At 35.1% G+C, this 288,358-nt stretch overlaps 7 protein-coding genes and 1 pseudogene across 7 annotated transcripts; 3 read left to right on the plus strand and 5 right to left on the minus strand.

The window, feature by feature from the left end:
* Window positions 1–14,801: 14,801 nt before the first annotated feature.
* Window positions 14,802–21,447, plus strand: LOC145669299 (cytochrome P450 6k1-like). The gene is made up of 4 exons (XM_081737612.1): window positions 14,802–15,780; window positions 17,208–17,429; window positions 19,623–19,874; window positions 21,079–21,447. The coding sequence occupies exons 1-4, from the start codon at window positions 14,841–14,843 to the stop codon at window positions 21,252–21,254; spliced, it is 1,590 nt and encodes a 529-aa protein (XP_081593738.1). The 5' UTR covers window positions 14,802–14,840; the 3' UTR covers window positions 21,255–21,447.
* A 3,251-nt stretch (window positions 21,448–24,698) lies between these two features.
* On the minus strand, window positions 24,699–36,943 carry LOC145668556 (putative cytochrome P450 6a14). The gene is made up of 3 exons (XM_081736543.1): window positions 36,739–36,943; window positions 34,236–34,487; window positions 24,699–24,987 (listed from the first exon to the last, which is right to left on the minus strand). Exons 1-3 carry the CDS (start codon window positions 36,941–36,943, stop codon window positions 24,812–24,814), a joined length of 633 nt encoding a protein of 210 aa, XP_081592669.1. The 3' UTR covers window positions 24,699–24,811.
* Window positions 36,944–38,699: 1,756 nt separating this feature from the next.
* LOC145667768 (cytochrome P450 6k1 pseudogene) lies at window positions 38,700–39,437 on the minus strand (annotated as a pseudogene).
* A 20,011-nt stretch (window positions 39,438–59,448) lies between these two features.
* LOC145667769 (uncharacterized) lies at window positions 59,449–138,132 on the minus strand. Its single transcript, XM_081735209.1, has 9 exons — window positions 137,965–138,132; window positions 128,709–129,718; window positions 126,429–126,650; window positions 124,733–124,984; window positions 120,657–120,841; window positions 80,146–81,106; window positions 78,714–78,938; window positions 71,715–71,966; window positions 59,449–59,749 (listed from the first exon to the last, which is right to left on the minus strand). The coding sequence occupies exons 2-9, from the start codon at window positions 129,655–129,657 to the stop codon at window positions 59,574–59,576; spliced, it is 3,222 nt and encodes a 1,073-aa protein (XP_081591335.1). The 5' UTR covers window positions 129,658–129,718; window positions 137,965–138,132; the 3' UTR covers window positions 59,449–59,573.
* A 13,812-nt stretch (window positions 138,133–151,944) lies between these two features.
* On the minus strand, window positions 151,945–190,300 carry LOC145668557 (cytochrome P450 6k1-like). The gene is made up of 5 exons (XM_081736544.1): window positions 190,210–190,300; window positions 173,019–173,992; window positions 163,484–163,705; window positions 160,175–160,426; window positions 151,945–157,823 (listed from the first exon to the last, which is right to left on the minus strand). The coding sequence occupies exons 2-5, from the start codon at window positions 173,950–173,952 to the stop codon at window positions 157,651–157,653; spliced, it is 1,581 nt and encodes a 526-aa protein (XP_081592670.1). The 5' UTR covers window positions 173,953–173,992; window positions 190,210–190,300; the 3' UTR covers window positions 151,945–157,650.
* Window positions 190,301–203,892: 13,592 nt separating this feature from the next.
* LOC145667770 (cytochrome P450 6k1-like) lies at window positions 203,893–212,340 on the minus strand. Its single transcript, XM_081735210.1, has 4 exons — window positions 211,452–212,340; window positions 210,300–210,521; window positions 207,435–207,686; window positions 203,893–204,242 (listed from the first exon to the last, which is right to left on the minus strand). Exons 1-4 carry the CDS (start codon window positions 212,338–212,340, stop codon window positions 204,070–204,072), a joined length of 1,536 nt encoding a protein of 511 aa, XP_081591336.1. The 3' UTR covers window positions 203,893–204,069.
* A 3,434-nt stretch (window positions 212,341–215,774) lies between these two features.
* Window positions 215,775–216,440, plus strand: LOC145667772 (uncharacterized). The gene has a single exon (XM_081735211.1). The coding sequence runs from the start codon at window positions 215,775–215,777 to the stop codon at window positions 216,438–216,440; it is 666 nt and encodes a 221-aa protein (XP_081591337.1).
* Window positions 216,441–248,895: 32,455 nt separating this feature from the next.
* LOC145668558 (cytochrome P450 6j1-like) lies at window positions 248,896–272,451 on the plus strand. The gene is made up of 4 exons (XM_081736545.1): window positions 248,896–249,836; window positions 251,561–251,782; window positions 262,958–263,209; window positions 269,801–272,451. The coding sequence occupies exons 1-4, from the start codon at window positions 248,924–248,926 to the stop codon at window positions 269,980–269,982; spliced, it is 1,569 nt and encodes a 522-aa protein (XP_081592671.1). The 5' UTR covers window positions 248,896–248,923; the 3' UTR covers window positions 269,983–272,451.
* Window positions 272,452–288,358: the final 15,907 nt, after the last annotated feature.

A 288,358-nucleotide genomic window follows, 5' to 3' on the forward strand; every position in this document is an offset into this window, starting at 1 on the left:
TGATTCGTTGAAAACTAGCAAAGAAGAAGTAATTCTGTTAAACTGTCATTGGTTAACTGTTGAAAGTATAGTTAATGCAGTTTAACTCTTACGTCCCGAATTGAGTTCACTTATGAAAAGGACCGTCATTATCCGTACGTATTACATAGTTTAATGTAGTATGTAAGCATAGTAACAAATGTGTTGAATGATGAATTTGATAAATATCTTTATGAAACTAAATGTTTATACTGTAATTCATACCGCATTTAAAATTTGAATGACAATGTATTTAGCCTTGTAATCCAATTGTTGCTAAGAGATGGCAAAAGTGTGTGGTTCCATTCGGGGTCGTTATGACTAATGAGATATAGCAATTTTCTATATTATTATTATAGACATTATATTCACACCAACCTAAATATTTATTTTATATTCTTCCTAAAAAATATTAAGTAAGAAAGTCACAGAGGTTGATCCATTTGTATTGGAACAAATAGAAGTTGTTTCTTACCTACGATGTTTCACACCGAATGTGATGGTCACCTGTATGGACCTTTGCATGAAATCACAGTTTCCACTGCAGAAAACCTAGCTCAAACTGGACTAGGAATATATTGTCCCACTTTTGCTTGCAGATTGTCCGGAGGCCATTTACCACGTTAAACTGAATCGATTAAAGCTTTTTGAGAAGTTCAATAGCCCAATAATCCAATAGCACAATAATCCATTTGCCTCAGAATAACATGGATGCCGGCTCCAGATGCCATGCGTCAGTAGAAGGCCAGCAATGTTCGGCCGTGTGAGGCCTTTCGCACTGGGATCTCAGTCCGGATTGAACAAAGTCAGCATACTTTCGTCAGTGTGCGATCACAAGAGCTGAATCAGACCAATGTGTGCTGACTCGAAACGTTTGGCCCATAAGTTATATACATATGTGCGAATCCCTACCGGATTTATCACACGAGTGCCTTCAGTGGATCCGAACACAATTGTGAGTTCATATGCGAACTGCATATTTCACTGAAACCAAAAATTTGCAAATGTGAATCTCATCAGTGCTTCTCTGTAAAAGATTCAATATCTAAGAGAGCGATAAAACCCATTTACAGTTGTCACTTTATAGGAAGAGCTATTTGCTGTGCATAGGTGCTATGCTTTCAGGTTTACAATAAATCGTGAAATTAAAAGAAAAAATGCTTCACTTTACTTGCTTTACATGATTTTCTAAGACAATCTGCACTGTTACTTTCCGATTGCATACCCAAATAATTGCGTACAAAATTGATAATATGTGAACAAACTGATGTACGAACGAAAAAAAGAGATTACTCATGGTTAAAGCAGACCAGGGGTGTAGCCAAGGGGGGCCCATCGGGGCCGGCCCCCTCCCCCAAATGGTTTCCTGGCCCCCCCCAAATGACCAGCTTTTAAAACATCATAGTAAAATTATTTCGCTTCATTCATTTGAAAGTAAAAAAGTTTATTGACAATTAATAATTTATGGTAAAATAGTATGGAGAAATATTGTTTTTCCATACCGATCGAAAAATATTATAATCTCTCTTCCTTATACCGATCGAAAAATAGGATACTTTTTTGTGACAGCAGATTACACAATTTATTGCGATTTATATTTGACAGTTTGAAGACAAACGTTTTAACAAGGTACTACAAATACAGCCATAAAACAAAGGTACTAAACTGATTTGTAACTACAGTATATTTTATATGCTTTAACAAGGGTTTTAAAAGACATAGAGGATGAAAAATTTGGTGAGAAACAATGCTTTTATTCAATTTGGATTTCATTCGCTCTTTTATTTCTACTCAGTGTAATAAAATAATTGTTTTTTTCTTTTTTTTTTAGTCACGAATAATAAATAAATATTTTTGTCAGGAAACCATAAAGAAATTTCAAAGAAAATCAATCTTGTGTAGATAGGTTCTGTATACGAGGTCTTAAATTTAAATATAAAGGTAACCAAGAAAAGTTTTCACCCACCACCTTCGAACATCGATATGTCACCTAACCTGGAAGATCTAAAATAGTCCCCATCAGCATCGACGACCTTCTGAAAACGTTCTGGAAGGCCATGGAATCCATCGCGGTAGAACTTGGAGGGCCGTGAAACGAAGAAAGTATCAGGTGCATTTTGGACTTTTACTGGGGATTTGAACTGGCGTCCTCTAAGGTGATTGTCCAAAGAATGAAACAGGTGATAATCGGACGGTGCAATACCCGGGGAATTTAGTGGTTGCAATATTGTTTTCCATCCAAGGCGGAAAATGGTGTCCTGAGTCATCCTATCCACGTGGGACTTAGCGTTGTCCCGTAAACGGGGACCCATTTGCAATTCAGAAGTGATGGCTCCAGAATTTTGAGTTTTTGTTGAGCACAGCTCAACTGCTGACACTACACAGTTGCATTGATACTCTGACCAGCTGGTAGCAGTTCCTGATGCACGATGCACCAAACACACAGAAGGACCTTATTCTGGTACAGTGCTGGTTTCGGCTGGTTTGAAATCGGTTTATGGGATGCTAACCAATGATGACGGCGCCGTGGAGCTTCGTATAGGACCCACTTTTTATCACATGTCAACGCCCTGTCCAGAAAAGACTCCGAAACAGTAAATAAACACAGGCGACTGCCGCGTTGCCTTCTGGCCCGGAGTCAAAATATGAGTGACCCATCGACCCAATTTGTAGTGCTTCACAAGTTGATGGATGTGCTGCCGAATGGTTTCACCACATACTGAATTGTAGTCGCAGTTCCTCTTTGTACATGTGTTGGTCTTCTGGCACGTGGTGTTTTCGGGTGTTTCGTCATCGTTCTTAAACTTGTTAAACCATCGCTGCAATGTTCGCGACACCCTCACGACACCATCTTCTGTCCCGCTACAGCGGCGTTTGACCTCCATTTGAACTCGTTCACCATATATGCTCTTATGACGCTCTGTGGATTACCCATGTTCCCTCTGTCTTTACGCAAGTTCACGGTGTGTCTGAATTGCCACAACCAGGTAGTATGTTGGATATACCCACACCAACAACTGACGTTCGCCTTATCTCCACTCGCATTCAACTCACAGTGTGAGGTCCAATTGAACACAAACCTCCACGAAAAGGGACAGAACTTTCTTGGTTACCTTTATAGTTATGCACAAAAGTATAGCGTTTACGCCCGGGCAGTAGTTCTTGATTAAGCATAATAAAAACTATATTGAATATAATTTATGGATAATAATAATAATAATAATAATAATAATACAGTAATAATAATAATAATAATAATAATAATAATAATAATAATAATAATAATAATAATAATAATAATAATAATAATAATAATAATAATAGACGAAGAAGAAGAAGCTACAATAGGAGACCAAAATTTTCCTTTCTTTCAGGCCTCAAAAACACTAGCAGCAAAACATTTTTTTTGGCTTTGTACATTGTAGCTGCCCCCCCTCAAAAACGACGGGCCCCCCCTACACAAACCTGCTGGCTACACCCCTGAAGCAGACTATGCTTTTCTTCCTTGAAACGATTTCCTAAAATACTCTACACGCCTATTTTCGTGCAGCATGCCCAATTAAATTAATACAGAATTAATAAAATGAGTGCAATCTGACATGGTATAAAAGCGAATAGTCATATGAAAAACACACGCCAAACTGTGCTATGTAGCCACTATAAGTATGAATTGTATCTATCCCGACTCAGGGCAGACCGAAGCTGATAGGCTTGCACAGACGCGCGTTTGTAAGGAGCAGGTGCGAAACGACAATCATTGTACATGTAAACAATTATTCATGCAAAACCACACACTTATCTGCGCTAGATAGCCACTACAAGTAAGAGTAGTATCTATTCCGAATCAGTGCAAGACGAAGTTAGTAGAACAGCGCCGAGGTGCATCCCCAAAATTACCATTTGTGTGTTAACTTATTGAATTCTGTGCCTTAATTTCAACTGTATGCCATATTGCTGTTCTGATCTGAATAGCCGTATAAGAAACTTATATTCCGTTCGTGAAGGATCAAGTTTCTTCTGGGGAGTCTTGGAAACAACACTGCTTATTTCATTAATACTAAATACTCTATAATATGTCTGGATAATTCACAGAACATATACGGTACAATATAATCTAATATGGTAGTTTGGGGCAACTCCGACAGGCTAAGGATATTTCACAAAATAAATGCATAATAAAGCAGCTAATGTAGAATTCAAAATATATATTTTGAAGTTAGTTTAATGAAGAACATAATACAACACACTCATCCAAATTCAACATTCATAAGTACATGAAATCTGCGTTTGATGACAAATATACGAAGTGTCGAAGTTTCCCCATTTATTTTGGGGAACATCGGCATTTACTTGAGGAACTCCGACAAGAAATATAATACCCTGTTAATCCATTTAATGTAATCTAAAACACTTTTAGCGGACAGTACGTTAGCGTCTGTAGTAACGTGTAATAGATTTACGTTAATAATATAAGGAAATGGCAATAACACTGCAAGACATTGTCAATTACTCGAAAACCACAGCGAAGTGCTACATAGTAACATTACAACAAAACACAAAAATAATATTGGACAAAGATATCTCTATTGATTAATGATTCTAAACATCTGAAAGTCTTAACCAGTATCAGAACAAACAGAACACACAAAGAAAGGATCAGTACCACCATCCACAGGCAGTTCGTGATACCAAGTTTTACATTGGGTGCACTGTACCCAATCTCGATAATTAGGACTGTCATTATATTTGCGTTTGCAAATAGGACAATAACATGATTTGTACATAAAGCGACCGCGAGTTGTTGTGGATCTCTTAGTTGTAGGAGGAAGAACCTTCTTACCACGTGTTTTGTGTTCGAAAAGGCGTTTCTTAGTCTTGAGTGCACCCATGTACATAGGAGGTGTTGGAGAACTATTCCTCCCTGCTGATACTTACGGCTATTCCTGATCCAGATGATTTCTGCGGCGTTTGTGTCGAGTCATGGAAAGTAACATGGGTGTCTGATGTTAGTCCTGTAGGCGTGGATGTGGCTTCTGTCCGAGTACTTTCAACTGTCTGCGAATTGCTGAAACGGCTGCAAGTTGGCTGGTCTTGTGTATGTAAATTTGAGGTTGAATTATCATCCTATTTTCTTCAGATTACGTACTGGCACTGGATGAATGAATTGAGAATGGTAGGATAGCGTGATCTGTAATTTTGGATGGATCAAAGGGAAATATTCCTGTTGACCGAAATCCGTTGATATCTGTAGATATAGATACTGCTTTCATCCATACTTGATTAAAGATATGACCAAATTGTGCCTTCGACAATGTCTTCCCAGGATTTGCTTGTAGAAACAACCTGCAAGCTTCATTGTAATATTGTTTTAGCTGTTTGAAAAATGAAATGTCAAGAGATTGTAACACATGTGTAGAATGGGGTAGTAAGCACAACATGTTAATACCTAATTTTAAAAGCTTGTTCCAAAACCTTTAGATCCTTAGAATGTGACGAGTGTCCATCGAGAATAAGTAAAATTGGATCTTCGGGTTTGTATGTTGCGAGATGATCAAGGTATTTTTTAAAAAAACGTCCCTTGTCAGCACGTGAGAAAGGCCATTTCAGCTTTTACAGCGTCCACAGCTACGCTCATAGTTTCTACAATCCAGCTACATTTTAAGCTTTTTCGGACGTAATTGCGCACCAAATTTAATCTGAAAAGTACAGGATAAATTCTCATAAGTCTCTTTACTAGATGTGTTGTGTAGTATATTGAATTGATAAAATAAAACTGACAGTCAGTTCATGTCGAAGTTCCCCAACTTTTCGATGTTGGAGTTACCCAACGCTGTAGTTTCATTTATCACCTTTTATCTACATTTGGCAACACTGTGCACGATCCCTAAACACATGTGCATGCAGGCTAATGACACCCGACCACCATACACCATGTATTATTGTAAAGTTTTATGTACCCTTGTGCTGAGTTCTTAATCATGAAACATATAATCTTACATCCCTACTGTATTTTAATGTATCACACTCACCTCTATGTCAATTTTACTTTGTTCTGTCATTTTCCTCCAAGCAACGAGGGCAAAAGCACTACGTCAACTTCTGCACACGACTACAATCTCAACACGATTGGCGCGTGTTCTTTATTTGTTTACCATTCTGAGCTACAGTGTTGCTAACTACCAAATGTCGAAGTTCCCCAACTGTCGGAGTTGCCCCAATATGTGTTTGTGTGTTTGTTTGTCTTTGTGCGGGGAGACCAGACAAGGGGACCGAGGGTTACCAAAATTTGATCATCCGTACCTTGGTCCAGGCCCCAGATCAAGATTAAGGTTTTTCAAATTTCGAACCAGGGGGGTCTCAGTGGGGAGTCGAAATTTTCACTGCTCCCTGGTGGACATTCTTTGAAATAAAAACCTAATGCGAAAGATATTTTTATATCCGTGCGTGGTCAATGCGACTCAAACCGAGCCGTGCCATTTAGTTCGAAAACATCTGTGATTTGTAGCTTTGTCCTGGTGCAGTTCGCACGATGGGTGTTGTATTCCACACAATGCTGGTATTTCGGGGTGTAGTTAAATTTACATGGAAGTTGCACCATCCGGTCGTGACGTAATGTCACATGGTAATTAGTCTACTTTGCATACACAACTTTATTGATAAAAAAAAGTGATTTACTTACATTACGAAACATAGCTGAGCGAGTGTAAGCAAGTGAAGGGGCTTAGAAGCCCAGCAAGGCTCGTTTTATTCCACCTTTGCCCCCACGATAATACCAAGTAACATTAACGTCACGCTCGGATGGTGCAACTTCGATGTAAATCTAACCTCACTAGGTATTTTGTCTCTGTCAACCGGATTTAATGAAGGCATCTTTTCACTTTAAATGCCAATTTGTTGGTGATATCAGCGGCTGCTGTGCATATCGTTTAAAATTGTAACACTGGTCTTCTATCACTAAGCCATTGTTTCTTATACTGTTCTACTATGCACAACACCTTAAAGAAAGTTTGTGTGTAAAGGAACAATGATATACTCTTTGGGAAATATCTTCTCCGGTTTCTGGTTTGTGAAACCCTGTTTGACAGGCGTCTCTCTCTGAAAGTTGTTCCGATGTATGAAAATCATTCAATCTGGAGAAAATGTTGCATGCTGGCACACTTTGGCGAACTTAGTACGCATATGAAACATATTGGTATACAGGTATTTGGTTCCCAAGTTTAGAACTATGGAAGTTGGAGTTTCTAGAAAAAATATACATGGAATAAATCTGTTACTTACGGAAGTAAACGATGAAATGATTGATTACTGTATGTTGTAAATGCAATTTCTGCTTATAAACCTTAGATTTATAGGAAAGATCAATGAAGAATAGATTTTTCCCAATAGGAAAATTTACTTGTAGAAATAAAATTAGACAAGTAATAATTATGATAACCGTGCACTTTAAACCCCAAATTTAAAGTGATAATCCAAAATAGTAGCTTTACCCTTTTCGAACAGTTTATTGTCAGCGTAACATATGACGCGCTCAGTACGTACAGGAACCAAGTTCAATTTCGGTCATTTATGAAATATTTCATCTTCAAAATCTCTATTTGAAGCTCTTTTCAGAGCTCAAAAGATGCATAACCAGTTATTGCAAATAACTCCTATAATGTTAGAAAAGTACTAAGTTTTCCCGTACAAATTTTATGTCTCTTTGTCTCACAACTTCACAACTTAGGTAAGTGAAGGGTTGGATGCAAGAGCCAAGTAGGCCCATTTTACTGTTAGCGAATCTGAGACTTTCACATGTTCCAGCAGGAAAAGATAACTTTACATTGTGTGCAAGTATTCGATTATTCGATGTGGATTCGATGATTTTATTCAGTGTTATAATGCAAAGGAGATACTTATATAAGTGTCCATCGTGAAGTTAGAACAACAAACAGACAGCTTCGGAAAAAATTCTAAAAGTGTACTTACTTGGTTCTTGCATCCAACCCTTCAATTAAAGACTTTGGGGCAAAACCCCGCGCGTTAAGTCCAAAAAGTGAAAGTGTAAAGGAGATAGCTTCACAAGGGTTTCTCTTCATCCGATTCTCTTCAAACTTGGCACGTATATACTAGACCAAAAATAAATCGACACATATTTTTTTTTCTTCAAAAATAGGTTAAAGGGGGCAAAGGGCTCCTTTTCATAAAAGGGTCCCCTTCACTAAAAGGGCCACATTAAAGAAACTAAACCCTGCCGATGCAAAGATGATTTTAAAGTACGAAATACGGCTTTTGTCGTTTTTGCGAGAAAAGGGTTATAGGGGGCAATGACCCCCTTCGAAACGACAAAGGACTGCACAATCCTTACGGAAATTGCATTTCGGTGGAATTGCTTGAAACCGTGATATGTTGTGGATATGGTGTTCCTGAGAAGAGGTCTCAAGGGCACAACCACAAATCACTGACCATTTGGACACTACAGGGCCACTATTTTGAAAACAGCCGAAAATGACAATATCCTGGATTTCGATAAAAATGAATAAAACCAGATATGTTGCAGATATTGTGGTCCTGAGAAAAAGTCTCAATTGTCACAACCACAAATCACTAATCGTTTGGTCACTGCAGGACTACTTTCTTGAAAGCAGCCGATTATAACGATGTTCTGGATTTCAATAAAATTGAGTAAAATTAAGGTATGTTGAACATATTCTCATCATGAGAAAAAGTCTTAATGAACACAACCATCGAATTATGACCGTTTGGCCACTACAGGCCCAGATTAAAAAAAAAAAAAAAACAGGCGGGTATAACGATATTTTTGATTTCGATGTAAATGAATGAAACTGTGATATGTTGTAGACATCATGATCCTGAGAAAAATGTCTAGGGCTTTCCAGAGATTTTCTTTGTCCCGCTACTCTTCCCATCCCTTTTCCTGGTTGTGGGATAGGACTTTTCAGGGTTTCATACAATTCTAACAAAATTGAAGAGTATACTTACCTTCTGCTGTTTTAAAATATGTGGCCCCGGATCCGGAAGTGGGCGTACTCCCACTTTTGGTTTCAACAGAATAGTGTTAGTTATGGTAGAATGTCTGTATGCAGTTACCTTTAGGTCTTAAGAATCTTAAGAGTCATAAACATTGGTATGATCACCATCCATGTCATAACACAGCTGAATTCTGCGCCAAGTTCTTGCAGATGTTTTGCGGAGATACTCCAGAGTCACGAAGGTGAAGTCGTGTTCCACAGCTACTCGTAATTCCTGCGTTGTGTGATATCGAGTATTTCTTATTTGTTGCTTTATGAAACCCCAGAGAGCATTGTCTGGTGTCGTTAGATCGGGACTTCTTGGAGGCCAGGCAAAGAGAGCTGGTGAAGATGCACAACCTCTTCCAATCCAGCGGACAGGAAGCGTCAGATTCAGGTAATTTCGCACGTGAATCGCGAAGTGCGCTCGTGCTCCATGCCAAGCAATGTTAGCAAACAAATGTGGTTAAAACCTAAAACCGTCAGAAAACACCAATTAGGGGTACGTCCACTTCCGGACCACGCTGTACAACATGTCACAGTTTCAAGCAATTACACCGAAATCCAGAATACCGTTACTTCCTGCTCGTTTAAAGAAAGTGGCCCTATAGTGGCCAAATGATCAGTGATGGGTGATTGTGCCTCTTGAGACTTTTTCTCAGGATCACAATATCTACAGCATATCACAGTTTCAAGCAATTCCATCGAAATACAGAATACCGTTACCTTCAGTTCTTTTTTTTTTTTAAAAAAAAAGAGAAAGAAAGAAATTGATCCTGTAGTGACCAAACAGTCAGTGATGGATGGTTTTGCAAATTGAGACTTTTTCTCAGGATCATAATATCTACAGCATATAATGTTTTCAAGTAATTCCACCGAAATTCAGAATATCATTACATTCTGCTGTTTTCAAAAATGTGGCCCTGTAGTGGCCAAACGGTCAGTGATTAGCGGTTGTGTTTATTGAGACTTTTTCTCAGGAACACAACATCTACAACATATCACAGTTTCAATTATTTTAATAGAAATCCAGAATATCACTATCTTCGGCTGCTTCCAAAAACGTGGCCCTGTAGTGGCCAAACGATCAGTGATTGGCGGTTGTGCCCATTAAGACTTTTTCTCAGGACCACAATATCTGCAATATATCACAGTTTTATTATTATTATTATTATTATTATTATTATTATTATTATTATTATTATTATTATTATTATTATTATTATTATTATTATTATTTTACCGAAATCCAGAGTATTGTCATCTTCAGCTGTTTTCAAAAAAGTGGCCCTGTAGTGGCCAAACAGCCAGTGATTTGTGGTTGTGCCACTTCAGACTTTTCCTCAGAACACGATATCAACAACATATCACGGTTTCAAGTAATTCTACCGAAATCCAGAATAACGTTACCTTTTGATGTTTTCAAAAATATGGCCCTCTAGTGGCCAAACGTTTAGTGATAGGCGGTTGTGTTCATTAAGTCTTTTCTCAGGACCACAATATCTGCAACATATCACGGTTTTATTCACATTTACCGAAATCCAGAATGTTGTCATCTTCGGCTGTTTTGAAAAAAGTGGCCCTGTAGTGGCCAAACGGTCAGTGATTTGTGGTTGTACTCCTTGAGACTTTTTCTCAGGAACATATCTACAACATATCATGGTTCTCTTTGCCCCCTTAACCTATTTTCGAAAGAAAAAATACGTGTCAATTTATTTTCGGTGTAGTATATAGGTGCCAAATTTGAAGAGAATCGGAACTCCTTTACACTTTCACTTTTTGGACTTAACGGGTTTTTGCCCCAAAGTCTTCAATTACACTTGATTCTAATGTGGCCTCTCATTTTGCAAGTGATTGGTATTATTTTTAAAAAAATCTTAAGTAACTAAGACTATAGTGTAATTTTACTGAATATATTTAGGTTTATATCGATTTAAATTTAGGAGGTGAGAACCAGACAATTTACTCCACTTTTATAAGAGCGAAGGAATGAAATGTTCAACATATAGTACCCGAATATAGTATCAGTTCTTCAAACTTTTTTTTAAAATCTAAAAATCTATATAAACTGTTCCTGCACGTACGTGAAATTGTAAAAATGGTTTTGATACCAGAGTTAGAACACCAAGATTATCATCTCTCACCACTCGAAGATCTAACTCTAACTGTATGGTCTATGGACCTGAAGGTTCAATGCCGCGTTCACAGAAGCTCTCCACTGAATTCTATCCTTAGCTAACTGGATCTAGTTTCTACTTTGTATTCCTATTTCTGCGAGATCCATCTTAACATTGTCCTCCCATCTGTGCCTAGGTCTTTCCAATGGTCGTTTTCCGATTGGTCTTCCAGTTAAGACTTTGAAAGCGTTCCTACCTTCTTCCATCCTGGCTACATGACCTCCCTACCTGAGCCTCCTAGATTTGATGAGCCTCAAAATGTTTGGTAAACCGTATAAATTAGGAAGTTCCTAGTTATGAAGTTTCCACCATGCCTCATTCCCGTTCTTCTTGGGTTCGAATATTCGTCTAAGGCAGCGTTTCCCAACCTTTTTCAATTTGCAGCACACTGCGGGTGTAACATGGATTCTCGCGGCACACTTATATATATTATAATTTGTAAATATAAAACACACTGGTATTTTTTTCTTTGATTACTGATCTCCTTTGCACAGAGAAGAAAGCACGATCACTGGGTTTTCCTCGTGGTAAATCACTATTCTTATCTTTCATTCTAATTTAAAAACAGAAAACAACTACAATGAAATGTTGGACTCATGTTATTAAAAATATGCTTCTTTTTTCGAAAGCTGCATCCAACCTTTTACTAAGAATGAAGATCACTAAATAACGAACTAACAAACACATCTCTTTTACTTTTAAAACACAAATGTAGGTAATTTGTTGAAAGGATTGAATAATATTTTAAAGTTTCAAGTTACGAAATAGTCTGCAACAATAAAGAAGCAATAATGGTTATAACAATAACAAATACTTTTTTCAACATTAGAAATGTACACAAAAGTAACACGATATGAAACTTAAAATTGTAGTTCATAGTAGAGGTTCATAGTAATGTGCAATACAAATGTACATTTTCCCCTGCGTTTTGCAATTTGATTGCTATGGAATTAATAATTTTGTCTTGATTTCCTCGCGGCATACCAGCGGCTCATTCACGGCACACCAGTGTGCCGTGGCACACCGGTTGGGAAACGCTGGTCTAAGGTCTTGTTCCCAAATACTTTTAGTCTATGTTCTTCCCTCAGAGTAAGCGACCATGTTTCGCATCCATACAGAACAACAGGCTTGATTATCGTTTTATATATTTTAAGTTTCAAATTCCTCGACAGAATTCGTGACGACAAGAGATTTTGAACTGAATAATAACACGAACTCCCTGCTTTTAGTAGACATTTAATTTCTTTGTGAATATGGCTTTCGTCTAATATTGATACTAGATATTTGAAAGTACATCATTGGAAGATCACTAACTTTAAATTTGGAATCTTGCATGAACCTTTATCTTTCCTAATCTATTATTCTTGATATACAAAATATTCTTCTCCAATATTGTCCATGGATTGCAAACCTTCTTTTTCTCTTTTCTCTTTACTTATGTACATTTCTCATCTTTGCACGAACTCCCTCGTTCCTAAATCATAGTTTGATTGGCGGTAGGAACTCATGTAGTTCGGATCCCACGTTAAACTGTAGATAAACGCGTCATGTAGCTTCGGTTCTCAATAGGGCGCTAAATTCAACCAATCAACCGTAATCTTTGATCATTTTTTTATACCCTAATAGTGTTGTAGCATTTCATAAAAACAGGAACCAGAGATATTAACTTCTACCTATAGCTATAACTTCTTTTTCTCAATAGCTTCGGAGCAATAGAACCACAGCTTAAGTATAGTTCTCTGGACTCACCGAAACATAAAAACATAAAAACATCACGTAAAAACATAAAAAAAACATGACATAAAAGCATAAAAACAAAAACATAATCATAAAAACATGACTTCGTCCAGCTCTGCAAATCAGTTATGATGCACGGCATGATTGCATGATTGTGATTACAAAATCGAAATTTATTGCCTCAGACTCTTGTATCATGTCGTTAGTTTTTGATTTCAGCAATATTGTATTTTCAAGTGCATTAAAAATCTTCTCTAATAATGTCCTAATAATTTTGTTTTCTTCTTTTTCTTAACTATTTCCAATATTATGCATTCCCCATAATTTTCACGGAGATATCTGTAATCAAATAAACTCATTTTTTAAAATATTCTTTCTGTTTCATTTATTTATTTTAACTTGGGTTCCAAATACATTGCTCGAGAGAGTGAAATTCTGACGATGAAAGCAGTCAGTGTGTTTGAAACGTAAGGCACAATAAATAAAATACAGATGAAGTAAAAAACAAATTTTTTTTTACATAATTATTTCAAACATTGTTTCTCCGGTCCAAGTTTTGTTATCACTTCCTTATTGTTTCTCGTTCCATCTAAGCTCATGTTGGCAATTTTCTTTATTTTTCTCTGTACTTACATTTCCAACAATTCCAGTGGATTTTTTATACTTTCTTCTATTCGCATATGCATAATATTCTCTTTTTTGCTGAAGATTTCAATGCTATACACGAAACATTTGAAGAGTGCTATTCATAACTCTTTATTCAACAACACTACACACTCGCCTTTCTGGTCATGTGGTTTTCACGCGTGTCTTTGTTGCGTGAGATAAAGGTTGAGTAACAGTGGGAGTGGTTCAGAGGTTCAGATTCCATTTCGTCCTATATAGCCTTAGCTCCTGTGAGAGAATGTAAATGCGAATAAATCCGCTAATCGAACAACACACAAAATGCGTCCATTCTTCAGGATACAGTCCTTCCGGTTGGTATGGTTATTAATGCCTTTGGTGTATAGGGTATCGGGTTCGATTTTCGGTAAGAGAGCCTTGTAATTTGGACGGATTACAGTATCTTGGATTCCATATTAATCTGCAGATCTATGTATCATATAGCTGGTGTTTTTGATTTGATTTGATTTTTATTGTTTAGCGTCCCTTTCAGCAGCGAGGCCATATGAGACGTAGGACTACAGCTTAACGTGGGATCTGAACCACATGACCTCTGCTGGGGAGCTAAACTTCAACCAACAACTAGTAGTCGGTTTCAAGATAATTACTCTCTCAATTCCGGTTGCTGGTGAGGATGACTTTGTCTTAGAGAGTTTGCACACGTCCCCGGCAATGCCGGTTCCGGTTCCGACAATGCCGGCGATGGAATCGGCGGCAACGTAAGCAAATTGTAGCTTGCACACGCTTTCCGACCTGACAAAAAAAAAAAAAAGCCGGTGGAACTCCCGGGACCGGGAAATGCAATTGGCCTAGCCGGCAACAATGTCGGTGTCGGCTCCGGCTCCAGCTCCGTTTTTTTTCGGCGGCAATGCTTTCTTATGCGTGGATGCACACGAGGCCGGTAATGCCGAAGCCGGCTTGCTGATAGGTTTCTTCAATCTAGCTGCAGTGAGTGAGTGGCAAGGCGTTGTGTATTCTTGTTTCTTTTTCTGTATTTGTTTTTTGTTTACTTCAGTTTTTTCTGTTATTTTCTTTTCTTCACATTACTTCTATAATGAAGAATGAAAATAATCAAAATGGCTGTGAGGTACCACAAATATAGTAGCTTCCTATTTACATAAATTCTCAATTTTCTAGTTGCAAATTTAAAAGGTTAAAGAGTAAAGTCTGTATCTATTATCATTTTCAGGATTTGAAGTACATTACATTAATTTGAGGATCTGGGGAAAATCGATAAATGAATGCCATGGAACTAGATTGGATGACTATTGGAATTTTCACAATAGTTGTGATAGTTCTATTAACTTATACGCTATTATTAACGACCTTGAATTATTGGAAAGGAAGAGGAGTTCACTTTATTAAGCCTGAACTGTTTTTTGGGAACCTGAGAGAGATTCTTGTTGGTAGAAGACATCACTCATTGGTCTTCCATGATTTCTACAATGAATTAAAAGAAGAAAGATTTGGAGGAATATTTGAGCTTCACAGTCCGTCGATTTTAGTAAAAGACCCAGAACTGATTAAGGCAATTTTAATTAAGGATTTCAATCACTTCCAAGATAGAAATTTTGACGTAAAGGAAGATGTGGATCCAATATATGCCAGGAATCTGTTTGCGTTACGCGGTGACAAATGGAGACAGTTGCGAATAAAGCTCTCTCCAACATTTACTTCGGGCAGAATGAAACAAATGTTCCCATTGGTTGTAGAATGCACTGAGATATTGAATAAGTACTTAGACAAATCAGCTAAAAACAGAGAAATGTTAGAGTTCAAAGAAGTTATAGTAAGATATGGAATTGATGTTATAGCGTCTTGCGCGTTCGGAATCCAATTAGATACTTTGCATGACGCTCAATCACAATTTCGAGAAATGAGTACAAAAATTGTTAAAATAAGAGGAGTCTCTCGTTCTTTGAAAGTATTAATAGCCCTTTTTGTGCCCACATTGGCTAAAATTTTTAAATTACCCATTACACCACCGGAAGTATTAACGTGGGCTAGATCCTTTGTTAAACAAACTTTGGAATATCGTGAAACGAATAAAGTGAAACGAAATGATTTTATTGATTTGCTGATGCAGCTAAGGAATAATGGTCATTTGGATGACGAAGATGAGAGTACTAAAGAAAGTTTAAGTTTTGTTAGCAAAAATGAGGAATCTACAAAACAAGGTAAGGGTAGTTTCATTTTCTTTTTCCTTTCTTTATATTAAGGAACTTACATGCAATATAAGTGTTACTCTTAAAAGAAAACTAGAATATATAGATCTACAACCTGGTACTAGTTAACAATATGCAGACTAATACGGTATTTTACGGACTATAAGACACATCTTAACTTTTAAACAATTAAAACAATACCGTAACATTTTTACTATTTTTATTATTAGGTGATGATATTTTGAGCCTGATTACGTGATGATTATTCCAGGTAATGAAGAAAGTTTATAGCAAATTTCAGTTGAAGTATTATGAGATATATTGCTCGCCTTCTTGGAAATAGGGAAAACTGTCGCAGGATAGCACGTAATTCATGGAAGATAGGGCAGTATGCCAAAGGACATAGCTGATTATCATCTAGAACAGTGATGCCAAACTCTTTTGTGAGTGTACCAAAGAAAGAAGAAAAATCTTTAGTTGGGGTAATACAGTTTTCAAAAAGCAACAATTGTACATTTTACAAAATTCTTGTAATGGTAAGCCCTATTAATGATTAAAGTTTGTCATAATCTATCCCACTGGTCTACAAACTTATGAAGTTTCTGAGCTACCGAACCGTTTTTAAACCCTGCTCTGAGCTACCAACCAAAAGAACTACCAACTTTTTTTCGTTTACTGATTATAAAGTGGTGAAATCAAGGTTAGCCAACCCGAGCGTTAACGCGATCTACCAAAAATGTCCTCGCTAGCTACTAATAGCTCACGATCACTGATTTAATCAAACTAGAATACAATGATTTTCAGAAGTCAAGTTAAATGCTCGTCTGTCAGTATATTTCTAACGCATATCTTCAGTATATCTTTTGAAGTTATCTTGTCCTTACTTTCATTCCTCAGGTTAGGAATCATATCGTGGGCCAGACAGAATTTTACTGGGGACTCGCATTCGACCCGCGAACAATAGTTTGCCCATCCGGGTCACTCACTAGACATGAATCCTATGGAAAATGTATGGCATCTTCCAAAAGTAAAGTTGCACAAACGCTCACACACTACAACCATAGGAACAAGAATTACTAATTGGAGGCATGAATTAATGATACCACCTGTCAAAGAATTACTGATAACTTACTATGGATACTGGTTACAGCTGGATAGAACTGAATATTGTGCCACATAGATTTGCAGCTTGTTACGCTGCAAAGGGATTCAATGCGAACTCCAAAGTCAGAAATGACTTGTTCTGTTCACTTGTATGTAGCAATGGCCACGCTTAATTTCCCGGGTATCTATTTACTTATGTCAGGCTAGTATATATATATACGTATGTGTGTGTGTGTGTGTGTGTGTGTGGATATTGATAGCAATACTCATTGCACTAATTTAATAAGTTATTTTATAGAAGGGAGGATAAGAAAAAATATATATTATTTTTTCAGCACTGTCTCTGGACGACATTGTTTCTCATGTAATGTCATTTTTTACTGCTGGATTTGAAACTACATCCATAACCACAACTTTTACCTTGTACGAGCTAGCGTTACACCAAGACTTGCAGAAGAAATTAAGAGATGAAATTGATGAGGTTACCACTCAAAATGATAAGAAAATAACTTATGAAGATCTTTTCGAAATGGAATTTTTGGACAAAGTAATTTCAGGTATCTACTGTTTATTATATTCTAAATATAATTGGAATTGTCATTTCATGTAAGGTAATTGCAGGTGTATATGCCAGTGCGGCTAAATACGCCAAGTGTTCAGTGCTGGAACGTTTCCAACGAAACGTGCTAGAATGCGACTCCAATATGTGCCACGGGCTTGGACAAGTCCGATTTGACGAATACTCTGGGAGACAGCGCCAAGACCGCCACACCGTGCAGTGTTTTGGCTTCGCCAAGGTCCGTGGAAAGACGTTATTATTTCAATAGATATAAGAATCCGTTATCAGTACCGTACTAACTCAGAACATTGGCGATTGTTTACAGCAATGTACACTCATGCCCAAAATTATTGTCGCATGTCTATAAATATGTTGTTGTAGGAATATAATTTGATAACGAATTCGCCCGGTATTTCTTATAATGTCAGTGTGTGTATAATCGGCAAAGACATGTATGTGGCAAATTTCGTGTGAAAAGAGCAGTAAATAAGAACAATAAAACGAAAATAAAACTTTCTTGCCCATTTAGCAACATTTTGTTTTACTCACTCTAATTTTCGTATTTATAATTCTTTTCCTGTGAAATTTACCACAAATATACATTTTCCGATTGTACACATAGTTTCAGTATTAGAAATACCCTGCAAAATAATTATCAAATTATATTCTTACAAGAAGACAGTTATAGATATGCGACAGTCATTTTGGACATGAGTGTACACCTTATTTCGTGTCCGTCTAGGAAAACTTTGTTTTGTAAGTGTAACTTCAGTATTTGTGATTTCATGGCTACTAAATCAATACCAAACATGGTGCAGCGAAATACGCCAGGGCTTCTGCAGAACTGACTACAGAAGACAAAGATGTTTTCATTTGTCCCACATGTTCCATGCAATATTTGTGTAGTTTTTTTAAGTCACAGTATAGTGACACTGTTTGTTTATATTCTTATGGACTAAAACTTTTCAGTTTGGAACTTCATTTCAACTTTGGAGATTATCGTTTTTACATTTTATCTCTTTATATTCATCTTGCACTTTGGTTATTTTTTTGCTTCAGCCATGCTGTGTAGTAATACCAGAGTTTGTATAATACAGAAGACGTAAACAGTTGCAAGATTTGTTATAGGTTTCTAGTAGTATCCTAGACTTTGCGTAATTACCTGCACGTGTTGGTAAATACACCACTTTGTAACACTGTTTTTCTTTTATTTTGGGTACGAAACAGAAGTGAGTTGCATCATTGCCATATTTTTTTACACGTGGAAAAGACCACTCTGCAACGCACATGTATGATTGGCGTATGGCGTATGTATCATCTTTGGACATTTTTTATTCCAGTTAAATTCCAATAATATTGTACAATTTCATTGTTCCTTAAAAGTTACTGTAGGGAATTAGACTTGCGTGGAATGAAGCTACAAGGATACGGACTCGTTTTGTTACGAAATAGTGTCACATACATTTATCTATATTGAATTTAGTTGCTAGGTAGTATTCTGTGGAAACAAAATTGATGTTAAACTGAAAGCGAGTCAAGATGAATAGGTAAATTTGGAATCTGTTATGTTATTTCTTGGATTGGAATCTTTATCTTAAATTTGGTGGATATGTTATGTGAGGATTAGTTAGTTAGGTGCACTATTGATAATGGAAATGATATTATGAAATTTGAAAGCAAAGAGCAACAAATATAAAAGAATTAATGTGTGTGATTATGCGTAGTTTAGTACAGATGCTTAAACCTAATTAAGAGGAAAGGGTGTGCATTTTTATGGATGTGAAGTTACTCAGTTGTTGATAGTATATGAACATACGTGGCACAGATTCAGATTAGACATACCACTCTCCCACTCATTTACAAATAAATGAGTAAAAAATTATTTATTTACACTATTATCTTACAGTTACTTCGTGTATTTTAAAAGATATTGTGTTTACATACATAATTATCAATTATATAAACAGTAAATTTTATGAACTTTTCTAAAATTCATTTCCTCAGATGCTCAAAGTTACTTTTCTCCTTATACTGTTCATATTATTTATTCTATATCAGGTTGTGGTTTAGCATCTTCCCTTGTTCAAAGATTTAGTTTATTTCCGTTGATTTTTTAGTATTCTAATCTTTTGCCTCTTTTGTCCTGTTATCAATAAATTTCTTTTCATACCTTTCTTTAATTTATTTATAGAGTCTCTTAGAAAGTATCCCCCAATAGTTACTATAAGTCGATTATGCACCAAGGACTACAAAATACCAGAAACAAATGTGATTTTAGAAGCTGGAACTAACGCCCTTATATGCACATATGCGTTGCATCATGATCCTAAGTACTTCCCAAATCCTGAGAAATTTGACCCAGAAAGATTCACTGAGGATTGCCAGAAAAGTAGGCCAAACTATACATACCTACCTTTCGGTGATGGTCCACGCTTTTGCATAGGTAAGAAGAATACATGCTATGTTAAAAATTAGTAAATATCCAAGTTTGTGCCGTATAGATAATGAAATGCAGTATTGTTTACGTTGATCGGCCATCTTGAAATTGAAGTATGAACTTGAATAAAGGAAAGAAAGAATGTTTGTTTCCTTAAAATATAATCAAGATTTTAATAAGATGAAACATAAGATAATAGATAATCATCGTAATCATAGTGATCTCATGATAAATTTTAGTAGAATAAGAGATTATATTCTTTTTCATTTTATACCAGGTCTCTATAAATAAAGTAGCTTTTCATGCATCTGTAAGACTAACAACTAAATTTACATTGTATCCAATATATTGAATGTGTTTCTTTTAAAATGATAAATTATTTAAAAGGAACGAAGACCAGAGGAGAAAAAGGAGGTAAGTCAAGAAATGGTCGAAAATGAGTTAACAGCAGAATTATGTAGTCTAAAAGGTGTAGTCTGCATGGAGTAAATCTCACAGCAAGAAGAAAGTTAGTCACTAAGAAATTTAATGCTAAAGAGTTTGCCTACAGGGGAAGAGTTAGGTAAGTCAGTGAAAACCAGGGCAGTTGTGTATTAAAGTTATAAAAAAAAACTAACTTGCCTCCTTTTTTTTCTGTAGTCTTCATTAATTAAATCATTAATTAGTGCGTCGCGATTGTGGACTGTAGATTAAAGAATTGCATTTCCTAATGAATGATGATGAATGAAATGAGAAAAAGAGAGAAAACATGAAAACCCACAGATACACGCTTATTGTTCGCCACAGCTCACATGCCCTAGAGTCGAATTACGGGTCCCTCAGATGAAAGGCCTTCCATAAACGTTATTCAAGAATGACTGATATGCACATGATACGGAAATATTAAATATTAAATGATCAAACATAGGTAAAATTTGAGCTCAGAATTATAAAGATTTCTATTTAACTGTATGTGTTTTTTCCAAATGAAGCATACATAACAGGGAACGTACTCATGACGGAAACCTACCTATATATATCTAGGTATATAACGATTTACTTAGATTGCTTCATGTGCATTCTACATACAGGTTTCTGTCTTGATTAAAACATTAAAAATGGGTAAAATCGATTGAATTTTAAAACATTAGGAATACAAGCAAGTTATGTCCTACATAACAGTTTACTAATGAAAGCATATATTAATTTATGTGGTATATATATATTTCAGGTATGAGGTTCGCCTTAATGCAGATGAAACTTGCGTTGGTATGCCTTCTATCTAAATATGAATTTCATGTATGTGAGAAGACAGCCATTCCAATTAACTTCAAACCTCGCACCGTCCCTTTGGACTCAGAAAGCGGAATATGGCTGCAAATAACACCAAGAAGCGATGGAAAGTAATTTCTTCATTACAGAAATTCAAGAGGAAAGGAACGAAATGTTAACTTATCATTGTACACTGATATAGATATCTAAATAAATATGTGTTTTAAGTATTTTGTTTACATAAGGACCAAGCTAAGCTCGCAATTAATGTGAGGCTGTTCATTGAATTTTCAGTGAACTTCTTTTGAGAAGTTTGAAATTAAAAAAGGAAAATATAAGGCAAGAGAAGTGAGCATGGTCGTAAAAAGATCTTCCTTCATCGTTTTTCTCTGTCCAAGATTGACCCTTTAATTGCTATTTAAACGTTATTTAATATGTTTTTATTATGCCCAGTATATTGATTACAGCTTCGTGCTAATCGAAAGGATCAAAAGCCTGCCTGCACACTACAATTTTTCCAAGATTGTCCAAATATGGGAGGGTAAAGTTTCCCGAAAATTATGCCTGGAAGACACATCACTAATACACTACTGGTAGAAACACCAGACGCATGATTGTTCTTTGCGACTTTGTGTTTTGTGAATCATTCTTTCCTTCTATGCTGCTGCGACTCACTCATCCTGCCAATTGAATCAAGTACCACCAAGTGGAGGCATTCCTAACTATTACAGAAGTTAATTATTTATCGGTTGCCGAAGTGACTGCAACTGCTAGTGGACAATATGGGAATATAGCAACGATATAGTTACAAATGTCGACTCCGATGTTAAAAAATAGAAGCTCCATGCCATATGCTAAATGTTACTGAATCCAGTCGCAACACTTGTTGCAAGTGGAAATGTAAACCTCTCTCTCTCTCTTTTTATTTTAATAATTCTTTAGTGCTTCATCAATGGTGCCTTGCGTTCAAGAGCAAAGGTTTATTTTTACTGAAACACTACTTAAACATTTAAAAATAAATTCTTCAGTGTTAAAAATATCCAGTTGCAGAACTATGCAACATATAGTACCAACAGCTCTGGTAAATTATGGGATTGATTGGTGAGAGCAGTTAGGAAGTAGAATTATAGAGATGAACTTTCAGACAGTAACAAGGACCTTCACGACATGACCCGGAACGAATAGTCAACTCATCTTTCCAACTTTAAAGCAAAACACACGTAGTTGAACTGGAGCCACAAGGAAAGACCAGCATCTCCTATGCTTACATATGTTACTTCTATTATTTCATATAAGTGTATTAGAATACACTATTACTACATAATTTCCATATTTTAATTGTCTCTTATTATGGTGCCTTAGCTTATAGTTGGTGTATTATACAAGGCATTCGAAAAGTGTTCGTATACTAGGTTTGAGTATCACAGCAAAGAGTATCAGTGTAATTTTAGTTGTGGTATTGGTAACATTGCTTTTATGGTTACAAACAGCTCTGCCTGGTATCCCTGCTTTCAAGCATTGTCTAATGAGTGAGGATAGATTTACATTGAAGTTGCAGCACCGGAGCGTGACGTAATGTCACGTGATATTATTGATATCTCTTCGTTCAAGATGACGTGGAGCATTTCAGTTGTGAACCCATAGGTGGTGAGAGTAGTGGCCTTATAACTGGTAAGCTCGGACCTTACAACACCAGGCAGCTCATTGGGCACATAAGATCCACTGGATACATACGTAGTTCGGTTATGTAAGTACTCCACTGTGATATGTACTAAATACATAAAATAAAATTACACTGGTATTGCTCTGTATGATCCTCAATCTTAAGGGTACCTTGACTTCCTGGACGTCCTGTATAATGGTAAAATTATGCTCTAGAATGGTTGCCTCCAATCTTCTTAATCCTTCGTGAACTCCGCATTCTTCACGCCCCCTTCTTGCTTCTCATTGGTCTTACCTTTCTTGTGATATCAGATACAGGATTGAATTCTCAAATAATAATAATAATAATAATAATAACTCTCACCAATTTATATATATTATTAGTGTAGTGTTGTTTTTCTATCAGCTTTGTTCTAAATGGAACCAAAATTCTTACTCAATAATTATTTTGTGTTTGTATGGTATATATTTACTTGAACGTGTCTTTCCAAAAACATTCGTAATATTTGTAATTAGTAGTTAATCACATCCTTAGCTTGCATTCTCTTTGTTTCTTCTAAATGAATAGCTTTCCAGCTGTCAGTAGCTTGCTTCTCTTTGCTCCCTCTTCACGCCCCTTCTCCAGGGAGGCGTGATTCCAAGTTGTAAACCACTGCTCTAGAAAGTGACTATCTATAATATTACATGTGACTATCTATAATATTTTCTTTAATATTACATGTGTCAATAATTTAGCAGCACATCAACGTTGGTTTGTTTATATTATGACCGTTTACAAGAAAGATGGGACGTACAATAGAACCTCAGCAGCAAGGTGATCTTGTCATGGATACCTAATGGAGCGAAAAATACAACTTTAAATCTCTGTATACTTATCGGCTAAGAACACTGAGTTGGCTGTTGACCTCAGTGGAAACAGAAAGTACACCGATATGCCGAATGGTGACACTACTGTAGGTAGTAAACGTAAATAGTTCGAGTTATAGTTCAGTGTCATTAAAATAGAGGTACTGCTATAGAGGATGTTAATGAACTTGCCCGACATTATGACTCCGTCTTAATGACCCCAGTGACCCTGTTTTATAGACTTAGTTCTTTTTGTTGAGTTGAAAAATAAAAATTTCGAACAGTAATTAACAGTTCAAACCATATTCAAACACTAATACATAAACAGAAATACTTAGCACTAGTGCTTCAATCTTAAACTTTACTTTACTGCATTTCAAACTAACTACTCGAGAAAATATTATTCGGTAAATAATCTGGGATCCAGAAGATGGATTAATCACATTTTATACAACAATTGGAGCAAACTTTTATGCGTAATGAAATAATGAAAACTTTAACTTTAGTTAGACGAACTCTCTCGAATTATACTTTAATCATATCGGTTCTGTATGTATAAACAAACTCTAGCTTTTACTTAAAATTAAGAATAAGTAATACGTCAAAAAAGGAAATAATAGACAAGATGAAAATGTACAATGCCCTTTCATTAGAATTTAGTGGGGTAAAGTGCAGTCCTGTTATCTCATTCCTCTTCTGCTTTATAATTCCACACTAACAAGATCTAAATCATCGACATTTCTTTTCTGTTTTTCCCAAAATACTGCCTCGTCTCGCTTCTCGTTTCATAAATGAAAGCTATTTCATCTCATTTCTGACCTACAACTGGTAATTTGAGTGGCCACTGTCAAAAGTTTATTGTCATAATTTGTAGCATGGCTAACCTAGCTCTGAAGATTTTGGAAACAGAAAGTCACATTAGAATATATGCACCATACTACAAATGAAGTGTATATGCTTGTCACAAAAGTATGATATTAATGACTAAATAATACAATATAACTTCAGTAAATAAAAAGGAACAACTTTATTGTTATATACTTATATATGTGAGATAAATATAAACCCCTATTGAACATGGTAAAATAGAAAACAAATTAATTTTGATACCTATAAACTAGTGCATAGAACTTCATAAGCTTTAAAATAGATAGAAACATTAAATGAAGAAAGCTACCTTTGAATTATACTTTATCACTTCTGGGTACAGTTTTCAACCAGATTCCACTTGACGAGTCTAGAACAAGTGATTCTGGTTTAAAAGTTAAAGGAATCGGTGTTCTTTCTGAAACGTAAAATTCATACTTGGATAGTACGGAGACAAGTCCCATTTTCACTTGCATCAAGCCGAATCTCATGCCTGAAATATTAAATAAAGAATAATAGTAAAATAATGTTATTTAAAAGTTAGTACAATACTACAATACTTGAAATATACTATGACGATAATACATTTCTATTCTACTAAAATATATTTCAAAAATACTTTCAACTAAGAAACAGGCCCGTAGCCAGCCCAAAAATATAGGAGAGCCGGTAGAAGTTAGAGGGACCCGATCCAACCATATTATAGTTCATCACCATATTATAATTCATTTGTAAGCCTACCGTGAAAATTTTAGGGAGATCAGTAGATATTTAGGGGGTTCGGTCCCCACCGTACCCTCTCCCCGTGGATACGGGCCTGCTAAGAAATAATAATAACTTCCAAATATAATCATAAGGGTTATCTACGTGTGTAAGTATTCGCTTAATTCCAAAACTTTCGACAAATGTTTTAGGAAACTGTTATGAAACTCTAGTGGAAACCAAACTAATCAATGGAAATCAATTTTTAGGAAACCAAATTTAAAATAGTCATACTATTTATAATCACCCTTAGTCTCGACAGACTTGTCCAAAAGGGCCAAAGGAGGAACAAGGTGTCTGACCGTTGCAAAAAAAATGATTTGCATAAAGTAAAGCAAATTTACGGTTTTGGTTGCGAGAGAGCGAGCTATCTAAGTCTCAACTTTATTTAACTAGAAGAACGATTGTAAAAACTCATTTTTGGGATGAGAATTTCATACGAGTGCGCATAAGGATTTTCATGGAATGTTGTAAGTTTAACCTCTTTCCTGACAAGAGACATCACCCAATTGTCCGGCTCCGATTTCAATGAAATTTTTACTGCTGACAGAGGACATGTATTCATTACTTGTGATGACAGAAATTTTTGCCATGGTGCATGTTTTCTATTTTTTAATAATTTTTAAAGATTGTGATGTGGTTAATAGAGATTACTGCAGAAGTCCCTTACTACCCTTTGTAAACGGAGTGTTAATGAAAGAACAACCATGTAGATGCGTATAGGGCCTAAGGGGAAGTCGTATGGTACGTATGACCTTGACGGCAGCCATCTTGAAATAAGCCATTTTGAATTAAGGTCAAGTTTTTTAAATGGGAATAGGGCAATATGATACATAATTTCGGGCTAGAATTTAATCAGGAAGACAATGGTGAAGTTAGTTTTAAGATGCGCTCATTTGGTGAAAAGTTACATGCATATTAATTGTTTATACTTACTATGTGCGTAAGTCCCTTACCTCCGCTTTTAACATCCATATTAATGATAATAAATGGATAAAGGTTTCGGTAATACATATTATGCCTAGAGGAAAGGGATACGATAAGGGTATCATTGACGGCAGCCATCTTGAAATCCATCATTTTGAATTAAAGTGAAGTTTTGAAAACTGAAAACCATAGCATGTTGCACCAAATTTTAATACTAAATTTTCCCCAAAAGCCAATGGTATGCTTATTTTTGTTCTATAGTTAACCAGTATGAATTTATGACTCTTCTAATGTGCACGAAACGTCCATTATTCGATCTTTCAAACTGGTAACACTCCTAATTTTCATCGCATGTTTTAAGATTCCAACTGGCACTTTGCAATTGTTTCCATGGCTCATGTTTTCTAAATTTATTATATTTTCTTTTAAGAGTTGCGATTTGTCAGTTCATGAATAGTGTTGGGATAAGCATCCAGCAATATTTCTGAATTTTGAAGACTTGCCATGTAATTACTAATTTCCTAGGCAGTGTAATTATTTATTTTAACCCAGAATACATGAGGAACCTATGGACCTATGTGATGTAAAGAAATACAAATGAAATTATAACAAATTGGTGTTATGCGAACACACAATTATCATGAAATGTAGACTACATGTTGCGCAAACGACAAACAGTATTTTTTTAAAAATAAATACAACTTTAAACGAACAGCAGCAATGATAGAAAATATCAAAGAGACATTATATGACTGTTCCCAACACGCTGTTTGTACCATGAACAAAATATGAAAACAGCTTACTTGTTTATAAAGAGGTGTAACTTAATCGAGTTCCCGATCAATACTGTTTATAAATCTTACAAACATGAACCATCGACAACAATCGCTAGAAAACGAAAGACTTTCTTTTTTCTGACTAGCTAAAATAGTGCCATAGAAAATAAATAAGTAAATACATATACAATAAACAAGTAAATATAAAACAAAACAAAAGAACATTGATTTACACAACAATCATATTTCGTTTCCTTTTCTGAAGTGAATTTTCAACTTATTTCTCGTCTCATCTACTATCCATTACAAGCTATGTCTCCGGTATTACCTGAATGCAAAGTTGGAGTTCTTTCGTTCTGCGATGATTCATGTCAGTAAACGAGTTTTTGAAGGGTAGGTATAGGAAATAAATAATTACATTGCCTATGAAATTAGTAATTACATGGCAAGTCTTCAAAATTCAGAAATATTGCTGGATGCTTATCCCAACACTATTCATGAACTGACAAATCGCAACTCTTAAAAGAAAATGTAATAAATTTAGAAAACATGAGCCATGGAAACAATTGCAAAGTGCCAGTTGGAATCTTAAAACATGCGATGAAAATTAGGAGTGTTACCAGTTTGAAAGATCGAATAATGGACGTTTCGTGCACATTAGAAGAGTCATAAATTCATACTGGTTAACTATAGAACAAAAATAAGCATACCATTGGCTTTTGGGGAAAATTTAGTATTAAAATTTGGTGCAACATGCTATGGTTTTCAGTTTTCAAAACTTCACTTTAATTCAAAATGATGGATTTCAAGATGGCTGCCGTCAATGATACCCTTATCGTATCCCTTTCCTCTAGGCATAATATGTATTACCGAAACCTTTATCCACTTATTATCATTAATATGGATGTTAAAAGCGGAGGTAAGGGACTTACGCACATAGTAAGTATAAACAATTAATATGCATGTAACTTTTCACCAAATGAGCGCATCTTAAAACTAACTTCACCATTGTCTTCCTGATTAAATTCTAGCCCGAAATTATGTATCATATTGCCCTATTCCCATTTAAAAAACTTGACCTTAATTCAAAATGGCTTATTTCAAGATGGCTGCCGTCAAGGTCATACGTACCATACGACTTCCCCTTAGGCCCTATACGCATCTACATGGTTGTTCTTTCATTAACACTCCGTTTACAAAGGGTAGTAAGGGACTTCTGCAGTAATCTCTATTAACCACATCACAATCTTTAAAAATTATTAAAAAATAGAAAACATGCACCATGGCAAAAATTTCTGTCATCACAAGTAATGAATACATGTCCTCTATCAGCAATAAAAATTTCATTGAAATCGGAGCCGGACAATTGGGTGATGTCCCTTGTGAGTAAGAAATGTAACTAGGTCACGACTTTGGAAAATAGTCGTTTAACAGGTTGGCTGCCATGTGCATCATATGTGGTGCTCACCTTATTTCTCTGTGGGGCCATGAGCACCATATATGATGCTTATGTTTGATATCATAAATTACTAACTTATCCAGGTTCTTGAGCATCATATGTGATACTCATTGTCACAAATTATTGTGAAAGACTATGAGCATCACATATGGTGCTCGGCTCCCATTGGTACATTTTCGGGAGAAAAAATATCGTCAAAAATTGTGTTATATAACTATCCATAATCGAGCCAAAGGTAAGAAGAAATTTATGGCCTCCTGGGACCAGTACCCTCAAATCACCTTGGCAGTCAACCTGATCAGGTATGGAAATTAATCATTTCAGAGAGCGAGGTCTAACAATTTGACTATGGATACTATTATGTGACAACTATTAGAGGAAAGGGGGGCAAGAGTACGCAAATTTCAATTAAACTTATATATTTTGGTAAAAAATAGTTACAACAGAAAACTTTTACATGGAACACAAAACTTGAACTCTCCTTTACGAAATAAGAACTGAACTTTTATATACCTCTATTCTTAGAGGAACTAGAACTCATAAAATGAAAACATTCAAATTCGTACTCTTGCCCCTATATGTGGGGCAAGAGTACGAAATCAAAGAGGCAAGAGTACGCACCCAAAAAAGTATTAACAATTATCACAGATGAAGGTGCCTACTCCTTCATATGATGTGCATTGTTCATGCCACCATTCCTGGCATCTTGCGCACTTGATCCAATCTTCTATTGGTGGATCACTGTAGATGATATTTCATAATGAACACTCGTATACTACTTCCTCACTGACCTGAGGAGTTACCTTCGTTTGTAGCTTTCTTTGTACAAGTTGATGTTTGCCTTTGCACTTTGGAGGGCGCCGTTTCAGAAGTAAGTTCTGCTTGAAAGGAGAGGATGTCAGAATTTCTGATTGACCTCGAGAGGATCAAGATTTTTAGTTGTGGGCTTGATGGCAGTTGGAGGAGGCTGACAACCATCAAAGGAGTCATGATGTGGACGGTCTACATGGGCCCCTGCTTACCTCCAGTAAAGATCCACTTTTACTGGTTGGAGGTTTGGTAACAGATGAACGAGCAGCCGGCAGAGGAGTGTTTCATGTGGACAATCTTCATGAGCTCCTGCTTGCTTCTAGTGATTATCCAGCGTTACTGGTTGAAGGTTTGGTAACAGATGAATGAGAACGAGCAACCGGCTGAAGAGTGTTCGAAGTGGACAGTCCGCATGAGCTCTTGCTTGTTTCTAGTGAGGATCTAGCGTTACTGTTTGAAGGTTTGGTAACAGATGAAGGAGGACGAGCAACTGGCAAAGGAGTGCTTGATCTGGATGCGCCGCATGGCCCCTTTTTACTTCTAGTGAATCATCCGATGAACGATTTTGGGCTCTATTCAGGTCTGATGCTTGATTTGTTGTTTCAGGAATGCTTCCATCTTTAGAGCTGGCTTCTACATTTAAGTCTACCACATCCACAATAGAGGGAAGAAAATGTTCTTCAGTGAACATATCTGGATTCAGTGGGACAACTCCGGATTCCTGAAGGCTGCATACCAATGGTTGCAGCTTTGTAGTAAGCCTCAGTAAACAAACTCTCAACTTGGAATTAGGCGGGATGGATGATTCCTCATCCATTTATCACAAACTGTTGAATACCAGGATTTCAGCGGGCAAAAACAGGAGCGATCTAATGGTTTCAAATTATGGCTGGTATGGGGTGGTAAACTCAACATCACTATCCCATTTTGCCTGCAGAAATAAATCGCCTCGATTGAAACGTGAGAGGTCTGATTGTCAACAAGTAACAATACCGTTTTCGTAGCCGAATTTGATCGCATATATTGATGTAAATAATATAACCATTCTACTAAAAGTTGTGAGTTGATGAACCAGAATCAGATATCATTCCCACAGAACCCGGCGACGAGCCATCGATTAATTCTTGTTTCATTCGTTTTCTGGGAAATATCTGGGGAATAAAGGAACCAAATGCACTCACCGGGAAACAGTTGTTATGTTAACTCCAAAATCAATAGATACAGTTTTATTCACAACTGATTTTTAGTCGAGTTTTGGAACTTTATGAGGAACCGTATTTATGCCAGTTTCGTACATGTTGTAGATATCGCGTAGAGAAAAGCCGTTTTCTTTTACAAGATCTTTTAGACAATTAAAAAAGTGTTCAACTTGTGGCTTGCTAAAACCAGGAGCTCTCCCCAGACCAGTCTTTGAAGGCTGTCGCAAAACAATAGTCATATGTCTACGACGGAAAGACTCTGTCCAATCTCTTCCTGCCATTCGATTCGCATGGCTAAAGGATATGGGACAACTAGTTACGTTCAGCAAAATTATATGCCATTCTTCTTAGATCTTTTAAAGTTAAGTTATAGAAGTATTGATCCAGTAATGTGATATATTCCCTAATTCGTTCTCCATTTCTTCGGTAAATAGGCCTACTGGCTTTATTGTGCCTAGAGACGTTGCAGATTCTCATTTAAAAAAAGAAAAGAAAAATCCTTAATTCTCCTTATATCAGTAATGGGAATGCATAGGATACAAAAAAATCAGATATTATTTAGACCCTTTATAAAAATATATTTTCAAATTTGGCTTATTCCATCAGTTACAGAGTGCTTGTCACCTACGAGGGTAACTTGAAAACTTCTCGACCTATCTTTGATGAAACTACATATTGTCAAATGTTAGGTTAGCTTCATATATCTGTATAGGATCCCATACCAATCATTGGACTGATACCGTCTTATGCAGTCATTTTAACGTATGATTACTAAAGGACTGACTACTACAGGAAACATATGGTAGTCGAACTTTTTAGTATGGCACTAATCACGCGTCAGAACGACTCTGCATAAGGCCCATTGAAATTTATTACTGAAAACTACTGACATTTAAGATAAAAGAGGACAAAGCGTAGCATTTCTGAAACCTGAATAAAATAAGCAAGCGTAATGTTATTCAATAATTGCAGATTTAACTATCTCACACGTTTATTTGTTTCGAAAACTCAAACACCACCTTAGATATTTTATGTAAGGAGTGGTATTTAGAATAACAATTTATCCCTCGTACATAAGAAAATATCAGGATTCTTTAGAATTCTTAACGTTAGAGGCTACATATAGGAACCAGTATTCGTAAAGTTTGCCGTCACTCTCTGTTACAACGGAATCTACATTATTTTTTGATTGTTAGATCTAAATCATATTGGATTCTTTTTCATAGAACAGAAGGGGCAAGAGTACGCACGCGTACCCTTGTCCCGTAGGTATCTGCGTACCCTTGCTCCGTAGGTATCTGCGTACCCTTGCCCCCTCACTAAACAATTGACTTTCCCGTGATGTTGTACAGCCAACTCTTGGAAGAAAGTCCATTTACTCCATCCATCCTGTCAAACAATGGATATGTTAAAAACTAACGCTTTATAGTACTTTGAAATCGTTAAAAGATTGTGTAAGTTATTCATTAACTACTTACTTCCCAATATTATATCAAACTATTAGAAAAACATAAATAATTACCTAGATAGCTTGTAGTTTGCCGCAGCACACTCAAACTTGTTTAGGTTCTAGACGCCATTAACATCAAACTCCACGTGTCGCACTATTGCCATACGCGAATATATTCACCTGATTTTAGGGAATAGTATCCTTACCCCCACGTACTCTTGCCCCCCTCTACTCTATTTACGAGAGCAGAGGAACAAGACTAACTCTACTTCTACGAATATTTTTATATGGGCTACTCCAGCCGAATTCGAGGAACTTCGGTGAATTTTGACTCTTGTCAATAAGCTCCATGTGTCATAAGTCAGATGGTTTCTGGAAGATATTAATAATTTTCCTAATCCCCACTTACCTTCCTTACCACATAAATATACAGGTATTTCCATCACCCTTACCAGTTTAATTGCTCTCACCTCATTCGTCCTCATCCTCAAATAATGTGCAGGCAGTCACTATCATTCAATCTGTCCTTTAATAATTACTTCTTGGCCCTTACACATCAATTACCTCACTCGCACTCAATGTTAACAATATTAATGTACTCATCCTCTTTCGTCCTCACTCTCATGTTACTCATTTACCATCATCTTCACTTACTCTGAATCTCAAATTATATTGACTCCCTCACCCTTGTAGTCAAATGAAGTTGTTGTCTACCCCCTCGGAAGAAGACTTTGGTCTCACCCTTAAGCTTTGAAATGAGGTGAATGTGACCCTCATGAGAGTAAAATTAATCTAATTACCCATCTCTGCTTGTATGGGTTAGAAATTTTTACCATTAACCTCATGTGTAACAGTTAATCTTATTTTACCACTAATCTTATCTCTTACCATTAATCTTAACCGTTATTGTTAATCTTATCTGTTATTGTGTTACCTTACCATAAAAACGAGCATGTGGCTTCGCGTAGCCTAGTCGCTAACACTCTCGCCTTTGTTGCTAGCAGTCCCGGGTTCGATTCCCGGTGGAGACATTAGGTCGAAAAGTGTAAAACGACCCGAATGAGGTTTTCCTTCTTTCAGCAATCCTTTCCCTTTCCTCGGATAGAGTGCTCACCGAGGGACGTCATCCCTCTGACGGGGTAAATGGCAATTGTAATGTAAGGCTGAGTGTTAAATGAAATAACACAAATAGGCTTACATCCGGGAGAGGGATACGCAATATAAATAAAGTCTGTCCAATGAAAATATATTAATAAATTTAGCAATAAGTGGGTTATTACCCTGAAATAAGTAATATGAGGTTTGAATATAATTTTGACTTAAATGATAATTTCAAACTTACTACAAATATGTGTGAGGCATATATATTTGAAACAAATTCTCCAACAAAATTAACGATACAAAAAATAATAACAATCCAACTATAATTTTAAGTACCGCAAAATACTCTAAATCGAAGGTACCCTGTCAGAATAGCATTATATTAAGTTTATATACTCTTCATTGGTCAAATACTCTCGTACTTCGATAGGTCACCAGCACGGGTTATAAACCAGAAATGTCTCGTGATACAACAGACCAAAGAAAGTACGTAATGTATAGCAAAATTAAATTTAAAAAAATCAATTAAGCAAGCAAACTATGACAAATGAAAGCATCTAATTAAATTATAGAAAACGGGACAAAATGCAATACTTACGTTTTCTGTTGGATCACGTAGGGCATATGGTTGATAAATCCGTCTAATGCCGACACAAAGTTACAATTATCAAATCACACTCTTATTATTAATGCTTTCGACTAAATATCTTCAGTGGAGAACCATATTAAATAATGAATTACTTATCACTTTCACTCAAAATATAGCACTAACTAACAACCCCTTTACTAGACACAGTGAATGAAGAAGAAAAAAAAAAATGCTCCCGTCGGTAAAGTAGATTTCATGGCTTCTAACCTGGTCATCGATGACAAGGGCCAGAAACCATGAAAATTCCCACCAGAGGGCAATACTATAGAAGCTTACGTAGATAGATATATACTCCAAGTACACCAAGGAGCAAAAGTTCAAACATTCCATCTTGATTTGTTTACCAACATATAAATAAAAATTACAATGAAATAAATTAAATTAGAAAAACAGACTTAGGTATGAATAATAACGTAAAGATGGAGATCATACGTTACACAATAGATGCCGAAGGCTCAGAAATCTAAATCCTAAACTCCTAAAAGGACAAGTATACGCAATACCCAAATGAATTCCAAATGTACTTACTACACGTAGCAAACATCTCCAAGCCAACGAAGAGTATGAGTAATCAACGTGATGATAAAATTAAATTATTATACGCTTACCTATGCATATTCGAGGTCCATCTCCGAAAGGCAAGTAGGTGTAATTAGGTCGACTATTCTTGGCCTCGTCATTGAATCTCTCGGGGTCATATTTCTCAGGTTCTGGAAAATACTGGGGATCGTGATGCAGAGAGTAAACTGGTATATGGACGTGTGTTCCGGCTTCTATGGTTGTATGCGTATCTGGTATGGTAAAATTCTTCGTGCAAAGACGACTTAAAGTTTCTAAAGGTGGGTATTTCCTAAGAGTTTCTGCGCGAAAAGAGATACAAATATTCAATAAATGATTTTAAATATGACACTGTTAAGAAACTGTCTTGTCGATTACCAGATGACAGTATCTATCTTAACCTTAACTCTAAGTTTATCCTATCTGATTCCTGAATTCCGGTTTCCCTTTTGGTAAGCGAAAGAGGAAACGTTTCAATGATTGAGAGTATAAAGAGACTGTCAATAGCAAGGTTATTTATAGTAGTCACGATGGATACCAATGACCTAACTTCCCTGTCAGGACATGGCTACCAAAAGAGATAATATAAAATAAAGTATCGGTAAAATGTAATAGAAAACATAACGAAATTAAGTACTTAAATAAATTAAAATAATAATGAATCATTATAATACGAAAAATTTAATAGCTAGAAACCAAGATTTTGAGGTCCTTGACAAATTCACTATTAGAAATTACAGCGAGAATTGGTTATAGAAAACGTCTCCATCCTCAAGCACACTACTAACATAAAGTCTGAGTGATCCAGATGTTCTAAAATAAAGGAATGCAAAATAGTTGGGGAGGGGGACATCACATTCTTAAGTATTTCGAACGAACGGCCGCTAAGTAAGAATAGATCAGGTAAGAGTAGGCGATACGTAAACGCATGAGAAATCATAAATTTATCGTCTTATATTTACTATACTCTGCTGGTCTAGTATCTTCTTCTAGCTTTGATAGACAAGGAACTGCCTTTGAATAGAACATAACAACGAATGTCACCAATATATTATTTATCAAATAGTGTATTTTTACGTACAGCATAAAAAGGGAACATATTACATTACTATCACCCGTTCAGTTTCAAACTGCATTGATATTTTACCCATCAAGAGTATCTTAAAGTTAACCAATTTCAGTGAAAATTGAATGGGAATACAAATTGCATTGATAAGTTATGAAGTGTTTAGATATAATAATTGAATATGTACATAAGCTCCTATATTTCAAATAATTATTTAATCTGAATGGTTTTGAATTTTAAAATTACTTGTTTTACCTCTAGAATAATTACTATTTTGAACAAAACATTCTGTAAACACGAAAGAAAATTACATAACTGGCAAATACTTAGAAACTAAACTTAGAAGTCCGTCATTCAAAAGTGTATATATATATATATATATATATATATATATATATATATATATATATATATATATATATATATATATATATATGTGTGTGTGTGAGTGTGTGTGTGTGTGTGTAAGTCATGTACATTAAAGATGTACTCTTAATGCTGAAAAATGGGCACAACATCAATTTGTAGGGTTAATAACTGTAAAGTGGACCAATTAAAATAGTTTTAATTTTAGTGGAAAGTTCTGGTACAATTTCTTTGCCTTCAAATATTGAAGTAACCTTCAAGAAATATTCTATATTAATGTATAAAGTAATTATATAGCTACTCACAAATGTAGTGTTAGAAAAATGATTATAAATATTCCTCTGTTATAATTTTCGCGGATTTGGTTTCATTGTAATAATTGATGCAGCCAAATTTTATACACACAAAATATGAACTGCAGAAAGAACAAGAATAAATGCGAATTTATGGGGAAAGTACAAAGATAAACACATATTTTCTTGTCTAAATTTCTCACTAAAGCAGATATTAGGCACCGTTACTAAAGTTACCAACTTGCATACAGGTTATAATTTACAGACTACAAAAGTATATGAACAACGAGGAAAAAATTGAATTACAAGTTAAAACTCATATTCATGAAATACATATAGTTATTCAAATTAATCTCCCATCAGCATTAGATTAAGGAACTCGTGGAGAATCTGTGAGTGGGTAACAAGGAAAATTATAGTACTAAACCCTGTATTATTAATTATTTAGTATGCTTATAAATATTAATTGGTTAAAATTTTGATTTTAAGGTTTTTAATAAACGAAGCAATATTACAATAAAAGTTCATATTTTGTAATATCTTAGAATCAAAACAAGAAAAGATGTATACGTGGAAAAAAGGATGGATATATCATTTTCTTCTTATGCTCTTCAAAGGCATCCAGAAACTCTGCCATATATTATTTCAATCAAAACCCCCAAGCCTTCTAACATTGTTTTCTGATATAACAAGTAACTTCTTATACCTGTACAACCACATGGACAAAACCCCTCATGACATTGTACCCTCAACATGCATAAAATCCGTCTTGCAAGACTGCGTTTGTGAAATAAATAAATAAATAAATAAATAAAGGAGCATAATTACCTGAAACAACTTTGCCCAAGAATTCCATTCTATGAAGTACTTCGTAGGTTATTTTGCCACGATTTTGTGCCAAAGTTTCGTCAATCTCATTTCTTAATTTCATTTGTATATCTTGGTTTACGGCAAGTTCATACAAAGTAAAGCTAATGGTTGTGGAAGACGTCTCAAAACCAGCAGTAAAGAATATCATTACTTGAGCAGTCATATCATCCAGGGACAATACTGAAAAAGTGAGATCAATAGTCAGCTAGTTTCAACTCAATAGTTAATAAACTATATCTAGTTTTATGAGAACGGAGGATCCAGAAGCAAAAGTTGGCCACCATAGAGAAAAAAATTCCGGATTTTACGAGTTTCATCGATCTCACAGAATTTTGAAGATGTATGTCAGAGCATACTAGGCTGTACAATTTTTCTGGGAATTATTTTGGACATTTTGATTATCTATTCGTCGATTTTTACTGGTTTTGATTTGATACTCCATCTTTGATTGAGGAATGGGTTGGCATTACTTATACAGTACAAGTTCCAATTATTCTGAAATGAAATCTTTAGGGTTTACGTCCCACGGTTATGCCGGTTAGGCTAAAGGAGACAGTGATGATGAGTGATGAATGAAATGGTGGAATGAAGAAAGTGGGAGGAAATGGGAGAACCCCGAGAAAACCCACGCACACGGTGTTTGTCCACCACAAAGTTCACTTGGCGGAGGCTGGGATCGAACCCGGGACCCCAAGCACCAGAGGTGAACGCTCTACCACTGAGCCACCGCGGCCCCTTTTTAAAAATCAGAGTTTATGTATTGAATTAAGACATCCATTTTAAAAATGTGTATAAAGGTTTACAAACTAGAGTGAAAATGACCAATATTTCAATAAATTCGATACATTAAAGTTGTAACTTATATTAATAGTTGAAATTTTTATAAGGAAATCGACCCAAACGGTCACTTACATTGTACTATTGTGAAAAATAATGTCGAATTCCCAAAAGAATATTTATGACCCATGGTAAATGGAAGCTCTTAATCCATACTAGATGTAGACCCCTTGCTCCCCTTAAAGACTCTGAACTGAACGCATGATTATGGTTATGTTGGCCTCATGCTAGATGTATGTACTAAATCGTGATTTGTAGACATTTCAAATAGTATCTTGTAACCGTATGGCTAGTCTTAGGGAACTAATACAAGAATAACAAGAATATATTTTAAAGTTCTGTTGAGAAATGTAATCCAAAGCATTGAAACAAACATAAGGAATACGATGGCTCAGTAATAAAGCGCTTCCCTCTGTGTCTCTTGTTCTGACTTCAGACTATGTGATTTTATGGTGGCCTTAGTTCTATTGTTTCTTCTTCTTTTGTCAATCCATCAATTATTTGATAAACATTCACTTTTAATAATTATTCCTTACTTTTTTGTCTTACAGAGTATAAATGTGAGATTCATTTCATTTTTACAGGAAAATAACAATACTAAAACCAAAGAATTATATTTATTACATCATTTATTTCTTCTTTTCGTGAAAGGAAGAGATGATTATATGAAACTACTAAGATAATGCGTTGATGTTTATGTAGAAAGTAACTATCAACAAGTACAAGGAGTCCCTATGTGTAACTTCTGATCATCATAATCTGAACACCTTGAGACTTTCATGAATTGAAGCGCCTAAGTTCAGTTTATTCATACTAAGATATATTTTAAGGTTTCACCTATTAAAATTTAACTAGTGCTATTGTCTAGAATACAAAACTTCAAGGCTTAGCAAAAAAAAAAAAAAAAAAAAACTATTGTCTAATTCTACTGTACACAATTCATTGTGGTTAGGGATAATATGTGTAACTATTCTTCTCAAGATTCAACTTTTGCTACCTTCTGACTATCTAAAAAGTTTTATAACTTCTAGGTCTACTCTTATTTATTAAATAAATTCTAAGGATCTTATGAAAGTAATCAGTCAGTAAATTAAAACCTTACCTTCTTGTTTGGTGCTGTTTTCAGAATTTCCGAACCCGTCTCTTTTCCTCTCCTTCTTGTCTGCGTCTCGAACATCATCTTCCAAGTGTCCATTGTTCCTCAACTGAATTAACAAATTAATAAAGTCATTTCTGTTAACCTTATTCTTTGCTCTGTATTCCAAAGTATCATTAACGAAAGATCTCAACCATTTTTCAACTTCAGGCTCTGTAAGTGCTATTTTCAAAGCCTTCGCCACTTTAGGCAGGAACAAAACTATGAACAGGGTCAACCACCGACGGATCCCTGAAACGTTCACTATTTTAAGACCAATTTCTCGAAAGTCTGTCCTGGGATTGTTCAAAGTATCTATTTGGACGCCAAAAGCACAAGAGGCGATGACATTTGTTGAGTATCTTGCTATAACGTCTTTAAATTCAAGTACTTCTTTGTTTGCAGCAGCTTGTGCGAGATAAGAACACAATACTTCAGCACATTCCATAACCAAAGGGAGCATCTGCTTCATCCTGCCTGAAGTAAATGTTGGCGACAATTTTGATCTAAAATATTTCCATTTATCACCTCGAATTACGAACAAACTTTTAGCCCCTATAGGATCAACACTTTCATGTATATCCATATTCCTGTCTCGAAAGTGTTCAAAGTTTTTGATTAAAACACTTTTTATCAATTCTGGATCCCTAAGAAGGACTGCTGGACTACACATTTCAAAGATACCTCCGAACCTCTCCCCTTTCAGTTCATTATAAAAATCTTGATACACTAATGCTATGTGTTTATTTCCTCTCAGTCTCCCGGTAAGATTTCCGAGGAAAGGTTGAGGTTTAATAAATCGAACTCCTCTCTTCTTCCAGTAACTGTATTTGGAAACTAGATACATGTGCATGAATCCTGCTAAGCCAACAGTAATGGTTATACCAACTATAATCCATTCTAACGACAAATCCATTTTTAATTGATTTGAACCGTTATCAGCTTTTAATTATCTGTTCAACACAAACTCTGAAAATTAAGAAGATATATTGATATATTGATAATGTACATTATATACATAAGGAAGATGTATAAAACATATTAAAGGTAATCTATCTATCTATCTATCTATCTATCTATCTATCTATCTATCTATCTATCTATCTATCTATCTATCTATCTATCTATATTGTAAGTGGATGACCCCGTTTCCTTTTCCTCATTCACTATATACCAGGAATTCTAATCTCATGTAGAATGAGGCCCCTAATTTGTAGCTCAGAACTTTGGTCCGAGGCAAAATATAACTTTTGGTAACACTCTGAAACGATCTGCAGTAGGCGTGTTTTTCTCTCGCTCCGAGAACAAAGAGAGTACGATGGTATACGCAGTAAGAAAATATAGTTCGAAATAAGCAAAGACCATCCATACGTATTTTAGTGTTTTGTGTTGTGAAGCTTTATCAGATTAGTGGAAAACAATTATAAAACTGGACCATGTATGTATTATGTAGTATTAACAATTTTCCTTTATAATATAACATGAATAAGCATTTTCAGTACTGGCGTAGGAATACAGACGCTAGTGACTTGCCGCTAAAGCCTGTGTGTGTGTGATAGCCGCCATGATGTGTGACGGACGGAGTTGCTTGTAATGTAAAGAATATCGAAAGTGTCACTGTTCACCTCAATGACCCTGAAAACTATAGATTCGACACATCAGTCATTTTCGATAATTTTTTAATACATCACTCATTTCCCCCTCCTTGAAGTTTCGGGTTTGAATTTAAATTTAAACTGCATCGAAAATGTCACTGTTCATCTCAACGGCCCTGAAAACTATGAATTCACACTAATATCGATAATTTTGCATCATTTTAATATATCTCCTCCCTGCCCCAATTTGTGGGGATAAATTTGGATTTTAACGGCATCGAAAGTGTCACTGTTCACCTCAACGACCCTGAAAACTATTTATTCGACATTGATATCGGCTATTTTTAATCAATTTTATATATCTCCCTTAAGATGCGAGCCTGAATTTTTATTTAAACAGCATGGGAAATGTTACTGTTCATCTCTGCAATCCTGAAAATTATGGATTTGACACTAAGATTGTTAGTTTTTGATATATATATATATATATATATATATATATATATATATATATATATATATATATATATATATATATATATATATATATCCTCTCCCCTTTCCCCAAGTTGCAGTGTTGAATTTAAGCTTCATCGGAAATATCACTGTTCATCTCAACAACTCCGAAAACTATGGGTTCGACACTAAGATAGGTAATTTTCAATATATATCCGCGCTTTCTTCTCCAAGTTGCATCTTCAAAGTGAAATGGTAAAATTCATCCCAGGCCCGAACCTCATCTATGTTGAAAGTTTCTATCAAAATCAGTCTGGTGGTTCAAGGGTTGTTAAGTTACAAATATAATCACTTTCATATTTATATAGCTACATAATTTGTCGCAATAGAAAACATATATTTGTTTACATACAAAAATTTGTACATAAAGTTTATATTAAATTTTATATTAGAATATTAAATGATACAATAGTATGTTTTAGTGTTTGAGTATTAGTGAAATTTGCCTACTGCTCTCTCTTTTAAGAAGTAATTTGGTTAAAGTTAACAAAATTTCACCAGATCAAAGAACACATTAAGAACACAGTTTCATTCAAGAGTCCTATTTGATGCAACAGAAACGCTTCATGATGGTAGATGTATATGCAATTGTGAAAGTTCTGTAATTAATGCATAACCAGAAGTAAACGACTAAAAGGCACATAAAGGAAACGAGTGCAGACTATTAATTTTCAAGAATTAATACAACAGTTTTATTTTTGAATGCTTTTTTTTTTTTTAAATATTCAGAATACTGAAATTCCTCAACTTACATTTTTTACGCGTTCGAAAAAAAAACGGTTCCATTATTAATAAAACTAACCTAACACAAAGATTTTTCTTATTTTCCCAATTTTTACAATCTTTCCTTAAAGAAACCGGTAAAAACGCTCTTCCGGAAATTTTACAACACTAGCCGAGACGACGCAACGCTCTTTCAATAGATGCATATATACTTTTCATGTGAAAGTAGTACCTTCAAGACACCTTTTCAGGAAGAGACAGCTCAAAATATCGTCTCCTGAGCAACACTACCCACTACGTACGAAGATTTAATTTGACTCTTCAATCTCCAGGTACCGTTTCATTTTTATCCAATCAACGAAACTGAAAGTTCCTTGGTTGCTAGGATTTTAGCGTCTCTTTACAGCGCCGACTCTATATAATATGTTGACCTAACGATTTATACCGTTCGAATTCGATCACTGATGTTATGTCAGTGCTGGCATCATCAATAGAGATAAACGTTTTGATTTGCCACACTAAGAAAACAACGTACTGATAATGAAATGAAATTCCAGCCATCTTTTCCTACTGAAGGCACATAAATGAACTAAATCAGCCGTATACAGAGTCGTTTTAACGTATGATTAGCGTCGTACTAAAGGCCTGACTACTGCAGAAAAATATGGGGTCTTATGCAGAATCATTCTGACGCGTGATTAGTGCCATACTAAAGAGTTCAACTAACATATGTTTCCTGCAGTAGTTAGGCCTTTAGTACGACGTTAATCATACTTCGAAACGACTCTGCATAAGGCGGATGTAGTCGAACTCTTTAGTATGGCACTAATCACGCGTGAGAACGACTCTGCATAAGGACCAATAAGTCTACGGCTTAAGAAATTCATATTTTATCTCATCATGTGCTGATCAAATCCAGCATGTACTTTAGTTCGTATATCTTTGTCTAATATAATCTCCGTGCTGGAAGAGAACGTTAAACCCTAAACCAACTAATCAAGCCTTTATAAATTGTACAGTCTTTATGTATGCATATTTTGTATAAACAATTTCTTCCAAGATATTATGAGTAGATTCAAAGACTTTCTCAAAAAAGCTGCAAATAGTTGGTGAATTGCTTTGTCACTTTACCATGTTCCCCCAACATTTGTTTCGTAGAATTTGTATTTCAATGTTTACCTATGATGTCTAAACCTATATTAGTGTTTCTTGATCTTCATACAAAATTAAGCGGGAGAAACAACGTTAGACGGATATAACTATTAGAATTTTGACTTAAAAAGAAAGAAAGAATTACACACGTTTTCCATGCTAATGTTGCTTTCTCCATTACCTATACTAACAACATCGATCTGTATCTCTTTGTTCAAGGCGGTCATTTATACCCAAGTGAGATATAGAATCAGTCCCTAGACATTTCTGAATCTTTACTTTTTTAAAATAGCTAATCAAACATATACTACATACTTTATAGGTTTCCTAAACTGCACAAGACATGTACGTATAATTACGTAGCCATTTTTAACTTTTTACTCTAACCAAGTTATCTTCTATTATACTGTTTTAAGTTTTTACGTTTGCTTGATTTTGGTTTCGAGCTTGCTTTAATTTGTTGTTATCTATTAGTGTAAAGTGTACAACAGCAATGTATCTGTTTTAATATTGGGTCGATACTTAAGTTCGTGCGGTTTTCATTTGGGTTGGCAACAATGCGGCGTGAAGCGATTGTTTATCGTTATTATGTTGTTTTACCGTAGTTTGGCGTTTGTGTGTTGTGAAACACAGGTTTTCTTGATTGTGAACGTATTATTGTATATATTTCAGAGGAACTAATATGGAATGTCAAGTTGAGAAAAGTGATCATTTCCGTCACATTTTACTCTTCGAGTTTAACCGAGGATCCAGTGCAGCAGAAGCTGCGAGAACAATTTGTGCAGTGTACGGGAATGAAGCAATTGCTGAAAGATCAGCACATAAATGGTTTTCCTACTTTCGAGCAGGACGGTTTGACTTGTCTGTTGATTCACGTTCTGGAAGATCTTCAGATTTTGACAAAAATCGTTTGAATGAGTTGCTTCATGAGAATCCTCGTCAAACAACGCGGGAAATGGCGCAAGTTTTTGAATGTGATCAGTCAACTATTGTACGCCATTTGCATTCAATGGGTAAGGTACCAAAATTGGGTACATGGGTACCACATGTGTTAAGTGACAGTAACAAAAATCAACGAGTAAACATCTGTTCGTCATCATTTGCGTGGTACCTGTTGGCTTTGTTAGGCACAAAGCATTCCTTTCGAACATTGTCACGGGTGACGAGCAATGGTACCTGTATGTCAACATGAAGAAGAGGAAAGAGTGGCTCCATCCATCAAAAAAAGCAACTCCCCGTGCCAAGGATGACAGTAAAATGTTATGTCTATGTTGCATTTGTATTTGAATTAACAGAACAGCAGAATAAAAGTAAAATAGACTATAAAATATAATAGTTACCGCACGAACTTTGCATCGACCATAACTAAACAAGTGAGCTTCGTTTCACTTAGAAACTATGATAAAGTACCAAACTATGCAAAGTCAGTACTAAAATTGGATGTAGTAGATTTATAACTTCAGCTGTAATAGAAGAATAAGATTTGTAACACGGCCTAGTCTCATCTATCAAAAGCATACTAGTAACATTGTCGTTTCGTGAGATAGTACATTTAACAATAAGTAGGTGATATATATATATATATATATTTCAATTTGCAATATCATTGATTAACACACTTTAAAAAGCTTCTTTTGGCATCTGTCATACAGTTGAATATCAATTAAAATGCCTAACATGAATATTAGGCATTTTCAAATGTTAAATAACTTCATATACTATGAATAATCAGAATACAATTAACTCATCAATAGTTCCAACAAGAAGACTCAATTCAAATGGCTTCTTTGTATATCACTCCTTTGCCGTTTTCACTGGTAATGGGTGTACCAACATGCTCGTTTTGACCACTACCATTTAAGTACTAATTTGAAATGCATATTCCTTGAAACATTTTTTTTTAAACTCTTCTCACATTCACAGAAAACCGCATAAATATATTAACATTCCATCTCATATAAACTGTCGGCTTCCAAATTTGACTATATGAATTCTTTTTATACAAAGTTTCTAATCACTATACATTTTTTCATTTCTTTACTAACTGTTTTTTGTATTCCCACTTTCGTATTCCATACCTAAGTGGTGTTGGCTTAAAACGAAATTTTAAACGAAGAATTTTAGTTCAATATATTTCCACCGTTGGCGCTGTTTCTCGAGGTAAAAATGAAAATTACAAACTGTTTTGTTTTGTTTTTAACAGATCGTTACAGATTTGAGACGGAAGTTATTCTTGGGACGCTGAAGCCATATCACATGTCTAATCCCCGCTGTAATAACCGTCTTTGCTCTACCAAGATTAATATTAAATCGAAAGTGGTAGTAAATTTCTAACACTTCCTGTTTGAGTAGATAGATTAGGAATATATTCTCGGAAAGCTACGTAGATTAATTGGAGAAAATAACTTTTCGTTATCTGTTACTGGTTTTACTCTATGGTTATAATCGGAAATAGTTTATATCTACCACTTTCGGATTTGAAATAAATCTTTTAGTCTAACGTCCCATGATTATGCTCTTTATATACTTTCGGTTTGAATAGAAGGTTAAGAATGGACATGGAACCTATTGTTCTGACGTTGAATCTTATGCAAAAAACCGCTTCTTTCTACCTCTTACCGGTTTTGGAGAGCAAGTTGGCTGAGTGCTTAAGCGCTTACGTCTTGGGGCATCTGGTTTGATCCCCGGCTAAGTTAGTTTGTGGTGGGCAACATCCTGTCCGTGGGATTTTTTGGGTGCTCCTTTTTCTCCCACATTCTCATTACACTAATTATTCTATCATCATTCACTTGCCTTAATCATCCATCTTCCTTAGAATAAAGGGCATAATTCTAAACTGAAATATTTCATTTCATTTTTCCTACCGTTTTTGCTTTGATACCTATTGACAGACGGGCAGACATAACTGTTCTAGGAGACTTCCCATACTTATACTTAACATAGCTTGGAAGTGTAACAAGTAAAGAAGGAAGAATACATCTAATGATACCATAACTAACATAATCTTACCTTGCAATGGTGAATATAATTCAGTCTGAAAGAAACAAAGTGACTGTTTAACCATGTAGTTGACAGCACAGCTATCAACTACAGCTATGGATGCGTTAATAGGAGAAGTAACTTGCTTGAATCACTGTTGCTGTAATCAAGTAGGAAGTTAAAGTTTCAAAAAATAAATATCCTTCAAGCTCTTCTTTTAAAAATACATACATAAATTAAGCTATTAATGTCAACAGTAATGGTCAATACTTGTCTGAAAGATCAGAAAATCCTTCATTGCGGTTTTCCTGACCTTAAGGAATCAATAATATATTGTCTTATTTACGAGAGGTCTTAAAGCTCACATGTAACACTTGGACACCAGGTAAATAAAAGTAAATTAAAAAAGCCATTATTAGACTATTCCTAATTACAACGAGTATTACGTAAATCCAAAAATCCAAATTACTTTCATGTCATTTTTAATTCTTGTACATGTATAAATATTTTTCTCCTGTAATTTTAATTAAATGACAAATCATAAGAAAAATATGAAGTGAGTAAATTTTAGCACTCCACAAAATATAATTTTTCGAGTTACATCTGCTAGGTAATATAATGTTTTACTAAACATAATCAAAGTATCAAACTATGCCTTGTTGGACGTTATTCAGTGAATGTTTTTATATCACTATGCAGTTTCAAGATGTAACTGTGTCCTCATCCGAAAAATGATTTTTTTTTACCTAAATTGATAAAAACAAATGGTAACCATAATCCAACAGATTCTTAAATTTAGTTTTCTAGCTCAATTAAGACCAATAATAATATACTTACTGGGAAAACCGAACATGTCATGATTTTGTGATTGTTCCGGGAACTACTGAAGCATACTCGTTACCAAACCACACTTAATTTAGACATATTATTAATGGACATTTCTTTTCTAACTCAAAATTGCTCATGGACATTTCAATGCAGCACATATCAAAATTGTAGACATAACGGAAATATGAATTTTTCATGACCTGTTAAACTCCAAATTTCTCTCCTAGAAAAGTTCAATTTTAGACTTGGATCACCTGGTATCCAAGCGGCCCATATAAATTTTTCCACATACAGAGAACTCATTGATATTATTAGATGCTTGATTCTCGCTGTTTTTTTAACTCCTTCGTGGCTAAGCGGTTAGCGTACGCGCCTTTGGCATGGGAGACCCGGGTTCGATTCCTGCCCGGATCTCATATAGCTTGGATTCCACGTTAATCAGTAGGTCTCGTCTCATATAGCCTCGCTGGTGAAAGGGACGTTAAACTCAAAATCAACTCAACTCAACTCGCTGTTTTTCCAACAGACTCTGATTTGTTTCTACACAGGACAATCCGTTTTCCGGTACAAATATACGGAATTCTCTTTCTTACTACAGAAATCAGTTCGGAGCATAGTTATCCATACGCTACATACGCACTGCCCTTAGATGTTACATCACGCCGTTACAGGATGTCTGGCATCTAACAGTCTTCCGTATATTACATACATATACATATGTTACATTCGTCAGCTATATGATATAGAAAAAAGAATATACGTCCATTTGTAGATGTATGTGAGATTCTGACCGCCTATGTTGTTTCATACAGAAAGTATGGATGGAACATTTATACGGAAAGTACAGGGTGATTTCTTTTTTAAACTCGTGGATTTCATTTGGGCCTACAATTTTTTAGAAAAGTCCGATTTTGATGCGGTTTGTGGCGAATGATCAAGGAAGAATGGGAGATTTATGGGACCATGTTTACTGGTTTAAATTCATCCGAGGTAATATCGGCCACGCCTCAAGGGAAAACGCAAATATCCGCCAGTGCACCTAACAATTTAGTCCAGTCAAATTAGGCACTTTTGGGGTCAAACCCAGACATTTAAAATAACAAAATGAAACTTGCTGGGATATGTAGTACGAGTTATGTTGTACTTCTGGCAAAAAATCTCCTAGAATCCCGTGACGGGTTTTGGAGCTATTACGTCATCAATATGGCTGCCGTCAAAATTCATAGTGAAACCTTTGAATGCATATAACTTTTCACGTAATAAATCCAAGACGTTCGTTTTTGTGAAGAACTAAAGAGAACTGATTGGAAAATTTGTAGATTAAATTATAGTAGTTAAATCGAAGGTTCCCTTTGAAATATTTCCACATAAACTGCAAAAATTTAGTTTTTTGAATACTTGTTTTGAAGTTTGCACGTAAATATCTTCCTGACTATAGATTACTAATACATGTAGTTTGCATAATGTTGTAGGCCATTTTATTAGCTTTTAACTGACACCAGCTTTACTTCCCTACCAAAAGAAGTAAGGGAGCTACATGAATTTAAGTTGTGAAGCATGCGATCCGCAACGAGTGCTGGATGAGCATAAAGTCTAATTCTATTTACAGATTTATAGCAAATGATCAGAGATTTTGTAGATTTTTTTTTACTAGTTATTCGGTTAGAGTGGATAAAGAATTTATGTACCAGCTATGACAACTATTTCGATTCAGCAAAGAGTGGACATATTTATCTTCAAGAAATGCTTACTTTGGAGCAGAAAATGAATCAGGATGAATATCAAAAAAATCTGCACACGGTTCTTTACAATTCGCGGATCAAGCAAATTTTGGGCTGGTGTTTGGATTTGATATGGCCATAGAGCAGATATTGGTGCGTTCAATGAACAGTGTAGAGGCTTGACTCATTTTCGTTGTATATCCGCATCTACACTTGCAAAATGGGTGCACACAAGATAAGATCTAGCGTACACACACAAGATGGGTGTACACAAGATGGGTGCCAATAAGATCTAGCGTAGTAGAGGCTATTGAAGAAGTCGCCGGAGTGCATAGCACATCTTCAGAACAACACATCGATCTAAGATTGTCAAGACAGGAGCGAAACATAACAATTACAAAAAAGTTGCTAGAGTGGCTTTGTCCCACCAGCCTTTCAAGAAAGCTTCATCTGAACTTGTGTCCCTTTCCAGCGGAATTATTGGAGACTGCTGCGTAAATTGCGATCAAGCTAACGAAATTGGACTTGCTTCTCTCAAGAATAATGTTCGTAAACTCTTCAACTAAGTTCATTTCCGGCAGAAGAATATAATCAAGTCATTGGCTACAGTGAACAAGGTTGTCCAAATAAACAACGAAGACATCGTAGTTAACTCAAATCAGCTTTTTTACAGAATGTTTTACATTGTGTGTAGTGAAAAAAATCTGTTTTTTTTTTTTTTTGTCTTATGAATTGACAGCACAATTACCATCACTGTTTGACGATATCTCAATGAAAAAAGGCAATAAATAATCTCTCCTTCAAATCGTTAATACAATGTCTAGCTATTTTTCTATATTAAGCAATGCAACATATACAATTGACGATGGTTATTTCGTGCACAGAGTTATTTTGCAGTGCCTAGCTACTTACAGAAGTAACTGGACGCAATATGTGACATACATTATGGAGCATTACGAAAGTTGCCACATAGTATTTGATGGCTATGAAAGAAGACCCAGCATAAAAGATGTGACCCACTCACGAAGAACAAAGTTACGTACTTCTGTTGAGGTAAATGTCGAAGATGATGTTGAGATTTCAAGATGTCTCAAGAGGATTTCCTCTTAAACCACATCAACAAAGCAAGATTTATAAATATTTTAAAGAGCTATCTGACAGCCGCTGGATGCCATATGTCATGTATCAAGCAGTTGCTGACGCAGTTACACTTATTGTAGCAAAAAAATATGGAAGTAGCTGTTACAGATCCCTTGATACTTGTTGGAGGAGATGCAGATCTCGTTGTACTGTTAATCGCACATGTGACAGATCAAGTATTCATGGTAGTGTTCGGAAGGACTGGGAAAAAAGATCGCATATACAACATTCGACAGATACAGATCCAATTAGGTCCAATGAAATAGTATGTGCTTTTAATTCATGCATTCACCGGGCGTGATTCTACTTCTGCTCCTTTCAGAAAAGGAAAAAATATAGCTTACAATCTACTTTCAACAAATAAGGAGCTTCGTGATCATATTAATGTCTTCAATTCTTCTTTATCTCCCCCAGATGCGATTAGTGTTGTGTATGAAATATTCTTTCTAGCTATGTAAGGGGCAAAGCAAGAAACGAATCTTGGTACAGCAAGAAATCATATTTATTTGAAGACTGTTTCCAAGAAGAAAATCGATGCGGATTTCAACCTTACAGCAAGGGCGCCGATCCTGGGGGGCCCGCCCCCCAAGGCTCATGTGGGGCCCCTATTGAATTTATGAATATACAATAGTTGGCATAATTTGAATGCAATTTGTCTTAAAATCCTCATATATATATATATCTTCTGCATCTAAATGGGCCCCCCAAATTTACAGAGAAATTGCCTTACAGTGCTTCCTCCGACCTCAGGTGCAGCACATCAGCATTCCTTGCGTGTTTATTTACAAGTGCTACACTGGAAATATGTTGAACTACCTCTTACAGAATGGGGTTGGAAAGTGCGAAACAACAAACTTGTACCAGTTACAACACTTGAACCAACTATTCCTGAAAGCCTTCTAAAGCTAGTTATGTGCAAGTGTAAAATTTCATGTGAAAGAAATCGTGAGTGTAAAAGCAATAGGCTGGACTGTTCATCTATGTGCAGTCAGTGTGCGGGTTATGGTTGTAGTAATAGCCAAATGACGATTGAAGAATGTACGGATGACGAGACAAACATAATAAATTCAACATGTGCTAATGAAAATGACATTGACATTAGCAACGAGTTAAATTCTCCACAAGCACAACGTAAGCGTCTGAACTAAATGTGAAACAACAAGTGTTGTATGTTTAGAGTATATATTTAGAGTATTACCTTGTCTACGCTAATTTATATTATCATCATTTTTGAAGTGCTTTTTATTATTAAACACTGTTTTCGTTCACTTTAGCTCTACATACTGCTATATAAGTGTTGATATAAGAATTTCAATCTTCAATATTATTTCGTACGTTACTCATAACGGCAGTGTAAATATTTAAGTAGTGCAAAATCTTGTTTCAACAATTTATTGAAATCCCAAATGATAGAATTCAAAATAGCTATCATAGCAGGTTCATACCTTCCTTATCCACTCCAACGAGGTAGCTGGTAAAAGAAATCTACAATACCTCTGACCATTTGCTATGAATCTGTAAATAGAATTAGACTTTATGTTCATTCAGCACTCGTTGCGGATCGCATGCTTCACAATATAAATTCACGTAGCTCCTTTACTTGTTTCGGTAGAGAAATAAAACTGGTGTCGGATTAAAGCTACTAAAATAGCCTACAATATTATGTCAAAAACGTGTATTAGTAATCTATAGTCAGGGAAATATTTACGTGCAAACTTCAAAACACGTATTCAAAAAACTGAATTTTTGCAGTTTATGTGGAAATATTTCAAAGGGAACCTTCGATTTAACTACTATAATTTAATCTACAAATTTTCCAATCAGTTCTCTTTAGTTTTTCACAAAAACGAACGTCTTGGATTTATTACGTGAAAAGTTATATGCATTCAAAGGTTTCACTATGAATTTTGATGGCAGCCATATTGATGACGTCATAGTTCCAAAACCTGTCACGGGATTCTATGAGATTTTTTGCCAGAAGTACATCATAACTAGTACTACATATTCCAGCAAGTTTCGTTTTGTTATTTTAAATGTCTGGGTTAAAACCTAATTTGACTGGACTAATTGGAATCAAGTGCGATGCGGTGTGAAGATTTGAATTTTCTTTGTACATGGAAACTTCGCCAAGGTCAGTAAGAATAAGAAATAGGAAACTGGGCCGTTGTATTGGGAATTGCGCTGTACAATTCTGTGCTACTGTGTGAGTATAATTAGGACACAGTGAGAATAGTGTACTTTTTGGAGCAACATGAGTTTATCCTTAAAAGATTTTTGTAAACGGAATCTGTTGTTGCTTCTCGAAGGTGATTTAGAAACAAATTTGCCTCACGTTCTGCCCCAGATAATAACATAATATACCAATCGTCGCTAGTGAATAAATTGGAAGAAACAGGATCGCTTCTGACAAGTAAACCTTACGTTTGGGTGAATCGAGTTGCTGACTGAGACATATCTGAAAAAGTAGTAAAAAATGTGGTTAGTATTTCAGTGAAGTTGTAGGTGCGAAGCTCCAGGGGTTTAGGAGATACAGCTACCAGAACATCACATGGAAGTACAGAATAGTCTTTATACAGTTGGAGGTAAAATCTCTGTAAGACCTCTTGTAACGACAAAAGGTGAATAACAAATATATGGGTACATATTAGGACTAGGGAGAAGTCATATAGTAAGGGTATACCTGACGGCGCCCATCTTGAAATCCGCCATTTTGAATTAAGGTTAAGTTTTTAAAATAGGAATAGGGTCATGTGATACATGATTTAAGACGCAAATTTAACCAGAAGAACAATGGTGACGTTAATTTTTATTTACACGCAATTGGTAAAAAGTTACAGGGAAATTAAATATTGTTACAGCATATGTATTAGTCCTTTAGCGCACCTTGTAAATTTTGTGTTAATGATAATAATTAAATAAAAAGCAGGTGGATAAATATTAGGTCTATGGTAAGAGTTGCCTTGATGGCGGCCATGTTCAAATCCGCCATTTTGAATCAGACAAAAGCTTTAAACAAAACGCATAACAGTGACACCTTATTAATAGCAAATTTTACCATAAATCCAACGCTATAACCATTTTTGCTTTATCATTAACCAGCATTTGTTACGCCACCATTGTATTTCTGATTAGCTTCTAGCCCAAGTCATCCTTTGCATTACTCTATTCCCATTTAATTTTGTGCTGGTTAATGATAAAGCAAAAATGGTTATAGCGTTGAATTTATGGTAAAATTTGCTATTAATAAGGTGTCACTGTTATGCGTTTTGTTTAAAACTTTTGTCTGATTCAAAATGGCGGATTTGAACATGGCCGCCATCAAGGCAACTCTTACCATAGACCTAATATTTATCCACCTGCTTTTTATTTAATTACTATCATTAACACAAAATTTACAAGGTTGGCTAAAGGACTAATACATATGCTGTAACAATATTTAATTTCCCTGTAACTTTTTACCAATTGCGCGTAAATCAAAATTAACGTCACCATTGTTCTCCTGGTTAAATTTGCGCCTTAAATCATGTATCACATGACCCTATTCCTATTTTGAAACCTTAATTCAAAATGGCGGATTTCAAGATGGCCGCCGTCAGGTATACGGTTACTATATGACTTCTCTCTAGCCCTAATATGTACCCATATATTTGTTATTAACCTGTTCGTCGTTACAAGAGGTCTTACAGAGATTTTACCTCCAACTGTATGAAGACTGTTCCGTACTTCCATGTGATGTTCTGGTAGCTGTATCTTCTAAACCCCTGGAGCTTCGCACCTACAACTTCACTGAAAAACTAACCACATTTAGTACTACTTTCTCATATGTGTCTCAGTCAGCAACTCGATTCACCCAAACGTAAGGTTTACTTGTGAAACACATATGAGAAAGTAGTACAAAATGTGGTCAGTATTTCAGTGAAGTTGTAGGTGCGAAGCTCCAGGGGTTTATGAGATACAGCTACCAGAACATCACATGGAAGTACAGAATAGTCTTCATACAGTTGGAGGTAAAAGCTCTGTAAGATATCTTGTAACGACAAAAGGTGAATAACAAATATATGGGTACATATTAGGGCTAAGGGGAAGTCATATAGTAAGGGTATACCTGACGGCGGCCATCTTGAAATCCGCCATTTTGAATTAAGGTTAAGTTTTTAAAATAGGAATAGGGTCATGTGATACATGATTTAAGGCGCAAATGTAATCAGAAGAACAATGGTGACGTTAATTTTGATTTACGCGCAATTGGTAAAAAGTTACAGGGAAATTAAATATTGTTGCAGGGAATATAAACAAAACGCATAACAGAGACACCTTATTAGTAGCAAATTTTACCATGAATCCAACGGTATAACCATTTTTGCTTTATCATTAACCAGCACAAAATTAAATGGGAATAGAGTAATGCAATAGATGATTTCGGGCTAGGAGTTAATCAGAAATACAATGGTGGCGTTACAATGTTAGTTCTTTGATGCTGTACTTGCACGCTATTTCGTTGTTTTTCTTGTATCCTGTTCACATCTATTTCTCGCTCGCTATTTAAAACTTTTGTCTGATTCAAAATGGCGGGTTTGAACAGGGCCGCCATCAAGGCAACTCTCACCATAGACCTAATATTTATCCACCTGATTTTTATTTAATTATTTTATTATCATTAACACAAAATTTATAAGGCTGGGTAAAGGACTAATACATATGCTGCAACAATATTTAATTTCCCTGTAACTTTTTACCAATTGCGCTTAAATCAAAATTAACGTCACCATTGTTCTTCTGATTAAATTTGCGCCTTAAATCATGTATCATATGACCCTATTCCTATTTTGGAACCTTAATTCAAAATGGCGGATTTCAAGATGGCCGCCGTCAGGTATACCCTTACTATATGACTTCCCTCTAGCCCTAATATGTACCCATATATTTGTTATTCACCCTTTGCCGTTACGAGAGGTCTTACAGGCGTTTTACCTCCAACTGTATGAAGACTATTCTATACTTCCATGTGATGTTCTGGTAGCTGTATCTCCTAAACCCCTGGAGCTTCGCACCTACAACTTCACTGAAATACTGACCACATTTAGTACTACTTTCTCATATGTGTCTCAGTCAGCAACTCAATTCACCCAAACGTAAGGTTTACTTGTGAGAGAGACAGGGAAGCATCGAACCCTGTAGGCAGCTCTTGTGGAAAATGTCATTTATTGACTCCTTAGGTCACCCAAGAAATCTCTACGTTGTTTGTCGCAAGAAATCGGCTGTAGCTATTTAACATGGGATTTTTGGGTGTTACCGCTAAAACTTAATTTGTATTCTGACTAACACTTAATTTGTATTCTGCAATTTCGCTTCAAAAATCCAAACCTCATTCCAATTGCAAGGTACACTGGCGAATATTTGCTGTTTTTCATGAGGTGTGGCCGATATTACCCTGGATGAATTTTAACCAGTAAACATAGTCCCATCCTTACTTGATCATTTGCAACAAACCACATGAAAATCGGACCTCAGTTAGAAATCCTAGACCCAAATGAAATCTGTGAGTTTTAAAAGTATCACTCTGTATTATAAAACATGCGTTTTCAGTTATACGTTTGCTGTACGTTAAGTCTAAAAACTACAGGATTTACAAATGTAACATACGTTTTTACGTACACCTCATACATTTTTTCTCAGTATAAAGAACGATACATTATATTTTATTGAAAGGGTTGTCCTTCGGAAGCTTTTCCCACTTTTCGGGTGACACATGGATTCCATGATGAAATGAGAAAAGAGAAAAATGAAAAGAGAAAAACATCATTTAACAAAGAACAATATAAAAAATGAAAATAATATTTTTTCATCGTGTGTATTCACTGTCGTTGGATCCTAAGTTCAAGTCTTTGTTAGTTGGCTAAACAAAGTAAACTGCGAAAAAATGATCAAACTGGAAAGTTCAGGAAAAAAACGCTCAAATACTTGTGACTATGGAATCTCATTATCCACAAACGATACACTGAATAAAATAAACACCAAAGTAGAATGAATATGCATAATGTGATGTTCTTAAAATTGATTTACCCAACTGCCACCGAATAAAATACATATATTAGATATCACGGCCGGATAAGACAAAAACACAATACGAATAAAGAAACAATGCACAATGGAAATTTTGATCGCCAACTTGGAAAAGAATAATAATAAAAGAAACAAATCGGATTGCAAAACAAGAACTTGGCCCAGACTTAGCGCCCCCCACAAACATAACTACATAATGATACTGTCTCGCCTTGGTATTACCAATTTCTGCAATCATAAATCAATCAACTAGAAATTCCGAACAGCAACTAGAAACAATTATTTTAATATAGGACAACTAAACTACAAAATTACTTTTGAAATAACTAAAGAAGTGGAGATGAACACTTTCTCTTTACACAAACAATTATAAAACAAATAGTAGCCTGAAAAAAGAAATGAAATCTTTGAGTTTTACGTCCCACGGTTATGCCGGTTAGGCTAAAGGAGACGGTGATGATGAGTAATGAATGAAATGAAAAAAGTGGGAAGAAACGGGAAAACCCCGGGAAAACCCACGCACACGATGTTTATCCACCACAAAGTTCACTTGGCGGGGGCTGGGATCGAACCCAGGACCCCAAGCACCAGAGATGAACGCTCTACCACTGAGCCATCGCGGCCCCTTAGTAGTATGAAAACACCAGATTTTAAACATTGTTATATTTTATTATATTCTTCTCAGATCGAAGAAAAGCAAAGAAGAAATTTTAATTTATAACATTTCTATGCGTATATATAATGTTCGAAGAAACAAAAAACAGCTCTGTATAGCAATTTGCTCTTCGATTTATGAGACTCCTCTCAAATGCTTTTTTGCTGGTACAAAATCTGACGTTTTCAAGGCAATGGATAATTGTGTTCATTTCACTCTAATCTCAGATCTTACATTGATATTAAAACCAACTGATAGAATTTAATATATGTTAGTGTCATTTTCCGCTACAGCACAACTACTGGCCTCTATTAGACAATAGCAAGAATTAATTTAAGCACCTAATATTAACCTATGCGTTAAGCATACAAGAATTACCTAGAATGAGAAGGCTTAAGGTCCAAAATTATTTTTACCAAGCGGTAACATGGATATTTGTACCATGGATACAAGATGCCCATAAACTCTATTTCACTTTTACTATTATTTTTTTAATGCTCAAAATTAAAATTCATGACATATAAATAAATCCAACTAGTAAAGATTTTATCTTATTTTCTTCCTTACTTCTTTAATCCTGTAGCATCAAACAGAATTTCCTTCCTCCTCTTTTTCTTCAGTTTCTTGAACAGTAATCAACTTCTAGAGATACACTATGTGATCAAAAGTATCCGGACACCCCCAAAAACATACGTTTTTCACATCAGGTGCATTGTGCTGCCACCTACTGCCAGATACTCATTATCAGCGACCTCAGTAGTCATTAGACATAGTGAGAAAGTAGAATGAGGCGTTCCGCGGAACTCACGGACTTTGACCGTGGTCAGGGGATTGGGTATCACTTGTGTTAGAAGTCTGTACGCGAGATTTCCACAGTCCTAAACATCTGTAGGTCCACTGTGTCTGATATGTGGTGAAGTAGAAACGTAAAGGGACACGTACAGCACAAAAGCGTACAGACCGACCTCATCTGTTGACTGACAGAGACCGCCAACAGTTGAAGAGGGTCGTAAAGTGTAATAGGCAGGCATCTATCCAGACCATCACACAGGAATTCCAAACTGCATCAGGATCCACTCCAAGTACTATAACAGTTAGGCGTGAGGTGAGAAAACTTGGATTTCATGGTCGAGCGGCTACTTATAAGCCACACATTACGCAGGTAAATACCAAATGATGCCTCGGTTGGTGTAAGGAGCGTAAACATTGGGTGATTGAACAGTGGAAAAACGTTGTGTGGAGTGACGAATCACGGTACACAATGTGGCGATCCGATGGCATGGTGTGAGTATGGCAAATGCCCGGTGAACGGCATCTGTCAGCGTGTGTAGTGCCAACAGTAAAATTCGGAGGTGGTGGTGTTATGGTGTGGTCGTGTTTTTCTTGGAGGGGGTTTGCACCCCTTGTTTTGCGTGACACTCTCACAGCGCAGGCCTACATTGATGTTTTAAGCACCCTCTTGCTTCCCACTGTTGAAGAGCAATTCGGGGATGGCGATTGCATCTTTCAACACGATCGAGCAAATGTTCATACTGCACGGCCTGTGGCGGAGTGGTTGCACGTCCATAGCATCCCTGTAATGGACTGGCCTGCACAGAGTCCTGACTTGAATCCAATAGAACACCTTTGAGATGTTTTGGAACGCCGACTTCGTGCCAGGCCTCACTGACCTACATTGATACCTCTCCTCAGTTCAACACTCCGTGAAGAATGGGCTTCCATTCCTCAAGAAACCTTCCAGCACCTGATTGAAAGTATGTCTACAGGAGGGGAAGCTGTCATCAAGGCTAAGGGTGGGCCAACACCATATTGAATTCCAGCAGTACCAATGGAGGGCGCCACGAACTTGTAAGTCATTTTCAGCTAGGTGTCCGGATACTTTTGATCACATAGTATCGATTATATATTGTAATTTTTATTATAAAAATGCACAATATTTAGCAAGAAATATATTAATACTTAACAATCAAAAGAAGTCATCTGATACAAACTGATTTGGCAATTACCAAGTACTTTAAAACCGTCTGGAATTGTGGATTTCTAATTAGGCAAACGTTATTCGTGTTCAGAAGTACAGTTTGAAATCAGTATTTTTGAAAATTGCAATTAGATTGAGAAATCTTATTTAATATTATTGTATTAAATTGATTAAAAATAAGTTAATCTCAAACACTGTAGATTGAACATTCAATAGAATGAGATTGATATTTGTAGTTTGTTGTCATCTAACATTTTTTAAAAAATATTTTTATCAGATTTTGTTGTGCGTTTTATAAATTAAAAATTGTATTTCTAATACTCAAACTCAGTGTCTTTTTATTAAATCAAGTAATTTGATTTAATTGGTTGAGGTTATTCACCTCACAACCTATTCTAGGTAAAATAGAAAATCTTTTCTAATACTGCTATTGCTTCGTAGGAAATTAACTAAAATGAACTCATGTAAATATTGTTTTCTAGATATTTTATCATAAGATTTTATTAACTAAGTTTTGCTGTTTCAATAATCACATCCTTTCTTTGCGAAATTAACTTTATACTTGAGTGAAAGTCAACACTGTTGTTCCTAGTGAAGCTAAATTACAGGAACACTTTTATTACAGTAGTACAAAATACAAAGTAAAATTTGAAGCTTGTTATTTTAAGCGTATACTGTGCTCTCATTGATTATCTATCCATTTCCCTAAAGACCTGGATTATCGCGGGGAAACAAGATTCCACAGATTGAGAGTTACATAGCTTTAATTAATCGGTACCCTCAGTTTAATATAAGGCTTGGAGACCTGAACTTTGAACCCGTGGAATCGACTACAATTCCGTAAGGCTAGCACGATGAATATAGGCAATATGTTTATATGAAAAAGTTTAACATGTGCGAATTTAGTTTGCATATCCAGCTGTTGTAAAACTTAGGCCAAACCGAACTCAAATTATTTATTTAAACTTGATTCCATAGCCAATTACAATTAATTGGTTTACCCATCAGGAATTGAAAGTCAAATCTGAGTTAAAAATAAAATCGACTTAACTATGCACTGCAAATAATTGATGGTCATACATGGAGACTCGAAATTAAATTGAAATTTAATTATTTAGATTCGATTCAACCTTTATAACAGAACTTCATCAAATACATTACGAGATATTATCAGGCTTCTCGCACATTTCCATTCTACAATTTTTTCAGAACTTTTCCCTTCCACTAATTATTATCTATCTTCTTGAGTCTAAAGGGCACTAAATTAAAAATTGTATTTCATATCTATTGAAAAGTGATAATAAAAACTATAAGGTAAATAAATAAATGAAATAAAAGAACTCTACTGAACATTAAGAAAGAAAAATTTATTTTTCTTTCAATCTATATAAAAATTTCATTAAGTTATACAGTAAAACAGGCATACAATTAAGATAGAAACAAAAGAAAAGGAAAACAAGAGAAACTGAAGCTATTTATCCTCACTTCTGGGCAAGACTTTCAACCAAATTCCATTGGATGCTTCCAGAACAAGTGAATCTTGTTTAAAAGTTAAAGGAATTTCTGTTTTCTCTGATACGTGAAATTCATACTTGGATAACATCGAAACTAATCCAACTTTTATTTGCATTAAACCGAATCGCAGACCTGCAATAAATTTCAAAACATTAAGTATATCTTAGTAAATATATTTAGCATAATTTTGTGCATAGAGAGAAAGTACTCATTGTGCATAGAGAGAAAGTACACCTTAATGGTGATGATAATCCAAATTCGTTTAGTTCGCCTTGTCTGTGCCGTTCTTCGATTATGCTGCCACCTGGTGGTACCAAAGGAAACATTGGTAGAAGAAAAGAAAGAAGAGAACTGAAGAGTGGTTCCCAAAAGTTACACAATTGCGACTGCGCTTAAACGCTAAAGTTAAAGGTGATATTTTACAAACAGTTTGTGGAAATATACAATTAATATTTTAGTGTATTTTACTATCACATAACTAATTAATATTAATTTAAAATTTTACCACACCCAGTCTCGTGATCGAAAAACAGCTGGAAAAGAGAGACTTTATGAGGAACAAAGAATAATTGCGCGCAGAAGTTCACAATGAAAGGCGAACACAAATTGACTGTTCGCCGACAATGACATTATGCAGTTCGTCGTACATAGAGTTGAACGAAAATACGCTAAATGCAATGGAGATACGACATTAACATTCCGTTTCCTTGGCAGAAGAGGCAGTATGAACATTTAATATTAGTGGATGAAGTGGATCGCAAGAAAGGTACGGACTTGTGCTTAGAGATTGGACATTCTCACGTGTAAGACAGGCCTGAGACAATGAATATATTTAATATTTTAATTTTCGAATATTCATCCTACGAATCAATAATATTTCAGAGGCAAACGTTGTTAAACTATCGTATGTAATATAACAGGTATTTTTAATTTTAATAATAAATAGGCACTAAACGTGTATGTGTTTTCTATTCTATTTCCAGGGAAACGTATCAAATATGATGTAAGTGCATGACATTTATTGTGACAAGTATGTGAGAGTAGATGATAATTTCACATGTTCTCAAGAGTACATTTTAGATCGTCTAACAAATGCTACCTCCCGAAACTGGACCGTAGACCGTTAAGTTGAGCGCATTAATCAGATTCATACAGTGGCGACCGGAGAGAAACATAGTAAGTTCCGAACCTGCAGGTAATACAGTGCAAGGCTGTATTGACCGGGGCGAGGAACCGGGCAGACCCTGTGGGGATTACTGAATGGTGAGAATGGTTTGTCCGTGACGCGCGAAACCGTGCCGTCGTATAATGTAGTTCCCTCACAGGGACGAAGACTCGTAAAATAGAGCACGAACAGGGACGAAGACTCGTAAAATGGCGCCTGAACAGGGACTCGATCCCTGGGCCATAGACGGTTAAGTTGAGCGCATTAATTAGACTCATACAGTGGCGACCGGAGAGAGACATAGTAAGTTCCGAACTGCAGGTAATACAGTGCAAGGCGGTATTGACCGTGGCGAGGAACCGGGCAGACCCTGCGGCGATCACTGAATGGTGAAAAAGGTTTGTCCGGTTGCTTCAAACCGTGCTGTCGTATAATGTCGTTCCCTCACAGGGACGAAGACTCGTAAACTTCGGAGTTTATCTCATTAACCATGTTGTATGAGGTATGATGAATCATTTTATACGAACAAAGTAATAAGCTTACATCAAATACGAATCAATCTCCTTCAAAGTACCCCCTCTTGGCTTGTGATGCACTTGTTTCCACAATTGGAAGCACTTCTGGAAATCTTCTTTCTTCAGAGTCTTCAACTGCGCTGTCGTCACCATATCAATGTCGAGAACTGTGTCGAAACGTCTTCTTCTAGCACGCCTTTGATTTTATTTTAGAAGAGCTAGAAGTCTTATAGTGCTATATCCGGAGAGTACGGCGGATGTGAAGACAACAATATTTTTTGGCCAAAACCTCGCAGATCAAATACGAAGTGGGAAACAAATTTCACAGTCACGGTTCTCGTTTGTAAATGTGCGGTTAAAATTAGCTGCACGGACCTATACGAGATATTCAGTTATTCGGAAAATTCTCGAATAATCATTCACCTGTTTCAATAAATTTGTGCAACGTTTTGCACGTTTCTGTATATTTTTGACGTCGACGGAGATCCCAATGGTTGCTCGTCTTCAACCGACTCACTGGCGCTTTTGAATCGCTCATACCAATTTTGCAAACAGCCTTCAATGTTACCGCTTTAAGGCCATACACTGATTTTTAACATTTTGTGAGCTCTTTTGACACTTTTTTTGCAGCTTAAACAAAACTTGTCGACGCGGCTTGAAATCTATAATGCACGGCAAACACTTTTAACATGCCCTTAGTTTTCAGTTTCAGGAATCCAACTGACATGCCACAACTCGATCAAATTTGACACTGACTCTCCCAAAGGTTCAGATTATCGGGCTTACTTGTTGAAATGGATAAAACTTCTTTATGTGGCGCTGGGCAACTACATTTACCGAACTTTCTGATCATACTTCATATACTGTCATCTTACTAGTGTCATAGTGAAAAAATTGATTAGTGTATACTTGAAGATCAGTTTCAGCTTAATAAGTAACATGGTATCGTACAATATCAATTTTAGGCCTCTACAAAAAGTCTTTTTACCGACTTTCTCGAAAACCACACATGAGGATTTACACTCGCCCGTATCAATTTCTTCAGCCCAGTCAAATCTATTAGTAGGTAAATATATCATCTTTGGACATTTTTTTTTGTTAAAAACTAATATCATTTTAGACACTTAAAATATATAATGAGTCTTTTTTTAAATAACAAACAAACAAAAGGATTACAATTTCAAAGCCTTGGAACAAAGTTTTCAATAGAATAAGACACAAAAGTTCATTACATCATTCTTCTGTAATGTAGTTTGACTTCAATTTATATTTGATTTTAATTAAAGTAGTATGTTTATAAAGTAGTGTTAGATTTAGAAAATGACAAACAACAATAGGTATGGTCAGTTAAGTCAGTACCGTGCCGTACGGAGGGGCGAGCGGGGCGACGGTCTCGGGCGCCGAAGTAAGAGGGCGCAAATTTCTGGAGAGAGAAAAGGGGAAAAGAGAGGAAAAATTACTTGGAATATATGTATGGGGCGCCGTCGTATACTCTCGCCCCGGGTGCTGATTTTCTATGGAACGACATTGCAGTTAGTTAACACAATGTACAGTATTTTGCTACTTATGCTATACTTAAATAAGAAAAATTTCTTTCAGCAAAATAAATAAAAAAGTGTCAATTAATATTCTCAAAGGATGATACACTTTTTATCGTTTCTAAAAAGTAGTTTTAAAATTATTTTCCCGAAAACTTCGGATCAGAATTTGCCCACGAACATTTTATTTTGTTCAACTCAACATAATCTATCGGCTTATATTTCTGGACACTATTATAGTTAAAGAGAAATTAAAATTTAAGAGTTAATTATACTTTTAGCTTATACCTCATTAACCATACTACGTACTGTCATCGTTCTGGTGCCACAGTGAAGAGCTGAATGAGTGTATATTTCAGCGCCAGTTTTTGCTCAGCAAGTGTAATGATTCTCGTATAGCATTAATTTTTAAGTTTACAAAGAAATTTGGTTCCCCGAAAACGATACATGAGGGTTTTATATTCCCGCATATTCTTTTATTTAGCGCAATAACGTCCATGATTAGTATTTGAGTACAGGTATTTTTTCGTGTTAAATGCTAACAATATTCTAGAATTAAATATTAAATACGAGAGGAATGCCAGAAGCTTTTAGATACACTTTGGAAAATCAATTTACTTATACCTAGGTATAAAACCTCTTACATTGTTTTCAAAATGGTCTCCACAAGTATCAATACACTTTTGCACTTTTAGAAAGCACGATACAAATATTTTTTTGTTTTAAATAATGTTTTTTTCTGCAATATCAGAAATGTCATTATTATTTTCTGCGATGACGTCTTCACTTGTTTGAAAGTAGTGTCTTCGAGTCTTTTTTTTTTTTTTTTTTTTGAATTTTAGGAAGAAGGCAATGTCAGACGGAGCTAAACGTGAAAAATAAGCCTGGTGCGGTAGAATACGGACTCGAATTTTCTGTAGAAACTGCGAAGATCTCAGAAAGTGAGACAATGAAGACTATCGGTGGGCAAATCTCGAAGTTTCAAAGACACTCGGAATTCGAAAAGTGACGTACCATTCTGTTGTTATTGTAAGTTGATCATCTAACTGTATAATTCCTACATGGCCAGTCGTAGAGAAAAAAGTTCTACCATAACTTTACCCACAATCCGTGCTCGTTTAACTTTCGAAAGTGGAGTTTAATTTTCAAAACACCATACTGTCGACTGCTGTTTTGTTTCGGGGCCATAGTTGTAAATCCATATTTCATCATCTATGACGATATTATAAACTCTTTACTTTGCTCATGCGAAATTCTTTTAAGCATATAGAGGCACGAGACGCTCTTACTAGTATCATAGGAATAATAATAATAATAATAATAATAATAATAATAATAATAATAATAATAATAACTGCATTCCGAAGTAAAAAATCCTGAAAAATTCAAAAAATGAAAAAAAAAAATCGGTCATTCGATAGCAAAGTAAAAGGACAAATTCGTGCATACAGTGGGTTTTCTACTTCCAATGAATTGTAGAGCTATTAGGTTAATGTTCAATGACAAAAATTGTTCAGTTAAATGTTTAATAATGATAGCAATAACTGCTCTTAGAATGTAGTAGATTTCGTGGAACAAAATTATTTATTATATAAAATTTATAAATAAAACTAAAACTTCGTTATAAGTATCAGGTCCTTAAACTTCAAGGAGGAGGATTTAAAACACTATCTACAAATTTGTTATTCAAATATTTTGACACTATATATGAAAACTGAACTTTTATTACCATGTTAAACTAATTTAACAGAATATATAAGTTTATGGCTTTAATTTTGTAAACTGAACTGTAATTAAACTCAAATAGAATATTCAAAACTTAGCATTAAGTATTTTCCAAACGGAGAACGATACGTAAACGAAATTTTATACCAAACTAAAAATAGTTGTGTATCTGTTTCTTGATTTATGATACATTTTTCTTGTCCGCCAGCTTGAATTTTGTCGACTAGTAAAACATATCTATCATGTAATTTCCAGGCATTTGATAAATGATTAGACAACCAACCAACATTCGTGACATGATATATGGCATAACTTGCTCTTGCTAGCAACTATGGGAATATCATTTAGAATTCAAATCAAGACACAGCCAGTCCCAGACTGAGCATAGAACACAGATGTACTGAATATTACAAATGGACTTTGTTGATTGTAGATCCATATACGGAAATGAAATGAAATCTTTAAGTTTTACGTCCCACGGTTATGCCGGTTAGACTAAAGGAGACGGTGATGATGAGAGATGAGTGAAATGGTGGAAAGAAGAAAGTGGGAGGAAACGGGAGAACCCGAGAAAACCCACGAGCACGGTGTTTGTCCACCACAAAGTCCATTCGGCGAGAGCTGGGATCGAACCAGCGACCCCAAACACTGGAGGTGAACGTTCTACCACTGAGCCCCCGCGTCCCCGATCCATATACGGAAACAACTACGGTACTTAAATAAGAGAGTCAAAGAAAGTATTTTAAAAAGTGAAAATTTCTGATTTTTTTCTGAAAAGCCTAATTTTTATGGAAAAGCCTTATTTCTAAAAGACCAGAATTTTTCACATTTCTTTTGTATATATTGCGAGTGAGACCATTAATATTTTGATATATAATTCAGATCTTCTAAGAAACGAAGTAAATCGTATTATGAGTTTAGAATTAAAATCAGATTGTTAATTGACTTTCCAATGTTTTTCAGTAAAGTTATTTAAAGAACAGTTGTAAGTTGTCAAAAATGATTATTTTTAAGTATTCTATATTTGTAAACTGTTACAATGAGGATTAGAAATATTGCGTGATAAAACTAGTGTTATTACTATAGACACTTCGTTAAGTAATAAAATTACTATACTACCATATACATTTCGTAAGCATGCTCGAAATAACCATTAGAAGACTGATGAAATATTAAATTCTGATTCTTTTTCTTTATTTAACTGTATTCTGTACTCTTTCGACCGTACATCCAGCCAACAATTACTACTCGTATGTAAGCCGATACTACATAAATACGAAGTTATCACTTAGATACATATAGTAAATACTCATCAACTAAAAGTATATGAGTAAGTACTCATCAACTGAATTATTTATAGCAAGACAAAAGTAAAAGTTGCAATATTTTTATTATTAATTTAATACTTTATGAATGTGAAAGTTAAATCATTTAAATAATGAACCTTTTGTGCGCTATTCGTATGTTGCCTGTAATTAAGGTAAAAGATTTTCTATAACTAAGGTAAACATCTTGAAATCTTAATGAAGATAATAGTGGAGGTACATGATAGAGAATAAGTTGAATATTCTCAAGTTATTCTTTTGTTCAGCCTTATCCCTTCCCAATGAAAAATTAACCACTGCAAGTCATAATTAAGATATGATTGTTCTCGTTATGAAGATAAGGTGAAGTGGCAGTTTCTCGACCACTAAGAGGTAAGATTAATAAGAAATATTTAAAATATATACAAACATGATTTATAGTTCGGGAAAGTTGTAACTCGAGTTCGAATCTACAAAGTTTTGGAATACCTTGACTCACAAAGCCAATCCACTGTGATATATTTTCCAAAGTTGAAACCCAGATGAAGCACTTTCGTATCATAACTCGGGTCATCTTACTTCATGAAATTTGTTAAGAAAAAGAAAGATGAAACACATACAGCCAGAAATTAGTTATTAATCGATTTATGATGTGCCTGAACCTCATTTGGTGGAGTTGTTTATAAAGTGTCTAATCTTGAAAGTCGATTCTTGAAATTCCGTTCAAGATATTAGTGACGGTTACTTGAAATCGATTGAGCGGTTTTTGAGGTAAAATACTCACATTGTTGGTGTTAAAACTATGCTAAGTTAATAGTATTAATTGTTTGCTTTTAACAATGTATTTATTTATTTTGAGTTTGCTCAATCCCAAACTCCATACTTAATAGTTTTAAATTAACAAATTGCATTCAGTATTTAACACCCGACGAAATCTATTAGTATGACTGGTAATTATTAGAATTTAGCGTGACGTACAGACTGTGACATTTGACGTTTATCATTAGGATAAATATTAGCAGACGCACACAGACACCCCCCATATATATATATATATATAGAGATAGATATAGATAGATAGATAGATAGATATAAGTAATTATTGATAATTTCAAGTCAAAGAAAATGTCCACTTTACCCGACTTGGTCAGGCAGAATGGACACCCTTCCCCACACTGTCTCTTGCTTATGGGATATTCGTGGCGCCATGATAAGGTGTGAGAATTTAAGGGTTTCAATTGACTAGTTAATTTAGGGGGTTAAAGTGCATCTTTATATTCAGTATTAAGAGTACCTAATTTGAAAGACTGTCAGAAACTGTTATTATAGTAGGTTACCTGTAGTCCTAAGAAAATTAGCTAATACTGAATAAAGATAATTCAAATAGAAGCTACAGAAGGCCCATCTTTCAAAATATCAAATGCATTTATTTGTTAACAGAACAAAATAGGTTAATAACTTCTATGTTATTTCGATCAAGAACATAGACTTACGTCTATATGAGCGTACCTAGCATTGCAAGTATGTAATAGGTGAACTGCTGTTTAAATACAAAAATATTAAGCCTAATTTATTACATAATTTAGCAATATTTGGATCAACTGAAAGCGTCGTGCAAAGTGGGCACAAGCAAAGCAATATTGTCACTTTACCCGCCTCTGCTTCTGACCACTTTACCCGATTACACGCTACACTGTACATTTCTTTTTTTCGCTCTGAACAACAAAACTTCAACGCTACTAAATAAAAGAAACAATATCAAGAAGCATTACATTTGATAATAAAAACTATGATATAATCTGCAAGTTTTAAATAGTTGGGAGAAAATCATTGTTAAACTAATAGAGCTCGACACAGAAGTCTCTGCCGCGATACAAATGCTTCACACACCGCCCTTCTTACATGCATTTCTTCGCTCCCTTCTTTCTAGCACCTGCTATGTTGCCACAATAGTCAGTTAAATTCTTGACACCGAGGAGGAAAGATAATTTAAAAGCCCTATGCGAATTTATGTCCCATATCGTTCTCTCTCCTTTTCGCTGAAGTAAGTTTGGTAACTGCGCATGACACCTTTCATTATGACGCATATCGTTCTTTCCATGCTGAACTATAATTCGCTGAATAAAGTGTAGTGTTGCCAACGGCAGACAAAAGTAGCAAAAATATACCTTTCAGAAGCAGGAGTATTCTGCAAGATTTCTTTCTAGAAAAATCATTGTTAAAAAAAATATTAGCATACGACAATAGAGATTAGTGGTGTTGAAGTGTCTCTTTCTAAGTGCGCACGTTTTTCGAACTGCGGTGAAGACAGGCTTTTCTTTAAAACAAAAGCTCGGAGCATTTTTAAATTTTTTTTTTAGTGTTGATAGTTTTGTAGATAGCCTATTCCTAGTTTTTAAGTTTTAAGCTTGTAAAAACGTTTATTTGCACAATGTCTCCAGGGTTGTCTAAATTGAAAACAAAGACTTCACATAGCCAAGCAGGGGAAATTGTGAGTAATGTTCATTCATTTCTGAAGATGGAAGCTAGTGAAGGTGTTAATATTCCAATTAAACATTTTGGTAAAAGAGCGGCAGCTGCAACCGGGGTCCCGGAACGAACAATTCGAGCAATTGTGAAGGAAAGAGAAGTTCTTGTCGTCAGAAGGGCCCTCCACATCATTCTCTACTCCTGGAAAGAGAAGACCAAAACCAGCACCTAAATCTTCAGTGGACAATTTCGATGAATGTGTCATCCGTAGGTGTGTGTATGACTATGCTATACGTGAAAAGCAAGTGCCAACACTTAGCAAATTGCACACGACATTACAAGAAGAATTAAATTTTGCGGGTAGTAAAGAGAGTTTGAGACGCTTACTGCATAAGCTGGGTTTTGAGTGGAGGAAGACACCAAATAATAGAACCATTTTAACCGAAAAGCAAGAGATTCATGCTCAAAGAACGCGGTTCTTGAGACAAATAAGGCATTTTAGGCGGGAAGGACGACTTATCATATATGTAGATGAAACATACTTACATACTTCCCATACTCCAGAATATGGTTGGTCAGACGATTCTGGCAAATGTTTTCGGGTGCCTATGTCCAAGGAACGACGTCTTGTGATAGTTCACGCCGGAGGTAAGGATGGGTTTGTTCCTAATGCTTTACTAATGTTTAAATCTAATTCGAAATCAGGGGACTACTACGATGACATGAACAGCGATAATTTCATGAAATGGCTTCGAGAAAAACTAATTCCTAATCTTTCACCCAGATCTGTTATTGTTTTAGACAATGCCTCGTACAATTAAATCCTGCCCCCACTCAAGATTCTTTAAAAAGAAAAAAGATATACAGAGATGGCTTCAAGAAAAGGGGTTACCTTTCACGCCCGACATGACACGACCTGAGCTGTACGAATTAATCAAATTACACAAACCTAAACATGTAACCTACAAAGTTGACTCCTTGCTAAATGAATACGGACATTGTGTATTAAGACTTCCACCATATCACCCTGAATTAAATCTAATAGAAAAAATATGGGCACTAGTGAAGAACTGGGTGGCATGTCACAACACAACCTTTAATTTCGATGCGGTCATGCAGCTCGCACAATGCAAATATGAGAGTGTCACAAGCGAAGAATGGGGTTCAAGGTGTCGTCTTGTGGAAGAGATCGAGAATGAGTTTATGGAGCGCGAGGGTCTGATAGATGAATATGAAGATAATGCTGCATCGGCACCTTTCGTAATTTACGTGGACACTGAATGAACTGACACAGCCTCGGAGATTGAGGAGGACTTCCCAGGAGACCCTGAATCAACTGACACGCCCTCGGAGATTGGAGAGGACTTGTCAGGAATAGAAGAATTAGACTAATTAATGCGTGAAGTGTGCCATCAGTCTTAGCCTTAATATGTTTGTAGCCATTGGAATAAGGTAAGCTCTCTCTTTATTAATAGGCTGTACATGTTATTCATTTGCGTTAGTGTAATTTTTTTGTACAATGCTTGGTAGTTATTCTTTTGGATATTTAGATTGCAACACTGTGCTGTACAACGATCGCGGCAGAAACAAGTGTGTTGGACTCTACTTACTCTTAGATAAACAATAGATGAAAACACCTTTCTCTTCGTACAAGCAGAACAACAATTGCGTCTGGCGTTTTTGTCGTCTAGAACTACAATGGCAACTATCGCAACTGACTGGGCCTACTTGAGATAGGTGTCAGGTAGGCCTATATACAGGCGAGAAAAATGCCGATGACCGCTTTATCCGCACGGTCTACTTTATATAGGGTGGACAGTTTATCTTGATCATCCGCGATAACGAAAAAAAAAAGAGAGAGAGAGAAAAGCGAAACTGCATGAAGCAACTATAAGGAGGGGCAATGTTTTACGTATTAAGCAACACCACCCAGTGAACACTATTGCCATCCCAATATAAAGTTATATTTTTCAAACGGCTCTACGTCAGATTATTACATATTTCAAATCAACATGTCAAACAAAAACATAAAATACCACATTTATTAGTCAGTGTTGCAAACTAAGGATGTAGTATCACAAATATCCAATGTTTAGAAGCCACTATCACATATACAGCACAATGGAGATGTACAGAATAGTGCTAATCGAAAGAGTTTTGAAAACCAATACAATTTCTTCATCTGATTAATTACAATTTTTAACTACAAAGAAACAATATCGCATCTCACTTTTCTCTTGTGTTTTATTTTCAGCCTCAGAATGCTTCAGCGTGAAAAAGAACCAAAGGTTATAGCTGTACAGTACAATTTTCTTCGTAGTGTTATGCGGGTTGCATGACTGCAACAATAAAATTATTCAAATCCCATGAAGCAAAGGAAGGGGTTGCCCCCCAAAAATACATATTTTCTGTGTAGACTACCAATGACACGAGGCAACTTTTCCACAACCCGACCAATCGAAATTCGAAACAAAAATAGCTGTGAAGCACTATTTTCTTCATAGTGTTGTGCAGGTTGCATAACCACAGCTATAAAAATTACTCCAGTCCCATGAGACAAAAGGAAGGGTTTGACCAAAAAAATCGATTTTTTTCTATGTTGACTACCACTAACATTGAGGCATCTTTTCTGCAACCCGGCCAATCGAAATTCGAAAAAAAAAAAAATCGGCCCACCCTCTTAACACATCCATTGCAAACCACACAAGTAACTAACTATGATACTTATGTAAGAATTGTTTCCAAATCAGGCCTTTCAAAAAAAAAATCAAAGTTTCAAGAGCTGGTAACTTCGTTTCTGTACATTCGAAACAAGTCAGACCATGGTCATGGTAACAAACGCTAAGGTACTTTCGATTAGCACTATCCTGTCCATCTCCGTTGTGATGTATATGTGATAGAGGCTTCTAAACATTGGATGCTTGTGATAATATAACATCTTCAGTTTGCAACTCTGATTAATAAATGTGGTATTTCATGTTTTTGTTTGACATGTTGATTTGAAATGTGTAATAATTTGACGTAGTACCGTGTAAAAAATATAACTTGTTGGGATGGCAACACTGTTTACTGAGTGGTGTTGCTTAATATGTAAAACAATGTCACCCTCTTTATAGTTGCTTCGTGCTAAGTTTCGCTTTCCTCCCTCTTTTGGTTTCTACGTTATAACGGATGATAAAGATAAATTGTTCACTCTGTATATACTGTATACTACTCTTTAAAGTTTTACTTATAGAAATACACAAATATTAAGAATAAATGAGTTATTGAGAATATTAATGTTACGCTTATTCTTCAGCATCAAACCAAATTCAATAAAACGATTAACAGATAAAGCTGTGATAATAATGAAAAAATAAGATCTAATGATTTCATGCTTACCTATGCAATTCCGAGGCCCATCTCCGAAAGGTAAATACGTATAATTAGGCCGACTATTAATGGCATCCTTACTAAATCTTTCCGGATCAAATTTCTCAGGGTTGGGAAAGTACTGTGGGTCATGGTGCAGTCCATACAATGGTATATGAACATTTGTTCCAGCTTCTATCAGTGTATTCGAACCAGGTATCTTGTAGTCCTTCGTGCAGAGACGACTTAAAATAGATGCAGGTGAGTACTTTCTAAGGCTTTCTGTGTGGAAAGATTTATTACAATTAAGTAAGTTTATTCTATCTGCAATTTACTCTATATTAGTATAGTACAAGATGAAGTCATCTGCAACACTTTCTAGTACTAATTAAGCTGCATAGTCTCCGAAAATTCCCCTCCCCCTGGACTTCAGTATCACAGAAACTAATGTAGTGTAATTTTAATTTATTTATTTAATATAAATTACAGTTGAGTACTTACATATAAGAATATATATCGTGACCCCTTATGGGTCTATGCATATCTCCATGTTCTCCTTCATACGTTGCTGAATATCTGAGGAGTTATTGTTCAAAAGGATTTCCCCACACTTTCACAAAATCCTTCATATGTTCCGTATCCATGATGAGAGACATGTGACTTGATTATTCTCCAAATGAGTCGTCTGGTGTTGTAAGGTTAGGGTTTCAGGGGTACCTTTTAAGTAGGGATGGATATAATGCAAAATTCACACCCAATCCAACGGCCTGAAAATTTATCCTTTTAGGAAATCACACGTCTGAAGAACAAAATAGGCTGAAGCTCCGTCCTGCTGTATCTACACACAATCCATGATTCCCTTCTAACAAGAATACCAGATGATGCTGACTTTGACTATGAAAGGAATGTTACCAATACCACAAGTAGAATTACCCTGACATTGTTCTCTGTGATACTCGAACTTTTGTTTACAGGGACTTCTCGGACACCCTGTATAAACTCTTCAAATTAAACATATTGTATATGACAATGGTCAAAAGAACTTTCAGTTCTTTCTGTAAAATTTCCTGTACAGCACTTTTTAAAAAAATAAAGTTATATACAATTGGACGTTTTATTTACTCGACAATTGTAAACAGTGTGTTTAAAATAATGAAGAGAAAGTATTATAAACACATACTTTTAGTAACGATAAGAAGAGAGTGATTTTCAAATGGTACATGTTAACTAAATACGAAAGCTTCGACAATGTCGTGATTTGTACTTTTTGTAAATCTTTTGTACATAAATATCGTAAAAGATGTTATGATGATAAAATGTTTAGAGAATGTTTGAAGAGGAAAAAAGAAAAAAAAACTAATATCTGGAAGCTGTGAGAAGTAAACACAATCTTTTTGTAGATTGAGATATTCTCATATTTCACAAAATAACAGTAGAACCCTACCAATCAGAAAACTTTGAAAGCACATGTTTTCCAATCTCCTTAATGGAATCGAAATTCGGTGGAAAATCACAAAAACAAAATTAGTATTGTGTTCAACTACATTTTATTCTTGTTTATTTTATTATATTAAAAGTTTTGTATTCTTCTTTTCATTATACATTATTCTACTCTTTTCTGTGTAGCTAAGAATAAAATAAGCTTAAGGTACAGTATCGGTACCCAATCTAACCTTCCCATTTTATATTATTCTATTCCACTTTGATATATGCTTATCTGCTTTATTTTACGTTAACGCTGTTTAATTTCTTCACGAACTTTTAGTTCATTTATTTATATGAGGAATTATTTTTATATTTTCTTATAAATTAACTACGTCTCTTTCTTGATAATTAAACTTTGTTATATATAGAACTAGCTGGAAAGCTCGTTCCTCGAACGGGAAAAATAGGATTGTGAGAAGTATAGAACCCCTCTTAGAATATGAACTTCAATGAAAATGTAATAGTAGAAACTCATAAGATATTCTAGCTTTATCTTAAATTTAGAATCCCATATCTTCCTCAGGATACTGCTATTTCCAAAGTGAAAACCTAGCCCGAGGTAGATATTAAGTATATTATAAAATTAATTTCATACTGTTCAGCTATTTTCCCATGATGGAATCACAAACAACAGAGAACGTTGCTTTCAATGTGAAAAAAGAAAATAGGATATGAAATGTCCCTCTTGCCTCCTTGAAACTAGAATTTATCAAGAAAACCATTGTGAGTTTACATACTGAATTTAATCTCCCTAACTTCACGGTTTTGTGAGATACTCACCCGTTACTCACCTGTTAGCATATGTGATTCAACAAAGTAACAACACATAAGCGGTGTAACGATATTGTGCAAATTTTTCTAAGGATCAAATGGTTGATAATCTCTGCAACCTATGACTTATTAAAGAGCAGCAGAAAGTGCTGAAATTTTCACTGCGATGTTGCCAACGACATGTTTCAGGAAACTTGTGAAATTTTACACCGAAATAAAATGTATAAACGACATTCCTTTGTAAGATATACTTGTGTTGCATTCTAATACTTCAAAGCATTCTAATATTTCGATCCTGATTGTCTGGTTGTGATTCTCGTTTCTCATTGGTTTGTTATATAACTGTCTTACTATATCCGCAACCAGCACACTGACCACTCATTCTTGTAACAATTTATACGAAAATAATATAAGTATAACAAGATGCAAATGCAAATATAAGGATAGTTACCAAGACACACTTGAAATATGTAAAAAAATGCTTGTTTCTGATTGGCCAAAACTTGAAAATGTAAACTAATCCTTATCTCTGATTGGTCAAATGCCTGTTCAGGATATTTAAACGGAAATTCATATAAGTTTATTTCATATAAGTTTGTTTTCCTTACAGTTTTCCAATAACTATATTCTTACAATGTTAATCTTACAGGCAATCTTAAAGATAGACAAGATACAGAAATGCTTATGGTAATGATGGCAAAGTTGCACAACATTTTTGGCGCAATTTCTAATTTGTTGCCTGCTCTTCCTATCTGTGTCCACAGAGCTCCTTCGTGGCTAAGTGGTTAGCGTACGCGCCTTTGGCGTGGGAGACCCGGGTTCGATTCCCGGCGGGAGCTCATGTGGTTCGGATTCCACGTTAATCAGTAGGTCCACGTCTCATATAGCCTCGCTGCTGAAAGGGACGCTAAACTAAAATCAACTCAACTCAACTATCTGTGTCCACAGATAACTGAGTGAAAATTTGCGCAATTTCAGTGCACCCCACAAAAGCCCAGTTCGAGGCAATTGATAATTATATCCAAAACAATATTTCAATCGGTTGAGCTGTTTATTTCTTGATCCGATCACACATAAGATTACTTTCATTTTTATAGATTAAATTAATCTTTAATAATCAAATTTAATTAAAATAATAAAATATTTATATACGTATAATGTAAAAGTTTGAAGGGCAAGGGACATTTAACTGTACTAGAAAACAGAGAGCGATGCAACTAAGCTAGTTGTCTCCCGAGGTAAGAACTCACTTTATCACCACCCCCTCCTCGACCAACCAAACCCAAACGCTCCATAACTATACCTGATATTGACATCACACAGTAATTTTCCTATTCCATCTTATCTTCAACTGGTAAAGCTTGATTTCAAAACTGCAGTGCAAAATTTAATTTTTAGTACAAGATAAAACGCCAAACTAATTAGCATTTGATTGCCAAATAATTGAGAGTAGCATGCTCGACATATTTTTAAAGACTTATCATAACAACTGCAAATCACAATGTTTTTGGAATTAATCGGGATGTGCATATATGTAGGATGAATCAAGAGTCTGTTGCTTTAGAATAGAACATTTAATTATGACAAACAGTCAAGCTGTTGTTTCGAGTATTATACTCGAACATTTTACAAATCTCTTCAATCGATGTAAGTTAAATGAAAACACAAAAAGCTGGAACTAAAATTTAACTTTGCAGGGTGTTTTGGCTGCAAAGATTTTTACAATGTTCTCAAAAGACTAACTTTGAAGCTCTATGGATATGATCCTAAGGTTGGTGAGTCATAGTTTTCCTGTTAAGATTTCAAGGTAACATTTTTATCATTTTTAGTTTGCTAAAACTCCTTTCCTTGCCTTATAGTGAAAATAAATATTTGTCCAGTTTTTGCGCCCCCCCAATCCGATACCCTGGGCACAAGGTCCGTTAATCCCCCGTTAGTAACGTCACTACTAGAGGAGGAAGTCAGTAAAATTATATAACTAAAATTTCAGTTCATTTTCAGGATAACAGAAAAATGATTCCTTATATCGGTGATGCCAAGCTGGAGCCTTATAAAATCCCACCTCGAAAGGCACGAATTCCCATTTTGCTCTTAAATTTCCCACACGCTAAACTAATTACAAAATTTTCAAAATATGCAAATTTAAATTATTGTATGTCATTTATGGTTTTCAATATTTCAGAGAATTATTCGCAAATTCCGATCTTCAAAATCCCTAATAAGTATTTTCCTTAATTGAAAGAGACTATTGAAATTGTAATGAAAACAGGCATATTTTGTTATAATTTAGTATTTCTATCACTACAACGAGTCCATAAAGTCCTGCAGGAAAGTAAAACTCTTGAAGTAACTTGGGAACCGTTACGTTTAAGTGTATAAATCTTTGGGGTCGGAAGAAGAGAAGTTTAAAGCTTTGTTCTGGCCACAATTCTCGATGCTGGCCACAATGCTCGATGACGTTTGTGCTGGTAATCACGTAACTTAAGATGGCGTCTATTAGAGCAAAGGCACAATGTGTTTTGTGGTTTGCGGAATTAAACCCTTGAGTTTCAGTACGGAGAAAGTTCCAAACAATGTATGGGATAACACCCCCAGCAGAAACAAGTATCAAGAGATGGTACGAGAAGTTCAAAGAAACGGGAAGTATGTCAGATTTACTACGCAGTGAAAGGCCAGGAACGAGTGACGATGTGATTCACACGTTGCAGGACAGCGTAGCCAGGAGTTCAATGAAGTCGCTTAAACGTAGGTCATTGGAACTGGGAATACCGAAGGCAACGTTACACAAGATCGTACGCAAGATGGAATTCTGTGAGTCAATGCTTACCCGCTTACAAGAGGATGGTGACGTTCTGTTTCGATTTCTGTTTTCAGATGAAGCCACATTTCATGTGTCGGGAGAAGTGAACAGGCACAACTGCCGAATTTGTGTGTGTGTGTGTGGAAAATCCACGTGAATTCGAGGAGCACAAGCGGGGTAGTCCCAAAGTCAATATGTGGTGTGCTGTTTCAATGGACCAAATTATCGGCCCTTTTTTCTTCGAGGAAGAGACGGTAAATGGTAACAATTATCTGAACATGCTACAGACATTAGTTTTGCCAGAACTTCCTAGGTTAGGCATCCTTAATGAAGTCCACGTGCAACGGGATGGGGCACCGCCACATTATGTCCTTCACGTTCGACAGTTTCTTAACGAAGAATTTAAGGAGAGATGCATTGGCCAAAGAGGACTCACACCTTGGTCTACAAGATCATCAGATTTGTCGCCTTGTGATTACTGGCTGTGGGGACACGTGAAGACCAAGGTGTATTCGCAGAACCCAGCTAATCTGCACGATCTCAAGAACAAAATAACTGATGTGATTTTGAACATTCCAGACGAACACGAAACTCTTGGTTTCCCAAAAAGACTGCAAGAGTGTTTGGACGTGAATGGTGCACAATTGGATGTTTGGCCATGAACCTTAACTAGCTGCAACAAAACATTGAACCTTTCTGTAAGTATAGAAAAAAGTATTTGTTAATACATTATGTAGTTTGCAAGTTATAGAGATTTACTTTCCTGCAGGATTCTATGGACTCCCTGTATTTTGTGCCATGATGTTCCACTGAATATATTGACACTAGACAAACTTCGCTTTTCAATTATTCTGTGTAGGACGGTTCAGAAATTGGATGTTTCTCGTTTTTTAATGTACAAAATGGGATTTTTTTAACGGATTGGCAGCACTGCCTTAGTGGACTAAGAAATAAAGATGGCGCAGACATCGACACAGTTAAACATAGAAACGAATATTGTTGCAAAATTAAAAAAAAAAAAAAAGCATGTAGGGAATCCTTAAGGTGTTGTTATTACTAAAGTAAACTTGTATTTTATAAATTTATCTCATAGTTATAATAAATCAGTCATTGTTATTTAAGAGGGTCTCACGCACTGGAAAAAGCTCTCGGAAAGAAGAATTTAAAGGATCTGTCAGCAGTGTTCATAGGTTTCGCAAGAAAATTTCCCTCTACTGAGACAAAATTTTCCCTTTGTTGAGTATCCAATTCCTATGGCAGAAGTTATGTGACAAAGTAATTTAGCCATATTAAAGGAAGTGCCAACCACAATTGTTTTATTGATGTGTTTTTTCCTTCTATTTCTTTTACGTTTTACTTTACTTTTTTTTTTACTAGAAATATATACACAAATACACCCAGACACAAATGAGTACAAATAATTCTACTTTAAACAAACCCTCCCCACACACACTGTATTGGTTCATTTCTGAAGAACAAAGAAAAGTTTAAACATTTATATTGATCAACTAGTCTGCGCGAGAATTTCCCTGTAGTTTCACGTTTTATTGAAAAAAGTCAATTTTTGCTAAATTTACTTACGAAACTTCCCTAGATTAAGCAAATTTCTTTCAAACTACAAACACTATCCGACAGTGTTGATCAACAAATCTTTTCTGTTGGTAATATTTGAGCTTGTTTTAAAATTTTGAAGTGGAATTATATATCGGAAGGTAAATCTTAACAGCATGAAATGAACAAATTTATGGAATCCGGTTTAATTGTTATTAACATAACTGCAGTGAGGAAACAATAGATACCAATACAAAGCACAGATATATATATATATATTATCACAGTGTATCCTTTCGTGAGTGAATTGACGTTGTACTTAACTAACTATTTAAAGATTTCCTTATTTGAATCGCTAAACGTTTGAAACATTTTATTGTTTATATATAACATATAGGGCTAATTCATGAAGAAACTATCACCTGACACAACTTTGTCCAAGAACTCCATTTTATGAATTACTTCTTCATATATCATTTGACCACTATTTTGTGCTAAACTTTCATCAATTTCGTCTCTCAATTTCTTTTGTAAATCTTGGTTTACTGCAAGTTCATATAGAGCAAAGCTAGTGGCGGTGGAAGACGTCTCAAAACCCGCGGTGAAGAACACCATCACTTGTGCAGCCATATCATCCAGAGACAATGCTGAAAATAATATATTTTTAATCAGAACCCGTATTTGATTCTAAATAATCTAAACAAAGTGTATCAATTTGAAATTTTGTGTTTTTTTTCATTTAGTTTGTTTTATGTTCTCCTATTAAGAAAATACCTGAGTGGTTCAACATCTAACAAATTACTTTTCTTTAAAAAGTAGTTTCAATAGTAAGCGTTTTTGCGTCTGTCCAGAACTGTCTTGAATTCAAACTAAAATAATGGTGTATAAATACTGTACATTTCTAGAATTGAATAAAATACTGTATATTCCCTTTGCCTAAATAAAACGAAATCGGGAAAGAAGAAGTTTTGAGAAGAAAATGTTATTTAATTGTTGTTTCTTTTAAATGTAATTTTAGGTTTGAGAGGAGGTGAATTCTGAGGCGATGAAACTTGTTTCCGAGAAGATTGTTGATAGTTAAAGTTGACAATTCATACTTTGAGTTAACAACGAGTTATGGAGATGGTTATTTGTCAAATACAGAAAGAGGTTTACTGGTAAAGTAAACAGGTGGTTTAATGAATGGCTAGATACATCGGAGTTAATATGAAGGATTTATTTCGGTATTTATATAAAATAAAGAGTGTTGCCTGATGCTGTGGTATTTCTAGATAAAGAGGTTGATAGCAAATGGAAATAATAAGTATTTTGTATTTTGATTACGTTATATAAGAACAACAAATCTTTACCATTAAAATTTTAAACATAAACCCAAAATCTTGGAGAAGCCCTTTTATCAACAACTAGCAAACTTTATTATAGCTTCCCTATTATTATTATTAACATTCGTGATGATGATGATACGAATGTTTCTAAGCACAGTTCTTGTATTTTGGAAAAGCATATGTGAACTTAATGTTTCCTTTTATATTTCGAGCTTATTTAAAAATATAAGCAAATTATATAAATTTCCTATTGATTTCAGATTATACCCATCAAATCACTTACAGTAATGTTACCATGATATGCTGAAATATGATTTCGATGACATGCTACATTCTTAGTGAGAGAAGAATCTTACCAGAACATCACAATACTTGTAAACTGGAAGCAAATTTCTCACCACAGATTGGTTCGCGCTTCATCGTATAGTAGAGAATTTTAAACCTTGGTAAAATGGCGAAGATTGTTTTATTGACAAAAATATTTTCTAAGGACATCATTAATGGATAAATCAGCGAACATTAAACTTACCTTCGATTTTGCTAACAGTTTCAGAAGTCTGAAAACTATTGATCTCCTTTCGCTTTATTTTTACTTCTTCTTCTTCTAGATGACCTTTGTTTTTCAACTGAATTAACAGATCAATAAAGTCGTTTCTCTTCAAGTTATTCTTCTCTCTGTATTCAAAAGTATCTTTGACTAAAGTTTTAATCCATTTTGCAACTTCCGGCATTGTCAATGGTATTTTTAAAGCTTTTGCCACATTAGGCATGAAGAAAACGATGAATAATTGTATTGATCGTAAAATCCCAGATGTATTTAATATATTTCGACCCATTTCACGAAATTCTGATTTAGGGTCATTGATTGTGTCTAACTGTATACCGAAAGCACAAGAGGCTATTACGTCAGTTGAAAATCTTGCTGCAACTTCTTTAAATTCAAGAAGTTTCTTTTTCGCAGCGGCTTCTTCCAGATGGTTATTCAGTGCCTTAGAACATTCGACAATCAAAGGAAACATCTGTTTCATTCTACCTGAAGTAAATGTTGGTGAAAGTTTTGCACGCATGTACTTCCATTTGTCACCTCGAAGAATTGATAGATTTCTTCCTTGTACTGGATCAACATCTTCATCTATATATAAATTTCTATCTCGAAAATGATCGAAGTCTTTGATTAAAATGGATTTTATCAGCTCTGGATCTCTCACAATCACTGCTGGTTTACGTAGTTCAAATATTCCTCCGAACCGTTCTCCTTTCAGTTCATTGTAAAAGTCTTGAAACACAAATGCATCGTGTTTTGTTCTTCTAAATGATTCTTTGAGATTTCCGAAAAATAGTTGAGGTTTAATGAACCGAACTCCTCTTTTCTCCCAATAACCGTAATTGGAAACGAGATACATGTAGGTAAATCCTATTAGACCCACAGAAATAGCTATGGCGGTTAGAATCCAATCTAACGACAAGATCATCTTCAAATATTTTGATTTCTATTCAGCTTCTAATTATGAGCATAGTACCTATAATCAGTAGACCTGAAAGTTTAAGAAAAAGAGTTTATCAATCTTCAAGGATAATAATAATGTAGAACTCAACACTTGTCACTTAATATTAAGGTACTACTATTTACAATGTAAACATTTTATAGGGTTGCCATTGCATGCAGTATAATTGGTAACTATTGATGGGTTGAATGTTAGGAAGAAGAATGACATAATGTTACGATCATAATTATTCCTTAGTTACTTTATTCCTTTGGTGATCGTTTTCTTTATTCCCTATATTTATGAATAACACTAATTCGTTACATTTACTCAACAAGAACATAGTTTACAGGTAATAGTTTATAATGTAAATTCTACTAGTGGGAGAGCTATAAAAGATAAAAATCAGTAGTACATTCAAATACTCGTATTGGCGATAAAATTTATAATGTTGCTGCACTAGACTAACTTGATTACCCGTGTATTCTATGAATATTCATTTTTCTACTTTCGATTTTCGATGGAGTTCTTGCCTCTGATAACAATAGTGATTCGCAATGGCATAGCCTTTTGGAATAATAATAATATAAAAAACGGTAACACCTCTTCATAAGATAATCCTTTTATGCATATAATTTGTGTCCAACATTTGCAGACTTTCTCAGTAATATCCTCCACCGAACGTAATACCTTTAACTTTTCGCCTACGAGGTAAGGACTAATGCGTATATGTATTGCTCAATTTCGTATTGTCTCTCTTCTCTATTGCCTTACCCCAAAATCTGATGGCACAAAAGCGACTGCGAATATTGGGATTCCGGGACAAGGTTTCTAATAAAACAAGGATGTACAAGTCCAAACGGTTTTTTCCCTATCACTTTGCATCCTTTGTAGGTACAAGTATCAATCACATTTTAAATTTACTATCTTGATTTCAGTGTGTTATTTCATATGGAAGAGCAGTTTAATGCATTTTCAAATATTTTCTCCCAATTTCTACACTTTTGAGTGGTGGTTTTATAATTATGATTTAATACACTTTATTGTGACATACTAGTACTATTTAATTGGATGTTTTTCTTGATGTTTTGCTACTATTCATTTCGGAAACTTCATTTTTCGATTATTTCACAAGCCTGTCGTTCCTAAACCATTCACTGCTGGACATTCGTCCATAGGGACTTTTGTCTTGTTCTCGCATGTAGAATCACCTTCCGAAGTTTTTCTCCATTCTTCATGGACAGTATGTAATTATAGATCTGGCCCAAAGTTAGTACACTATAAGTATGTAATGGAATGTGACAATGATTCGAACATTCAAACATGATCATAGTTAATTAGCTTATCAACAAACATTCGTGCAATATGGTTGATTAAGCACCACATATTGAAATTACTGTTGCAGGTTCGAAAAACAAACAGCTAAACTAGCAGAATACCAACATTTATGCATTGTTTGCGGAGTTTTTGATGTGACTTGCTATATTATTTTTCATATGCATTTTACAGATGTAACGTTTAAAATTGAACTTCATACGATATACTGGCTTTTATGAACACTTTTTTTTATAACTATCATAGGCGAACAAAGTCCGATCTATACCTACCTCTTTTTTATCTGAGTAGAGCATCCTACCAGTAACGACACTAGCTGGAGGAAAGAGGCGGCGCCTCCCCTGGCCCCTCCAAACATATTGTGTTGTAATGTGTGTCAAACAATAGTGTAAAACTATCCTTTTCAATATAGAAAAAGTAGATCCCTCTCAAAATTTCTCTGTTCCTCCGCTTTCCCCACGAAGAAATTAAACCTGATGTTGTCATTGTATTATTTGCTTACTGTAGATCGTGACGTAACTTGGGCAATAATCATTGTGGAAATTTGACAGGTGGGAAGACGCATTCATCATGTTCCACACGTACTCGATAAAGCTAAATTTCGAGAAGTCATCAAATCAGAGCAGAAGGCGAATATCGAGCAAATTACGCTGGGTTGTTGAAAGCAGTCGCCTGCTGAAAACAGGAGTACCTCAAAAATCAAAGAAGGTAATTTACTATGTTAGGAATATATGTTGCATTTCAGATTCTTTAATTAAAGAAGAGAACAGGATGTGCAACTTATTGGTTACATATCGAAATGCCAGGTACAGGTTCTGTATTGCGAGGGTAAAAATACGACCAATTTTCTTTCTCGCCTGCATGCTTATAATCATGCACGGAGCCATCACGATGTAAGAGAAAGAGAGAAAATACCTGAATGTCACTGCCTTCCACACGCCAATGCACTCACTGCCCTCCTGAATGTCATGCCGCCAATGCACTCACTCCCGATCCACAAGAAATATCCTTGATAAAGAACAGATACGAAACTCCTCTGTGTTTCTGGTTGCACTGGTAGCTGCCATCCTGCCAGTAAGGCATGCCGACAAAGCCATTTCGTCCAGTGTCCCCAAGTGCGTCTCTGAAACTCTGGAAAGACTTGCCCCGTTTTGAACTGTGTTCAGTAATATTTCACATCACCGATGAACCACGGACACTTAACGGACCACACAAGCTGCAGCTACGCGCATTAATCACCCGCATCTTATCACCTTATAATATGGCCACACTCAATGGAGGTTCTCTGGCATCATCCCGACACTGAATGTTACCCATACAAAATGGATTTGGACATATCGGTATAATGGTTGTATTGCCCAATTGACCCTAATAAAGTTCTAGTAACATCTTCTTCAGTTTATATGTATACACGATCCGAAAAGTGCATTACTAGCTGCCATTTATACGGTATCGATATATCGATATATCGCACAGCCATAGATCCGAGAAATGATGCTTGAAATATACTGGAGTCAATAATCAAAATCTAAATATGTTCTTTCATTTCTCTACCCAACGTTGAGGGGGAAGGAGGATGAATCCGAACAAACATTTTAAGTCAAAAAAAAAGTTTGTTAAAATAAAGTAGTTGTACTTCCGCCTTAATAAAAGAACTATTACTATTTATCTTTTAATCCTGTTTCTGATTGTTATCAGAAATCAGTGACACTACACATACTTTACATAGTATAGCAATATACTCTATAATTTTTCACAACTAAGTAAATCGGAAGAGGAAATTCCAGTGATGTTAAAGTGGAATGTTCTTCAAAATAATGATAATTCATTGTCCTTATTTCTGTCAGTAATTTTGACATAGACTCAGAACTACAAGACTAATAGAACTAGAAATAAGAGATTTAATTCATTTTTCTCTCAGACTAAAAGACTTCTGCATTTTGCTGAGATTGTCATTTTTTAAATACAAGTCCCCTATCAGCTACATGATACAGTCGATGTGTGGTAAACACATATAGAAGAGTATATATAGAGCCAGATTACACTGTTTTTTGCTTTAGGAAAATAATTAAAATTAGGATATATAAGAACATTGCTAGCCCTAATGTAAAGTGGAGACGAGTGACAAATCTTACTGATAGGTAGGCGAAAATGTTACAAGATATTTAGAATCTCTGTAGAAAATTGTAAGCGATGCTCAAGAGTATCTATGCTATTGCAGTGAAAACATATATTTGATCCACTATTCGTAGGTGAAAGTCGTTCTAGAGTTTCGTATTTTTGTTTACTATAAAATACCAAACAGATTTCTGTTGAGTAATTAAGAAAGGAGCGATAATATTTCGCCAAATATAAGGCCAGTAAAGGTGTGGTTCTTTCAATTAAATTTGACGAAGTGTTTTGTCTATACGTAACGGCTACAAATCGCTCTAACATCCATGAGGTCTAAGTTGCTTCGGGCAATGAACTCATAGGCTATATCAAGAACCGGTTCTCGCAGGTGTGCGAATTTAAATCATCAAGGAAAAATATTAATAAGTGTTTCGTGGTCGACACAGGCTAAACAAGCAGATATAATATTACTAGATACAGTGTTAGTATCGTTCGTAAGCACGTCAATGGTTCTTTTTAATAGTAGTGCTTGAACTTCTATCGCAATGTCTTGAAATGCGATTCCACCTTGTGCCGGGAATAGCACGAGTTGCTCACCTGCCACATGAAGCACTTTATTTTGACAGAAAAGAACAAAATTTGACTAGTGAGGAATTTGTATGTTTGTAGGAGAAGAAAAATAGAAAAAAAACAAAGGATGATGAATTTTTTAAAGAAAGAAATTTCTACTGATCATGTTCATATTGTTAATGTCGTATTAGAAGACCACGTATTTTGTGTGCTATTATATCATAATTAAAAGTAATGGTTTGTTTGATGTTATTGAACCATTCGATACCAAGGATTTTGACTAAATTAACAACCGTGTAGTACGCACTATATTGATTCTGATATTTGGGTCGAATACAGAGGAGCTTTGTATTTTGTGTATTTCATCTTGTTCCTGAAGTACTTTGATACGCATCTAAAAGAAACGGAATATCATGGAGGGTGGAAATACTGTTCACACAGTAGTGTACGTCAACTGAGTAGCTTGTGATTGAAATAGAAGCGTGGTAAATTTTGATACCATTGAATTTGGTCTGCGTCGCGTATATTAGAGGTGCGATTGAGATACTAAATAGAATACTGGGCACGGTGTCACCTTAAAGAATTCCAGTGTACAAAGGAATAACGGAGCTTAAACCACCATTAATTTTTAACTTAGTTGTTATGTTATGATACACTCCCTGAAGCATGGACAGAAAGGTGCCATTAAATCCGAATTTGTAGAAAACTTTAAAGAAATAGTCCTTTGATACCCTGTCAAAAGCTTTTGAGAAATCGGCGGATAAAATAGCCACAAAGGTTGAGTCGGCAGTCTCATGATAGGCTAAAAAATTTCTTACGTTAGATAAAGCGTCATAAAGTAATGCATGGCGTCCATGACCGTATTGACATTAAATAAATAACTCTCCCGTATAATTGTTCATAAGCGCTTATACGCCGGGTTAAGATTTTTGAGACTGCACATAAAAGACTGATCGGGCGATAATTATCAATGCACGTAGAGTTAGGTTTTGTAGGGATTAAAACAGTAATACCCGTAGAGAGAGGATTTCCAAACGTAAAATTTTCTCGATAATCATTGAAGAGATTCGTGAGAAAGGGGTCAAGAATATCAATTAAAGTAAGATAAAATTCTAATGGAATAGTCAATTCCAGTAGATTTACCACGTTTTTCTAATCTAATTGAGGTCTCAACTTCATCGATTGAAAAAAGACTGTTTAGATACTCTTGAGCATTAGATACTCTTTGAGGGATAAAGTCTAAGAGAGATTCATCTACATTCGTTACCTGAGGTCCTGAATACAGATTTTTTATATTCCTCAACAAATTGGGGAAGTACCTGCAAACCTTCATAAATGTGGCCATCCTTGCCCTTAATGGAAGAGATCAACTTTTGTTTCTCTGATTCGTTCTGTTTGAATTTGTACAATGTTCCGTGTCATAGGCGGGGACAAGTTTGCTTCGGAGAAAAAAAACGCGCATTCGTTGTTTATGCAATGACAATAAATATGCTTTGTTTCCTTGTATTCGAGGCCTGATCAGACGGCCTCGCAATTGTAATTTTATGTATTCTTTGAGTAGGCTAGGGTAATGGTTGTATTGAGTATTGGATGCCTGGTTCTTTTGGCTACAATATTGTTATGGATCGAAATTTCGGTTTAACTTGCTTGTCCTATAAATAAATAAGTTTGCTCTGATAGCGTGAAATTAAAGGAAACAAGATCCTCCTCGAATTAAATTCTGATACTCAGGGTCAATAAGTATAGAAGTGTTAAAATATCAAAGGAGACTACTTCTCAAAAATTTTGACACTGGTAGCGTTATTCTCATAATATGAGCATAGTGATCACTAAAGCAGACCGGTTTGAGAGTAACATCTCGTACTTGTGCAACAAGTGAGCAACTTATTTAAAAACGGTCCAAGCGACTGGATGATTTTGATGTATGAAATGAGTGACCTGTGGGTCGAAAGTGATGCCACACATCAACTAGATTTTATGTGTCTACTATTCGCTGGAGTTCAGAAGAAAAGTTAATGTTTGGAGTCTGGTCAATAGGTTGTAAAACTGAATTATAATAACCTAATATACAAGGGTTGCTATCATTTAACAAAGCCTGTGCAAAATCAATGTTGAAGAAATTCTGCCTCTCTCTCTTTTTATGAGCGCCAGACAGGACATAAACATTACATAATTTGAAACATCCCAACAGAGGTTCTTTTATTTGGGTGATCATTAACTGCTTGGAACCTAAATCAGTACGATAGATGATAGCCGTACTTAGTTCATTCTCCGTGAAACGAGAATAGAATATATGATTTGAGAGATAAACATACTCGTGAAGGGCCACTTCTTGTGCGAACAAGACATCAATATCTGCTTGTTATAAAATCTGTTAACGCTTCTTGTTCAACAGGAGATGTAAATCCATTTAAGTTAATGGTGGCAAAACTATACATAAAGATAACAAACAAAAATAGAACTAAAAGAAATGGTAAACACTGCATAAATGGTAGAAATAGAGACCAAAATATAACAAGGAAGATAATTATAAGTCGTCCCAATAGGGGTACCAGTTTTCAATGTTTTTAAGGTGGCCCAGGTTCGTACATCTGAAACTTGGGTAACATCTGAAGTACGGGCTCCTTTAGAAGTTTTTGAAACTCCACTAACAGTTGCCTTTAGTTTGGAAAGTTTACGTTTTTCGTATACCAGGGCACTGAGATCAGATTCACTAGCAAGTGATTGTTCATTCCTGTCAATGGTGATGTTTGAGTCTGCTACCAAGTGCACGTCGGATTGATTAACGTGGTTCATGGGAGCATTCGGTCAACTTTTTGGGATTAGGATTAGATAGGGGTACTGCAGAAGTTTCCAGAAAGGCAAGGACTTCCGGATCAGTAGAACGAACTCCTTCCATAGGTAGGTCGGGGCGAATGACAGGATCGTGGGATGTTTCAACTGCTGGAACATCATGACTTAAAGAAATACCAGGGCGAGTAGAAGTAAGCAGAGGAAACTTTGTGTAGTTACCAGTATGCAAAGATTCCTTTTTCATGCGGAAGATTATGAGGTGTACGAAGCGGTAGCGGTTGGGAACTTTGAACTTGCGGATTAACTTTGAAATGCGGACTTTTGCGAGAACATTCTTGAAAAAATGGTCCTGTGAATTTCACAACACGCAAGTTTGGATTTGTCCTGAGTAACTACAAAATAGCCGTAAACCACGCACTGTACGAAATAAAGGAATATTTGTTTAACCTTCATTTTAGTTAATTTACGTACAGTACAGGTGACATATACATGGTTCGCAGAATACTGTTCGTCTATAATTGACTGTAATTCACCATAATGACAAAAAACTCGTGTTAACTGTTGATTACTAAGTTTCATGGGACACAAATGCACTTTTACGACCGTAATACTGTTATCAGCGAGATCAATAGGAAGTAAATGTTCCTTGTCACTATCGGTAGATTTCACTTCACCATTAGTTGTGTAACGTACGCTGGTAACGTTACATTCTATTTTTCTTGTTGTTGCAGAGTGTTTGAATTTTCTTTATTTCAGGTTGTGTTAGGTTATACTTTATTCCTAAAAGTATTAAGTTGTGTTTAATCTGTTATTATCCGTGATTCGTTCATTATTATTTTATATTGATACCATACGTGGCCTACGTAATGTTGATCTGCACCATAGCCTGGGTATGTGTATTCTCTACCTGCGCGGTAGGCTATGTGATTATATTTATAAACTAGTTAGGCATCGACTTAAATTAATTCTGTATTAATACGTAACATATGTTTTATGTTCGGCAAATATTATTGACCCGCGCATAATATATCTGCAGGACTTCGTTAGTGGAGAGAAACCTTATTAAGTAATTATTACATTGAAGTTGAAAATTTAACATCGCTACTCATTGCCATAAAAAAATGTGTATGACCCTTTTACTCTCAAATATAACCTATAATAATAACTGCAGATTCACGAACAAATTTTGCTATTATATGGAAATGTAAATACATATGTATAAATATTTTAGGCCTACCTTAAATGAAATGTATATGAAAACGGAGTTATTTACTACATTACACATTAAATAAGTCACTTCTTTTTCTACATCCTCATTTGTTTGCATTACTACAAGTATTACGCTCCGTTTGGAAAATGACACAAGGAACTGCGCAAATTTTCTTGGATGACCTAATCCAAACGATGAACATGTATGTTCTTACCGAGCAAGACCGAATATATATAATAGGGAGCTGTTTGGAAAAATCTGCAAAGATTTTGTATCGAAGTGTCGCGAACCAAATAAAAACCTTTCAAGATTTTGTTAGGTTCTTCAAGCTGCAATATATATCTGAACGGATGGAGAGGGCACGGAAGCGTCGTCTCTATTCGTTGCGATATGATCGCACAAAATATTCTTCACTGCTGGATTTTGTCCGTTATATTGTAGAAACATATAATTCGACTGTGACGGTACCATCGGATCAAGAACTAAAAGATCTGATCTTAGAATGTTTACCTACGGAGGAATCCAAAATTTTGAGGTTAGGGTCTGTTAGTAATGTGCAAGATTTGATTCTTAGAATAGCCGAACTAGAATGTAGTCCTAACAGCCAGCTTGATAGTCACAGTGGTCCAAAATTCCAAATCAAGAAACAACCGAATGTGAGACAAACCTTTGTTAATCAAAGAAAAAGAGCTAATATAGATAATGCGGTGCAAACAGATCCGATGAATGTCGGAAGTTCTGTAAAAGAAACTCTTTTAAATAATCAACAATTTAGAAATGGGGCTGAAAATTCACAACGTCGGAACTGGAAGAGTAATCGAAAATTTAAGAGAAGTTGGGGAGGAAACGAAATTAAGAAAAATCACCCTGTTTCGGAAATTCAAAACTCACCTATGATGTATGGAAATATACCGCTGCCGTACATCATACCAGGGATGTATAATATAAAATCGCCATTTGTACAAGGTCCTCCTGTACCAGTCGTGAGTTCTCCTTTCTTTTCTCATATTCCAGTGATGACGTCAGTCACTTCTTCTTTACATCCGCCTTATGTCTCTGTGACTGTTGGAGCGATGAACACTAGTAATCTTTCCGTTTCGACTAACAATTGTCAGGCCTCGGAAAACAGGTTGAGCAGTCACCTTTAAGGGGAGACGATGACTGCTCAACAAAACTTTTCTCCCCACATGAAAATTTCGATAAAACTTGCGATACAGATTATTCGCTTACCAGTTTTCGAGAAAATTTAGAAATAACTCCTTTTAAGTTAGTAACTTATTTTGTTTTAAAGGAAGAAGAAGAGGATACTACTCAACATGACTATGAGATTTTCCTTCCCCTTCGGTGAACTGTGAAGTTGGGGGGATGCAAATAAAATGTATATTGGATACGGGAGCTGAGTTAAATTTGTTAAATTATAATATTTGGATGAGACTACAAAATTCTTTTCGGTCGGCGAAGTTAAAACCTACGTCCAGAATCCATTTAAATGCTTTTGCTGGGAAAGTTGACTTTTCAGTTAAGGGCTTATTAGAGTTAACCCTTAATATTCAAGGAAATTTATTTAATGTCCCGTTCTTTATCGTTAAAGATATGAAAGCTGGGCTGTTACTGGGATGACCTTTCTTTGCAAAATTTCAAGTAGTTTTGGACAGTGAAAACCGTAAACTTTCCGAACAATAATAATTCCGAAAAGGTAATTTTAGATCTATCTTATCCAAAAATCTTATTAGTACATCTTGATAATAAAATGTCTGACGAGTGTAAGGTACCCTATTCTCTGAATAAATGTGATATGGATTTCGGAGAAATTTCCGAAACTGAAATCAATAAATACATTAATAAGCGTGAAAATTTAGATGCAGATGTTAAAGTTAAACTGCAGACATTATTAATTAAGTATAAACATTTATTTTGTGAATATCCAAAACCGATAAAATGTGAACCCTATAAAATTGAATTAAGTGATCAGGATCCTGCCGTCGGAAAAATTTATCCCATTCCTCAGACCATGCAAAAAGAATTTGAAGAAGAGCTAAATAAATGGGTTAGACTGGGAATTGCTAAAGAACATCCTAGTAGCTATAGGAACACGATACATTGTGTAAGAAAAGCTTCGGGGGGTGTGAGACCAGTGATTGATCTTCGCTTGTTGAACAATAAAGTCATAAGTCCGAAAATTCAAGTCGAACCCATAAACGAAATCTTCTCGCGAACTTCGGGAGCAAAAGTCTTTAGTTCAATGGATGCGACCATGGGTTACTATGGCGTCAGACTGCTTCCTGACTCATTTCAGTGTACTAGTTTTATCTACTTAGGGCGGCAATACGTACTCTGTGTCTTGCCTATGGGACTCAAGTCTAGCCCTAGTATATTTCAAAACATTATGAATTCTTATTTCGGATTAGATACTCGGCATTTTGTAGTTGTATACCTGGATGATTTACTTTGTTATAGCTCAAACGTACTGGAACATTTTAACCATTTGGAAAAACTATTAAAAATTCTCGAATTTGGAAACTTTGCCTTCAATTTCAAAAAATGTCAATTCGTGCAAACAGAAATTTTGTTTTTAGGACATGTAGTTAATGGATCTGAAGTGAAATCGAATCCGAAGCACAATGAAGCAAATAAGTGTTTCCCGATTCCTGAAAGTAAAAAAAAATACGATCTTTCCTAGGAATCCTTTCATGGAGAAGAAAATTTATTCCCAATTTGCTGCATTAACTGCGCCTTTCTTCAACCTCTTGAAGAAAGATAAAAAGTACCAATTTACTCCTGAATTACTAGAACGGTTCTATCAATTGAGGACGTTACTGAGTGAGCCTCCTGCACTCAGTCAACCTGATTTCTCACAACCTTTCCACTTGTCCTCGGATGCGTCGTTGGAAAATTTAGCTGGTTACCTTGGACAGTACGACGAAACCGGAGAACTGTTAGTTATCGAGTACGCAAGCCGTAAGTTAAAATTATCGGAAATCTCCTACTCTATTTTCCAGTTGGAACTTTTAGCGGTCCTGTTCTTGTGTGAACGCTTCTCCTATTACATCCTGGGCAGGCAAGTCACAGTTCATTGTGATAATAATGCTGTGACCTATGCGTTCAGATTACAAAATTTGGATACGAGAACAACAAAAATTTTATTGAAGTTGCAGCGGTTCGACCTCCGGTTCGAACACATTAAAGGAACCGACAATAAAATAGCAGATATATTAAGTCGAAATACTCCCGAATGTAATGCCGAACCTAGTAACTACCAAATAAACTTTGTAAATTATAATTCTGATACCTGGTTTCAGATGAGTGAATTGACAAACTTACAATCATCAGATAAGTATTGCTGTGAGTTGAGAAATAAGTCAAATACTGCAACAGTACCTGATCGAGTTAAAGTTATTGATAACCTTTTATATGTTCGAAATCTAAAATTAAATAATTGGCTTTTAGTAATTCCCACAGCTTTAGTTCAAAACATAGTGAAACAAATTCATGAAAAAGGACATTTCGGAGTAACAAAGTGTGTAAAATTAGCTCAAGAACTATTGTTTTGGAAGAATCAAAAACAAACCTTTAAAAATTATATAAGGAACTGTGAGCTCTGTGCTCAAACAAAATTTTCAAACCGAGTTATTGCACGGGAAGACCTCCACATCCGGGCTGATAAACCCCATAACAAGATATGTGTGGATTTGGTCGGGAAACTTCCTTGTAGTTATGGTTATTATTATATATTATCTATAGTAGATGTTTATACTCGATTTGTCTGCTACTTGCCTTTAAAAACCTCGACTGTTGCGGAAATTATCCGAATTCTAGAAAAAGAATATTTTTCCATATGTCCTTATCCAAATTATATAGTGTCGGAACAAGGCCCACAGTTATTATCTCAGAGCTGGAAAAAATTTTGTATGGAGCATCGGATCCATCATATTCTTGTGACTCCCTACAACCCAAAAGGGAATGGGATAGTGGAGCGTTCCCATTGAGAATTGAACTGTATTATTCGACTGATGTGTAGTAAAAATCATACAAAGTGGAAAAACGTAGTGAAGTTCGCGCAGGATTTGTTGAATTATTCATATAACAGTACCATTGGCTGTACCCCTGCGGAACTTTTTATATCTTTTTCGGCTGCGGATAGATTCAGGGAACAATTCCTATGGCCTTTGAAGTTACAGGATATGGAGGACTCGAGGCGACACATACAAGTAGAACCTCGATGGTCAACAAAAAGAAAAAGAAAACAAGATAATAGATCGAATCGTTCTATAGAAATCAAAGAAGGCAATCTTGTGATGGTCCGAACGCACTTTCTATCGGATGCATTCAAGAAAATTATACACAAGTATATGCCTACCTATACAGGGCCTTAACTCGTGACTAAAGTGGTTAATAATATGGTTTATTTGAAGGATCTCAAGGGGAGAGAGGTATCGAAACAAAATTTATCAAATATAAACTATTTGATTGTTCTAGCGAGAAACGGAACGAATTACTCAAAGGGTTCGAAAAAAATCTTTTTAGAAGGCACCGGGAAAAATGTAACGTACGCTAGTAACGTTACATTCTATTTTTCTTGTTGTTGCAGAGTGTTTGAATTTTCTTTATTTCAGGTTGTGTTAGGTTACACTTTATTCCTAAAAGTATTAAGTTGTGTTTAATCTGTTATAATCCGTGATTCGTTCATTATTATTTTATATTGATACCATACGTGGCCTACGTAATGTTGATCTGCACCATAGCCTGGGTATGTGTATTCTCTACCTGCGCGGTAGGCTATGTGATTATATTTATAAACTAGTTAGGCATCGACTTAAATTAATTCTGTATTAATACGTAACATATGTTTTATGTTCGGCAAATATTATTGACCCGCGCATAATATATCTGCAGGACTTCGTTAGTGGAGAGAAACCTTATTAAGTAATTATTACATTGAAGTTGAAAATTTAACATCGCTACTCATTGCCATAAAAAAATGTGTATGACCCTTTTACTCTCAAATATAACCTATAATAATAACTGCAGATTCACGAACAAATTTTGCTATTATATGGAAATGTAAATACATATGTATAAATATTTTAGGCCTACCTTAAATGAAATGTATATGAAAACGAAGTTATTTACTACATTACACATTAAATAAGTCACTTCTTTTTCTAGATCCTCATTTGTTTGCATTACTACAAGTATTACGCTGCGTTTTTGTTTGCGAAGCGTATAACGAAGCGTCACATGGCGGGAGTAAGTGATAATAACACGTAAATTAAATATATGTTGCAGATTTTAGTTTAGGATTTAGAGATATATAGATAACAGTAATATTGCACGTGTTTAACTTTCAGTGGGAAAAGATGTTTACTTTTATTATTATTCGTGATGTGAATTAGCATGTATAATGTGCGAGTAAGCTTGTCGTGTGTGAAAGAGAGAAGAAAAATGTGACATGTCTACCTGAGTACCGTGACAAACCAGAGTGATTTTAAATTAGAAATTGCAGCATTAAATTCGTCGATTTGGTTAACCTATGGAAATTATTTACTTTGAAACAACCTAGAGATACATTTTGGTGAAAATAAATCCTCTGCTCTAAATTTGAGTAACCTGTTCTTGGAATAGTGTCACGGTAGGATATTCTGTTCCGGCCTAGGGAAAATGGCAACACGGGACAATGAGGCTGTGGCCAGATTCGTGATGGGACCGAAGATCAACTCCAAACGGAATTGAAATTGGGTTACGTCTCGGAGCTGATCAACAGAGTGTAAACTGAAAAAGCCCACTTCAACCTCAGTGCTTCAGGTAAACCAAGTATCTTTAACTTTTAGACACGTAAATTTTCGATTTTTTTTCAAAACCAAGATGGCGACTTCCACGCTACCATCATTATAATAAATTTCTATCAAAGTAACTTTTGAATAACAGTGTTCTAATATTTGTGTTTGTGTGTTGATGATGGTGAATATAACAATGTGAAGTTAATCTGTGTGCGGCTTCACACATCTTAAACATTCCGCAGTTCTCTCCACTAATGTAGTCTCTCAGAATTCTCGAGAACCATGATAGCGATCATAAATAATTTCAGTTGTCATGGTAACGATGCGTAACGCCAAATGTTAGGTTTCTTACTATTTAAATAATCTGAACCGTAGAGATAAGCAAATAAAATACAGAAAGAAAATCCAAGTACGGAACTTAATCATAATTTTTGTTTTATATTCTATTAAGATCAGGTGGATGACATCTAATGACGAAATAATTACCTCACTTGTAGATGTACTTACAGCATCAGCTTGTTGCACTTACTTATTTATTTATGATAGACTGATCTGTTATGTTGAATTGATTTTTTTCTTTCTTTTTGGCACTGCATTTAGGTTGAAACTTTGTTTTGTAATTCTCCCAACAAAAGATATGTGTCACTAATTAACTTAAGGTGCTGTCTGGTAGATTTTTTTTGTAGTTCATGCATGTTCATTTGTATATAGTTCATGTTTCCATTATTTCATCATTTTGGGTTTTGAGGCTGAGTTGAGAAATTCAACGTTATGGCCATATATAGAGTGATGCCTCATTTCTGCCACTACTTTCTTCTATAATGAATTTAAGAAAGAATATAAATTGTGGAACACAATAGAGGATAAATAATTGCTCATATAAACCCATATTTTTGATAAAGACAGCTTTAATGTTAATAGAATGTTCATGAGGAGTCATGAAATAAGGATCTTGTTGAAGAAGGAGAATTACAATGTACCATACTTTATTTTTACATTGCAATGTGCCATATTTAGCTTACGTTTAGATGATTGTAGATCAGTCTAGAATAGCATCAAAGTTCGTTTCATGTGATACTACAATGAGGTACTTATGGAAACAAACAACGTGAAGTGTATAATTTTATTTTACTGTCAAAAGAATACAGATTTTTTTTGAAATCGTATAAATATGTTGTTGAATATATATACATTTTTTTCAATCAGATGACATTTTATGTAAACTATATTGCTAATAATGTCAAAAATTTATTTTTCTCTTGTATGCTGTTACCTGAAAATAATAAACGAGATCGCTGATATAAAGTGGAACTATCTAATTTAGCCTTATAAACGAATTAAATAAAAATCATGGCAGTTGAGCATAAGTAAGAAAGTAATGCTTTATGTTCTTACGAGCGGTTGCTATCTTAGAAAGGACTCTGGAAGACGAGTCAGAATGCTTTGAATATAAACCATAAAAATAGTTTTATAACCGGTAATTTTTTTATGACATGAAAGTAAATTTTACAAAAATTGTCTATGTCACTCGGGATTTCGATTCGTTTTGAGATTTTACTCATTCCGGGCTTTCTTCTTTCTGTAATGAGAGAAATGACCGTTTCAAAATTGGCGATCTTCAGCTTTAGGATTTGTGTAATATTTATAGTTATAACTAAGATATGTACTACCGTTCTTAGAATTTCTAAGGTTGTTGCTTTCTCAAATGAGGTATTGTTAATTACTCATTGGTGGAGATTTTGTTGGGGAATGTTTGAGATGTGTAGCCGATATGATGAAAAAAATATGAGTCTTTGTAAGTCGAGTGTAGATCGACATGCACCTGAGAAACATAGTTGTTGTGAAAGTACAGGTGATTCTAATAATAATATATCAAGAAATTGTGAAAGGTGTGAGAATTGGTTCCATACAAATTGTGTGCAACTATCGTCAGAAGAACTTAAAATATTGAAAGAAAATGATGGTAGCTGGTATTGTTTAAACTGTCAGGCACAAAGAGAAATAAGTTTAAATGATGAAGTTAGTGAAGGTGCAAGCGTTGCTAATAAGGAGGATAGAGGAGTAAAAAGTGTACCGACAATCGAAATTAGTGGGGGTCCACTTCTGGAAACTCTAAAAACCCTGATTACCGGATTGGAAACTAGAATTGACACCAAAATGGCAGTAATCACCGGATTAGAGACAAAAATTGACACTAAATTATCCGCGCATATGTGTGAGTTAAAATCAGAAATGCTAAAAATGTTTAATGATATGTCTTCACTTACGGAATCTTTGAGTAATATGGAAACAGAATTAACTCATGATTTAGGACAGGTTAGATTAGAAATTAGCGATACAAAGACTCAATGCATGGAAAGTATAAGTGACCTTCAAACTAATTTTTCCTAACAATTGAGTGATATTGTAACCGATGTTAATACTGTTAAAACAGATGTAGACAATATAAAATTAGAATTAACGGAGACTAACGAAAACCTAGATGTAAAAATTGAATCTGTAGTGAAAGAAATGTCTGACTTAAGGGTAGAAATAAGTAAAGTTAATATTGATTGTCAAAAAGAAGTTAAAATTGTAAAAGAGCAACAAGCTGACGATAGCCGAAAAATGCGCGAACTTAACGAGGCCACCGTTAACATGGTAAACGTACTCGAAAGAGATGTAATTGAGGCTTATAGACATAACCGGAACCAGTGTAGGCAGAATATGGAAAAGTTGAAGGAATCTGTACAAAACCAAATTTCCGAAGCCTAAGATAAATGCGAAGCTCTTCTCCGCGAGAAGTTAGATAGACAAGAAAAATCTTCCGCTAATAATGATAGTAGTCGGGATAAACTATTTCAGAAAAGTAGATTCGAAATTGATGTTTCGGAGGGCGACAACAACGAAACTAAGATATACAATTTCGATGGAGCGCGGATCGATGATACATCTTCGCGTAGGAGATTTTCTTCAACCGATTCGGAGGAAGAAGGAAATTGTCACCGGAACGATAAACGAAAACGTCATAGAAATAAAAATTACCGAAATGAACCTCTTGTTTTAAATTGCAGTACTGTAAATTGCGAACCATTTTCGGAGTTACCGGCAGAAAACGAGCATTGGGGAAATAGCCCGTCACAAAAGCGATGTGCTGGTTCTTACTTAAAAGAATTACATCATTTTCAGAAATTTGATGGGAAAATGACACAAGGAACTGCGCAAATTTTCTTGGATGACCTAATCCAAACGACGAACATGTATGTTCTTACCGAGCAAGACCGAATATATATAATAGGGAGCTGTTTGGAAAAATCTGCAAAGATTTGGTATCGAAGTGTCGCGAACCAAATAAAAACCTTTCAAGATTTTGTTAGGTTCTTCAAGCTGCAATATATATCTGAACGGATGGAGAGGGCACGGAAGCGTCGTCTCTATTCGTTGCGATATGATCGCACAAAATATTCTTCACTGCTGGATTTTGTCCGTTATATTGTAGAAACATATAATTCGACTGTGACGGTACCATCGGATCAAGAACTAAAAGATCTGATCTTAGAATGTTTACCTACGGAGGAATCCAAAATTTTGAGGTTAGGGTCTGTTAGTAATGTGCAAGATTTGATTCTTAGAATAGCCGAACTAGAATGTAGTCCTAACAGCCAGCTTGATAGTCACAGTGGTCCAAAATTCCAAATCAAGAAACAACCGAATGTGAGACAAACCTTTGTTAATCAAAGAAAAAGAGCTAATATAGATAATGCGGTGCAAACAGATCCGATGAATGTCGGAAGTTCTGTAAAAGAAACTCTTTTAAATAATCAACAATTTAGAAATGGGGCTGAAAATTCACAACGTCGGAACTGGAAGAGTAATCGAAAATTTAAGAGAAGTTGGGGAGGAAACGAAATTAAGAAAAATCACCCTGTTTCGGAAATTCAAAACTCACCTATGATGTATGGAAATATACCGCTGCCGTACATCATACCAGGGATGTATAATATAAAATCGCCATTTGTACAAGGTCCTCCTGTACCAGTCGTGAGTTCTCCTTTCTTTTCTCATATTCCAGTGATGACGTCAGTCACTTCTTCTTTACATCCGCCTTATGTCTCTGTGACTGTTGGAGCGATGAACACTAGTAATCTTTCCGTTTCGACTAACAATTGTCAGGCCTCGGAAAACAGGTTGAGCAGTCACCTTTAAGGGGAGACGATGACTGCTCAACAAAACTTTTCTCCCCACATGAAAATTTCGATAAAACTTGCGATACAGATTATTCGCTTACCAGTTTTCGAGAAAATTTAGAAATAACTCCTTTTAAGTTAGTAACTTATTTTGTTTTAAAGGAAGAAGAAGAGGATACTACTCAACATGACTATGAGATTTTTCCTTCCCATGCAAATAAAATGTATATTGGATACGGGAGCTGAGTTAAATTTGTTAAATTATAATATTTGGATGAGACTACAAAATTCTTTTCGGTCGGCGAAGTTAAAACCTACGTCCAGAATCCATTTAAATGCTTTTGCTGGGAAAGTTGACTTTTCAGTTAAGGGCTTATTAGAGTTAACCCTTAATATTCAAGGAAATTTATTTGATGTCCCGTTCTTTATCGTTAAAGTTATGAAAGCTGGGCTGTTACTGGGATGATCTTTCTTTGCAAAATTTCAAGTAGTTTTGGACAGTGAAAACCGTAAACTTATTTTGAACAATAATAATTCCGAAAAGGTAATTTTAGATCTATCTTATCCAAAAATCTTATTAGTACATCTTGATAATAAAATGTCTGACGAGTGTAAGGTACCCTATTCTCTGAATAAATGTGATATGGATTTCGGAGAAATTTCCGAAACTGAAATCAATAAATACATTAATAAGCGTGAAAATTTAGATGCAGATGTTAAAGTTAAACTGCAGACATTGTTAATTAAGTATAAACATTTATTTTGTGAATATCCAAAACCGATAAAATGTGAACCCTATAAAATTGAATTAAGTGATCAGGATCCTGTCATCGGAAAAATTTATCCCATTTCTCAGACCATGCAAAAAGAATTTGAAGAAGAGCTAAATAAATGGGTTAGACTGGGAATTGCTAAAGAACATCCTAGTAGCTATAGGAACACGATACATTGTGTAAGAAAAGCTTCGGGGGGTGTGAGACCAGTGATTGATCTTCGCTTGTTGAACAATAAAGTCATAAGTCCGAAAATTCAAGTCGAACCCATAAACGAAATCTTCTCGCGAACTTCGGGAGCAAAAGTCTTTAGTTCAATGGATGCGACCATGGATTAGTATGGCGTCAGACCGCATCCTGACTCATTTCAGTGTACTAGTTTTATCTACTTAAGGCGGCAATACGTACTCTGTGTCTTGCCTATGGGACTCAAGTCTAGCCCTAGTATATTTCAAAACATTATGAATTCTTATTTCGGATTAGATACTCGGCATTTTGTAGTTGTATATCTGGATGATTTACTTTGTTATAGCTCAAACGTACTGGAACATTTTAACCATTTGGAAAAACTATTAAAAATTCTCGAATTTGGAAACTTTGCCTTCAATTTCAAAAAATGTCAATTCGTGCAAACAGAAATTTTGTTTTTAGCACATGTAGTTAATGGATCTGAAGTGAAATCGAATCCGAAGCACAATGAAACAATTAAGTGTTTCCCGATTCCTGAAAGTAAAAAAAATTACGATCTTTCCTAGGAATCCTTTCATGGAGAAGAAAATTTATTCCCCAATTTGCTGCATTAACTGCATTTAGGTTGAAACTTTGTTTTGTAATTCTCCCAACAAAAGATATGTGTCACTAATTAACTTAAGGTGCTGTCTGGTAGATTTTTTTTTGTAGTGCATGCATGTTCATTTGTATATAGTTTATGTTTCCATTATTTCATCATTTTGGGTTTTGAGGCTGAGTTGAGAAATTCAACGTTATGGCCATATATAGAGTGATGCCTCATTTCTGCCACTACTTTCTTCTATAATGAATTTGAGAAAGAATATAAATTGTGGAACACAATAGAGGATAAATAATTGCTCATATAAACCCATATTTTTGATAAAGACAGCTTTAATGTTAATAGCATGTTCATGAGGAGTCATGAAATAAGGATCTTGTTGAAGAAGGAGAATTACAATGTACCATACTTTATTTTTACATTGCAATGTGCCATATTTAGCTTACGTTTAGATGATTGTAGATCAGTCTAGAATAGCATCAAAGTTCGTTTCATGTGATATTACAATGAGGTACTTATGGAAACAAACAACGTGAACTGTATAATTTTATTTTACTGTCAAAAGAATACAGATTTTTCTTTTGAAATCGTATAAATATGTTGTTGAATATATATACATTTTTTTCAATCAGATGACATTTTATGTAAACTATATTGCTAATAATGTCAAAAATTTATTTTTCTCTTGTATGCTGTTACCTGAAAATAATAAACGAGATCGCTGATATAAAGTGGAAATATCTAATTTAGCCTTATAAACGAATTAAATAAAAATCATGGTAGTTGAGCATAAGTAAGCAAGTAATGCTTTATAAGTTCTTACGAGCGGTTGCTATCTTAGAAAGGACTCTGGAAGACGAGTCAGAATGCTTTGAATATAAACCATAAAAATAGTTTTATAACCGGTAATTTTTTTTATGACATGAAAGTAAATTTTACAAAATTGTCTATGTCACTCGGGATTTCGATTCGTTTTGAGATTTTACTCATTCCGGGCTTTCTTCTTTCTGTAATGAGAGAAATGACTGTTTCAGTTGAAGAGAGAATTCGGTCACACAGCAAATTGTTGACTAGCTTAATATAAAGTTGCTTAGTACTGGTCTCGACTTTTATGCATACATAAGATCGATCCCATCTAATGTCATACGGGCTTTATGGTGGATAAACACCACCTGCATGGATTTTCTGAAACGGAAAAGTAAATGGAACAACTGCATAATCTTCAAAGTATGTTCGTTAGATTGACTCCGCATATTGATATTCCTTGAAATGAAAACTTACAGTGAAGCTGCATATTTAATATTGTTAATATTACTTTAAGCGTCTTTTAAACTTGCACAGCGTAATTACTGCATAGTATGTTATTATTTCTGTAATTTTTCCTGGATTGTATGTTATTTTGTTTATTAGTGGGCACTAATTTGTCTTCAGGTCGTCGAAAAAATGAATTTTCTTTGCTGTAAATAACCTTACAGAAAGGAGCCGGTTCGTTTCAAAGAGCAGAACTGAACTTAGTAAGATGTGAGTTATAGTTTCAGGTGACAGGGTAGTGTAGCAGTAACGTCCTGTACTTACGAGTAGTATAAGTTCAAAACGGAGGTTCAAACCTTGGTGAAGACAAAAGTTCTTTTTCCACAAAGTGATCGTGAAAATCGAAGAGTGACGTCTCATACTAAACGACCAATCCGTGAGAATTTGGAAGCAAACACCTGTATCATGATAGAGATGATTTACAAATTTTGGTTGCAAAAGGGCAAATAATAACTATGGGGACTATAGGAAACTTCGAAACACTTAATTGATCTGGAGTATCCACTTTTCATATTATTGTTCCTAGAAAGAAACACTATACCTTTTGTGAAAAATGCTTCAAGTAGCGTAACCGGTGGTGTATTAGTACCGTCGTATATTTCCAAACGTAAAATCTCGGTTCGAATCTCGATCAGGTAGTATCATTTTTACCCTTTATACATTTGCTACCAACGTTGGTTGGAGAAGGTACAAGGCATCACTGGCCAGAATCCGAATAAACAGTGTGTGTGGTCTTCATCATACAGAGTAATGATAAGTAATTTTCGTATTTATATTTGTCTCCCTTTGACGTTTGCTTATCATGTCTTGCGTCCTTATCTTCTCTCTCTCTCTCTCTCTCTCTCTCTCTCTCTTACACACAAAGAAACACACACTTTATGTAAAGGAAATAAGTAAACTCTTTTTTTTCCTTGTGAGTAACCGAGTCTCAATCGAATAACTGTGTTACTAGAATGACCCGTTTTAGCTCTAGCGTATTCATTCTATCATTGCTAATTATAACGTTGTATCCACAGTAGATAAAATCGAGAATGGATGTTTGGAACAGACAAAAGTTCAGAAATGACTAGACAATGACCCGCTTATTGGTTATTTCAAGAGAGATTTTATTTATATTAATTTGACACAAAATCGTTTCCATCTTGTAATTCAATTTGTTTTATCCACGTATGAAATGCGAAATATGCAAGATTTGCTACGCCTATAAGGAACCGACATCCAATTTTCCTTTTAAACATTTATAACTTTTCATTATAATACAATTTACTCTTTTAATGTAGGCTCCTTCTGATAGAAATTTAGCAGTAAAATAGCACTCATCCAATTCTTTTCTGTCTTTTCTCTTTTTTGTTTTTTATTGTTCAGTTTGGATTAGAAATCTGGAACGGAAAGTATGGTCCACGCTATTTACTGCGTTTATTATAATGTATTTCAGATAAGTACGTTTAATGAATACCTCCGATTTGCAACCGAACCATCGGAAAGACAGAATGTGTGTTAAACTTTTGACACCATCCTAGATGTGCCTAGAAACTTTTCAGTTTCACATAAAATTCAGTATTCAATTTGACCACCAAGTTTGATATTCATTTTGAAAGTGACTTAATGCATTTTTCTAGCATTCTCTACGAATATATTCGAATAGTTCTGACAAAAATTTATAAAAAGCGTTATTTCTATATTACTGTTGGATTTCTGTAAACGGAACTTTATAATGTTAGCTTGTTTTCTTACTACGTTTAAATCTAATATTCTTTCAGTGCTCCCTTTTGTTTTTCTTCTTCTATCTCATTTTGTCTCTCTAGTTTACTTCCGTACCTCTAACAAATATCTATTGGTTTGAATTTTTCATTGAGATATGTTTAAGTTTCTTCCTACATCAACTTAAGAATCTTTTCGTCTCATTCTTATTCTTTCACTATATTGACACTAATACATGTATATTTTGAAATTAGAATTGTGCTTATGTTCTTGTTGATTTTAATAGGGAGAGAGGAAAGGAGGAGAGAGAGGAGGGTTTATCTATCAGACACAATTATGGGATAAGAAGTTTATATTGGATGGCCTAGCTGCAAGCTATTAGCTGTCGCTATTTCTTTATGCGGACTGTATAATTTCAGTAATTAACCATGAATAGAGTCAATCAGAAGTATTTTTTTGCAATGGAGGAATAACAACCTGAATTTTAAAATCTCTTTTAAAAATCTGTAGGGATTTAAGAGTCGACAAATCTTACACTTTCGGGTACTGATTATGTCGAAACCCAAGTAGCCAGAATTAGCCCGGGATAGGGGACTTATATTTAAAAAAATTACAATCTCAGCAAAATGCAGAAGTCTTTTAATCTGAGAGAAAAATAAATTAAATCTATTTCTAGTTCTATTAGTCTTGTAGTTCTGAGTCTATGTCAAAATTACTGACAGAAATAAGGACAATGAATTATCATTATTTTGAAGAACATTCCACTTTAATATTACTGGAATTTCCTCTTCCGATTTACTTAGTTGTGAAAAATTATAGAGTATATTGCTATACTATGTAAAGTATGTGTAGTGTCACTGATTTCTGATAACAATCAGAAACAGGATTAAAAGATAAATAGTAATAGTTCTTTTATTAAGGCGGAAGTACAACTACTTTATTTTAACAAACTTTTTTTTTGGCTTAAAATGTTTGTTCGGGTTCATACTCCTTCCCCCTCAACGTTGGGTAGGGAAATGAAAGAACATATTTAGATTTTGATTATTGACTCCAGTATATTTCAAGCATCATTTCTCGGATCTATGGCTCTGCGATATGTCGATATATCGATACCGTCGATATCGATATTGACACATATCAACTTCGATATCGCAAATATACCAACATCGATGTATCCATATCCTAGATTTTTGATATCGATCTTGGGCGGAGGGTCGAGGCATAGGGGCCCCTAAAACTTGCGATGAATGAAGAAACAAAACCAAATTTTTACAATAATGTCTTAAAATAACAATTTCTTTATTACCACAAATTGCAATGTAGATAAATCCACTTGCAAATTTGCAATATTATATACTGTAATTTCTTAGACGCGAAAACTTTTTGTTCTCGAAAAATGAAAGAAAAAAGCACCTGTCAAAAGTAAATGCTTCGTTCTTTGACCTAGAATTTATGATATGAAAGATTTTTTTGTTGCTCTCTCTCGGATGTTTCCATGCCACTTAACCTTTGAGACCGGTCATTAACAAAAACTGTACACATAGTCGCCATATGCAGACATGCTCTTAGGTAGAATCAGAAATTTGGAAAGGAAACGAGTTTTCAATAATAATAATAATAATAATAATAATAATAATAATAATCTTTATTTTATTGCCGCGAACAGCTTTTGGCAAAAATACAGCACTTGGTATCAGAGTATGCGATTATAGTTCCTTGTCAACACAGTAAAACTTATCAAGTTTTCGATCCATCTAAAACAACAAGAAGCTAAGAACAGCAGTCATAAAATTACATTTGGCTTAATTTTTCTAAACGTCAATGATTAAAAACTATCAGTCAGATCACATAAAACTTTCATGAGCTTAAAGAATGTGGCAATCTTTTTAAAATTTCACCTAGAGTATTCTAGAGTATTTTATTTTTCTGTCAGGTCATTTTTAAATAAAGAAAATAAGAGACAGGCCAAGGGCGACCCTTGTGGTATTCCGTTTTTTACATAGCCTACACTAGAATGTACAGGTCCGATTTTAACTTCGTAAGTTCTGTTTGACAGATAGCTTTCAAACCAGCGAATGTACAAAGGTGACAAACCAATATTTGATAACTTGCTAATGAGATACTTATGACTGACAGAGTCAAAAGCTTTTGATATATCTATGTATATTACATCGACTTGCAATTTATTTTTCAGTGCGTTATAGGTAAAGTCTTAAAATGAATTAGATTTGTTACAATTGACTTGCCCTTATAAAAACCCTGTTGAGACTCATTTAAGATATTTCTTACATTAAAATATATGTGTTTATAGACAATTAGTTCAAATATCTTCGAGAATGCATTGACAAGAGCTATTGGCCTGTAGTTGCTTGCAATCTTTCTATCACCTGATTTATATACCGGAACAACATATACTTGCTTCCACGTTGAAGGATATACACCTGTACGTAACGAAACCTTAAATATATTTGCTAAATTAGTTGAAAGTTCAGTTGCACAAGCTTTTATTACATAATAAGGTATATTATCTGAACCTGGAGTAGTGTTCGGTTTAGTTAGTTTAATTGCCTCCATTACATCTAAATCACTAACGGTAGGAATTCCGATTAGAGCACTATTACTAACGATATTCTCAGGCAATACCTCTTGACCTACTTCTAAGTTAAAAGCTTCATAAAATACACTCTTAAATGCTTCAGCAATTTCGATAGTGTCTTGAATTAGCATACCATTACAATTTATTTGCTTTGGTACTTGTTTACAGTCAGACCTTCCAAAAACGTTCCAAAAATATGAGCTGTTCTTATAAATACTATTTTCTAAACCTGAATAATAAGATTTTCTTGCTTCAATGTATTTCTTTTTTACAAGTTTCCTTAGGTCTGAATATCTCTGGTACCATACATCATCATTTGTTCTTTTGGCTTTAACAAAATATTTAGTTTTTGTTTTGTTTATTAGTGCTTGCAATTCTCGCGTCATCCATGGATCCTTATATTTTTGTTTACAACCAATTGACTTCTTAGATACATGCTCTAAATAAACTAATAATAATAATAATAATAATTATTATTATTATTATTATTTGTAGTAGTAGTAGTAGTATTATAATAAGTGGTTCCACAACTAGGGTCTCATCTCTTTATGTTGCATGGAACGCCCGCAAGTCTCCTACGCCAATGGCGTACCTTAGCTGTTTTGTCTGTCTTTCCATTTCTTGTGGATGTTTGTTGTTGTGCTGTTAGGCTTTCATGTTAATCCTTTACATTATGTACCTGTTCTCTTTTTACGATTTTTTTGAGAAAAGAAAGAAACTGCTTTCCTCTGATATCTATTTCTTACAGTTCATCTTGTTTGAACTGCTTAAGTGGGATTATTTTGTAACTTTGTATGTCATCCATTTCTCTCTCAATAATACATATGTAGAACCGTAATTCTTAACAATTTATTTTATTCTCTTATTTGCACTTTGCCACACTGATATACTGTATTTGTAACAACATTGAGGTTTGGTCCAACGCCTTTCTAATTCTCAGCCAACCCAAGGACTTAGTTTTGGGTTGCCTACTATTGCAAGAAAAGGAGAATTTCAAGTGGTAATGCACTTTTGGAGTCGTATATACATAATTGAATTTTTTCTCGTTGCATGTATTGAGAAGTAAAGATTAATTCATGTTACATTTGAAATTGTTTTCAAATAACGTGAATTGATTTAAGTCACAAGAATTTTTAAAAATGCTATTTAAATGTTAAATAAATTATTGGGATAGTTACGTCGATTCTCTTACTTAAGACGAACTTGTTACGATTAGATTCATTCTTTGTAGCATTAATTCATTTTACATATACTTTAATATATACATGTACTTTATATAAAATTGATTTACTTTCTTTTACTAGAATACTTCAGTATGATATTGTTAATTATAGTTAATCCGCTGTTCTTCTATTATTTATTGAAGGAGCGTGATAATTCTGATATTAAATATTAAATATTTCATTTTCAGTAAATATTTCAATAATGTAATATGCAATATTTCAATATGCATATTACACATTTGGTTTTTTTATGTAGGTAAAACTAGATAGCACTATCTTTCCCCACAAAATAATTAGGATAGACATGTTTAAGGAAGTTTCTTCGTCTCCCCTAGTAATAGGATGGTCTCCCCTAATAACAGGAGACATTTCCAGTAACAGGATGGACAAGCGCACTCTTCGAAGCTAATCTTGTGTTTGCAGAAACTGGAAGTAATTGATCGTTCGAGTGAACTTGTTAAACACAAAAGTCTTTCCGAAAAAGGGTGATCGGATACGCCCATTAGCATGATGGACTGAAATCTATCTGCCAGTTGTACCTACTTACGTGTATACCCTGTGGTGATGGTGGTAGGAACTTTCCTAATGAGTAGGAGTTTATCGGTTTCTCCAGTGTCGGTACCGGAGCGTTAAGACCAGCTCACATCGTACGTTTGGTGCCAAAACCCTGGAAATGACCAAATCTCACGGTGTGGCCACAATCTGGCAGAGTCGAACCCATTTCTTGGAATTCCTCGAAAACAGAAGGGAATACAATCCCAACCCTGCCCTGCCTACCTAAAGTGTGACTGAGGTACTACGTGTACTACCGAACTCAGTGACTCTGTAGGCCGTCAATTTGGAAGTGGGACGAACCTCTCCTCCAACAGTAGGATTTCCTTCCTTCGATAACACTATCTCTATAAGGAAGGTAAGTGCTACAGAGGTCGGAAAGATCTTTTATCCCTATACCAAACACCTACTATCACTATCACAACTAAACACTTGAACTAAATAAACGTAACACACTAATCTGCTTAAAAGAGAAAAAAATATGTAACACGTTTTCAATTAACAGGGGATTTTATTTTGTTGCGGAAATACGGGAAAGAAAATAGATGAAATTTCCCCGCTCAAAAATTCACCATTCTCGAATTTGAATTGAAGAACTAAATTACTTTCCTAACGTTAGAACCATTGATAGATATGGACACGGATTCTAGAAGAGGGTATTAAGGACAGTACTCTTCCCCAAAATCCTGAAAACAGGGAATGATTTAATTCTTGGAAATCTACAGACTTATATTTCCGTCTTAGAAATTCCTCTTTGAGATCACTAGCGTTTATTATAATGTATTTTTCCATTTACAAATTACTCATTTTACAAATATTAACGCTCCCTTGGAAATAAAATAATCTACATTTAATTACGTTATAACAAAACTATAAAGAAACTTACTTGAAGAAACATTACGTATTATCTTAAAAGTGCCCCTGAAGCTTATAAACAAACTTTTACCCAGAACAAAATTCAAGTTTTAAACTTTATTACATCATGGGCAACTTATAACTATATATAGTTATATACTACTCACTAATGTTTGTGCTTCTAAATTATATTTTGCATTCTCGGAATGACAGAACAATATCTTGCTTTCTCAGAACAAGAAAAAATAACAACTAGGCAGAACAGTACTTACTGAGCAATCCACAGTCTACGTCACTAAGAAAATAGTACGTGTAATTGAGTCAACACATTTTTATCTCTTATCTTTTATCTCTTATTTATATTTTATTTGTACCATATTATATTTTTTACCATGGCTTTTACGAGAGTCAGCTTGCTTTAATTTTATTTTATTAGATCAAAAGATCTAATATATTTCAATTAAAAATTTTCTTATAGACCTTATATCTGGAGAGCTACACCTAGTGTAGCTGAACTCAAATTATCACTTTACTCAGTATGATGTGCTTATTCCGTAGAAAATACGAAAACTCGATTTAGGGGCGTTCAAAAATGTTCTGGCCCCCGATCCAAATATTAGTTATTGGCTAAGATCTCAATTTTTTTGATGCATTATTTTGGATCATTCCTAAAATTCTTGGCCAAGATAGTAAACTTTTGATCCATTATTTTCGGATCATTGCTAAACTTCTTGTTCTCAATGACACACACTGTCATGTTTTATTTATGAAGTACAAAGTCTAGTTTCATACACAGCACTGAGAAACGATATTATAACCTATACAGAAGATTGTTCTGTTTATATCCAACAGATTTTCAGAATATTGGTTCATTCCCGCATACACGGTATTCACATGCTTTTACTACAAACACATGGCAAAATAAACAATAGTAAGTGTCGTAAAAAAAAAAACGCCTCCAGGAAGACATGAAGGATTAGGAGAAATCTATGAAGAATATCGATTGTCTTTACATGAACTCCCCTTCAAAAAGACGCCTATAAAAGAAGACTCAAGAGAAGAAATCTATAAGTTTACTGCTGATCATTCACCCATTAACAGCTCCTGAGGAGCTACGGAGAGTTTTTTTAAACTCCATCTTCTGAGGCTGCTATGAGCAAAAGATATATCCTCTAATCATCTTTCCTCTGAGGCTGCTATGAGCTACGGAGAACTACTTTAACTGTCTCTCAAGACTACTATGAGGAAAGGAGACATCTTTTAATCATCCATTTCGGAGGCTGCCATGAGTTATTCACGACACCTGTCTAAGGCCATTACGAGTTAAAGACAATTGGACCTTTATTCCGAGGCCCCTTGTATGTGCCGAGGGCTTTATTGAACTTTGGAAACATTTAGAGACTTACAAGATATTTTTTAAAGAAACATTTTTTAATAAAATGTGATGAGTTTAAATCCTGGTTTCGTTATTTAAGACTCTACCAACAAAACATTGCAATATACTTACCCTATGAAAATCTGTGCCACCACTACATTTTGTGTTCTATGGAATCCCCAGTATTATGGACTGTGTCCAAAATTGAATTGCTTACCGTAACAAACTGCGTTGCACCACAGGCATGGGATTCCCATCTAATTACTCCCTGTAAGTTTCCCATAGGCTAGTGATGGTGTGTTGTAGACGCCATTTTAACAGCTCAAATATTCAAAAATCATTGAACTGACATTAGGGCCTTTCACAGGAATCGCATGGAAGAAAATTACAAGGAATCTCATTTCTTGTTTTATATCATGATAAAGCCGTAAGGATTATCTGATGGTATCGCCGAAGTCTTTGTCCAATTGAGCTCGCACTTGGTTCTTATATGCTTCCTATAAACCAAAGATCGATTGGTTTCATAATTGATTTTTTGGAAGTATTTATGCAGTATTCTCTTATACGTTTTTGCACACCTTCCGTATCCTCAATTACGCCGTCTTTGCACAGCGTTGGACATGGGAAAAAAAAGGATTCTCTTCTCTTCTCTAAAACAAGACGAGAAATGCATTTTAAATTCTATATGCGACAAGAAATTCTACGAGTCCAGTGGGCAGGGGCGAATCCAGGGGGGACGATTGCTCCCCCAGAAGAGGAAAATTTCTTATTTTATATATAAATAAAACCCATCCCAGAGTTTGGAGCTCTTAAAAGTAGCTCTAAGTAGCAGTATTACAACCCACCGCCCCCCCAGAAGTCCTTCCTGACCCGCCTCTGAAAGTAGGCAAACTTGTTCACACAAGTATTAGATTTCAAACTGTTTTAGTGTTAAATAATTCATAGTATACAAATTTTAAACTGATAAAATGAATGTACGAACATAATAAAGAGTATTTATCAACGTTTAAAGATATGCAAGTCATTAAACTATATACTCCATTAATAAATATGGTTTAAATGGTGTCATATATCATTCGTTGACTTCTTGCGACGCGGAATTATCTTAACTTCTAGATATTCGCTACTGATTCTGAGCATTTCTCTTACGTAATTCAATATATTACATCCGTTTTTTTTTCTTTCTAAATATCAACACAATCACAACTAAATGGTTCATTTCATCTCATGGTTTAACACAGCAAAATGTATCATTTTGATGGCACAAAATCAAGTATATAGCTAATCTGTAAGACCATATACAGAACTATGTATACGATATGTATGTACCAAATTTCACATAAGTAAATCCCCACGCTAAGCGGGTTTGCATATCCAGGCTCCTAACTATGAAAATATTTACGATCACTCCAACCCCAATCATTTCACAGATTCAACCTGTTGTATATAAGTTATTAGGACATAAAATTGAATGTAATTTATACGAAAAACCCTTTTATGCATTGCAAGACCTGTAACGTCCAAATATTCACCACAAACTTATAGTTGTATCGACATAAACAAACAAACAAAATAAAAAAAAGTGTGGAGCAGGAAACCACTTTACACAAAAGTCAAAAGAGGTTATTGAATGCATACGAACTGGTCGAGCGGTTTGGGTGACTAGTCTGTCAATCAGAAGTTTATGTGTTCAAACCCTGTAGAAAAAATTCGTTTTTTTTTCTTAAAAGTGTGTTCCTATTTTCATCAGAGGACTGAGAACATTTCTTTGAATAAATCTTTGGAAACTACTTTTCTCTCAAATTCGATTAGAAGCGAACATTATATGAATTGCAAATCTAACATCCACAGCTGAGAACAAAATATTAAGTATGTTCAATATGTCATTATTATCATTTGATTTGTAGTGAAAAACTAATTATAAGCATTGACAATTTCAGAAGATTCTCCCCCGGTAATGGTCAAGATATGAATGAGAAAAAACTGATAAAACATTATTAGTCCATTTGAGCATGATCGAAGATAACTTATGGCCACGAAGGGGAAATTTATGTCGACAGGATCTCAAATTCTCCGACAGGTCATGCCCTGAAATCTTCACTGTTTGAAAGGTATCCTTAACAAATAGAATATTATATTTATTTCTCCTTCTACGTTTTGAAATGGAAAAATCATAATTTTAAATAGAATTATAATACGATAAGCATAAAGATTTATACAACTAATGAAGTAAATATCCTTGTGTAAGTTATCGATTTCTATTCGGATTAAAACTCGAATATTCGTTTGCATCACACTTTAAAGTAAATCCTCTCTATATATAGTTCCTACTGGAAAGCATGTTTAACTCCAATTACTTAATCAATATTTTTAATAATATATTTTTATTGTAATACTCTTACTATTCAATGTTGTATGCACTTAATTTCCCAAAGCAAAACCTCACAAATGTATAATTGACTAGTAAATATTATCAAATAAATTATCATTTAGTTTACGTAAACATTGCATCCCCTGATTTGAAACTTCGTATTTTAAATAATAATAATAATAATAATAATAATAATAATAATAATAATAATAATAATAATAATAGTAGTAGTAGTAGTAGTAGTAAAATCATAGCCATATCTTTATCAGAATTTCAGGCTTAGTCAATAAATGAATTCAACATAGTCTCTATTCGAAGCTCTATTTAATCGAATCAGATAGAAATACGAAGAGGAACTTCGAGAACAGGTAAAAAAAATGTTACTTTGGTGGGTTTGAAAGTAACTTTTAAGAGTTTTTTTTTTTTTTTAAATTACAGACAAATGCCTTGGACACTATTTTCTTTTCTTTAAGTTAACTGATTCACCGAACGTATCTGACATGAGTAACTTGTCTCTATTTTCTACTCGGTTATACACGTTTTACAATCTTTTCCATTAACCTTGAACGACAAGAACACGAACACAAAAACATCCACGTAGGTATGACAGTTAAAATTCCTAACTTCCCCCACGGGGAATCGAACCCGGAACCACATACACCTGAGGCATACGTGCTAGCCACTAGACCAGCGGGAAGAACAAATAAAATGTATTTTGTAGTGTCTGAAGTTTATAGCTATTTCACCCTGTTGTAGTATGTCTATTAATTTTTTAATGTTTACCGTATTCGTTACTTTGAGGAATGATATATATTATTGATATAGGTTTTATTACATATTCGGCCATAAATATTATATAAATTATCAGAATTATTCATGATCTTCCATGGAAATTCACTGGTGCATGCGCAGTAGAAACAGAAGAACACAATTTTCTGATGTTAGTCAGAACGCAAATTTCTAACAGGCTGTCTGAATTCCTTGGTGGAAAGCAGTAGTTCCCAACCTAGGGACCTGCAGCTTCCTCCTGAGTAAGCATGAAGAGCGAGTAAGGTGGCGAAAGCTACTGGCATAAAAGAATTGTGCAATAAGTAAATAAAGCACTACTTATTATGACTTTCAAATTCAGCTTGACAATTTTATAATTGCCGTTTTACAAAAACATCATATTGCACTAGGAGGGTATGCAAAAGTTTTGCTGGAAATAAATATAAATTCCTGGGATGATGATGATGATGATGATGACTATTATTATTATTATTATTATTATTATTATTATTATTATTATTATTATTATTATTATTATTATTATTATTATTATTATTATTGGTCTCCTACTTCTTGGCCAAGATGTGAAATATTCACTACCTTCTTCATACCGCTAAATCAATTTCTTCACTGTTTTCTCGTCACAGCTCATACCTCTAGCTATCTGAATGGCAATTTGTCTAATTGTTGCTCGACCTATGATTTTCCCTCGCATAGTAACAGATAGTTTTCTACAGCTTTTAGAGCGAGGTATTTTGACAACCTGTAGAAATTTGCATTGTGATTCGTATTAGCAATGACAGTAAAGTGGATATTTCTGTTCCTACTGTGCATCATCAGTATCATTATATCAGAAGTATTCCGCCATTACCAGCGGGTCACTTACCGCAGCTGAGAAGCTGCCATGCTTCACGATCTTCTGTTAACCTCTCCATCTTCACATACGATTTTTCTGTTTTGATATCGCCAATAGCCTAATTCTGTTTCTATATAGTCTAATTCGTCCTCTCCCTCTCTTCCCTGCCACCATACCCCTCAAAATACTATTTCCTCCATCCTAAAGGCTCTTTTCGCCATTTCTATCCTTGCTTTTATTTCACGTTCGCATGTCAAATCATCACTAGTAATAGTACTCAGATATCGAAAACTAATCACTTGTTGTTTTTTCCCGCTCCTACTTCTATATTTCACACCGATCGCTTCGTTTCAATCACCATGGATTTTGTCTTTCTAACATTTATTTTCATCCCATATTCTTCACAAGCCTTTCTCAAGTTTTCTACATCTTATTAATTTTCTTTTTAGATTCTACAACAACAACCATATCAACCCCAAACCGTATACACCTCACCATTCTATCTTCTACGGAAATTCCATCTTCATTATGTAGACTCGTTTTCGTTATCTCTTCTAAATAGTTATTAAATAAAATATAATCGGCGGAATATAGCCCTATAATCTCTGTTGAACTCATCTTCCAATTACACTGTCTGTCTACTGCGCATGCACCAGTGAATTTCCATGGAAGATCATGAATAATTCTGATAATTTATATAATATTTATGGCCGAATATGTAATAAAACCTATATCAATAATATATATCATTCCTCAAAGTAACGAATACGGTAAACATTAAAAAATCAATAAACATACTACAACAGGGTGAAATAGCTATAAACTTCAGACACTACAAAATACATTTTATTTGCTCTTCCCGCTGGTCTAGTGGCTAGCACGTGTGCCTCAGGTGTATGTGGTCCCGGGTTCGATTCCCCGTGGGGGAGGTTAGGAGTTTTAACTGTCATACCTATGTGGATGTTTTTGTGTTCGTGTTCTTGTCGTTCAAGGTTAATGGAAAAGATTGTAAAACGTGTATAACCGAGTAGAATATAGAGACAAGTTACTCATATGTCAGATACGTTCGGTGAATCAGTTAACTTAAAGAAAAGAAAAAAGTGTCCAAGGCATTTGTCTGCAATTTGCAAAAAAAAAAAAAAAAAAAAAAAAACTAACTCTTAAAAGTTACATCCAAACCCACCAAAGTAACATTTTTCTTTTATCTGTTCTCGAAGTTCCTCTTCGTATTTCTATCTGATTCGATTAAATAGAGCTTCGAATAGAGACTATGTTGAATTCATTTATTGACTAAGCCTGAAATTCTGATAAAGATATGGCTATGATTTTATTACTACTACTACTACTACTATTATTATTATTATTATTATTATTATTATTATTATTATTATTATTATTATTATTACTATTATTATTATTATTATTATTATTATTATTATTATTATTATTATTATTATTATTATTATTATTATTATTATTTAAAATACGAAGTTTCAAATCAGGCGATGCAATGTTTACGTAAACTAAATGATAATTTATTTGATAATATTTACTAGTCAATTATACATTTGTGAGGTTTTGCTTTGGGAAATTAAGTGCATACAACATTGAATAGTAAGAGTATTACAATAAAAATATATTATTAAAAATATTGATTAAGTAATTGGAGTTAAACATGCTTTCCAGTAGGAACTATATATAGAGAGGATTTACTTTAAAGTGTGATGCAAACGAATATTCGAGTTTTAATCCGAATAGAAATCGATAACTTACACAAGGATATTTACTTCATTAGTTGTATAAATCTTTATGCTTATCGTATTATAATTCTATTTAAAATTATGATTTTTCCATTTCAAAACGTAGAAGGAGAAATAAATATAATATTCTATTTGTTAAGGAAACCTTTCAAACAATGATAATTTCAGGTCATGACCCGTCGGAGAATTTGAGACCCTGTCGACATAAATTTCCCCTTCGTGGCCATAAGTTATTTTCGATCATGCTCAAAGTAGACTAATAATGTTTTATCAGTTTTTTCTCATTCATATCTTGACCATTACCGGGGAGAATCTTCTGAAATCGTCAATGCTTATAATTACTTTTTAATTACAAATCAAATGATAATAATGACATATTGAACATACTTAATATTTTGTTCTCAGCTGTGGATTTTAGATTAGCAATTCATATAATGTTCGCTTCTAATCGAATTTGAGAGAAAAGTAATTTCCAAAGATTTATTCAAAGAAATGTTCTCAGTCCTCTGATGAAAATAGGAACACACTTTTAAGAAAACACAAAACGAATATTTTCTACAGGGTTTGAACACATAAACTTCTGATTGACAGACTAGTCACCCAAACCGCTCGACCAGTTCGTATGTCTTCAGTGACCTCTTTTGACTTTTGTGTTGTAAAGTGGTTTCCTGCTCCACACTTTTTTGTTTTGTTTATGTCGATACAACTATAAGTTTGTGGTGAATATTTGGACGTTACAGATCTTGCAATGCATAAAAGGGTTTTTCGTATAAATTACATTCAATTTTATGTCCTAATAACTTTTATACAACAGGTTGAATCTGTGAAATGATTGGGGTTGGAGTGATCGTAAATATTTTCATAGTTAGGAGCCTGGATATGCAAACCCGCTCAGCGTGGGGATTTACTTCTGTGAAATTTGGTACAATACGCGCATTTGAAATAAGAAAATTTGAAATATACATGAAAAATTGCATAAAATATACGTGGAAAATGAACATGAAGATGACAAAGATTGAATTGCTCTGGTCTTATTTTGATTTCTTGATTATGACAGCAATATCTTTATTTTCAAATTATTATTATTATTATTATTATTATTAGTATTATTATTATTATTATTATTATTATTATTATTATTATTATTATTATTTCGAAGAATCCAGTAATGATCCACTTTAAAAATAAAAGTGTAATTAAGTATGTATGCTTTTATGGTTCTTCATTCCACAAGATGAGAAGTGTAAAGAACTTCATGGATATTATTCTCATAATCTTTCCGTTATTTCAGTTTGCATGTAAGCAATGAATAAATACTAATTAAAAAATACACTCCTGGAATATAAACTCACATTGTAGTTAAAACACAATTCCTTTAAAAGATCTGGAACTTAGTACGTTCTCAACTACGCTACAACTCTTCGTATTAATAGTTTGCAAGTAACGGTATAAAACTATATGCTAACGCACTTAACTTTGGAACTACATACAAAATTTTAAACCTTTCAATACCAGCTGGGTCCAATGGACCCACGGTGATTTTTTTGGCTTTTTTCTATTCAATAATATGCACTTTTCGAAGAGAGTAGAAATTAAACAGTAAATTACTTCCGTCTTACTTTTTATTAACTAGAACATCAATGGAATACATTTACCTTTAATTTTTTCTTCTCTTTTTAAAAGAAATATAAAGTATCTTTATTTACGAAGTAACAAATACTAAGATACATAATATTGAAATGCAGACGTCAAAAATGTTTTCCCGTGTAACAAATAATAAAATTATATAGAATTTCCCAAAAGAGTTTTCACAAACTCGAGGTACTTCTTTCATTTTAGGAACAAATGAAAGTCACATGGACTCATGTCTGGTAAATACAGTGTGTGCTCTAGAACCTCCCATCCTATCGTGCAAACAGTTTCGTCACAGGAACTGGATTGTGACAACGGACGTTTTTATGTAAAACAATGAATGGATCCGTTGTGAAGTTGGGTCGTTTCCTGCGCAATGCAGGACGAAGATGTTGTTCCAGAAACCTGCAGTGATACACTGCATTTACGGTCTGGTTCGGAGGGACTGCATGCAGTAATATGACACCACGTACATCGTATGCCACCATCAGCATCACCTTCACATTCCCTCTAGGTTACACTTACATTCATGCTGACACAGCTACTTGGGTGAGGAAATGATGGGTGGATCATTCATTGGATAGGCGCTTAAGTTCTGGCTCATAAGAGCGCGTCTATATTTTGTCAATTTCGATTATTTCGATTATCTTCTCCCGGAACACACGACTTTCCAGTCTGTTATGTGCCAAATGATCATAGGCGAGGACGTATCTGTGCTATTTTTGAACGCATCTAACGTGGTACGTTACCCACCGGGAAGCAATTTTTCTGTTACCGAGAACATTGTGCAAAACATTCAATACTGTAGTGTAGAATGTTCCTACCTCGTTAACCAATTCCCTGCCAGTCCACCTCCTGTCGACATGCAGCAAAGATTGAATCAAATCAATGACTCTGTTTCCGACCCCATGTCGATTTCCATCTGGTTCTTGTCCACGTCCTGCACGAAACGCTGCAACCCAAAGTATCGCAATCCGATACCGCAATGTGTCATTACCGCTTGCTTCACGCAGTTCAGAGTGACATTCCCTGGCATTTTTTCCGACAGGTCACCTGGATCTTTATCCATGTACGTTGTTCTAACTTGGAGAACATCTCCTTTAGAGCGGTGTGATTTGACAACTTACATTCAACACACCCCACTACTATCACTACAACACCTTTGTTAGCGCCACCACTCTTGTTGTATAACTCCACACACCCTCTACATGTGTGGCCAACAGCAGTACAAACAAAAATCCTTGAGCGGGGATAAAACAATGTTGCCATGTATTTCTTTCCTGCTCTAGTATTTAATTCTAGTTTAACCCTGGTAGCTAAGAGAACATCAAAATGCTAATGCTGCCAATCGACAATGCACAATTTCAACCTAAGCTCACATAGGACAAATATGTTTGCACTCAATAAAGGTTCAGGGTTCAATGGATCCGCTTGGGACTTAATGCTATAAATTAGTAAACCTACCACATGACTTACAGAAATAAAATAACACCTAAGTAATTTAAAATAAGAATGCAAAGAGGAACAAGTCAGAGAATATCAATACCTGGAAACGCACAGTATCATTATAATCACTGACAAAAGAATTCGTATGGGCCCAATGGACACTCCTGTTAGTCGTAGGGTTAAAATCGTGGCTTTTAAGATACGTTCATCCTAAAGTTAAAGGGGTGACATATGATGTTATTGGACAGGGCGGTAAATTTCCTAGGGCCGGCTCTGGCTACATACATATTGATAATAGTGGTGGGCACAAAAAACGGTTTTCGGGTTTGTAGGAAAGCTAAAACCGGTTTCTGAATACTTTCAAAAAAGTTTTATTTAAGTTTTAAAATGATGGTTTCTATCAAAAACCGTTTTCAGTTTTTTATCAAATCGATTTCCATTTTGAAACCTAACTGGTTTTGCAGAAAGCCGACATGTCGGATAATTATAAAATAACTGTTTTTGATTTCCTAATTAATTAATAATGAAGATATACCAGAAAGAGTATATGAAGTTTTAGTTTTCTTTCTGTGCCTCAGCTTGGTTTATCGGGCTAGATTATGAAAATATATGATAATATGAACGTTAATGGTTAAATAGAACCGTTAAACAAAAGCTTCTACATTTAGTTAGTCTTTACATGGATTACCTTGGGACATAAAAGTTGTAATGTTTCTACAAAAAGAAAAACTACTTGAATGGTTGTGAAAATCAGATTTATAACGTTAGAAACAACTGAGTCCGTACCTGACAAGGTACCGGCTACCTAGTAATTGTATATGTCCCATCTGGATGGACTTTCGCATAAACAGAGGTTCTTCCGATCATATACATGGGTTACTCTTAAATCGAGAATAAAGTAAACATATTTATGTACATGTTGTTTAAACTTATTAGTTTAATTAATTGCCGTAATAATAAATATATATTTAAATATATAAAAAACATATTTATAAACAACAATCCGAGTAGATCGAAGTACATCAGCAGCTCATTGTATAAATGAATATATAATAGAAAGCAAAACAAATCGTACTTCCGTTTCGCGTCTGGCTATCATTGATTCAATAGAAATAGTTATCAACCGATGTAATTATCTTGAATACGTTTCACCATACATGTAACAAATATGTCATATGACTAGCAGATTTTCCCATAGCGGAAAAAATAGCCCTTCATTGATTTTAGCCAATCATGATGCTCCCTCAGTATTAGGGATACCTAGGTCGATGTGAGCTTCTGATACACAATAGTGGGTCCGATAATTTTCATGATGTTCTTCCGCTTATTTCCATATTCTTATTCAAATGAAAACAACTCTGAAACTCATAATACAACATATTGAGATATAACTATATAGAACTGACGCAAAAATGTTATCGAAAAAAAAAAAGCTTCTTTAGTAAATAACAGAAAAAGCTGTATTTCTAGAAGTGGTTTACAACTATTATTGAAAAATAAAAAAAATAATAATTCATGAATTATTACAAACTATCTATAAATTATATCAATCTTTTATATACAATTTAACATACAGAAATTTTAAGTTTGAAGTTGGTTGCCTTCACTTCTGCTTGTGATCTTTAACCAAAGTCCATTCTTTGACTCTAAAAGAAACGAATCTTCTTTAAAAGTAATTGGAATTTCTGTTTTGTCTGACACATGAAATTCGTATTTGGATAATAAAGAAACAAGACCGACTTTCACTTGCATCAAACCAAATCTCATACCTGAAAGAGAAATAAATAAATACTTTCATAAAATTTAAACAAGCTTTGGCAAAGATATTTGTCGTAATAATGTTCATTTTTATGTTTTACATATTGTAGTGAACTGCGGGTATCAGCAGCATTTTTCGCAGAAGCGGGCAAAATTTGTTGCCCTTATTATTATCATTATAAAAATAGTTTATGGTATTCTGGCATATTTGACTAAGCTAGGCTTGCAAAAGGGAAAGAAATCTCAGTGGCTTCTTTGTATGGTATCATCCCGCTGCTTACGACATAATTTTCAGTAAAGAAGACAAATTCTTCTGTATTTTGCTGACAACAGAAGTTGGACCCGAGAAAAAAAAGAATTAAATTAAAGAAATGTTGCTTGTGGCCGGAAATTTTGATTAATTTGAAATACAGGGAAAAGCCATGGTGGTCCCTCTTGCCCCTCTTGTGAACGTTTCTAAGTATAGGTCATAACTATTGTATTACATGAAGTCATAAAAGAAAGGTCGTAATAAATTAATTGTTTTTAATATTAGGAAAGAGAGAAAGAAATATATATTGAAGTATGAGATTAGAATTGTTTTAAGCATTAATTTAACATCAACCCCTTCATTAACTGACACTACTTGTAGTCTAAAGAATAAGAATACAAAAGAAATCTGAAAGTACGGTAGATACAGAATGGTGTAGAAATGATTCCTTTAGTTATTACGAGTATTGATGTAGGAAAAACATAAGCAAGAACATTAAAAATTACGATTTGATTGGAAGTGGGTCGTTAGTGACAGAGCGGAAGTCACTATCCTCTTTCCATTCAACTCACAGCAAAGTTATTATATGTTAACTGTAATCTAATATTTAAGTCGTAACAATAGCAATTGCGCATTATTATATCTATCTCATTTTTACAATATGAAGGTCTAAAATATGCCGACCACTCTTACAGTGCTGGAAATTGGTATAAAGGCAGAGGGATATTTGAAAATAGAAGAAGACAAGAATGCCGAGGATGGATAAAGATGATATATTTACAAAGTAAAATTGTAGACTGCACAAAATCAAAGGCATATCGTTTGCTAATACGTCACTGGCACGCGTAGTTTACACAAAAATATAAATTAGACCATTTTCGGGTGGAAATTAGTATAAAGGCACCCATTGTCTTTGGCAAAAAATAAAAATACAGTGTACGGTACAGAAAGGAAAATAGATGTTCAGTACTTGATTCACCCTCCTTTCTTCTGAATGAGTTGGAATATACGCTTTGGCATTGTGTTTATGAGATATGTTAGTTGTTGCAGTGGAATAGCTGACCACTCTTCTTGTATCGCGTTTTTCAACTCAGCAACCGTCCCAAATTGCCGACCATTGCGATAAACATTGCGCGCAAGGATTCCCCAGAGGTTTCTATCGGGTTAAGATCCGGGCTTCTCGCTGGCCACTCCATAACCTTGATGCCCTTACCTTCAAACCACAGTCAGGTTGCTGCTACCCTGTGGATAGCAGCGTTGTCCTGCTGGAAAATCAGGTTCTGATCGTCTAACTCCTCATACATCCGCACCAATTCTATTTCTAACATCTCTATGTACGTAGATGAATTCATTTTGGTGTTGAGCCAAGCAAGGTTGGATGTACAGTACCTTTAACACAAAACGCTGCCCAAATCATAACACTTCCTCCGCCAAAATTTCTTCTCATTTGCACTTGCTCCTCTTTCCTAAGGTCATGCCAATTGTATTGAAAACCATCCGAACCATCTAAATTGAACTTCTTCTCATCACTAAACACAACGTGATTCCATTCGGATATCCACGACATATATGTTTCAAACTGGAGTCGCGCCTGCTTGTGCGTCGCACTAAGGGGTGGTGGGTACACTTCCGTTTCTTGAATATAAGATGCGGATCTTGATTAAAAATTTGATGCACTCTTCTGGATGTGACAGGTAAGTTGCAAGCAGCAACAATTTGGGAAGATGGCATATTTCCGGCCCTTGCCTTGCGCACAATTAATCGTTTCGCAGCCTCCGAAAGTTTTCTTGTTCTACCATACTTCCCGTTCTTTCCGTATTGTGAGCCCAATCGAATGTAATTATCAATTACACAACTTGAACGATTTAGCTGTTTTGCAATTTGCCGATTTGACAGGCCCATGTCCTTGTGCGCACAGACAAGTGCTTGTTCCTCACTCGACAACAATTTTCCACGCTGCATGGCCCACACAACAGCTCAAAGACGTTCGCACCCGCACTTCTCTTATCGCACTATATCAGCTGATTCTCAAAGTGGCATCAGGAGTAATTCTGAACGTGTAGAGGGCGCCAAACAACAAGTAACCCTGGGTGCTTTATACCAATTTCTACCCGACAATCGTCTCATTTCGCTTTTTGTGTAAACTATGCGTGTCAGTGACATATTAGCAAACGATATACTTTTCATTATGTACAGTCTACAATGTTACTTTGTAAATGTATCATATTTATCCATCATCGGCATCCTTGCCTCCTTCTATTATCAAATGTCCCTCTGCCTTTATACCAATTTCCAGCACTGTATTTTCTGTGCATTGGTCACTTGTCTCAGTTCGCCAGTCTATGTTGGTACTTTTGTGCAACGTTAATACCAACTAACCATCACCAAGCAATCAACAAACTGTGATAGTAGAATATAGTGATGAGGGTATATTATCTTATAGTATTTATTAAATATACTATGTAAAACATCCTTATATCCATGTCATAATATATCTTATACAACAAATGCTACATTATACATCAATTAATCTTGCCATATCTCACTGCAACACATCAAAATTGCTGGGGAAGGGAATAGCGTAAAAGTTATTATTTAGGCCTATTGCGTTCATAGGAATGAAAAGGCAATAACTATATAAAAAATACTACAAACTGCCGATTGATCACTCAGAGAACTTATGAACTCAGTTTATCACAATTTTTGTAAATACTAAGTAACTTGATAGAAACTCAAGCTTTATTAACATATTTGAAATAATTACTATCTAGTAGTAAATCACAGCTTTTAGTTTTTATTAACTAAAATGAAATTGAGACTAAAGCTTGTTTTGAATAGATATACTATTAATTAGGTATTTTGTACCCTTTTAAAATAATAAATGATGATATTGATTCCAAGGCTGACAATTGTTTTTGAGTAGATACTTCTTTCGAAACAACTTTTAATATTATATTAAGTTTTTCGAAACATTTGAGATGAGATGAGATTATTCACCAACTGTCTTGACTCGTCTCGTGTCTCGAGTCGAAACAGACATTTGTCTCAACTAATCTCGAATTCCACAAAATGAGTTTTCGAGACAAGTCTCGCCGAGATTCAAAACATTTTGAGACTACATACATTGCAAATTGCTGAAATATTCATTTTTGACTGGCGAAGGTCCGACTTATTTTTTACGTCGATAAAGATAGTTCACCGTGTACGAAATAACTTTTTTTAAATATTTTATTTTAAAATTTTGATGTGAGGATTTATCTCTTAAAGTTTGTCGGTTTAGTTCGTTAACACCCCACACAGTTACACGAAGTTGTCCTCAAGATAGGATTTTCTGTTGTTACAAAATATCAAGTAACTAAGCGATAACTTCTAGTAACGTTATACTAACTCTGTAGTAGCCTCTTTATGGCCGAGTGGCTGAAGCTTTTGTTTGCAGTGTGTGTAGTTCTGGGTTCGATTACAGAGAGCAGCTATTTGAAAACAAACCTGAGTAATGGTTCGGTTTCAATTTAATACCCTCACAGTATTCCGTCTTATATAGCATTGCTATTCAAAAGGAACGTTAAATTCCAAGCAACTACAATGTTTTAAAAATGAACCAAAATGTCAAATTGATCGACCTTACAATAATAGCCAGTAATCTTAAACTTACCTATGCAATTTCGAGGTCCATCTCCGAAAGGTAAATATACATAATTGGGTCGATCATTATTAGTATTCTTACTGAATCTTTCCGGATCATATTTCTCAGGTTCTGGAAAATATTGTGGATCATGATGGAGTGCAAACGCTGGTATATGCACATTAATTCCTGCTTCTATGACAGTATCTGTACCAGGTATCTTATAGTTCTTCGTACATAGACGACTTATAATAGCTGCAGGTGGGTACTTTCTAAGTGTTTCTGCTCGGGAAGAAATAGGAGCATCAATCAAATTGTGCAGGTAATATATATTACAATCAATAAACTAGGTTATATAAATACTTGCATTATTCATCGTATTATCACTCGCATTCACCTATTGTACTGTACACAAAAACACTTACAGCAGTTTGCTATGGTCATAGAAAGATAAACACTCTTGTTTTAATACGTGAAGGCCACAAAATGCATAGAATTTCTTATTTCGAATGTACTATACTAACAAACCTTGATTTAAGAGACCGATGAGCAATACTCTTTAGCAACAATTACTCCTGGATCCTTACTTTCTAGTAAGATGTTCTGGCAAATTACGCTCTTTTGTTTGTTCTCTTTGTAAGAGAAGCATTTAAGGGGCACCTAATGTATTTTAGGCTATTTATTATATACTTGGGTATTAAGCTGTAGTAGGTCTTTCTGTTCAAATAGTAACTTGAAAATTTTATTCCAACACTTATTTGATAATACCAAATGGCTCGACCGTATTTTCTCTACTAGCGAATCTTCTTACTCAAGTTTTATATTAGGGAAATTATTTTTCAAATAAATTATTAGTAATAATTATTTATTAAAATCGTCTTTTACTCTTTACCACATATCACTATAGATAAGCTCAATTTAATCTTACTTTTCATCAATACAATTTGTGAAAGCGCAACTAAAAGCTTTCTTTGCTTTCGCGGAAAACTAGACATGCTTAGGAATTGAATATCCAGAGCCATTCCAGTATCAAAATTAAGGGGAATATTTCTTGCAACAGAACTGCTTTTAAGTCACGAGTTGCAAGAATTCTGGCCTGTCCGTCGCAAGGAGACCAACTTAACTTCAATCGGTCCCTCCTAACACAGACGGCTTGCGATAAGTTATTTTACCACCATCTTTTATACACTTTCGGCCCTGGAAAAATTGTTAAGAAATTCTGTACATAGCAACAAAAAAGCAATGAAGCTAATATTAGCTGAGAGGGAAAAGAATTGTGAACTGAACAAAAGAACAGATAAATTATTAGTAGCCTCTAAGCAGGTTAAAAGAAGTAAAAAAAACAACTTAAATCTCAGCTAACTTATAGAATTGAATTCATATATTGAATACTAATTCGGGTTAGTCTCTAAATACATTATATTATACACTATAAGTATGAAATTTTTTAAACTAAATAGATGAATACCACACCTTAAAATTATATACCAGGCCTGATTTTGACATATTATAATTAAAACATAATATAGACACAGTATGAAGTTAAAATTTAAACTAATTAATTAGATAGACACTATTTATAAGTAAAGTCATAAATGACACCTTATATATATGAATTCTATTTATTGTATGGTAGATTAATAAAAATATAATCTTTAAAGTAAAGCTCTAATCAAATTGAGCAACACACATGTACAATGATAGTAATAAAATTCACCATAGTTACCTGAAACAACTTTATCCAGTAACTCCATTTTGTGAACTGCTTCATAGGTTATTTTACCACCATCTTGTGCTAAAGTTTCATCAATTTCATTTCTTAATTTCTTTTGTAAGTCTTGGTTTATTGCAAGTTCATACAAAGTAAAGCTAATGGTTGAGGAAGACGTCTCAAAGCCAGCAGTAAAGAATATCATCACTTGAGCAGCCAAATCATCCAGGGATAATACTGATCAATGAAATATGAACAGTAAATTATTGATTTAATTCACGTTGAACATATTGATCTTTATATTAACAAGTAGTATGTGCGAAAAAATATTATAGGAAGGATGCTACAACGATGGATAGAAAACTTCCAAACGAGTTACCTGGTAGTGATAAGAAAATACATACTTATTATTTGCTGATGAATATAGTAATTGTAGTGCTGATGGCAATAAGGCTGATATTGATAATGTGGACAAAATATCAACAACGTTATGATATTATGAGTTTGAAAATTTTTACAAATAAAAATTCAAATTTGTATGTGTAATGAAACAGAACATTTGAATAGATATTGGAAACTGATATTTAATTGAAACTTAAAATGATTAAGTAATTTCGCTGATGTTTAAAGTTTATGTTGTTCATGCTAATGATTTATGTATATTTCAGAATATTCTTACAAGGTACATTCGCGAAGTGTCCCCTCGGGATTCCTGTAAAATTGATTCAAATTCTAAGTCTCCTGCAGTATAAGATGTATTGTGGTAATTTTAGCTGCCCATACTGGTAATTTGCATATTTATGGGCCTTCATATATCCGGAATTCAATCATACGCTACTATAATGCTTGGACACAAAATGGTTTTTAGTTTCTTTAGATGTAACTGGATGTAACTGGATGTTTCTTTAAATGAATGTGGCATATGCAAAACAAATTAGATCAAGTACTGCTTCTCTGACACAAGTTACCCACCCCGAACACAATCTTGGATCAGCCCTATTCGATTCAACTTTCAGTTTTTCAAATGGGAATAGGTGCAAGTGATACCTATTCATGTAAAAAATTTTCGGAAATTCATTGGTATAGTGAGTTTTCCCGTAGCTTGTACCGTTTGCAAGATATTGCATGTTAAATGTCAGGCACTTTACGGATATTGAACCAAATAGAAAGCTGTGCAGGGTCCCGTTTGTATATGTAATCTTTTACGTGATTTATTGTTGACAAAATATTCTCTGAACGTGCATACATACAGACACACAGACGTCAATACGGGAATGGTAGGTCTTCACCCAAATCTGGTCTATCTGGATTTACATTAGGTATTTTGACCTTAAAACAATACTTCCTTGTTATAGTATAACATAGGAGTCATAATAATCACTCACAGAAATGTAATAAGATTATGACACCAATGTTGTAAAGAGTTTGTTTATAACTACAGTATTTTTCCAGTTAGAAATTGCTTTGATTTGTCAATCTTGAAAACGTAAGCGAAACTAGTATTACTCTGCAATGTCTATTAGAGAAGTGCCTGGCGGGTTTTTACATGCAATACCTTCCAAAGGGTACAAACTACGTTAAAATTCATTACGCCAGTGAATTTCCGAGAAAATTGTGCATGAGTTTGATGTATCACTTACACCTATTCCTATTTGAAGGAAGGAAAGTTGAATCTAATATGGCGCATCTAAGATGGCGAATGGGATGGGTAACGTGTCAGAGAAGCAGTACTTGATCCAATTTGTTTTCCTTATGCCCACATTCATGTCCAGTTACAGATAAAGAATCTAAAAACAATTTTGTGTCCGAGAGTTATAGTAGTGTATGATTGAGTACCGGGCACATGATGGCCCATACATATGCCAATTACCGGTATGATCCGTTAAAATTAGTACAATACACATTGGGCCGCGGAGAACTTCTCATTTTAATCAATTTTACACGAATTCCGAGGGTATACTTTGCGAATATATTTTGTTAGAATTATTTAAAATAATACCTTAAAAGTACACATTTTTACATAAATTGTTAAGAAAAATTTATTTTCTCAAAGTGATAACTTTAGGGTTCTTGCTACTAGGGAAGTGTTTGTAATCTGATGTTGTTGATTATTCGTAACGATAAAAGGTGATAGTTCAGATGTGTTATACTTTTTGAAACATAACCAAGAAAGAAAGTAAAAAGATCATTGGCGAGAATTAAGTCACAACTTCCTTTAAGTTATTACATTAATAAAATGTGTTGTATCAATTAAAGAAAATATTAAATAATAAATAAATAAATAATACATCTTACCTTCCGTCTTGCTGTCATTTTTAGATGTTACACAGTCAGTCATGTTTTTCTCGTTCATTTCTCCATTTCGACTATCATCTTCCAGACGACCCTTATTTTTCAACTGAAGTAACAAATCCATAAAATCATTTCTTTTAATATTATTCTTCTCCCTATATTCAAACGTATCTTTAACTAAAGACTTCAACCATTTTTCAACGTCAGGTTCCGTAATCGGAATTTTTAAAGCCTTGGCCAGTTTGGGTATAAATAAAACCACAGTCAGTCGTAATATGCGAAAGAATCCAGAAGCATTTAATATCTTAAGGCCCATTTTCCGAAATTCTGAATTAGGATCATTTAGGGTATTTAATTGTATGCCAAAAGCACAAGAGGCTATGACATCAGTTGAAAATCTTGCTATAATCTCTTTAAATTCAAGTATTTCCTTCTTTGTGGCAGATTTTTCAAGATAACTGCTTAGTACATCAGCACATTCTACCACCAAAGGAAACATTTGTTTCATTCTACCCGAAGTAAATGTTGGTGAAAGCTTTGTCCGCAAATGCTTCCATTTATCACCTCGGACAACGAATAAGTTTCTGCCTTCTATAGGATCAATATTTTCATCTATATCAAAATTTCTGTCCCGAAAGTGATCAAAGTCTTTGATTAGAATTGATTTGATCAGTTCTGGATCCCTCACAATTACTGATGGGTTAAACAGTTCAAATATTCCTCCGAATCGTTCCCCTTTCAGTTCATTATAGAATTCTTGATAGATAAATGCTTCGACTTTTGTCCTCCGGATTGACTCTTTCAGATTTCCGAAAAATAGATGAGGTTTAATGAACCGGACATCTCTCTTTTCCCAGTAGCTGTATTTGGAGATGAGGTACATATAGATAAATCCTATTAGGCCCACAACAATGGCTATGGCGGTGACAATCCATTCTAATGAGAAGTTCATTACTGAATTTTGTAGTTTAAATTACATTCACCTTCTAATATTGTATATGCTCACCGAAGTTCTGAAAGTTAATTTCACAAAATAATTTCATTAGTTCACTTTTAGTATATAAAAAAAAGATTGAACATGTAAATGTTACCAAAATGTTAAGACATTATTTATATAAAGTAAAAAATGTACTTAAAAATAATTGAAAGATATAGATACGTTGTAGGTAATATTGCCATGATAGAAATAGAAATAATATTGTTTTGCTGTAGTATTCTAAGATGCATTGGCAGTGAACTTTAGAGAAGCTAAGACTGTTACTGATTTTACACGTGCTGATAGATTTGCAGCTAGCATAGAATTATTTTATATGAATCTATAAGAGTCCTAAAACCTAATAGAAAAACAGCTGCATAATTAGGAGTGAGTTTAAAGACATTCAACAACTTTAGTGATATACACTATACCATACATTCAACTAGATGGGAGATTCGCTTCGTTTTGCCTCTCATATGATACACTATTTGGGTGAATAATTTTTCACATGGGATCCATTTTCATTTCTTCGTTCGGAATGTCTTCAACTTTGAAACCATGAGAATTGCAGACACGCGTATATGTGTATGTACACAAACTTTTGAAAGAAAATTCGGAACATTCCAAAGGCAGATCATCCACATGCAATTTTGTTACTTCGGAAACAGCTACAAAGATATATATGTACGTCAATAAAGCACAGTTGAGGTCTAATGTTGAATAGCTGTAAGTCATCGCCAAAATTTTAAGATAAAATTCTAAAGGTACTCCTAATCCATATTTCAATATTATAGATAAACATCAAATAATAGGAATAGTTACAAACATGAATTAAGCTGTTATAAAATGAAAACGCCGAGGAAGGAACAGTTCGTGTTCAGAGAGGTAAGGGCACAAGAGATGCAGTTGGATTATTAAGAGTGATCGATGAAAGGTGTGTAGAAAAAAACGAAACAGTTGTATGTGGTATTTAATGATCTAGAAAATGCTTTTGACCTCGAAAATTGGGAATTGTTGTTGGAAGTTCTAAAGAATGGAATGGAAAGATCGAAGACTCATAAGAATCTTATATATAAACCAACAAATAGGTGTTAGTAAGAGAGAAAATGACAGAGGGGAGTGCAATTGAAAGAGGAGTTCGATAGGGATACTGTCTCTCGCCTACATTATTTAATATCTATCTAGAAGAGATAGTGAAAAAGAGCCTACAAAATAAAGGCGGCATTGAGTAGGATGTACAATAATTAGGTGTATACGGTTTGCAGATGATATGGGGCTTGTTGCAGAATCTGAAGAGATAATCAATAAAATGTTAGAAAACTTGAGAAAGGGTTGTGAAGAATATGGGATAAAAATAAATGTTAGAAAGACAAAAGTCATGATGTTGGAACGAAGTGATCGGTGTCAAACATAGAACTAGGAACGGAGAAAATAAAACAGGTGACTGGTTTTCGATACCGGGAGGCAGTATTATTAGTGATAATATGAAGTGTAAACGTGAAATAAAAGCAAGGATACGAATAGCAAAATAAGCCTTTAGGAGGAAGAAAATATTATTTTGTGTAATCAGAGTTGAGGAAAAGATTCATAAATTGCTTCGTGTGGAGTATTATGCTGTATGGATCAGAAACATGTACATTACGCAACAATGATGAAAAACGACTGGAAGCTTTCGAAGTGTGGGTGTGGAGAAGAATGGAGAGAATTAACTGGGTCGAGCAGAAAACGAATAAGAGGGCGTTAGAAACGGTGAGAAGAAAAAAATTAGATTATTAAGAAGAGGAAGATAAACTAGTTGGGACATTGGCTAAGAAGGAACTGTATAGTGACAGACGTTTCAGAGGGTATGGTGGCAAAAAAGAGAGGGAAAAGGCGAAGAAGACTACAATTAATAGGCGATATTAAAAAGAAAAAATCGTACGAGAAGACGGAGAGATTAGCGGAAGATCGTGGAGCATGGAAGCTTCTTAGCTGCAGCAAGTGACCTGTCAATGACAGAATACCTGTGATGATCTTGACAGAACGGTTCTCTCTTAATGTGATATGTGGTTGATGTTTAACCCTTAATTGTTAACATAGGGTGCTGGAGATCCGTAGCTTATATATTTTAAGTATTTCTGCCTTATTAACTATCCAGCATCACTGCATTATTCTATATCGTATATTAATAATTAATATAGTACTAGTAGTATAGTAAGTTAATTTGTTTGATCCTCTTTTTGATATTTCCTGATCAAGATACCATGTCTTGAATATTTCAAATATAATTTCATTAGGATTAGGATTAGAAATTAGATTTCTAGGCTTTCCGCATCTATGACTATGTTAACCTGTTATATATTAGAGATGACGTTCCTCAGCAATCACACTACCTTGGAAATTGGTGAGGAAGAAAGGAATGGGGAAGGAAGAAAATGACTTGGGATCATTATGATAGGTATCATCCGGACGTTTCCCTACTGTAAATGAAACGTAAGAAATCTTCACCCAGGATGGCTGGCCTAAAAAAAGCTTTTACATTTTTTCAAGCGAGTGTCCCGCCGGGAATCGAACCAGAGACTGCTCACACCAAAAAGTAAAGCGTTAGGGACTACGTTGCACGTTGCCAAAAAAAATATAATATCCTGTTTATTCGTCTTCCCATACTGAAAAATAATACAATGATTTTTGAACACAGGCTATAAAGAAAGACTTGACAAAACAGTTTTGGGCTCAGTAACATCTTTCATATTCTAACAAGTTTTACAGATTTTGCTCGATTGAACTTTGACGATCCTTCACAAGGAAGAAGGAAAAAACATACAACTTCTCTTTCCTGTGATCTCACGTATAGTCTGATGTTATCTGTGAGCACAATACTTTAACACACACAGATATGTACACAACATGCAATGAATAAAATTATAAATTTGATGAGAAAACTGAGGAAGAGGAGGAGTAACTGATGTTCGTTAGAATGACGTTAGCAGTCTCATCTATACTCCCCACGAATATAAGGATGTTTCGTCATCTCTTGGTCTTTCTGGATCACCAGGTCTTCCGCCGGGTCACTCCGGGTTATAGGTCTATCTGGATCAGACGTGGTTATTCCGAGCCATGGGTATATCCGGGTCAAGATCTGATCATTCCGGGTCATAGGTCTGTCCGAGTCATCGGATCAAACCGGGTCATTCTGGATCATGAGACTGTATGAGTAATCGAGTCTGGTGAGTCATGAGTCTGCCTCTGGGTCTTCCGACTTACGGATCAAGAACTTCATGACCTATTGCATCACTGCTGCGTACATGTTATTAGTTGGCTACCTGAGGATCAGTTCTTGGATGAAAAAGCTCTAGGAAAGTTAATGGATGATGTTTTGGACAAAGAAAGTGATGCTAATTTTTCATCTGGATCTGAGAAGATTACTATTCTACAGGAACAAGTGTAGAACAAGTGTGTTAAGAGAAGATACATCATCTGTCCTACAAAAAATATGGCAAAGTTCTATCAACTGTCATCACTGTGGAAAAGATGTGTATTTCAGCAGTGACAGAATATTGTCAGCCATTCTATTGGAGGACTATTGAATGTTGTCTATATTACGGTTGATAATTCAATATTATTTTGAGAAGCGTTTATATTATGATTTCATGTTCATTACGAAGGTTTTGTGTTTCAGGATGGAAACAGCAATATCACACATACGTGTGTCTTACTATCATCGGTTCTATTTTGTGATTGCCAAACACCTATACATATTGTCATTATAACTTCACTACTGCTTTTATGTTATAACTTCAATGTGCAAGAAATCCTTAAACTCCAAAAAGTTTTAGTGATTAGTTCCTCATCAAACGTTTTACATCGAATAAATAAGCTTTAAATTTTTCTAAGTGTTTGCAAGCGAATAATGCGTGGGGTCTATTGGATTCCCATGTTCACACTTTTGTAAATATTCCACCTCAGTGATGAAAAGTAAAGTAACAAATATCTTCTCGTAAATCCTACTTTTCCTATTAGATGCCTTTGTGGTTCTCAATAACATAAACAAATTCACTACTAACTACACACTTTATTAATGCAGATGAAACAGAAATGATGAGACAAGACTTCAACGTTTTATGAAAAACATTTGAAATTAAAACGGTTCAATGGACTTTCAAGATACAACATCCCTTACTTTTCAGCAACTAAATACTTCACTAGCAAACACAAGTGCCTTTTAGAAATACCCGCTTTTCTGTATTCCTACCTTTTCATAATTGGTTTAAGTTTTAGAAAGAAGCTTATAAATGACAAATGCTCATAATTGTTTCATAGAATTGGCTCAGAATAATGTCACCAACGAGACCTCGTGTCGTAAATTTTGTAGAAGTATATTGTTGTCTCGTCTAGATTCTTGAAATGCTTTCTTCGTGTTATCCCAAATTTCTTTATCGTCTCTTTTTGTGAAATTATGTACAAAAGTAATGCTCTGCTTTTCTATTAATTTCATGCATAATCCTTCCGCATCACGAGAGGTCCATGATTGATGTGATATAATAACATTTAAACCACATTCATTATTGGAGTTATAGAGTATATTGTGTAATGACTTGCGTATCTTTAAAGGTTGATAAATGCTCTTCATTATATTTGTACTGTATAATCACTTTATCAATTCATTGGTTTTATACTATGAATCATGTAACACAAAACAGTATTTGACGTCTAATATTTGGGTGTACTAACGTTGCTCAATAGACTCATGCAATTTTTCGTCTCGTCTCGTCTTGAATTTAAAACGGTACTTCTCGTATCGACTCTAGTCTCATTTTCGACACGAGAGACGAGGTAACACGAGAAATTTCTCATCTCGTGGACAACACTAGTGCAGAAATATTATTTTTTGCTGTAGGCTCCTCTTTTCTGTTAAAATGGCAAAAGAAAAGGAGTCCTCAACTAGGAACTTTTAAAAGTAAATATGTACAGCATTCGGCTAAAATTTGAATTGGAAAATAAGCGTTGTATAAAGTTAAGTTAAGTTGGATCACCATCTGAAAGTCAGTACATATTTTAGCTCATTCTCTTAACTACTGCGCAATGAAACGTTACATATTATAAATATTGTACTATAAGATAAAGTTATGTTTCAGCTACAACACAAGACACTGGTTCATTTGGTTGTGTCTTCTGATATTGAAAAAGGTAACAAATAAAAGAAAATATTTGTTTCATTTCAAAATAAGCACACAAGATGGCGCTTGCTACTAGATCTTACTAGAAGTGCTCAATTTTATGAAATGTTTATTTAAATGTGTAAAGTACCTTAAAAGTAACGATCTTATTACGAAATAGACATATTGTTTGACCATTTTTCGTGGCATGTTTCACATTTTATTTAAATATTAATTTACATTAAAGGAAATAGATTTTAAGAAGAAACTTGCGCAGAACATCATAATGCGTTGTTGCCAAATTTGTACGTTTAATTCCTGAATTCTAGCGTTGGAGTTCGAGAAGCGGAACAGCTGTGAATTGCGGTAAGAGTCGAAAATTAACTTCTCTAGTAAATATCCAAGCAGAGTTCCATGATTACTTCCTTTACTATCTGGCATAAGTAAACTCTCAGCACTACCTAGCAATGCCGCACTGTTCAAACAGCGTTTAGCATAGCACGGAAAACACCTAATGATCCACCTTAATGTCGTATTGTCATAAATATAAGGGTTCACTTCATTAACTTCAGTTTCCTTTCTATTGACAATATTAAGAATACATACAGCACTTAATAAAAATTTCCACACATTGTAAAAAAAAATCATTGTGTTATTTCAACGACATGTTTATGTGTTAACACGATTGTGTTAAAATATAACACAAACAGATCGTTAGAACAACTCACTCTCCATTTGGAGTTGTGTGTGTTAAATGCTGGTAGTTGAAATGACACACAACCTGTATGTTAACTTAACACAAGTGTAGAATCTTCGGTGTTGTTTTCTGCATGATTGCCAAATATGTTGGGCATTTAATTATAAAGGCTTTTGAATTGAAGCTACAGAAAAACACAGTAGAAAGAAATACTTAAACAAATCCAGGTATACGCAAAATTTCAACATGCAAACCGCGCTTGTGTTTTCAATTGTTTTACATAATGTTTCTGAAGAAATATGTCAACAGCGAGAAACAACATCATATTACTGTGTCACTTCTACACTGCACTAGAGCTTACCAGTCAACACCAGGGACTGTGCTTCTAAAATGGCGGAAAACAAGTAGAATCACGATTAAGAGGCAAACATATTATAAGGATATAGCTAAGAGTTTCCTATTATTCTTGGTGAAGGTTTTGTTTCGCACCATCAGGAAATACTTAACAATAAATGTTGGGGTGTACGATAAAAATTGTTATGAAGGTTTTCTATATAAAGTGCTCTGTAGTTTACTATTCTTATTTTAAAATTAGAATCTTCGGTAAGCGTAAGCACGCACACCACATGGTTTTCTAACACACAAAAATGGTTACATCAACACCATACACTGAGTTATTTCAATACCGAAATAGGTGTCGTAGTAACACGGAAGCGGAGTCGAACTAACATCAAAAACGGTGTTAATCTGGTGGTCTGATTTTGAATTTTAACACAGGAAATGTTGAATTAACACCAAAACGGTGTTACTTACACGGCTTTGACCTTGAATTATGACATAGATTGTGTGTTGAAATAAGAAAATGCTGTTGAAGTAATACAGGGACTATGTTATATTGATACTTGACATTGTGTAATATTAACAGAAAATAATTAAGACACTACACACTGTGTTACTTTCTTCGTGTTAGTGCAATACCGCCAAAGTAACACTCAACACTTTTCTCCACACTACCGACCCTAACATAGTGTCGAATCAAAACCGAAAATACTAACATAGATCTGAATTTAACACCGCTCAGTACCGGTTGTGTGTTAAAGACGTAACACACTCCTCTGATAAACATCAATACCGCGGGGTCTGTATTGAACTAACACCATATAGTGGTAGTCACGCTGGAACCACTGCCCTGTGTTAAAATTGAGTTGAATTAACACAACCATTTTTACTGTGCATGGACACACTCAAAACTAGCTACCACCTTAGACAATCTTTAGAGCGACAAGGCTAGTTTTGGATTGCATCATCATACTTATTTGTGAATTCCAAAACTAGTTATTATTCCAGTTCATGCAAAATAGTAAATACATAATCTATAATAATAATAATAATAATAATAATAATAATAATAATAATAATAATAATAATAATAATAATTATTATTATTATTATTATTATTATTATTATTATCATTATTATTATTATTATTATTTCCTGCGCTGTCTAAACGCTGCAACTGCTGAGAAAAAAAAAACAGGAAGAGAATTTGAACCGCCGATAGGATACAATTTCCTATGTGAAATCTTATGATTAATTAAATAAACCATTTAGTTATGATTTTCTTGTCACCCAGTTCATCTGAATAAAAACTAATACCTAATATGCGAAAATATCTGAACTAAGGAAGTATATTTCTCCAATAACATATAATGAAAGAGTTAAGACACTTGTATATCCTATTACACACTCACAAATGTTGTAAGTGCCATGATTGAACTCATTTCTATCTGCGACATTTTAATTTAACATTATTTTCACGTGTCTATGAAAAGTTGAGTCATGTAAAAATATCATAACAAAAGATGCATATTCTTCAATAATGAAAATTATTAATGAACGAGGTATAGCGCTTGTATATTGTATAAAATAAAACATGCTCACAAATGTTGCAAGTGCAATAGTTGAATTCATTTCTGTTTATGCTCAGATTATAATTTATTTTTACGTGTCTATGAAACAGTTGTGTCATATCAGATGCGTTGATTAAATGGAGAATGCGTTGAAGAATATCTGATATAAATAGTTTCACGTTTTCATTTGGATATAGTATGTTAGGATTAAAACGTTTATATAGGCTATGTACTGCATATTTCAGACTCATAAAACCCTTTCCCAGCAGCCTACAATGATGCCTCAGCTATGAGATATTTTTCATTTATAAGTTATTCATTTTAAGGAAATTAACGCTTTAGTCTACAAAAATTCTATAAACCTATACAAGTATTTCACTGTTAAATGTATTACTTACTCTAACAAATAATACTATATCAAAAGTACTGCTAGAAGTATTAACTTAATTTTCAATGCACAACATAAATAACCCTGAATTTTATCATGCTTAATATACATAAACTAAGGACTCTATTGTTTTACTAATATTTATATACTCACTATTGTTTATTTTGGTAAAAGCTTATAGATGTTGTCTTTCTGTAGCATTCTCAGCATCGGACAAGTAGCACAAGTATCTTACCAAGAAATCTACATCCTACAGAACAACAAATATTCTACTAATGTTGTATAAACACATTCTATATCTTATCTACCGTGTGTTTGGCTCGAGTCAAAATCTGTCTGAAGCCAGTATTTTGATATTTTCCCCTTTGACCCTGTTCTTGATATCTTTGTAGATTATACTATAAAATTTAATGAGCTGGGTTTATTACATTCTTTTCTCTCGGCGATTTTACATAAGAAAAGATAAAACGACATTCAAAACTTTAGTTTTCAAGCACGTGTTCTACAGACGATAAATGAGATATCTTAAATCTTTGAAAATGACGTTAACAACTAACGGCGTAAAAGATAAGAAATTCTTTGAAGTCCTGTAAGTAACTTTTTTTGTATATTTTTATTAATAAATGATTTATCGGTGTTCTTGTCATTTTTCAGCTTACAGACATCTGTTTAAAACTCAATAATTAGTTAAAATTGACATTTTTTTGCATTTAAATATAACGGTAATTTACTATACAGTAGGAAAATAATAATACAAACTAATATTTTCTACCTCATTAATGGAAAACAAGAAATTACACAAGATAAATGGTCAATAAATTAATTGATTAAACTCGTTTTCCAGTATTGATGCTATTTGAGACAAGGTTAACACCTTAATGTGAAATCGTTGCCATTCTACATTTTTTTAGTATCTGATGTAAGTATTCATGCCGAGAATAGAACCCAGGACTAAACACACAAAGAAAATACGTTTCACGCACGTTATCAAGATATTAAATGAGTAATGTTGCAGACGATTTTTCAAAGATATAATTTCATCTTTTTATCTTTCTCTCTTCTCGGTTGGTGGGCAACATGGAAATTTTAAAACTTTTCTCTCCTTTGGGAGAGCTGTTTTATACTTTGATAAGGTCCCTTCTTCGTAACTGCATCTAAATATTCTATTCTTGGTCTTCCTCTTCCTGGTTTTCCTTCTGCTTTTCCCTCTATCAGGACAGTAATCCAATCGGAATGCCAAATAAAATGGCCAAGCATGCTGTTTCTTCTTTTTCCTATTATCTTCATGATCTGTCGTCCTACATTAGCTTCTTTAAGTACGTCTTCGTTCATTTTTCTTTTGCTGCATGATATGCGCAACATTCTGTACCAGAATCACATTTCAAATGCTTCCAGTTTGGATATTTCAGCTTCTCTCAATGTCCACGTCTCTGATCCCTAAAGCGCCACGCTCCGTACCAGAGTCTTAATAAATCGTTTCCGAACGTTCAATTCATTTCATTTAAGCAACTAAATAGGGTTACTTTAAAGTGATTTTCTTTATATAGTTAATGCAAATGATATCAAATAAGAAATAATTAAAAAAAAAAAAAACAACAGCCAATTTCACTTCACTATGTTAGGCTTTCAAACTATGCGAATTCCATGTACAAACCTGAAGCACTACATCTATAACTTCGGGTTGCAATAGAGAAATAAGATCAAAGACGCCAAAGGTAGAATCTGAATTCATATTTAAAAATCATTACTTGCCATTTCTTACTCTTTATCCTCTATGGAGACTAATATTGAAACCGGAAGTGCTAATTGATGTCTATCACTTCCGTTTGCAATAGAGTAATAAATAGAGAGATGAAATATATTCTTGCAGTACCGAATCTGTAACAAGAAACTGCTTGCCACTATCTGATTCCATTTTATCCATTATGCTATCAGTACTTAAACCAGAAATCGTAGATTTTCACTACTTCCGGTTTGAACAGATAGATAAAAGTCGAAACAAAACTCAATCCTAGGACGCTGAATTTGTGCAAAAAAAATTGTTCTTTTTCTATATCTCTTACCGTTTTTGCTGTATGTAAATAAGTTATTAAAATCGGAAATATTAGTAAATTCCAACAACTTTCAGTTTTGATAGGGTGTTGCGAGTTGTTATAGCATATTCTCCTGAGACTTTGTATCGATTGCATAAAACCACTTGTCGCTATCTATTATCATTTTTGTTTAATCTAAAATAAGAACGTCGTGAGTGGGAAAAATGTGAAGTCGCTATACTTTTGAATTAAAATTGAAATCTTTTGTAATTTTTGTAATTTTGATAATTTAACCAAATATAAATTAAATAAATGAATTTTAGAACTCTAACTTCAGATGCTTCTGTTATGATTGACTAATTCATATCGGACTTCGGAAGAAATATTTTTAAAAAAATAATGACCGTGTCAATCGCGACAATTCCCAGTCACGACCCCTCTTTTCAGTTTTTTTAAGTAGAAGTAGGGAAAGAAAGAAAGAGGAAGAAGAAAATAGGAGAGAAGAAGGAAGGAAAAGGAGGAGGAAACTGTACGCTCCCCATGTCGGAATGTTAGTCATATATATATATATATATATATATATATATATATATATATATATATTAGAGACCTGCACGGGCCGAATTTTTCGGCCCGAGCCCAATCCAGCCCGATTGTACGTAGGCCCGGTCCAGCCCGGGCCCGAAAACTTTTGGAGATTTTCGACCCGAACCCGGCCCGGCCCGATGTTTTTTTTTAAATTCTTGGCCCAAGCCCGGCCTGGGCTCGATAAATTTTCGAAGCTTCATTTTGTAACATTTTTCACGGGCACACTTCTTCAACGTTTGCCTTAATTCTACTTATCGTTTAACGAATGCTAATAATAATTAAATAATTGCAATTAATAGGCCCCAGCCCGGCCCGACCTGAAGATAAATCAGTGTCGGCCCGCCCAAGCCCGGCCCGGTCCAAAGAAATAATAGAGTCGGCCCGCCCAAGCCCTACCCGCGGGCCGGGCCGGGTTTCGGGCCTCGGGCCAGGCCCGGCCCGTGCAGGTCTCTAATATATATATATATATATATATATATATATATATATATATATATATATATATATATATTACGGAAAACGAGCGAAGTAAGTGAAACGTAAGATTGAGTGGAGTTGACGCAATATTTCTCGCAGGTGTGGTCCAGGATTCGATTTTGTGCGATCATGCTTCCCTTAAGCAGTACAGGCCAAGAGGTACAACAGATTCGTGTTCGCATAGCACCAACATTGAATACTCATCGGTATAGCACGATACTCTACATCAGTAACATTAAAACAATCATTATGAGGAAAAAATTGCATAGGCCAGATTTGTCACTGCCTTTCTTCTGGTCAGATGCGCGCACTTTGGAAAGTTGATTCTTTAACATTAAAAGTCATAAAACTTAAATAAAGAATGATATCGACTTGAGAATTGTTTTAAAAATAACTTCAATCATTACTCAATATTTTTCTTGCTTTGCACCACTATCTAACATGAAAAATAAAAAAAGTTTCTCACTAGTCAACTTTTTAGATATTGTATTGCAATAGTATACGCAATTTCTCTTACATTTTATTTTTTGTTTTAAAACTCAAAAAGTTCTTTTGAATGCACCACTTCCCCAACATTGGCACCAAATGTTGTATTAATAGCTATATAAGTTTCAGCTTTGTATATTTTATAGTTCAGAACTTATGATATGATATATTTAACGCTACGTTAGAATTTGCCATTAGCAAGATTTCACTATTTCAATTTATTTCAATACTTGAAAATTCCTTTTGATATTAAAACATATTATTTGATAGAGAATACAATGTTCTACAATAATCTATCCATATCTATCAAGTAAAAAACCTATTTCTGAATTTTAGGCTAAGTTTGGCAACAATGGGCATAAGGAAAAGCATTGCCATTTACTCCTGTACTGCAATCTAAGGATGGGACGCTCGTACCGGGAAGGTAAAAAAGAAAATCTTAATGAACTAATGCTTAGTTGAGAAATGAAAAGACACTGATACTCGGAATATGAACTTTATTTACCCACTCTTGAAACTTACGGTTGCTAGGAAATCTCTTTGGGTGTGCAAGTAAAAATTTAAGATACTATATTCAATGGTGTATGTTAGAGAATGCTGCAGTATATCAAAATTATGCCGATTGCGTAAGGGATCGTGCTTTCAATGGTGCTCCGTGAGGTTTCTCTGGAAATATGCCTAGAAGAAACGTTGATGAGAAAGTCATCTCCGATAGGCCAAAAAGGAAAAAGATAATATAAAAAGTGATTTAAAATATACTTACACGTATAGAGAACAAAATCAATTTAAAAGTGCCATGAAGCCTATCAAATGTGTGACCTCAACTAAAATTTTTCCTTGACTACCACCAAATATACAGCTGTCCAACAGTCATCACTCAGTATTCAAGCCCAAGGTCGACCGAGAGAGAGAGAGAGAGAGTTCCACTGAGGTAGTAGGAGTGCAAGGACGAAAGACAATGGGCCTCGACTATACTGAACAATGACTAATGAATTTATCTGGACATAATTCATTCTGAAGAAACGTGTTTAGAGTTCCTTACGTATAGATATTTATAGAATAAACCGACAAGAAATAGTTTTGCCTAATTTAGTTTAACTTCGACTAAAAACCATACAGTATGTAATAAATCTTAAACTAGCATTTCATTATTTTGAAGTCTAAATTATAACTAGAAAATGGCCCACATCTCATTCTCAGAAACAAAATTCGATAAGTGTCAATTCAAAAAATTTAAACAGCAAGAAATATACACAAATATCTTGTTTGAAAATGTTTGAAAGTAGCTTGTTTAAACTAATTACTTCTTTTGAATTTGAAACAGCAAAGACCAAAGTTAAATTAATTATTCAAACCTACTGTATTCATTTAATCTCAGAATGAATGAATATGAATGAATATGTAGTCATTCGTATTGAAAGAAAATCCCATTCCCTAGATGGAAGCAAATGAGACTAATCAAAATATCTACAATATTATTAGAATTTAACGCAAGACTAGACATATGCCACACGATAGATCTTGGTGACTAAAAAAAAAAGTCTGTGACAAACATCTTGGCATTTCAGCTAAACGAATAAAACGCAATCTCTGGCGCGACTTTGCCAAATGGTAAAGAGGTGTGGCTATGGCTAAGCAGACAAACTACAGCGCGATCAGGTGGCAACGGATAGACGTGAATGTGTACAAAATAAACGTGGCAATACCGCTGTCCTCTCATTTGCTAGCAGCATTTAAAGGGAACTTGGAGCGCCGCCTTCAAATGCCAAGATGTTTGTCACGCCGTGAATCAGTGAAAAAGCTCATGCGGAGTTTTGGGGAAAAAAATGAAGAAAACAAATTATTTTGTAAACCTAAAGATTAATGGTAAACAAAAAGCATGTAAACTATTAACACGAGATTGATATTAAAGTACACCCTTATGAAGCTCTCCATTATGATAATAAAACAACATCATGTAGTATGTTTAACGAGATATAGAACAAAAATATGATTAACTCTTAGGCTAGTTTTAGACGGAAGCATTTATCGTAGCATTTCTCGTAGCAAAAATCGTATCATCGATATCCTACCGTGTAAAGTAGCAAATGCTATAGCATTTCCCATGCCATGGCATATCCTATGGCATTTCTTGCCGATAGAACCTGCTCTATTTCGTAGCATTTTCCCCAGCATTTCTGCTCCGATTACAGCGCCGTGGTGTGTTAAAAGGAAGCGTAAGATTTTGTGCCAAATATCCATGCTCTTTGTTTTGTGTGGGAAATTGAATTGTAGTAAAGAAAAATGATTTGGAGTAGGGATACTATTATTATGTTGATTAAAAAATATGAGGAACATCCTTGTTTGTACAAAGTTAAAAACGTGCAGTATCACTATACGGATCCACACAGAAATTCATTAAAAAAAAACTTTCTCGTTTCATTTATTGTGCCTTTAGCAATCATTTCTGAGGTGTGCTCTTGCATTCTCCGGTGCAGGTTCACTTTAACAGGTGGCAACGTGTAGTTTTAATATACGGATCCATAGTATATGTAGTAGTAGTAGTAGGAGGAGGAGTAGGGTAGAAGTAGTAGTAGTAAGAGTAGTAGTAGTAGAAGTAAGTAGTAGTAGGAGGAGTAGGAGTAGGAGGAGTAAGTAGTAGTAAGAGTAGAAGTAGGAGTACTTAGTAATAGTAATAGTAGCAGTAGGTGTAGTAATAGTGAGTTGAGTTTAGTTGATTTTGGGTTTAACGTCCCGTTCAGCAGCGAGGCTATATGAGACGTGGACCTACTGATTAACGTGGAATCCGAACCACATGATAGTAATATTAAGAGTAGTAGTAGTAGTAGTAGTAGTAGTAGGAATAGGAGTAGAAGTAGGAACGGGTAGTAGTAGTAGGAGGAGGAGTGGGAACGGGTTAAAAGCCCCAAAGGGGTTGGTTGGGTTCTGTTCTCGATACAAAATGGGGAAATTACAGACTTGCCAAAATTTTATGGCAGCTTATTGAAGATTACGTGCATTTTAGGTTCGACTTTAATTTCTATATTTCCACGTAAATACGCATTTCAGATGTAAGTGCACACCTTATTTCCATTACTTAGACACTACTCTATTAAAATATTAGAAAATTCTTCTGTAAATTTTAAAATCTATGGATCTGTATAGTATAACTGCACCATTAAAAGTTCTTTGTATCGTAATAAGAATATGCGAGAAAGGGCTTTAGAAGAAATAGTGACTGAAATATCTGTTTTTAGTTTTGGAGCCATAATTGCGCTCTTCTCCAGTGATTTGTTTGCTAGTCACGACAAAATGCTTATCAAAATGCTACCATGTAAAAGCACAATATACTTTTGATGCCATAGAATATTATACGAGATTTTTGGCAGCACATCTGCTACGAGAAATGCTACGATAAATGCTTTCGTCTAAAACTAGCCTTAAACTTTATTTTCTTTTTCAACTAAAATAACGTTCAAAATAATATATGTCACTTAAGACAAAGTTAAAAACATATATCAGTTAAATGGCGATCCAAATGAAGTCGACCAATTTCCAGGTCAAAGGTTGCTGACAAAATTTATTTATTTATTATTTTTTTAACCTAAGATTGTAGAATACCACATTCAGGAAAGTAAACGGGTATTCATTTATTTTTTAGCCGCGCAGGTTTGTTTGTAACAGCCATTTTGTATAGGCGCCTGAGCGTATTTTGAACCTTTCAGAGGATTCCGTTAAACGCTGTAACTTTTTAGGTTTTAAAGATAATGAGTTCAAACCAAAACCATATGAAAGATAATGGAATGGACAACCTTCTGTGTTCTGTGGACATTAAGACGCACTTTAAAACGCCTGGGAAAAGCTCTGAACATTGATGTTGGAAACCTAAAAATGACCGTTTTGCAATGTACATTTTGAAACGAAATAAATGAGACTCACCTTCAATTTTTTTTTTCTACATAGAGACTGGATAAGAGACAACGTGCTAAACAAGTTTCAGATTTGAGAACCACACACTTGATTTTTTGGAAACTTCTAAACATTGCGAATTTCGAAAGTCGTGTATTTTCACTATCAAATACCTCAGGAAGGACAAAAGTGAAAAATCCCAAATTTGCACAAAATAGAATATAGTTGTGCAGCAACACATGGGTAAAATTGCATCACTGTGACGTGAGTAGTTTCTGAGTTAAAAGTTATTGCAATGATGCGAAATTCGAAATTTTAACAGCTGAACAGATTTTCAGGTTCTGTGTTGATAGTATCTCAGGCAGAAGAAGTGCAGTCAAACAGAAGAAATTCAAGATTTGTGACTTGTAGAAGAATTATCAATACCAGATCATATCATCGATTTGTACCTCTGACGCAAACACAAATCAGATGTTATGAATTGTCACAACAGATGAATTTACTGATTGCAGTGCTTTAGTACTTCCAGAACATAGCATGTTGTCATTTGCACCTAATGATATCGTAGTCTGTATTTACGACGAGAAATGGTGGATTGGGAGAATTGAAGACATCAGTCAGGACGATCTTCTTGTTCACTTTTTCCATCCCCATGGCCTAAGGACCTCTTTTAAACTACCTACCAATGACAAGGTGTGGCTGCCAATCACTATGGTTCTACGGAAACTCACACCCACAGAGTTCACAATTCCTATAGGTCGTACTTTCAATATCAGTGCCAAACTCTGCACACAAATTAGTCAACTGTTTACCTCACTGAAGTCTTAACAGCAGCGCTATAGACACAAAAGAAATAACAGATGCGTTTCCTTTTTTTGTTGAAGATATTGTAACAGATAGATCACTTTGATCGTGTTACATTGTTGTGTGTACTCTGTTAATTTGGTTTAGAATTGTGTTCTGTTCTGTTCTTTTTTATCATTATTATGATTATGATTATTATTATTATTATTATTATTATTATTATTATTAAGTTTCTTATTCTATTATACTAATTCTGATCTGCACCGGTGATTTAATGTGCAGATAAATAGAAAGACGGAACACTTTATGGAGTTGACTTGTCTATAAAAGTAGAAGTCAAGTACAAAATTTATGAATTCTTTTATTGCAAATAAGAGGAAGAAAAGAGTAATTTATCTTTATAACTGATATTTATTATTCGTTGTACTTTTCTTGGGTTAAGTTCCAAACTTGGGCGTCCGTTTCCAGCAAACTTTTTAAAATTTACAGGAAAGATGTGGATAATTTGATCGTTTGTGTGCTTGATAATATATAAGATTCTCGAAAAATCTGTTTATTTGTTATATTTAAGCGGTTATAAACATGGGACTATACGGCGAGCGGAGGGAACTATTTGGCGCAAGGTAACAAAAACAGTTGCATTGTGGGAAAGAAATGAGCATATATGTTATCAACATGGCGAATGTACAAGGGCAATGAAGTAACAGTTTTAACATTTGTGAAGCAATACGTTGATAACGAACAAAATCTTTTAAAAGTTTGTGAAGAGCACGGATTAATGAACCTAGTAACAAATTGCAGAAAGTGTGCAAAGGAGATAACAGCGAAAAAACGTGGCGAAAGCGGACGCCCAACTTCGGAATAAATGCCCTTTTCTTATGAATGCTATATAACATACAACCTGAAGAAAATAAGTTAAATATCAAGTTATTTAATATGTTTGAGAAGAGGAGAAGCATCTGTAATGCTATTCCATTCTAATAATTTAGGTAAAGGAAGAAAAAAAGATTTACTAATAAATATAGATTAGAAGATCTATATTACACATCTACACACAAATTACAAAAATTTTAATTGTTGTGATCAGTGCACGAGCCTAAGAATATTCTCTGCAATGTTTTCGGTCGAAAGAGAGGAAATACTTTTGATGGACATGTTTGTGTTATATATGTGTGTGCACGACGTCTCCTAGATCTCCGACGAAAAATTGTGAAATCCGATCAAAAGTAGGTTTAATGATTATCTTATTATAAAGAAATAAAAGAACTATCGAACGTTATAATTCCGACATAGTATTCTAACAATGAAATAAACAGCAACGGAAATTTAAACGAATATTTAAACTTTTTCAAATATTAATATCATCAATACTTCTTTATCACTGATAAAAATGATTTTATTTTGTCGTGCACCTTGTTACACATAGATATATGATATGAATTAATGGAATCTTCAAGCAGCGTTCCCAGTGTTCAATCTCCATCAGTTAATTCAGCGGAATCAGGTGAAACCGATAACCCCGGCAATGACTTGGACTCCAACACTGGCAGGCCTGCCAGAGGCCACTTTTCAACCACTCCCAGATCTGCGAAGGTGTTACCTTGTCCCCATTGTGGAAAGTTTTATGTGAATGCAAGAGGATTAGCCATTCATATAGGTAAAAAGCATCCGATCATAAACGCAGAAGAGGATTGTCTTCATATCAATAATAATAGCTTTCCTGACTGTAGAGCCACAAATGTAAGCATCACTAACTGCAATGGTAGCACAAAGGATTTAACGTTACCTAACTTGGGTAAACTGTTGACGTCATTAAGATCCTCTACACACATCCTAAGACGTGTCCCTCGTGGTGCTCGAACTGAGGTTGCCAATGCACTTTCCAAGTTATTACAGCAAGTAGCTATTTCAAATGGAGAAAGAGAATGGATCAACCTGTTTATATTTCCATTAACTGCTCCCAAACAATCCGAGAATGTAAAGAACCTTACCTCATGGGTAAAACAAAGAGTTCGTGTTTGGGATAATACAGGTATTGACGCCTTAACTTTACAATCGCCAAAGATCAAGAAATCTATGCCTAAACAGAATGTGTCAAATCTGAAAATTATTGAAAACGAACTAGCCGATGGTGATATCCGAGGAGCAGCCCGTTTACTAATGTCAGATGATACAATAGCAGCCCCTGACACTTCAGTGTTTGAGACGTTGTTGGAGAAACATCCAGCCCACCCTGGTACATTTACTTCACCGAATCTTCCAGAAGATCAAAACAGGGTTCAGGGAGTTTCAATAAACGAAGTTAAAAATGCTATACATTCTTTTCCATCTGGCAGCTCGGGAGGTCTAGATGGTCTTCGCCCTTCGATTCTCAAAGATCTTTTACCTTGCCAAATACTCGAATCGAAGGAAAAGCTATTAAAATCACTTTGTGGTCTGTTCAATCTCATTATTTCGAGAAAAATACCCTTAGAAGTTCGACCTTTGTTTTTCGGAGCCAGACTTATCGCTCTTAAAAAGAAGTGTGGTGGAATCAGACCTATCGCCATAGGGAATATTTGGCGCAGAATATCAGCCAAAATGATATGCTTCAGAATACGAGAGCCTGTTAAGAACTTTTTGTCTCCCCATCAACTTGGAATTTGTATTCCCAACGGAGTCGAAGCAGCCGTTCATGCAACCAGGATATATTTCTCCTCCACACACAGAGCTCCAAAGGCTATCGTAAAGCTGGATTTTCGCAACGCTTTTAATGAACTTCGCCAGGACTCCATGCTTACTGAGGTATTGAAATATTTTCCCGCAATATACCCATATGTTCACCAGTGTTACGCTCAACCCAGTAACCTATTCTTAGGCCAAGACACTATTTCATCCCAGAGAAGAGTACAACAAGGTGATCCCTTGGGCCCAGCACTTTTTGCCATAACAATACATTCTTTAGTACATTCGATTAATACTGAACTAAACATCTGGTATTTGGATGATGGGACTATTACTGACAAACCTGAGGCAGTCCTTTCAACGTTAACACATATAAATGAGAAAGCGTCAGCTCTTGGCTTACATATGAATTTCTGAAAATGCGAAGTTGGTTTTCTTGGATCAGATGAAGTCACATCCGAACAATTATTCAGAAGATTTGGAGAAGTTGCACCAGGAATACGTCTCCTAAGCAAACAGAATGCTTGTCTTCTGGGTTCTGCTCTCACAAAGGAAGCATTTACAACTGTGCTATCAACCAAAATATCCAAATTAGAATATTTTCTGTCTCGTCTTGACTCGATTTCAGCACACGCAGCTTTTTTCTTCTACGTGCTTCATTGTCAATCCCTTGCCTAAACTACTTTCTACGGTGCTTTCCATCTTGGAATGAGACTCCACTGCTGAAGAAATATGATCATATCCTCAAAATGGGTCTGGAGTCAATTTTGAACTGCTCCTTGAGTGACGAATCTTGGATGCAAGCATCCTTACCTGTTGGATTACGAGGCCTTGGTATTCGACGAACCGTTGATATGGCGATTCCTACCTTTTTAGCGTCCTATCACGGATCCCTTCGTTTAATCGAGACTCTCCTTCCTCAAGGCTACCACCTGGACCCAGATGGGATAGTTGAAGAAGGCTCTACCAAATGGATAAATATAACATATACAGACCTTCCAGAAATCAGCAAAAGAGGTTCTCAGGCATCTTGGTACACACCAATAGCAGTACATTTCCATAAACTTCTTTTACAATCCGTTGCTGTTCCAAAGGATAAAGCTAGACTTCTTGCTGCGTCATCTCCCCATGCTGGTGCATGGTTAAATGCGTTACCTTCTCCCCAATTAGGTCTTCACATGTCTAATGAAACCTTTCGAATCGCAGTAGCCCTAAGACTAGGTTCAGCTTGCGGGGATCAAGTTACCCAACGCGGCCTGCATGGCCTATCATGCATGAAGAGCATAGGCAGAAACACCAGACATTCATCTGTTAATGACATCATTTTGCGAGCCCTCACGACGGCAGGAATTCCTTCGATTCGTGAACCGTCAGGCTGTTGTTGTTCCGATGGTAAACGACCTGATGGCATGACATTAATACCTTGGATGAGAGGCAAATCTCTAGTATGGGATTTTACATGTTCGGACACATTCGCCCATTCAAGCCTGCCGTTGACCGTTGTGAATGCTGGAGAAGTTGCTAGACGTAGGGAGGCAGAAAAAGAAATTACAATAATCTCCTCGATAAATTTATATTTGCTCCAATAGCTATCGAGACCAGTGGAGCATGGGGTTCTAGAAGCCTTGATTTTATCAGAGAGGTAGACAGACGCATATCTATCGTTTCTGGAGATGTTCGTTCAGCATCCTTCTTGTTCCAACGTATATCCATTGCGGTCCAACGTGGCAACGTTTCGTCAGTTCTTGGTACGTTGCCGCCTGGAAGGGAACTGGAGGAGGTGTTTCTTCTCTAGTGCAACAGAAACAAGCGAACAATAGAATAATCCAAATAATATATCAACGTTCAGAGAAATTTTACATATATATTATATTGTTATCCATTGTTTCTAAATACTACATACTATACGCTATATCTCCGAAACTTATTTACATATTTTGACAAAATAAAGCACAAATTGAAGAACAAAACCCTCCTTGTGGTTCGGATGCAATAAAGGACCCTTACCGTTCAAGAAGAGTTAACCTTTCTATTATAAGGTTTGGTTCTATTTATTTGTTTTTACAAAATATAACAGATTCGATTCCATTATATGTGGCTTTGACACATCATACTATGGTTAACGAATGATAAAAGAGGAATATGATACATATATGCAATTCTGAAGTCAAGTGTCTATAACGCTTAAATAGACAGTGCAAGTGACTTGCAAATACGAAATTTATAGATTTTAATTGTTAATTGTTGTATACTTTGTAAACTATTTTGCAAATAAATAAAGATTAGAAGAAAATTATTTTTTTAAAGAAATTTAGCTTAACTATTGGATTATCACCTAGCAACGCTTCAATGTTATAATATATCTAAAGAAAAGAAAGTAAATGAATGCAGATTGATCTAAAAGGAACCTATCAAAATTTTCTTTTACTTTACGTACAAATTGCAGTTCTAAAATTGGTGCAGAAGCCATGAATTTTGTGAAATTCTATTTTGTATTTGAAACTAATGGTAATATAATTTGACACACTTGAGTAAGATTTCTGATGTACCTACCAGGCTCCAGGTATTGGTATAAAGGCGATAACCACTAGAATTTAATAGCAACAAACAAAGGTCAGTAAAATAAATTTATTCATAAATTTGGAGGAAATTTTCGAGACACAAAATTGTTGATTTTATTTTCTAGAACAGTTATCCAAGTCAATGTGCTTATTGCTGTAACGTGTTCGGAGGGACAGAAATAAGAGAACGCTTTACTGAATTGGACTTCATAAGATTTATCTAGAGTGTTTTGGTTTGACAGCAGAATGGAAAGCTTGAATATAATGAGTCAGTAAACGTCTATTGTATCATGTACTAAGGATCTTATCGTGGGGAATGACGTAACCGGCCACCTACGCGAATTCTTGTAAATTAACCAGTGGTAGATGACGCATTAATGAAGGTTTCATAGTTGCATTCCTTATAGCCAATTTATTATCGAAAACATTTAACTGTAACAGTAATTGATAATTTAGAATAAGTTGGAATCTAAGCAACAGATAAAAGTACAAAGTCGAGTTGATTTGTGATATTTAACACTATTATTATTATTATTATTATTATTATTATTATTATTATTATTATTATTATTATTATTATTATTATTATTATTATTACTATACACCACGATTGATCAGTTTGCCTATATAATTTAGTTGTTTGATATTTTAAAACATAATCAATGTGATTATCCAATTTTTGATTTATACGAAGTACACTGAAGTCTATTGCATAAGAGGCTGGTTATGCGTATATATAAATTCAATTATTATACTTTGAAGCGTGTAAGTTTTGTTTCATTTGATTATTACGATGTTAGAAAACCAGACTACCGTTGGAAAACCTATAGAGATATTTACCAACCAATGTAAACATGCCAATTATTGCAAGAACTATAAAAAGTGTTTCACTGTTCTCATTCTTTTTAAAAATCAAATAAAGACGATAAGAGGTCAGCTAATATTTATTTATGATTTTTCTATATTGAAGCTAAATGTCAATGAGTTTTACAGAATCTTAATAATAATCTATAACAAGGTTTCATATATGGGAGCGCCATTTGAGACAGGATCCTGGGAATTTTCTGATTTTACTTCTTAACTGAGGTTTCCTTTTCTATTTATTCGAAAGGAGTCAATATACGAAAGGAGATAGTTTGGGTCATTGGATTCCATAACTCCCTAGTTCAAAGTTTATATTACAACAGTGTCTCTAGTTGTTGAAAGCTTATAATACCATTTTAAAATAATAATAATAATCAAATTTTAGTAGCTCGCTTTATTAGTCACGACCCTTTTTTAGTAAAGTTATTGTTCCTTTTCTCTGGTTATAAAGAGAGTAGTAAAAGTAGAAACAACAATCGATCGATTTTTAAAATATTTCGTTTCAATATGATTCATAAATTGTGCACATTTTACCAATTTAACATTACTGTCGTGCTATTTTGACTTTTGCTACAAAGTTTATATCCATACCACATGGCTCTTCATAATATTAAGTCCCGGTAGAGAATAAAAATATAACCCAGAAACTACTGAAGTCTCAGTAATGCAATTTTACCCATGTGTTACTGTGAAACTATCGTGTATTATGTGCAAATTTCAGATTTTTCACTTTCGTCCTTCTAGAGATATTTGATGGTGAAAATACACAATTTTCGAAAATTCGCAATTTTTAATATTTTTCAAAATTGAAATATACACGGTGTATGGTTCTCAGATATAAAACTTGTTCTGGACGTTGTATATTATTTAGTCTCTATGCAGAAAAAAAAATTAAGCTTAGTCTCATTTATTTCGTCTCAAAATGTACATTCCAAAACGGTCATTCTTAGGTTTCCAACATCATTGTTCAGAGCTTTTTCTCCGACGTTCTAAAGTACATCTCAATGTCCACAGAACACAGAATGTTGTGCATTCCACTATCTTTCATATGGTTTTGGTTTAAACTCATTAGGCCCTATGCAGAATCGTTTAGACGTATGATTAACATCATACTAAAGACCGGACTACTGCAGGAAACATATGTTAGTCGAACTCTTTAGTATGGCACTAATTTACGTATCAGAACGACTCTGCATAAGGCTCATTATCTTCAAAACCTAAAATGTTAAGCTTTTAACGGAATCCTATGAAAAGTTCAAAATACGCTTCAAAACCTGCGCGGCTAAAAAATAAATGAATACCCGTTTTCAACTCTCAGAATATGGCACAAACTTAGGTAGAAAATTAATCAAAAGCTAAATTTTGTCAGCAACCATCATTGGTGGATTTCATTTGCATAGACCCTTAAGACAAAGTTAAGACATATGTCAGTAAAGACAAAGTTAAGACATATATTAGTTAAGACAAAGTTAAGACATATATCAGTTAAGAAAAAGTTAAGAAGTATATCAGTTAAGACGAAGGTGAGACTTATATCAGCTAAGGCAAAGTCGCAAAGACATTTATCAGTTAAGACAAAGTTAAGACATATCGCCCAGAGTTAAGACGTATGGATCACTCGAGTTTACCAAAATGGATGTTTAACTGTTGATTATGATCGTGGGAAATTTCCCAGAAAATCAACAAAAACAAGTTTTTATGAGTCTAAAATGTATGCCGTTCCTTGCATAATAATTGTTACTTCTGCTGAGTAGATTGTTTATTAACTACAGTTATGTACTGTATATATTTAAAAAAATACTTTATAAATATTAAGTCATATTTTCTCCTAACAGTGATACTACACTCCTAACAGTGATATACATGCTCTTAACAGTTACGAACATTCTACTTTAATATCTTGTAATGGATCGATTTTGTTATATTTATTCAATTTCTACCAAACTTTTCCAAAACCGTGGATCAAGATATACACAGTAATCACAATTTCATAATACAGGTAGTTACAATTCGACGATATCCACCAGTGTGACTAGTTAAAAGTGCATAGTTTAAAATGTAATATACATATATTTAAAAACATAACAATATCAATTCATAATTAGTGTACTCAAAACAGTAAATCATTAGAACCATCTGAAGGATAACATAACTGGAAACAAATAGATATATGACATGGAATGTATAAACTTTACATTACATTAACAAGAAAGAATAATATATCACTTGGGAGGTAGCATCTAAGGAAAAAAGCCCCTGTATCGGAAAAGGACGTTAAGCTTGAAATATTCAGGTATTCTTTCTTGTGATAGCAATCACAAAAATCGTTTAGTGTAAAAATAAGAAATTAGATGCTTTGTAGTGTATTTTTCTTACAACAGCCTTACTGCAGTTATCATATTACTGCAAATTTTATATAGTACACCCGTTAATACAGCATATTTTACATAGTTAGTTTCTCACCAGATGCCAAAGGGAAAATTATATTCACATCTACTAATAGTAAGCTTAAACTACAGGGTGGCCTAAAAGTAGATATACACCCCTGAATTGATTAAGTATAACATTCTAGTGTATGGGTTTATTTGCTTCGGCTGTTCAGAGCTTAAGATATACGTAAAAACACATTAACAACAAATAATAAAGAAACTAAGTCTGCCTGATGGATAACAATAAGAAATAATATAAAATGCAATGAGCTGGTCAGTACGGTACTGTATACCTACTTTTGGGCCACCCTGTACATATTGAAATAGAAAAAAAATTGAATATTTTAATTAGAAATCATGTTATGACAATGCGGAAACAATTTAAAGTTTGTCCGAATAACAATAACAGTGTGGACTCTATGTCTCTGTTTAATATTCTCTCCACTACATCCTGTCTTTGTACCTATATATAGAGTGTTTCAAAAAAACACTGACAACGTTTGGGAGGTGATTCCAGACACCAAGATAAGACAAAAGGTATAAACCAACCTGGGTGCTTTCTTTCGGAGTTCTGAAAACATGAAAAAAGAACTTTAAAGGTTCATAGCTCCAAAACTATGGCACCTACCATAGTAGCGTCAAAATTTCACTTAGAAACTTGTGCCCTAACAAAATATCCAAGTTTCAGAGTGCTGCGGTGCTTCCACAACAGTTTTTATAGAGATGATCGGTGAGTACTTAAAATTATATGCCCGTAACTAAACTTCCTCTATAAAAAATGTTGCGTGAGTACCGTAGGATTCTGAAATATGTATTTTTGCATAGCTCACATGTTACTTCTTAAGTGAAGTCTTGATCCGACTACGGTAGCTCCCATAGTTTTGGAGCTATGGACCTTTAAAGTTCATTTTTTCATGTTTTCGGTAACCTATAACCCCGAAAGGAAGCATTTGTGCACCCAGGTTGGTCTATACTTTTTGTTTTATCTTGGTGTCAGGAATCAGCTCCTAAACGTTGTCGGTGTTGTTTTGAAACACCCTGTATATATTATTGTTTACGCATAGTAATAGTATTTGAAATAAACCAAATGTAATGACATTTTAATAACAGTAGCAACAATATACGTCATATTTGTATTCAATAAATACTTTTATTACGTGATGAACGAGAGAACCTCACGCCCACTGAATTTGTCCACCATAAAAGACACTTGGCCAGAGCTGCTATCGAACCAGGAGCCCTCGCATCAGAAATGAGTGCTTCACCACTAAGTCCCAAAGGCGCTAATAGTGTATTATTGAATATAAATATTATAATTACAATATATACACGGTAAATATGAAATTCACATCAATAATCACGAGAGTGCATCAAATATTTAATTGCATCGTGCATCTTTGCACCATAATAATTGAAGTTAAATTTCTAAATATACTTAGTAGAAAAGTATGAGTTACACGCTAGACTTTGTAGTTAACACGAGAGGCAACTCAAGCCTGTAGTATCTCATTCGTTGTTTTGAAAAATCAAAGTCTTTTGAATTCTTCTTCTTCACGTTCAGATAATGTTGATTTCGGGTACCACTTGAGTCGACTGATTCAGATAGTATTGAAATAATAAAATTGCTAAAGTTCACACAGTTATCTTTTCAAAACTGCTGTCCCCAGTTATTCGAATCGTTACTGAATCTTGGGCACAGCATAGAAATAAATTACTCAACTCTTTGCCACTTATTTTCATTTTTCCCTAAATTTTACAATAATGCCTGTAAAATTGGCAACTATATCTCTATATTACTTTTCACCATGAATCCAATATTACTTCTCTTTAACAGCTTTAGTAATTGAGATGCTTTCTCGCGTATTGTGAAAGTATTTTATTTCTAGCAATCCGCTGTGGCTTACAAGAGCATTAGGACTTCTCCAAAGGTAAGGATGCTCAATATGGAAAAGTAATACAAGTTTACGTACAGTACGATCAAATGTGGATTGTACTGGCATCACAAGCAGTATTCCTTTTGTACCTTGCGCACAGTAAAAGTACTGCAGTCGAAATAAAATAAAATAAAATAAAATAAAGATTCGTTATACCAGATTACAAGTGGTGCTATATCCCTTTCGGAAGCTTCATATTTGAAAACAGAAGACACATGTTTGCTCTTTCCTCACACTGTCCTTGACAATCAATATTACCAAGCGTAGCTACTTTCATCTATACGCTATCATACAAGAACGACTTTTTAAAAATCAAGTAGCATCACAGTTACTTTTCGTAATTAAAATGAATGGTCCTGTGATTTTGTCCTCGTCAGAATTTTCCTTGCATTTTGACCGTTTGGATTTAGTTCCCATGCTCGTTACTACAGCCATTTATACACAAGTTCCGATCTGCATACAAACACGCTAGGAATTAAGCTTTTCGGTGCTGCATTTCCCTAAAAATTTTGTCCTCGCATAGAATTCCCTGTCTCCAAAGATTAGACAGAACGGGAATTCCCGTTCTGCCTACAGGTAAGATCATTTAAAATATTTTCTACAAAGTCCTGGAGGGCTTTAGGCAAAGCGAGAATGAATCTTTTTAATATTGCACCCCCCCTGTTAGGGTATAATTTTAAGTGTGCGGAAATATTATTTCAACTAACGTCCGAATGTACCTAAGTCAAGCTAAGAATGTAGATAACACCTTCTCTTCACTATCAACCTTTATTGACTTACAACTACAGGCAGATACACTTGATTTTACCATAAACCAACTAAAACATCGAAATTATACCCTAACACCCCCTAGTTCCGAAAATTTTTAGGGGGGTGTACCAAAATTTTAGGGAGATGCTTGGGGGTGTAGATATATCACTGACTATGCTAATGAACATGTGATAAATCAATGTATCTCTAGTTTCAAACATAAGCGCAGTTAACACTCTTTCCAATAGAGTTGGTCAAAAATTATTAATGATATTTCAGATTACCTTACAAATTTAACTTTGCATAAATATCTCCTAATTCTAGTAATACGAAATCACCATGTATGAATAAATGTTGTTTGTCATTTATCACTTCTGAGAGAAACTTTTAACCATATTCCAGTTGAAGATTCCAAAATGAATGATTGCGCCTTAAAAGTTAAAGGAATTGCAGTTTTCTCACACACATCAAATTTATATTTGGACAAGATATATGCTAGTCCAACTTTCACTTGCATTAGACCAAATCTCATACCTGGAAATAAAACAAGATAATACTTAGTATTTATTCTGAAAGCGATCTAAAGTTCAACCAATAAATGAGTCAAATATCCACACTCTAAGGGCGATCACAATTCTTGCAAGTATCTATTTTTATGTCTCCACATTCACTAAATTTTACAGTATTAACTATGCATGAAAATTCTACCGATTGCAAATTAGCTTATTTGTAAGTACTCCATAGTGCTACAGCATTTGCCTCTTACGTAATATATTCATTTGTAGTGAAATAACTTATACATAAATCTATAGGCATCCATAAATTCAAAGAACTAACATATCTACGCTTTTATTGTTTTGAAAATTTTTCCAATTTCCAACTATACTTTCATGGTCACTACAACATCCATTTAGGAATATGTTTCATAAATGAAGTATTACTGATGATAATTTCGATGTTCCTTTTAATATAATTCAAGAATTTAACTCATCATATTCTAAGTATAAAATTCACAGTACATTTGTTTGCAAGAACTCGATTAAGGTACTTTCTATTCGTGTTGATTTTCCCTTTCCTATTACCGATCACAGAAACCACTTTAACTTATAATGATTCAACAGTGTTCTTAAGTACTGGAAAACTTAATTTAATTAATTTCCCAACATCATAGAATAATGTTATTTGGCACAACGAAATGAATCAGGTGACAACACAATCATTCATTGTTACTTTTATATATTTCTACACATTTATATATTTTTAATTAAGATTAATTTTATCATCTCTTCCTCAGGTAAACTATAGTGTCGAAAGATACTGACATGTGAGTCAAGGCAATCATATAGGAAACGAAACAAACAAAATTCAACAGCTAGTAACAGTAAGAGGAAAGCAATTATTCCAACAGCCTGAACATATTGCTGCAGCACATATCCTTTGGAATGGGAGACCCGAGTTCTGTTTCCGGCGGGAGCTCAAGTTGTGCAGTTCCTACGTTAACTGTAGGTCCACCTCTCATATAGCCTCGCTGCTGAAAGGGACGCTAAACAAAAAATCAAATGAAATTGTTTTACAATAAATTTTAAATTAAATACCTCCTTGAATGTCTGCTTTATCCACATGCTATATCTGGGAAACCAGTGTATGTTCAATTCTGTTCAATTCTGGGAAGCCAGTAATTCAAAACTCGACTTTAGTGAATAAAATATATAATATTTCTATTATTTATACAAGGTCCTCCGTGGTCATGTGGATAACGTAGACGCCTTTGGCGTGAGAGACCAGGATTCGCTTTCCGGCGGAAGCTCATATGGTTCTAATCCCAAGTTAAGCTGTAGGTCAGGTCTTATATAATCTCGCTGCAGAACAGGATGTTAAACTCAAATCTAATCCAATCCAATCTAGTATTTACATATTTTATGGTATTCTTGTGCATTCAAATTAGATTAATATTAATTCATTTATTATATTCAATACAAATTACTAGAATTCTTTTCTTTATTACATATTAGCAGTATCTAACTGTTGCCTGGTTACGCAATTCAATAGTAACGTTGTTTAAGTAAGGCTATGGAAGTACAACCACCGACAAAATTATTTACAAATGGATACTAACTTCGCTAACGTTTTCCGCATAATTTGGATTCTCAATGATGCAACATTGATTTTTTTTATTTAGTTCAAAAAACTATAGGTGAATCAATTCTGCAAAACTATACCTTCAACATCGTTTGTGTATACTGCCATATTTAAAAGTGTAAACCTAGTCACTGCTTGCTTTGAGTTTGAAGTAGATGTAACTAGGTCGATAGCAAAAGAAAGAAAGATTTTTATGCTTATATCTTGTGTGTGTTGAGAGAATGTTATGGTAAAAATGATAAAATAACATTATTTAATAGTATGTCTCAGCAATAGTGCCCTAGTTGCGTAAGAGTTGACTTTTGTTCAATTCTAGCTCAGCTAGATACCATTACCACACAAGATATAATCTAGTGGAGGTTGGAAGGAAAGTAGCGGCCGTACATCAATGTCACGAAGACGAAGCCCTCTATTTTAGCTGTGATCTGCATATCGCTTTTTGAGTTTTTATCCAAGGGTTCTACTCTCAGCACGATTTGATCTTACGAACATGTACCCCAAAACAATAGGCTCTAACCATAAGGGCACAGTAGACGTTCATATCAACAAAACGCGATATATATGTACCAAGGGATATCCTTTTCAGATATTCATTGTAAATTCCTTTTAGAACACTCTTCATTAATAGCACGAGGTAATCTATCTGTTGTACAATAATCTGGAACTTTATGTTTTAATTCAAGATTATAAATAGTAGTTACAAATCACAGATCACTTGTATTATTAACTGTTTCTAAATTACTTACCTATGCACATGCGTGGTCCATCACCGAAAGGTAAGTAAGTATAATTCGGTCTACTGTTCTTGCCTTCCTCACTAAACCTTTCAGGATCAAATGTATTGGGATTTGGAAAATATTCAGGATCATGATGTATAGCATATATTGGTATGTGGATATTAATTCCGTTCTCTATAACAACATCTGTTCCAGGTATTAGGTAGTTTTTATTGCAAGTACGACTAAGTTCAGTTCCAGGTGGATATTTTCTGAGTGTTTCTGTAAATTAGAGTTTAAAATATATATTTTATTATTACCTAGGTAAATAATTATATAGACAAATATCTCTGTCCGTTTAACCGATAAATTCGTTCATCTGAGACCAGTTTAATAATTCTTTGAAACATTTTCAGATCTTTTAACTGGCAAACAAAATACACCGCCACAAGGATATATATTAATTAACTATGACTATTACTATTAAAAGGTATAGAGTGAAGACCATTAAGTTTGTGGTGGTTTGGACTTACCAGCACAATTATAAGTTAAGTATCGTATAATAAACTTGCTTTTATTATACTAAACTCCATCTTGAGACTTGTTCGCTGAATTTTTGTTCTATCTAACGGGTGAATGTAACATTAGTCAGAGTTCTGATTTAAGCCTATACTATTTTATGCATAGTTAAATTTATAAATAGATTCTTCTTAATTAAATCTGTGAGTTGAGAAACTTCTGTATAAATTAATAGTTCTACACAGTACAGTTTTAACATGTTCACTATATGAAATAGAATTCCAGCATCGTTACAATGTCGTTAAGTAACAAAAGACGCACTCAGATGTGTATAAATTCCGAACGCATTGAGAAGTAAATTTTTGAATGTTGCTATACCGTACAATGCAAATAAAGTCAAGAAAGAGGGCAAATTTTGTTGCAGTTTGAAACAATTACTGTAAGTTTGAAATGGTTAACATTATCATTTTGCAATAAGTGAAGGTGGTATTCAAATTTTGACCTTAAAATTTTTACGGTGTAAAGAAAAATAAATGCAAATATTTCTTTTTAAATATATTTAACGTGAGTTAAGGTAAAACTATGATATGAATCTTTTTAACCATCAACATATACTAGACAAAAAATAGAGTTGTCCACATAGACCAATAGAGTTTTTTCTCAGAAAACAAAAAAAGATATTTTATTTACTAAAGAGCCCAGTATCTTGGATAAAATCCTAACAAAGAAAAGCCTGTACGACAACATATACTTGGAGGTGCAACACCATCACGTGTACATTCTAAAATGCACCCGACACAAGGTGAAACTGAAAACTAAAAGTCTCGTCTCGCATTGCAGTTTAAAAACACGATAGTGTCTCACAGACTCTAATTTCCATTTCTATCTTGCAGTGAAAACAATCCGCATTGGTCTTGCAAATTTAAAGTATAAATTTTCTTCACTTATTCATATTTTAAGAAGGAAATATATTCATTATCAATACTTATTTATTTATATAGCGCCAGGTCATAGTCTTTCATATATGGACCTCTTTCCCTATGACTTCGCACAGATGGACAGAGTACACATTGCTTTCATAATTTTATATTTAGTTCAATTAGATAATACACTGAAATTAAGAGCAACAGGGAAGTCTTCCACCAGACTAAGTTCTTGTTTTCAGACCAGGATAGAAGCTAAACGATTGAAATATAATTTCCATTAATAAAACTTCCATTTTTGTACTTATTTATCAGCAATTTATACAATTATCTTAAAGTAGATATTGCCATTATAGTTATTCTGTCTAGAATATGTGGTAGAGGTTTCCAATAACCTGATAAAATAGTGTAGATTGCATAGCATAATTCAGTAAGCTCATAAAGTTCACCAGAAAACTAAAACTCTGTAGTTTGGAAACTATCAAATTCATCAGCACAAACTTTTGTGTGTACAGTAAGGTTAATGTTTTCCTGCTTGTTTATATTCACTGCCAAACTTCCAAATGTATACCATTCTCGTCCAAATATTGTTATAGTATTTCTCTGAAGTCAGGAATTGAGAGCTGACAGTGCTCACATGTGATGTTCAGAATCACATCACGTATCTTGTCCGGAAAGTTTGTTCACGTTACTGTATATACACCTTTGTCTTGACACTAAATCGTGTGATCTTACGGGCCAAAGTGTGGGTCTTCTTCGGACAATCCACTACTCCTGAAATTTTCGTTAAGAAACTACCAACCTTCATATTTGGTCGTGCCTTATCTTGCTACATGTGGACTTCATTGATTATGGGTAACCCCTCAAGTTATATAACAAGGAATGTACGTATATATTCAGATAGCTGTCGCCATTGAGCGTGTCTCCCTCCAAGAAAAAGGGCTAATGATGTTCACTGCAACTGCGTATCACACATTAAATTTGAGATCACTCCGCTCATGCATCTTGAAATCGTGTGGCTTGTAGCTGTCCTGTTCACTTTTCCTCAAATACAACAACTGGCCTAATTTCAAAACACTATTCGATACAGGTCACCATTACCTTGTAAATGGTCAAGAATTGATTTACAAAGTTCCATTTTTATATTCTCGTATCACAGTCTTCGTACATTTGATCCTGTAAACATTTTAATTTGTAGGGCCGGATCTTCACCTTTTCACCAGCTTGAGGAACTTTGATCTTGGTATCCTTGTTTCCAAAGATCTTCATTGGACTCTATTCCATGCTCTTCTGCACTGTTTCAATCACATCGTCACTTGCTTCTGGCCTTCCATTACGTGGCAAATTTAACATACTTACCGTAACTTTCAACTTTTGGTACTGCAAAGTGTGTCAAACAACGTTTCCTGCCAATGTTTACGTCCTACAAAATTTGGACATTTTCTGTCTACTAGTTTAAAAGCTACCAGGGTTTCAAGAATGAGGTTCAGCCCGTATATTGGCTGATTTCTGCTTTCATGACGTATGTTGTGAATGAACTGCCGAATTTATTTCAATCAATTAAGAATTTGAAAATCTTACGAAAACTGTCAATTACGATAAGCACTGATCAAAAAACTAGAAAATAAAGTCAATGTTACAAATTAACACCTGTTAGTCAAAATATCAAAATAAGATTGAAACTACTAGACACTCCAGGAAATACAGACATAAAATACTTAAATCAAACAAAGAAAAACAAAGTCCTTATTAAATATATAAAGGAAGCTATTTGCAAGAGTTTCAAAAGATAGTTTCATATATATTTTGTAATGAATCATGTTGAAACATTCGTCCTTAACTATTCCTACAATTCATACTTTCCGCTTACATACTATTTATATGCCATTACACATACCAGAAATAACTTTGTCCAAATATTCCATTTTATGTATTATTTCATACGTCATTTTCCCATCATTTCTTTCCAGAACCTCATCAATTTCTTCATGTAATTTCTTCTGTACATCTTGGTTCAAAGCAAGCTCGTATAATGCAAAACTTATTGTGGCTGATGAAGTCTCAAACCCAGCAGAGAAAAACGTTAAGACTTGTGCACAAATCTCATCAAGAGACAAAGCTGCGAAAAAAAGAAAAAAGAACACATTTTAAAACAAATAAATATTCAATTCAGTTCTTCATTGACAGTAGTATTTTTCCTATTTTTAAGAATAAAAAATTAAGAAGATGGTCCTTTCAGTCTTCATATTTTCTATACAAAATCATTATCTGAGATGATAAATTCATGCCAGAAGAAAATACAAACTTAGCAATTATTTCTCTGTACCGTTAAATACGTTTTATCTTTTCTAAAACAAAAATCCAACACCATATCGATAAATACCATTAAAATTAAATAATCATTATACTCAGTATCCTCCATTTTATCCCGCACACATACGTTTTAAGATAAAGTTCTATCTGCTTTTCACATATTTATTTTGTGCAAGTAGCGTATCTCACTAAATTTCAACTTAATTATGGACAGTAAACTTGATGTGCACACAAAATGCAACCCTACATTGTGAAGGTTTTAAGTTCGTCCATATATTAATTTCACAAAGCTATTCTCTTTAATTTAGAGGCTGCGTTCAATCCCTTAACACTCAAATTACCTTTCCATCTTACCCATACAGCAAATAATGATGCTTTGCAGACCTTCGTCTTTATTCTCTTCTACATACCTATTAGTGGGGAAAAATATACATTTTGTGCAAAGAAGTAACATCCAATTGCAGCCAACTGACATAATTTATGAGTAGAGTATTATGAATGAGTGGGAAATACCAGTCTTTGTTCAATGCCTCCTCTAAGTCGAATAAGATACAGTAATACAAAAAGCACGCTAGAATTGAAAAATGAAATGAAATCTTAAGTTTTACGTCCCACGGTTACGCCGGTTAGGCCAAAGGAGACGATGATGATGAAAGATAAGTGAAAATGGTGGAATGAAGAAAATGGGAGAACCCCGAGGAAACATACGAGCACGGTGTTTGTCCACCACAAAGTCCACACGGCGCGAGCTGGGATCGAACCAGGGACGCTAGAATTGTAGTATGAAGATGTTGATAAGGGTTAAACGGAACAGTTTTGAATCATATTTGGTAAATTGGTAGGTAAGAATGGGATCGTTTGACAGAACACGTTTGAGTACTTTACTGAAACTGACAGCTAATGGATCGGTCTGTAAACAAAGATGTAATAAAGTAGTTTATTGAATTTGATAACATAAGTATCTTCCAGTCCGCCGGGATGATTAGAACAAAGCACGTAGATGTAAATGAGCGTGAGCCAGAATAGTGAGCAGAGGAAGACGATTTTGTCATACTTGGTATAATGATAGGAATGGAATAGAAATCAACATAGAAAAGTCGATAGTCATGAGAATTTTCCTTAAAAACACGCCTCTCACATCAAAGTAGAACAAAAAGAGCTCGAAGAAGTAGATCATTTCAAATATTTTCGAAGGATTTTGACGAGAGACACTTATTGCACCAAAGAGATCAGATCAGGTATTTCCGTAGCCAAAGAGGTATTAAGAAAAAAAAAGGACCACCTTCAACTAGCAGACTTAATATTGGACTAAGGAAGAAACTATTCTACTGCTATATATGGACTGTTGGACTGTATGATTCGGAGACTTGGATTTTACGAAAGTTAGAGAAGAAATATTTGGAGAGCTTCGAAATGTGGTGAAGGAAGATGGAAAAGTTAAAATGCGCTTAAAGAGTAACAAACGAAGATTTTTAAAACGGGTAAGACAGTATAGGACACCTTCGACCAGCATCCTTCGGAGGAAGGCCAACTTAAATGGACATGTTATGCGAAGAAATTGCCTTCTTTATATTCCCTTAGAGAAAAACACGGAAGGAAAAGAGGAGTAGTAAGAAGCAGAAATCAACTGATCAATGATTTGAAAAAGAAAATAATGGGAATTAAAAGAAGCTGAAGATCGAGAAACGTGGAAGAAACATTTGCAGTCTCAAATCTAAAAATAACACTCATTAGTCCCAAGACCTGCCAAACGCAAAATATTTACTACTACGACTACTACTACTACCACAACTACTACTACTAACAATAACAACAATAATGATAACAACAATACTGATACGGCAGCTTAATTAAAACCCGAGATTTTGTTACGTTTCCGTTGAACGAAATGTATAGTTTCGTATTGATATTGGTGTGAATACTTGGATAAAAAATGAAATCTTTAAGTTTTACGTCCTACGGTTATGCCGGCTAGGCAAAAGGAAACAGTGATGATGAGATATGAATGAAATAGTGGAATGAAAAAAGTGGGAGGAAACGGGAGAACCCTGAGAAAATCCAGGCACATTATGTTTGTCCATTACAATGTTCACTTGGTGCGAGCTGAGATCGAACCGAGGACTCCATGCACTAGATGGTAAACGATATACCACTGAGTCACCGCGGCCCCTACCTGGATAAAGTATTTACTTAGCAAGATAAGTGCGGCGTGTCTATAAAAATGCCTTTAAGATACTAGGCTAAACTATCGTTCAAACATTCTTGATGATCTAAATGAACAGGAGTGTTTTTAAGAAGGATTGAGTAGGACCGTTGATTCATTGGCGCACAGTGCAAAAGTCTCCAGTAAATAGAGAGGTGAGCCATACGAGAACACAAATTAGAATCCACAGTCGTCGTTTATGTGCTGAGAAATGATTTCTAAACCGTGCTGAAACTCGTGATAATATTTGAATGATCAATAGGTCAATATTTGCTGAGAAGAAATTTGATAAAGAAATGCTGTGAGCGGCGGACCAGAGCACGATATTCTGACAGTAGTTTAAAGGGCTATGGAGTTATTAACTTGGAGAAATACGAATAAATCTAAAGTTACTGGATGGCAGTTGTAATGGCGTCGATTTCATCAAAGAATAATTTGTCGTAGAAGCCGATTTGTAGATTTCAGATTAATAGGAGGATAGAAGTGATAATTTGTCAGTGGACTTTCTCAAGTATGTTTATTAATTTTACAGTTCATTTCACACAATTCTGCACCTTATACTAAAAAAAGGATGATGAAAAATTAATGGTTAAATTACTTTACATAACACTTCTTGAACAAGATTCAAAACTATGACAAATAGACCTTTCGATCGGTAATCTGATGTCTTAGACTAGTTGACCAATGTCGGTAGCTTTCTCAAAGGTGATAATAATCGAGGTGGAGGTAGGCTATTGGTTGTGAAGATGCAAAGTCAGTATAGTTATAATCTCTATTGGTGCGTAATCGTTACCAATTGAATTGAGTACCAGAGAGAGCAACGGGTGGCAAGGATATACCGAGGGAATTCATTGCATGTCATATCTCTGAAACTCTACAATGAAGAAAGGTATACTAAGTAATTTCAAAGTTAATTTCTCTTAGAACTTTTTCAGTTTATTTTTCACCACCCAGGATGTTTTCTGGGTTATTGGAGAATATATTTGATGTGATAACAATACGTAGAATAATATTAGGTATAGATCTGGTGCATACATGAAAATACACAACTATATCCGTGGCATGGATTCCGATGAAACGCTGAAATTAAATAAGTTCATTATAGAAGTTCAACAAAATGAAAATTAATACATGTTTGTAAATATTGGAGTTTCGCGAAAAGAATTAATAAATTGCTGGATTTTGGATCTAATGTGTATAATAATAAGACTGGTTTTTGTTATACAACATTTTTGAAAAAACGTAATTAAAATAACGAATAAACTTTTATAGGTGATGTATTATATGAGAAACTTTTTTTAATGGAAAATAATTTGTTCTTCCAGTAAAAATGTGCCAAAGAGTATTTCACTTAAGAAACATATATAAAAAACAAGAACTCAAACTCTATGACGGTAGAATGCCATAGAAATATTTCAAATTTGATGACGTGAATGTGAACAAAGTTACTAGTCAGAGTATGTGGTATACAAAAATGCATGGAAACTGTTTTGACGACAAGATCCAAAATCACAATATTTCGGAGTGAGTTTTTCCCAACTCCTCGATCATAGCGTTCACATAAAGGGGAATAGAATTTTCTGACTGCCTGCCTAGAATTTTTCTCGTCTGTTATTCTCAGGACCTCAAGAAAACTGAATGAAAACGAACTCTTTACTCTCTTAAATAGAAACCAGTTCAGAAACTCTCTTGTTTAGGTTGTGGACTTGGAACTGTTCATCACGAAGTGACAAAATGAAGTTCATCACGAAAATTTGTGTGTACACCAGTACTCCTACCTATATGAAAAATTCGTGTACTAAACATAGATTTTATTTTTGCATTATTTATATATTTTAAAAATATTACTAGTATTTCCTGAGGAGCTGCACACAACTATGTAAATGTAAAGAGCACTATAAGTATCTACCATCATTAAAGATTGGCCAATATAAGAATAACAATTTTGCCTATAACTACGTAAAGGTGGTATGAACGAATGTCTTGGTGATTAACTGGACAAGTGTTTACTTATGATAGTCCAGTCAAAGTACATCAAAAATGGACCAAACCTAGACATTTAGAATAAAAAGATGCGACCTTCTCGAATTTCACCGTGATCTCTCATTAACCTCCAGAAAATCCCAAAATATCTAGTTGTGGGTTTACCGCCATTTTGAATAAATTGTCTGCCATCTTAGATTTCTCACATGCGCTTAGTTTATGCCACATAACTTCTAAGCTAATTAACGTAGAAGCATCATTCTTTCTTTATTATACTTCTAATATTATAGGCAATGTAAAAGTTATTATCACGTTTCTCCAAGTAACCATTTTTGAATGACTTTAGGATAAAGTGAAAAATTGGGATCTGTATTAGTGAACATATTCTTTTAATTGCCTCATACAACTTAACAGAGTAGAAATATGAAAAAAGTGCTCGAAAAAAGTAGTTGGAAATTTCATAAGCTTTAAAACGATGTATATATTGTCACTATATACAATGTCAGAGATGTGCAATGAAGCTTCAAAGGTAATCGAACTGCGCACAATTTTTGTAGAAACACATGGAGGATCATTTAACATTAAGAAAAAGATATTTAGTGATTTGAGATGGTTTTTCATTGCAATTTTCGGTAAGTATCAACGGGCGTGGAAGTCTGGCTAGTAGGAAGTCTGGGAATTAAATAAATAGTTCGTAAACAGTGGCGTCAGCAGAAGGTGCGCAAGAGTCCTGAAAGTAGACTTTCGCACTATGACTCTGTATGTAGGCCTATGTGTCAATTGAAATTAGTGTTTGAGATCAACGTTTTTTAAAAAATGAAATCTACTGAAATATGTTTTACTGATGTTGTTATCCTGGTTGCGAGTTTTCCGCCTTTGTGAATAAGTAACCCTAGTCCAGTGCAATTACGACAAAAATGGAGCAAACTTAAAGATTTTTGTAATATAAATAAATAAATAAACAAATAAACCTGTTAGAATATATTATATGTATTGATATTATACGAAAACAGTTCCAAACCTCTAGTTGTTGGTTTTCTATAATTTTTGCGGCGAATTATGTAAGCAGTGAGGTGTATCGCAAAACACTATGGTAAATAATGTATTGTATTTGACGGTTTTGATGGTGGACCTAGCGTAAAGAATATAGAACACTGAATATGAACCAAGAAACCATGAATACGCGTAATCATTGAGGATAACATCCACGTTGTTCGTTTATCTTAACATGAATTTCTTTCTAACACAAAGAATAAATCCGAATTGATATCACTTCTGACTAAATATCTCGAGAAATCTGGTTGTATCGTACATCAATCACCTGGAGATACACACACATTAGTTGTGTTAATCGCAACAAATCTTGCAAAATATGGGTCGTCAGTAATAGTAGGAGAAGAATAAGATATTTGGGTTCTGATGATAGAACTCACAACAACTGAGACTTTCATGCTTATTCCTGGCTAGAAAACCACCACATAAGATATACACCAGTGCCAAACTTCAGAGAGCATTGGGAGATATGGTGAACTGCATTTTACTTCTACATGCCTACACTGGTTGTGATACAACTTCTGCTCCACACGGTAAAGGGAAGAAAGTTGCGTACAAAATAGTGGGGAAAAAATGAAAAACTGCGTCGAGAAATGGATGTTTTCAACAACCCAACATCATCTGCTGATAATGTGGCAGCTGCTGAAGAAAAATTGTTCTTAGCGTTATATAGATGTGCAGAGAAAGAAAATCTGGATTGCACAAGATCCTGCATGTACAAAAATATTGTATCCAAGCAACGCATTAGTGACACTTTCAACTTAGCAGTACTATCTCAAACAACAGCTGCTGCAAATCAGTATAGTCTCCATGTGCTCTATCAAGTTCAGCAGTGGAAAAATCAAGAGATGACTCCAACGCAATGGGGCTGGAGAATCTGTGGTGATTGCCTTCATTCTGTAACAACATTTGAACAATCTGTTCCAGAAGATTTGTTAAAGGTATTAGCATGCAACTGCCAGGCGAACTGCGGAAACAATTGTGGGTGCAAAAGAAGAGAGTTAGATCGTACATTTTGTGGGCAGAGTAGTGGATACGGATGTGGTAATAGCACTACTTATATTGAAGATGCAGATGAAGGAAGTGATGATGAAGCTGTTATCAAAACCAACTTCTTTGAGAAGGACGTTAACGAAAACTGTGGACATTCAACTGCAAAGTGCCATCGAGAAAAGTAAGTCTCAAAGTACAAACTTTTGTTTAAGTTAATTATTCATCGCAAGGCCTCTTACGGTGCCATATACATCGATCAGCAGTTAAATTAGAGACAGCAGGACAGTTGCAGAAACCGCCCTGCAGATGCTCCACCAATGTATATGAACGAAATACTCAGGGTACTGCTGACGTGTACTTCCTCTCTCGGTATCCGTATTAGTGCAGTGTGTGATGGGCAAGACGAAGGACCTGAGTGCACTTGACCGTGGTCAAATCGTAGGGGCCAGACGACTGGATGGATCAATTTCGGAAGTGTCACTCGGATATTAAAAGGCAACTGTGTCAAAGGTGTATCGTGAGTACCTGGCTTCCGGTAAAACAGCATCCATACGGGAAAACTGCCGCGGACAGGGGTGTCGATGTCAGGGTAGACGCCGAGTGGCCCGCATCGTAACAGCCGATAGACAGGCCACAGTGCGTCGAATTGCGGAGAAGTTTAATGCAAGACAACAACGCCATATCAGCAGCGACACAATTCGCAACCACCTGCCCGCCATGGAGTACAGAAGCCATCGAGCCGCGCGAGTATCCCTTCAAACAGCACAACGATTGAAACAACATCTAGCGTGAGCAAAGGAACAATGCCTCTGGACTGTGGAAATGTGGGAAAGTTGTCTGGACAGTTTCACATTGGTACATGCCGATGAACCTGTAAGGATGTGTCACCAACCGCAAGAGGAAATGGATCCATCGTGACAGCAGATAACTGTGCAGGCCGGTGGTGGTGGTATTATTATCTGGGGCACGTTTACGTGGACTGAAATGGGTCCCCTAACACGAATAACATAGTCCCTCACAGGTAAACACTACCGCGATATTCCGGACGACCATGTCATGTCATTTGCTCGGCTGCTACATCCAGGTAGTGACCTCATCTTGCAGCAGGACAATGCGCCGGCCCACTGCTCCAGAATGGGAACAAACTGGTTTGATGAACACTCCTCTAGTCTGGCAACACACTCATCGGACCTCAATCTATTCTAACATATCTGGGATGAAATGGAACAATGCCTTCGGCTGTGGACCCTCTTCCAACTAACCTGCAAGCTCTGTGGGAGACTTTGCAGCAGATATGGATTGAGATTCCACAATAACACTTCAGGCGCCTCGTGGAGTCCATGCCGCGGGGGGTAACTTCCGTTATCAAAGCGAAAGGTGGTGTTACACGCTATTAGGCAGGTGTCTATAATTCAACTGGTAATCAGTGTTTATTGTCTGCCTTTTTATAACTACAATAGACTTAAGTTTAGTAGTGTAATAGATGCGGAGAAGAATCTAAGCACAATTATAAAGGCTAGTACTTATAGTGAAACAGTGAAAATCATGAAACAGCATATGATGGTATTTGCTGTAAATAGGATACAAAACGCACCTCAAATAATTCTGGTAAGTATATTTTCCTTCATTTAATTAATGCCTTGTTTAAATCACAACTTTTATTTTTTCCTAAATTTATATTTTCAAGCACAAATAGATAAAGGTGCCAACGCTGAGAATGTGATCACTTATATATAACCTATAATATCAGAAGCATAATAAAGAAAAAATGATACTTTTACATTTATTGGCTTAGGAACCATAAGGCAAAAACTACGTGCTGGGGAAAATTTCAAGGTGGCGTACTTGCTTATATAAAATGGCGGAAAACCTGCAATTAGATTTTCAATATAATATTAATACATATAACATATTCTAACATAATTAAGGTATTATTGTTTTAAATCTTTAAGTTTGATCGATTTTTGTCGTAATTACACTGGACAAGAGCTATTTATTCAAAAAGGCGAAAAACTCGCAACCGGATTTTTTTTTTTTTTTTTTTTTTTTGCAGGATAACAACATCAGTAAAACATATTTCAATAGATTTCATGTTTTTAAATTATCAGAAACACTGATTTCAATTGACACAGGCCTACATACAGAAACATAATTCGAAAGTCTACTTTCAGGACTCTTGCGTACCTTCTGCTGACGCCACTGTTTACGAACTATTTTTCAAACTAGCCAGACTTCCACGCCTGTTGATACTTACCGAAAATTGCAATGAAAAGTCGTCTCAAATCACTAAATATCTTTTTCTTCATGTTAGATTATTCCTTCATACATCTGTTTCTACAGAAATTATGCGCTGTTCGATGGCGTTTGAAGCTTCATTGCACATCTCTGACATTGTATATAGTGACAATATATACATCGTTTTAAAGCTTATGAAATTTACAACTTTTTTTCGAGCACATTTTTCGTATTTCTACTCTGTTAAGTTGTATGAGGCAATTAAAAGAATATGTTCCCTAATACAGATCGCAATTCTTCACTTTATCCTAAAGTCATGCAAAAATGGTTACTTGGAGAAACGTGATAATAACTTGTTACATTGCCTATAATACTGGAAGTATAATAAAGAAAAAATGATCCTTCTACGTTAATTAGCTTAGAAGTTATGTGGCATAAACTAAGTGCATGTGAGAAATCCAAGATGGCAGACTATTTATGCAAAATGGCGGAAAATACGCAAATGGATTTTTTTGGGATTTTCTGGAGGCTGATGAGGAAGAGATCACGAACAAATTCGAGAAGATCCCATCTTTTTATTCTAAATGTCTACCTCAATTCTTATTTTGACTGCACTATAAGCCAAAAGGGAAGTTTCCATATATAGCCTTACCTTCTTTGTTCTTAGTGGAATCCGAATCTCCAACTATATTCGTAGCACTATTGGTGTCACCATCATCCAGACGTCCAGTGTTTCTTAACTGAATCAGCAAATCCATAAAATCGTTCCTCTTAACCCTATTTTTCTCTCTGTATTCCAGCGTATCTTTTACAAAGGATCTAATCCATTTCTCTACTTCAGGAAGGGTAAAAGCAATTTTCAATGTTTTTGCCACTTTTGGCATAAATATAAATATGAAAACTTGTAACGCTCGAATAAATCCAGACGCATTTAATATTAGTGAACCCTTCTGTCTGAATTCTGAATTTGGATCCTTTAAGGAATTTCCTTGGACACCAAAAGCACATGAAGCTATGACGTCATTAGTAAATCTAGAGATGATATCTTTCACTTCTAACATTTCGCTATTAAAAGCTGGTTTATCCAAACACTGATTAAGCTCTTCAGCGCACTCCACTATCAAAGGAAACATCTGTTTCATTCTTCCTGAAGTGAAAGTTGGTGATAGTTTGGCCCGTAAGTGCTTCCATCTTTCACCACGAATAATAACCAAACTTTTAGCTTCCAGTGGATCTACACTTTCATCAACTTCAAAATTTCTATCTCGAAAATGGTCAAAGTCTTTTATTAAGATCGTTTTGATTAATTCAGGATTTAGGATTAACAGGGCTGGAGTTCGAAGCTCAAAAATTCCACCAAATAACTCTCCTTTTAATTCGTTATAGAAATCTTGATAAATGAATGCTGCTTGTCTTTTACCTTGAAATGTTTCTTTAAGATTTCCGAAGAAAAGTTGTGGCTGAATAAAGCGAACGTTTCTCTTCTTCCAGTAGTCATAATTTGCAATTAAATAGAGGTAAAATAAACCTACTGCACTTCCCAAAATAGAGATAACGGTTATTATCCACTCCAGTGATAAACTCATCTTCGTTTGGTGTACTATGTAGATTATGGAAATCGATATCCTAAAATAAAGATTAAATAAACAAGTTGTTATTCATTGCATTAATAGAATATTAGAAAATATACAACGCAACCGAAACATTGCGCGATTGTCCGATCTAGAAATGTTTAGGATAGTTCGGAGAAAGTGTTGTTATGGTAGATCAAGAAACAATGTGTCAAATAGATGGGCTTACACTAACTTTTACGCGAATAATAGTACATAATTTAATTTGTCGGGTTCCGTTGTAGAAACAATATGATACATCGACCAAATCACGATCGAACGTGTCCAAAAGATTTCTTGTAATTTCTTTAGCTACATATTCCGAACAGGTAATTAATAAAATACAAATATAAATTTTACCTGTGAATGTGCAAATAAATGTACGTTTCTGACATTAATAAAACTATGAATGTAACCTAAGAAAGCAAAAGGAAACTCAGTACCGGTTGTGTTACCCATGATAAGCTTTGTATTTATTGAATTCGTCAGTTTACTTCGAATAATTTATTTGCTAACGCAGATCAGTTGTTAAGTATATGTTGGTATCACAATCAAACGAGATAAAATGCCAAGTGACCTTCGTTGCACATTGCGAAACTTCCAAATTTAAACCAGAAGTAGTAGACCTATAACTTCTACCTGCAATGAAGTAATAGCGTGGGAGATGGAACTGCATGACTGGGTGCTGAATCCATATACAAAATAAATTTCTAGTTATTAGTTACAATTGTTACTATTGTTATTGTTACTAGGAATCAATATTGAAATTGGAAGTAGTACTATTATTGCTACTCCCTTTTTTAGTAGAAGAATAGAAGCTGAGATGAAATTTATTCTTAGGATTCGGAATCTATACTAAAAAAAACAATTTGTCATCTTCTATCTACCCTATTAGAACCATAAGTGGTAGTAGATTTCAACCATTGTTGGTGATATTAGAGGAATGAAGTTTGAGATTACAGCTATTCTTATGCTACTGAATCCACACAAAGAAACTGCTTCTCATTATCTATTAACAGTTTTCTCACTATGGTGATTAATACTGAAAACGAAAATTGTACATTTCCACCTCTTCTGGTTTGAAAAGAAAGACAAAAGTGAAACGGAATTTATTCCTCGGAGGTTGAACAAATATCAGTAACACTAGTCGCTCTCTCTTTACGTGTATGCTCTATGGAGATCAATATTAAAACTGGAATTAATATTAAGTTACTACCATTTCCAGTATTAGTGGAAAGGTGTAGGTGAAAATGATATCTTTTCTTGAGATGCTGAATCAATTCCAAAAAGTCGCTGGTCGCATTATCAGCTACTGCTTTTGTTTTGTGAAGATCAATGTTGAAACCGGAAATTGTTAATATCTACCACTTTCAGTTTGAATATAGGGTTAACAGATGAATGTGAACGTGTTCTTGGGACACTGAATTGACCACAGAAAACCGTTTCTCGATATCTTGCAACACTTGCTCCGATACCTTCAACAGACTCGGCAGGAGCTCATGTGGTTTGAATTCCACGTTAATCAGTAGGACCACGTCTCATATAACCTCACTGCTGAACGGGACGTTAAACTCAAAATCAACTCAACTCAACCTTCAACAGACGGTCATAGTCATTCTGTAAGATTTCCGATCCTTATACTGTATATACCATAGTTTAATATCCGAAAGTACAATATTCACGTAATATTTTAACTTTCGAATACAGTTTATCTAAAATTAATTTTTTTCTCATTTCTTAGTTTAACATTTTAAATTTAATTATGCAGTCAAAAATCAATATTTCAATAGAAATCCTTATGCTCATATGATTATATCTATTTTTTTTCGGTTTCACGGCTATCGATTTTCGAATGTTCGAGAATGTAGAAAATATCCTTTCGTAGTTTTGTCTATATTTGGCGACGTGTAAGATTCCTCCAGTAAATAAAGCAAAAAAAAAAAAAAGTCCCCAAATTTGACCATATGTCCTGAAATGCTTTCCAATATTTCGAGAAATACGGAAGGTAATCAGACACAAAACATAATTTATTTACTACAATAGAAACATTTATTACTATAGGATTTTTTAAATAAGTTATAGCTAACAAATTACGACATTGAGAACTCTTGGATACCCATTATGATAAAGAATTTGAAGTCAACTCTCTAGCTGTTCCTAGTTTATCGTGGCGGCCTATAATATGTTATATGTGTCAACAACATCGTTTACATGTTAGACAGACTATACCCTATTTTTATTTTACAAAAATGATGTACGAGGAAACGGGAAGATCTCGATTAAACACGGTGTTTTCGAGTACAAAACTCACTTGGCAGTAGTCAAAATCGAACCAAGAACTCCAGGCATTAGAGGTAAATTCTTTTTCAGTAAGCCACCGTGGCCCCGTTAGTTAATTATTGCTATTAATTTTAGACATGTATAATCTTCCATAACATTATTATGAAATATTGCCTAGGTAGAAAATTCAAACTAAACAACTAAAAAAAATGTTTCCCACCTAAATAGTAAAAAATATTTGGTATTTGTTGTTGCTATTGTTTTCAATCCATAATAGAATTTATGTAGTTTAGAGGTGATTCAGAGGTTCATATCAGGACATCGAAGACTGAAAATAATAATAAAAATTACAGGAAAGAGTATATAAATAAGTTACACATAATCGAATTTAATTGATTTCGTGATAATATGTTTCCTAAAATATACCTTGATATGTTTGTAATGCAGTGTATGGTGTTATATTATACCGAACGTGTCTTGTGAATTTCACAGTCTATATGCTATTACGAACTCATATAGTATTTGAGGTGCCTAGTATCAAAATCTACCACATCCATTTAGCTTAGTTTCGAGTAATCTTTCAAAACGTGTCGTGAATCTCCATATATACGCGTACAAAGTCCCATATTTTAACTAGTTTTTTAGTATGATATATTATGCTTTTAAACAAAATACTGTTTCCATGAAATTCCTTTGGATCAATATATAACAAACGATATATAGCTTAATTTCGGTATAAAAAAATAATTAGGCGGCTTTTGATACTAAGTGCATTTCAAAATTTAAAAAAGCCCTAAGAGGGTTTGATTTATATACATGCTGAATTAACTGAAGAATGTTAAGTTGTAATGCTCAGTATGACCATAGTTTCAAATTAATAATCGACTTGTAGATGACATCTACGACCTGATACTGCATCGGTGTTAGGGGCCTAAACGTGACAATTAGCTGTCAAATACTTATGGCAGACAAAGTGAGAGTGGTTGACAATGACAATCTAATTTTTCAGTTGAACATATTATATTATTCTTATTATATTATATTTAATTTTCTTGAAACGAGTTCAAGCACGAGGTTCAAGGAAGACCCACGAGGATATGGACCTTCCTAGTTTTCCTTCTTTAGATTGATGAAGCACGAGATGTATAAATATGTGCTTCACTAATTTAACTCCACTAATTTAATCGAGAAATTATGGTGTTGAAGTACCTTGTATAATCCTAGTTACAATATTAAAAGAATGCAGAATGCATAATTAGTAGCAATAATTTAGTCCATTCCCAAAAAACCACCAGAACTTTTCAGATTCAAAAACGTTTTGTTATATCTTTATCCTTACAGTTAGAGAATAAGCATTTTGTGAAAATTCATACTCTATTAATTAGTAGACTCTATTTATTGTTGAATTTAAATACTCCGTCCTTTTTCTTATTCTTTTAAGGTATTTGATAAAGAACTTGCTGTTTCCCTTCGAATGTATAATGAATCACAAACACGCCAAAATATACAGTTTCTTAATTTTGATTAGCTGAACAGCGGCGAAGTGACAGAAGAAACAAATCCAGGGCACCGTTTGGCGGAACATCAAACCCAGTAATAAATTATAAATTTTCGGCTAGAATGAATATCTACACAATGGGCGGCGTATGTGTTTGTGTTCAATTTGGTTCCAGTAGCTCGATATTCGCTATCATAAATAATCGAACGACTGTTTATTATAGAAACCTAGAGGAAGGAACCATCTGCTTACATATCGTATTCAAATATGGAATTCATAGGTAATTGGGTATTATTGACTTATTCCGCTATTACATTATTTTTAGTGCAGTTAGTATACACATATTAAAAAGTGCAAAGTGTTTTGATGCGGTATAGATAAAATTAATATAATAAATAGGATACAAATTATACGTGTGACAAAACTCAACCTATTTCAAGTAGATACATTATTAAGAATTTTCTATAAATAAGAAGGAAGTTGCGAAAAATATGTTTTGTCTAGAAATATTCATGCAATCATTTCTAAAACATTACGAATATGCGACAATTGCGATTATTTTCTTTCGTATAACATTTCAAAAATGTCAGATATGACGACTGTGACCAGGTTGTCAATCATCTAAAAGATTAACCTGAAACATATTTTGAAAGCTTGATAAGCTTTCATTAAGTTAAGGATTGATATTTCATATCAAAGACAAGACAATAAAATCAAATTCATTTTGTTTCTACAGAGATGTTAGAGATATGTGAAATACACAATGCTCAAATTGAGAGCAATGGTAGTGTGTACAACTGATGAAATATTATGCTGTTTTAATAAACAGGACTAATTGAAATCTTTTTGCTTCTCGTGAAATCTATTAAAAATAATATAATAAACTTGCACATAAATAATATTCAACTTCAAAAAAGTAACAAGTAAACACAGTGTTAGTTATTGATATTGTAACACACATGGTAATAGCTTCCCTGGTGGCATTTCTTCTCTTCGATCTTACGTTAGCAGTAGATATTCTGATATACAGTTTCACTGACTTACACAATCACTGACTTATCACTTATACCAAACTCACACTCTTACTTTGATTTATTTAGATCTAAATTTCGTATCCAAGCTGTATGTTAGTTGTACTGCTTGCTTTCGAAAGAAAGGACAGTAAGCATTATAGAAAAAGCAAACTCATATTACGTTTAGAAGTGTTGTAAATATTATTATTACTTTGCTAACAGACTCAGTTGTGTATGCAACGGGTGTTTACGTCCCACAGTCTATAATTCACCTTGGAGTAATATACACTTATCATATTAAGATATAAATAATGCAACACCGTGGTCGTGGGTTTTCTCGGGGTTCTCCCGTTTCTCCCACTTTCTTCATTCCACCATTTCATTCATCTCTCATTATCACCGTCTCCTTTAGCCTAACCGGCATAACCGTGGGACGTAAAACTCAAAGATTTCATTTCATTTCATTTCATGAATAATGCAAGCAGCAGTGTCACGTGTACATCATGTGAACGAGTTTGTTTTGTATGCCGTTATATTTTTTCAATTAATATTGAAACAGGAATTATTAATATATTTACCACTTTCGAGATTACAGTGGAGACAAAATATATTCTTGAACACATAATTGATTGCAGAAGACCGTTTCTCGTTATCTATTACCATTTGTAATGTATAGCGATCAACGTTAAAACCAGAAGTGGTTGATTTCTTTTTCCACTTCCAGTTTGAATAGAGTGTTAAGGGAAAACTTAGCATCTATTCTTAGAATGCTAAATCGATTAAAGAAACACTTGTCGCTATATCTGATCGTTTTTGCTCTATGTAAACCAATATTGAAGCCGGAAGTTCTAGTGGATTTCTATGGTTTTCGATTGCAGTAGAGAGTTAAAGATGGAAAGACAATGAATTTTTGGAATGCTTAATATATTGCAGTCAAGCCCATCTCGCTTTGAGCCCATACGTAGTGACCAAAATCGATAGTGATCAATCAAGTAGTTGTTGAAATTTTCTGTTTGCCGGACCGACAGGGTAATAGTACATGCAAATGACTTCCGGTAAACCAAACTGCTGAAACTTTACGTGTTCTGAGGAGATATGTACTTACGTAAGTATTTGAAACGCCTATGTCCTTTCAATGCTTTTCTTTTCTTCTTCTTCTTCTTCTTCTTTTTTGATACAACACTGAATGGATTAATTTATCTTGACAAATTCGATGTTATAAAGTACTCGAGCTTTATATTTACATGAATTCGAAACCACACAGGAAGCCAAATTCTGGATATACCATTCATCATACAGAATCAGCTTATCCAAAATGGCATTATCCAATTAGGGTGGAGCGAAAGTTTTTTTTTTTTTTTTCGAAATTCGAATTTGGATAGGGGGCAAAAGTTGCATCATATTGTAGTACTTTACCATATAAAATTTCAATTCTCTAAAATAATTTTTAGCCGGGGCGCAAGGGGCTTTAAGTTTGAGATTTTGCAAATCAATTTCCGTTTACTATAACTATTTAGAAAATCTTTGCTGAATGTAGATTTTAATTTGTATTGTGGATAGAGGGCAAAAGATGCATCCTTTGTCAATAGATAACATGAGTTTTTAATTCTCTAAAATTATTTTTAACCGGGGTGCAATGGTCCTGAAACTTGGGAATAATAAGACGAAAAGTGATCAACTATAAGCATTTTGCGAGTTTGTCATAAAAAAGGCTTTTTGCTATTTAATAAGTCTTCTGATATCCTACAATGAACTTTTGGCAGTATTGTTAATAGTATAATAGTTTGGTTGGTGGTGATAGTGACGTAACTAGGGGGAAACGGGGCTTGTGCCCCGGGCGCCGAATTGGGGAGCGCAAAAATAGGCAAATAATTATTTTCACTATAAAGCAAGGAAAGGAGTTTTAACAAACTAAAGATCATAAAAAAAATTACCTCAGAAACTTAAGAGGGCAACAACGACTCACCAACCTTAGGATCATATCCATAGATCATAAGTTATCTTCAAAGCTATGTTTTGAGGACATTATAAAAACCTCTGCATCCAAAAGAGCCCGCAAGGTTAATTTTTAGTTCCAGCTTTCTGTGTTTCCATTTAACTTACATTGATTTAAGAGATTTGTAAAATGTTTGAGTATACTCAAAACAACAGCTTGATTGTTTTTCATAACTAAATATTCTATTCTAAAGCAACAGACTGTTGATTCATTCTACACATATCCATATCCTGATATAATTCCAAAAACATTACGATTTGCAGTTATTTCGATAAGACTGTAAGAATGTTTCAAGCATGCTACTCTCAGATTATTTGTCAATCAGTTACAAAGTAGTTAGTGTTTTATCTTCTACTAAAAATTAAAATATGTACTACTATGTAAAATCAAGCTTTACCACTTGAAGAAAGAACGGAATAGGAGAACTACTGTCTGATGCCAATATCAGGTATAATTGGGGAGCCTTTTGGTTTGGTTGGTCAGGAGGTGCTAAGGCGAGTTCTTGCCCCGGGCGATAACTAGCCTAGTTGTGTTGCTGGGTGGTGAATAAAAATGATATTCGATATTATCGATATTACTTGGATGAAGAAATTCAAGGAAAGAAAAGAAAGGAAAGCCAAAAAGCGATGTTATGGTGAAGCTTTCAACCAAAGAGTATTATACTCTACTATAGTTACATTATCGAATCTTCAGACTACTTGTCATTTTCGGAAACAAGATAGGAAGGCAATAAAGAACACACTGAAACTGGAGAAGATCAATTTTAGTTGGAAATATCCTTTGAAGAAAACAAGAGAGCAAGCACAGATTGGATGAACGCAAATGAGAAAATTCGTCCCAACATTAGCAAAAGTGAAGGAGGAAACCGGCATGACTAGAAGAAAAATTGCAGCAATTGCTACGGAGGTTCTGGAAGATTTTTAATATGTGAGTCTAGAGCAGTCCCAAAACATAATTGACAGAAGTAAAATTCAAAGAGAGGTTGTGAAAAATGGTATAAGTGTAAGAACTAAAGAGACTGTTAAAAGTTAAACTTCGTGCCATCTATTTTGATTGGAAGAAAGACCAAACGCTCACGACGTCCGGAAGTCAGAAATATGAAGATAGAAGAACATTATTCTATCCGTGTAGAACCGGGAAACAAATTTTCAGCTATGCCGGAAATGCTTTGACCGGATCAGCATCAACAAAAAATATTGCTAGTTTCATCTGCCGCGAATTACAAGAAAATAATGTGGACCTATCAGATGTGGTAGCTATCAGCTGCGATGGCACTAATATTAATGTTGGGTCAAAAGGAGGAGTGATTAGAGTGCTCGAAAACCATTTAGGGAGGCCCTTGCTGTGGTGCATATGCTTATTGCAGTTCATTGAACTACCACTTTGTCATTTACTAAAAGAAATCGATGGTGTAAGTACTAGCCCTTACACTTTCTTTCGCTCTATTGGTAGATCATTTGTGAATTGTGAAACAAATTCAGTGTACGGCTTCGAAAAGATTTCTTCAGAACCTCCTACACTCCTAAATGTGCCTGATCCACTGGCGGATCCACGTGGGGGGCGGAGGGGGCGACCGCCCCCCCAAAGGTATTCTACTTCCAGCATGTATCGTTCGGAAATACAAATATTGTCTTTTTCCGGCCGATCCAATCTGTGTAACAAGCCTAGTAGAGTCTAATCAAAATGTGTAATACTTAATGGTACTTAATACAGACATATTTGAATTCTGAGTACTTCTGTCCCTAGTTCCTTGGGACGGTTACCATAAGCCGCAAACGAGAGAGAATGATTTATACGTTCAACGAACAGCTGTAGGAAGAAGGAAAGACGGCTCACTCTGTGAACTAAAAATTATATTTTAAAACTGTGTCCTAGAAAAAAAATGTTCGGGATGGAAATCAAAACCTGAAACTCCAATTACTTTTACCTTGAATAAAGAGAAATATAGAAAATTCAGCACTCCTTACTGTAAAGCTCTCTAACTCTGAGATGAGACTTTTCGGTTGGTTGATTGATTGATATGTATTTACGTCGTTCGTCAAAAGTGATGCTTTACAGAACGAGAACCGGAGTTTAAAGTTGGATGTGAACCACTGTAGTGCGTTCGATGTTCACTCACCGGGTATCAAACCACAGAACCTCATGCATCAAAGATCAAAGGTACTCTCGATAGATGCTACATTAACAAAGAACTGTGATTTTTGAGGTTCAACACGGAAACAGTCATTGTGGCTTTTAATGGCATTTCATCTTTTCTTGGGAAATAATACAAGCTACAAGCTGTTGTGGTCCTGATTTTCGCACAGGCCAAACCACTTAAGCTAGAAACTTAAAATTAGGATAGTAGATAGGATTTGTGATCTAGGATAGCACTAAAAAAGGATGTTTCGGAAATTCAAAGAAATGAAGGGGAAAAGGGGTGGAAATTTTTTAATAAGATGGTCATCTCTCCAAATCCATTAAGGTTAGAGACTTGAAATTTAGATTGGGATTTCTCATTTAAAGTAATTTGACACGCGTTTCAACATTTTTATACTTTATTAAAACGGGAAAAAGAGGTGGAAAGAAAAGGGAGCGGGGATTGCAATTATTATAATAAGATATCTAAGAATCTTTGAAGGTTAGAAACATGGAATTTGTTATATGGACTTCTCACTTAAAACAATTCAATACATATTTCAGCGTTTTTGTATCCTCCTTTTTCTTCTTCTTCTTCTTCTTCTTCTTCTTATTATTATTATTATTATTATTATTATTATTATTAGTAGTAGTAGTAGTAGTAGTAGTAGTAATAGTAGTAGTAGTAGTAGTAGTAGTAGTAGTAGTAGTAGTAGTAGTAGTAGTAGTATTAGTATTAGTATTAGTATTAGTATTATTATAATAAGATGCCTATATCTCGGAATCACTTACGGCTAGATATATGAAAGTTGCTAGTTTGATTATTCATTTAAAATAATGAAACATGGATTTGAGCATTTTTTGCCACTTAACGTAGAAGGGCAAAAACAGAGGTGTGGGTTCACTAAAATGTTTGTGAGGTGTTTGAATTTCGTGACAGCGTTTTAGCTCAATCCAATTCTATATTAAAGACACAGAAGGGAGAACACGAAATATTGTGTAACAGTACCACGTAGAAGCATTTGCTATATTGTGTGAAGCCGTATTCCGAACAAATTAGGGGGGGGGGAGCGAAATCCCACTTAAGCAAAGGCTACTATAATATACTTTTATTGTTGTTGTAAGCATGACTATAATTATACATGCTTCTAAATGCTGCTTTTAAGAAATTACCTAATGGAGCCAATTTCCAATCCCCTGTTCCTAATCTGGTCTAATGCGTATTTTTTTTGTTGTTTTACATACTCAATTATACCACTGCAAAAGCGGAACATTCGGACAAAATACCCTATACGGTGCTCATGGTTCCAGGTTCGATTCCCGGTAAGGGTACATTTTAACGAAAAAAGTTGTTCGAATTCCACTATAATCAGTAAGTGCACGTCTTCTTTAGCCGCCATGTCATTACCGTGGAACGTTAAACTCAAGCAACAAATCAAAATACCCTATGTACAGAGGTCTATACTTTTGTAATAATGTCCTATATTTGTCTTCTTGCTCTCTCCTGTTTAAGTGGAAAATTCCTGTATGCACCAGAAATTGAATTCACATTCATCTTTAAATACATTAATTGAGTACTGTTGGGAGCTTTTCTTGAAAAATGAACAATTCCATGGGTGCCGAAGTTTATCAGTCAGTGACTGCCCAACTCCTCGTGAATCCTGGGTACTATACCAATCATAGAAATGTTTTCTTTACCTTTGATACATCAGAAGATTTTGGTACGATTTATATAGCCCAATCTTAACGCTCACTTAAGAAAATGTCAACAATGTTGACAAACTGAAATCATGGTGAAAAATGAAACGTAACGGAAATTCAACATCTTGCCCTCAGGAAATGTTATTCGCATAGCGCCAGAGATCAAAGATGATGTCCCTCTCAGAGAGTCACTGAAAAAAAATGTCATGCATACGGATCGACGACCGGAACATACCCTCTCATTCTATTGGATAATGAAATTGATAAATTTATGTCAAGCTTCATGTTTTCTTGCGATCACTTTAGTGAAACAAAGGGAAGCTATATTTATATACACAGAGGAGAAATGGGACAGGCTTCGTGGGAGATAAAAGATGACAGGATAATTACCATCGTCAATATAACACTTTCTTTTGTGTAAGTACTGTCCAATACAGCGCATCTGATAAATCACGGTGACTGAGTGTGAAGTGAATCATGATGCCGCCACGCCTCCGAAACGGAAGTGCGTATTTAATTTAAATCTAGAGAAAGAATATAATTTAATTTTAAAAAAAACTTACAAATTCGGGTCATAAAATATAATCTGGGAATCAAGTTTACACCCCCCCTCCACCCCGGATTCATATGTGTCCCATTTTTCCAAATTGAAATTCTGGTCACTTTGAGGCTATGCTCACCTTCCAGGAAGCGAACCGCCCCCTCCAAATGATTCTTCTGGATCCGCTAGTGGCCTGATCTCAGTTACTTGTGTGAAATACTCCAATCTGTAATAAGATGAGACTGATAAAAGCCTAGCAGATTAAGAAACCTGGGAAACTTGGGCATGTTCTCTGGTTGACAGTGGCTTACAGACTTTTGCGTCTATATGTGTATATGTCAATGCCAAATCCTTCAGAGGAGCTCAAAACTCTATCAAAGTTTGTGGTTAAAGTGTATGCACCAGTGTGGTTCAACATCAAACTGAAACCTCTCGTCAAATACGAAGCTAAACATTTGTTCCTGACCATAAAACTTCCGCGATGTTTGCAAGAACTATACAAGAGTCCAGTCAATAAAGTAATTTCCAGAAATGCATTCTATGCGAATCCTCAAAACATTCTCATTGCAATGATTGATGTCGACAGATCAACTACACGAATCCTTGCTGCTGATAAAATATTCTAATCCAGAAAGCAATGTAAACCTTCTTAAATTCGTTCCTTCGAAGTGCCAGTATTAAACTTCGAGACTAATAATTACACAGAAATGATAAACTGGAATGAGTTTAACACAACAGAACGCTAATACTGACTCATGAGACAGATGAAAAATTGCAAGAAATTCGCGCTTCAGAAAATACATGTATTGATATCCCTGGGTTGAAATATCATACGCAAGTAGTGGAAAGATTAGTGGAAATAATAAGTGAAACTTCTTTCAGTATATGGGGCACGAGAGAGCGATTTCTTTATTCGTTCCAAAATTGACTCGAGAAGATACATGTCTACTTTTGAGACAAAGTCGCAGTATTTTGCAGGAAGACGTGAACATGAAACATTTAATCTAATGTTGGCTGGTGTGTGGGATTGAACTCGACGGCAGCCACCTCTTAACCCTTTGGGGATCCTGGCATTTTGGGCTATTTTTTAGACTTTCAGTCAAGCAGCTACTGCATCGTCACTATTTATCCTAGGATCATGGTTCATACCTCATTCTCTTCAGAATAGAGCTGGCTTTCAAATGGTACCACTTGCATACCCATACCATATACCAGGAGAGGGAAAATTGGTGTCGAAGGGAAAATTTTGAGGGGATTTTTTTTGTCCAAATATGGGCCCCCCTGCCCCCTTCCTGCGTGAACGTAGAGACCTCCAAAAAATCTGATAAATAGTACTTGGTAAACTAAATATGTGTACCAAATTTCAAGCTTCTATCTTGAATAGTAAGGGCGGAAGAAATTTTATCAAAAATTTCCACAATGCCCCAAATTGCCACAAAACACTATGATCTCAGGGAAAAAATTTCCTGAGACATCCCTAATTACCCTAGGGACATGTGTCGCCCATATTCTCTTCTGAATAGAACTGCCTTCAGGCGGTACCATTCACATGTCTCCATCATGTATCTAAGGCGGGAAATTCCAGAAAAAAGGGATTTTTTTGGTCTAAATTTCCCTTTTTTCAACTTTTAGCCCCTCTGGACCCCCTGTTTTAACGCAGAAATCTGAAAAAAAAATCTGTTAAATGCTACTCGGTGGACTGAATGTTTGTGCACAATTTCAATCTTCTAGGTGCAAAAATAAGCCCGCCAAAAAAATCAGAAAATTCCCCATGTTACCTTATACAGAAGTATATTTTGAAAAAAATTCACTGAGACGTCCCTAATTACCCTAGAATAATAATTCGACCGTCATTCTCTTCAGAATGGAACTGCCTTTCAGACGGTATGACTCACGTGTCCCCATTATTTACGTGAGGCGGGAAAATCCTGAAAAACGGGATTTTTGGGTTAAAATATCCCTTTTTTCAACACTTTGCCCCTCTGGTTCCCCCCTGTTTTAGCACTGACATCGGAACAAAAAATCTGGTAAATATTACTAGGTGGGCTGAATGTTTGTGCACGATTTGAATCTTCTAGGTGGAAAAGTAAGCCCGCCAAAAAAAAATATATATATATACCCACCATGTCCCATTTTTCCCTATATAGAAGTATATTTATCAAAAATTTCTGAGACGTCCCTAATTACCCTAGGAATATGATTCGACCGTCATTCTCTTCAGAATGGAACTGCCTTTCAGACGGTATGACTCACGTGTCCCCATCATGTCCGTATCATGTACGATCCCTCCTGGTAAAAATATCCCTTTTTTCAACCCTTTGCCCCTCTGGTTCCCCCCCTGTTTTAGCACTGACATCGGAACAAAAAATCTGGTAAATACTACTCGGTGGACTGAATGTTTGTGCAAAATTTCAATCTTCTACGTGAAAAAAGAAGCCTACCAAAAAAATAATGAACATTGGGTTCATAAGGGAAAATTTCGATTTCAAAATTATGACGTCATCATCTCCTATGTCTGCACGCAGGACGGTCTGAAACCATACGTAATGTCTTCTACAATGTATCTGGACTTAAAAACAACAACAACAACAAAAAAAACGGACGAAAAAGCTCAAATAAAAGAGAAATAACGCAATGTACGATGAAAAATGCGTATCGTACAAAATGTACGATGAGATCCCCAAAGGGTTAATAGTGAGTTCTGGCTTGATGTAGCCTGTAACACAGAATATGAGCCTTAGAAATTCAACTCGTCACGACAACGAATCTTAACACCCTCAAATTACAGTCTACTTCAAGCGAAAAGCTGTCTAATAATTACACAAATACACAACAAACGTGTATTTGTTTACAAAATCTACGAAACTTAAAGCCCATTGACCCGCGGCTAAGAATATTTTAGAGGATTAAAATTTGCCATAGTAAAGTACTACGATATGATGCAACTTTTGCCCCATATCCAAATTCAAATTTAGATTTTTTAAAAAAATTGGCCTCTTTTCACTTATTTGCATAATCTATCAAACTTAAGGCCCATTGCGCCCCGGCTAAAAATTATTTTAGAGAATTGAAATTTTCCATGGTAAAGTACTATAATATGATGCAACTTTTGCCGCCTATCCAAAATCGAATTTCGAAAAAAAAATTTTTGGCCTCTTTTTCACTCCACCCTATTATCCATCCTTCAAAGAAAGCTATGTTACACGATGCGTTACAGGTTTTGGCTACAGATTGTTTCATTAGGTTTTATAGCATTCTTTAAACTGGAGCTTGCAAATCTTTTACTGACTCACCACACACTTTTGTGAACGTCAATGATATGGTGATACATTTTTTTTTCAATTTTAGAGTTTAGTTTACTAATCATAGCTGCTTTATGTATTTTTCCCTATCTGTCTGTGTGTTCGTCCGTCCGAAAAAAAAGAAACATCTTTAGAACTAGAGTATTGCCCAATTATACATTCGAAAAATATCCATATGGAGAAAGCTGACTCTCATACAATCTTCATGAAAGGGAAAATGTATGCTGTGCCGGCCCTAGGAAATTTTCCACCCCGTGCAATGATATCATTTGCCATCCCCTTACTCCAGAAATAACAAATCCTTAAAACCACGATTTTAAATATACTACCCATCATGAACAACGAAGGGAAGGGAAAGAGCACTCGCACTTAGAAAGGCCTTAACACTACAAATACAATCTAGTTGTGTGTTTTCTCCTTTAAATAATACTCTAATATGTTAGTGAAAGATAAAGCAAACACACCTCTAGAGGATAGATAGTAATCATTTTTTTATAGAATTCAATATCAAGCTTCAATCTCAATATATCAGTTTGCAATTCCAGTGCAACTAGCTTTTTTATCTTTATTTCTTAATTTTCTTTCTACATCTGTTAAAATGTTTCCACCTTCAATGATAAGGAACTTGTTAGTGACTAAGACAAGACTGTAATAACTAACTAAATGGAACAGGTTTTCACTACTGTTCGAGAATCGAGTTCTTGTATTTAACAGCAATCAAACAATTCATGTTGGGATTTGTTTTGACTATTTGCTTTAGCGCTATGCATGTGACCTGAAACAAATGCGACCTAAACATCATTTATGAATGTAGTATTCAAACAGAAGGTCACATTAGTAAATTTAACTATCATCATCATGAAGTCTGTTTCCAACTAGATTAAATAATATAGTTACGACAGATTTTGCCGCCCCTCCAAACTTGTCGCCCCGTGCAAATGCACGTGTTGCACATATGGTAGAGCCGGCCCTGGATGTATGTAACATTTTTTTCCCCTCAAACACTTTCACGCTAAACTTAATATCAACTTCCCACATAGAACAAGGTGACCAGACGTCCCGTTTTAGCTGGGACAGTCCCTTATTTTGAACCGTTGTCCCGTTTTTTTCGTGATTCTCAAACGGGACGCCTAAATGTCCCGTTTTTAAGCAAACATGGCCCAGGTGTCCCGTAATTATTATTCAAAATATAAATGGCCAATGCTAATTCTACACTTTTCCGTACCATCACTCATTGGGAAGGTTCAGCTGCGCCTAGAACTTCTGAATATTCAAATGAGAATTGAGTGTTCTGTGGTTCAAGAGGGAATTGAGTGGAAATTCCGAGTGTTGAAGTAGTTTAAAGTATTTTTGGGTAGTACTTAAGTTAGAAACGCTGTGTTATCATTTTTACTTGTGTATTTTGTAAATTGAAAACACTGCTGAGTCCCAAAATGCAATGTGGAAGTCACCCCCACCCCACCCTCATCGCCGATTCGTATGCGTCCCGTTTTTGAAAGTAAAAGTTCTGGTCACTTTGACATAGAATCATTGTTGAAAATGATTGTAGAAATAAATAATCAAATAACTGGCTTTACGATAGAGCACACGATCACTGAACGAAACGAATCATACAGACGCCCTAATTTTGTGAGGACACTTCCGTATCTTCCCATTTATCGTCTCAAGGCTTAAGGACAGTTAGTATTTATTTTTGTAATACTGTTATGTATCAAACACTCATATAAAACAAAGTAAATAAATTATATAATAAAACTAGATTTAATTAAAAAGATATATCTTACCGACATTCAAAGTGTATCTACGCACTATTGTTTCACTCTGCCCGAAACAAAACTCTCTCCTATTGCAACCGACCTTGTCTCATGATAAAAATCATAATCAATATTGCCAACCTCTCAAAACAAAAAGTTCATACGCTTGTCTCTACTGAATTGTATTTTTTTTTCAACAGAATCATAAGATACACAGAGTCGAAAAAATACGGAAAATACAGTCTTGAGAAACGCTTATTACAGCGACCATAGAATGACTTAAGTTATCGTTGTATACAATGTCAGTTTCAGAATTAAGGCTACTTTACATACATGCTCTGGATCTTGCTCTGGACTATGAGATGACTAACAATAAAAAAAGAGAAAGAAACAGAAGAAAGAAAAGAAAAGAAAGAAAAGAAAAGAAAAAATATTCAGTCTCATTTTATAAATTAAGCTATCAAATTAAGATAACAAATTACTGCAAACGGCATTATTATCTTTGTGTCTATTGAAACAGCAAGTAATTAGATGTTATCATTATCTAAACTCTTTTTCCAAAACAAAGTCTTTTGAAAATAGTTAAGAGGGGGAGGAAGAGTGGCTCAGTGGTAGAGCGCATACATCTGGTGTGTGGAGCACCTGGTTTGATTCCCGGCTAAGTAAGTTTGTGGTGGACATTATGTTCATGGGTTTTCTTTGAGTACTCCTAATTCCTCTTACATTCCATCAATTTTTCCATTATCATTTACATGCTTTAATCATATGTGTCCCTTAGCCTAAAGAGTATAACTGTGGCAAGTTAAATTCGAAGATTTCTTTCGTTTTTCAAAAAGAGTCAAATTTTGAAGTACTTTTGACAAGTACCATACGACTGAAAATACGTCGTATGATGACCGTAGTGTTCAATACTAAAGTACTTTCGATGTGCATTTTCTCATGTTTCTCACTTGCGTTATTACTGTTGTATAATAGGGTGGAGCGGAAAAATAAGATTTTCGAGTATCGAATTCTAATAGGGCTCAAAAGTTGTGTATTTGCGTGCTAATTAATAGAAAAGTAACGAAAAAAATCACTCTTTGGATCTTGGATCTTCAGATCGCGCAAATGGTCTAAAAGAAATTTGAATATATATATATATATATATATATATATATATATATATATATATATATATATATATATATATATATATATAGTATGGCGTTAAATTCGTTGTACAAAAGCAGAGGAGTAATTTCTCAGATTAAAACAAACAAAAAGTTTCAATAAACATAGGACGAAAACCCTATCGTTTACGTGTTATAGGCTGCAAAACATGAGAAAATGAATTCTAAAGGTCCATAGCCCCGAAACTATGGGACATACTATAGGCCTAGTCGGGTCAAGACTTCACTTAGGAACTAGTATGTGCTCTATCCAAAAATACATGTTTTAGAATCCTAAGGTACTCACGCAACAATTTTTATGGAGGTAGTTGGAGAGTACTTTATATCATAGGCCCGTAGTCAAACTCCCTCTATAAAAGTTGTTGTGGAAGCACCTGAAGATTCTGAAACACGCATTTTTGGATAGGGCACATATTAGTTACTAAGTGAAGTCTTGACCCGACCAAGGTAGGTCTCATAGTTTTGGAGCTATGAACCTTTAAAATTCATTTTTTCATTATTTCGGCAGCCCATAACACGAAAACGAAAACGATTACAACGAATTTAGCGCCATACCATATATATAAACACCACCAAAATTTACCTTTACGCAAGAAATATACAGATTACTTTGTTTTTCATTTCTATAGCGTCTAAGTACTTTATTTTAGTTGTGTGAGGGCATGTTTGTTAATAATTCGTTGATATGAGTCATTTTATACAATTTCATAATGATTTGGCAGCTCTTTGCCGATTTCTCAACTTTTTTTTTTTCATGAAACGGCCCAGTACTCACCGCGAGGAGGTGCTGCAATTCGAGTTCTACCCACACCCTATCCAACCATCTTGCTAATTAGGGTGTGCTAAATTATGTTGATTTAATCAAGAATTTTACCTTAAATACAGGTTTCTTTCATCAAATTTTGGCACTGTGAGTCTTGAGAACAAAGTTGTTCTACTGTAGCCATCTCTGTTTTCTTGTCAGCACAGTTTCCCTACAGACTCTGTGACAAGTTTGACACATCTTTCAACTTTCTGAGTATTGCATGGAAAATTTAAGAAGTCAAACTTATGAGCAGATTTGTTATGCATAAGTGATAAGATAGTTTCTGCTGTCAAGCTTTCTTGCACTGGAGGAGGTGACAGCTTACATTTTCTCCAATCTATCAGCTCACTGTAGCTCATAGTCAAAATTTATTGAAGATGCCATAAAAGTTCTAACAGAGCAATTCAGACAGGGCAGTGTGCTCCAGATGTGGCTATAAGAGATTCTGGACCCCTCACTCACTCCCGATGGCTGATATCTGCAAATCGGGTTTTACGGTTGTATATACGTTTCTCAAGCAAATTCTACTAACGAACTCAAATGCTTGTAAACTACATTATGAAGACCCATGCCCCTGTTTGGTTTGACATAAAGAGATATCAGTCAGTGAAATATGAACCTAAACGTATTTTGAAGATAGTTCAAACAACGACACATTTGCCAAACAACATAGATCCTGTGATTGATAGAAACGAGTTCTTCTGTCATTCAGAGAACATATTATTGGCTATGACAGGGATGAGAGACAACACGTCCGAGAATTCGGTTTCAAGAGAGTGCTAGAGGGAAGAAATGAAGATTCGAAAAGGAACTTTTATGGCACCTTCAGTAAATTTTGATGTCACGGACTACAGTGAGCTACAAGTTGGAGAAAATATGAGCTGTCACCCGCTCCAGTTCGACAGAAGAACTAGTTTCTATCAATCACAGGATCACAAATCTGCTAATGAGTTTGCTATCATATCACTTAAGCTTGAAAAATCTGCTCATGACTTTTACTTCTTAAATTTTTCATGAAATACTCAGAAAGTTGAAAGGTTTGTCAAACTTGTCACAGAATCTGCAGGAAAAGTGTGCTGACAAGAAAGCAGAGATGGTTACAAGAGAGCAACTTTGCTCTCAAGACTCACAGTGCCAAAATTTGATGAAAGAAATCTGTATTTAAGGTTAAATCCTTGATTAAATCAACATAATTTAGCACACCCTAATTAGCAGGATGGTTGGATAGGGTATAAGTAGAACTCGAATTGCAGCCACCTCCTCGTTGTGAGTTCTGGGCCGTTTCATGGAAAAATCGTTGAGAAATGAGCGAAGAGCTGCAAAATCATTATGAAAATGTATAAAATCATTCATATTAATGAATTATTAACAAATATGACATCACACAACTACAGTAAAACAGGGGCATCATTTCAGACTTCGCTTGAAGGGAGCTAGAGCACCACCGACATAAGACTTTCATGTTTTGTACTAGTATATTAGTAAACAGACAATCGATTAAATTATATACATGCTTCAAACTCTTGGGGGCAATTGCCCCTCCTTCCCCTAAATGACGCCCCTGAAGTAAAGTACCTAGAGGCTATAGAAATGAAAAAAGTAATCTGTATATTTCTTGCGTAAAGGTGAATTTTGGTCTCTTTTGTATTTTTTTCAAACTTTAGGCCGTTTGCGCGATCTGAAAATCCAAACTGTAATCTTATTCGATATTTCTCCATTGATTAGCACCCGAATACGCAAATTTTGAGCACTATTAGAATTCAATACTCAAAAATCTGATTTTTTCGCTCCAGCTTATTACATAAGCCTCCAAATTTCGTTTCTTTTTCGATATTTGTGTTACTGTAGCGTCCTTAGTTTGCAACACTGCTAAACAAGTTTTCCTTTTACATGCAAATTTGAAATATGTAAAAAAATTTACGTAATGCAAGTTGGAAAAATATAACTTTATGTTGGGTTGGTAACACTGTTAATCTGGTAATATCACTGAGTAGTGAAACAATGTCTCTGTTGATATTGCACGGTACGAAATTTCAGAGTTTTGTATTTCTTAGTTTAAAAATTACAAGAGCATATCAAGTTAATGGTTCACCCTGTATATTTTAGAATATAAATTAATACCAAAGTAGCAATTAGTAACGGCATTAGAAATGCTGTAACAACGATCTAGAATAAATATTACTTCAAACTACAGTTATTTTCTCTAGATTGGTTACTGTCTAAGTTGGCAGTTTTCAATAGGACAGATGATGGTTAAAGTAGACAGTCAATAATGAACCTTCGTAACATTGCGCCTAGTTCCATATATAGGGCGATACTATATACGTTGTTATATATATAACAAGACATGACGCGATATATATACAAACGTGTTCAAATTATTAGACTCAACATTCAGTTTCTGAATATTTTACTGTTCGTACAATATTAAGTGAGAAAATACGTTCGAACTTAGTCCAAATTAGTACTTTGTAACTCTGTCCTAATTTCTAGTGGGTGTGGCATATGCTTTTCAATATCAATAAAACAAATGAGCACGTAACATTCAAATATAATCACTATAAAGTGTGTATATCCAAATTGGAAACAAAAAATGAAATGGAATACTTACAAGAAAATTATCTCTCATACAAAGATTAATATTTCTTATGAAATCCCTTATTCTTTATTAAGTCTTTTATCCTTTGTGGCTTGCCTATGTACGAGTTTAGCACATTTTGCCTTCAATTCAGCATCGTGATAAAACAAATTGTTGATCTCCTTGATAAATTGAAGTTTGGTTCTAATGTGTTTCTTCTCCAGCTTATTTTCGTGAAGCACCAAAAGTTTTCAATCGGGTTCATATCAGGACTAGTGCCTGGCCACGGAAGAACACTAATTTCGTTGTCCTCGAAGAATTTTGGCCCGGTGACATGGGGCTCCATCGTGCATAAAGATGAATTGTACGTCATCAAACCAGAGTGCAGTCTGAGAAAGCAGTTCTTCTTGAAGATCTTGTAGGTATTAGTTGTGCTTCATTGTCCTCTCTACTATATTCAGTTTCCAAGCCCGAAGACAAGAGATCACATCCCAGACCATGACTGAAGTAGGATGCTTCACGGTTTATTAAAAACATTTCAACTTGAATTCCTCCCAGGTCAACGTCGCACATATTGTGAACATTCATCAGACTCAAAAATACATGATTCATCACTGAAACACACTACTTTCCAATCGTCAGCAGTCCAATATTCTAGGCCTCGTGCCCATTCGAGGCGCTTCTTTGAAATGATTGGAGTAAACTCTAATTTTTGTTTTCTTTCTTGACTGTGTGTTTTTATTCCCTCGGCACAAAGAATCCTTCGAACACTCTTAGGCCAAATGTCTGCGCCATACTCAGCCATTTTTATGCTTAACTCTATTAGAAGTCGCACTTCTGTTTCCCAGAGCCAATCTTTTTAGTTTTCTGATACCTCTTAGCGATAGCTTTGGTTTTCACCCACATTTCCCAACCCTATTTTGGCTCTTGGTCATTTCAACAGAGATTATACTCAAAGATGTTTGTTCTATCCCAACTCTACTAACAATGCATTGTCGTGTATATCTTATTTCCACCAAAAGTATTTTGTTAATTTCCATTTTACGCGGAGAAAGGTATTTTGCTTTTCCAATTATGTTGCAATTACAGGACTATACAGAATAAAAAATTGATACACGAAACACGTCACGATCATTTTAAACTGGCCCATTCGAACTGTTGAATGCTTTGAATGTCGTTAACTTCTTACGACAGCAACCACAACACTTTAGATTGTAACTTGTTCATAGGAACCACAATAGCTATCTACAACTCGAACACCACTTTCAGAATTTCCCCCTCCCCTCACTAATAACATCCGCTGTTCAACGGTACACCCCTTCAACTGCACAGTAAACAAATGAAGGATCCTATATTGGTGGTTTAACCATTAAAGTAAATGTTCTAGAACTCTGAAATTAGGACTCCTACATCAATTGTGCATTTTTCGAGCGTGAGTCTAATAATTTGAACACTATATATATATATATATATATATATATATATATATATATATATATATATATATATATATATATATATATATATATGTATGTATATATATATGTATATATATATATATATATATATATGTATGTATGTATGTATGTATGAAAATGAAATTAAATCTTTGAGTTTTACGTCCCACGATTATGCCGGCTAGGCTAAAGGAGACGGTGATGATGAGAAATGAATGAAAGGATGGAATGAAGAAAGTGGGAGGAAACGGGAGAACTCCGAAGAAACTCACGCACACGGAGTTTGTCCACCATTCTTTTGATTTTTGGATGGTGTGTTTGTGAGTACCTTTAGTTGATATGACAGCTATTCCATTGTTTCTTGTGCTTTAAATAACGCTTGTTGCAATGTATTTCTTCCATACTTTTGGATGGCCCTTGTTCTGAAACTGCACTCCCCTCCACAAGAACATATAAACCTTCCTTCTTATTTGAATGTGAAGAATCACCTCTTACATTAATCCATGTAGTTCATTAACACCCTGTATATTTAGGCAAATCGAACAATTATAACTATCTGTAACTAATAGGGGATTATGTTCTAATTTATCAGAAGATTGTTCTTTCTTGTATGAAATCCAAGTAACTTTACATTAGGAGGATACTAATTGCAATTAATATACGGATGTTGAAACAATCATTGCTTACTAAAGTTTGTTATTCCTATTCTTAATTCTGAATATATCTTCCATCTCCTTACTATGCAGTTCTCCTTATGCTACTACTTATACCAGCCCAACTGAGTTAGTGACTTCACCTAGCTATGTTAAGTAATGAGTTAGAATTGCCTGCTAAAGAGACCAGTAGCTAAAACACTACGATAATGAGGTCCGAGATAATTTTTACCGAAATTCTTGAATGCGTACATTTTTGAACATATTTTTATGGAAGCGTACAGCTTAAAGTTTCAGAGGGATTCAGTCCCCCTGTCCACCCGTTAGCTACGATCTTCAATCTTCACAGGATACTCACAAAGGATGGTTTCCAACTTAAAATAGGGTTAGAAATTTTTTAAAAAATCATTTAATAGATCCTCGAAAGCAGGGGTGCCCATCCCCCCCAAAGCTGATGGCGCACTCCCCCCAAAACTAATAATCTCTTCCCTCCTCAAAACTCAAGTCCTCTAAAAACAATTGCCCAGTGTAGCAGTAGTTTTTATAGTACTAGTAATTGTTATTTTTGTTGTTTTTTCATTTCCTGTAGTAGTATTATAGAATGCTTGTAGTAGTAGTAGGGGCAGTAGTAATTATAAAAATGGCATTACTTTTATTAGTAGTCTTGGTAGTGTACAATACTAAATATATTCTATAAGAATATTGAAGGGTATAAAAACTTCTATACACTGTGTATGGCACAGGTATTCTTTTTTTTACAATTAGTAGTATCATTTTTTTTCTTTACAAAATATTGATATAATTCCCTTGTACATGAAAAGTAAGACGGAAGTTACAAGTTATTGAGTTTGATACCAAAAGAAAATGTTATCCTCGAAATTAGCCTACAAAAAGAAGTGATATCCAACAAAAAACATTCCTGTAAAAGAGCCAAGTACAAGTGGCCTTAAAAAGAATTGAAATCACAAAAATAGGCGCCAAGTTCTGGTGGACAACAGTTACAAACACTCACTGGCTCACTTCAAATTTAGATTTGAAACTTGGCTGTTGTCTGTATGGTTACCACTAGCTCACAATTATGTCAAACTACTTTATAATTTTCAACAGACAACATAGGCAAGTTTCAAATCTAAACTTGAAAGTGATTCCTTGAGTGTTTGTAACTGTTGTTCACCAGAACTTGGCGCCATCCTTTCATATAGCAACTTGCGCGGTACTTCATTCATAGAGTTTCTAAGCAGGGGTAGGGGGATTCATTCTCGAGATTTAAAAAAAAAAAATCGCATCGTGTTCCAATGTTATTCTGACGACAGCAAAATTACTTATTCGACATTAGAGTAAAATTCTTCCCCAATTTTTTTATTCCCCCCAATTTTTTTCTCGATGGCACAACTTGCACCATTCATCCCTCCTGTGGGCGGCCCTTCTCTCTTAAAACGAACCAACCTTTCCTTTCATACGGCTACTTGTGCGGTACTTCATTCATCGAGTATCGAAGCAGGAGGTACGGGGGTTCACCCCGGAAAATTTTTGAAAATTAGCTTCTCAAAATCGTGTTTTAATGCTATTTCGACAGTAAAATTGCTAGTTCGAAAGTAGAGTAAAATCCCCCCCAAAATTTTTCTCAGTGGCGCAGCTTGCGCCATACATCCCCCCTGTGGGCGGCCCTGCTCGAAAGTATAACTTGTAGTAGCATAACTTGTATAACTTAGTAGCAAAGTTGTAGCTACTAATTGTCATGAAAACAAAGTTGTAACTGCTAATGGTCATAAATAAGAAAGTTATAATTATTTAACTGCTAATGGTCGTAAATAACGAAGTTAGTACTGTTAATGGTCATAAAGGACAAAGTTCTAGCTACTAATGGTCATAAAAAACAAATTTGTAATGGTAATGGTAATAAAGGACGAAGTTGTAGCGGATGAGGTTAATGACATAACTGAGTTTACAGATCATAACTACAAATTATAGTAAAATATTTTAGATAAATAAATCCAAGTATCTTCAAATAAATGTAATCAACCAATCAGAAACTTTGGTGAAACTACACAAGGTATCAGGAATTTCATAATTAATGGGTCGTCCTTGCGTTTCTTGCCTCTTGTTGCTGATTGAAAGGAGTACTTAACGCAGATAACATATTACGTATTTTAAATCAAAACCCACAAGCATATTTTTCTGTGCCCCGCCATTTATTCTGTCATCAGTGCATACAGAAGCTAATAACGTATGTTGCCATGTTAGGACCGAACATTTTAGCAACTTGTTCCCGCAAGTGAATGAGAAACAAGATTGTAAGAAGTCTTGGCAACGTCGCGCTGTGAATAACTACATTCCAAACAAGAACTAAAGAAAATAACGCGTGGAAACAAATACATTCTTTTTATCTTCTTTAATTAAATAACAAGATCTCAGATGTAAGCTAAGATACAGATACAGATAAGAGGGACAATGTATATCAACCTTATTTAGTTTAAAATGACATTACGATGACATTTTATGATAGCCTAAATATTACATGAGAACAATGAATCAACAATAGTAGTTCTAAGTAATTGTTTTATTTATGACTTAGACCAGTGTTTCTCAAAGTGTGGGTCGCGACCCATTGGTGGGTCGCGGGCCATGCTTTTGTGGGTCGCTTGAAATTAAGTATGAAAATTTTATTTTGATGCAGAAATATGTTATAAAGTAAGTACCAATCAGGAAATGAAAATTCCAAGCGTTTGTTAATGAGGTGAAGAGTAAGTGATTGCTCAGAGCCCTGCCTTGTCGTGCAGTCAGTAGAGATGCTGGATTAGGATGGAAAGAGAATGGGTAAGTCAAAATCTGTCACGGGGTAGGGCATTGCGTTGGGAATATTGTTAGCTCTGAGTTACCTTTCTATGGAAAAAATTAGAAATATGATTTACAAAATTTAATTGGTTTGGAATGCACCACGATGTGTATTTGAATAAAAGTAGGTGGGCCACAAAATAGTTTTAATATTTAATGTGAGTCGCGGTAAGAACAAGTTTGAGAACCACTGACTTAGACTAAACTAAATACATTACGAGTTGTTTGGAAGAACTAAAAGAAAGGCATGGTGTTGGTCTCTATAAAGAAAACAAAAGAAAGCAATAATATGGTATTATTTTAAAGACTTAAAATATTCCTAATTAAAAGTACTAGAAAATATTTCCTAAATAGCTACTTCCTATTTCACTGAGAGTACGTCTTTGTAATAATAATAATAATAATAATAATAATAATAATAATAATAATAATAATAATAATAATAATAATAATAATAATAATAATAATAATACGAAGGAGAAGAGAAAGAAGAAGATGAGGAAGAAGGAAGAGGAATATTGTTCACAAGTCACAGAATAAAGTGGAAGCTATAGGTTCTCGGTAATAACCCTAACACAGAAGATAAATCCTCCAAATGAGTTGAGTTGATTTTAGTTTTAGCGTCCCTTTCAGCAGCGAGGCTATATGAGACGTGGACCTACTGATTAACGTGGAATCCGAACCACATGAGCGTTCGCCGGGAATCGAACCCGGATCTCCCACGCCAATCCTCCAAATGCACGATCGGTCATAATTTCCTTAACTATAACACCCAGATTTAGGAATATGAATCCGGCCATAAACCTCTATACGTATACATGGACAAAACTCTTATATTCGAAACAAAGTTATAATCCAAAACGATTAAAATTTTACATGTAGAAACGGGCATAATCTTTACATAAATGTACAAAACCTCTACACAAATGGACAAATTGCACACTTGAAAACGGTCATAGATTGGGACCAATTGAACACACAATTGGTAACAATCCTCACAGAAATGTATACAAAACCAGAATACAAATGGACAAACTTCCACATACAACGAAACAGTCCACATGTCAGAAGTTTCATGTGTTGAAAATATAAGAAAGTCGATAAACCCGACGAGAGACCTGGCACACACGAAGAAAACTTCATGAATCGAATAGTCAAGACACTTAACACGCATAAAATTGTAATAACACTAACACAAATGTACAAAATCCGCAATGTGAAAATGGTCATAAACTTTATACAATGGGCAAAATCCCCACAATCAAAACAGTTAACGCCCATGTAAGTGGATAAACACCCTATTACTACAGAAGTATGACTATTTTTAAGTCTGGAAACTGTTCATTTGTGTGAAGGTTGTTATAATTTGTTTCATGACCTTCTGCTAGTATACGAATTTTCTTTCTTTTATCCGGTTTGTGAGCGTTTGACATGGGGAACAATGAACGTTTGCATATATTGGAATTTTTCTCATTTTGTGAGAAATTAATTGATTCGACTGCAAGGAGAAGCTTTTCAGAGAAAGACGAATAGATGTAACAATTGCTCTTCGCTGCAGCAAAAAGTATTCAGCTGACTGAGCTCAGAAGGAAATTAAGAAGTGACAGGTCTCAAAGGACGCTACTCAATATAGGTTAAGAGGGGTAGTTAACAAATTCAAAAAAAGAAAAGAAAGAAAAAAGGAAAGAAAAAAAGAAAAAAACTATTCCTTATGCATAGGTTGCTGCACATACATGTGTGATATTATCAAAATAACTTTTTTTAAATTTATTTTTTACTGATTTGAACGATGTATAGATTAGTATGGTTCATTTCTACATTGAACTATATACTGAAAAAAAAATGTAGTTTATTCTTGGGGGTGAACTTTAATTGGACGATTTTCTGTAAAATGATTCAGCCAATTTTGTTCATATATTATTAATAACTTGACAACATGGTATGCCTCATTTGTCTTGGAAAACTCTACGAAGGACAGTTTATCTTTGGGAGTGAGATATTTTGGATGATCTTCCCCAAAACGACTCAGATGATTTTGTTCGTAACCTCGCATGACATAATTCACTTATCCTACGAAATTTACAGTGGGTAGTTTATTTTTAAGGTGAGTTTCTTGACGATTTTTTTTTAAATGACCCAGGCGATCTTGTTCATATTTTAGAAACAAATATTTTCATTAATAACCCTAAAATATATAACATAAGTCATTTCATATGAAGAATCCACAAAGAGCAGTTATTTTTTAAAAATGAGCTTTCTAAGGATAAAGTTTTCCCAAAATGCCTTATAGTGTTGTTCATATTTCAGAAGGAAGTGTTTCAGTAACAACTACAGTTAAACATGATTGATTCGACTGCAGTGAGACTGTTCCCTATGAATAAGCAAATACTGCAGCACAAAGCTACTCAGCCGATTGAGTTGGAAACTTAATACACAGATGAAGACTAAGAAGTGTCAGGTCTGTAAGGACGCTACTCAATATAGGTTAAGGGGTGGTTAATCTCTCAAAAAGAAATAAAATAAAATAAAATAAAATAAAATAAAATAAAATAAAATAAAATAAAATAAAAAATAAAAATAAAAAATAAAATAAAAATAAAAATTAAAAAAATCACACATAGGTGGTGTCTCTTATATTACAAATAATTCTGCCTACATGCAACAGTATAATAGATGGCTGATTGTATTTTTCTAAACCGCTGTGATAATGCATAAGAAATCCTTAGAAGATACTGTATCATACATGAAATGTGAATCACAACCTAACTTGAACAGCACTTTAGTCCATCTTTTCTAAAATATTTCTTCTGTTTTATTATACACCTTTCCTATTTTCCATTTCATACCCTCTGTTACTTAGGAACAATTATTTGTAAATGTTACATTCCAAGATAAGTTAATATTCAACTCATTTGCATATAATTACCTCAACGAAATTCTAAGATAATACGAAAAAAATGTACGTATACATTTTCTGAAACATTTCTTTAGTACTGATAGCTTATCTTTCATGGGATCAACTAGTTGTGAACTGGACTCTAGCTTTACACATTTAAGTGTTTCTAAGCCAGTACAATTGCCTGAAACATTTCTTTGATAGGTCACCTTCTATGTAGTAAACTGGGATTATATTAGATTACAACTTTACCCAAGTGACCATTTCTTGAATAGTATCACACATTTTTCAGTTCAATTACTATATTGGTCTTTGTAAATGGCTACTATGCTTTTGACAAATTATTGTCTGAACAAATTGAACTCAGGATTGCAGTAGTAAAGAAATTTCTTCCGCAGTGTGTACACAAGAGCAATGCAACGAGCTTGATATTAACATGAATTACTAAAAGTTGATGCAAAATTTACATAATATACACGGCAAATAAATTACCTTGTGAAGACTAATACTATGAAGGGCTAGGACAAAAGTTTATAATTATTGGTAATACCTCACAATGCAAAAATCGTGCTTATTTAGTTGGTAACATACTTCGCTGACGATGGATTTGGAGAGGAATATTCTTTTGGAATGGTCGAAATGGTCACAGGAGTTCAATTAAAAAAAAATGAAAATGAAATCTTCGAGTTTTACGCCCCACGGTTATGTCGGCTATTCTAAAGGAGACGGTGATGATGAGAAATGAATGAAATGGTAGAATGAAGAAAGTGGGAGGAAACGGGAGAACCCCGAGAAAACCCACGCACACGGTGTTTGTCCACCACCAAGTTCACTTAGTGGGAGCAGGTTTTGAATCCGGGACCCCATGCACCAGAGGTGAACGTTCTACCACTGAACCACCGCGGCCCCCGGGAGTTCAATTTGATGAACTTTGCTAGAGCAATTTACAGGTCAGATAGTATGTGCTTTAAAGATATTGGATCTGAACCATTCCTGATAGCGATGATAACTATTACAGTGTATGCTCTAAGCGTGATGATTTCAGACGATTTTCCCAGGGAAAATACAGTAATCTTTTAATACAAGGGAAAATAGCATTGTGAAAACATTGGAAATCTATATTTAGTATGATCGGAGTCATGCTCCAGGGGAATCCTCCCAGCCACTGGTTTTATCACGTTCTTCAAGTAATGGACATGAGGATTGACTTTTAATGTTCAAAATTTTTGCTAAACATCAGTTCTTCCATTATTTACACACTTTAATACCATCTTATACAGTTTTATTTATACTTGATAAAGAAAAGGATTACATGTATCACTAAATAATCTGGAAACAAGAATTTTAGTGTTAAAAAAGTTGTGATTGTTAAAGTTTTTACATTGATTGGTCTAACATGTGATAAGATATGTGTATGCAATTTTAAAAATAAGTTGCTGTAACATTAAAAACTCAAGCATCATAAGCACATTTGCCTGGATTTCATAAGAACGTCCATTATAATATATCACTTCTTGGAGAAATTTTTAGCCAAATAGTTGGTGAGTCCACAACAATTGATTGAACTTTGAAATTAATAGGAATTGCAGTCTTCTCACATACGTTAAATTCATATTTGGATAAAACATATGCTATTCCAAGTTTAACTTGGGTCAAACCAAATTTCATTCCTGCAAAATAAAATGAAAAACAAAGACAGGTATTTATTAAAACAGCAATCCTTATTACAAGAAGCAAAATGTATAAGTCTGTGCGTAACGTAATTCATACTAGTTTGCAATCGGGCTAATAGGTGTCATTACCTGTGCTGCCTATCTGGTGCAGAAGGGTTACTATTTTACTAGTAACTCTTCGTTATAAAAAACAAAAGCTACAAAGAAAGAACTGATTCTATGAATAACATCAATTTATCTATAGATACGAATTGAAAAAAAAACGCCTGGATCGAGAATTTAACCCGGGTTTTCGGCTCACTGTGCAAGGCGGTACTATTACACTACCAAGTACGCTCGTACAAGAATCATACATTCAATCGCTCTTGATACAGAGGCTGTTCAGCCTACGTTCGGCCGATTTCGTTTCTTCCCGCTCCCGGGCAGAATGGACACACCCGACCTGGCTCATGGCGTCCTGCAGTGTTGTACAGTGGCTTTCTGGGAACTGAGTTGTTTTTCAGCGCGAACGACAATAACGCACAAAACAGGAACATTGTTGTGAGTGTTGTGTTAAATTTGTTTCCAAGTGTGTGGATTTCCGCTCTGTGACCAAAATGCCGCCCAAGCTAAGCCGGTTTTGGGAAGGCTATTTTGCGGCGACTCTTTATGACGCCCACTTCAGTGTTTCTGTCATTAAAAAACAGTGCAAGAAGAATGGTTGCAACATTAGTTTAAGTGGAATAAAAAATGTTATTGAAATGTACAAGGGCAACAAAGCTCCACCATTTGGATCACCAACGAAGTTGCCTAGGAAGCGGGAATGCACCAAGGCCACCTCCACCATGCAGAGGAAACTTCGCAAAATGGCAATGCAAGAAAATCCGCCAACACAAAGGTGTATGGCTAATCGTTTTTGACGTGTCTTTGGGGACTGTGAGCCGGACGTTACACCATCAACTCAAGTTGGAAAAAGTCATGAAAGCTCGCGGCCATCTTTTCACGGATGCCCACCAAAAGGAACGAAAGTGTAACGCCCGGAAGCTGTACGAACGGCATATGGCGAAACAAAGGTGGATGTACATCGGAACGCTCGATGAAGCATGGATTTACCTTTCCGACTGCGTCAAACCGAGAGCCATCACGTACCAAGAGAAAGGCTATTTCAGGAACTTCAGAAGGTGTGTAAAGAATCCTTCCCAAAAGGGTTCATGGTTGTTACTGGCTACTGTTACCGAGGTAAACTGAAGATTCGTAGGGTGGCGAAGAACTGCAAAATAAATTCGCAGTATTTTCAGGAGCAGTTCATGCGGCCGATCTACGAGCATGAGATTCCAACAATGTACGGAAATGACGCCAATCTGGTGCGCATTCACATGGACAAGGCCTCATCATACACCTCAGATCGTTCCTCGCATTCTACAAGGAGATGAAGGAGGCAAGCAGTATACAGGTGATACCTTTCAATGAGGTACCTGTTAAATCTCCAGATGCAAGTCTACGGACTATTGTGGATTTGGATTGCTGAAGTGGGCTTTGGGAAAACGGCGTGTGACAATTGTGGAAGAACTTTGAAAAGCTGTGCAAAGGGAATGGGACAAAATTCCCCTCCCAGTTCTTCAGAGAAGCCTATTACAGTGGAAATTACGCTGTCGGGCTATTGTTAGGAACCAAGAGAAACACATCGAGCACTTACGGACCTGGCGCCATGGATTCTTCTAAATTTTTAGGTAAGTCGAAACTGGCCAAATGTAGACTGAACAACCTCTGTACAACGTAGTTGTTAATGCATCGACAAGATAAGCCAGAAATCCGGTCTGAATTGAGGTCCAGGCGTGCATTCTTTACTCTTGGTATGTCACCCCCGTTTCAACTTTTTGATGTTGAAACATCATTGGTTAAAAAAAGAAAGAATGAATGATTCAAATGGTACCTAAAACATTCAGTTCCATCTTTATATCCTGATCATTCAAATCACACGACACGAGATACATTATAGAAATTGATTGTATATTAAATACTTATAATTCGAGGAGCAACTCATTGCCTTTCTATTATTATATGATCTTTGATGGTACTGACACGTAAGAAAAACTGTTCGTTTAAAATGAAACGACGTAAGACATTCATTTATCTATCCAGGAACATGCTGGTGATTTTGACTAGTTCCATTTTTATTTCTAGATGCAGGTTCTTACTGATATATTAGCACAGTGTAAACGAAGCTCCTATGATGTGTTCTCGCCATTACTTTGGATTAACAAAAGAGACACTGACCAAAGCTTAAAACTTTACTTTATTTTAAATTATAATTTGTAACTGTTTCTGAAGAAGGATATGCTAGATATCCGAAACAGTTACAAATTATAATTTAAAAATAAAGTAAAGTTTTAAGCTTTGGCCAGTGTTTCTTTTGTTAAAACAATTAATCCAAAGCCATGAATAGTCTTACTTTGGATTAACAAACTGCCAAAAATAAACACGAAATTTCTCATATTTGTACCGATTTCAAGTTTAACGGTTATTGACACTTGAAATCTGAGATATAAACGACTTTGGGGCAAAGAATTTCAGAATATTTTGGACATTGTATGTCTCTGGTAAGCAACAGTTTTGAGAAGACCATGTAGAAAGTCTTACCACTGCAGCTAATAATTCCCTAAAGCAGAATGAATCAGTATAGTTTATGGTGTGCGAGAAAGAAGCTTAGCCAAATATTGACTTCCACACAAAATCATTTCAATTTGGCTAAAATTTTTTATAATATTACTTGGAATTTTTTATAACATTGGTCGCCCTAAGCGGAGAGATTATCTTGTTTGATAAACATACTAAGCTCAATTGCGGTCTGAAACGCGATATATAGTTGACACAATTTTCACCGTGTACTACATTCTTGACCAAAAAAAAAAAAAAAAAAAAAAAACTGCGAGCTACAGGGCAATACATTTTAATCGAGTGCAAATAGTTGTTCTGTATGATGATTTAGTATATCACGAGGAAATATTTCAGATTAATCCAAATCAGAGCGTAAGAAAAATAATGCCCAAAATAATTCGGATTGATCCATTTTTTACATGTTATCTGTAAACGTAATTATTCGGGTTAATCCGGAAAGTAGTTAGTGTAGTAGGTGTTAGATAAGTAGGCAATAATAATATGTACGAGGCTCGTATTTATTTATTTATGTATTTATTTTATATTTCTTACCTATGCACATTCGTGGACCACCACCAAAAGGAAGATAAACATAGTTCGGTCTACTATTCTTGTTCTCTTCACTAAATCTTTCAGGATCAAATTTTTCTGGGTTTGGATAATATTGTGGATCATGATGTAAAGCGTAGATAGGTATATGGACGTTAATTCCTTTCTCTATAACCACGTTTGTCCCTGGTATCAAGAAGTTTTTGGTGCAAGCGCGACCGATTAAACCTCCAGGTGGATACTTCCTTAGTGTTTCTGTTACCAGAAAATAAAACAATATGATAATAAATAAACACACACACACACACACACATATATATATATATATATATATATATATATATATACAATATATCTATCTATCTATATATATATATATATATATATATATATATATATATATATAGAGAGAGAGAGAGAGAGAGAGAGAGAGAGAGAGAGATAGATAGATATAGATATAGATATAGATATATAAGTATATTTTGTGGCATCATAACAAACAAAAGGAAGCTTAATAGACCATGAGATGCAGATCTTAAGTCAGGACAAATTATCGACTCAACAAAATTATTCGAAAATTTGAATTTGTTTTGTTAGAAAAAAAACCGCTTCACTGAAACATGTGCATGTACAAAATCAGGTTCAACTGCAGTACTGAAGAGCGCACTTGTATTTTGCATGAAAAACAATTCTATCTAATATTATTCTTCTGTATAAATTATAACACATGTGTAACAGCTCTTCAAAGATTTAAATCTCAAAATTTTGTACAATATATACTCCGTAGTTAGTGTTAACGAAAAGAGGAGAAGTTTTCATATGTTAGGCCTATACGAACAAAGAAACAAAGAAAAAGATGAACTGATCTAGACTATATTAAATAATAATTTATGAAGTATATGGTACTAAATCAAGTTTAATACAAATTTATGATAAGTTACCTAGAGATCTTAAATATATAAAATCAATTTTCGGTATTTAGAAATGGTATTAAAAGTACTTCCATCAGAAACAATGTATAAGCAACAACTTTTAGGGTGCAAACAATGAATACCTTAAATAGGTATAATAGGAGTCAACATGTTAATATTGAATAGCGCTCTTTTTATATTTTTCCTTAGTGAAAGCTTGCGTTCCTTGGGACAATCAGAATGGAAATTGCAATTCATATAATGTTTCCACGCACTAGAAGCATTATGATGTATTCAGCATTGTATTAAACTATCGCTATCGCTCTGTTTTTGACAGATATCGTGTGAAAACAGTGTAGCTTTCAAACCATGTTCATTAGACATTTTTTTGCTTAATTTCATGTGTAGTATTACATGCTCTAATTTGACTGCATATTATCTTTACCACCCTGTATATACTCCTCTTTAAAATAAAATGCACCACTTGTCTTAGGTGTTCTGCCTGAAGACAGATAGGCATATTTTGATTAACATGGGTAATAGAGCCACTAAATTTATATTCAGATGTAGGGTGACTAGTTCGTGTTCTCTACAGATTGTAGACTAAAACTTAAAATTAAGGAGCAGTATTATCCACGGCAACCGAGCGGGATTTGAACTTGAGTGTTGTTATCGCGTCGACCAATCAACGTAGAGTAGCGTTGCTAACGCTGTGATACGTGAATTTGATGCAGCCTACATGTGTATGCTCTTAGTGAGGACACATGTCGTAATGTTCGCCCATTGAAAGTAAACTCCTTGCCAAAGATTTGGCAACAATGCTCACAAAATCATTGGTTTATGTCATACGACAATGACACGTAGTATAGTAGGATAGGGAATTGAGCCATTATGGTCTCATTACCAAAATATTCGCCTGTGTAAATCAATTACTATCCTTCAGTTGTAACGTACTTCGATTTCTTATAGTGTGATCTTTGACAAAGGTTCATAAACCCTTATCATTAATTTTTCATTATATTTGACATTATAATCACCATGTTAATCCATTAAAGAAAATTATGGTATATTGAAAGCATAGGTAGGAAACTTTAACTACTCAAAAACTGTAAATTATTAATGACATTTTTTACTATTTTTCTTTCATCTTTTCTTCATGATATGTTCTGTGAGTAGTTAAGGTTTGTAAGAAAGGATTTTCTAAGGAATGATGTGGAAATATTAAAGTTTTCCTGTTGGAAGAAGTAGTTAACGTTCAATTTTATAAATTGTGGAAACATTCATAAAAGAATAGCATTTTCTATAGCTTCAAACAAATAATGTTCGTAGAAAAAAATAACTTATAGCAGTGTATAGAGGAACGGTTAGTAAGATTAAACTCAGTGAAAACAAAAGCACTCAAGTACATTTGTTATTTCAGTGACTTTCAAACACAAGTGTATAATGTCGTCAACACATAGCCCATAAAATAAGAGATTCATGACCAGAATCACACATATATCCCGCAAGATAATAAGTGAGAATGTGTAAATAGTTTGTATGACATAGATATTTTTATAAAAAGGCCTTGTGCCCATCTTAAACACAAATTAAACATAATTTTCTTACAAGGCTGTCTTTATTCTTTATTATAAATTAACGAGAAATGTTACAGTTTCGGAAGTATATCACTTCCTTCTTCAGACTACTACTCCAACTCTTGTAGTAGTCTGAAGAAGGAAGTGATATACTTCCGAAACTGTGACATTTCTCGTTAATTTATAATAAAGAATATAGACAGCCTTGTAAGAAAATTATGTTTATTTTGTGTTTGTATGACATATTTCAATTTGAAAATTCTTAATTAAACTAGATTAAAATAACATCTTCAAACCATTCTGAATTTAATATAGAAGTTTCCAAAATATTCATAATACCTAATCAAGTTTCAATTAAATTTTGAAATGAAGGATAATACCTGAAACAACTTTATCCAAGTATTCCATTGCGTGAATACTGTCATATGTCATTCTTCCTCCATTCTTTTCCGTTATGTCATCAATTTCATCTCTCAATTTCTTCTGAACATCTTGGTTCAGTGCTATCTCATATAGTGCAAAACTCATTGTTATGGACGAAGTTTCAAAGCCAGCCGAGAAGAAAGATAATGCTTGTGCTGTAATGTCTTCAATCGATAACGCTGCCAAGGAAATTAAATATAAAAAAGTTATAAGCAACAGTTACATTTTTGAAGAAATTTAATTTTTGATTCTTATACTTTGTTCCACAAAATTTAACAAGTCTATATTGTTTCTAGAAATTGTTCTACATTGAAACCAGTACCCGCATTACAGCTGTAAATATAATTACTGAACTTGTAACTTGTAATGTAAAGCTGCAATTTTCTAGTACATGCAATTATAAAAAAAAGATTTTTTATCTTTATACAAGTATTTAGGATTTGTATATTTTAAGAAAGAGATCTCACAGATCTTCCTACAGCGCCATGTTGGGATACTTCCCCAGTTGTCAGTTTTGATTCCTGTGATAGCAACAAATCGTGTATTCTACACTTCCTTCATTAAAAGATTCCCACATAGCACAGTTGACAGAAATCTATTAGAAGCCTCAAATATGAAACTGATTCTTGGACAAAGATCAGTGGAGTGAAAGCATCTGGTAAATGGGCCTTGTATAACATTCAGAACCAGTAGGGTGCTGTGATTGAGAACGTATAATCGTAATCATGATTGTAATCTTATATTTAGTCAAATGCAGTAATCAAGACAATTTTATATAAATTCTATATAGGCTTAATACAAAATATATAGTCAGTTTTGTCCAGACGCTCCCTTTTAGCTATACAGTTAGCATACAAGCATTCGACATGAGGGACCTCGATTCGGTTCTCGGTAACAGCTCATATGGCTTGAAGCTGGGAGCCCATGTCTCATATAGTCTTTGTGCTGAAAAGACAATTATATTTGTAATCAATCAACAAGAATTTATCCTGTGTCTTACTAATGTGGAACGGCCACTAATAAGATCACAATACATAACACATACTTTTACTTACATTAAAGCAAAGATTAAATGTAATTTGTTGTCTACAATTCTATTATAATTGTACCTTCGTTCGTGGTTCCAGAGTCCGAAGCGCCACAGACACGTGGGGAGTTACTTGTATGATCATCATCCAGATGACCTGTCTTTCGTAATTGCATCATCAAATCCATGAAATCATTTCTCTTAATTTTGTTTTTCTCTCGGTAATCTAAGGTATCTAGCACAAAGGATCTTATCCATTTTTCTACATCAGGAAGTGTAAATCTAATTCTCAAAAATCGTGCCAGTTGAGGCATAAATACAATTGTTAAAAGTTTTAAATTACGAATCGGTCCAGCGACATGTAATATGCGGGCTCCTCTTTCCCTAAACTCCGACTTTGGATTATTCAAAGAATTAATTTGAACACCAAATCCGCATGAAGCTATTATATCCGTAGTAAATCTGGCGAATGTATCCTTCATTTCCACTGCTTCTCTATTAGCAGCTAGCTTTTCCAAATATTTATTAAGCTCTTCGGCACACTCCTCCATTAAAGGAAACATTTGCTTCATTCTCCCTGAAGTGTAAATTGGTGAAAGTTTGGATCGTACATTTTTCCACCTTTCCCCTCGAAGAAGAAACACACCTTTAGCTTCCATTGGATCAATATTTTCATCTAAGTCAATATTTCGATCTCGAAAAGAGTCAAAATCTTTGACCAAAATTGCTTTGAGAATTTCAGGATCTCTTACTAACAGTGCTGGATTTATAAGGTCAAAAATTCCACCGAAAGGCTCTCCTTTAAATTCGTTATAAAAATCCTGATATAGAAAGGATATATTTTTTGTACTTTTAAATAACTCTTTCAGGTTTCCGAACAAAATCTCTGGTTTTATGAAGGGAACTCCTCTTTTCTCCCAATAGCTGAAATTTTTTACTGACAACTTGTAAATGCAAACAATAAGACCCATAATTATAGAAATAATTGCAATTATCCATTCTAGCGATAAGCTCATCTTGAAATGGTGTTGAGTATAAAGATTTCGGTGGTTGATATCCTATACAAAGAACAAAACAGAAATGATTAATATTCTCACATGAATATTAAATATATAAGTGTATTAAAATTTAAGATAATAATTACATATAGAAATAGCCTATAGTGTTAACCCTATACTAACTTTGCATAGCTATTTCTCAAAAGTTTTTGAGCATAGCTAATTTTAAAGATTTATGGAGAAAATCGGGTTCAGAAACATATTTGTTATTTGTTCAGAAACAAACATGAAACAAAGAAAGAATCATTGAGATATTTGTTCAGAAATATTTATTCAATCAAATTAACAAATACTAGTTTGCTTTCTTCATAGTAACTAACCCTATGTTTGATCCTGTTTTGCACACTCTAGGTTCCTCTCTATCAAGTATACAAAAGTTTCTTTGGTACCGTGTTCCCTTCCTCATACAAACGACTTTACAATGCATGCACATTTGTTAGAGATTTCTTCATGATCATTATATCCAAATGATCCGAGAGCTGTTCAGTTGGTTTCCAGATTTGACTTGGAGGAGGCCATACCATCCTATATGTTCTTCAGTCCCCCCTCCTCCTAATCGTTCAGCATACATTTTACATAGTATTGACCAGTAAGACCATTACCTTGCTTCACAATGAAACCTTGGATAATTGGATGTATACCAGGAGGTTTTGCATGGTGTTCAGAAATGTTTTGATTATGTTTCTTTTTCATAGATTCCTCTATTTTACAACATTACCTGTCAGGTTGCCTCCAAATGAGTCCCACACTATTACTACAAACTCTCCGTGTTTAGCACAGTCGGAGGTATGTGCTATGGTGCAATGTATTCTAGTTTAACACACGAACAAACTTGGAAGTGTTATATGTCCAATAGCTCGATCTTTGATTTATCCGTAGAGAACACACATTTTTCACTGATTAACGGCCGATATACATAATATTTATCCCAATTATAGTCTTATTAATAGATCTGAAGAAGTAGAAGTGTCTTCGCCACAACATGTCCTTTAAGATTTGCATCCCGAAGTTCTCTTTTTACTATAGAAACAATTTATGCTATGGGCATGGGCGCTGTTATTTACTTGTCACTATCAAGAATTTCTTTTCACTTTTCGAAGTCATCTTAGATCTTCTCTTGCGATAATGGTTATTATTATTATTATTATTATTATTATTATTATTATTATTATTATTATTATTATTATTATTATTATTATTATTTGTGAGTACTCTCTCTTTTTCTCTCATATATATATATATATATAACAGGTGTTTCAGTGAAAAAGCCGTGATTTTGAAGTGCAATAACGTATTTTATTGATGACCATAGTAAGAGAAATTAACATTTTATGATAAGTGAAATACTAAAGTTTAATGTAACACTAAAATTTGATGTAACATATGTTGAAAGTGTCCACCCTGATGATTGGACTCTACCCTGACCCTGATGCTCGTGTTATCAAAAACCTTCCCAAGGATAACGTGACTAACTGCTGCCGTACACTGCTCAATGCTCTTAATTCGTTTAAAGATCGGGGTTTAAGCTTGAATACCTCCTGCTTAACGTAAAACCATAAATAGATCACAAGGGTTAATGTCTGGGCTGTATGGCAGCCACTTTAATCCTGTTCCAAAAAGCAATGGATACCGATTAGAGATCACACGATTGTGGAATTTTGTGTGAAGGAAATTAGGAACAGGTTCTGTTGTGTGCGGTTTAGCTCCATCCTACTGAAACCATTGCCGTCGAAGTAGACACCTTTTACGTCGAAGGCCAGGCTTGCAGTAGTGCTCAAGCATTTTCAAATAATTTTCTGATGTGACATAGCCATAAAGAAGAAAGGTCCAGTTATGATACATTTTGATACAACACACCAAACCAAAACCTTTTCCGAATGCAGAGGCGAGTCTACTATTTTCTGGTTTGTTTGCTTCACCTGACAGATAAAAGTAAGCTTGATCTGTACACCACAACTTTTCAATAATGTCGGGGCAAGCAGCAATTAACGCACTGAAATGATTTGCAAAATGCAGACGCCTTCTTTCGGCAGTATCTAATTATTTTTGAAGCATCGCATCTCGTAGGGGAGCATTTGCAGGTCTTTTCGCAGAATACGCCAACACCATGTTACAGATATTGTGTTTAATGCTGACAAGCGTCGCAGAGACTATTTAGTCGGGCTATTCATAACAGATGCTCGCACTACTGCAATACGCTGTTCTGTAGGCACGGTTGATTTGGATCCCCCTCTTCGAAGTCCTCTAACATTACCAGTCGTATTGAACTGATCAACATAACGTCCTATGGACTTGGTGGATGGTTCCCATGCACAATGATTCTCCATTCGGAATCGTAATTGGAAACCAACAAGGGAGCGTGATTCAATGAACCAAGTCACAAATGAGATCTGCTACAACATAAGTCTACTGTCCGCCATTATTATATTGTACTGTGCAACCTGAATCAAAAACAAAACATTGTAAAACAAAATTTGTATTTTTTGCTGTATATTTACACACACACACACACACACGATATATATCGGATGCGAACGGGCGTGTCCACGGGTTGCGGATAGTGGAAAGGCCCTCAGATATGGGGGTTAGCTGCGAAATAAGCAGGAATGACCTGACGAATAAGCAGTCGCGGACAATACGGCTAAGGGAGAAAACCCTGACAGAAAATCCTGGTCCTCCAGGTTGGGGATTGAGCGTAAGGGTAAAAAGAATATTGTTGCGGATACCCTAACCCAGTCTCGGAATTGGAATGGAAATTCGGAATCGGAACGGAAGAGGAAGAGGAAAAGGATAATGAGAAGGATAAAGGATATAATACTAGCCACATGGAACATTAGAATCTTAAACAAACCCGGAAAACTAAAACTAATAAGAGAAGAGCTGGATAAATACAGAGTGAACATAACTGCATTACAGGAAGTACGATGGCAAGGAAAAGGAATAATTAGGACCGGGAATCATATACTGATGTACAGTGGAGTAAACACGAACACCAAAGGACAGGGTTTTTGTTACATAAGTCGCTTCAACCACAAGTCATTAAATTCTCACCAATCAACGATAGAATGTGTAGTCTAAAAATAAGAGGAAAATATTTCAATACGACAATATTCAGTGTGTACGCACCAACAGAAGAAGCAAGTATGGACGAAAAAGAATAATTCGATACGAAATTAGAAGAAGAAATAAGCAAAGTTCAAAGACATGATATTAAGATAATACTAGGAGACCTGAATGCGCAAGTAGGTAAAGAAGAGATTTACAGAAGCACGGTAGGAAAGGAAAGTCTACATGAAAACAGCAATGATAATGGACATAGATTAATAGATTTTGCCAGTGAGAAGAACATGATCGTAAAAAGCACTTCTCAACCTAGGAAAGATATACATAAAGAAACATGGACTTCTCCGGATGGAAACACAAAGAGCCAAATAGACCACATCATAATAGATAAACGACATGCATCAGACATAATGAAAGTAAGCAGCTGTAGAGGAGCAGATAGGGATACGGATCACCTCCTAGTTAGAGCTACATATAAACAAAAAATAGATACAATGAAAAACATAAAAGGAGAAAGGCAGGAAAGACACAACATACAAGGAATGAAAGATAAAGGATTGCTGGATAAATATAAGAGAAAGTTAGAGGAACAGCTAGATATAGAAAGGGAAAAGTGGAAAGAAAGTAGCTTAGATATAAAATGGAACATGCTGAAATGCAGCATCAACAACGTAGCTGAAGAAACCTTAGGAAAGAAGAAACGGGAGAAGAGAGCGGAATGGTTTGATGAAGAATGTGAAGCAGCGATTAAAGAAAGAAACGAAGCCAGAAATAGAATGATACAGAGGCGGACAAGACAAACAGTTAACGAATACACGAAGAAAAGAACAATAGCAAAGAAACTATGTAGAAGGAAGAAGAGAGAATATGAGAAGAAAAGGATAGAAGAGTTAGAGAAAATGAACGAGAGAAAGGAAATCAAAACTTTTATGCAAGAACAAGGGAAATAAAGAAAGGATTCCAGCCAAGAGAAATGTTCTACAAAGATAAGCGAGGTAACCTAATAGGAGAGAAAAAATAAGGCACTAGACAGGTGGAAAGAGTACTTTGGCGAATCGTTAAATGGAGAAAGGGAAGAACTGAAAGAAAAGAAAGAAATAAGTAAAAAATCGCCTCAGGAAAACTTAGAAGAAGCCATACCCCATCACTGGAAGAGGTACGAAAGGAAATACTAAGGTTAAAAAATAACAAAGCGCCGGGAGAAGATGGAATAGAAGCAGAACTACTGAAGGGAGGTTGGGAAGTCGTCGCAAGAACATTGCATGAATTAATAACGGAGGAGTGGGAAAAAGAGAAAATCCCTGAGGGGTGGTGTATGGGGATAATACACCCCATACATAAGAAAGGAGATAAGGCAGACTGTGGAAATTATAGAGGAATAACGTTATTAAATGTAGCATATAAAGTATTTAGCAAGATACTAGCGACAAGACTAAAACACTGGGGTGAAAACATAATAGGAGATTATCAGGCAGGATTCAGAAACCAACGATCAACAACTGACCAAATATTCACATTACGTCAAATACTAGAGAAATTCTAAGAGTATGACAAGCCATTGTACCAGATGTATGTAGATTTTAAGCAAGCATATGACAGTCTGTACAGAAATAAGATATTCGAAATAATGAAAGAATTTGGAATCCCAAAGAAACTAGTCAGTCTAACCAAAATGACCTTAAAATCTACTATGTAAAGTAAGAATAGAACAAGACTTGACTGAAGAATTTGAAGTTAAGAGGGGATTAAGAGAAGGCGATGTAATTTCAACAATACTTCTTAACATATCGCTGGAAAAAGTAATACGACAGCTCCCTATTAACCCAGGAGGAACCATTTTAAATAGAGCGGCTCAAATTCTAGCATATGCAGACGATATAGCAATCCTAGCACGGAATAAACACACACTAGAAGAGAATTACAAAGTAATGAAAAATAAAGCAAGGGAAATAGGGCTAGAAATAAATGCAAACAAAACAAAATATATGAAACTCGAGGATTCCAAAAGGACCAATCAGGAAGGAGATTTAAATATGGATGACCATAAAATAGAACGAACAAGAAAGTTTAGGTACCTGGGCACGACAATCACCGAAGACAATAAAACAGCAGAGGAGATACAGGAAAGAATAAGAAACGGAAATAAATGCTATTATGCATTACAGAGTGTATTCAAATCTAGAAACGTCAGCAGAAAAACAAAGTTAAGTCTGTACAATACCATACTAAAACCAATAGTTATCTATGGTTCGGAAAGTTGCGTAATAAACACGAGAGAGGAGGAATGGCTAGCGAGATGTGAAAGAAAAATCCTGAGAAAATATATGGACCAATAAGGGAGAATAACGCATGGCGCATTAGAATGAATTTATAATTGCAAGAACTATACGACCAACCAAATATAATTGCACGAATCAAACAAGGAAGACTAAGATGGGCAGACATGTACAGCTAATGCAGGAAAGTAGAACTCCTAAGAAAGTGTTTGTAGGGAAACCAGTCGGTCGAAAGAGAAGAGGCAGGCCCAGAAAAAGATGGATAGACGACATAGAAGAGGATGTAAAGAAATTAGGAATTAGAGGCTGGAGAAGAAAGGCAGAGAATTGAGAAGAATGAAGGAGAGTGGTTAGGGAGGCCAAGGCCCTACAAGGGCTGTAGCGCCGACAAGTAAGTAAGTATATATATATATATATATATATATATATATATATATATATAGGAAAAGAGGACCACTAACATCAAGAAACGTGTCGTTGGAAGTTCGTAAACGATTTATTAAGACACTGGTATAGATCAGAGACGATTTATTAAAACACTGGCGTGGCGCCGTACGGATCAGAGAAAAGTTGATTGACGTGGACGTTGAGAAAAGCTGAAATATCTAAGGAGGAAGCATTTGAAATGTGGTGTTGGCGCAGAATGCTACGCATATCATGGACCGAAAGGAAAATGAATGAAGACGTACTAAAGGAAGCTAAAGAAGGACGACAGATCATGAAGATAATAGGAAAAAGAAGAAACAGCATGTTTGGTCATCTTATTCGGCACTCCGATTGGATCATCGTGCTGATAAAAGGAAAGGCAGAAGGAAAACCAGGAAGAGGAAAACCAAGGATACAGTAGAATATCTAGACGGAGTTACGAAGAAGAGGACTTATCAAAGTATAAAACAGCTCTTCCAAGCGAGAGAAAAGTTTTAAAATTTCCAGGTTGCCACCAACCTATGGTTGAGGTGAACAAGACGAAGTATATATTTTCGTAAAATAAAAACAAAATAACGTAACATATTATTATTTCTATGGATTATATCATTATAGCCTACTTGGCTTTGATTCATTAATACTACACATTATCTACGAAAAAATGCATTATGATTTTTAGAACGTCGTCTCTTATTAAATTGCAGTCATTGGACATACAGTAAATGCAATTTATGAACACTGCTAGTTGGTCATCTCGTTGATTGCTTTCTTCGATTACTTTAATCCTTTTGCCATGACATCGGCGACTTCTGGTATATGAACCTAGGAAAAGTTAATTCACTCGGCACAGTAACTCTTCACCGAAACCTTTCAGGAAATGACGTTCCACTACATGGTCAAATGTAGCCCAAACGTGTTCTATAAAGTTCATTTCATGGTCTGACTGGTCTAAATTACAATACACTATGTCTGAGAGGCAGACTTAGTGACCAGATGGCAGCCATCCCTCTTGTCCCTCCTGGCGTCATCACTGCTTCACAGTACTGACCGAATAACAGTGGCGTGTCTGTCTGGGCCATTTGGCCCTATATTCAATAATATACTAATTATTTTTAGCATGTATTTAATCCCTCAGCGTATACGTAATGGAAAGTGAATACATTTATATAGTTGAACTAATGACAATATTTAATGTAGCAGCTACTAATATGCTTTATAACGTCTTAAGAGTTGCAGAATATGTAAGAAATGATTTATACTAAAAATCACTACTAGACCGTAATACTAATTAAAAATAAATGTAATTCTACCAATAATTAAATCAATAGTGTTTAAAATAACTACATTAAAAACAGGAAAGAAACTGCTATAAAATGTAGAATATTAATAATTTTGTACTTACAAGTAAACTTGGTATCAAAATCTTTCGTAATTTAAGTTAATGTAAGAAAACACAAATGGTTAAATAAGTTAGATGGATTCACATGGTAATATACATTTTCTCAGCTTAACTGTAAACGTTATTGAACATTTTTTTTTCAAATGGTGTTGAATTAAAGCATGTCGACCATTAAACTTACTTTAATACCGTATTCCTTGTATGTTTTGAATTTTCTGAATAACTTTCAGGTTTAGAACTTCGCACAACATTTTACGTTTTTATGAAGTAAATATACTATAAATATTTAAACAATGTCCATTATCATTCAGAGACTTTTCTCCCAGCAATTGGTTACTTTGATATACTGTAGATGGAAAGTGAAAATTATTCAAAAATATTTTGTCAATAAGCTGGAAGTACTTGATTTTTTTCTGTTAAACATTCTGATGCTAAATTTTAAGTTAATCATTACTCAGCAGCCTGAGAAAAAGTATTGCTATGTGTGGCATTTTTATTTCAGCAATGTTGAATAGTTTGGCCAAGAAATATTACAAACATCATAACAATAATTGCTTTAATTGCACTTATATTTGTTTCTAAGTATTAAATCTTTAAAACATTTCACATAAATGCTGATAGCCATTGTGTTTCTGGTGCTAATGTGAATACGTTGGGATGTTTAGTGCTATAGATTATAAACACATCCTATCTACCCAGATCCAGATGAATAACAGGTTAAAAATATCTTGTGGCTGCTATATATATATATTTGCAAATCAAGTGCGTACTGCAAAGAAATGTATTCATAATTACAAAAAAAAAAAAAAAAAATCCTTCACACTAAAATACTTATTTGAGGAGAAAGTAATATTTGTAGTACCTTGGATGGAAACATAAATTATTAACGTTTAATTTCAATCATAATTTCTATGAAAAAAAGTTAATATAATATTGTGTTGTAACTGTATTTATTATTTTTTACGTATTTAAAAATAAAACCCTATTTTCTCATTTCCGACTTACAAACGCACATGGTCTTGGATTCGATTTCCGGTGGTAATAGTTGCCTTTAATACAACCTCGATTAGTGGATCAGAGCCCACTTTAATAAGTAGATCCCACCTCATACAGCCTCGGTGCTGAAAAGGGATGATAAGCTGAAATGAATTTAATAAACAATGAAAGCTTCATATCTAGGAATATGTCCTAGAGAATACTAAGCAGAGATGAAGTGGGTCAAGATTTGTGATTGGGTAGTGGATCGAGGACGTGACCCACTGCGACCCACTACCCACCTTGACCCACTCTGATCCACAGAGACACTCTGACCAACTTTGACCGACCGATTCACTCTGCTCAGTGCATTGTAGACAACATCTTCTAAACACTGTTGAATTTGTCTACGTTTTACTTTCAAGTCCACAATTTGTCTTCCTTTTTCATTTATTTCTATTTAGGTACTTATCCGAGATGAGTAGGCCTATATCTAGGTGTAGTGATGAGCAAATGCAAGACCAAGACCAAGACCAGGGTGGTCTTGGTCTTGGTCTTGGTCTTGCACTGGAACCTTCGGTCTTGGTCTTGGTCTTTCACACCCAGTCTTGGTCTTGGTCTTGGTCTTGCTTGTAAGAGTCTTGCAAGTCTTGCTTTTAAGAAATCTTATGCTTTTCATAGGTAAATTTTACTCTGGATATAAGGAATAATAAATTCTACAATGCTCCAATAGTAACGAAAATACAATGTATGTTTCTAAATATAACATAGTTTATCTTCATGTATGATAATAGTGTAAAACATAAGTGATGACCTTTATTTTTTTATTGGGTGCCCACGCTTCACTACTTATAAGATAAACCACGACGTTTCGTAATCTTTTTATACTTTTTAACAGATCTAACACTCCTCTGGTTCCCAAACTGGGAAGGATATCCTTGAGACGAATGAAAGAAAATCAAAACGGTACAGATTATTAAAATAGGGTCTACCATGAACTACCCAATAACGTTTACACTCTAAAGGCGTCAGATTTTTCTTTTAAACCAGAATTAGCTCATCTTTATATTAAACAAACTTATAATTAAATATTGAGATTTTGTTTTACTAATTCCAATGGGACAGAAACATGGACATTACGCAAAAGCGATGGAAACAATTGCAGACTTTTGAAACATGGGCATGCAGAAAAAAGGAGAGAATTAGCTGTGTTGAACGGAAAATGAATGAGGAGGTGTTAGAAATATTAGCAGTAGGAGAAAAAAGAATTTTAGATACTGATAAAAGGAGAAAGAGGAACTGGTTGGGATATTGGCTGTGGAGGACGTGCTAGAAAGTATGGTGAATGGAACGAGAGAGAGGGAGCAAAAAAGATTGTAGTTGAAGGAAGGTATTAAAACAGAAAATTGCTACATTAAGACGAAGAGACTAGTTGAGTACCATCGTACATCGCGGTTTCTCAGTTGCAGCACGCAACCTGTCAATAGGTAGAATAGCTTTGATGGTGATTATGATGATATGTTTAGCACATCAATCAAAAAAGAGAAAAAAATAAAATAATTATTATAATCAAAACTTAAAATTTTAGAATAATTTGAGTGAAAACTAAAAACGACTCAACTGTCTATGTCTTTTTTTATAAACTCAATTTGTATAAATACTTTTGACCTATATTAGAAATAGAAAATAATGACATGAAACTACAAGTTATTTAAAATAACTGTACAAAACCAGTCTCACTTGTGAACATGGATTACTAGCATCAATTACCCGCTTCATTGGGTTAAATTTTAAAAAAAATAATAATAATATGTTTCGTTAATCAGTCACTTTTTGTTATTACTAAAGCTCTTTCTGATATCGGTCATTTTCGATTATTTTTATATTTTTCTCCCCTCCTTCTCCCCAAGTTGCGGGACTGAATTTTGGTTTAAACGGCATCAGAAACGTCACTGTTATCTTAGAGACATCGAAAACTATGGATTCGGCACTAATATCGGTCATTTTCAATAAATTTATATATCTCCATCTCCATCTTGCAAGTCACAGCATCGAAAGTGTCACTGTTCATCTCAATGACCCTGAAAACCATGAATTTGACATTGATAATAATGGTCATTTTCGATAACTTTTATATATATCCTTCTTCCTCCTTCCCAAGTTGCGGTGCTGAATTTGCATTTAAACGGAATCGGAAGTATCACTGTTCACTTTAGCGACCCCAAAAACTATGAATTCGACACTAATATTAATTTTCGATCATTTTTAGATATCTTCCCTCCCAACGCCAAGCTACGGGGCTGAATTTGGATTTAAACAGCATCGGAAGTGTCACTGTTTATCTCAGCAACCCACAAAACTATAGATTCCATTTTAATATCGGTCATTTTCGATCATTTTTAAACATCTCTCTTCTCCCCGTCCCATAAGCTCCACCATCAAAGTGATACGACAGAAACCATCTCAGTTCCGAACTTCATCAATGTTGAAAATGTGATCGAGATCGGGTGGGTGGTTCAAGAGTTATTAAGTTTTATTTCCCTCCTCTCCTCCAACCTAAGTTCTATCGTCAAAGTGATATGATAGAAAACACCCCAAGTCCGAACCTCATCTATGTTGAAAATTTCATTAAGATCGATTGGTTGGTTCAAGAGTGATGGAGTCACAAAGACAGTCACTTATACTTTTATTTTTTACATATATCTCCCTCCTCCTCATCGCCTATGTTGCACCGTCAAAGTAAAATGATAAAAATCGTGCCAGGTCTGAACTTCATTTATGTTAAAAATTTGATCGAGATCGGTCGGGTGTTTCAAGAGTTTTATATATATATATATATATATATATATATATATATATATATATATATATATATATACCTCCCCCCTCTCTCCTCCATCCTAGGTTCAACCATCAAAGTGAAACTATAAAAAAATTTTCCAGTTGCGAAAAAATGTTAAAAATGTTAAAAATTTGATTAAGATCGATAAGGTGGTTCAAGAATTATTAAGTCACAAACTTAGTCACTTTTATTTTTATTTATTTTGATTTTTGTATTCCTTCCACTCCTCCTCCCATACGTTGCTCTTTCAAAGTGAACTGACAAATAACATTCCAGGCCCAGACCTGATCTATATTGAAAATTTGATCGATTTCGAGCGGGTGGTTCAAGAGATTACGAGTCACAAACATAGTCACTTTCAGTTTTATAATACAGATTTACTGTTGTAGTATAATGTTATATCGCTCAATCCTCGATGTGCCGTATACCGGAGGAGGCTAAAAGTTATATTGATAAACAATTATTTAACATATAAGCATCCGCCCATGAAATCAAACTTGCGGTCAGATGCACTAAGTTTTTGTCAATGTCATGAAAATGTTATTTCGATATTAATTTTATGAGCGCACATTAAAAATTTCCAGCGGGTGCTTGAGTCTCGGACGGAATTACCGATGTTCAATACTACATTTCTCTTCAGTTTTGGAAGAGAACACCACTAGTATGCTTTGAAATGAAATGAAGTATCTAGTTTAACGTCCCACAGATATGCACCAAGGCTAAGGGAGACGGTGATGATGAGAAAATGACTGAAATGTTGGAATGAATAAAGTAGGAGGAAACGGAGAAAACCCACGCACACGATGTTTGTCCACCAAAATAGCTTACATGGCGCAAGATGACACCTGTGTGGCTTAAAAATGAGCAATATCTACAGAAAACGCGAACAACCAATTCAGGAAACGATATATTGTAGCTATATGCTACAGGGGCAGATCGACTCACACGGATTGCATAAAACTACTGGGAACACATTCACTACAGTGGCATTTTTAATGAAGCCAAAAAATTCAGGTAAAAGATGTAATGATTTTTCTCCTTTTTTGCACTCTATAAAAAAAATTCAAGTACTGTCAGTACTTGTGCAAGACTCTTGAGCATGAGTCTTGGCTTTGGTCTTGGTCTTGCAGTATGGTCTTCGTCTTGGTCTTGCACCCCTTGGTCTTCGTCTTGGTCTTGCATCGGTATTCCTTGTCATAGTCTTGGTCTTGGTCTTGGTCTTGCATGCAAGACTCTTGCGAAAACTGCAAGACCAAGACTCTTGCGCTCATCACTATCTAGGTGAAAAATGAACTTCAGGCCCTTTTGCATATTAATGTTTGTAATTGTAACAATAGCAATAGGACTTACTACTTGGCTTTTGAGACAGCCTGTGAGAGCTAACTACTGGAAAACAGATATTTTTGAATCACCTATAATATAGAATCTATATATTAAAATGCTAGATTTATATGTTTGTCTCCAAAGAAAAGTTTATATGTTTGTCCCCAATCCTTTCGACAATATCTTGGAAGACACAAGTGCTAGAAACGTGCACTTTCCACCCGTCGATTCTGAATTTTGTGTACATCGTCCAGTTCTAATTGAATATTTAAAAAAAACATGGTCGTAATTTCTTTATTAGATTCTTTAGGGGGTACACTGGATGTGATGAAGTTTTAAAAACGTAAAGCATCGTATCCTACGGGTTATACATTCCAACACCACATATTTGTATATTTCAGGCGTTTATTTAAAGGCCAAATAATATTGAAAAACGAAGGATAAGCATTTCTCCAGTCCAAGATGAATCTTTATTGTTTAGAGTGTTTTGCTCAATGAACACCATATATCACTGAAGTATAATTAATTGTGTGTGTAATGTATTTGCTTATTACATACTGCATGCAAGAAAAAAACACGAAAACACGGTATCATACATGAATAAGAAACTCCAACCGGAAGTAGACTCAAATCTTGTAAATGGTGCGAGATATTGGAAAAAATAATCGAAAAATCTCTCCTTTATGATACCATTTGCCGATTTTTATCAAGACGTCTTTAACTTGTGTCTGCACAGGAACATGTACAGATGTTGTGAGGGATAACAAGGAGATTCATGCTCATATATGAATGGTGCGCTGTGTAGAGAGCGCAGGCTCAGCTAGTTATTATATAAAAAATGAATGTAACTATGTGTGCATGATCATTACGGCCAAATTGCAAACTCAAATGAAATGACTTTTCGAATATAGTTAGGCTCCAATCAAAAGTGGGATGTTGTCATATCGCTTTCATTACAATACATATCCTAAGGGGGAGTGGGTGTCTGCATTTTTGCGAAAAAATTGAGTATATCAGGAGCCGTTCAACTTCGGTAGCTGAAATTCGGTATATTAACTCTTTATTAAAAATAAGCAAAACATGTCCCAGCATTAAAATAAAATCTGTTTCATGGTGGGGGAGGAAACACTTTCTATCTTTATATGGGAAACTGGTGGATGGTTGATTTGTGAAAGTAATCGAAAAGGATCAATATTAGTTGAGAAACAAAATGAGAAACAAAAACTACAGTGCTTCGCATTTTATGTCCACTACTTTTTATTATAATAATTGCTGAAGCTTGTGTTTTTTATATGAAGCGTTCAGAACACAAGGTAATCAAGCCTAAAGTTGTGACAAAAATAGACATAAAATTTGTGTGTGTAAATCGGAACGAACAAACAGATCGAACAGATCTGTCGGGCGGATGAACAGACAGATAGATCGAATAATCTCTTTTTCAGCGTATAAGAGCCATATGAAACATGTAAACCTGTTGAGATTGCGAATTCTATTACTTTCACGATCATCATACTTTCATCTCTCGTATCGACGTTCGAAAGTAAGAAAACGCAGAAATGGAAAGCGCATAAAATAATATTGGAATGCAGATTGTACGTGAAAGCTCTACTCTTATTTACTTTATATATTAAAAAAAAAGTAAGGGGAGGACACATCTAATTTTCCCGAAATCATACATTCTTAATCATATCAACTCGCAACTCGCAACTCTTATATCAACTATGTATCACTTGTGTCTACATCTCTTCATTTCGTACATTCTTAAAGGAATTGAAATAAATCTAAAATAAAGTATCTCTTGCAAATATCAAAATTTTATTTTTGGTATTATTTTTAACATAACGCATGGTGGTTTGGGGTAAGCAAAATTTAGGGGGCTGCGTCCCATAGCCAACTTGGTTGCGGGTCTGTTTCAGTATTTTATTTCAACATATGAGAGAGCGTTAGAAATGGTGGGAAAGAAAAGAACACTTTTAGATATTATTAGGAAGAGAAGCTGGTTGGGACATTGCCTAAGAAGACATTGTATCATGAGGGACTTCCTAGAGGGTATGGTGGCGGGAAAGAGAGGGAGGGGGCGAAGGAGACTACAATTAATGGATGATATAAAAACAGAAAGATCATACGCGAAAACGAAGAAGTTAGTGGAGGACCGTGGAGCATGGAAGCTTCTTGGCTGCGGCAAGTGACCTGCCAATAAAGGTAGAATACCTATGATGATGATGATGATATGATAATTCTACTGTTACTGAATTACTTGCAAATAATAATAATAATAATAATAATAATAATAATAATAATAATAATAATAATAATAATAATAATAATACAAAGCAATAGCAGCATATTGAATTTTTTTCCTTTTAGTTCAGCTTTCTGTAATTATGCTAGTGATGGGCAGTGGAAATATTCCCGGTGGGAAGGAAAATAAAAAATGGGAAAATTCCCGGGAAGCAATTTATTTCCATTTCTTTACTTTTTTTTCCAAACTATAAGAACCATATGACTAATTACTTTATTTTCATTTATTATGATTTACTTCTTTATTTTAAATAATTTGGAGGTTAAAAAATTAAAATTCGTTGACTGCACTTGATATATCTAATAATATGATTTTTTAAGTACCATTTCCATTTGCACTAAAAAGTAGCAAAATACTAATTTACAAATGATGAAGAAGAACCAGTTTGTAAAGTAATGTAGAAATTATGCAGAAATAGAGATAAAGTACTATTAATACATCCCAAACCACCGTTAGTAATAGACGTCGGTCTGTCTCCTGTCTCTGACTCGAATTTCCGAATAGGTACTCGGACTTCTTTTACATGTGAATTAACGCATGAAATTTCGAGAAATAGGTAGGAAGAAAGATCGTGTGTGGCAACGTTATGCACAAAATTATAAGCATAAGTCAGTATTTTGCAAATATTGTGAATATAAACATGTATGCGGAAATGTTGATAAAATGGTGAGACATGTGTCTTCTGGCAGTTACCCAACCTAATTCGTTTATAACATTTAAAACTTTTATGTTTATAATATCAGTAGTAGGGTCAAGTTTAGAAAATCCTCTTACATGTAAGTTTAAACTGTTTAGCGGTGTGAAAATATGTGGACTTATTATACCATTTTTCCGCATACTTACTTGCATGGAACATTTTGTAAGTAAATATACATTTATGTGTACTCTCTAAATAAAATAAAATATTAATAAACTAATATAATAAGATTCAGAATATACATTTTAAAGAACCCTCTGGAGACAATAATAATAATAATATACTGTGATAAAAAAAAAAACGAGTTTAACTTTGAAATCATAATATAGTAATACAATTGAATTTTCTTTGTGATTGTACATCCATTCCCGGAAAATTCCCATTTTTGGGAATCTTCCCAGAGAATCTTCCCGAAAAATATCTTCCCGGGAATTTACCCATTACCGGGTTATACCTTTTAGGGTAAAGGAGACAGGAAAATGTATTGAAGGGGGTACGCAGTTCTCTGGGCTTACAATCGCTTGAAACAGTTTTCAATCGTTGAGGAAAAGGTTCAAATTTGAAGCGCAAGATGTCACTAGCAGATTAGCTTCAACAGCGCTCGGGCGGCTGAACATGGAAGTTTACTCATCGTTTCCAACACAACCAAGGGACCTGCAGTAAGCGGTATAGCAGTATAAATTTTGCAGAAAGCAATAAGAATGAGCCCAAGGTGTATATACAGTATGCACACAATTAATTTCTACAATAAATTGAAATCATGTGTCCCGGGACTACTATCCATTTCATAAAGATAGGCCCCTGACTTCGCGGTGCTGCCGTGACGTCCAGTCAAAACTTATACTGCATTGTCGTACCTCGTTCGAATTGTTGGAATGTTGTCTTTTTAATACTTAAGACGTACAAATTTTCTTTGTAGTGGGTAGTGAGAAAAAAATAGAAATTAATGAAAAAGTGTGTATTTTTTCGTACTTTTTTGGTAAATCAATGTTTATAGGACTATATCTCGGAAATGAGATAACATGAAATAATTTCCTGTGCACGATATGTAGGTGCATCTATTACCTGTAAGTTCTGAAAATTTCATTACTCAACACGTAGTAATTTTCTTGTTATTCAGTAAAAAGTGAGACATCATTATCTCTGAATTGCTGCGGTGTATTAACAATCTGAAAAAACTTTTAGAAAGATCTTAAAATAGCTTTTTCAACCAAACTGTTTTGACTTGTTTTAAAAGATAAACAATCACAAATATGACATTATGATTATTTCTGCTTTGCGCCCTTCGCTATCGAAGTTTATACGGAGTGCTACGTTGCCACATTTTCCTGGCGCGTATAGACTCTCAGCCGGACGGGTATTTAAACTTGTCACGCACACTGTCCGGCACTTTTTAGAGATATTTTTAAAATGTAATGTCTCCACAGATTTTAAACCAATATCTTAGAAATTAACAGGATATACAGTACATGTACCAAGTGTTCAAAATTAGAAAAGCAAACTCTTATCTTGTTTGGATTTGCATGTGATGGTCCTCGAAAATTTGTTGCTTTTTGTCAGTTTTTCACTTATTGCACGCAGTACAAAAATACACTTGCACAGAAACAAAAACACGCACAAAGTTTATTATATGATACAACCTTAGTTGATATGTAATATTGAGTTTACACTTCACAGAAAATCTGTTTTCAGATCTAAGAGCTCCAAGCTACATTAGAATCTGCCTTTGAATAGGAATGACGCGTTTTTTTGTTTTTTTCGGCGCAGCTTCAGGTTTACTTGAAACAGAGTTACTATCTTGTTCACTCCCGGATACGCCACTGAGCACAGAATAATCAATGTCCTTACTATTAATTACTAACTCATAACCGTCTGAGTCGGAGTCATTCATCAGTTCTGCAATTCCATTATCGCTAAACATTTTGCCTCTTCTTTTTGTAATATCGCCGCTCGTGAAGGAATATCCATTTTTTTTCAATCAAAAAGCACAAGATATACTCACAAAAATATAAATGCCCATTCGTCCGTTTCATTGCAATGAACCCATATGATGTGAGTGTGTGTGGAAGTTTTTGACGCCTACGAACCGAAGGGAAGTGTTGAAGATTTAATCAGTGCGACGTGATTAGACGCAAATACAGCCCTCGTCACCTACTCATTGCATTGTTTACTTTCGTTGAAAGAAAACAAAGGACTCATTGTGTTTTACATTCGGCAGGGGAATTGATCGCAAAACTTGGGTGAACACATGATTGCCAAGGTTACAGTAGGGCTATATTTCTTTTTAACCTTTAACATGTTCGTAAGCTGTAGAGTGTGTATACTGATAAATCTTGAGGTAGAAATGGAGCCATTGTTTATAAATATTAAGGAGGATAGCAGGAGCAGCGATGAGTCAACAAAGCCATGACGAAAGTGAATGAAGTAAGTAGATTAAGAGATGAGTTTTTGGATGTGTTTCTTCAACGTTTTATTTTGATTACATTGACATGTGTACACTCATGTCCAAAATTATTGTCGCATATCTATAACTGTCTTCTTGTAAGAATATAATTTGATAATGATTTTGCAGGGTACTTTTAATACTGATACTATATGTAGAGTCGGGAAATGTATATTTGTAATAAATTTCATAGGAAAAGAATACGAAAATTAGCATGAGTAAAACAAAATGTTCCTAAATGGATAAGAAAATTTTAGTTTCGTTTTATTGTTCTTATTTACTGCTCTTTTGACATGAAATTTGCCACATACATGTCTTTGCCGATTATACACATACTAACATTATAAGAAATATCAGACGAATTCGTTATCAAATTATATTCCTACAATAACATATTTATAGACATGCGACAATAATTTTGGACATAAGTGTGCATGCATTAATATTTTTATGATGTTGTGAAAGGTTATAATAAATACTTTTCCTATTACATTCTTATGAAGTAGGCTTCGCGCTACAAGCTTCCTGAACGCGACAACAGTGCACGACAGCATTGCCGCACTTCCATTTACTGTATGCTGTTTCTTCATATAAGCGCGGGGAATTTAAAGATTGGGTTGCAACATGGCTCACCGCTTAACGCAGAGAATATGTTGAAGTAAACATTTTTTTTTAAAAAATAAATACTCTACCAACTAAACCCTTTTTTGTTTATAGTTCCAAATATTTGGAACACTACACTTCCAAATTTTCGAACAGTGTTTTGTACGTTTCTCTACCTATCATGGTAAAGGAGATCAGAGCGTCGTACATTTGTTTTAATTACAGAAAAAATATCAAGTGATGAAAATTGAACTTTTCACATCTTACAGTTAATGGATGCATCTACATACTGTACATAGGAAATTATTTCACGTGATCTCTTTTCTGAGATATAGCTCTATAAACATTGATCTACCAAAAAAGTACGAAAAAATACGCACTTTTTCATTAATTTTTTATTTTTTTCTTACTACATAGTATAAAGAAAATTTTTAATATCTTAAGTATTGAAAAGACAACATTCCAGCAATTCCAACGAGGTATGACAATGAAATATAAGTTTTGACTGGACGTCACGGCAGCACCGCGAAGTCAGGGGCCTATCTTTATGAAATGGATAGTAGTCGAGTTTCTAGAAGCAAAAGAAGAATGTTGTGAAATGTTAATAGTGAATGTAATGAGACCTTTGGAGTGACGTATAAGCATGGGCGCCTGAAGAAAATTTTCTAGCGGGTCACGTCTCCCTGATTCTTACATTACGTTTGGTATTTTTATTTGTATTAAGAAAATCTTAAGAAATTTAATACATTTTCGTAAGCCAGGGGGACCGCCCCCTTCGGGCGCCCATGCGCACGTATAAAGTATAAAAGTGAAAGTGTTCGGGCATGATTTTGATTTTGATTAGAGAAACGAGTTATTGAAAGATAATTCATTAGTTTAACTCAATACATATTTTCTACCTTCTCATTTATTTTTCCCTGTAAGACTTCTAAATTTGATAAGCGGATGATTTTCTTTCTCTTCTATTTGTGATGTCAAAAACAGCGCAGCTCTTTGCTGATATTGCCCAAATTAATTGGCTGGTACTTTTGCAAAACACGGAACTTAAAATTTCCATTGATAATATAGGAAGAAATATGTCTGTGTGTTTCTTATCTGTAGTTTCCAAATCGAACGTAGATTTTGTTGAATTACATGCAAGAAGACGGCGACCGAAAAGTAGAGAAATGTGACTTTTCGGCATATGGATCAATCGATACCCGCGAATATAGAAATATCAATTTAAGAATGTCGTTGATTCGATATTTCCATATTATCGATATCTCCAATAACCTAGCTATATTTTAAATAGTTTGGTATGTCAATCAAGTTTCGATAATTTGTTGACTTTCTGATCTAGTTTCAAATTCCTAGCAGAGAACAGCCACTGACGACGGCAGCTTTAATTTCTTAGGGGTTCAAACTGAGACAGAGGATTTTTTGCAGGGGGGACAGCTGTTTCTCTGTATACCGAAGAGGATAATTTTATATTATTTGACCTATATTAAAAGATTACGATTTTGAAAGGCATGCAGAGGGTCGGGCGTAGCCACCAGAGGAGCGTTCGACCCCTTTCCCTGGCCCAGGCGTCGTGACTCAGCACTTGTAATGAGTAGAAAACAAAGTAAAACAAAATTTTAATTATTCAAATTTACTTAAAAAAGGAAAAATAGACCAAAGACAAAGAAAGAAATGAAGAAAAGAGTAAAAAAAGTGTAGTGTCCTTGAACATTTATGAAAATTGTGGAATTCTATTAATTAACTAGTTTAATGGTTCTCGCTTAAGAATAATTTCGATGGAATGCAGATGATTTCATTGGTCTTTTCAAAAGAAACCAGTACGTTTCCTTTCAGATTGTAAAATTACCGAAAACTTGGTTAATACTGAAATCGGAAGTAAAAAGGTATATATTAATTACTGTTGGTTGCAATTAAAAGATAGTGTCAGAGTTGCAACCTCTTTCTCGGACGCTTCATCCATATCAAAAACAATTTCTCACTTCCTCTCACAAAAAAACAATATTAAAACTGAAAGCTGAGTGTTAGTTTTTATTACTTCTGATATTATTAGAATAATAACTGAGATGAAATCGATATCAAAAAGCCATTTCTCAATTTTTTTTTACCGTTTTTATTCAGTGGAGATCAACCTATTGAGACCGGAAGTAGTGGTAAATTTCCACCCTATTCGGTTTTATTACAAAGATTAAGGGTGGAGATGAAAAGTGTTCTAAGGACACTGGATCGTTTTCAAAATATCCACTTCTCAGTCTCTACTGCGATCGCCATCTTGTTTTATGACAATCAACGTTGAAACCGGAAATGTTAATGTCTATCACTTTCGGTTTGAATAGAGAGTTAAGGAAGGAGATGGAACATGTTGTTGTGATACTGAATCGTTTCCAAATATATATTTCTGTCTATTTCTAAACGGTTTTGCTCTGCCATCTGTCAATAGACAGATAGACAATAAGGCATAACTGTTCCATAGCACTTTCCATACTTATCCATAGTACTGTAAAATTATGTTAAGTGTCAAAAAAGAAAAGAACGGCTTGGAGAACGGCTATGCTTACCGGGAGCTATAATATCATAAACTGGTGCTCAGATTTTTCTTTTTTGTAACAAATGTAATGCCAATGTTGACGTATTACTACTGGGTGTATCAAGTGTCCGGGCCATTGGCCAACTCCGTTATAAATATGGTTGGATATGAAGAAATGGAAAAAGGAAAATTGTTAGAAATAGATGGCTTTTAATCTACAATGGTAGAACTTTTACAATCACACCACCCGTTTGGGCTCTACATTAGTAAACTGTTATATGTTTATTGAAAAGGCAACGTTTCCAGTCCAGCAAGCTGTTTGCACGGAACGGAACGGAATAGAACGCAAAAGTGACCCAGGTAAGGATTATGTAAGGATTACATGCTCATGATGTGTAAGGATTACACAGATTACATATTCAGCGTGTGTTTGCAGAAGCGCCATTGCAGATTTGCCTGGAAGTTAAGATGCCCCACTGACATGGGAGTTTCACATTAAATTCTCAAACTCAAGTGGGCAATTACCCGCCTGCTCAGGCCGGTAGCCAGCCCAAAAATGTAGGAGGGCCGGTAGAAGTTAGGCGGGGTCCGACCCAACCATATTATAGTCCATTTGCAAGCCTACCGAGAAAATTTAAGGGGACCCGGCCCACCGTAGTCCCCCCGTAAATAAGGGGCTGCGCCTACTTCTCCGTGTTGTGCATAACCACCCCTGAAAAAAATCCTAAATACGCCACTGTCCTGTGTAGTATTTATTTAGACTTCACTATCAGATTCAGGGGCGTCATTTAGGGGGGCAGGGAGGGGCATTTGCCCCCCCTGAGTTTCAGATGTATATAGATTTTATCAATAGAATAATAGTAAATTAGTGGAAAACGCGAAATTTTACGTATATCAAGGGATCTTGCCCCCCCCCCCAAGCGAAATCTGAAATGACGCTCCTGATCAGATTACGAACAAGCGGGAAAGTTAGGATGATATTGATTGTAGTATGCGTAGAGTAGAGAAAAAAGGTATTCTTTTTGTCCTTCATTTTCTTTTCTCCATTTCTAAATTGCTCTTGCTTCATCACGTCATCTGTGAACCAGGAGGAATGACGCCAACCCAGTTGATGAAGACAGTGATGCCAATTGAAGGGAAATTTCCCTTGGCGCAGGGAAATTTTGAGTAAATTTTGGAGAAAAGGGAAAAAGGGAAATTGCTTGTAATCTCTCAATATTGCAGGGAAATTTGAACCTCTCTTCAATCATTTACAGATTGAATGTATTTACGTATCTGACTAATCTAATTAAAATGCAGTATAAATTCAACATCCTATTTGTTCCAAACATAATCCGTTGCACATATTTCATATAAATTCTCACAAGTTATCTTGCTTTGCATTCGTTAATATTTATCAACATTACACATCGATCAACATATTCAATTAAATTCGAAACATTGCAACAATGCTTATTTAAAATCTTTTATCAAAATTAATCTTTTACATTGTTGAATTAAATGCAATGCAATAAGATAAAATATTTCTCAATTAAATTATCACTCCAACTATTATAACAGTTTGGTTTTCCCAATCAGATTATGTTTTTCCCAACCAGAAAATTGATTGTGAAGAGGATTAATCGATGTAAGAGAAGAAAATCTGCCTGTCGTGAATGTAAATATGTCTATATGGGCGAATACTGGGTCATTAGTTTATGTGTGTTTGTGTAAGTTTACAAATTTTCTGGTAACTGTGCACACAGAATTATAAATTCTTAAGAATTCCGCATCTCTAAACTTTGTATTGTGCTCACGAACATTCCTCGTATACAGCCAAAGATAGTAGCAGCTAGAGTTTTCTTTGTAACTGTTCATATTCGTTTCAGTAAATATGGGAGTGCTGTTCTTAAGTACATACCAAATATACACTTAATATTTTCTTTGTACCTTAGGTTACATTAATATTAAAATCTATCATGATATCTAGGATAAAAATTAAATTTACATAATATTTATTTTATATTTTTTAATGATTTATTTAGGTTGTCCGTCCTGACCGAGATATTTATAGGGTTTTTCCTCAGTCACACCAGGCAAATGCACAGATTGCACCTTTAACATAGGTCCTGGCCTACACCTCTCCATATCCTTTCCCCTCCTCTATCGCGAGGCCTTAGATACCTAAACAACAAATCAAGTTCAAATTCTGTGTAAGCTCAAAGGAAGGCTGTCAGGTATCTGCTTGTATGTGGTTATAAGATTGGGGTGATGGGGTGGAAGCGAAAATGATTAAAAATACGTTTACTTAATACAGTACTTGAACAGTTTGGATGAAGGGAAATTTTGTCCGGAAAAGGGAAATTCTGAAGCTTGTGAAGGGAAAACGGTTCTGAAGGAATTGGCATCACTGGATGAAGAGCACGCGGAGGAAGTGCTGCGTGCCACCATCTAGCGGTCGTTGAAAGCAACAGCTGTAGTAGCAGGTTCGTAAATTTTCTCCCATAATTGTTCATGTTACTTTTACTTTCAAAGATTGTACACGTGTATACGCTACACATTAAAAACAACCTACGTTAAACGAAATCTCATAACCCATACTTTATTTCTGTTGTGAATAAATTTTCGGTTAATATAGGTTATATAGAATTTTTATAATTTGTTTACTTCTGTAGTCTTATATATTGTGTTAATGACCAAATAGCTTTAGACGAACAAGTAATATAGCAATATTATATTTATATATAGGGTGTTAATCTGAACAGTTCAGGTTCTTCCGTAAACTCATTCTCACTTTCTCTGAATTTTAATTAATAATATAAAGACAAGAAAGAACAGTGGCAGATTAGACAGGGCCGGAGGGTAGCACCCCGTACTTTTTTTAAGTGACTAAAATATTTAAAGTATTTCTTGTATATATTTTTGAAAGTTTATAGTAAGCATTGTTATTATTCTTTTTTTTTTTTTTTTTTTTTTTTGTTGTTGTTTGTTTGTTTGAGATATTAGATATTTCTAGTTCCTGTTAACAAAGTGCGTAAACGGATTTCAAATTAAAATAATTTGCGTAAACTCATTATGTACCTATTGCAGACTGAGTTCTGGCTGCTCCCTCAGTTTTTACTTGTAGGTCCGCCACTGAGGAAGAATATAATAAATGTACGAATTGAGCCGGATGTTATCTACATAACTCTATTTTATATAAATCAATAATTGTTTTCAAGATCTTTCGCATAATGTATACCGTATATATTTTGGTCCCTAACAAGTGAGACAGTTTGGAAGACTGCGTTGCTCAGTGATACAGTATTCAGCTCTGTTGCGTGGGGAGCCTGGTTTGATTTCAGGTCGCGCCAAGTGGGCTTTGTGGTGCACAAACACCATGTGTGTGGGGTTTATCGGACTTCTCCCGTTATTTCTCAATTCCTTCATTCTACCATTTCATTCTCTGATCATCACCGTATTCTTTAGATTACATGGCATAATTGTGGGGCGTAAAACTGAAAGATTCAATTTCAATTCCAAAATTGTGATATGATCTGTACACCAAAGAAGAAAAGGTTTGTAAATGGCTATTAGATTATTTAATAACGTTTTTTGAATAATAAGGATTGCAGCAAAAATTTATCTATATTATAAAAGAGAACGTACAAAACCTTTGTTCCCTCATCACGCTAATACGGCTGAACCAATTTCTTTTATTTTTGGGGGGTTATTAGGATTTGGACCCTAGATGGTTTTTATCATATCACTTTAATTTTTAATTACCAGTGTCTTGAGATAATTGACCATTCAAGTGTCCATACGTACAAATCCTTTGTTATTAGTTCATCATAGGTATTAAAATAAACGTATTTATATGCAACCCGCATGACCGTGTCACTCGGCGGGTTAACATAAATGACAGGCGTTTTAATGTTAACATTTACTGCAATTTGAAAGCGAAAAAGTAAAAATTATCTAAGTAACAAACTTTATTGCGTTCCGGGGTGACCGCAGCGAAGCGGGTCACTCGGCGGGTTAACATAAATGACAGGCGCTATAATGTTAACATTTACTGCAATTTGAAAGCGAAAAAGTAAAAATTATCTAAGTAACAAAGTTTATTGCGTTCCGGGGTGACCGCAGCGAAGCGGGGTGAACGCTGCTAGTTTTGGTATAAATTAATAATTTCACAATAAAACAGTACTACAAAATAAAAACATGAAACAAGAGTTTATTATGTAGTTGGAAACATAATAAAGCAATATTTTACATAACAAACATATATTACAATAAAACTTAATTATAATGTTTTATGTTGACAAATATCTATCTATTTATCTCTCTCCCTCTCTGTAAATATATATATATATATATATAGATATAGATAGATAGATAGATAGATAGATAGATAGATAGATAGATAGATAGATAGATAGATAGATAGATAGATAGATAGATAGATAGATAGATATAGATATTAGGGTGTCCCTTATTATGGGTAATTTTTTGTTGCGATACGCACACCCCCAAATGTATTCTATGTGACCATAAACACGCATTAGTGAAATAGCAGCTCTCTACGAGAACGTTAACCCATGCCGACTTGACGACAAAGTCATGAAATGGCGTTTCCACATTATAATATAATTTAAAATTTCTAACCCTGATAATGGAGAAAATAAAAGAGACAGAGAAACGAAACTTTGCATGAAGCAACTAGAAAAAGGGCGACATCTGCTCGTGTATTGACAAACGGCACCGGATGAACAGTGTTTCCAACCTAAGAGAAAGTTCTGTTTTTGTAAATGGAATGACCTGAATTGAATATCATCATTGGAAGCAACAATAAAAATAAAGAAAAAAATAGATGATAAACTCTGATCAGTGTTACAAACTTCTCGAGAAAGGACGTGTAATATGTGTTGGCGCATACAGGAAGTGAGATACTAACGTTCTGTACACCTTAAATCAGATATTGACAAAACTGCTTGCGTTGATTCTAAGTCTAGAAGAATTCGCTGAACAGTGTTGCTATCAACAGAAGAGAAAAAATGAGTTTGGAAAACATACAATAACTCGGAAAAGGTCACTAGTGCTGTATGCTTTAAAACCTATAATGCAAGGTGGTAGAGCATGAGAAGTAGAACCGTGGTTATGTGAGATCGATAACTGACCAAGATATACAATATCTTGTAAAAGCTGACAAGTGAAAGGTTTGTGAAAGGTAGCAACGCTGCACAGCGAGTTTGAATACCAACAACGTGGTTAAAATATGAAAACAGTGTTCAATTTGCATGGGTTTGTGTACTCGTGGGCTTTTGAGGACGCTGATAACCATAATGACATCAAGAGTAAAAAAGCCGCCGCTGTGCAGCATTGTCATCTTTTACAAACCTTTGTTCTCTGCTTAAACAAGATACCAAATATATCTGTCAGTACGTGACTTATCAATCTCATATAACCACGACACTACTCCTCATGCTCTTCTGCCTTGCATTATAGGTTTTAAACCATACAGCACTAGTGACTTTTCCGAATTATTGTATCTCTTCCAAACTCAATTTCTCCCTTATGTTGATGGCAACACTGTTCAGCGGATCCTTGAGTTGAGTTGAGTTGAAGTTCAGTTTAGCGTCCCTTTTCAGCAGCGAGGCTATATGAGACGTGGACCTACTGATTAACGTGGAATCCGAACCACATGAGCTCCCGCCGGGAATCGAACCCGGGTCTCCCGCGCCAGCAGCGGATCCATCTAGGCTTAGAGTAAGCGTAAACAGTTCTTATCATTAAGGTGTACAAAATGTTAATACCTCACTCCCTGTGTGCGACAACACATGTTTCACGTTATTTCTCGAGAAGTTTGCAACACTGATCTGCGTTTACAATCTCTTTTGCCTTTATTTTCATTGTTACTTCCAATGATGATGATTTAGGTCATACTATTTACAAAAAGTACTTTCTCTTGGGTTGACAACACTGTTAATCCAATGATGCTCGGTGAGCTCCTCCGTGGCTAAGCGGTTAGCGTACAAGCCTTTGGCGTGGGAGACCCGGGTTCGATTCCCGGTGGGAGCTCATGTGGTTCGTATTCCATGTTAATCAGTAGGTCCACGTCTCATATAGCCTCGCTGCTGAACGGGACGTTAAACCCAAAATCAACTCAACTCCAATGATATTCGCCCATACACGGGAAGATGTCGTTCTTTCTCTAGTTCCTTCGTGCAAAGTCTCGTTTCTATGTCTCTTTTAGTTTCTCCGTTATCACGGTTGGAAATTCTATATTATACAGGGTGTCCAATATACAACGCAACCCGGTTTTTAGGATAACATAACTTTTGAATCTGAAACGATACACAAATAATGGTTACACCAAAGTAAAGCCTTCTTTACGTGTATATTTTTTTAAACTAGAAAGCAGAGATTGAAGTACACTAGGAACCACACAGTGTAGCCAGATGTAACGGAAGATGTAAGTTTTTCTTTTTTTTTCTTTTTTTTACAAAACACGTAAATTGACTCATAACTCATACGTATGGATGTTCTGTCGTTAATTTACAGTTTGTTTAGTTGGAGTAGCTTGGAAACTATGGATCGGAAAAAAGAATTTTTCACTTCCACCGATAACTAGTCAGATGGGGCCTGTATAAGGAGGAACTAGGAAAATCGTAGTTTTCATAAATTAACACTCTGAATTGGCAACACTGCTGATGTTTCAGTGCATCAAAAGGTGTATAAAGGATCTGTCTACATTATGCAATTCCTGAAAACAACGAAAAACAAACTTTGAAATTATCATGATAAAACTTTTACTTAAGTGCACCGGGCAACACTGCAATATAGGGTCTTTCAAAACAACACTGACAACGTTTGAGAGGTGATTCCTCACACCAATATAAGACGAAAAGTGTAGACTAACCTGGTGCAGACACCCGTAATTTTGGAGCTATAGGCTGCCGAAAATATGAAAAAAAAAAAACTTTAAAGGTCCATAGCTCCAATACTGTGGTACCTAATGTCGCCTTCAGAGAAGAATACAAGTTCGGGGTTAGGAAGCGGGGACAGGAGGATGTAGTTGTTACCCTCTGGAAACTTCTACGATAGTTTATCTCAGAGTTGCCAGGTATGCCATGTTTGTGTGAAATCCAAAGAAATGCTCCCTTCTGATTATTTGGAGGAAGGAGATGCTGTAAATCAAGCTTCAGTGACACCTGACACATGGCTAGCCAAAAGTTAAAGATCAGAGAAATTCCGTCTTAGTCTTTAGAATGAAGGACGAAAAAAAAAAAAGAGAAAAAAACGCGTTTGAAAGACTTGTCAATGAATATATTGTATTTGAGAGTAAATATGTTACTCATTTTGCTACAGTTTAATTTATTAGACTACAGGGAAAATCTGGAGAGATTGCTTGAAAAAATAAATACATATAATTTGACACATTTTTCAGTCACGATACTTCCATAGCCAGAAAATAAAATTATATATCAATTTACATCTCATCACCATTGAATTTATACTTCTTGCAGCTAGCATTCATTATTGACTCAAACAACTTATTATTATTATTATTATTATTATTATTATTATTATTATTATTATTATTATTATTATTATTATTATTATTATTATTATTATTATTATTATTATCTCTTATATTTTGGTTTAAAGTAGTTTTAAACTTAAAAATTTGACAGGATCTGTGATTACTGTTCTTCTTGGTGATTACCCGTTTGTTAATTTCGTAGCTTTCTTCCTGAAGAAGAATATCATCATGGCTTATTACCTAAAGGAATTAACTGTTATTTTTATAATTCCCAAAACTTTCTTACAGCTCTTAAGAACATTAATGATGGAAATGCAAATATGGGGATAATTTACACAAAACTGAAAGGGTAGTTACTAGAATACATAATATAGGATGTAATTAAAATATTAATGTAAATGTTTGCTTTTGATTGGTCAAAACAGGAAATTGTCAACAAATCTTTATCTTATCGTTCAACAGCTGCCTACAGTTTTTAAAGGAAGTTTTTCCAAACATTTTTTTAAAATTGTTTTGTGAACAAAATTCCAATAACTAATTGCGAATGGTTACTCAAAGTTAAAAAATAACCTTCTTTCTTTTTAAGTATCGGATCGAAATACTTGTAATTACGGTTATGAAAGAACTATCCAACTACTTACGAACGTGAGCGATTTGACCCAAAATTATTCATTTCAGTTGCAGTTATGCTTGACTATTAAGGGTAAATTTAGGGGCAATTGATCAGATTTGACTCGGAATCTGAACAAATTTCAGACTGATTAAAATTATATACATATTAATAGAAATACTTATCACGCATACAAATAAGCAGTAGAATTTAGTAATAAACGGAATGAGACATTCTAAAAGATTAGTGAAAACAGAAATTAAAAAACTCGAGCAGAAACAGAAAGGTAACAATCAAATGATATTTCTGTTCATACTCTAAATATATGCCCTTTAACGTACAAACTATATATTTACTAACATTCGGATATAGGAAATAAATGACAAATTAAGAGTACTTTTTAAAAATGCTCACTTTTTAAAGGATGAACAAAGAAGGATTAAGAATGGAATACAATCCAAGCAATTAGATACATTATAACCACCCCACCCGCAGCAATAAAAATATTCTTTCTTTAAGTTCAGCCATCAAATCTTAACCCTTATCCGGGCAAGACATTTTTGTAACGTAAACAGGCAACCGGGGCCTGTGAGGCCCAGTATATATTTTAAGTGCAGAATACACAAAATCAATGCCTATTGTCACTTACTGTTTAGACTAGTCTAGAATGTACCGGTATATATTTTTGTCAAGTAGCGAAAGTTCGTGTCACGCTTTTGTAAGCCAAGCAGAATAGCAAATCCGGTCCAGACATTTTTGTAACGTAAACGGGCAACCGGGGCCTGTCAGGCCCAGTATATATTTTAAGTGCAGAACACTCAAAATTCAATGTCTGTTGCCGCATACTGTTCCGACTAAAGGTTACAATAGTCACGTGTTCAATATATAATTATGTGACAATTTGATCTAATATTTGACAGGAATTTCACTAAAGTTATACGGGGCCTCCTAGGCCCCGATTGCCCGGTTATGTCAAGAAAAGATTTTCAAATTAAAAAAAAAAAAAAAAAAAAACATTAGCTTTACCAACTCGATATGTTCATGATTTTAACTTCGACGAAAGATAGAAGAATTCAGTATTTTATGTCTTCGAAATATGTATGGTTATTGAGAAAGTTTAGAAAAATAAAGCTACTGGGCCTGGGAGGCCCCGGTTGCCCGGATAAGAGTTAAATATATGCCTCTAGCCTAAATATAATATACACTATTTTTTTCGATTATGGAGTGGTGCTTTGTTGATGATTAAGGAAAAGTAATTAGAAAACTTTTTCGAGTTCATCTTTTTTAGTTTATGTTGTTTCAATTTGCGGCTTACACAAAACGAAAGAGTTCTTCAACTCTAGACTAAATCATAACTAAAGGGAAAGGCCAGGCCGGTAGCCAGCCCAAAAATGTAGGGGGAAGGGGTAGAAATTAGAGAGGCCCGATCCAACCATAGTTCGTCTACATATTATAGTTCATTTGCAAACCTACCGTGAACATTTTAGGGATCCGTCCCCCTAGACTCCCTTGGATAAGGATAAAATAACTAAGAGGAACTTACGATAGAGCAAAACCCGTGCAATGATCTAACGGACAGCTATGTCTAATAAGTGCAATAAAAAGAGTTCTCTAAAGAACTCTCTTACCTACGACCGGGATCAAGACATACTTTTTCGGGGGGGGGGTCTTAGAAAATGTTTTGCATTTATCTATTTCAATTCCGTCATAATGCTTTTATGGATGATAGATTTAGCTGAGGACATTATTATTAATTAATATTCTTATGTATAAGTTCATATGTAGAAAGGTGAGAAAACTTGCGATTGTTGGACAACATCAAAATGCCACTAGACTAGACTTCACATTGTTTCCTTTGTTGGCATCTTGCACGTATATTTTTATCTCAAGTCCAAATACCTGCTTACATTTTATGACATAAAATGAGGAAGAAAGTGGCTCAAGCTTTTCTAAGTGCCTGTCCCAGTATTTGTCTGATATGAAAAAGGAAAACAGGAAGAGTTTGGGCATTTGGTATCCAACATAGAGGCGGGATCTCGGTCAACTAAAACGAAAAAGTTGCAGTTAGTATTCTTAGTTTTTCTATATTGTAGGATACTTTTTATGGATGAATTGTCAATAAGTGACAAGATAATCCTTTATCTTGAAGCACGAATGGATATACACTTTAAAAAGTTCACTGGGAGGACTTAAAACAAATTCTAAATTATCGTGAAATGAGAGTAGTCTTCACAAATGTGAACCAATAGCCATGTGATAAATGTGAAACAGATTGTGTCAAGTGCCATGTTGATAATGGACAATACACACACCTAACACTACATTCTTTGCTTCCTTTTCTCCAAGACCCTTCCATTTCAAGAAATAGAGAGTGTTCGTATATATAAGACTGGCCACCCTGAAAAAAAATCTTCACAGCCGGGATGGGTGAAGAAACTCAGCTGGAAGGGTCGCGAAGACCGAATTCCGTAGACTTGCAACCATCTGAGATGCGGATTATACTGTAGTCGAATCTAGACCTTACTTAGGAACTAGTATATGCTTTATCCAAATATCCATATTTCAGAATCCTGCGATACTTCCGCAACAATTTTTAAAGAGGGAGTTTGGTTCTGGACATATAATTTGAAGTACCGTAAACGCGGGCTACTTGGACCCAATTTTGCAATAAATTCGTTCTTTCGGCCTGTTTTCATCCACGAAAACTCCAAAGTTATTGTCATAACCCATATTAAGTGGAACTACAGGCTTTATTGTACACATCGAGGACAGTTTTAGTTACATATATTGAAAACAAAACACAGGCGATTATTGTAAAAAATGGGTCCAAGTAAGACTCGCGTTCGGGCTACTTGAACCCACCCCCATATTTTCCTACAGAAAACCACTGAAATCTGCTCTGAGACTAAGTAGGACGTAGATGTTCCAAGAACAACACTTTTTATTTACTGCAAACCACAAAGAGAACATATTAAGAGGTACTATCAAATATAATGACTGTAATAGCTGATTACGTTTTCTTCTACAGCTGCACGAGCCCTATCTATATTAGCAGCGAATCTAGTCGTTGACTGGAGGTGCAGTTTCTAAAATAACTTCACCCAATTTTGACTGGGAAGATTGTCTTAGAAAGCAATGACAGTTCTCTCATGCATGGCTAAATAGGACTTCACAATAAATCTGAAATCAAGTTAATTAAAGAGGAATCCGAAATCACAAACTTTATCAAGATGACTAGCGAAGACTAATTCTTCTTCTTCAGTGAACACTTTCAGATGGTCCGGATTCTGCCTTGACCTATTCTTTAATCTTCTTTCTATGGTGGAACGACTTATCTTGAAGTGAGCTTCTGTTTCTTTTCGCGACATTTTCCCCGAAGTGAATTGCTGGTAAACATTCTTCAAGCTGTTATGAAAAATCAGCATAATTTCGACCTGAAGGCAATCTTTTATATTGATGTATCATTTTGTACCGGTATCCTTAAGGAAACAATGAAAAGTCCTTACTTATGTGACACGTGACAACAGACCTTTATTTTTCATTGATAAAGATAACAAAGGATGGGGTAGGATAAACATAACAAAAGATGTGGGACAAAATATCCATGTTTTCCAGGTCATATGTACACACTTCATATACTGTATAATGCAATTACGCACACATCTTATTGTATATGAGAAAGTTTACCATGTGAGTTTCATTAACCTATATGTAACTACTTATGTGTTTACTTAGCATTGGTTCCACTTCCTTGCAAATAGTGTCCACACATAAAAGTTTGGCGCTCAATAAATACACTCTTTTCGTCAACGACCTTTCTCACCAATGCTGCTCAATCGTAGCCTACCACAGAACTAGTTTCAATGTGTGTACGCCTGCATTATGACCCCATCTAACGGATCTAACTCTGAACTCACTCATTATTGCATTGCATATGGGACTTTAAACGAGTTTTTGGTATGGGTCCAAGTAGCCCCTTAAGGGTCCAAGTAGCCCGCATTTACGGTACTCAAAAACTACCTCTAATAACATTGTTGCAGAAGTACCGCAGGATTTTGAAACATGGATATTTGGATAGGTCACTTACTAATTCCTAAGTGAAATTTTGACCCGACTACGGTAGGTCCCATAGTTTTGGAGGTATGCACCTTTAAAAGTCATTTTTGCATGTTTTCGGCAGCTTATAACTCCGAAATAACGCGTTTCTGCACCCAGGGTTTTGAATAATTTTCGTCTTACCCTTGTGTGAGGAATCACCTCCCAAGCGTTGTCGGTGTTGTTCTGAAACGCCCTGTGTATAACTTTGCAACATGAAATTACACAATGCGTATTTTTACTCACCACAAATCTTTCATGCACACTAGTATTTCCTGCCCATTATGTTCTTTACTGGAAGCATTAAAAGATGTGATTGTTTCCTTATTAAGCTCTTTTCCAGTACGGTATCTCTAGCATTGAATCTCGTGACGACCAAGCTTACAGTTATAATACTTTGGTTGTAGAGAGAGGTTTGTTCTGATCTATCATATCAAACTTTTTCTTGTGCCTTCAGGGGAAAAAAATGTAAGTAAAGTGAATTAAGCTCTTACCAAAATTTGATTCCTTTTCTTTCTTCTAAGAGTTATTCACACAGAGGAAATTCGTTATTGAACCCAAAGTCTACAGTTTGATAGCTACGGGAGAAAGTGGCATTTTCTTCCTTCTTTTCGATTAGAATCCAAATCGTTCGAAAACAGGATTGGTAACGCAGGTACAATTACACTTAGTCAGTATAATGTTAAGCATAGTGATACTGATCAATTAATATTACCAATATTATGTTAATTACACTTTGATTTCATTCACTAAATAATGGTAAAAAGAAATCCCTACGTTCCCTACAAATTTACAAAATGCGTCCCTACGGTTAACAAAAATGTCTAAATATTTCTATGTATAGGGGTATATCCCTACAGTTGGTCACACTGAGTATGTGTGGTTAGCCGTGCCCCTTTACTATATGGCAAAGTCGTGTCACAGCGTACGTTCTATTCTCCTAGCCCATAGGCAATCGATTGTCTCTCACGCTTTAAATACTTGCGAAACAGTACCAAGGTTGTACTTTAATTCCTGACTTATTCCATAGAATACTGGTGACCACAGTTGAGATCTGAATTGTTACGTACTATTCCTCTTCATTAAAAAAGTATAATTGGTTGTATCTTTCCATTCCTCGAAGGACTGAATTCTTTATTATTATTATATTATTAAATATTTTACCTGTTGGCAGTTCCTAGAACTAATGATTTCTGTCTTAGGTTCGGTCCTGGAAATGTTTTTTCCACGTTTCTCGATCTTAAACTTAATCTTTTAGCTCCCAACATTTTCTTGCATTTTTCAAATAATTGATCATTTTTGTTCTTCTTCCTACTCCTCGCTCTCCTTCAATCTTTCTCTCTATTGCGGTATGAAGACAATAGCTTTGCAAGATGTGTCCAAGTCAATTGGTCGCGTCCTCTCTTCTCTCCTATACTCTTCTTTAAAACATCTTAAACGGCGTGACAAATATCTTGGCATTTGAAGGCGGCGCTCCAAGTTCCCTTTAAATGGTGCTAGCAAATGAGAGTCCAGCAGTATTGCCACATTTATTTTGTACACATCCACGTCTATCCCCTGCCACCTGATCGCGCTGTAGTTTGTCTGCTTAGCCATAGCCACACCCTTCACCACTTGGCAACGCCGTGCCAAAGCTTGCGTTTTATTAGTTTATCTGCAGTGCCAAGATGTTTGTCACAGGCTTTAGTTCGTTACTTTCTTCATCCATTTTATCTTCTCTATCTTCCTCCAACCTCACATTTCGAAGCTCTCTAAACATTTACTCTCTAACTTTTGTAATTTCCAAGTCTTTGAACTATACAGTTCAATATTCACATGTTGAACTTGACCAGCTTCTTCCCTGGTCCAATATTAACCTTGCTAGTAAGGATGGTGTTTTTCTTGTTGAATACTTCTTTGACTATGGCAATTCTTTACCTTATCTCTTTCGTGCAGTGTCTCTTGACAAAATACTTTCCAAATAATTCTAATGATTTACCCTTCAAGTTCTCTTTGTTCAAGTCTGACCCGTAAGGGCGCGTTTTCACAGAATATGCTCATGGTTTTCGTTTTTTCGACGTTGATTCCCATTCTATATTGTTTCCCAGTGTCAACTATTTTGTCCATCACCTCCTGTATTCTTTCTTCTGTTCTAGCTATCATCTGCATACCTTATCTTGTTAATGATCTGCCCTCCAATTCCCATTAATGTTTATTTCATTAAATATTCATTGTAATTAATGTTGAATTTGGAGCGACATACTATATCCTTGCATGACTCCTCTTCCGACCTCCGTACTATTAGTTTCCCTCTGATTCAAAACAGTTCATTCATTGTTTTATGTACAGGTTGCTAATGAGTCATCGATCTCTCCAGTTGACCCCGATTTCTTTAAGTATTTTCAGAAGTTTCTTTCAATTAACCTGCTCGATAGCTTTTCGCCAGATTATGAATCACAAACACAAAACTTCCTTTGCGTCAAGAACTTGTTCTTATATTATTCTCATCAAGCCAATAGCATCTCTGGCGATTTTACTTTCCAGAATTCAAATTGATCTTCCTTCATCATCCCTTCTATCTTACTTTTCAGCCACCTGTTCAGTATTCGCCCAATAATCTCTCCAGAATGGGAAATAAGGTTAATGCCTCTGTGATCACCGCATTTCTTTGGTTGCTTTTTATTCGGTAATGCAAACATTGTAACATGAAAAAAATCCTTTGTGAATTCTCCACTCCAATAAATCTTGTTAATAGGTGAAGTCAGTACTTATATTGCATTATCTCCTAATCTGCTGATATGTCGTCGTCTTCAGTGGTCTTCTTCCCTCGCATGTCTGTGATGGATTGTAGTACTTGATTTGAGTATATTGAGTATATTGAGTTCCTTTTTCATCATCATACACCAATTCCTCTTCTTCGATCGCAATATCTTTGGGGTGATTCTTCTGATCACAAAGATCCCTTGCTTGAAAAAATTACTAATTCTAACTATTGTATTTTCCTCAAGCAAAGGATCTCTGTGATCACCAACTGGATTATTTCAAAGGATCTCAACTTTGGTCACCAGCATTCTATGGAATAAGTCAGGAATTAAGTACAACCTTGGTATTGTTTCGCAAGGCGCCCAAGGGAAATTTAAGTTTTATGCGCACATTCAACACTGAAATAATCCCTTGTGTTAAGCGAATAAAATGAGGCAGTTCATATATAGTAATCTTCCTGTTAGGAGAGCATAATACTGAGATTATAGTATTAAAAATTACATTAGAATTATGTCTTATGATTTACTATTAACTTTCCTATTTACTGTACATGTACTTCGGATGTGAACAAATCTTAAATTAAATAGAAAACGCAACGAATATGTATTACTATATTTATATATTATTTCCATTTCCTTTTCAGGTTCATTAGCTGATAGTTAACTTCACACAAGTATGTTTATCATCAAATTACTTACTACTGTGGTTCTAATTTTTCTTACAATAACAGTTTTCATCTGCTTCGACTATTTCCGCAAACGAAATTACTGGAAAAGGAAGAATGTTCCATACGTGACACCTTATATAATATTTGGGAACATATGGGACGCTTTATTTAAAGGCAAACACATGGGTATCTTACTGCAGGATTTATACCAACAGTTGCATGGACAGAAGTATGGAGGAGCGTTTGTACTGCATAGCCCAATCTTGTTAGTTATGGATCCAGAACTGATTAAAGTGATTTTAGTGAAAGATTTTAACCATTTTCATGATCGTAATTTTTACATTAATGAAGATACGGAACCGCTTCAAGGGAAAAGTTTGTTTGTCATGAGGGGACATAAATGGAGAAATTTACGTGCAAAACTAACACCAACATTTACTTCTGGCAAAATCAAGAAAATGTTTTATTTGATTTGTGAATGTGGCAAAGAGATGGAAAGCTTTCTCAGCGAACCATCTGAAAATAGTACAGTGTTAGAAATGAATGATTTAACAGCTAAATTCACCACAAATGTTATAGCCTCATGTGTATTTGGAACAAAATGTAATTCTTTTGAAAATCCAAATGACGAATTTAGGCTAATGGGTAAGAAGTTGTTTACTCCTGGAATTATGGTAGCTATCAAAGTTTTCCTTTTAATGTGTTTGCCAACAATTGCTAATTATTTGAAAATTCAAATAACGCCACCTTCTGTTGGGAGGTTTTTCAGAAATCTTGTTAAAGACACAATGGATTATCGAGAAAAACATAACTTCAAAAGGAATGATTTTATGGATTTGTTAACTGAACTTAAGAAGAAAGGTCGTCTGGAAGACGATAGTAGGACTGGCACTGACAACGTCATTGAAGAAACACAAGACAGTAAGTTTTTCATATTATTTTGTCTTTTCTACTTTATTTTCTTTGTATGTGTGTTGTGGTTCGACAGCCGGAATGATGTTAGATAATGAGAGCTTCTTTCAGATTGAACAGTCCGTTTATAGCAACATTTCTCACGCTATGATTTGGAAATGTGTTTCCGCAGGTATAAGTTTTGTATTCTTAGTGAGATGAGTACCATGTTAATGATATACTTGCTTGCTGAAACCCAATTTCTCAGCTAAAGTTTGTCAATAGTACGTTGCACTCTCATTGGTTCATAGTCCGTTCGACTGCCTTGTAGCATCCTTTATCTAATGTAGTTGAGTTTGTTTACCCACTAAGTCAGTGAGCAGAAATAACGTGACTATGAAAACACGTAGGTACATGAATAACAGGAAATTATTATAAGAACCTACAATGGATGCATGCATACGTAGTTTCTAATTTAGATTAGGATTAGTTAACTAATCACTTACAGCTTCCTTGAGAATACCAAGAATACTCTTACCTTCGGAAGCTGTTGTACTGCCATTTTGATATTTAAAATGTATTTGTTCAAAATCCCTCTCATCTTATAATTACTTTACGAGAATGTCAAATTTTATATGTATTCAAGGCTACATATATTTTTACTGTCGCAGCCTGGCTCAAGTTAACCAGAAGCGCTAGGAATTTGTTAAACACATATTTCAGCAGTGGTGAGGGGTTCAGGATAGTATCACTGACTGGTTGAATACTTTGGCTACCAGGGATACCTCAGACAAAATTCACTGCTTAAAGAACAAGATCCCCAATCACTACTTGTATCCGAAGCATTGCATGAATTTGGCATCATGGGCACAGAAATTACGCCTATTAGGCACTTGAGCATGATTTAGAAAAAAATGAGGGAATTATTCTCTTAAACGTTTTTTTGTTTATTTCGACTATAAATTCTATGTACTTCAATCGAACAGGGATGTACAGGGCGAACTCAGAAACTTCGAGACGATTAAAAGATCCCATGCTATTCAGAAAGACTTCGAATGCCTGAAACGTTTCGCCTCATGGTCGTCAGTGTAGCGTTTCAGACTACTTAACTACAGCACAAAGGCTAAGGGACTAAAAAATGAATTCAAGATATTTATAATTTTGACAGCTAAAATCAAGTCATTTACTCAGAACAGGAAAACGGGTATTCTTACGGCACTAGAAATCAAAACACGATAAAATTCTACTGAAGTTCTTAGAGATCTATCTATATTATTATGGAAAACAAAATATTGACTTGGTTTGTATAGTGTCCATTATCTCCGTCATTCCAGAAATATACGGATTGCCAAATATTAAAGCTACCCTTTCCTAAATGTTATTTCATGGACGCCCACAATGGACGTGCTGGGCATAATTTGGAAACCACTTCATTATATTTTGCACAAGTGAAATGTAGTAACAATTTATTACATCTTGTGTTTTCCACTGAGAAAATAACACACGCTGTAAGCATACACCAGGAGGAGGACGCGGAAGAAACCCTTATTACGGAGGCATTGAAAAAATCCTTATACTATTGACGCCAAACTGTTGGTTGGTAGTAATCAGAAATTCAGTTTTCCAATTAACTATCTTATGTGTTCTCGGAGATATTTATGTGCAAATTTGTATTTTAGTTGTTATTATATTGTTATAGAAATCTTTTATTATCATTATTCATACAAAACACACAAATCGTTTATTATTTCCAGAATTAACGGACGATGATATTACAGCCCAGGCTCTTAACTTCTTCACGGGTGGATTCGAAACTTCTTCCACCACAATTTCCTTTGCGCTTTATGAGCTGGCCTTGAATCCAGAAGTGCAAAATAAGCTTCTGATAGAGATTGAGGAAACGTTTAAGAAATGCAATGGAGATTTGTCTTATGATGCTGTACAGGAAATGCGTTATCTCGACAAAGTTGTTTCAGGTAAGTTACTCACTCGTACTTATACCGTCAAATGCACTTGGTAGAAGTTTTGAGTGCAGACAGTAAAGTTCAAACGTTATCTGTTTATTACATAGTATGTTGATTACAAATATGTTTGAATGAAAGTAACTTCTGGCCTTTTTGCCTGGCTGAGGTGTTAGACAATCAAAACAGGTTAGAGTAGTCAATGTTTTAAAAATGTCAGGTCGTCTAAGAAACAATGACATCAGCTTTAGGTCTAATTTCTCGGGGAGATAGAGCAAGTGGAGGAGCAGACATTTTTAGTGGGCAACTGTTTTCTTCTTTTGTTTATCGAAAATAATAGTGATACAATACTTGACGTATCCCACAATACATCAGGCGCAGTCGGGGGCCCCTTTCACCCTCTAGTAGTTAGAGCTCTCTCGTTTCCAAGCGGTCAGCATACGAGCCTTTGGCGTGGGAGACCCGGGTTCGATTCCCGACGGGAACTCATGTGATTCGGATTCCACGTTAATCAGTAGGTCCACGTCTCATATAGCCTCGCTGCTGAAAGGGACGCTAAACTAAAATCAATTCAACTTTACCCTCTAGTGTTATCCTGCTAAGAAGTCTTGCAGCACTTTGCGCACGAGATGGCGTTAGTATCCCAAATTTCAAAGTACAAATCGCAGCGGATCAATCCTAACTTTATTTGACCAGTGATTCCAACTCGTGGAAAAAAAAAACATTGTGGGATTATTTGACATTAATTTTTCGAATAGGGATATGGAGAATTTTTGTCAAAATTGACAGCATAGGTGAAATTTTTCATATATATTTGTTTCATCGACGCCAACAAAATTCTCTATGAGCAGAAAGTAGGCTAAGGACACCTGAATAAACGTAAAATCAATGCTAATTATCAAATTTTATTGTTGAAAAGTGTATGTTAATGTGAAAGTGATTTATGCAGGAACTTGTAAATAAATAAGTAAAACTAGCAGCAAGGAACATAAATTGTCTTCAGGATTTTTTTTAAAAAATTCGTGAACAGAGGAAAGTAAATTACCAAACGAAAAACAACTTCCGCCTTATGCACAGTCGTTTTGACGTATGATTAGCGTCATACTAAAGGCATGACTACTGCAAGAAACAAATGTTAGTCCAACACTTTAGTTGATACTAATCACTTGTCAGAACAACTCTGCATAAGGCTCCTTGTTTCTAAAACAGCTCACACGAAATAACTTGAAAATGAAGTTTGTCTAGTTTTACTACATTCAGTAGAAGATTATGACACAAAAGTGTATTGGAAACATTAAATTCTGATAACAAAATATATACTACTTGTTTTGATCAGCAATTTTAATTGCCTCTTTTAATTAATGAAAGTACTTATTAGGAGTTTAGAACATACTGACAACATAAAAAAGATACCAAGTGCCGTCATAACGTGAACCCGGAAGGCAGGCTTCCTCTGAATATGCGTATGGAGAATAAGAGAGTCATATCCCGAACATTAAACCACAAGTTCGGTTTTATTGCGGAACGACCAATGTCACCAGTCGTCGACTTCTATGCGAGGCATATTTACACGGCGCCTATTACGTCTGTTCCCTATGACTGCATAGTATAATCGTGTGCAATTACAATATTGCCACGAATAAGAGAGTTTGCTCCTGACTATATGGTTAGCCTACTTATTACGGTGGAGCGAAAAAATCAAATTTTCAAGTATCGAGTTCTAATAGGGCTCAAAAATTGCATATTCGCATGCTAATCAATCTAAAAATAACGAAAATAATCACACATTGTATCTTTAGTTTGCACAAACGGCCTAAAATTTTAAAAAAATGAAAAAACACCTAAATTTACCTTTACACAAGAAATACAGGGTGGCCTAAAAGTAGGTATACAGTATCGTACTGCATTTTATATAATTTCTTATTGTTATCCATCAGGTACACTTAGTTTCTTTATTATTTGTTCTTAATGTGTTTTTACTTGCATCTTAAGCTCGGAAGAGTCGAAGCAAATAAACTCATAAAGTAGTATGTTATACTCAGGGGTATATACCTACTTTTGGGCCACCCTGTATACAGATTACTGTTTTTCATTGCTATAGCGTCCAATTACTTTATTTTAGTTGTGCGAGGTCATGTTTGTTAATAATTCGTTAGTGTGGGTGATTTTATACATTTTATTTTCATAATGATTTTGTAGTTCTTCGCCCATTTTCCAATCATTTTTTTTTCCTCCTTGAAATTGCCCAGAACTCACCACGAGAAGGTGCCTGCAATTCAAGCTCCGCCCACAACCTATCCAACCATATTATCAATTAGGATGTGCTAAATTAAGTTGATTATGTCAAGGACGTTGCAAAGGCGCAAATCTGTCTTCAACATTGGGGGGGACAGGTAAGACGTTCCCACATATATATATATATATATATATATATATATATATATATATATACGATGTTCAAAATATTTATGAAGTTGAAAAACAATGCTCTGACGGATCAGGGGAGCAGAATTGTTTTCAGTGACGTATTTAGGAGGCTATCGGGCTCATTCTCCCCTCGAAATAATTTGTTAGTTTTACGCATTCCACGTACAACAATAATCCTTCTTACCATTTTTAAGAATGTCATTGACTTTCCATTTTCTTATGCTTTTTGTTCAGAAATAATACTATATTTGTCAAATTTCATTCCATATAAGAACTGCGTCCTTAATAGTTCTTTCTGTCATCCTTTCTATTTTTCTGTTTCTTTTTCTTGACGTTACTACTTTCATTTCGCCTATCATACTTTATCGACCGTTGTCAGTTGTGATTCAAGTTGGCCGTCATCAGTAACACCAAAACTAAGAAGAGTTGATAAGCGAAACTAATGTACCACACCAACATGCGCGGATATCAACATGACAGGACTTTAGTTATTATAACAAAGGAACAATTATATCGTTTAGTTATTTTTAAATGAAGGAAATGTTTGCATTAAAGAAAATCAAAACGGGGGAATAATTAGCCCGGGAAATTAGGACGGCCAAGAGGATGTTTTCTTTTTCTTGTATGAATAGAATAAAGGGTTAGATTCACCTCTAAATTTTTGTATCATATCATATAGGATTTATCGATCTGTAATTCTTGCCATTATAACTTCAAAATGCATAAATTAAAATATATTTAATTCTCAAACTCAGGTGGGCAATTGCCCACTTCCTTCCTTGTGTTGGGCATAGCCCTTGAAAGAAAATCCTAAATACGCCATTGGTTGTCTTCAACATTGGAAGGTGGGCAGATTTGAGGCTTATTCTAGATAAGGGAGATGAAACTCATATTACGGTAGATGAATCTGATCAACTGTTGTAGAGTATATTATATATTAGGTGATGTAGATAAAGTAGTAGTACATATCAGTATTACAAATCACTGATGTGAAAACATTCTGAAATCTGAATACATGCATATTTATAATTGGTATGTTTCTAATTAGGCATCCACAAAGATCCACGTTAAAATTGTTTTATAGTAATATAATAATATAAATGACGCCTTCCCCAAAACCATGAAGAAAGAATATCAATTATGTATGACGCAACAATACTCTTTGAGCAAAATGATTATAATCTCAATAATATTACAGGAATCGTTTCGGAAATCTGACGCATGTTATACTCTTTACTTAACAGATGTAACCTTAAGATTATAGAGAAAAATGTTCCAGCAATTGAATTCTTTTCTTTGCTTACGAAACATCTTCTCTCAAAAGAAAAATTGGGACACGCGGAAATACGTAGGAACAAACCATGGTTCGAACTAGCAGAGAAGAGAAAACAGGCAAAATTACGTTGGCTACAAAATCCGAATGAAATAACTACACAAAATTTCGTAGACATCAGGCGAGGAACTTCCAAAACTCTTAGAACAAAGAAACGCGATATTTTGAAAGCTAAAATTTTGGAACTTGAAGATAATAGTAAAAATAAAAACATTCGGGACATGTATAAAGGGATCAACGAATTTAAGAAAGGCTATGAACCTCGTTCTTATATATGAAAGAAAGCTGATGGAACAGTTCTCACTGATACAGACAGCATTTTAAATAGATGGAAAGATTTCTTTGACGATTTGCTTAACACGCAGCCAAAAACTAATGTGCGTGGAGAAAGGAAGATACACACCGCAGAACCATATATTCCAGAACCCAATCGAATAGAAGTAAAAATCGCTATAAAGAAATTAAAGAAACACAAATCTCGGGTGTAAACGAAATTCCGGCTGAGTTAATTTTAGCTGGAGGCAAAAAAATTGTGGAACAAGATACACAAACTCATTCTCCTTATCTACAACAAGGAAGAATTGCCACAAGAGTGGGAAGAATCAATCATTGTTCCAATCCACAAGAAAGGCGACAAAACTGGCTGCAATAATTATCGAGGCATCTCTCTTCTGTTAATATCCTATAAAATCCTTTCAAACATTCTATTAGCAATATTGACCCCATACGCAGATGAAATGTTTGGAAATTATCAGTGTGGATTTAGACGAAATCGATCAACTATCGACCAAATATTTACCATTCGCCAAATACTTGAAAACAAGCGGGAATACAGTAGTCCGGTACATCAACTATTTATTGATTTTAGAAAGGCTTATAACTCGGTTAGGAGAGAAACATTGTACAACGTTCTTACAGAATTTGGAATACCGATAAAGCTAATTAGATCAATTAAGGCATGTTTAAATGAATCCCAAAGTAAAGTCCGGGTAGGAAAATTTTTGGCCACGAGCTTTCACGTTAACAATGGCCTGAAACAAGAAGATGCGTTGTCGCCATTATTATTCAACTTTGTCCTGGAATACGCTATAAGGAAAATCAAAGATAGCAACCAGGGCCTAGAGCTGAACAGTGTTCACCAGGTTATGCGTACGCTGATTATGTAAACTTAGTAGGGGATGATAGGAGAAAAATAGAAAGAAATGCAAAGGTCTTATTAGACGCGCTTGCATGGACATGGGTTTAGAAATAAATGCAGAGAAAACTAAATACATGGAAGTGCGTCGGGACCGTAATACGGCAATTCATGTATGTGTTAAAATTTTAAATAATACTTTTGATAAAGTGGATTCTTTCAAATATCTAGGATCAATATTAACAGACGAAAATCATATTCACGAAGAAATTAAATGTCGACTAAAAACAGGGAATTCGTGTTATTATTCAGTTCAAAACCTCTTGTCGTCGCGAATTCTGTCGAGGGATTTGAAGCTTAAAATGTATAAAACGATAATCATACCTGTTGTTCTGTATGGTTTCGAAACATGGTCGCTTACTGAGTGCAGAGCATAGACTGAAAGTATTTGAGAACAAGATCCCGAGAGAAATATTCGGACCAAGAGGAACGGGAATGGGGAATGGTGGAAACTTCATAACGACGAACTACGTAAATTATACGGCTTACCAAACATTGTTAAGGTCATCAAGTCTAGGAGGCTTAGGTGGGCAGGACATGTAGCCAGGATGGAAGAAAGTAGGAACGCTTTCAAAGTGTTAGCAGTAAGACCAATCGGAAAACGACTTTTAAGAAGATCTAGGCGCAGATGGGAAGACAATATTAAGATGGATCTCGCAGAGATAGGAATACAAACTAGAAACTGGATCCAGTTGGCTAAAAATAGAAGTCAGTGGAGAGCTTTTGTGAAAGCGGCATTGAACCTCCGGATTCCATAGGCTATAGAGTTAGTTAGCTTACGAAGCATGAGTAGATGCCTAGGCTGATACTACAAATAGATTAAATGCGCATTTACTGAAAAGATGTGTTCTACTGACGTTGGATAGTCTATATACTCTTCGTGTGCTAGGGTCTAGGGGAGAGGAGGAGATAAGATTTCATATCAGGTTACGTCACAGTCGCACGCCTTCATTTTCATTAAAAATGGAAAAGCCAAGAGAAACAAATTTCATCTCACTTTCCTTTGTGCCAGTCGGACACAACTCATCACAGTTATCTGCAAAAAGCACTTTTCAAATCGGATTATTGGGAGAGCCTCCAGTTCCAATGTTGGGGGGGGGGACATGTCTCCCCATTTCCCCGGAATGTGTGCCCGTACCTACAGCTGAGACAACTTTCCAGCATGAGGAGAGGGGCATATCCTCCTCTGGCATTTATTGCAATTTGTGCCCAAATAGCGGAAGCGGAATTAATACATATTGATGAGACTACTAAACTCACTACAGCACGACGTTCAGTTTGAAATACTACAGAATACGATTCTTTTTTAGAAAAAAAAATGGAAAAGCCAAGAGAAATCAATTTTATCTTACATTCCTTTGGAGCAGTCGGACATAAATAATGACACTTATCCGAAAAAGCACTTTTTAAATCAGATTATTGGGGGGTACAGTCCCCCCCAGGTCCAAGATTGGGGGGGACATGTCCCCCTCGTCCCCCCGGGATTTGCGCCAGTGGGACGTTGTCATAAATTCAGTTTTTTTAATCAAATTTTGGCATTGTGAGTCTTAAGAGCAAAGTTGCTCTAATCTCTGTTTTCTTGTCTCACACTTTTCTTACAGACTCTGTAACAAGTTTGACACATCTTTCAACTTCTTAAGTTATGCATGGAAAATTTAAGAACTCAAACTTATGAGCAGATTTGTCATGAATAAGTGATAAGATTTCGAGTACTGGAGGGGAGACAGCTTACATTTTCTCCAATCTATCAGCTCACAGTAGTCCGTGGCATCAAAATTTATTGAAGATAGACAGACAGGGCAGTGTACTCCAGATGTCGCATAAGAGATCCTGGACCTCTCAGTTACTTCCGATTGCTGACATGTGTAAACCTTCTCTTACGGTTGTATGTTTCTCAAACAAATCCTACAAACGAACTGAAAGCGCTTGTAAACTACATTATAAAGACATTGCTCCTGTCTGGTTCGACATACAGAGAGATATCAGTCAGTGAAATATGGACCTAAACATATTTTGGAAGTAGTTCAAACAATTAGACATTTGCAAAACAACATTAAAAGAATCATGGATCCTGTGATTGAAAGAAACACATTCTTCTGTCATTCAGAGAACATATTGTTGGCTATGACAGTGGCTGAGAGACAACATGCACGAGAGTTGTGTTACAGGAGAGTGCTAGTGCAAGAAATGAAGACCGGAAAGGGAAATCTGTTAGAACTGTTAGAACTTTCAATATTGATGCCACGGACTACAGTGAGCTAATAGATTGGAGAAACTGTACGCTGTCTCCCTCTCCAGTGCTCGAAAGCTTGACAACAGAAACTATCTTATCACTTATGCATGAAAAATCTGTTCATGTGTTTGACTTCTTAATTTTTCCATGTCATAATCAGGGAGTTGCAAGTTGTGTCGAAATTGTCATGGAGTCTGGAGAGAAAGCATAAGGACAAGAAAACAGAGATGGCTACATTAGAGCAATTTTGCTCTCAATATTTACAATGCCAAAATTGGTGCCAAGCCGGCGATTGGTGGGATTTTTAAAACTCTGAATTTAAGACAACGTCCTTGACTAATAATTTAGCAACAACATAATTTAGCACACCACAATTGAAAGGAGAGTTGGGTAAGTTGTTGGTGGAACTCGGATTGCAGACACTTCCTCGTGGTGGTTCTGGGTGATTTCAAGGAGAAAAAAAAATGTTGAGAAACGGGCAAAGAACTGCAAAATCATTATGAAAATAAAATGTATAAAATCACTCGCATTAACGAATTAATAATAAACATGACCTCACAACTAAAATAAGGAACTTAGACTCTATAGAAATAATGTATATGTTATAGAAATTATGTTATAGAATGCTCTAATGTATATGTTATAGAAATAATGTATATGTATAGAAATATGTATGTTCCTTGTGTAAAGGTAAATTTCGGTGTTTTTTGTCTTTTGTTTTAAAAGTTTAGGCCATTTGCGCGAACTGAAGGTCCAAAGTGCGATTAGTTTCGTTATTATTCCATTGATTATCACGCAAATACGCAACTTTTGAACCCTATTAGATGTCGATACTCGAAATTTTGATTTTTTCACTCCACCCTACAACGCATCTCTGGTATGGTACACCTGGGTTTGACACTGGTGAGGATTCATGTGATTCGGATTTCACGTTATGCGGTCCACGATTCATGTAGCTGCATTGCTGAAAGAGACGCTAAACGCAAATGCAACCCACCAATCGTCATTTCAACGAACATCACACATGGAGAGCTGATTGGAAAAACATCCTTTTCTCAAATGAATGTCTCCTCTGGCTGCAGCATCACGATGATTGTGTCTGTCTCTGGCGGTGCGATAAAGACACAGTGGTCTGGAAACAGGTGATGTGATCCGAAGTATCATTGAATCTCATTACCACTAGTGTCTAATACATATTGGCGAATCTTTGGCCACACGATAGTACATCGATGAAGTTTCGAAACCGATTGTGTCCTCTGACGGCAAGTGCTACATGGAACCATTTTCAAACAGATTTACACGCGACTCGATATGGCAGCGGTTATACGATTTATGGATGAACGCGATGTTTTACTGTTTCCTTATCTGATGTGTTCATCTCATCGTTCTGCAGTTACAAACCTGCTCATCAATTTATAACGGTTTGCAAGCCAGTAGCTTTCCCCAGTCTCAGTTAATAAACTCTAGTAACTTTCTGCAGAATCGTGGCTTCCCAAACACCAAGTGGACTCCAAAGTATCATTCCTCATGTGCTTCGTCGTGTCGCTTGCCCATGGTAGACCCACACTATGTCCTGAGTTTCTAACAGGCTCTCACACCTTTGTCGTACTTTGCACACATCGGTAAGTGTAATCTTCTTACTTGCAAAATAGAGATCCGGTAATAGATGTCAGATTACGTGCATCGTTCATAGGAGTTTCTGGTCATACAAGCCACCATCCATTGTCAACAGTGATCACTTCAGGTACCTCCATCCAAGAAACAAGTGATACAGTCCACACATGCATTCGGCATAGTTTGCACGTCTCACGTAGAAAATTCAATGTTGGTATACATGCCAGTGGTGACTGACACCAAAGGTTTTAAACGGCAGCGGACATTGGAACCACATATTTATAATAGTACCAAACTGCTTTACATGCGTACCATAGTTAGTAGATTTTAAGTCTTTCCTAATCACTGCGAATATTTATGATTGAAGGTTTATTGTTAGGTTAAGAAATGTTGAGGTAATTGTTAACATTGGCATTTCCAGTTGGTGTTGTTTGCTGTAGCAAGTAACCAACCTGTGATGGATAGTTTTGTATTTATTTTTATTCAAAGTAGGGCGAAGCTGTTGGGTTCGTCTGTAGGCTCGTTCGTAGGGGTGGGGCGCTAGCGACAATGAGTGGGTATATGCGTAAAGAAAGATTTGTTTGCAAGGTTTTATAAATATCATAGAAAACGATTCGATTACTTTTCGATTATTTCGATTATTTTTATGTGTTAGTTCCTTCCTACCTCCACCCTTCACCCCATAGCGATTGGGCCTGAACCTGAATTTAAACAGTAGTGGGAGTGTCAATATTCATTTCAGCGATCCCGAAATATCTGTCCTTTCTGATTATTTTTACGTGTCACACTCTTCCACACCATCTCTAGAAGGGATGGACATGTCTTAGCCCTGCTGGGGCTAAATTTGAACTTAAACGGCATCAGAATTATTACTATTCCCTTTAGCTACCCCCATTACTATGAAATCGATACTAAAGTAGGTCGTTTTCCGTTATTTTTATTTGTAACTCTGTACCTACTCCCCTAGGATGGTAGAGATATTTTAACACCATGATATTTTCTTAAGCTAGAAGTCATGTGTGTACAAGTTAGATTGAAATTCTCATTTGCTACAGAGTTATGCTGCAACATAGATAGATATATATTTTTATGTATTAAGATTTAAAAAAAATGCCCTCATTGAATTTTTATACCGAGTTTTATCTTTTTAACTTGACGGGTTTGCGAGATACTATACTTTTGCCGTAAATATTTTAACTCCCTCTACCTCCTTATGATATAATCTTAGGGAAAAGTATTGGATAAAACCCTCAGTTAGGCCATGGTCCACTTTTGTACAAAAATTATGAAAGTCGGTTCAGTAGTCTAGGAGAAGTTAGCGGTCAAATATTTCTGTAGGCAAAGCCACTACTACTTTTTCTGAAGTTACGCAAGTGACCAAACCATTAATAGACACTGTATAATATTTTTCACGCATTTCAAAAGTGTGATCAGTATCAAACTGTGGCCTATTTTATCGGTGTCAATAAGAATTAGAATTGGAATTTAGATTTCTGGGCTCTGGGCATCTAAGGTCATTTAGCCAGTCACGGATGAGGGTACCGAGTGCCCCCACCGGGAATTGAACCCGGAACCGCTCGCACCGAAGGCGAGAGCGTCAGCGACTACGTTACGCCGGTCCACAGATGTCAATAAGATTCAATTAAGATTCACTCCATCTAAAACTTCGCTCTCCTAAGTCAAACGGCAGGTTTTTTCCTTTCATAGCTTCAATTTACGTCTTATATTTTCAGCTTCAGACCTAGGCCCCAGTTATCCATACCACTTACTTTTGTCATAATTAGTGTGTAACATGGTAAATTCAATGTAAAAATTGATGAAACGATTGATGGTGATGAAAGATGGCGAATGAATCTCGGGTAATCAATTCGAAGCTTGCATCCTTTAGTTTTTAATTAGAAAAATTGTGTGTCTCCATAAACATACGTATATTCGTGCATTCCCAGTTTAAGTATACAGACTTATATTCATTATATATTCACTCTTGTATAACGAACTTTACTCTTACTAACTTAAAAGGTGTTTCATAAGGTGGAAGTGGTATTATTGGGTGCAGACTAATTTTAGAAGGACTTATCCATTATGGGATAAGTACAGCGTGGTGACTTCAAAACTACAGTGCGAAACAATTCTATACAACTTGTGCTAAATGGTCGCTAAAAAGAGAATTCTGTCTAACGTGTCAGAGCAGAAGCGCAGTAGTGATGCCCACGCATTAGCGGGGCAGTACTTTCGTAGAGAGCAGGCGTGTCAGCGATGGTGATAGTTTGTTTATCTAAACTGAGACAACACTTTTTATTTTTCTATTGTCTACTTAAATAACTATTATGATATTAATTAATTATATTAGATAATGTGATTAATTTATTTTATTCTTTTTTTTCCAAGAAACATTGAGAAAATTTCCACCGGCTGCCATGTTGCCACGTTCCTGTACGAAAGACTACGTAATTCCTGATACAGATATTGTTATAGAGAAAGGAACATCAGTACAAGTTCCTGTTTATGCTATACACTACGACCCCAAGTACTATCCTGAACCCAATAGATTCGATCCAGAAAGATTTAATGAAGAAGGAAAACTGCGAATACAACATTTTACTTATTTACCATTTGGCGAAGGCCCAAGGATTTGTATTGGTAGGTACTAAAGTCATAAAGTACTTAATTATTTTTAGAGTTATTTATAATCAATGTTTAAAATTATGGTGCCGATTTACTGTATGGATCCACCTATTTGTAAGTTTATAGAACAAATTTACATAATATTTTAGTAGACCAGTGTGCAAGTAATCGAAGTATGTTGTGTTCTTACCTGTGAGATGCTTATCTAGTAGGAACACATTAATGAAAATCTAACCTGTTAAGCATAGATTCGGCTATAAGACAGCCATTAATTACACTGTACAAAGTAAAGTGAAATGGAGTATCTGGAATCGGCGAGTTAACTCGGGACGTGCAATCAGTTGGTAAGAAATGTTATGGTAGAGTACACATGCTGTGTAGCGTAAGGTTAGTAATCTGTGATTGTCAAGAGAAACTAGAGATTGCCAAGATGAACAAGATATAATGAAGCTTCAGATTGTTGTCGTGATGACAAGAATTGAAGAAATAATTAAGTATATGAATATGTAAGATTCTAGAGAGAATACTGCTAAGAAGTATTCAGAATAAAAGTACGATTCCAAGTAAGATTTATGTTTGTTGATTTATATGTAGTGAGCACAGAAGTTTTAATTATTTGAGATATACTATTTCAGATAGTTTACGATAGGAGTAATTGAATCTACAAATACTAGCCAAATTCTCCTTTCACATTTTTATAAAGTAACAAATGGCGCAGTCAAGTTCAAAGAATTCTATGCTGTCGAGTATATGGGAACAGATACAGAAAATGGTGAACACGAAAGTTGAGAAATGGATCGCAGAAGAATTTCATCGACGAGATCTGGAGATAACTGTCTTAAAAGAAGAAATATCTTTACTTAAATGACAAATAACGTGTAAGCAGCCAAATACAATGATTAATCAAACATATAATGACCATCAAAGTACATCCTTAAGTTCTAGTCAAGTGTTAAATTGTGTTCAAAATGTCAGCGAGTTCACAACAATAAGAAATGTCCAGCTACATCTAAACGATGTTTTAGATGTCTTTTTATAGATCATTATGCAAGGGCATGTTTTACAAAGAGGTTAAATCCCAAGTTTGAGTGGAAACGTAAAATCAAGACCACCGAAGTTGCAAAAGTTGCTCAAGAAAAAAAAAATCTTAATCTAATCCAGTTACAGGCAAAAGTGTTAAGGGTAGATCAAGCGGGAACCGGTCAAAACCCCCACAGCCGAAACACCCACACTCAAGAAATGTCAAAACGCCCACACAAACGGTCATAACCCCCACACAAGTGGACAAATCTCCCAAACACACGAACGGTCATAACCCCCACAGCCAAAACCCCCACACTCAAGAAATGTCAAAACGCCCACACGATCGGTCATAACCCCCACACAAATGGACAAATCTCCCAAATTCACGAACGGTCATAATCCCCACAGCCAAAACCCCCACACTGGTAATCGGTCATAACCTCCAACGGTCATAACTTTCACACAAATGGACAAAACAGCCACACATAGCAACGGTCACAATCCCCACATAAATGGACAAAACCCCCACACAAATGGACAAAACTCCCACATGCAGAAATTGTCACAACTGCCACACAAATGGACAAAACCCCCACACAATCGGTCAAATCTCCCACACTCTGAAATGATCTTGGTTGTATGTCTTGCCCTTGTAATTTTTAATAACATTTTTTATTCCACTTAAACTGATGTTGCAACTGTACTGTTTTGTAATGACAGAAACACTAAAGTGGGCGTCGTAAAGAGCCGCAACAAAGACGTGCAATCACGATAATTTCAGAGTGTGGGGGATTTGTCCGATTGTGTGGGGGTTTTGTCCATTTGTGTGGCAGTTGTGACAATTTCTGCATGTGGGAGTTTTGTCCATTTGTGTGGGGGTTTTGTCCATTTATGTGGAGATTGTGACCGTTGCTATGTGTGGGAGTTTTGTCCATTTGTGTGGGAGTTTTGACCGATTTTGTGGGCGTTTTGATATTTCTTGAGTGTGGGGGTTTTGGCTGTGGGGGTTTTGACCGTTCGTGCGTTTGGGAGATTTGTCCATTTGTGTGGGAGTTATGACCGATCGTGTGGGCGTCTTGACATTTCTTGAGTGTGGGGGTTTTGACCGTTCGTGCGTTTGGGGGATTTGTCCATTTGTGTGGGAGTTATGACCGATCGTGTGGGCGTTTTGACATTTCTTGAGTATGGGGGTTTTGGCTGTGGGGGTTTTGACCTAGACCCCCAGCAATCATCAATCATCACTCAATGTTGCAAGTCGTCAATTAGAAGAAGTGAAGAGGAAGATGGACGAGAAAGTATGGAAAGCTAAGCAGTACAGCGCAAATGGTGAAGCGGAGGTTGTTGGGAGGAAGATTAGAGCAAACAAGTCGAGTCGGGATAATACCTTTAACTGCACAAGAGGGCAGGAGAAGAAAGGTGTAGACGGCGTAGTTTTCAGGGTTGTCAGTAGAACGATGAAGAACAGGATGAACAAGTATAATGAAGATGTCGTTTCCAGGGTTGCCAGAAATGACATAGTTTTCAGAGTTGCTAGTTGGTAAGAAATGTTATGGTAGAGTACACATGCTGTGTACAGTAAGGTTAGTAATCTGTGATTGTTAAGAGAAACTAGAGATTGCCAAGATAAACAAGATATAATGAAGATTCAGATTGTATGTCGTGATGACAAGAATAGAAGAAATAATTAAGTATATGAATATGTAAGATTCAAGAGAGAATACTGCTAAGAAGTATTCAGAATAAAAGTACGATTCCAAGTAAGATTTATGTTTATTGATTTATATGTAGTGAGCACAGAAGTTTTAATTACTTGAGATATACTATTTCAGATAGTTTACGATAGGAGTAATTAAATCTACTAACACTAGCCAAATTCTTCTTTCACATTTTTTTAAAGTAACACAATCATTGAAGTGTCCGTGACTTTAGGGATCTAAATGTTCGGGGATCCCAATGTTTGTGAAATTTATGCTACGTTATTTTTGAATACAAATGTGCAAGCAATAAAAACATCAGAATATTACCTATAACATCCATAGTAAGTATAAGCACATAATCCGACACGTACGATAAGTTTTTTAATACCATATACAGTTTGTTTGCAATCCTCATTTATGTGTACACCGTCGATGACACATCTGCTCCCTACAGATACATCTCTGCACTAGCGTGCCCAACTTCGTGCTATACTCCTGCCTGACTCGGTTAGATACCATCCGTGCTTTTTATTGCCTACCTATCACAAGATGGTTAGTGTCGTTTGAACAATAGTTATTATCATGTACTTATACTCAAGCACTCGTAAAGTGAATCTGTACAACGGAATGAAAATCCACATTCTAAAAATAATTATTTAGCTAAGATGCAGAGAGAGTTGATTTACTGAAAATGAAAGAACTATATTTGCAGTGAATTTATATATGGATCCATACAATAAATCTGCACCAAAATTACGGCATCAAGTAAATGGCTGAAAACAGGTTCAGGTAAGTGTAAGGACATCGAATCTACAGGTAAAATTGAATTTTCGTGATTTACATTAATAAACTTTGAATACGAACGTAGGAGAGAATAGCCAAAATCGCACCACTTTTTGCATAAATGGTTTTAATTGGAAACTTTTGAAGAAATTTAAAATGATTTTTTGATCGTATTGAACTTTATAGTTTTCCAATTCTTTTACAGTGATTTCATAACGATATATTACCATTATCATGATAAAAATGATGATATTTTAGAAGCTGGTGATTGGTGCAATTTACGCAACAGGTTTAGCAAATTGCACTATGTGAAAATCGCACCGCCATTTGAATATATGCATATTTTACAGTAATGCATATGGGTAAAACAAATTAGCATTTCCATGGAATATCGCATTATTTTCTTTATGTTATATTAAGATGAAGAATAATACATCTTTAAAGAGAAAAGGGTGTTATTAATACAAGGAAGAACACACCACTAAAGAAAAACTATCCATATTATTGATCGAATGAGCAATATTGTTCATAATCCTATGAAACGTAAAGTATCTATATTTATGAGAAACAGACAAGTACACCTTATGTGCACAAAAATTATATTGGAATGCACGTTCATCCGAGACACCCGCACAAGACTCATGTATCTTGACTTTGCACAACACACGCTGTACCTTATCTTTGACTAAATTTTGTTGACCAAGGAAACAAAACCAATCTTGTACATTGATTTCAAAAGCCAAATTTGAAACACTGCGAATATGTAGCTCGGAGCATCGTGATTTGAATGTATCTACTTTTCGAGTACACTTTTTGGTGTTAAGGTTTCCTGAAGCACTTGCAGACCTAGCTAACAGTTCAGGAAGATTAGATCTCTCCATACGTTTGGATACTCTTGATTGCCCTTGCCGTTATTCTTCAAGATTTTTTTTTTTTTTTTTTTTTTTTTTTTTGTAAGGACTTGATGAGAGTACTTCTGTTCTTTCTGGTTACATATTGGTAGTTCTAGTTCCTCCTGCTATTGGGCTGGGCAGCGTCACTTCATTTTCTATATATTTTTTCAAAGCACGATTCATAGACTTCGGAGACCATTTTCTATATTGCCATGTGCCCACCTTGTGTGAATTGTAACGAGATAGAAACCAGTAAAAACAATTCATCACGAGATCCATAATTGAACTGGTGCGATTTGGGAAACTATATATTTTTTTAAAAAAATATTCTTTACATACCTTACAAATTAAAAAAAAAAGTAACTTGAGTTTGTCATTATAATATTAATAGTATTTTGTATATTACTACATATTGAAACATAAGCTAATTCTGTCACCTTAATCTCTATTCTACTGTGAAATACCCCAAAAAATTAGTAAGGAATACTCCAATTATATTGTACTGCAACTGCACACACACACACACAACTTACTGAACGTATACTTAATTTAACTACCAAATGGCTTGATTAACTACGGTTCTTTTAAAACTGGGAGTGGTGCGATTTAGAATCCGGTGTGATATCGGGAACTCTCCCCTATAAAACCATTAACTTACGTAATATCTAACAGAACAATAGACAATATCCATCAGAACATAATTTGAATTCATAATACTTTGATGATTGAATTATTTATAGACTGAAGTCCATACAAGAAGCTATAAGTATACTGTGTAACTACAAGTCAAAAACGAGACATTTACATTCTGTTTGCGGTTTAGACCCTACTCGGGACTCAGGACGATTTTCTAAAATAGTTACACTTCCATATTCACATCCTCTACAATATGTTTATCAATTACAGTGTGTCCAATAATATGGTTAACCCTTTCGCTTGCAGGGGGACATTATGTCCTACAGATTTGGAGAATAATTTTGGTATTTCTTTTCATTTTCTTTACGATTGCATATGCTACTAGTCAGTTAATGTTTCTTGTGTATTTAATTTCATATCCACTGATAGGTAGCTCTGCAGTGGCTACTTTCACCGTTCCATTTTAAATTGTGCGGGATTCATACCACTTTTCTTTGGATGTTTGTTTTCAGAGAATTAGCAAAACAATTACGATTGAAATGGTTAAGGTATGTCTTTCCTTTTGAACAGTGGAAAGAATAGGCTTATGTTTATGGCTCGGATTTCTATAGCTTAAAAATGATCTGTAGTATGACAGAACGACACATAAGAAACTGAATAAATGTTTAAAATAAGTTCTTAAGAATAGCAATTTTTTAAGAATTTTACAAGTTGACAGACTTATGTTGCCCTGAATAAATGTCTTTAAGCTTCTAAACTTCGATCATAACACATTACTGACCAAATAAAGAGTAAAGTTTATTAAACCTGTCCTCGTTGCCGAAATTGGCAAATATTTTTCAGTGTAAGAAGTGAAACTTACGTAGAATATGACAAGAAATATACTTTTATTTCACTTTGGGCCCAAAATTGATATAAATCTTAAATATAAGTCAAATATTCATTTAGAATACCAAGAAAGTCGTATTTTCGTATTCACAAGAGTGGAAAATCAGGGGCGTATTTCAGATTTTGCTTGGGGAGCGAGACCCATTGATATAAGTAAAATTTTTGCTTTTTTCACTGATTTACTACTATTTTATTGATAAAATCTATATAAATCTCAAACTCAGGAGGAGCAATTGCCCCTCCCTGGCCCCTAAATGACGCCCCTGTGAGAAATGTGTTTATATCTAATTAGACATGTAAAAGCATGCCAGGATAAAAACTGTGGTAGCTATGCCATAGAAATCTGAGCTTTTTTATTTCTATGTATGTTACGGCTTACCTGCATGAAACGATTGTTTTTTATAATTTGTTGACATACTCAATTTGCTTCATACTTACGGCTTTGAATTTGTAAAAAAAATAAATTAATATATGAGCTTTATTTCTTAATTTATTTTAAAAGTAGGCCTAAAATGTATGCTTTTAACATCTATTGCGTGTTGAAAAGTGTACACAATTAGACGATTTAAAACTACTAATAGTGCTTAAAAAAATGACATAAAGAGTGCATTTAATATAATCTTTAATTTAATGCAGTACAGTTCATATTCCAATACTTATAATTTTATTTCACTCTTTTCTTTCAGGAATGAGGTTTGCCCTTGTTCAAGTGAAAATTGGATTAATATACCTCCTCAGGAAATATGAATATCAAGTGTGTAGCAAAACAACTATACCTATTCAGTTTGACCCAAGAGCGATGGTACTTTGTGCTAAAGGTGGGATTTGGCTACAAGTTACAAAGAGAAATAAGTCCGAAAATTTATGAGGAAAATACATTGAAACTATTTCAAAACTAAATAACCAACTTTATGGCTTATGGAACCAGGAGGTCCAACTTTGCATTCACAAAAACTTTCAATCGACTTGTGTACTTAGCAACCTGGATCCAGTTTCTTGTTGTATTACTCTTTCAGTGAGATTAATGTTCACCTTTCTGTGCTTAGCCTTTTCTATTGATATTTTTCTAATCGGGTTTCCAGTTAAAATTTTGAAAGCATTCCTACTTTCTTTCTTTCTGGCTACATGATCTGCCCACCTCAGCCTTCCAGATTTAATGATCCTGACAATGTTGGGCAAATGACATAAATTATTCAGTTCCTCATTATTAAATTTCCGCCATTTTCCATTCTCATTCCTGTTGAGTCAGAACCAGCGGCGTCATTTCAGATTTTGCTTTGGGAGGGAGAACCCTAGATGTCAGTAGATTTTCAGATTTTCCATTAGGATATTATTATCTTATGAATTAAAAGGTATATAAATGTCAAAACTCAGGTGGGAGCAATTCACTCATCCTAGAGCCCTAAATGACGCTCCTGGTCCGAATATTCGCCTCAGGATTTTGTCCTCTAATACATTCCGCCTGTGTTCTTTCCTCAAAGTAAGTGATTATGCTTCGCAACCACACATCTCATCGCTTTATATATTTAAAGTCTTTGACAGAATTTGTTGAAACAAAATATACTATTAGACTGAATCATACCACGAATTCTCTGCTTTCAATAGACATTTAATTTCTCCGTGGATAGTTTTTGTTTCTAATGTTGATCCTCCTAGATATTTGAAGGTATCCACTTTGTTGAAAGTATTTTTTGATATTTTAACATATCCGTAATTTACAGTACTGTGACCTCATGACGCACATATTGTATGAATGAAACTACTGAAGTTCAACTCAGAAATGATTGTTGAAGTCCTCTGAGTAAGCATCAAACAACTTCTGACAGCAACTTTGCAATGTTAGTAGATAACAAAGTTACATTATGTGGTACATCACTTTAAAAAGAAAATCTTTCTGCTATTAATTTGTATATCTGTCCTCTTAATTTCATCTCAGTTTCAAGTTTGTCAACACTTATGTGGTGATTCTTTCCCTATCTCCAAGGCACGTTCTAATTTTGCTTAATAGTTAATCCACCTCTGCCAGAATATCAAAGATAATTGTATCTTCCATGTTTTTGAATTAAATAAAATATGTATCTAACGACTTGCCTAATCGGTCAACAATTTTGTGCTACTGGCGGTAGATGTGGTTGTTTTCGTTGACTTTCTTGTGAGCTCGGAATCAACAAACAATATTGCGGCTTTTTGTAGAGAAATCAAGAAAACTCTTATGTGTTTTATGTACGTGAGTACATGGATGCTTATGGACGTATGGCAAGATAGCCCCCGACTTTAGATAATTAAAACAATGACTAGGTCATTCGTTTGTACCCTTATAGTTTTCGAGAAATATTGGATGACATACCAAGATAGCCCCCACAAATGTCATCCCCTATTTCTCGAAAACTATAAGGGTACAAACAAAACTTTTTTCGGTACAAACGAGTTGCTTTCGAATGGTGTATTTCAATTTTTTGTGCTGTGATACGGGGGGCGCCAAGATAGCCCCCCAATTGACCTCTCAAGTAACCCTATAAGGAAAAAGGTACAAACGAAAATGTTTTCGGTACAAACGGCAAAAACGTAGTCCAAAAGAATGATCTAGTCATTGTTTCAATTTTCTAAAGTGAGGGGGGGAGGGGGAAGTTATCTTGCCATACGTTGCTTATGTTCTAACAAAGTTTTAAGTAACTCCTTTATTTTTAAGTACACTGAGTGAGTTCGAGGTGTCCGTCCATACGATGACGTGTTACCTAAAATAACTTTGGATTCCAATTACCGGTTATTTATTCCAGTATTGTGTTGATTTGTAGTAACTTGTATTATGAGCTAATGTGGTATTTAGCTTTATTATCTATGTCTAACACGATTATGTTATCTAACTTTGCCAAACGGAAACTTCCCCACAATGTTATACAATGCTATAGAGAAGACTTTGTTTTGTAAAGTTTATGTTGTGTACGAAACAATAAATATTACTGTTTAAAAAGTTGGCATATTTTACATTTGCATAGCTAAATAAACTCAACAAATTTTTTGGGTGTTACATACAACCCACAAAATATTTCGTTCGTTCAACCTGGTTGAAGGTTTATATGTCATTTTGTTTAAATTTGATACAGTTTATAAAGTTATTTGGAAAGAGAATTTAATATTTTTCTTATTTTGGAAGAAATACTTTCTGTGCAAATTTAGAAAAGTCCCATATGATTTTAACAATTTTCCTATCTAGAAGTATCAAAAGTACAAACTAGCATCAATTACCTGCTTCGCTGGGTTAAATTTTAAAAAAAATCATAATATGTTTCGTTAGTCAGTCACTTTTTACTATTACTAAGCGCTCCTTGATATTGGTCATTTTCGATGATTTTTGTATATCCTTCCTTCCCTCCCATAATTTGCGGGGCTGAATTTGGATTTAAAAGGCATCAGAAGTGTCACTGTTTATCTCAGCGACCTGAAAAACTGTAAATTCGACACTAATATTGGTCACTTTCGATCATTTGTAAATGTCTTTCCCCCTCCTTTAAGTTACATCGTCAAAGTGATATGACAAAAAGTCATCTTATGTTCAATCTTATGTAGATTGGAAATTTGATCGAGATCGGTTCGGTGGTTCAAAAGTTATTAAGTTTTATTTATTTTTATATATCTCCCCATCCTACCTACTCCCATAAGTTCTATCGTCAAAGTGAATAGAGAAATACTATCCCAGGCCCGAAACTCATCTATGTTGAAAATTTGATCGAGATCGGTCAGATAGTTCAAGAGTGAAGTTTCATTGATGTTTATATATAAATCTCACCTTCTCCTCCCCCCTAGGTTCTACCGTCAAAGTGAAAATATATAAAACAAAATTCCAGGCCTCAACCTCATCTATGTAGAAAATTTGATCGAGATCGGTCGAGTGGTTCAAGACTTATTAAGTTTTATTTATTTTTATAAATCTGTCACCTCTCCTCCCCCTAACCTAAGTTCTACCGCCAAAATGATATGATAAAAACAACCCCAGGTCCGAATCTCATCCATATTGAAAATTTGATTAAGATCGGTCGGGTGGTTTAAGCGTGATGAGACAGTCACTTTTATTTTTATTCTTCTTACATATATATATATATATATATATATATATATATATATATATATATATATATCCTCCTCCCCCTCCCCATGCCTTATTTTGCACCGTTAAAGTGAAATGAAGAAAACATCCCAGGCTCGAACCTTATCTATGTTGAAAGTTTGATCGACATCGATAGGGTGGTTCAAGAGTTATTAAGGTTTATTCATCTTTATATATTTCCCCTCCTCTCCTACCCTCCCTTAAGATTTACTGTCAAAATGAGATAATAAAAAACTTTCCAGGTTCAAACTTCATATATGCTGATGCTGAAAATTTGATTGAGATCGATCGGGTGGCTCACGAGTTATTAATTTACGAACATAGTCACTTTTATTTTTATATTTATTGATTTTTGTATATCTTCCCCTTCTCCCCCTCCCCTAAGTTGCTTCGTCAAAGTGAAATGCTAAAAACCATTCCAGTCCCGAAACTCATCTACATTAAAAATTTGATCAAGATCGGTTGCGTGGTTCAAGAGTTATTATGTTTTATTTATTTTTTCTGCCCCCCCCCCCCCCCCAAGTTTTACCGTCAAAGTAAATAGCTAAAAACATTCCCAGGCCAGAACCGCATCTACGTTAAAAATTTGATCGAGATCAGTCGGTTGGTTCAAGGGATTAAGAGTCACAAACATAGTCAGTTTCAGTTTTATAATATAGATTGGGTAAGAAAATGGTTTCCAAAAGTCTTTATTATTAAAACGGTACAAATAGGTACAATAGGAGATCGTCGGCATCCACCATCAACCAACAACAGATGCCGCAACTGACAGATGGATTGATATCCCTTTGGTTCCACATTTCTCAACAAAAATTAAGATTCTGCAAAGACACATCAAAATTTCAGAAGTTGCTCCGAAATCTATAGATGAATACATCACCAATTTTAAAGCATTTTTGGGGGGCGCGGTGGCTCAGTGGTAGAGCGTTCACCTCTGGTGCCTGGAGTCCCGGGTTCGATCCCAGCCCCCGCCAAGTGAACTTTGTGGTGGACAAACACCGTGCTCGTGGGTTTTCTCGGGGTTCTCCCGTTTCCTCCCACTTTCTTCATTCCACCATTTCACTCATCTCTCATTATCACCGTCTCCTTTAGCCTAACCGGCATAACCGTGGGACGTAAAACTCAAAGATTTCATTTCATTTTTAAAGCACTTTTACTTACCCTTTACAAAGCAGTGGCGTATATAGAATGAAATATCAGTGTGATGAAGTGTATATAGGTCAAACAAAAAGGAACATTTCTACTAGAATAACTGAACACTTTCGTACCTCAAAATCTCCGAACCCGCAACAGTTATCCGGTTTATCAACGAATCTTAGAGATTATAACCATCATATCGTGGAATCATGTTTAATTGAAAAAGCTAAAACAGCAACGGAACGACGGAACGAAAACTTAAAAAAGAATCATATTATATTCATAAAGAACTTCCCATACTTAATCTGGTTAGAGGAGAAATACTCATTTGGAGTAATCTTTTCACTACATACTCTCACCATTTGGAAAGCAAGAACAGAAAACAGCGAATAACAGTGTACAATGTCAATGAGTGTCTATTTACGTATGTTTTAATATTTGACAGAAGATTTGTTTTTTATATATCCTAACCTTTTAACCAATTTTTTACCCTTCCTTCATGTTTTTAAATCCTTTTTGAGTCTTTAACAGGCCGGCATGTAGAAGAACATTCTGCTATATATATTGTAATTGTAATATATCATTGTGCATACATTACTGTGTAGCAAGTAGTATTTCGAAAACAGAATTTTATTTTCCGCAGTCTCTTACACATTTCTACAGCTATTTCTAGAAAGGCTGTGAAAGTTGTCATTCCCTTTTCTACATCCTACTTAAGTGAAGCAGAATTTTCTGCAATGAACACAATCAAGTATAAGAACAGGTCACAACTGTTAATTCGGGAACACGATATGAGGGTGTGTTTATCAACTATCCATCCACAATTGAAGAAGATTATGAAAGAATATTGTACTCAAGTTGCACATTAATTGTGCTTAGTGCAGCAACCTGTTTTCCTTATTTTTGAAATATTGTAATCTTCATATATTAGAAAATATTAATAAACAATTCTAACCTTCAATAGATTTTATTGAAAAATTGTCACATTGTAGAGAATATTATTGAACAATTCTAACCTTTGTATAATATTTAAAAATTGTAACGTAGACCTATATTAACCGTGTTAATAAATTATAAGTTTCATACTGTGTTACTTTTCTGTACATTTTTAATGTTGAAAAAAATTACTTATCATTGTTATAACCATTATTGCTTCTTTATTGTTTCAAACAATTTCTTAACTTGAAATTTTAAAATAAAAAGTAAACATGCATACAAATTACCTACATTTATATTTTTAAAGTACAAGGGATTTGTTTGTTCGTTCGTTATTTAGTGATCTTCCTTCTTAATGAAAGGTTGGATCTAGTTTTCGAAAAAGAAAGTTTATTTTTAAAAAACCTGAGTCCTATATTTCATTGCAGTTATTTTCTATTTTTACATTAAAATGAAATAATAAGCATAATGATTTACCACGGGGAAACCAGTGATCGAACTTTCTTCTTTGTGAGAAGGAGATCAGTTATCACAGGAAAAAAAACATGGTATTTTATATTTACAAATGAGTGTGCCGCGAGAATTAAAATTACACCCGTAGTGTGCTGCGAGTTGAAAAAGGTTAAGAAACGTTGGTATAGAGAATAGATGTCTGCGTTTCGACGTTTAGCCTCCTGTCCGGTATGTGAATATTGGAACCTTGACATCGTTGTTTTTATTAGGAAAGCCAATGCTTCATCATCAGAAAATGGCGTAGGTTGGTTTTATTGCACTCTGGCTTCTCGCTAAATCTGACAGATTTTCACCGCACGTAAAGAAGAAAATTTTGTGAATTGCGACAATAGATCTGCTGCAGAGTGCTTCCCTTTTGAATGAAGAACTGATTTAGTAGCAAATATAAGATCTTTAGTTGGTGTCTCCGACGGTAGTTTTTTTCTGTTTTTCATCGCTTGGATCTATCTGTCAACGACGAAAAGACTTTGGCTGGTCGTCCTTTAGGCCTGGTACTGTTGAGTAATTTATCAGGTAGTACAGAAGTCATAGTATTCCGGGATACATTGAATCTTCTATCGAGCCAACTACGGCTTTGCGAACGAAATAGGTGATCTCTGTAAACAGCTTTACCCACTTGCTCCGCAGAGTTCTACAGTAACTTTGAGTCGATTACGTAGCTGAAGCTCACTGTCTTCATTCACTTGTGCAGGATACTGTGAGAGCAAGAACATCACCAAGTATTCTAGAGAATCAGCTGACAGAAGTGGGTTTCTATGTGACAGGTGACAACAGTTTGGAGTTTCGTTTGCATAGGGCCTCAAACAGTGTTCCGTTTTTCACAATGATTCTTGATAGTTTTTCCAGTAAGTACACAGAACAATGCGATTCTGTAATTTAAGACATAACAGTCCAAACATAACTTGTAAATTGACTTACTGCAAAGCATCACGTTCATACGATGTTTAATTGTTTCTTATACTGATTCCCATAAAATTTACTACGCACGTCTGAAAATGAAAGTTAGTTGGACAAAAATACCCGCAAATCGTAAAAAGGGATAAAGTGGGACGAGAAAATACGTAGATTGCTTAGGGAAATGTAGACCTCTACTAACCCCTTCTAGCAAGTACTAGACTATTGAAAATTCACCTTCTAGAAAATTTGTATAATCAAGTCATAGGATGATAGCATGGTTAATAGTGTAAAATGTAGAAGCACCACATCCGTGAGAACATCACAGGAAAGTGTCAATATATCATACATTCAGCCTCTAAAATCACTTTTCGAAAGCCATACTTGTCTTGAATTTATGAACTTTCATTTGGCATTTGAATTTATGAACCTTCACTGCGCTACCTACATCAGCATGGTGCAAACGCTTCTCCTTTGCAATGTGGTTGCGCTGGATATAAAAGGTGACGCACAGTGGTCTGAAAATGGAATTTAACCGGACAAAAGTCGTAAAATTGAGTAAATCTTGGTGGGTTGTGCTATCAATAGACTGGATATATCATTTTCATAATATTTCTGTCGGGGGCCCTATCTGCTCTCTTTTGACAATAGATTTTATTCGGATTAGCATATCTAAAACAGTGGTAACAAAGAAGACACATTCGCATGGTTCTGGGAATGGACAGATAGGGCCCCGATAAAAATATCATGAAAATGCCTCCAGCAAACGGTTGCAGATGATAATGGGTGATATCAATAAAAATAAGTAACTGCTCCTGAGAAGTCCTGCTCGACAATCGAAGTAACTACAGCTGGAGTAATCTCCTCCCTCCAGAGATGGAGTGGGTCAGTGGATCAAGTGGGTCAAGTTTTCTGAGTGGGTCAGTGGGTCGTGGGTCAACAGCATGTGACCCACTATGACTCACCACCCACCATGACCCACTGTGACCCACTGCGACCCACCACTCACCATTGTAGAGAGTACCTTCTGAAGACTGGTAAATTTGTCACCGTTTTACTTTCAAGACCTTCATTTCCCTTCCTTTTCCATTTGTTTCTGTCTACTTACCTGAGGTGAGTATATCTAACCAAGTGAGAAAACAACTTCAGACACTTTTGGATATTGATATTTTTAATTGTAATAATAGCAATAGGACTTACACTACAACTTGGCTTTCGAGACCTGTGGGTTTTTAGAGCTAACTACTGGAAAAAATATTTTTTTGAATCACTGTAATATATAAATTATTATATAAAAATTGAATGTAACTATGTGTACCTGATCATCACGGTCAAATTGCAAAGTCAAATGAAATTACTTTCCGTATATAGTTAGGCCTTAATCCAAACTGAGATGTTATATTGCTTTTATTATAATGCATAATATCCTAAGGAGGTAGTGAGGATCCGAATTTTTGCGAAAAAAAAAAATTATCTCGCAAGCCTTTAAACTTACGGAGCTGAAATTCAGTGTATTGAAAATAAACAGAATGTGTCCTAGCATTTTTTTAAATTCTCCTTTATGGGGGGGGGGGGGATTTTCTATATATGGAAAAATTGGTAGTGAGTTGGTTTGTAACAATGATCGAAAACAATCGATGTTATTTAAGAAAAAATCAGAAAAAAAAACAGTGCTTGGCTCCATATATCCATTGCTTTCTGCTATAATAATTGCTGAAGCTTATGTTTATTATATGGAGCGCTCACAGCACAGGGCAATCAACACATAAAGTAGTGAGAAAAATAGGCATAAAATTTGTACTGTAAGCTTAATTACACGGAAATTTGAAGTTTGGATTGTACGCATAATTGTATGGAAAATTTTACACTTTTTTCCCTTTACGTTGGTCTACTTACTTTGATTTGGAATTTTGAAATTTCATCCTTTTTTCCACTGAAAAGTACTGATAATTCAACAAGGAAACAATTATACTATGATAATTTAATTGAAATGCATCGTAATTTGGCACATGGCAAACAGCAGTGTGGTAATTGAAGTTGAAGAAGGAGGGAAATTCCCATTCACCTCTGAATACTTTCCAGAAACCTCGTTCGCTTTCGCTTTCTAGACGGGGGAGGGAACTTGGTAATGGTATCAAACCTTTATGTGTAATTACAAAAATTATATTTATAAACAAATAAGAAATCATCAGTTTATCAGGTTTTAATTTGTGGTAGATGAAGTTTCTGTTCTATATGGGTCGACATTGCCAACTGACATGGTCGATATGGAAAAGATGTTGTATGGTGATAGAGAGATGATACTTCTTGCTGAGTATTTCAAAACTGAGCAAGAAAAATCGTTATCAGACTTAAGTCTAACAAGTAGATTGTCGATGAGAAGTTGCAGAAATCGGGTAGAAGTATTATCAATTTCCACGACAGAGTGCGAACGGGGATTTCTCCTTATGAATTTACAGATGACTGATATTAGAAATAGATTAAGTGCTTAAATTGTCTAACTTGTTGTTCATCAATGTTAATGGCCCACTGCTAGACAAGCTCAAAGTAGACGAGCTAGTTATTTCTTGGCTGAAGGATGGACATCATTCCACTGCGGATGATTTACCGCCAAAAAGTTACCAACAGGAAATAAATCCGATTTCAGATTTGTTTTAAGGTGGAAAATTACGAGTTACGGAAAATGTATACTTGTATTACTAATGGCTTATTTGTGTTATTCAACTTTGTACCTACTTTTTAGTAAGTCTCTTCTTTGCTTTAGGTAAACTACTTTGAAATAAATATTCATAATAATTGCAATTATGCATATTTGTATCTTAAATTTAACGTGATGTTTTAGAGATTACACAAATTACAATTATGAGCATACTTTATGGAGATGCTCTCACATAGGGTACCCGAGCACCTTTATACCCTATGAACAACTGATTTTTCAAGTCCTTTGTGAGAAAAATATTGTGAACTGAGAAACCATAACCTTTTCCATATTGTACAGGAGTATTTTCCTGCGAATAGAAGTTTCTTGTGGAATGCGTTCAGAAATTAACACTTGCAAGAATACTCTCTTAGTACAAGTATATTTTAGGCACACACTAATTTCCCCCCACCTCGAACTGTTTCAATTTCCTCACTGACAAAGACTTTACCATTTTATATCGTAAAGGTCAGATCCACCGTTATTGTAACAGAGTGGTACTTGAGCGATTGACTAGAAAAGCGTTTCCCAACCTTTTTCAACTTGCGGCACACTATGGGTGTAACTTGAATTCTCGCGGCATGCTCGTAGATATTATTATTTGTAAATATAAAATACAGTGGTATATTTTTTTTTTTCTCTGATTAATGACCTTTCTCACAAAGAAAGCTCAATCACTGGTTTTCCCCCGTGGTTAATCATTATGTTTACTTTTCATTCTAATTTTAAAATAGAAAACAGTTCAATGAAATATTGGACTCAGGTTTGCAACACTACGCTTTCTTTTTCGAAAACTGTATCCAACCTTTCACTAAGAATATAGATCACTAAATAACGAACGGACAAACAAATCTCTTTTACTTTTAAAACACAAATGTAGGTAATTTGTATGTATGTTTGCTTCGTCGAAAGTATTGAATTATATTTTAAAATTTCAGGTTACGAAAAAGTCTGCAACAATAATAGAGCAACAATGGTCATAACAATGATAAATACCTTTTTCAACATTAAAATTGTACACGGTATGAAACTTAAAATTGTAGATTCATAGTAGAGGTTCATAGTAATGTGAAATACAAATATACATATTCCCTTATGTCTTGCAATTTGATTACTATAGAATTAATAATTTTGTTTCGATTTCCCCGCGGCACACCAGCGGCCCATTCACGGCACACCGGTTGGGAAACGCTGGACTAGAAATTCAAACTCCGATTAGTGACAATTTCACAGTCTTGTTTTATTACAAGTGTAAACTCTTTAGTCAGTTCAGAAGAGGCCGTGGATCGTGTTCAGAGTTGATGACAATGGATTTTGGTGAGTCAGAGTAGGTCAAAGTGGATGAGAGTGGTTCATGGTGGATGGTGGGTCAGAGTGGGTCGCCGTGGGTGGTGGGTCACAGTGGGTGGTGGGTCACAGTGGGTCACCGTGGGTCATGGTGGGTGGTGGGTCAGAGTGGGTCACGGTGGGTCGTGGGTCAGAATGGGTCATGGTGGGTGGTGGGTCAGTGGGTCGTGGGTCAAGTTTTCATTGACCACGCCAACTCTGCCTCCCTCAATTTCGTCTCAATAAAACAAGCCACTACCCAGGTCTAGACTGCTCCAGATTTATGAATGTTCACTCGCGTTTCCTTTGCGCGTAGCAGTGAGTCGTATCAATAAAAGAAGTGATTACTCATTTCTCCCATCCGTCGCGCGGTCATTTCGTTGTTTTTAGCCTATGGCGTAGTATCCTAAACGCCATGAAACGGGCAAGTAGCAACGACAGCTTCAATCAAAGGGCATTTGTGGATTCTATAAAAAAGTTTCCAGTGGTACTTTCAAAGTCACAGTTACCAAAAAGCAAACGAAGGAAAGCCGAAGCTTCAAAGGCAATTACAGTGAAATGCAACGAAATATCAAATACACCTACGACTGAAACACAAATCCAAGAGAGAATCTTTAATATTCGAGCGAGAATTTTTTAAAAAAAGAACGGGAAACAAGAAAGTAGCACTGAAACCATGTGAACGAATTTATTGGAGCTAATGGATGTTGATCCGAATCTAGCAATATCAAGATTAACACGACAAGCGCATATCACGTGTTGACCAAGGTCTTTGTAGATTGTTTGGCTTTAAGAACGAAATCAGACACTTGGCCTCTTTGTTTCCTTTTAAAAGAAGACCAGCCAGTTACGTCATAAAGCACGTCCATCCGATTGTGTTTTCTACACGATATGTGCCCCCTTTCGCCTTGATATAAACAAAATACATTCTCGTGTGTACACTCTTCCTATCAACGTTGAGTTGAGTTGATTTTGAATTTAACTTCTTTTTCAGTAGCGAGGCTATATGAGCGGGACCCACTGATTAACGTGGAATCCGAACCACATGAGCTCCCGCCGAGAATCGAACGTGGGTCTCCCATGTCAAAGGCGTGTACGCTAACCGCTTAGCGACGAAGGAGCTCTTCCTATTAGTGTATTCGTCTCCAAAATACTAGGTTTCTTTATTGCCACGTGTGTATAGTCAAGTGCTCCGATAGCACCCGGAAATGTATATTGTTCCTGCCACTCTGCTGTTTTCATATTACACACACTTCCGGAAACAACCCATTTTCAGATTTCGCAATAATCGCATCCATTACACTTGTAGTAGTCATAGACACAGTACTTTGAGACACACCAGAATCCTCTGACATTCCGACCTGGAATCCCGGATCACTCACGTAACGCAAGAAAACCCGCATCTTTTCCTCATTACGTAGTGCACCACTCCGAATTTCTGTTGATTCTCCTAAAAAAAAAAAAAAAATGTGCTAACCACTCTACATTTTCTTTCATGAACCTATAATGTTTTTTTTTTTTTTTTTTTGTAATCTCCATTTGCAACATTTCTATGCAGTTTACAAGTTTTTCTGCGTAGCGAAACAATCATATACTCTGCTATATTTCGCACGGAGTCACCTACGTATTTAGCTTGCTCCACAAATTTGGAGAAGTTACTAGCATCACAGAGGAGTCTTTGATTTTTATTGATATCAGACGTTACTCGGCTCGAGAATAGAGGTGTGGTTACTTCAAAAGGGGTCAGCCGAGGCGAGTAGTGTTCAGTTCTCTTTTTATTGATACCAATGCGAGTAACTACTACAAAATTGGGAATAATGAGTAACTTCTCCGTTTTATTGATATCACTCAATAGCTAATAGCTCTCAAGTTCCTCAAATTTTCCTTTTACTCTATGTATTTAAAAGTGGACAAAAGGAAGAAATAATCATAATTACAAACTGATCAACATACGACAAAATGTTACCTTCATATGGTGATATAAATACATTCATTTTTAATTATAATGCTAGTGAATGGTGCCAAACCAGCCTTCGGAGACTGGAGAAATACTGCTCTTACTCTTTCCACCAGTGTTGCCAACAAGTTGATACAAAAAGTCGATAAATAGGTGATGAAATGACCCCAATTTTGGGTGAAAAGTCGTTAAAAAAATTTTCGCGGAATTTTGCCTCTTTCATATATATATATATATATATATATATATATATATATGTGTGTGTGTGTGTGTGTGTGTGTGTGTGTGTGTGTGTGTGTGTAAGATACGTGATCAATTCAAGCCATAGTACTATCTACACTAACAGAACGTATATGAAAGACTGATATATAACTAACAATAATTTCACTCTTTTATATATTTTTAACTTTATGATCAATTTTGCTTCAACGATATCAAAAATGAGTTTAGAAAAACAAAGTTAAAGGTCTAGAAAAATATTCCTTCACTTCTATTCACGCTTCTACAGATAATCTGTTTGGTATCGGTAATGTATTGTTTGTGCCTCTAAACGGAAGCTCTGTAAACCAAGGGTAGAGACATGCCAAAGATACCTCGCGATCGAGGTCGAGGTTTAGGTCGCGGTCGCACTCTCGATACTGACACAAACACATGGATTCAAATATGTAAGCTTATGCTGAAGATGTACGCTACATCGCAACCTAGAGGTCGGCCGCGAGGGTGAATTAGTGGTCGCGATGATGAACAACTGAGTTTGTTTTTACATTGATGTTCAGTGGAAGCATCGCTGTGGCTCGTGTTCTCATTGGCTCTCCCTGAAGCGCTGCATGGAATAAAGTCTTCATTTGTTTAGAATTTCGTCTGCAGAGGATTGTGTGTGTCTATGCTCGAAAAGTTTTGCTGCACTATTATATTTGATTATGAAAGACATATTAATAGAACTAATGATGAATGTTCCAGCAATATGGAATAAGAAACACAAACAACATCATAATAGGCACGTTTTAAATAGAGAATGGAAGAAAATAGCAACTGAAGTGGGAATGTCAGATAAGTTATTTATTTGAGAATTATACTGTAGCTTATTATTATACAAGGCAGTGGCGGTCACAGGGAGGGGCTTTTGGGCTGAAGTCCGTAAATTGTAGAATTTTTAAAGGAAAAAGGAAGCTATTGTTAATCATATCTATGCTTAAAAACTTCACGTTCCCCCCCCCCCTCCGAATTCCGAGATTAATGAAAAGGATTTCTTCTAAATTCGTTATTGATATAAGGTAAAAAAATGCCTGTAAAGACAGGCACGTATCCATAGGCAGGCAACGTCGAATAATGGAATTGCAGTAACGAAATTTCATTTGCTGCAGTTAATACCCTCTCCACGTCGAAACGTGAAGACATACATGATTTATTTATTAAATTTTACTGGGAAACGATTTCTCGCCTGAATGCTAAAAGAGGGCATTTCTTCACAGAAAATTGACTAAAAGATAAAAGTCTTTGATTCCGAATATTGATACAGATGAACAAGAGATGAGACTCAAATATTTTTGAGAAACAAGAGACTTTGGTATTTCTCATATCTCGTCTCGCGTCCATCCCTATTTATAAACTGTTTGGTCCTTTCAATTTCCAAATGTGGTTTTGCAGTGATTTTTATGCACTGACGGAGTAATTTCAGATGCCTCACAGCAATGTTTCTCCTTAAACTGAGAACTTAACAGCGAGGGTGCAACCTCCTCGCTATGTGCGCCCTTCATCCATCACGACTTAGACATCGAGGTAGCGACCGCGACTTAAACCTCGACCTCGGTCGCGAGGTATCTTTGGCATGTCCCTACCCTAAAGAACATTAAAAGTTGGGGTTAGTCCCCGTTAGAAAGTAAGAGATAACCAATCAAAGCGGGAATATAGAGATAAATGTTACGTACTTTCCCAACTTGTCAACACCTGCACTGATTCAAATAAGCAAAAGGAAACTAAACATATATCTGAACTAATTCGATCTAATAGTACTTGATTACGGGACAAGTTGTTCGCAGCACAAATGTCGCTAGATTTGTTAGTAAGTCGCCAAATCGTCATTCCAAAATCACCAAAAAAGTAGCTAATCGGAATTTTTTTTCTTTTTTCTTTCTTTTTTTTTTTTTGTCTCTATCCTGGAAAGCAAACCCCCAAGATTTAGCGACTTTTAACCCAAATTGGCTACACTGCTTTCCACATTCTCTGGTGGTCTCACCGTACGTTTAACCCCCCTTAGAAAAAATAATTACAGCGTATGTGGTAGAAGCTGTCCAAAGTATTTTAAGACAGTCTTACGCTTGAACTGCTCCATGCTACCATACGTTGAGGTGCCTGAAGTGCCGTTGAATAGCCTCTAAGGTGCAATCACTGAGTCGCCTTTCTAACATACTCATCGTATAACACGCGATATTTTACTAACTACGACTCCATTATAACTGAGATTGTAAAATAAATGGCATTAGTTCACACAAATGTTCGCTGAAAAATGAGTTCACTACCATATAATATCCTATTCCCGTACGTGCGTATATTATGCCATGTTATCAGGGCCGTAACTTGTGGGGGGCAGGGATTCAACTACTCTCCCAGGGAATCTCCCCGCCGTTCAAGGGGGCCCATTTTAAGTTAAAATAAAACAGGATACAAAAGGTAAATAAAACAAAAACGAGTCAGTAAAAAAATGTCTACTATTAGGGGCCCAAGAAACAATATTTATTCGTATGGCTTTGTGATTTGTCAATATTGTCCCATTAATTAATTTGTCATAAATGGAACAGGCCTAGCGGCATAACTAACGGCCGGGAGAGTGGGGGCCACAAAGAGTAAGAGAAAGATGGAAAGAAGGGGTCGAAGAATTAGAAAAAACGATTTTTGCTAGGGTGCCAAATGCTAATACTTGCACCCCAGAAAAAAAATCTAAGTTACGACGCTGCATGTTATTGTATATTGATGAAGAAAGAATACAATACGTGTTCATGGACAAACGCTTTAAATCTCTAACAGTAAGTATAAATTTTAGGGTACAACAATTACTTGCCAAGAGACACGCTTTCATTTAGCTTTACTATTGCCGATTATTCATCTTGGCGTATATGAGCCAAATAAACTTAACTATTTGTAAATATGCCTATGTTTGGAAGCAACATATCGAATATATAATTAGGTATACAAATAATTTATATAATTGTTTATGAAATATTACGTTCACAAACGCTGAGATAACATTTAGAGAAGAAATACGTTTAAGAGTTGTACATTTACATGTACTGAGTGCTGACGTCAATTGCTTCACAGAACCTCGTATTCAATTACCTCATTATCAAACAGGATTCATTAGAATTCGTTATTGTCTTGTGAATTCGTCCTCGAATTGTTCAAAAGGTTTACATAGTGGATAGGTTTATCAGCATGAATAGTCACTCGTTTTGTTTGTCTTCTAGGTTTCATAGTATAGCACACTTTAGTGAAAGAATGTGAAATTGATTAAATACGAGTTATCAATTCAGCAGAAATATCTCTCTCATTACTGTTTCACAAGTAAATAATAATATACAACGTTGAATTATGATATAATAAAGATATTACTTACAGATAATACTGACTATGGAAATTTAGGTTCTAAAATTCCATTTTTAGATGCTAAAATAAATATATTTACAAGATAACAGATAATGCATTATTGAAACGAAACAAGAAATAGCTTGTTAAGAATCGAGAAGAGACGATAATTTTTTTTTTCAAGAATCAAGACGAGACTACGTAAAATTACGAAACGAGAAAACATTTCTCATCTCATGTCATCTCGTGGGCAACACTTTATGACAATTTATAAAAGCTAACGTTCCTTACATGAAAGGAAAGTGATTGACAAGTTTTGAACAAGAGCCTCATAATCTGTGAGAAATGATTTGTTATGGCACTTTTGTAATGATGGGAAGATGGTAGTAGTAAGGCGATGACTAATGATGATCGAATGATGAAATGAAATTTCTTAGTTTGACATTCCACGGTTATGCCTTTTAGGAATGGTGTTTCTGATAACATAAAGAAGGTATTAGTAGTTGGTTGTCCTTTAGTACTACGAAAATTACCTAAGCACCATAGAGTTACTATTTTTTGAGAAGTTAATAGCGAGACGCATATACATACACAAATAAACATAAGCGACAATGCCAGAAGGGGGGCAAGAGGGGACGGCCTCCAGACGTTTAATGAAACGTGGACCCAGAACCATAATACTATTCTCTTGGATATACGAAAGGAAAAGCTGTCACCCAAAAATTGTTCTGTCCCTGCGTTTGCTACTCGCCAAGTGAACTTTGTGGTGAGCAAACACAGTGTCCTCTCTTTTTTATATTAGTTTTCGTTCCTTATGATCATCACCATCTCCGTTAGCCTCAGGGTATAAACGTGGAACTTTAAACTTAAAATAAAGAAATAAAGAGAAAGCGGACGCATATATACAAATAAATTGCGGCAAAAGCTCGTTCTGGAATAAATTGATAATTTCATACTGAGAGAGAAGTACAAAATATAAATCGAAAGTACAAGTGAAAATATGAATCGAAATCTTGTGTATCGTGCAGTAGGAAATATAAATGCAGTGTCACATAATGAACATGCAAATATATTATAATTTATATTGTGCTGACAACAGGAACTGTTCTAAAACACACAGAGATGTAACTAAGTGTGTGTGTGTGTGTGGGAGGGGCAAAACTGAACAAATATATTTTTTCACTATAAGGCAGGGAAAGGAGTTTTAGCAAACTAAAGATCATAAAAAATTACCTCAGAAACTTAACAGGACAACAGCGACTCACCAACCTTAGAATCATATCCATGGAACATAAGTTAATTTCAAAGCTATCTTTTGAGGATATTGTAAAAATCTTTGCAGTCAAAAGGCCCCAAAGTTAAATTTTAGTTCCAACTTTTGGTGTTTTTATTTAACTTCGATCGATTTAAGAGATTTGCAACATGTCCGGGTATAATACTCGAGACAACAGCTTGACTGTTTGTCATAATTAAATATTCTATTCTAAAGCAACAGACTGTTGATTCATTCTATTATCGAGGAGGCGCGGTGGCTCAGTGGTAGAGCGTTCACCTCTGGTGCTTGGGGTCCCTGGTTCGATCCCAGCTCGCGCCGTGTGGACTTTGCGGTGGACAAACACCGTGGTCGTGGGTTTTCTCGGGGTTCTCCCCCTTTTCCTCCCACTTTCTTCATTCCACCATTTCACTCATCTCTCATAATCACCGTCTCCTTTAGCCTAACCGGCATAACCATGGGACGTAAAACTTAAAGATTTCATTTCATTTTCATTCTATTATCTAAACTGAAAGGTGGCCTCTGACAGATAGCGGCACATGTTGTAAACTAAACGAGAGGGAGGATTGTTCGCCAATCACAGCACTATTCTTCCACGCTGTTTCTAGACAACGAAGGTCACTGATCGCGCTGTTGCCGATAATTGAGACGACTTGCTATCGTCTTACGTTTGTTGCCAGAGCTGCTGTCTCTGTTGCTGAGCCTCTGGCAACACCGCCTCCAATACTCCACCTGCTCTACCCAACTGTCAGAAACCACCTTTCCTTGCGTGCACAGTACATATACGCACATTCCGATATAATTCCGATTTGCAGTTATTACGATA

Source organism: Thermobia domestica, chromosome 13 (assembly GCF_964235325.1).
Source record: "Thermobia domestica chromosome 13, izTheDome1.hap1.1, whole genome shotgun sequence".
In the NCBI taxonomy this organism is placed as follows: domain Eukaryota; kingdom Metazoa; phylum Arthropoda; class Insecta; order Zygentoma; family Lepismatidae; genus Thermobia; species Thermobia domestica.

Coding starts and splice junctions, on each gene's coding strand:
- LOC145669299 (XM_081737612.1), top strand. CDS start 14,841: ATGAATGCCATGGAACTAGATTGGATGACTATTGGAATTTTCACAATA. Junction 17,430..19,622: donor TTTGGACAAAGTAATTTCAG/GTATCTACTGTT, acceptor ATTTATTTATAG/AGTCTCTTAGAAAGTATCCC. Junction 19,875..21,078: donor TGGTCCACGCTTTTGCATAG/GTAAGAAGAATA, acceptor TATATATTTCAG/GTATGAGGTTCGCCTTAATG.
- LOC145668556 (XM_081736543.1), bottom strand. CDS start 36,943: ATGACTGCTCAAGTAATGATATTCTTTACTGCTGGTTTTGAGACGTCT. Junction 34,488..36,738: donor CTTGGGCAAAGTTGTTTCAG/GTAATTATGCTC, acceptor CTTTTCGCGCAG/AAACTCTTAGGAAATACCCA. Junction 24,988..34,235: donor TGGACCTCGAATATGCATAG/GTAAGCGTATAA, acceptor TTAATATTTCAG/GCATGAGATTCGGCTTGATG.
- LOC145667769 (XM_081735209.1), bottom strand. CDS start 129,657: ATGAACTTCTCATTAGAATGGATTGTCACCGCCATAGCCATTGTTGTG. Junction 124,985..126,428: donor ACTGGATAAAGTTGTTTCAG/GTAACTATGGTG, acceptor CTTCCCGAGCAG/AAACACTTAGAAAGTACCCA. Junction 78,939..80,145: donor AACTGTTAGCAAAATCGAAG/GTAAGTTTAATG, acceptor TATTATTTTCAG/CATTGTCTCTGGATGATATG.
- LOC145668557 (XM_081736544.1), bottom strand. CDS start 173,952: ATGAGTTTATCACTGGAGTGGATAATAACCGTTATCTCTATTTTGGGA. Junction 160,427..163,483: donor TTTGGACAAAGTTATTTCTG/GTATGTGTAATG, acceptor TCTAATTTACAG/AAACACTCAGAAAATATCCA. Junction 157,824..160,174: donor TGGACCACGCATGTGCATAG/GTAAGTAATTTA, acceptor TTTTATTTCCAG/GTATGAGATTTGGTCTAATG.
- LOC145667770 (XM_081735210.1), bottom strand. CDS start 212,340: ATGGGTCTTATTGTTTGCATTTACAAGTTGTCAGTAAAAAATTTCAGC. Junction 210,522..211,451: donor CTCTGGAACCACGAACGAAG/GTACAATTATAA, acceptor TTTCCTTGGCAG/CGTTATCGATTGAAGACATT. Junction 204,243..207,434: donor TGGTCCACGAATGTGCATAG/GTAAGAAATATA, acceptor TTTATTTTGCAG/GAATGAAATTTGGTTTGACC.
- LOC145667772 (XM_081735211.1), top strand. CDS start 215,775: ATGATCGTAAAAAGCACTTCTCAACCTAGGAAAGATATACATAAAGAA.
- LOC145668558 (XM_081736545.1), top strand. CDS start 248,924: ATGTTTATCATCAAATTACTTACTACTGTGGTTCTAATTTTTCTTACA. Junction 249,837..251,560: donor CATTGAAGAAACACAAGACA/GTAAGTTTTTCA, acceptor TATTATTTCCAG/AATTAACGGACGATGATATT. Junction 263,210..269,800: donor AGGCCCAAGGATTTGTATTG/GTAGGTACTAAA, acceptor CTTTTCTTTCAG/GAATGAGGTTTGCCCTTGTT.